Source organism: Neofelis nebulosa, chromosome 3, assembly GCF_028018385.1.
Source record: "Neofelis nebulosa isolate mNeoNeb1 chromosome 3, mNeoNeb1.pri, whole genome shotgun sequence".
Classification (NCBI taxonomy): domain Eukaryota; kingdom Metazoa; phylum Chordata; class Mammalia; order Carnivora; family Felidae; genus Neofelis; species Neofelis nebulosa.
In genome coordinates, this window is record NC_080784.1 from 52,997,422 (window position 1) to 53,208,610 (window position 211,189).

Below are 211,189 nucleotides of genomic sequence, written 5' to 3' on the forward strand. Positions count from 1 at the left end.
GTGTGTGTGTGTGTGCATGTGTGTGTGCGTGCTCACCCACATGTGCATGCGTGGGTGTATGTATGCTTAAAATATGTGTGTGTGTGCGTGTATGTGTGTGTGAGTATGTATGTGTGTTTGGGGGGAGAGGGAAGGGGCAGATGGGCACTCTTCCAGGCCATACACTGGAGACAGTGCTGGAGAAGGAGAGAATCAGGTACCCTGGCCAGCCTGGGAAGAAGCTTTGCTGAGAGTACTGTTAGAGTATCCAGAAGACACTGGAAGCAGTAGTCAACACTAGGCTGGGTCAATCAAGTATAAAAGGATTAATATCTCCCTCTTGCCTTGCCTTTCTCCCAAGTCAAGGGGGATTGTTCAACCATCCCATCCACACCCAATGTCCCAGCCTTGTCCTGCCAGTGCCCCAACCGACCCTCAGGACCCCTGAAGCTTTGAACCTTTCCAGTTTCTGGCCACTCAGACCCTGAGCTGTTGACAGGGTTCTATTGGTGTTGTTGCCCCCATTGGACTTGGACCTTCCCCAGCTCTCCTGCCAAGAGAGCCCCTAGTCACCACCCCCATTGGTGGACCCACAGATTGGCCAAGGGTCCTCCTCCCAGCAATAGTCAGGCCTCTAGCAAAGAGATGGGAGCCATAAGAGTTTCCTGTAGTGGCTGTGAAGGGGGAAGAAGTGGTTCTTAGAGCCTTGTGTCCACACAGTGAGTCTGCAGGGCCCTCCTTTGCCCTCAGGGGCAGCTCTTCTCCTTAACCTGGAAGGGTTGGCATCACAGCTAGCATTTCAGCCACACATTAGGTGTAGATGTTAAAAAAGTATTTGGGGGGTGGGACACCTGGTGTCAGTTAAGCATCTTGCCATTGGTTTCAGCTCAGGTCATGATCTTGTCATTCATGGGTTCAAGCCCCAAGTCGGGCTCCATGCTAACAGTGTGAAGTCTGCTTGAAATTCTCTCTCTCTCCCTCTCTCTCTGTCCCTCCTCCACATTCTCTCTCTTTCTCTCAAAATAAATAAATACACTTTAAAAAAATGTTTTGAGAGTTAAGGAAGAATGAATGAATGAATGAATGAATGAAAATGTTAAGAAAATCCTGGAACTTACTTCCTCTGCCCAAAGAGGTATGGAGAATCTATCTTATCAAACTCCTCAGATACAAAACAATCCTCCTTCCTTCCAAGGCCAAAAGCAGAGTTGTAGCCTCTACCGTATGACAGAGGTAGAAAACTCTCTTGCCCTGGCCTTCCCTATAGAATCTTCCACGGGCTCAGCCTTGTGCTAGAAGTTTCTGCCTTTAAGAAGTTGTCTCCGATTAGCAGGGAGACAAACACCCCTATGCCCATCTGACTTCCATAGTCATTTGGTGCCTTCTATTCAAGGACAAGCAGAGGAGGCCTAGAGGTTTGATGTCTGAGAGGGAGGGGCCATCCTAAGCAATCTTCCCCCTTCAGCTCCAACTCAAACATACAGAAGTTCTGGTTTCAGTACATGTCTGTTTCATGGGTAGCTGAGTTGCACTTATGAAGGAGGCTGGGACAGGGAAGTCATAAGGATCAGAAATGAGGAGAGACGCCACAACAACAGTGGATTTAAGGCCTCCGTGGGGACAAGAGTGGAGGCCTCAGGCCCCATATAGGCCAGGAGTTAAAATTGGGCTTTCTACATCAAGGTAAGAACAGAGAATGGGTGGTCCCATTGGGAAGCCCTTCCCTCCCAGTCACTTAGGAAGCATCACTGAACAGCCTTCGGCAGCAATTCTTGGAGGACCCCAAGTCTGCGGGAGGGCAGAATCCCCATCTGTGCCCCCACGCTCATGCAAGTCCTGGTCACTGACACCACACAGATGTGGAAACTCCAAACAGAGAAACGACCCTAAAAACTGAGTTGAGATCAGAGCATCCCTTAGAGCCCAAAGATAAAGCACCTATAGGTAGGGTGACCAAATGCTCTGTCATGGATGGTGACTGTTGACCCATATTGTCCTAGTGCCCTGCCCCTAGTTTGTCATTGTGTAATGGACTCTTCTTAAGAATTGCTTTAAGGGGCACATGGGTAGCTCAGTCGGTTAAGCATCTGAATTCAGCTCAGGTCATGCCCCTGCAGTTTGTGGGTTTGAGCCCCACATTGTGCTCTGTGCTGACAGCTCAGAGCCTGGAGCCTGCTTTGGATTCTGTGTGTGTCTCTCTCTGCCCCTCTCCTGCTTTCTCTCTCTCTCTCTCTCTCTCTCTCTCTCTCAAAAACAAAATAAAAACATTGTAAAAAAAAATAATTGCTTTAAAAGAAGCCAAGATAAGATTGGTGCCCTTTCACTTGTACTTCTGGCTTCTGCCACAATTGCATCTCTTGGAGTGGGAGTCACATGTGCAGTGAGTGAGTTCTCACTTCAACTCCAGGATACATCTGGAAGACAATGAGGGCTGACCTGCCTCTCCTTCCCAATCCTTTCCTGACTTAGTGCAGCCATCTCAGGGACACTGCGTGCAGCTCTCCTCTAGACGTTGAAATGCACATAGACACAAGCCACCAAGGAGAGTAATTCCCCCTCTGGAGTGGTGCTAAGATACAGACTCAGTGTTTCTGTTCTTGCCAGTTGTGCCGTGCCCTGCAAGGTGCAGGAAACCACAGGCCACCAGGCCCCCCGGGTCAGTGGGGAAAGTCAGGGTGAGGGGTATGATGTGCAGAAGCTAGAAGGCAGTGGTCTTGCTCAAGGGCCCATAGACAGTAATGGGAGCAGCCTTGCTGCGGCAACTTTTCCACATTCTGTGCAGTATAAATCTAGAACTATTTATTTTAGTGTTTGCTATGGCGTTTTCATTTTACAATAAACCTTCAGTAGCAATAAGTTCAACAAAAAAGAAACTGCATGAGTAATGGAAATGTAAATATCTTTTTTCAATAAAGTTAACGATAAAACTGTAACATGCACAAAATGGTTATCAGCATTTACCATCTTCCCAGAGAACCGTGGTGATAGCACTGACTACATAAAAAGCAGGACACAGATCTGCTCCAGAAGCATCAGCATCTACCTCCAAGGTCATCAGTGATTTTAAGAACACTGTTTAAATCCTGGTCAAATGTTACTCTGGTGTGTGTCAGAGCATTCTTGAATGAGACTAATATTTGAATTAGCAGACTAAATAGATTGTTCTCCCTAATGTGGGTGAGCCTCATCCAATCAGTTGAAGGCCTGAATAAAATAAAATGCTGCCTTCTCCCCAAGTAAGAGAGAATTCTCCCTGCCTGGAAGCATTTGAAATGGACTGTGAGCTCTTCCTGTTTCTACAGCAGCCTGCCAGCCTGAGACATCAACTGTGAAGATTTTGGACTTGCCAGCCTCCATAACCATGCAAGCCAACTGCTTACCATACAACTCTTATATAAATATATATAATCTTCCATCGATTGGTTGTGTTTTTCTGGACAACGCTGCCAATACATTTGTCAATTCCAAGTTTTCTCGCACACATGCTAGGAGTGAAGTGATAGCTGTTTACCTGATAACCACCACCAAGGGAAGAATGGTAAACATGATTAAATGATGCCAGTTTTATATTATTGTAATCAGATGTATCGATAGGAAAAAAATCTGTTAATTCCAATAACAACTCACTTTTTTTCATCTAATCCAGACAAAGTAAAGCTTTTAGAAGTTCATTCTGTTCAAGGTGAAACATCTCTCAATATTGTGAATACTATTGGGAATGTGTTTTTTTTAAAGTTCCACATGAAAGACAAAAGTAATTGATTTTGAGGTGATATCATTTGAAATATATAAGTGTTGGTAAGAGCACTGTTCTCACCACGTTAAAAAACTATGGAACAGAAATGTACCTAGAATTGGCTGCTGGGCATATAGAAGTCAGACCTGCACTGAGAGAGTCAGAAAGCAGAAATGATGGAGAAGGAGGGATGTGGGAAAGTGATGAGCAATTCAGTTGGACAGAGTCAGACTCCTCCCACAAAGACACTGATGTCAGAGCCAGTTGGAACTTATTCATCCCCCAAATATCACTTGACCAGTTGTTCAGACGAGACACTGTTAAGCACTAGGGACTCATATGTAAACAAGATAGACAAGGTTCCCATCTTTGAGTTCACGTTCTTGTTGTGGTTTTTTTTTTTAAGTTTATTTATATTTGAGAGAGAGAGACAGAGTGTGACTGGGGGAGGGGCAGAGAGAGAGGGAGACACAGAATCTGAAGCAGGTTCCAGGCTCTGAGCTGTCAGCACTGAGTCCAACATGGGGCTCGAACCCACGAGCAGTGAGATCATGACCTGAGCCAAAGTTGGATGCTCAGCTGAGTGAGCCACCCAGGCACCCCTGAGTTCATGTTATAAAGCAGAACATGAATAAGCAAGTAAATAAGAAAGATACTCATGGGCTGGGATGTGAAATATGTAGGCCATAGCAAGTAAAGTACTCCAATAACTTTGAGGTGACAGGATTTGGGGTAACTTTGAGGTTCTTCAACAAGCACATATTAAGCACATATGAAGAACATATTAGGTTCTTCAACAAACACATATGAAGATACAAAAAAGACACAGTGCCCTGAATGAGCTCTGTCTCCAGGTCTAAACAGGAGGCAGATGTATACCGCCCCCCCCCCCAATGCTAACACAAGGAAGAACAAGACAAATGCCAAAATAGACACACCAAGGGGAGAAATGTAGTACTATAGGAGAGGTCAAGGAGAGGCTCTCAACTGAAAGACAGTGTGAAATGGACTGTGAAAGAGAATTAGGATTCTAATTGAGGGGGAAATAGGGGAAGGCACGTTATACAGAAAGAAAATAAAAGCATATGTAAAGTCTCAGGTTGGAGGAGAGAAAGCAGGAGCTAGGACAGTGAGTAGACTGTGCCAAGTGGTTGTAGGGATTGGAGCAAGAGAAAGTGACAAAGCTGTCCACACAGGCTGAAGCCAATTATACAGAATAGGGAAAGAGTGTGAACTCTTGCCTTGTGGGAAAAGACTTTATTTCTTTTTTATTTTATTTTATTTTATTTTTTTAAATTTACATCCAAATTAGTTAGCATATAGTGCAACAATGATTTCAGAAGTAGATTCCTTAGTGCCTCTTACCCATTTAGCCCCTCCCCCCTCCCAGAACCCCTCCAGTAACCCTCTGTTTGTTCTCCATATTTAAGAGTCTCTTATGTTTTGTCCCCCTCCCTGTTTTTATATTATTTTTACTTCCCTTCCCTTATGTTCATCTGTTTTGTCTCTTAAAGTCCTCATACGAGTGAAGTCATATGATATTTGTCTTTCTCCGACTGACTAATTTCACTTAGCATAATACCCGCCAGTTCCATCTACCTAGTTGCAAATGTCAAGATTTCATTCTTTTTGATTGCTGAGTAATACTCCATTGTGTGTGTGTGTGTGTGTGTGTGTGTACCACATTTTCTTTATCCATTCATCCATCGATGGACACTTGGGCTCTTTCCATACTTTGGCTATTGTTGGTAGTGCTGCTATAAACATTGGGGTGCATATGTCCCTTTGAAACAGCACACCTGTATCCCTTGGATAAATATCTAGTAGTGCAATTGCTGGGTCAACATGTCTCCAGAGGCAAGGGAAACAAAAGCAAAAATGAACTACTGGGACCTCATCAAAATAAAAAGCTTCTGCACAGTGAAGGAAACAATCAGCAAAACTAAAAGACAATCGACAGAATGGGAGAAGATATTTGCAAACAACATATCAGATAAAGGGTTAGTATCCAAAATCTGTAAAGAACTTATCAAACTCAACACCCAAAAAACAAATAATCCAGTGAAGAAATGGGCAAAAGACATGAATAGACACTTCTCCAAAGAAGACATCCAGATGGCCACGTGAAAAAATGCTCAACATCACTCATCATCAGGGAAATACAAATCAAAACCACAATGAGATACCACCTTACACCTGTCAGAATGGCTAACATTAACAACTCAGGCAACAACAGATGTTGGTAAGGATGTGGAGAAAGAGGACTTTATTTCTTTTGAATTAAAGTTAACATACAGTGTTGTCATGGCTTCAAGAGTAGAACCCAGTGATTCATCTCTTACATGTGACACCCAGTGTTCATCCCAATAAGTGCCCTCCTTAATGCCCATCACCCATTTAACCCGTCCCCCCACCTACTTCCCCTCCAGCATACCTCAGCTTATTCTCTGTAATCAAGATTCTCTTATGGTTTGCCTCCTTCTGTGTTTTTATCTTATTTTTCCTTCCCTTCCCCTATGTTCATCTGTGAGACTTTATCCTTTTTTAATGTTTGTTTATTTATTTATTTATTTATTTAGAGAGGAGAAGGAGTGAAAGCAGGCTCCGCATTGTCAGCACAGAGCTGACACAGCTCAATTGCACAAATCATGAGATTATGACCTGAGCTGAAATTAAGGGTCAGATACTTAACCAACTGAGCCACCCAGGAGCCCCAAGAGCCTTTAAAAGATTTAGACAGGAGAGCAAAATTATTGGAGGGATATAGAGGCTGGGAGGAGGTTACTAAAATATTTCAAGCCAAGTATACTATTAGCCACCTTACATGCAATACACAGGTATTTAGTAAGTGCCTGTGTGCTAGCACCTCTTCCAAGCCCTGAGATTGTTACACTAAACAATAAAAAAAAATCCCTCCTCATGAAGGTTATAATTTAGTGGAGGGAGACAAAGAGAGAGAGAAAGACAGAAAGAGAGAGAAAGTGAACAAGTAAATATTGAATGTAACACATGGTGACATGCGTTGAACATATACTGTGTGTCAGGCACTCTTGTAAGCACTGTTATGTAGCAACATCTTATAATTTCATGACAATTGTATGATGTAAGCTGATGAGCAGGGGTTAAACAACACCAGGCGGGATAGACGGAGCTCATCCTCTTCACCTCCATGTTTTACTGCTTTTCCATATGGTCTGGCAATGGCAGGGGAGCAGGGAGGGGAAGTCCACAAAAGCAGAGACCTTCGTCTCCCCAAACCAGGCATCCCAAGCTCCTCTACCCCACCAGCTCTTGAGCATTCATCCTTCTGCACTGTTGTTGCTTGTTGGCCAGCTGTGCTTCCAGCTAGTCTGTAACTCCTTTGAGAGCCAGGAGCCATTGTACCTCTGTTATGTCTTCTTCCACCTCACACATTTGGGCATGTTGCAGACCCATAAACTTGAGCGTTGCCAAAGACCACCTGTTCAGGAAAAAGTGACTATGTGGGTGAAGTAGAAAAGAGAAGCATCATGAGGAGAAGCATTCATCCTGTGCTCTCAGTTTTAAAGGGGAGAATGGTTTTATCAAATGACATCAGCATTTTCAGTGATGGGTAAGCAATTAAGTCCCCATCCTCCTTGGCCAAGGTACTCACAGTGGAACAGGGCCCCGGTCCCTCTTCCTCCTCATAGAAAGTCAGAACAGGACTAACAACAGAAACATTGATGGCACTTTACACTTACCTGGCTTACAAGTAAGCTTACAAAGTAGCTCCACACCTCAGTGGGAATTTACAGTTTTGACTGCCCAAATCAATAACTCCTTCTTTGAAGAACTATTTTCCTCCTGCTACTCCAATCAAGTGTTTGTGATGGAGGTTCCTAGACACAGTGCCCCCCTTCTGGGCCAAAGGATGAACACATAGTACTCCATTGCACTTGGCCACAATGGTTGAGCCATGCATAGACACATGACTCAAGCTGGACCAATCAAAATGCTCTATTCTCACCCCACCCACCATGCCCCCAGCCTTGGTGAGTGATTCATGGATTTTTCTAGAGGGCAAGCAGGGTTCTGATCAGAGCAGCCAGTAGCTGTGATTCCAGCCTGAGAGAAGGAAAACAATATACACAGGGAACCAGAAGAGAAAGAGGAGAGATTGATTGATTGAGAGTTTGCTCCTTTATCCAGTCACCCTAGAGGCATCTCTCCCCTGTCAGTGGTTTGAGCCAATGTGCACACACCCTTTATCTGACTGAGGTCAGTAAGACAGGCAGGGCAGAGAATGCTTCCCCATGACAGATGAGGAAACAGAGCCAATAGACAGGTGGAATGATTGCTCAAGGTCACGTGGTGAAGTCTTAGCAGAAGCAACCGGAATTTCTACCCTCTAAATGAGAACTCTTGTCTCATCCGCTGCCTCAAAGGGCACCGTCCCTGTACACATGTATACTATTCTGCGAAAATGTGTAGTGGTGTAAGAGTGACAGCCACTCTTTATTCTGGACTTGGAACGAGGCCACAGCATCCACTCTTTGATGCTGGAAAACCATTCAGGGTCCAGGGGACAGAACCTCTGCTCTTGGAATTTGTGCACACAAAGTCAAAAGGAGGATTTGAGAAACACTGGACAGAATTTACCTCACCATTATTCCCTCTTCAGAAAATGTCTACCCCAACAGCAGTGTCATCACCCCCTACTCATTCAGTAGGGTGTCTACCACAAAATGCATTACATCCAAACTTCTATCAACCGTAAATGCTTTATTGTACCTCCTCACAGTGGTACTTGTAAAATGTCCTCTGAAGAACTCAAAGGGCTTTCTAACATTTCCTATAAAGTCCTTTTAACCTATTCAAAGGATTGAGAAGCCAGAGGCCACTCCCAGTACCCACATGTTTGAAATGAGGAGCGAGGTAACCCTTGGATCCTTTCTGAGGCTCCTTCCTGCTCTAACACTCTAAGAACATGGCAACATGGCTCCCAGTCAAGGCTCCAGGGCACCTCGGCCAGAGTGAGAACAAAGAAATAGTTTTCTGAACCTGATACAGTAAGACTATGTTATCCAGTCCCCATCATTCCCAAAGAGTTTCCCAGGATACTGTTCTTCCTGTGGGTTTCAGACTTCCAGCAGAACCTGGAAATGCCACCTCCATGACCCCCAGAGCAAAGGAAGCAACACAGCTCAAATCGGCCCAGAGCCTCTCATGTAAACCAGCCTTGGGTGTTTTCTTATGGAGGATTCCAAATGTCCTTCATGCATTTGTGAATGATTTAGGCCAGACAGGTAGACAAAGATTTTGGAACTTTTCTAGCAAAAGGATAGAGCTATTGGCGCAAGTCGAGCAGTGCTGCTCAAGACTCTGCAAGAAGCACTAACTTGAGTCAGTGCTGTCTGTCTTCAATACAACACCGTTTGACCATCTTAGTTGTCTAGAGGCACTTACTTTCAAAATCTGAACCAGGAGATAGTTGGTGGTTGGGACTCAAAGCCCAGAATAATTGAGCTAGCCTGACAAGGGGCAATTGAGATAGCCTGACAGCTTCATGGAGTAGCCACTGCCATGTGCTGAGAAGGGACACTAGACAGATCCTCACAGGTCCTGTTATCCTGGATACCTCTTATGAGCTATGTCCTCTTCTCATGGTCTCATCTCTGATTTGAGCCAGGGCTATAAAAACCTTTTCCGTACAGATTTTGTCCACTTCGTGCTCACAACACCTTATCTCCAGCATATGCCAAATGTCTCCTGTTTCCTGCCTGGGGACTTGTCTGATGTCACTGCATGGGGCACCGTCAGGAACCAGCACAGCACTCATGCATGCACATCCTGGAAGTACAGGGGGCTTAACATCCATGGAACAACCCAGCCAGTTGGAAGTAGGAGCTGTGGCTAAATGCCTCTCTCTTCCATCTCAGGCAGACAATTCTGAGACACAACCTGTAGGACTCCTCAGAAAGTCCCAGGGGGATCAAGCATCAGTCACCCACAATGGTGGACAACTCAGAAGCACACCTTAGATTGGCTTTCCCTCCTGTTCCTCTATTTTGTCTTCATTCCTGCTCTCTACGATCACTTTCCAAACCACTATATGCTTCCAGCAAACCTTTGTCTTGGGTTCTATTTTGGGAAATTGCATAGGCTGAGACACATGTCTTCATCTTTGGATCCCCATATACCAGCACCAGCTTTGCCCATTTCTGTTCTTTATTGCTGCATAACAAACTAACCCCATATTTAGAGGCTCAAAAAAATAATCATGATTTTGCAACTTGAGTAAGGTTCCTGTGGACAGCTTTTCTCTACTCCATGTGACATTGGCTAGGGCAGCTCAACTGGGGCTGTAGGATCCATTCCCAAGATGCTTGAGCTCCATAGCCAGTAAGTTGATGATCAGCTGACAGGGAACTCGGCTGGGACTGTTGACGCAGAGCCCTGATTCTCCTCCACATGGGCCTCTCCATGTGGCTGCTTGGATTTTCTTGCAACATGGTGGCTGGGCTCCAAGAAGGAGGAAGTAGAAGCTGACAGCCCTCTTAAAATGAAAGGGGCACACAGAGCATCACTTCCATTGTATTACGCTGGCCAGAGCAGTGTTAGGTCCAGCCCAGAATCGAGGGAGTAGGAAAATTGAGCAGGGAGTGACAAAGCATTTTTAGTCCTATCTGATCTGCCACATTGGCACAGAACACTAGGTAAATGAGGGTTAAATAAACGGTTAATTAATGCTGTCAACCATTACTCAACAATAATCTTCCTTGCACCCATACAGCCACTGTCACTCTATCTGAAATTTTAGAATATAATATTACCTTGACATTAACTTATTTGGGACTAGAAGGGTTTTTTGACTTAGGAGTCATAGAATGTCAGAGCTGAAGGGAGCCACTTCAGCCACCTCACAGTACAGCGGAGAGAAGTGAGTCCCAGGGAAAGGAAGGGATCACTATCGTGGCCATTGACAAGGAAAACACCAACCCAAGGCTCAACTCTCCAGGCCCGCTCTTCCTACCACACTGTGCTGCTGGCTGGGAGAGTGCAGGAAACTCTGCCTATGAGTCCCTATCCAGTCTCTATCCCTGGACATGCCACACTCCAATCTGTGTGAGCAGCTATTGGAAACTCTCCAAACTGAGCAGGGAGGGGAGCCCGTGAGAGGGCTGAGGGTGCCAACGTGGGGAAGGAGCTCAGATTGGATCTGATCAGGTCTCCCTGTGCATTTGTGCCCATCACGACCTCCCCAGCCCCTAACTGGTGCCAGCTGCCACCCATCCACATTCTGCTGCTTCCTCATTTCTGGAGCAGCTGAGGAACCCCTGGAATGTGCAAGGACCAGAGGGGATGCCAAAATAGTGCAAAAGTCATCTCTAACTTAATACTGAGTACCTACCAAGTGCCAGGCACTTTATCTCATTATCCTCACCTTACAGATGAGGAAACAGGTTCCGAGGAGATGAGGAACTTCCCTATGGTTCTCTCCTGAACTGATAAGTAACTTTCCAAGATTCAAACCCTGACCTAAACTTAACTGTCCACCCTTTCCCCTAAATCAGCCATCACACTGATTTGATCTCTCTCCTCTAGAGGGTTCCATCTGGAGGAGAGGCCAAAACACCACAGGGCAATATGTGACGGAAGGCGTCAGGCCCATAGGCATGCAGGGGCGGACCGATCACAGGAGAGGCAGGATGCAGGCCCAGGAGGGCTCCAGAGGGCAGGCTTCAGGGATGCAAGGGTTCAGAGAGTGGGAAGATGGGCAGGCCACCTGAGTGGGCACAGCAGCAGCCTGAGCAAAGGCTCATTGCTGGGAGGAAGGGTGGATGGGAGGAAGTGGTGTCTGAGGTAAGGCTGGCTGCTGGAATCCCAGGGGCTCAGAAAACTGTGTGGGAATGCTGGGGGGCTCCTGTACTCCAAGTTCAAGAAGGGGAACTAGAGACCCTGTCCAGAAGCTGCATCTGCATAGCAAGCTCTTTGTTTTATAAATTGTGTGCTCCCTGGGGCACCATGACCCCTTCACAAAGCCTTGGTGCAGACAAGGATTGGGAGGAGAATACGGGAAAGGGTACTCAACATGAGGCTGTGACTTTAGAGCCATGTTTCCAGGGTGGGGAACCACTGTGATTCCCAGATGGGCAGTGACAAAAGGAACAGTGCTCATTTGTTAAGCGCCTGCTTTGAGTCACTAGATGACAGCATGAGATTTCAGTCCACCTATCCACCCTGTGGCGGAGTGGAGCAGGGTCCCCATTCTTCTAGCTGAGGAAACTGAGGCTCGAGGAAATGAAGTGACTCACACTGCCTCTCACAGCTAGTGAGTGGAGGAGCTGAGAGCCGGGTCCCAGTCTCTGCCCTCTGTGCACATTTTCTCTCCCCTGCAGCAATGGGCTGGAAGGAGTTCAACCTGGAAAGGTACAGGAGACAGGAAGGCCACGTCCTGCACAGTCACAGTCTGGCTGGACAAAGAAGACGCACACAGGAAAATACCACCCAGAAGCACCCTGTGCAGTTTCTAGCAGAGGGAGGCATCTCCAGGCTCAGGGGCACCCCAGGGCCTTTGCCCCTCCTTCCCAGGAAGAGAGGTTTCCGCCCTGAGCAAGACAGCACACGTCAGAGGTTGAGGCCTCACAGCCCTGGGCCTGGGGCTGATTCCCAGCACTCTCAGGGCAGCTGGGCCAAGCTGCTGACTCACTAAGCAAACCTCAGACAAGTCACTTCCCTCCCAGGCACCGGCGTGGCATTGAAAGTGGGCATCCCTGTGTCCCTCACCGCCCAGATCCGAGCCTACACTCCCTGCACCAGAGAAGCCCTTCCCACAAGAGCTGACTGGCAGCTGGCTGAGTGGGGAGGGGGCTGGATGATATGGGAGAGGAGGGAACGTGATGTTTGAAAACCGACATTCAACGGGAAGATATAACCCATACTTAGAAAGTGAAACCGGTGCTGATTTGTTTTCATAACACACACCACTGGAAAGAAAGTTCCGCACACTTCTTGGGGAACATGCACAGGAGGGAGTCCTAGGGGTGGCTCTACTTCTGGAAAGGGGGTCCTGCTAAAGGTTGAGAAAGCCTGAAAAGTGAGAATTGTATACTCTGCTCATCAGGTGTGACGAGCAGGTGAACTGCTCTCTGAAAGAAGAGATGGGTCCTCATTTAGGGCAACTCGGACTTCAGCAAACCACAGGGCCTTCATGGGGGGCTGATAGCATAGGGAACAGAGAAACGCTCCAAGAGCCCACACTAGAATGTTTATCATCCATTTAGAGGCACGCGTTGATACAGAAACATATTTGGGTTACCTTTTCACTGGTTAAAATGGCTTACAAAGCAACGTAATCCCATTATTCTAAAATAAAGTTTAAAAACACATTCGTGTGAGTGTACACATATACCTAGAACAAAAAATGTCTGACAGGAATACAACGCAATGTTAACAGAAGGTGTCCTTTGCATGGAGATTATAGGGGTGATCTCTCTCTCTCTCTCTCTCTTTCTGTTGCTGCATCTATGCATTTCCAAGCTTTCTGTATGTACTTCTATAGCATGGTTCATAAAGGGAATAATTAAAGGTTTTTTCATTAGGCCTGGAGAGGGTAACTTACCAAAGAGCTAAATTTACTCCTAAAACAAATCTAGCATCCTTCTTACTATAGAATTAGCAGCCAGCTCTGCACACACACATATATATATATATATACATACGTGTATATATATCATTTTCCCACATGTGGCACCAATTTTTTTCCTAATCTGCCCTTGTGGGGACAATATTACAAATAGTTTTCATTCCTGACCCATGGCCAAGGGTGGGGTCTGAATGCAGGCTAGGAGGTGGCAGAGAGCCAGTGTAGAATTAAATTTTTCCAGGGATCACCAAAAGGTGACTGTCTTAGAAATTTGTACCGCACCATTGATCATCTCCTGAAATATTCTCATGGCTTCTCTTTATTACCATATTCTGAAAACCCTTGACATAAACCAGCACTAACTGGCAAGAAAACTGAGTCACAAAGAAATGAAGCAGCTTGTCTAAGAACACCGAGGAGAGGACAGACCCATAAGTGTCTGAACCCTGAGTAGCTGTTCTATCATCCAAAAGATATTGATTGGACACCTACTATGTGCCTGACATGAAATAGGTCCCATGGAATCAAAGATAAATAAGATGTCTTCCCAGATAAACACGTTCCCAGACTAGTGGGAGGATAGAGGCTTAAAAACAGAGAGATTGCCTCATCACACCATGGGTGCTGTGTGAGAGGGCTGTGGGAATATGCAGACGATGGGGTTGCAAACTCACTTGGGGTGAGGACTGGGTGGAAAAGGCTTTCTGAGAGGGGGAACATTTGAGCTGGGTCCTTAAATGTGAAGAGGAATCCACAGAGCCAAGATGTGGAGAAGGACATTCCAGCCTGAGGAGGCAGCTTGTACAAAGGCACTGGGGTATGAGGAAACAAGTCCTATTTAGAAATGTGCTGTGCCCAGAACATAAGGTGTGCTATGGGAAGTGAGTCAGGGCAGAAGGGGCTGGCCAGGAGAGTAGGGCCTGAATGTCTTCTGAAAAGTTTGAGCTTTACCCTGTAGGCTAAAGTTTAAGCGAAAGGGTGATCTATCTAACTTATGGAATCTCTAACTGGATTGAAGGGGGAGAGTCTCAGGAGGATAGCCAGTGGGTGGCTGTGGTGAGGGCCTAGAGTCGGATTGAGGGGACAGCATCCAGGAGTCTCTACAGACTATGGTGGGATCCTAGCATCCCTCTGGAGACCAGTTGTAGCCTTTGTACCAGGTCAGACTTGACAGGGAGGTGCTCCTCAGTGTCAGGGTTACATGAGGACCTGCCAGGCTAGGCTCAGATGACAGAAGTTTCTTACCTCATCCTGTCTGGCCCAGCACCCTGTGTGGAGAGGTAGAAAGATCAGGTGATGTGGGTAAGGTGGGGCAAAGTTCCAAGGAGGAGGGGCCAAGGCTGGGTGACACATGGAAATGGGGCCAGACCAGGTATCTGGGGGCCTCATGAGGTATCCTGGTGACAGAGGGTGGGCAGCAGCCCAAGGCAGCTGAGACAGGACTGGATGACGTGGTAGGAGGTGTTCAGGGCCTGGATGTCAGAGCCATAGCTCTGCTCAGGGTGACCCCTGCCCGGTGACACCCTACCACTGCCACCTCCCTAGAGATGACTCCGGGCTGAGGCCAGGAATACAAAGGAGGGGAACTACCCCCCCCCTTTTTTGTTTTGCTTCTCTTTCACAGGCTCAGAGAAGCAGGGTATTCTAGCTTGTGAAAACTGTTGAATTGAATTTATGGAAGCCCAGAGAGGGAAAGTGATTTACCCAAGGTCACACAGCAGGTGCATGGCTGGGCCAGCTCTGCAGAGCATAAAATGAAAAGGTGTAAACCCCAGTCTTCCTGCCTTCAGCCACTTCTCTCATCTGCAGGTATCCCATGACTAGACCACATATCAGAGAGGACCGCAAAGGTCTGGCAGCTTGGGTGGCCCTGTGCTCTCCACCAGGATGCTGGTGATCTCGCTGCCTAGGGGATTCCTGATCTCCCTGCGTTGCACCTGGGTTACTCAGGCTCAGCTGTGGTTGTGTGGATTCTCACCTCAGGAGCAGGCTGAGAAATAGCCCACACTCCTGGGCAGGAACCAAGAAAGAGCAAATTTGTCTCCTGCTCCTTCAGCAGGGTCTCTGTCTGCTTATCAGTGATGTGACCTTACTCAGCCCCTTTGCCCCATCTGAGCATCAGCTCCAGGACCTGTGAAGGGACGTAATCATTCCTATGTCAGGATTGCTGTGATGATCACATGAAATACCAAACATGGAAGTGCTTTTTTTTAAACAATGTTTACTGGGGCGCCTGGGTGGCTCAGTCAGTTAAGCATCCAAATTCGGCTCAGATCATGATCTTACAGCTTGTGAGTTCAGGCCCCACGTCAGGCTCTGTGCTGACAGCTCGGAGCCTGGAGCTTGCTTCGGATTTTGTGTCTCCTTCTCTCTCTGCCCTCCCCTGCTCATGCTCTGTCTCTCTCTCTCTCTCAAAAATAAATAAATATTAAAAAAAATTTTAATTAAAAAATTTTTTTTAAATGTTAATTTATTGAGAGAGAATGTGTGTGAGCAGGGGAGAGGCAGAGAGAGAGAGAGGGAGAGAGAGAATCCCAAGCAGGCTCCATGCTGTCAGCGCAGAGCTTGATGAGGGGCTCGATCACATGAACTGTGAGATCATGACCTGAGCCAAAATTAAGACTCAGGCACTTAAGCAACTGAGCCACCCAGGTGTCCCAAAAATGCTTTATAAATGGCAAAACACCCCCAAATGTGAAGGTAGAGGGGCTGCCTGGTCTTCCACATGAGTGTGCATACTCAGATATCTGTCCACACCTGTGTGAATGTTTTCCCCCAAGCAAGTACATGTTTATCTGCACTGGGCATTAAATACTCCCTTTGTACACTTTAGTTACCAAAACTCAGCTTCCCAATGAAGGCAGGGGCCAGGGAGTGGGTTGGGAAGCTGGTCTGGGGTCCAGACTGTGAGGAAGGAATGCCTGGGCCATAAGCTTACAGCCCCTCGTGGTGGGGGCTCAGCTGCTGCTGGTGTTCTGAGGTCCTGGTGGGCCTTGTGTCTGTGACCGTGTCTCTGAGCAGTGCCCCGGCCTGGGACTCTGTCCTCCTTTTGAAACGATGTTCTCTGAGAAGCATCTCTCCCTCATCTTGGGATCTTGGGATCCTACACACAACCCTTGCCCCCAACCTGGAGTCAAGGCACACTGGCTCCCAGGGAGGAGTCTAGCCCTGGGAGGACAAGATGGTGGGTAGGAAACCAGAAGAAGATGCTCTTTACGGGCAAAAGAGAGGGGAACACGAAGTGGGATCAGCCAGGAAGTCAGTGAAGAGTGGGTGTTCTCCCTTGGCTTCCTCCCCACCTCGGTAGGGATGGACTGCCCTCAGGGTGCCCAAACATTCTCAGGGATGACCACCATTCCTGCTGCTCCGGAAGTACCCCAGATCCAGTCCTCAATCATGAATGCTGGGAGGAAGGGAGGCATTTCACTTCTATGTGACTCTCCTCTCCTGGTTACAGGTGGGGAGCAATGCTTAGAAAGGGTCAGAGACTCACCCCAGCCACACAGCCTGTCAGCGCAGAGCAGGGCAGGGGCTGGTCTCAGAGATCAGCCCAACATCTTGCCTCCCAAGCCTTCTGCACTCTGCCCTTGGACAGCTGGCTGGGTGGGAGGGGGCTGGTGTGTGGACTGACTGTGAATAAACTGACCAGTTTTCTAGGCCCAAACTCCAGGCATGAGATCTGACAAACACATGAAAGCTTTGCCCCCCTTGGAAATGGTTGACTTTGGAGCAAGAAGGCTTCCGTTCTTGGGGGACTTGGACGGTAGGGCCCCAAGACAGACCGGAGTCCCTGAGCCTGGAGCCTGAGTACTCTGAAGGTGGGGACCTCTGGGTTGCTGGGCCCCAGCCTCATTTCCTGTGGCTGCTGCAGGGATAGGGGCGGGGGAGGAAGGCTCAGCCTGGGCAAGCTAATCTGGAGAAGTGATTTTCCTCCTCAGCCAGTCCCTCCCTGGGCAGGGCTCTGGGCAAGAAGGTAGGGCCAGCCAGGGCTCCCAGGGAGGGGCTGGCTTATCAGGCAGGAAACACTGGGCTCCGGCCACATCCTCCTTCTCCTCCTGGTCTCAGCAGCTCCCATGGGCAGGAAAACACTCAGCAGCCGGCTACTCCTCTGCCCTCTCAAGGCCCCTCCTACACGCCTTTGCTCTCCTCTTCATCTTCCAGCCCACTGGAGAGGTAGCGTTGAGTGTTGTGTTCTGCTGCCCTCAGAGCTCTGCCCAGGCACCTTGGCTTCCAGCCCGTCTGCTGCCCCTGACCTCCCTGCTGCCTCTCGGGGTCCCTACAACCTGGACACAGGGTAGGGAAGGCAGGGATGGCAGAAACGCAGCGCAGGTTTCCAATGTCTCCAAGAGATATCTGGGTAGGCTCATTGGGCCCCTCTGGGCCAGCACCTGGCCCTCGGAAGCCACCACATGTTCCCTGAAGTGTCTGGTAACCCTAAAGCCATGTGCCTACCTCCCATCAGAGTGCACCAGAATTCTGTCCTGTGGGAAGCTTTTTCCCAGCCTTCCTCTCCTGGGCCAGCACCCATCAAGACCTGCTGGGTTTCAGGAAGCACAAGAAGAAACTTCTTCGGAGGTCTCCTAAAGGCATCCTCATTCCCACGGCCACTTTTTCCCATTACCCTGCATCCCTTCACCTAGGCCACTAGCCCCTGACCACTGCCAAAACCCCTGATCCATCAGAGAGAGCCATGGGGGTAGCCTCTCAACAGCCTCATCCCAGCCACCCTGCTTGTCTAAGGAAGACTGACCACCTCAGTCGTGAAGGGTTTTGAACCCCCCCCCCTTACAGCTCTCCCTTCCACAGCCCTGCACCAGCTTTTGCTCTCAGGCCAGTCCCCTAACCTCTCTGGGCTTCTTTTCTAATCAAACCTGGGGGTTGACAACATGATAACAATGATTCCCTCCAGCTCTGACCTCCAGTGATTTTTTTTTGAAGGTCACAGAATTGGGGCAACAGTCTCCTAATTCCAAGCCTCATGTTCTTTCCAGTAAAACAGAACTATTCTGTTTATATGAGGGTACCTGGATGGACCGATGGCCATCATGAGGACAAATCAGCTGATCACACTCTGTGTTGCAGATTTTAAGGCTGCACACTTTCCCTGACCTTCATGGCACCCTGGGATGTGGGGGTGGTGCTTCTGCTTTTCAGGGAAGGGAATGAAGAAAAAGCACATTCTCGGACTTGTCAGGTAGGAAGGGAAGAGCCATCTATGCAGCTCTCCGGATTCTCTGACATGCTAAGAACTAGTCAGCTTGGAGAGACACGGGCTGGAGTAGGTTGACATCTGTGGCCACTTGACCTCTTCACATGACCTATTACCCATGGAAGTCACAGCCCCACCTTTAGATTTTGTCCTCAGAGCCTCTAAGACCTAACAGCCAGCACCCTGAGGCCTCTGGAGCTTGCAAACACTTCATTCATCAGAATCCAGTGGTTTTTCCAGAATCTAGTGGAACGTTGTTGTTGTTTTTAAAGTTCATTTATTTTGAAAGAGAGAGAGAGCAAGCAGGGGAGGGGTAGAGAGAGAAGGAGAATCCCAAGCAGACTCTGCACTATCACCATGGAGCCCAACACACGGCTCAATTCCACAAACCATGAGATCATGACCTGAGCCGAAATCAAGAGCTGGAGGCTGAACCCAACCGGGCCACCCCGGCACCTCCATATTTGTTATTTTAAGGTTCCACCCACTGTCCCACTGAGCAGCTCCTCAGAGTAATGGGAGATGAGTGACCAGTGGAAAGATGGTGAGCAGGGCCAGGGAACCCACCGTTCAACCCAGCTGTGTGACCCTCTGAGAATTGCCCACCCCCTATGCCTGCATGCGGAACATTCATCAAGTGCCCAGAGCTCACACTCCCACTCCTTGGTGAAATTCCCCACCTCTCTCGCACAAGGAACCTACAATGAGACTTTCCTCCTCCTGCCCCTCCCACATCCCTACAACATTCACTCTCTGATTAAGGGGAATGCAGACCTCAGAGAGGACCTGGAGGAAACCACACCCTACCCAGGCCTCAGATACAACCCCACAACAAGTGAAAGAGTGTGGCCACCAGCCTGCAGGATGAGGACTAGCTGGGCAAGACAGGGACAAATGTGTCCCTCTCCACAGGTGACGCCAAGCCCACACAGACTTGGACTGCAGCAAGAAGGATTTAGGTGAGGTAGGAGAAAGAACTTTCTGATGGTAGATGCTGTTAGACTAGCTTCCAGAGAGAAAGATGCCTTTTTCTAGAGGACTCTCAGATCAAATGGAAGCTCTCCGCCAAGAGTGTCCAGACAAGGAAACTAAGTGAGTCATCTGTGATCCTCCTAGGCATATTATGGGGGTCCTTTCCCCTTATTTCTCCCACACAAGCAAACCCCAGTATGACAATCACATGGATCCAGAGTTTTCAAACTAGTACCAGCCTAAAAAAAAAATCTGAATTGTTTAAAGAAATCTAAAATAGGGGCACCTGGGTGTTTCAGTCAGTTAAGTGTTCAACTTCAGCTCAGGTCACGATCTCGCGGTCCGTGAGTTCGAGCCCCGCGTAGGGCTCTGTGCTGACAGCTCAGAGCCTGGAGCCTGCTTGGGATTCTGTGTCTCCTTCTCTTTCTGCCCCTCCCCCACTCATGCTCTGTCTCTCTCTGTCTCAGAAATAAATAAACATTAAAAATAATAATAAAAAAATAAAATAGATAATAGGTATCCTGTACATGCATATAAAGTTTACAATTTCTCAAGTGCCTACAAATTCACCAGCTCCTTAGACAAGAGAACAGGTCCAGGGATTTACTCAAGTCTCAAAATCCAGTGATGGGGTAAGATCAGACTCTTCCCCCAGGTCCAGAACTCTGAGTGCCCTCTGAATGCAGCCAGCAGTGCTGATGGTGATCTGAAGGACTCTGGAACCAACTCAGCTGCCTTGCTGATAGAATAATCTGTTCCCCTACATCGTAACTTGATAGTCAGAGAAGGGCATGCCATCCATTGTGGTGTCTGGGGAACGGAACCCTCACAATTTGCCAATGGAAACCAGCAGTGAGCACAAAATAGGTCCTCAGGAAGACAAAGCCACCATGACAAGTAGTGTCAGTCATATGTAGTCTTCAGGGGTTTTAATTCTTCTTGCTAAGAAAGAGTCAGTTCATTCTGGGAATTGAATGGAGTCATTTTGTGCCTTCGCTACCAGTTGAGGCTCTTTGAGAAAACCAACAAACAAGCAGTTTGAAGGAAAAAGCTATAAACTTGTTCATTTGTCTACCTGGTGATACCCTGCTGGAAATGTAGTCAAAGACATGAACAAGTAAATGTTCACTGCAGTGTTATTTATAATGGAAAAAAATAGAAAATCTAATAGCAAGGAGGCAGTCAAATAAATTAAGCTACATCAATGCTCTGAAGTACTGAGCCATCATCAGAAATAATAATACCAAGACAAATATCAATATGGCAAAAATTCTATAACAGGATTTTGAGAGAATAAAGCCAAATACTAGTGGTATCTATATCTACACTATGATCACATGAGGCACAATTTTGAACACATAAATACAAGACTGGGGAGTTCTGTATACCAAAATGAATATATTCAAGAAATAGTTATGTCAAAGTCATGGAGTGATCAATTTTTCTGCTTTTCAAAAATGTTCCATATTGACTTTTCAACTGGAAAAAAAACAAGCTTTTGCAGAAAAATTAAGCTTAATATCATAGGAAAATATTTACTTAATATTAATGAATAAAAACGTCTATTATGAAAGATATATGTACATGTAGAACTAGACAAAAACAATTTAAAGACTGGATAGACATATCTAAAAATTTACCAGTAATGTCTCAAAGTTGTGGATAATAGATGATCTTTTCTTCTCTAAATTTTCTACAAAGACTGTCTCTTTTGAGAATTTCAGTATCAATAGAAGATAGATGATAGATGGGCAAAGATGGATGGATGGATGGATGGATGGATGGATGTAAAGATGATAAATGGGTATGTGGGGTGGGTGGATAAGTGGATGGATGGATGGTTGGATGGATATATTAAAAAGATGACAGGTGGATAAGTAGGTAGGTAGATAGGTAGGTAGGTAGGTAGGTACATAGATCTCTTTTCTTCCTTCCTCTTCCTCTCCCTCCCTCCCACTCCCTTCCTTCCAAAGCCCTTTCCTTGAGATGAAATAAAGTGCATAATTTTCAAAAGGAAAGTAGGCAAGTTACAAATGTGACAAACCATCTGTCCTCAGCTCTTTTCAGTGCTCTAGAATGGGATGGGAGAAGAGATTCCCCTCTGGTGCCCTTGTGCCCATTCCTAACCTGTTTACTACAGGCTACATTCTAGCAGATAAGAGTGAATAGCCATGGATGCATCATATCCAGCCTCAGAGCCTTGAGAACTACACACACAAAGACTCCAGTGTATTGGTGTCCAGGAAGATGGGCAGGAAAATTAGGGACCAGGAGCTTTCAGATCTTTATCACCGAGATTAACTGGAACATCTCAGATGCTTATGCATTTATCCATTCATGTTACTGTTGAGCAGCTACTATGTGTCTACCATGCTGGGGAAGATGCATATGGGTGGATGATTCCATTGCCAGGCACTAAGTGCTGTAACCAAGGCCTGCTCAATGAGGACAGTGACTGGCCCCTCTGCCAGGCAGGGCTGGGGACATGTAAGCTGAATTTGGACAGCAGACAGGTGATGGGAGTGAGGGTCTCCCCCGTTGGGGAAGACCACTGGGATAAACACAGAAGTATCAGAAAGGAAAATATTTCAGAGAACAATAGGCTTTTCGTGCAGCAGGTACACCATGGTGGGGGGTGCGGGGGATGCTGTGAAAGGCTTCTGGAAAGAGGAAGAAGGTTAGCCATAGGGGCACTCGCATGGGGCCAAGCCAGGTGTTGTGGATCCTGAAGCTCACACAGTTGGAAAGGCGAGGGGGCAGGGGATGTGAATACATTACCAGGGCTGATAAGTGAGAAGCCCGGAAGCAAGATCCTCATTGCATTCACATGACCCCACTTCTGTGCTCACCCTGGGCGCCATGGGAGATGAGCAGGTACTGAAGTATCTTAAGGAAGAGTGAAATAGTAACATCTATATTTTGGGGGAAAAAAATGGACAACCGTGCATACCCATCAATTCTCATCAGGCAAAGAAAAAGTGCTCTTGTTACTGGGGGCAGGTGGGTTCTCAGAATGAGCAGCTAAAACTCTAAAGTACTCCTGGCTTCTGGGCACAACTGTTTCGCTCATAGCTGAGCCAAAGTGAAAGAGCAGTCCTGTCGCCTGCCTGTTTCCTGCCCTCCCAGAGGCAGGGACAACTCCCCCACCCCCCACCGTAAGTCCTGGAATGAAATATGCCCATTTGGCAATGCTGAGGGCCGATGTTCTGTGCAGACACTGCCCGAGGAGTCCTCCAGCCAGCTGATGACCCTGCAGACTGCCACTGTCGTCCAGCCACAGTGACTGGGCCTGGATGGCAATGAATTTGGGCCTCAACTAACTCTGACCCCATACTTCCTCTTTGTTCATTCTCTCTTTCCCTGGGCTGTGAGAGGCATGAACTGGACTACATGTAATTCCATGCCATGGTGAAGCGCTAAAAAAGGCATGAAGCCTCTAGCTATGAGACCATTTGGCAATGCTGCCAAGGAACAAAGGTATCTATGAAGTGCTGGAACCCCAGCCTCCCCTAACTGAGCGGGGTGAGCTAAACTGCACCCCCTCCCACTGGGCCTCAGTGTCCCGGGCTGCACAAAGGGGTGGATGGGTGACAGGGCCTCACCTGAGATTGTGGATGAGAATTAGCTCATAAAACCTGCCATAAATCTCCCTACAGCTATAAAGTGCTATTAAAGTAATGACTATAGATTATGATCGGAATTGAAGGACAAACATATGCCCATTTGGGCCCTCCCAGAACCCACTTCTTGGCCCAGAGAGCCTGGGAGAATACGAGGCTGCCCTTGAGTTGAACAAGTTACAACTGCTTCCCCACGGAGAGGAGCCAGGCATGGTGACCCGCAAGGGGACTGAGTAATCATCCGTTTTTTTCCAGGCACTTCTTGGCTGGGATTTTAATCCTAAACCTCACAAGATGTTGCATCCTCTAATTACCAATCTGAGTGCTTCTCTGCCTTCTCCACAACATTCCACTGGGTTTGGGGGAGGCTGTGGTGTCTTGTTATGCCACATCGATAAATGCATAGGAAAGAGGGAAGACTAGGTATTTTTCTAGATTATTTTGAAGAAGGAAAAAATGTAGCAGCCTTAAGGAAGCAAGTAATTGGGCAGAACTTACGTCCTATCTTGAGAGCGCCTGATAATCACCTCATTCCACTTTACAAGTGTGAAGTCATCCTGAGGAAAAAATTATTCTGCAGGTAGGTTATGAACTATCCTTTTCTTTCGAAGTGAATCATAACAATATTGTTTCCAACATGTCAAATTAGGCTTTATCTCTTCACCATAATTCATAAAATAAAATAAACCACCCCTACAAGATAATTTTTTTTAAAAACCTTGATGTAGAAAATATTTTGACCGATACTATAAAGTAGAACTGGGCATAATATTTATGCCTCCCTTGAAAACCTTTTCTGTTCACAAAACTCTATTTCAAATGATAGCATGGTCATGGTACAAAAACATTTATTTAAATTAAATATTTTAGACAGATCAATATCTACAACCGTTCCAAAGCATGTGTAGTTCTTACTAAAAAAAAAGGGAGGGGGGGAACAGTTTAGCTTAACGTCTGTGATAATGTTTTACAAGATTATTAATATACATTTTGGACTGCATCAGCCAATCATATTGTCAATGATTTACTATTTATTACCAAATGTATATACAGCAATAGCATAAAGATTAATTATATCTTATAAGTAATTTTACAGTAGGACTCCTTGGAAGAAAACAAAGGATCTCTCAACAATATAAAATATAAGCTGAAAATAGGAGAATATATAAAACACTTACATATTTCATACAGGCAATAATAATATGCTGCAATTAAAAGACAGACAACTGCCTTTTTGCTTGTTGCTAGTTATGTTCCTTCAAAGGAGTTTTGAGAAAAGGATGAAAATGTTTTTGGGGTGGGGTCAGGGCTCAGAAACATTTTCTGGATCACAGTGCGTTTCTGTTCTTTGGGAAGTAAGTATAGTGAAGGAAGTTGTTTTGAAGTGTTGGCTGAAGGTGTTACCAAGAACCAGCTGGCTGGTGAGGAGACCAAACTCCCACTGCAGCCATAGGAATCATGCTTAGGATTTTAAATCAGGGGATCTTTGAGTTCATGGCCAATTCAGGGGTAGAGGAAGAACGGTGAAGAAGAGAAAAAGAAATCCAGGAAAGGAAGAAGGGGACTCAGAGACAGAGAGAAGGAAATTCCTTTTGCACCTGCAGAGGGGGAGAGTATGATGAAATTTTGCTCAAGAAATCAACATATCTAGATTGGAGGTAAGTGACATTGCTCTGTAGGTTCCCAGCTCTTTGGGTCATTAGGAACAGGGAGTTGACAAGAAGTTGCCAACATCAACAAGAGTATCTGATTTAGGCTGCACAGACATGCATTTAAGGGTGTGCATGAAAGTGTGTGTGTTGTGTGTGTCCCACAAACATTATATATTCAGGCTGTGTATATTCTCTTGAAATGTGTGTGTAATAAAAAATAATTTATCTTTCAAAATATGTTTAAAAAACAATAGCTTGAATTCAATCCTATTTTCGGTGACGCAGGCAACCCTAGTGGTTAACTTTCCAAATCAAGATGGGTGTTGTTTCTCAAGTTGGAGGAGTCTTTTTGAAAGACTGTGATCATTTTGAAAGGCAGTGCAAGCACAGAAAGCCACGTGTTCTTGGGCTATGCACACAGAATTATCACCAGGTTGGCCGTCAATGAACTTATTAAGTCAAACTTCGTTTTCCTTTTAATTAGCCTTGAAACAATCCTAGATCAGAAAACCTTGGAGCGGAAGCGGCCTTAGATATCAAGTCTGTGCCCCACTTCCTAGATTGGGGGGTGGGGGGGGGAGGGGTTGGAAGGGGAAGAGAGACGAGTGGGAACCAACCCTCCCAGGCAGAACTGGGACTGGAGCGGGGGTCGCCTGGATCCCAGCTCAGGGATCTCCTCACCAGGAGGACCCATAGATCAGGACGGCTGTGCCCCATGCGGCTGTGTCAGAAGCTGGAGATGTATGAAAGCCGCTGGGATTTCACACATTTGTTTCCGTGACGGGGACCTGGAGAAGGAAAGGAAAATCTACCGGGAAACCATCTTTCAGCAACTAACTTGCCTTATTCCCCGGGTGCAGTCAATGAGAACCCATTTGAAGGAATACCCTCAAAATGCAGGCTGCCGGGAGTGAAGGGGCGCTCAGATCTGCAGAGCCCCGTTCTGCCCCGAGGACAGGTCAGACCTGCACACCCGGCGGCTGGAGGAAAGCTGCTAGCGCGGCGCCATCGGCTCTGCTCAGTGCGCGGGAAGGAGAGGGCTGCGGCGAGGCAGGGCTGGGCTGGCTGCCCCGGGCTCTATGACACGCTGTAGCTGTTGTAGTACGTGGCCGTGGCATCAGCCAGTACGGAGATAAGGCTGGTCTCTGTGGGGCCTGTCGATGTCACCTGGGAGACCGGGGCATGCCCATTGAGAGCCACAGCCCCCGCAGCAGAGTCTGGGTGGCCAGGAGTGTTCAAGTACTGGTCGAACTCATTGCGATCCATGTCCCCCAGGAGTTCCACCTGGCTCAGCTGATCCAGGGCATCAAAACCGGGGTGCTCGGGAGGAGGGGAGAGCTGGCCCAGGTGGGCGTGGAGGTTGGAGTGGAGAGGGTGGTAGGTGGTAGGGGAGTAATAGGCAGGAGACGGGGGACAGGTGGGTACAGTGGACATCATAGAGACGCCTGGGGACTGGCCAAGGGCCAGGGAGCCCAGGGGGTGACCGCAGTGGAGGGGGTTGGGGGCGTACTCCGGTGAGTAAGGGGGCCCCGGCAGGTGGGGGATGCGGCGGGAGTGCGCATGCTCCTCCTGGCAGGGAGAGGAGAAGAAGGTCTGCTCCGGCTCCAGCACGTCCAGGGGCGACATTTCCGGGGGCGTGGGCAGCCCGTAGGGGTAGGTGTCCACGCTGCCCGGGGTGCCGCCGCCGCCAGCCGGCCCTTCGTGGTAGCAGCCCCGCAGGCTGGGCAGGGCGGAGCCCGCGGAGTACTCACCGCTGTCCTCCTTCTCTCCTAGCGCCCCCCGGCCGCCGCCCCGCTTCTCGGGCAGAGCGTTCTGATCTCGGGAGAGGGAGCTCAGGAGGAAGCCTGCGTCCACGCGCTTGCAGAGGCGCTTGGCCTGCTTCTTCCTGCGAGGGCGGTACTTGTAGTTGGGGTAATCCTGCATGTGCTGCAGGCGCAGCCGCTCGGCCTCGTCCACGTAGGGCCTCTTCTGGGACAGCGTCAGCGCCTTCCACGACTTTCCTGCTCACATAGGTCAGAGAAGGCCACTTTTAGCATCCGTGCGGCTTGGGGAGGCCGGTGCCCTTGTCCCAGGCACTCGTGCCTCCCAGCATCCACACTCACACATGCCCTCAGCCTCTGGCCCTCATCCCACCCGCGGGTTCCCCCACTCCACAAAGGACACAGAGGACACCGCGCCCCCCGTACCCCCTTGCTAGCACCCTAGCACTGTGAGGCCAAGCCAATCTCTCCCGCTTGCATCCTACAAAACCACTCAAGTCAACCGCGGCTGCCAACACATCACCTCTCCTATGAATGTGCGCGATGTGGGATTCACGGTGAAGGGCCCACCAGACCCCGGGTCAGACACAGGATAAAAATATATAACGACTACATTGATTTGGGCTCTTTTTTACCCTTCGTGGACCAAGTCCACAAATCATTTGTGCATTTTAATGAAAACTCTCTGCCTTTGCTGATTATTGCTGCCTCTAAGGAAATAATGCTATATTTATTTATGGCATAAATTTCACAGGTCTTCTTGTGAAGGAACTCAGGCTCAGTCAATCGTTTCACATATGTAAGTAAATTACAGGATCCCACTTAGGGTAACAGACCATTATCCCTCATATCTGAAGGTCAGTTATGACTCTGCCATATAAAGACCATGGCCAGAATGCTAGCATCTACCTGCAACATGCACATATACATGCATGCACAGGCACATGCACCCCCCTGTATGCACACACACACACAGTGCATGCACACACCTGTATGCACAGGCACACACACACACACACACACACACATGCATGCACAGGCACACAGGTGTGCCAGCACACACTCATGTCAAGGCCTCCTGCCACCTACTTAGTACCCTTGCACTATGGCAGGGGGCAGCTGCTCAGTCTTTGATTCTCTTTGCAGAAGCAAATTCTTTAACTTCCCTGGGACTTTATTTTTCACACTATAAAATGTACTGCGATACTATCCAATGCAAAACTCTCTAAGAAGCATCCCATGCTTGTATCCCACGGATGCTAAAATGCTGGTTTCACTTGTATTTTCTATTCATCCTTATTCCCTTTTGTATCATTTTGTAAATTGTTTTAGCACCTCTCTCATCTGTCTATATTCATTGAATATCCCTCTGGCTGCTGGTTTTCTGAAAGTCATTTCTGGACCCCTTAGATTGTTACCTCCTAGGGCGGACTTGGGATTCTGCAAATTTAAAAGTTCCCCACATGACTCTGATGTATCCTAAAGTTTGAGACCTACTGGTCCAGAGGGTAAGCATCCCCATCCCCAAGTCCTGTAAGGAAAGGGGCCACATGTCCTGCCCCAAGCCCTCTGCACAGGGCCCAGTGCAGAGGTGTGTGTAACTGCTGCCTGGGTACCCGCACTGGCTGACTCTGGATGCCTGGCCCTCAAAGGGCGCTGGAGGAGGACAATTATTAAAGGCACTCTACCACTGGGATGAAAGTTTATAACTATTGTGACAGAGTCGTCAATTAATATAATTAGCTGTCACTTAAAAGGGCAACTTGAAAAGTGTGAGGAACTCTGGATTTGGGGTTGGTCAGCAGTTCACAGCCTGTGGCTGAGACTGCAAAGTTGTTGCAAGAGGCCCAAGATCCAGGCACACCCCACACCCTGTCTGTGGACTGAATATAAAATGGGACTCTAGTTTCTAAGTATACATGGATGTCATAGTATTAATAAAATATTCACTGTAAATACCACTAAATGTAAAACTGTCTTTATGTTCCTTCTCATTCATAGTATACTGAAAAAACCAGTGCTACTGGGTGACATTTTTAATGTTGAAGTTGGGAAAACTTACAGTCAAAAGAGTTGGGACTCTTTCCTAGGTCAGAAAGGAAAGGGCTGGGCAAGATCATAGAGTAGAAGTAGATCATCCTGCCACCCCCTTATTAACAAGTGTAGAAAGTCTGCATTTTAAAAATATGTTGCTTCCTCTTGCCCAGGACCAGGGGCTGTGTGGTTAAGCAGGAAGGAATCAGTGTCTTTCCTGCAAAATGAACTATAACCTCTGGAAGTCTAAATGCAAATTGCCAACAGGCATCAGCTCGCTAGAGGCATTTGTCAGGCAGGTCTTTCTGCCTGCCCTTTCCCTGGGAGCAGGCAGCCTGGGTCGCAGAAGGTTCCCCAGCCTGAGTTCCTCTCCCACCTCTGGCCTGGGCTGCAACAGAAACCTCACTCTGTCGTGGTCACAAGAGCTTCACTTCAGCAAGAGGCACAGTGCCTGGGCTCACTGAAAAAATGTGGAGAGGTCCACAAAAAAAAGTGTTTTCATTTCTTTAGAAACCTGGAGAAAAAGGGGTGCCTGGGTGGCTCGATCAGTTAAGTGTCGGACCCTTGATTTCAGCTCAGGTCATGGTCTTATGGTTCCTGAGTTCGAGTTCAGTATCAGTTCTGGAGGTCAAGCCCAGTATCTGGCTCTGCTCTGACAGTGGGGAACCTGCTTGGGACTCTCTCTGTCTCCCCCCTTTCTGCCCCTCCCCCACTCACACTGTGTGTGTCTCTCTCTCTTAAAATAAATAAACTTAAAAAAAAGAAATCTGAAGAAACAAATGAACTTTTAGATAAATACTTTACTGTTATGTATATTAATATGTTTGTCTTTATGCCACCGGAGCATGAAATATAATTTTAAATATTTTTATGAAGAAAGCGGCTCATGGAGACACTGACACATCTAGCCAGGGGGCTGGGCCATGGGTAGCAGGCTTTTTGAAACCAGCTGCTTTGAATGGACGCCTGGACTGCAGGAGGGACCCTCTCTGCGGACCAGCAGGTTTAGCCAGCAGGAAGATGGGTGTCAGCCCTCACCGCCACAGTTCTGAGCTCTAGAGGGAAAAGGAAAAAAAGGCTCAGTTCTGGGCAGGGTGGGGTTGGGGAGGGGCAGGGCAGCCTACGGTGACCCCTACTGTCCCTTCTCTCAGGTCCTGGCGCCCACTGTGCCTATGAAATGCTTTGAAAGGTTTCCACCACTTAAAATGAATAAAAATAAATCCAAAGGCAAAAAGGTTAGGAGTAGAGCGGCAGAGTGGCGCTGAAAGTGCTCAGCTCCAGACGTGGGAGAGAAGAAGCCCTGAGGAAACCCGACTGGAACTCCGGTTTTTCGGATGTGACCTAACATCCTTTCTCTGGGCTCCCCCGGTCTGGCGTGTCCCTGTCCCCAGTCCGACTGCCCCTGCTGGGACTGCGCAGCAGCCCTGGGAAATTGGCGGGCCCCGGGACAGACCTCGCTGGCGGCCCTGAGCATCCCAATCAAATTATCTACGCTCCTGCGATTGAGAAATACACGATCGAATCGAGTCTCTGCGTACTTTTCGCTCTTGGTTTAAAAACTAAGTTAAAGAAGGGCTGCGTTCCCACAAGCTCTCTCTTCACGAATATTCGTTAATAATAGTTACAACCACCTTCCGTGATTGTGCCAGTGGTAAAGTGAAGGGGATGGTGGGTTTCCCGCTTCGGCATTCCCAGCAAACACCGGTTCCACCCGGCCTCCTCTGCGTTTCGGTTCCAACTCGTCCGTGCGCGCGGGTCTCCGCTATTCCCTGGGACCCCAAATTCTGCTCCTGTTACCGCCAGTGGGCTTCCTGGCCCACCCTAGTGGGCCGCGCGGTTTCACTTTGGGCCTCGTCGAGGTGTCCCTGCTCTGAATCCCGGGCACTGCGCGCACACCCACGCTCGCACAGATGCCCAACCTCGCCCGCACAGACAGCGCCCGCGCTCCCCGCGCATACCCTCTCGCGGGCTCCTACCCACGCTCCGCAAGCTCGAGGGCCCCTCGCCCTGCCCGCAGCCGCGAGCCCCCGGCCCGCCCCCTCCCGAGCCCCCAAGCCTGCCGACCTCCCGGGGCGCCCCGCCTGCCGGCTTGCTTACTCACCCAGCATCTTGCTGAGCTCGGCGTTATGCAGGTCCGGGTTCTGCACGGCCAGACGTTTCCTCTCGTCCTTGGCCCACACCATGAAAGCGTTCATGGGCCTCCGGATGCGGCTCTCCGAGCCCTTGTCCCCCGGAGGGCGGGGGGCGGCTGGTGGAGACAGCCCATCCGACAGCTCGGCTTCCAGGGCCGGGCACTCGAGCCCCTCGGGCCACGGGTAAGCTCCCAAAAGCGAGGCCATGGCCGCACGGGGGTCCCCTCGTTTCGCCTCGCCGGGCAGGCGCTGACCTGGCCCTCGCACGGGTCGGGCGTCCAACTTGGCTGGCAGCCGCGGCCCGTCCCCTTATTTATCAGCTTCGGGCGGTCGCGTCCTCCAATGACTCTCGAAGGCGGCGCGGCCCCTCCCTCCGTCTCGGCGCGGGCCCACTCCCAGCGTCCAGGGCCACCGCGTCCCCGCTCCGACCTGCCAGGAGGGGGAGATGGGAGGGAGGGCCACTTCCCGGCGCCCTCCCCGGCCCGCCCCTCTGCCTCCAGAGTCCCTCCTGGGAATCCTTGCCTGGACGCCCCCAGGAACGCCTCTCGTCCCGCCCGCTCCAGGTGCAGGTGTCGCAGAGCCGGGAGGCTGGCGCCCCCCGCAGTCACCTCGCCCCGGACCGGGAGCCAGACTCCAGCCCCTTGTCCCGACTCTCGACGGCCTCCCGGAGCCAGGCTCCACCAACTCCTCTGGCGCCTGGAATCCCAGGAAGAACCGAAGCCAAACAGGTTTCGCTGGTCAGGCCCAGGCGCGAGAGACATTGACCATGAATCCTCCCAGAGCAGCCCGTGAACTGTTCTTGAGAGAACATTTCTACTCTTTTTCTAAAATGACCCAGGCTTCACCAACCTCGCCCCCAGCCAGCTTTGGCGGCCAGAGACCGGCAAGGGTTGGGTCTGCACTCTGCATGGGATTCTATGCAGCGCTCATCAAGGACCTCCTCGACGCCCCGAGACTCCCTGGCTGTCCCGAGGGCTTGTCTGCGTTCTCAGTTCCCCTTTATTCACTCCGCCACTAAGGTCTCTTCTTTAACACCCTTAGTCTCACAACACCCTTGTCTCCGATGTCCGCAAGGTCTCCAGCCCCCTCCTCTCTAGCTCTTCCCTCAGGGAATTTTCTTCTGGTTGTATTTTCTCTTTTCTCCGTCCTGCTCCTTAGAATGGTTGTCCTGGCCCTCCCCTCCCGCGTTCCCTTACGACTTTCTGAGTTCTTCTCTTGACACTCCAGAGATAGGCCACTGGTTCTGGGCTTGAGCTCAACTCTGAGGGTTGAAGTGTGGGAGCTTGGCAGTCTCTCCAAGATGCCAGATGCCTGCCCCCTGCCCCAGAGGACAGCTCTTTCCATACCCAGCTTTGTGTGGGCAGGGCCATTCTGCTGGCTCTTACTTCAGCTCCTGCACACAGTAGGCACTCAGGAACTGCCGAATAAGTGAATGAATAAGTGAGTGAGTAAATAAGGCTTAGACACACCCTACTGTATAAAATGCGGCAATCATAAAGCTTGATCAGATCCTGGAATTCAATCTACAAATATTTACAGAGCCCTATCCCTGTTCAGGGCTTAGCAGAGGTGACCCTGAAAGGAGGTAGCATTGTCGTGGGAGGACAGTGGGAGGACCTTGAGGTCTGAGTCAGGACCTGTATTCAGTGTTTGATCTCTTAATGTGTGACTCTCGGCAAGTCAGGTATCTCTCTAGGCCTTTTTTCCTAAATCTAAAATGAGGACGATGATAAGACTTGAACTAACAGGGTTGTTGTGAAGATTTGGTGAGATAATATATGTGAAAAGTTAAGTTCTACATGATGCTTGATGTTAATATAACTCTAAACGTAAAGCCCTGTAAATTCTAGGACCAAATTCAATGTCCTAGTGAGCACTGAATTCACAGGTGTCTTGTGTGCAACGCGTGCTCCTGGACGGGCCCCACGAACCCCAAGGCAAGTGGATAGAGAAATGCAACTTCTCCGTGTTTAAGTCCTGGTTTTAACCTATAGAGCCCAGGATAATTTTTATCCCAGAACGGGCCTCTCTTTTTTGGGCAGAATCCAGGAGCAGCAAGCTAGGCCCATGTGCTCCACCAGCTACTCTCACGGCCAGTGTGGTCAGCAAAGGGAGCAGGGCGCGGTGCTGGCTGGAAAGTGGGTGACCAGCAGCCGGGAGAGCATCGTGGAACCCAAGGTGGAGCGCCGGGGCTGGCTGGCGCCAGAGACAGAGCAGGGAGCGGGGGAGAAGGCGGGGTGCGGAGAGAATGTGTCCACGGTCTAGGCGGACTTCCCTACCCCGGGAAGCCTAGGTCATTTCCCGTGTTGGACCCCTCTGCCAGAAATTCCTCAAGAAAAAATCCCCAGGCCAGAATACTCTAAGAGCCGCGGGGAGCTAGGGCAGCGCCAGGCTCGGGGAGGGCAGCTCGTTGGGGAAAGGGGGTAAGGAGAAGGGATCTCATCTGGGGTACTTGAGCTGCAGTCGTGGACTCTGGAAGAATTCGGCTTCCACCCTTTGTAAGCCCACCACCGCTGCTGGGCGCAGACTGTGCTCCGCCGGGTCAGCGGCCTCTAGTGGACAGCGCCCCCTTGCCGGCCGAGGGCGTTCCCACTCCCTCCCCCCAGCCTCTGGCGCGCTGCCAGCTGGAGCTGAGCGCGCACGCAGTGGGGCAGCGCCCAGGCACCAGGTTAGGAAGAGGCGCGGGCCCCAGGTAGCGCAGAGCGGTCAAATTGGATTCCTGATACCTTTGGCAAAATTGGAGAAAACAGTAAGGGCGGGCACAGAGAGATACAAGTTGTGATTGTTGTTTCCAGTCGTTTAAGTTCTTGCATTTTGTCTGGAGGGAGCGCGGGAGACCAAGTTCCCCAGAACCTGGGCATTAACTGCCGCATGGCTAGCACGGGCACCGCCCTCCGCGTGTGAACTATCTGCTCACGGGAACCTGAGCTCTTTTGTTCGCCCCATACCTTCACATCTTAATTTGTACGCACGTATTGATTCACCTGGGTAACTTTATGGGAAGGTGCCCTGGTGCAGGCGGTGCTAAGGGATGCAGGTCCCTGTGACCCCTCTGCCTTTCTGGTCACTGCCACCTTCGGTCCTCCAGAACTCCGTGTAGACCTCAAGCATCGCCAAAGCCCAGGGCTCGGAGGGCTGAGGCGGAGAGCCAAGGCGGGCGCCCTATATCCGCCAGGCATCCCTGACACCTGCTCTGGCCCGCGGTGGGGGGCGGAGGGGGCAAGGCAAGGCCAGTTGTGGGTCCAGAGGCTCAGAGGCTCATCGGTAGAGGCTCCGCTCAGTGAATCTGCAAGCAAACAAACCAAGGAGCCTCCAGCAGAGACAACGGGACGGGATGGGGGTTTCAGCAGAAATCGAAGAGCAGAGAGTTCCAGCAGCGGTCTGTGTGTGACGACTCAGGGACACAGTGGACACTGTGCGAGTACCACGCAGCAGACCTGTCCGGACACAGACGCAAGTGTTCCTTTTCCTGTGTGTATTGCGTGAACTGTGCTCTCTGCTCACTCAAAAGACTTTTGCTTTCTTTCTTTCCTTTTCTTTTTCCTTTCCTACTTCTGTGCTTCCCTTCCTCCCTTCTTCCCCTTCTTACTCCTCTCCTCCCCCCTCCCCTTTTCCCTTTCTCTGCCCTCTTTCCCATGTCTTTCTTTAGCTCTGTAATTCCTTGAACTTGGGTTTCCAGAAACACAGAACCTAAAAGTCTGAAACCCCGAGTGTAAATTGCTGCAACTTACTAGCTGTGTCATGAGAATTCATTTACTTGATCTCAGCCTCGATTTCTTCATCTGTAAAATGGGGATAAAATCAGGATTACTGATATAGTATTTGTGAAATCACCTCCTATACTTTAAAGAATTGTGAAATGTTACAATAAATGGATGACATTTTAAATGGAATTAATTGTGCTGGGCCTTCAAAACTTCCCCCTCAAGTTTTCCTTAATCGCTTCCAAATCTATGAATTGTGGTTACTCTAGGAGAAGGAGAAGGTGGGGGGATCAGGTACACATTCCCTGCTCTGACCCACAGCTCTGGCACCAGAGCTCTGCCCCTGGACCAAGCATAGCACTGGGCTGGTGAAGCCACAGCCACCAGCTTTCATCTCTGCAGTGGTTTTGTATGTGTGTTTTGCTGGTGCTCTTTGTCCCTCACATCAGGCTGGGGGTTGAAATTATCATCACCACCATCGTCTTTGCTCACACTAATTTATCTGTCCTTGATTGACAGTGTTTGTAAAGGTCACTTGCTGACTCATTTGGGCCACCTCACAAACACTCTGCAAAGCAGGCTGCCCAAGTTATATTATTCTTTTAAACGTTTGTTTGTTTATTTAGAAAGAGAGAGAGAGAAAGCACCAGCAGGGGAGGGGCAGAGAGAGAGGGAGACAGACTCCCATGCAGGCTCCACACTGTCAGCACAGAGCCCAACACGGGGTTTGATCTCATGAACCATGAGATCATGACCTGAGCTGAAACCAAGAGTGGGTCACTTAACCAGCTGAGCCACCCAGGTGCCCCACCAAGTTCTATTATTAAGCCCTTTCCCTGATGAGGCAGGTGAGGCTGCAGCATGCCAGTGACAGAGCAGAGACTGAAGATGCATCTCTTGCCTTTGTGCCTTTGCTCCCTGGTCCCTGTGCTCCCCAGGGTCAGCTTCCAGCTCCCCCTACCCTCAACAGAGCCCCAGGCCAGAGAGAAGGGCTTCTAACCAGCTGCTGTGTCTCCCTCTGTCTTTGTACCCTCTCCAGTCTGATCTCTTGAAGTTCCACTGGACCTTTCCTCATCCAAAGGGTGCCTGAAGTTCAAGGAAATGTGAAAAGCAAATGAGCAAACCCTGTTGGCCATGGGTGAGGTACACGCTGGAGAGCCAGGAGACCTGCCCAGGCCTGCCAGCTGCCTCTTCTCCGACTCCTCAAGGCTGGTCCAGCAACAAGAAATCCTGACTTCCCTCTCAAAAGCTGCACTCAGAGCTTCTCTTTTCCAACCCAGAGGGATCTCTTCATAGTCATTTCGGAGAAGTTCATCAAGGTCCCTAATTTAGAATAGTTGGGGGGGGGTGGTTAAACTACACAACATGGATTGAAGATGTATTTGATTTAAGATGGCTTGCCGTAATGGAAGTAGGCAGGGCATAGACAGAGCTTCACTGCATCGCAAACTGTTTTTCTACAGGAACTAGGAGGAAGAGGAATAGGGTTTCTAGCCTGTGTTGTCCCTGAATGTGGGTAGTGTAGACCTCCTGACGATATCAAAACCCCTTTGTAAGAGGGACTTAATAGTACCAAAACACTGGGCTACAGAAACCCAAGTTTTCTTGGGATGTCCTATGCACAGAATCTCCTCTCTACATAAATGGGCTCATCTCTGATTACTCGTGTCTCCCAAGGAATGATGAGAAGAACTCTGACTTGGAGCCAGAAGACACTAAGTCCAATCCAGTCCCATCAGCTTCTACTGGCTGCACACATTTGAGAAAGTCACCTAACCAATGCACGGGGTGGAGAGTCACATGAGACCAGTGAGATGAAGGGCTTGCCCTGTTGTGTGCACTCTTGAGGGCTGGGCAGAGAGATGCCAATGCTCATTCTGGGATTTGTGTTTGCTTCTCCCTAGCAATGAGGGCCGGAAGAGTTCCAAGCCAAGAACACACCTTTTCTACATTAATTTTCTCCTACTCCACTATGAACAATGACCAGTTTTTCTTCTGTAAGGTAATATGTATGTAGGATTTCTGCTTTGAAATGATCTTTATTTAATTGGTCACACACTACACTTTCAGACTTCAGATGGAAAAACCAACAAATTACTAACAGTTCAAGGGGATATGTTTCTATCTCTTTATCCTATTGCCTATTCTTTCTAAATGCCTAAGAGGAAGAAGGGAAACTGACTAGAAGTCATCTTTAAATAATAAAAAATGGAAATAAGAATAAATAGGAATAAGTCTTTTCTTAGGCTATCTGTACACAGGTCTGATTTCTGGGTAAATAGTGTCAGGATAATGACCGACGTCATGAGGTAATACTGGTATAGATCTTGTCACGGAGAACTCTATAATTAGCCAACAATTCTGTTGTGAGAAGCTGAGGATACATCTTGTTTATTTAGCTTATGATATTGTCTTGATGGGTCTCAACCAACCATCATTTTATGTTTTGCTTTTTAATAAAATGTTCATTGGAGTATAACATGCCTACAGAGAAGTGTGAAGATGGTGACTGCTGGCTGAGATTTCACAAAGTGAACACACCTGCATAAGTAGGGCTCAGATCATGAAATAGAATGTTACTTGCTTTACCATTTTAAGGCTTCCCACTCCCCACTAAACCGTAAATTCCCTTATGGCAGGATTGAGTATCATTCTGTTTTGAAATATAGTATATTAATAGAAAAAATCAGGAGATGATCGCCATTGAAAAGCTAGTAACTCACAGTTCCCAAGAAGGCACTCTACACTCTGGGGTACACATGGGAAAGGAACAGCAGAGCAGCAAGAGCCTTCATTGTGATTTCCTCAGGAAGGACAGGTGAGCAGGGAGGGGAAGCAAGTTTAGGATTAATAAGTCTGAATAATTTTGGTGGACTTTGGAGTATAGGAATTGTCCCTGGTTGTCTGGTACCTGGCCTTGAGGTGATTAGGGCAGGTGGACAGTGGCCCAGAATGTGAGAGCTACATAAAGGATGTGGTTGTGGGTGTGGGTTTGTATTTGAAAAGTGCACAAACAGTTGCACTGTTCACTATCTCTAGGGATTGGCTAGACTTGGGAGGGGCAGTCCCTCCAGAGTCAGCAAGGCTCCTGATGTCAAAGCACCAAGATATAAACATAAAAGACTCTGTTAATACACAGTTATCTTTGACACTCCAGAACCTAAAATAACGGGTTGCACATAATCAGCATTCAAGTAAAGGGGAAAGATGGAAGGAAAGAAAGAAGGAAGTGAGGGAGGACAATGGGAACAATGTGCGGTGGGCAGGCTAGTTGGACAATAAGAGTGCTGCTTTCAATAGCCTCACTTCCCATAAACACTGAAGTGAGTTGCCCACAACTCATGTGAAAAGACTGCATTCAACAGCTCCTGGATTTATATTCAGAAAGATGGGATGTCTCAGCAGTCTTAGATGTCCCTTTATGAAGACTTCACTGGGAAACACGTCCCTCATTCAATATATCCATTCACACTACCTATCTAAATTGGTCCTTGAATAGTTTGCCCTGCATTTCCACTATCATTTGACAGTGATCTAGGAAAGGATGTGCTTCAGTTTTCTATTGCTGTGTGATTAACCATCCCATTATGGTAGGTATTTGCATAGTGTACAGTGAGGTTGGTTGTCTTCTTTATGATGTCTGAGGTCTCAGGTGGAAAGACATGAATAACCTAAAGTAACTTGAATGGCCAGGAGCTGGAACTATTTGGAAGTTTCTTCAGCCACGTGTCCAGCACCAGGGCTGGGATCACTCAAAGGCTGGGCTAAACTGAGACTATTAACCAGAGTATCTATCCATGGTTTTTCTATATTGTTTTGGCTTCCTTTTAGCATGGTGGCCTCCAACTAGATAGACTTCTTAAATGTTAACTCAGCTCCAAGAATGAGTGCTCCCACAAACAAAGCAAAAGCTGTATAGTATTTTATGACTTTGGCCCAGAAGTCACATGCATTACCTCTGACCAATACTCTATTGGACAAAGCAGTCACGAGCCTGGCCAGATTTAAGGGGAGGGAACATAGATCCATAACTCTCAATGTGGGAAGTGTCAAAATATTGTGGCATGCTTTAAAACCAGCACCAGATATATTTCTGTGTGAGATGATGGTGGTAAGAACACCATAGGTCTAAAACTGACAAATAACTAAGTAACTCATAACAACACTCCTTCCCACCCCAAAGTGAATGTCAAGGCAAAGAAATGTGTCACCCTCTTCTTCATGTCTTATGTCCACACACATTACACAATGCCATTCCTTCAAAAGGTTTTTCAAACCTCCCCCAAAGAAAATAATAGAAATCAGGCAATAATAATTTCCTTTTTAAGATGGAGGATACTGAGGCACAGGGTGTGTCTAGGGCAATAAAATAATTTAAAGGATGGGACTGGGTCTGGATATTGAAGCTGCATTTGAGAAAAGCTTAATGAGTTATGGATCCACATTTAGAACTGGAATATGTAAAGTTTTATTGGAAGGGGAAGTTGGGGTGTTTGGCAAGAATTGAAGTTCAAGTATGGAAAATGGTTTCTAAGGCCTTCTTCAACTGGGTTTTTAACTGTAGTCATCCTGTCACTTTTGACACTGGATCTAGTCAACAAAATGTTTGGAGCAGAAGTAATCACAGTCTTGTTTACTTGTATAAACAGGCATTTTACCTGTTTATTTAAAGTGCTATTACAAATCACATCTCATTTCATCTTCAAACAAAGAAAGCAAAGAAGGTATATTATTATAACCTTTATTTTATAGATGAAGAACTAAGGCTTATAGAAATTAAAAAACAGCTAGTGAGTGGCAGAACAGGTAAAATACTAAGCCCTAATACTACAGCTCTCTCAAGAAGACCCATTCATTGCTTAATTCTCCACAAGATGTAGGGTTTGAGTGAAATGAGGCTGGACCCAAACAAACAATATAATATGTAAGAAAGCAAACTTCAAATTACAGAAACTTCCACTTCTTCCCATGAAGGAGAAACAGGGATCAGATTTATCTTCCCACCCTAAACCATTACAAAACCAGATGAAATATATAAAACAAGAGTTTCAGACATTGTACACAGAGTGGAACAATAATCCTGGAAAAGATAAATAAACAAGATGAATCCAATAAGTTCCCCTGCTCACCATCTGAAGAAAGTTTCCAGACCATAGCACAGGAGGGAAATTGAGACAGAGACTGCAGGGTTTTGCTGTGTCAAGGAGACAATGTTCTCAGCTCAAGGAGGACAAAGGAGAGACTGTAAAAAGGAAGGGCCTCAGAGATTTGCAGAAGAGTATCCTTGATCTTTGGCTGAGTACTCAACTGCACATTTTGTGAAAAAATACTAAGGCTATGTGGGGGAAAAAAATCTGGAAAAAAGTAGGAGGAATAATCTCCTGAGCTCACACAGGGCTAGAAAGTGTTTCAGTTCCCATCAACCAAGGTGTAAAGACCTCTTAATACAGGGGGCATCAGGTATTGTCCCCAGAAGAGTATTGCATCATAAAAAAAGTACAACCCATTATCGGGATAAAAAACAGTCAATAGAAATAGAACCAGAAATGATAATGGAGCTGGCAGTTAAGGATATTAAAAGAGCTATTTTTAAATACACTCCATATGTTTAAGAAGGTAGGGGAAAACAAAAACATGATGGGGAGAGATATAAAAGTTCTAAGGAAGACTCAAATCAAAATTTTAAAGGTGAAATATACAATATTTGGAATACAAAAGACACTAGCTAAGATTAATATCAGATTAGAGATTACAGAAGAAAATATTAGTGAACAAGAGACAAACTACCCACAATGAAAAGCAGAGAGAAAAAAAGACTAAAAACAGAGAAGCAACAACCTGTGAGACAATATTAAGTGGCCTACCATAAAAGCAATTGAAGTCCCAGAAAAAAAAAGAGACATTAAAATACATATTTGAGAAAATAACGGCTAAGAAAATTTCCAAAGTTAATGGAAACTATAAATTCATTGTTTCAAAAAGATCAACAATCCTCAACCAGAAGTAATATAAAGAAAGCACATAAATACACATAATAACTGAACTGAAAAATCTTAAAAGCAACCAGAGTTTAAAGGACACATAACATATAGAAGAACAAAGATACAAATTATGGTAGACTTCATGCTTGAAACTACGCAATCCAGAAGACAATGGAATAACATTTTTAAAGTGCTATAAGAAAAAAATTTAAATTTTCAACTTATAATTCTATATCCAGCCAAAATATCTTTTAAAATGAAAGCAAAATAAAGGCTTTTCAAACAGGCAAAAGCTTAGTGAATTCATTGTCAGTAGGTTGGCACTATAAAAAATTTAAAGTCCTTCAGGCAAGGGAAAGTGATACCAGATGGAAATTTGGACCTACATAAAGGAATGATAATATGGGGTAAATATAAAAGACATTTCGTCTAACTTAAAGACCTCTTTGAAAGATAATTTATTGTTTAAAGCAAAAATAATAACAATGTATTATGCCATTTATAACATATTTAGAAATAAAATGTTTAACAATAGCCCAAAGGCCACGAGGAGGGAAAGGAAAATATACTGTTGTGATGTTCTTATTTTATAGGTGAGGTAATACTACATTATTTAATGGTAGACTGATCAATTAAAGATAAATATTGTAAACTCTACAGCAACCACTTTAAAAAAAAGAGCAAAGAGACTTAATATAGATAAAAATTATATCATGAAAACTTTAATTAATCTAATTCATCCAAAACATGAAAATAGGAAAATATAGGTAAAGAACAGATAGGACAGATAGAAAACAAAGTAAGATGTTAGATTAAAACCCACCTATATTGGGGAGCCTGGGTGGCTCAGTCGGTTAGGCGTCCGACTTCGGCTCAGGTCACGATCTCACGGTATGTGAGTTCGAGCCCCGCGTCGGGCTCTGTGCTGACTGCTCAGAGCCTGGAGCCTGTTTCAGATTCTGTGTCTCCCTCTCTCTCTGACCCTCCCCCGTTCATGCTCTGTCTCTCTCTGTCTCAAAAATAAATAAACGTTAAAAAAAAAGCCCACCTATATTGATGATTGCATCAAAGATTTATGACCTAAACACTCAATTTAAAAGGAAGAGATTGTCAGATTGGGAAAAGAAGCAAGACTCAACTATATGGTGCCTATAAGAAATTCACTTTAGACACAAATACACACATAGATTAAAAGTAAAAGCATGGGAATTCTAATTTCCAATCTGGCATGTAAGGATCCTGGAAATCATGAATCCTATTCTAACAAGAAAAAAGATAAACTGAAAATCAACAACTCTTTTTAGATCCATTAGAGAATTGAGATCATGAAGGGTCATGAATATGAGATAATAAAAAAAATACATTGGTCTATGCCTCTGGTTCCTAGGACAGAGCTCCTAAAACACTTGCAATTTCTTAATAAGAACACTAGGAGAATATTTTGTTCTCTTGAGGGAATTCTGGGTGGGCATCTGGATGCTTCTTGGATGGGGGTTGGTCAACAGAAAGACCAAGCTTGGAATTTTCAAGCCCCACTCCCTACTTCCCCAAAAAGGGTAGAAGGGCTGGAAATGGAGTTAATAATTAATCATGGCCACATGAGAAAGCCTTCATAAAATCCCAAAAGTATGATGTCCAGAAAGCTTCCAGGTAGGTGAACACATTCATACCAGGAGAGTGACACATTCCCAACTCCCTAGGGATAGAAGCTCCTGTGCTCAGGATCCTCCCAGACCTTACCTTATCTACCTCTTCATCTGGCTGTTCATCTGTATGTTTTATCATATCCTTTAATAAACTGGTAAATTTAAGAGTTTTCCTGAAATCTATGAGTCACTCAAGCAAATTGGTTGAAACCAAGTAGAGGGTCATTGGAACCTCTGATGTATAATCTGTTGTTCAGAAGCAAAAGTGATAAGCTGGGCTTGCAACTGGTGCTTGAAATGTGTGCACTTAGGAATGGGGTCAGTCTTGTGGGACTGGGCCCTTAACCTGTGGGATCTGATATTATCTCTGGATAGACAATGTCAGAATTTAGTTAAATCATAGGACAGTCAACAGGTGTTTCAGAGAATTGCTTGATGTGGTGAATAATTTCCACACATTTGGTGACCAGAAGTGAAGTTCTTTGTGTGAGTAGTAAAGGAGACTTACAGGGAAGAAACATACAGTAGGGAGGAATTATTTTCCCCCCTATACAAAAGGAAGAAGACAGGTTTTTCCAAACATAAGGCTAACTGCTGTCCCCAAGATTGGAGAGCCAGATAAGTGGATACAAAGAATCACAACTTACTAGAGCAGAAACCCAAGAGAAGAAACCTCCACAGGAACCAGTACCAGGTTCCTTTTACTCAGTATGTCATATCTGGCTTTCAAGAAAAAAAAAATACAAGGCATACTAAAAAGGAAAGAATACTGTTTGAACAGGGAGAGTGAGCATGGGAACAAAATTCAGATATGACAGGGATGTTGGAATTATCAGACTAGGAATTTAAAATAACTATGATTAATATGCTAAGGAAAGAACAACATGAAAGAACAGGTAACATAAACAGATCAGAATTCTAAAAAAGAATAAAAAAGAAATGTTCAGAATCAAAAGCACCATAACAGAATTGAAGAATGCTTTTGATGAGTTAATTAGTAGCCTGAATACAACTGACCAAAGAATCAGTGAGTTTGAGGATATGTCAATAGAAACTCCCCAAACTGAAAAGCAAGGAGAAAATAAAAATGGTACAGAATATTCAAGAACTGTGGGACAACTAAATGAGTAGCGCATGTTTAAGGGAATTACACATATCCTCATGTAGCAGAATAAGAAGACAGAGAAAAAAGAGCAGAAAAAATATTTGAAGCAATAATGACCAAGAATTTCCCAAACCACATATTCAGGAAACTCAGAACACCAGGAAGGATAAATGCCAACAAATCTATACCTAGGCATATCAGATTCAACCTGCAGAAAATCAAAGACAAAGAAAAAATCCTGACAGAAGCCAGAGGAGAACTTACCTTACCTATAGAGGAGCAAGGATAAGAATCACATTGGACTTCTCTTTAGAAATCATCCAAGCAGGAAGAGAGTGGAAGTTGGTCCACTTGGAAATGGTCCAAGTTTTCCACATCCTCACTACACTTGTTACTTTGGTTTTTTTTCCTTTTTTTTTTTTTTATAAAAGCCATCTTAGTGGGTGTGAAACAGTTTCTTATAGTTTTAACTTGCATTTCCTAATGAAAATGCTGAGCATTTTCTCATGTGCTTCTTGGGTATTTGCATATCTTCTTTGAAGAAATATATATTCAAGTCCTTTGGGCATTTAAAAAATGTTTTATTTATTTTTTAGAGAGGCAGCACAAGCAGGGCAGGGGCAGAGAGAGAGGAGGACAGAGGATCTGAAGTGGGCTCTGTGCTGACAGCAGTGAGCCCGATGTGGGGCTCAAACTCACAAACCATGAGATCATGACTTGAGCTGAAGTTGGATGCTCAACCTACTGAGCCACCCAGGTGCCCATCTTTGGGCATTTTTAAATAGAGTTGTGTTTTGTTGTTGAGTTGTAGAATCTCTTTATATATTCTGGATATCAATTCCTTAGCAAATATATTATTTGCAAATATTTCCTCTCATTTCATGAGTTCCATTTTCATAATGTTCTTTCATACACATTTAAAAAAATTTTGATGAAGTCCAACTTATCTATTTTCTCTTTTCTTGCCTATACTTGTGGTGCCATACCCAAGATGTCATTGCCAAATCTGGTGTCATGAATTTATCCTGTATGTTTTCTTTCAAAGAGTCTTAGAGTTTTAGCTCTACATGTACGTCTTTGATCCACTTTGTATATTTTTGTATATGGTGAAAGACAAGGGTCCAACTTTACTTTTTGCTTGTGGATATCCAGTTTTTCAACATCATTTGTTGAGGAGACTGTCCTTTCCCCATTTAATGGTCTCGGTATCCTTGTCAAATATCATTTGGCCATACATGTGAGGGGTTATTTCTGGGCTCTCTATTTATTCCATTGGTTTATAGATGTGTCTTTATGCCAGTACCACAGTATTTTTGGTTACCATAACTTTGTAGCAAGTTTTGAAAGCGGGAAGTGTGAGACTTCCAATTTTGTGGGGTTTTTTTCCAAGATATTTTGGACTATTTGAGTCTCTTGAATTTCCATATGAATTTTAGGATGGAATTTTCTATTTTTGCAAAAACCTGTCACTAGGATTTAATCAGGATTTCACTGAATCTGTAGATTGTTTGGGTAGTATTAACATCTTAAAAATATTAAATTTTCCAATCCATAAACATGGAATTCCTTTCCATTTATTTGTCTTCTTTAATTTCTTTCAGCAATATTTTATAGTTTTCAGGGTACTTAACCCAGCCTCCTGGGTTAAGTTTACTCCTAAGTATTTTATTATTTTTGAGGGAAATTATATGAAAAATTCTCTTCAATTTCCTCTTTGGATTGTTCATTGTTAGTGTACAGAAACAAACTAATTTTTGTGTGTTGATTTTGCACCCTGCAACTTTGATGAATTTGTTTATTAGTTCTAACCATCTTTAAAAATACGTGTGTAATCTTTATGGTTTTCTACATGTAAGATCATGTCACCTATGAACAGAGAAAGTTTTATTTATTCCTTTGAATTTTGGATACCTTTTTATTTTTATTTTTATTTTTATTTATGGCTAATTGTTCTGGCTATGATGTCCAGTCCTATGCTGAACAGAAATGGTGAAAGTGGACATCATTGAACTGTTCCTGATATTAGAGGAAATGCATTCAGGTCTTTCTCCATTGACCATGATGTTGGTTGTGGATTTTTCATACATGGCCTTCAGTATATTGAGGTAGTTCCTTTCTATGCCTCATTAGTTGAGTGTTTTTACCATGAAAGAGTGTTGAATTTTATAAATTCTTTTCTGTATCAGTTGAAATGATGACATGGGTTTTCTTCCCCCTCATTCTGTTAATATGTGTGTTACATTGATTGATTTTATATATTAAATCATCCTTGCATTTCAGGAATAATTCCCACTTGGTTATGGTGTATAATCCTTTCAATATGCTGTTGAATTCATTTTGCTAGTATTTTGTTAAGGATTTTTGCATCTATATTCACAAGGGGTATTGGGCTGTAGTTTTCCTTGTGTCTTTGTCTGGCTTTGGTATCAGAATAATGCTGACCTCATAGAACAATTTCAGAAGTTCCCCCTCTTCAATGTTTAGAAGAGTTTGAGAAAAGTCGGTATTAATTCTTTCAATGTTTGGTAGAATTTGCCTGTGAAACCATCTAGTTCTGGGATTTTCTTGGGAGATTTTGGTTACTAATTCAATCTCCTTTATAGATCTGTTTGGATTTTCTATTTCTTCATGTTTCAATCTTGGTAGTTTGTGTGTTCCTAGGAATTTGTCCATTTCATCTAGGTTATCCAATTTGTTGGCATACAATTTTTCATAATACTCTCATAAGAGATTTATTTATATATAATCCCTTTTATTTCTGTAAAATAAATAAAAGAGAAAAAGAGATAAAATAAACATTTTATTTCTTTTATTTCTGACTTTAGTTATTTGACTCCTCTTGTGTATGCATGCTCTCTTTTTATTAGTCAGTCTAGTTCAAGGCATGCCAATTTTGTTCGCCTTTAATGAGAACCAACTCTTGGTTTTGCTGGTGTTCTCTATTGTTTTTCTATTCTCTATTTTACTTTTCTCTGTTCCAATCTTTACTATTTCCTTCCTTCTACCAGATTTGGATTTAGTATTTTTTTTCTAGTTCCTTAAGGTGTAGAATTAGATTGTTGATTTGAGACCTTTTTTCTTTTATAATGTAAGCACTTACAGCTATAATTTTCCCTCTTAGTGCTTTCTTTCACTGCATCTGATAAGTTTTGGTATTCTGTGTTTTAACTTTTGTTTGTCTCAAAATATATTCTAATTCCTTTTGTAAGTTCTTCTTTGACTCATTGGTTGCTTAAGAATGTGTTTTTTAGTGGGGCGCCTGATTGGATCAGTCAGTTAAGCGTCTGACCTTGACTCAGGTCATGATCTCACGGTTTGTGAGTTTGAGCCCTGCATCTGGCTCTGTACTGACAGCTCGGAGCCTGGAGCCTGCTTTGGATTCTGTGTCTCGTTCTCTCTCTGCTCCTCCCCCGCTTGTGCTCTGTCTTTCTCTATCTCTCAAAGATAAATAAATGTTTTAAAAAAAGAATGTGTTGTTTAGTTTCCACATATTCGTGAATTTACTGTTTTTTCTTCTGCTGTTGATTTCTAGTTTCATTCAATTGTGATTGGCAAAGAAATGTCGCATGATTTCAATTCCCTTAAATGTATTAAGATTTGTTTTGTGGCTTAATATATAGTCTTTCCGAGAGAATGTTCCTTATGTACTTGAGAAAAATGTGTCTTCTGCTATTGTTGGGTAGGGTGATATGTATATATCTGTTAGGTCCAATTGGTCTATAGTGTTATTCTAGTCCCCTGTGTCTTTATTGATCTTCTGTCTGGCTGTTCTCTCCATTATCAAAATTGGGGCATTGAAGTCTCTCATTATTGTACAGATGTCTATTTCTCCTTTCAATCCTGTAAATATTTGCTTCATATAGTTTAGAGTTCTGATGTTTGGTGCATATATGTTTATAATTGCTGTATCTTCTTGGTGAATTGACCCTTTAATATTATATATCCTTGTCTCTTGTAAATTTTTGATTTAAAGTCTACTTTGTCTAATATTAGTATAACTCCCCTGCTCTCTTTTGGTTGCTATTTTCATAATATATCTTTTTACATCCTTTCACTTTCAACCTATGATCCTTAGGTCTAAAGTACATCTCTTATAGACAGTGTATATATAGTTGGATCCTGATTTTTTTGGTGTGTATCCACTCTGCCATTCTATGTCTTTTGATTGAGGAGTTTAGCCAGTTTACGTGTAAAATAATTACTGATGTGGAAACACTTACTTTTGACATTTAAAAAAATGTTCTGTATGCTTACAGCTTTTTTTTTATCCCTCATTTCCTCCATTACTGCTTTCCCTTGTGTTCAGTTGACTTTTTGTAATCATTTTGATGCATTTTGATTCTCCTCTCATTTCATTTTTGTTTGTTCTTTAGATAGTTTCTCTGTTGTTACCCTGGAGATTAGATATACATCCTGAAGTCATTACAATTTACCTTGAATTGATAGCAACTTAATTCCAATCATATACAAAAAACTCTTTCACTTTACAGCTCTGCTCCTCCCAACTCTGTTATCGATGTCACAACTTACATCCTTATATATTGTATAACCATTAACATAAATTTATATTTATTTCACTTTTAAATACTGTAGAAAATAAAAATTAAGTTACAAACCAAAATTACAACACTATTTTTTATATTTGTCTGTTTATCTTTATTAGAACCTTATATTTTATATGGCTTCAAGTTACTCTCTAGTGTCTTTATATTTCAACTAGAAGAACTCCCTTTAGAATTTCTCAAAGGACAGATGGCACTGAACTCCCTCAGTTTTTGTTTGGGAATATCTTAATTTCTTCCTCATTTTTGAAGGACAGTTTTGATGGGTATAGAATTTTTGATTGACAGGTCTCCCCCGCCCCCATTTCATCATTTTAAATATATCATCCCATTGCCTTCTCCTGCAAGGTTTCTGCTAAGAAATCTACTGACAGTCTTATTGGAGATCTCTTGTATGAACAAGTCACTTTTCTCTTGTTGCTTTCAAGATTCCCTCTTTATCTTTGGCTTTCAACAGTTTGATTATAATATGTCTCATTGGGTCTATCCTTCTTGGTGTTTGTTAAGCTTCTTGGACTTATATCCATATATTTCCTCAAATTTGGTAAGTTTTCAGCCATTATTTCTTCAAATATTCTCTCTGTTCCTTTTTCTCTTCTCCTTCTGGGAACCTCACAATGCTTATTTGGTATGCTTGTTAATGTCTCACAAGTCTCTTGGGCTCTATTCACTTTTCTTCTTTTTTCTCTTTGTCCCTTAGACCTGATAATTTAAAATGTCCACTCTTAAAGTTTACTGACATTTTCTTTTACATATTTGAATCTGCTGTTGAAACCCTCTAATGAAATTTTAGGTATTGTATTTTTCAGCATAGAATTTTCTTTGGTTCATTTTTATAATTTCTAACTCTTTATTTATATTGTCATTTTGTTCACATATACTTTTCCTGATTTTCTTTAGTTCTTTGTGTTTTCCTTTAGCTCTTAGCATGTTTAAGACAATTGTTTTGGGGCGCCTGGGTGGTGCAGTCGGTTAAGCATCCGACTTCAGCCAGGTCACGATCTCGCGGTCCGTGAGTTCGAGCCCTGCGTCGGGCTCTGGGCTGGTGGCTCAGAGCCTGGAGCCTGTTTCCGATTCTGTGTCTCCCTCTCTCTCTGCCCCTCACCCGTTCATGCTCTGTCTCTCTCTGTCCCCAAAATAAATAAAAAACGTTGAAAAAAAATTAAAAAAAAAAGACAATTGTTTTAAAGTCTTTGTCTAGTAAGTCCACTGTGTGTGTTCTTCAGAGACTATTTCTGGAGATGTATTTTGTTCCTTCAAAAGGGGCACATTTCCATGTTTATTTGTATATCTTGTGAGCTTTTGTTGAAAACTGGGAATTTGACAAAATTGTTGTCCTACCAGTCTTTGCAGATTGGCATGGGAGACCTTTACTAACTAGCAGGTCCCTGAGCCTGAAGATCAGCACAGAGTGAAGATTTAAGAGTTTTTTAGGTCTTTTCTGGGCATGTATCTTTCTGGGCTTATATGCATATGCTCTCCTGTGTCCATCCTCCCCTCCCCACCCCATTTTCTTTTGCTTTTAAAATAAACTTTAATGTTTATATTTGAGAGAGACAGACAGACAGACAGTGCGTGACTGGGGGAGGGGCAGAGAAAGAGGGAGACATAGAATCCAAAGCAGGATCCAGTCTCAAAGCTGTCAGCACAGAGCCTGACGTGGGGCTCAAACTCATGTGCTGTGAGATCACGACCTGAGCAGAAGTCAGATGCTTAACCAACTGAGCCACCCAGGTGCCTCTCCTTTGCTGCTTTTAACTGTTTTAATTTCCCTAAGAGTCTCAGGCCAACTTCTTCTCAGGGCTTTAGATGTTCTGTTATATTCTTCTGCCCACAATCTCTTTCCTTCCAGGCATCTGTATATCTGCAGTCCCCCTAAGTTTCACATGCCATGGCACCTACCACTTCCTTCCATGGCTTCCAGCCTAAGATCCAAGCCTTGCTGCTATTTCCTGTCTGAGCTCTGAGTCAGGCAAGACAGATACGAATTCCTTGGTCAGTCCACAGATAGGCTAGAATGTTACAATTTCCCCTCTACTCTTTCTCGCCCAGGAGACAGAACTAAAGATTGGGTCACTTCCTCTTGATTTCATTGTTGGGGTGGGGTGGGATGAAGGCAAGTAAAAACATCATGCAATCTCCTAGCATTTTGAGTATAGTTTTTTCTGGATTGGGTGTTCATTTGGTTTCTGTAGATATTTGGCTGATTTCCAGAGCTTCTACAAAGTTATCTTCATTAGCTTATAGTTGTTTATTTAATGGTTTTGTTGAAGAGCTGGGGCCTGGAGCTTCCTAGTCTGTCACCTTGCTGAGGTCCCCAGTACTTGATTTTTCTGACTGATGGTACATGATATTGTTTTTAATTTCTATTTCCAACAGTTCATTAAAAGATAAAATGTAATGGTGTGTTGCCCTTGTATCCTGTGAGCTTGTTAAACTCTTTACAGTTCAAAGATTTGGGGATAGACTTCTTGGGGATAGTTTTATGTAGACAATTATCTCACAACTCAATATAAAGAGGAAAATACAATAAAAAGTGTGGGGAAAAGATTTGGACACTTACAAGGGAAGATATAAGAATGTCCAATAGGCACATGAAAAGATGCTCAACATTATTAGTTATTAGGGGGAAATACAAATTAAAACCACAAAGAGATACTATTATACATCATTAGAATGGTTAGAATTAAAAATACTGAGAATACCAACTGTTGGTGAGGATGTGGAGCACACAGAGCTTTCATAAACTGCTTTTGACAATGTAAAGTTGTAGCCTTTGTAAAACTGGCAGTTTCTAAGTTAAGCAAACATTTATCATATAACCTGGCCATTCCACTCCTAGGTGTTTCTCCATAAGAAATGAGAGCATATATCTAAATAAGAACGTGTATTTGAATGTTCATAGAAGCTTTAAGCATGAGAGTATACAACTGCAAAAAGCCCATATGGTCATCTGATGAATGGATAAACTGGTCTATCCCCAAGTGTAATTTACTTAGCAATAAAAACGAACAAACTACAGACAAATACAGTAACCTTGTTGAATGCCAAACACATTATGCTAAGTTGAAATGATTCCACTTTTATGAAACTCTAGAAACAGTAAAGATATAATGAAAGAAAGTAGATCAGTAGTTGCCAGAGGGCCAGGGCACAGGGGCAGGTGACTGATTGTAAAGGCGCACATGGAAACTTACTGGCTGATAGAAATGCTCTATAAGACAATAGTTGTGGTGATTATACAACTATATCCACTTCTCAAAACTCATCAAATTGCACACTTAAAAATGGTGAACTGATTGTTTGTAAATTACACTTCAATCAGTCTGACTTTAAAAATCCAACGCAGAGCACAAGACATGGATTTCTTTGGGCTACAAGTGCCCCCTGCCCCCAAATACAGAGAAATATGGGAATAAGAGGAAATCATTTCATTTGCTCACGTGTTATCTATAATTTATTCAAAAATATTTCTTAAACATGTATTAGGGAATGGGCACTGTGTTAGGTGTTAGGGATGCAGTGAGAAAAAGCTTCTCTCATGGTAAGTATAGAAAAAAGCACACACTCAGTGCCAAAAGGAACACAGAAAAGGGATATGTAACCAAGACCAAGAGTGATCAGGAGAGCAGGGGACTGTAGGCTAAATTTTGAGTGATTAATATATTGTGTTTCTTTCCAAACATGTTCACATAATGATCCTCAGGGATAGCTAAGAGGCTATGTAGCCTAGAGGAAAACAGTGGGGGCTTTGGAGTCAGGCAGATGTGGGCTCCAGTAATGGTCTATTTATTAGCTGTGTGACCTTGAGAAAAATGCCCATCAAGCAGAATATCATTTTTTTTTCCACACTCAGAATCTGGGTAATCATTATTACCTATGAGTTGTTTTGAGAATAAAGAGAAAATAATTATAAATCTTCCAGCTTAATAAAGGATGCTATTAATAACTGATAATGAGACACACATGTCAACCACCCTCCCTGGTTATAAACCTTTCTACCATCCTGGTAAAATACTAAGAATGAGTAAAGAAGGGACTGGAGCCCCTAAGCTCAAGGTTTTCAGAGTGTCACACATGACCAACAGAGTTGGCATAGTGATCTTTGCAGCCTGAGCACCTCTCAGGAGCCTGTCAGGAGAAGGACCTAGCCCAGAAACTGGAAGAGGACACAGGAACTCATCTAATCCTTCTCCTTCTACCCAGAATGGTTCTGCACCAAATTGCTGCTCTGAATTGCATTTTTCTGGTGAAATTTCTTTTCCTTTTTTTAAATTAAGCTTTTAATTTTAATTCCAGTACAGGCAACATACACTGTTATATTAGTTTCAAGTGTACAATATAGTGATTCAACAATTCTACTCCGTGTTCATCATGATAAGTGCCCTCCTTCTTAATCCCTATCACCTATTTTACCCATCCCCCTTCACACTTCCTCTCTGGCAACCATTAGTTTCTTCTCTATAGTTAAGAATCTATGAATCTCTTTCTTGGTTTGTCTCTCTTTTTGTTTTCTTTTGCTCATTTTTTTGTTTCTTAAATTCCATACATGTGTGAAATCATATGGTATTTGTCTTTCTCTGACTTATTTCACTTAGCATTATCCATGTTGTTGCAAATTGCAAGATTTCACTTTTTTATGTCTGAATAGCATTTCATTGTGTATATACATCACATCTTCTTTATCCAGTCATCTATTGATGGACACTTAGGTTCTTCCATAGTTTGGCTATTGTAAAAAATGCTGCTCTGAACATAAGGCTGAATGTATCCCTTTGAATTAGTGTTCTTGTATTCTTTGGGTAAATACCCACTAGTGTGATTACTAGATGGTAAGGTAGTTCTATTTTTAATTTTTTGATGAACTTCTAGACTGTTTTCCACAGTGGTTGCACCAATTTGCATTCCCATTTCTGGTGAAATTACAACAGTTCCTTCCAGTTCTAAAACTCCAAGATCCATGAAGCAAAACTCAAAATAAAAGTCTGGGTCTAGCAAAAAAATTTCAAGGTCACCACTCTTGACTCTAAAGAGCATAAACTGGCACTAGCTCTAACTCTGACTTGTCACATGCACACCTGTATACAAAGGTGTCTTGCTACCCATGGACGCCAAATAGGCATCTCTTGGCTTACAAAATCTTTTAAGTTGACAACTTTCTCCTGAATTTAGGTACATAAAATTGTAAATATCCAACTTTGGCTTTAGTTCTTCCAACTTTCAAAACACAGTTCACTAAATGGTAATCTTTGTAAGGCCAGGGATCATGTCTTTGTCATATCTGTATTCCTAGCCCTTAGCATTGAGCCTTAACCACTTAAGGTTTGTGGAATGACTATATGAGCACCTCTGATGATGCTCTCCTGCATCATTTTGTGTATCTCTCCTCTTACCTGTGAATTACACTGTAATTGCTACGAAGGCACCTTCCATCCCCAAATGGACTAAATCACACATTGAATTAATTCAATTATTAAAACAAAAATCAAACATAGTATCCAAAACCTTTCCAGCAGCAAAAAGGGGTTGGAGCCAGGGGAGATAACCATTCCATCTGCCACTTTATGAACTGGTTACCTTGGTCAAGGTACTTCATGACTCTGAGCCTATTTCATCATCTATAAAATGAGGAATGTAATAATATAGCCCCTACAGGATTGAGGTGAGCAGGGTTGCTTGTCTCAGGGATAAGCATTTGGAAGGATCCTCTGATTTGGAAGAACCACTGGGCTATGTGGCCAGAATACACCCATTCTCCCTCTTCCAACCCTGTTAACATTTGTTCACTGCAGGTTGATAGTGCCTTGCCTCATCACGGCAGGATTTTGTAAACCCTCCAAGCGAAATTGCAACAACTTGCTCCACTCAGAGCTGCCTAGGAGACCCAGACAAGGGCAGGATCCTGAAACCTGTCACCTCAGAAGTCTGAGTCAATGTGACCACACCCCACCCTGCCCCAGGGTCTGCTCACAGGTTACCTCCTCCAGTGAGGAGCCCTAAGCATTCCTGGGACTCTCATGTCTTCAGGATGACCTGACCACACCTTTTTTTTCATCCTGGAGCTTGTCAGTCATGAGAAAGAATCACTGCAGCACATAAAAAGTGGCTCTGGAGCCCCAGTGATAGCTCTGCAGAGCACTGGCAGGACCGCGGCTGCCATTACTTCCTCATCTGAGAGGACACCAGTTGTGTTCCCATGAGTGGGGTCCTCGGCTTTTTGTAAGAATTGCTTTTTCCCCATGTGCTTGGAGGAAGAGAGAAAAACGCATGGAAGGGCTTTCTGTCAGGTATTTTGGTAGGTCCTTTTTTCATCTAATACCACAACTACCACTCAAGGAAGGGAGGCTTGCAAATTGGGCCCAGGGAGGAGGTCATTTGAGATCCGAGTGGCAAGGTGACAGTCATAAGGAAGGCCTAGGGGAGAAGTGGGGAATTCACAATTAAGCTGTCAAGTTGGGTGAGCAGGTCTTTACATTTACCATATGTTGTAGTGTTGAGAATCTGAAGGAAAGTAGAAGCTGTGGCCACAGCAGTGCACCCCTGATTCTTCATCTTCATCCTGGGATACACTTCAGGCTTTCAGAGCACGGGCCCTGTTCTAGCTGTAGTTTGTTCATTTGCTTCTTCACTTAAGAGTCCCTCTGTACCTGCTATGTGCAAAGCATTGTCCTGGATGCTGTAGGGACACAAAGATTAACTTCACCTTCAGAGGAGTCAGACTTGAAGGGGAAAATCATACATCTAAAAGTTCTAACACAGGATAGACATTGATGAGTCATGATGAAAGCAGTATGAAAATTCAGAGAAAGGAGAGATTGCTTCTGGGAGCTTTTTGAGTAAGGGCTGAGAAATTGTTGATGACATCTGGGGTAGGTGTTGAAGGCCAATAGGTAGAGAAGTTTCAAATCAGCTGAGAGAAGAGCTCAGTGAGCATGTCTGCATTAGCCCACACACTGCAACCATCCACATTTTGGCAACCCAAATGCAACTTTGTTCCCACATACCCTTTTTCACATGCTATCTCTCTCTCTGGCTCTCCCCAACCCACCCACTTCCCCTTACTGGTCCCTTACAGGCTTTGTGGATGTCATTTTAGTGTATTCAATATTTCCTAATAGATAGGTATACTTTTTACGCAAGGAGTCTAGTCATCCACTTTATTAGGACATGGCACTAATTTGCTCACTAATAACTGAACACTATAAAACTATACATCAGAGTGCCTAATCTGGACTTCCCATCCCTACACGTCAACACAACAGGCTCCAAACTGCAGTGGCTGCAGAACCCGCAAGATAAACAGGGTGACAGTGGAGAACTTCTTACTTAAATCTAAATACAGCTGCTGCTTGCTAGTCCAAGGGCTGACTTTGTCTGGGCAGATTGTGCTGAAACATTTCTCTGACACTTTTTTAAAAACAAAACAAAACAAAACAAAACAAAAAAACAGGTCCTGGCTTGCTCCTGCTGGTGTCAGCCAACAGGTGAAGGAAGAAAGAAGCAGAGGTATGCACTGTGGTCTAAAACAAATGCTCATTTTGGTTTCATTTTTCAGAAGCATCAATATTTTCTGTAAATTAGAATTTTTTTTTAACTGGCAAATAGGTTTTAAGAATTTGAGTGACTTATCCAATTTTCCACCAACCTTTTCACCAGGTTGGAAAGGAAAATCCACTGAATTTTTTTTTTCCTCAGACTGGTGGAGACAGCAAGTTGAGCCAGATCTCCATTGAGAATTTCTAATGTGCAGTATACACTGAAGTATTTTATACAGTTCATAGTAATACTAACTCAAGCTAATTTTAAAACTCTTTACAGTTTGCCAGTTACTTTCAAATATAGTCTCATTGTAGATATAAGTTGTTATGTGTAAGCCTCATGGTAACTACAAAGCAAAAACATATGGGAAATACACAAAACGTTAAGAGAAAGAAATATTAAGAGAAAGCTTATCATTGAATAAAGTCATCAAACCACAAAGCAAGAGAGCAAGAGAAGAAAGGAACACTTGACAAGAACTACAAAAACAGCCAGAAAACAATTAACAAAATGGCAATAAACATATACCTATCAATAATTACTTTATTTTTATTTATTTATTTATTTATTTATTTATTTATTTATTTATTTTTGGGACAGAGAGAGACAGAGCATGAACGGGGGAGGGGCAGAGAGAGAGGGAGACACAGAATCGGAAGCAGGCTCCAGGCTCCGAGCCATCAGCCCAGAGCCTGATGCGGGGCTCGAACTCACGGACCGCGAGATCGTGACCTGGCTGAAGTCGGACGCTTAACCGACTGCGCCACCCAGGCGCCCCAATAATTACTTTAAATGTAAACAGATTAAATTCTCCATTCAAAAGACATACAGTATCTGGGTAAAAAGCAAGACTGTCTATATGCTGCCTACAAGAGATACACTTTAGATGTAAGGACACACACAGACTGAAGGTGAAGGGCTGGGAAAAGATATTCCATGCAAACAGACACCAAAAGAAAGCTAGAGTAGCTGTACTTATATCAGACAAAATAGACCTTAAAACATAGACCCTTGTGAGAGGAAGATAATGATACAGGGGTCAATTCAACAAGAGGCTATAATTTTGGAAATATTTATACACCCAACAAAGAAACATCTAAATAAATAAACATTAACAGACCTGGCAGCAATACAATAATAGTAGGGGACTTTAATACCTCACTGACATCAATGGATAGATCATCCATACAGAAAATCAGTAAGGAAATATTGGCCTTAAATGACATGTTAGATCAGATGGACTTAACAGATATATGCAGAATATTCCATCCAAAAGCAACGGAATATACATTCTTCTCAAATGCACACAGAACGTTTTCCAAGATAGATCCTATGTTAGGGCACAAAACAAGTCTTAACAAATTTAAGAAGAATGAAATCATACCAAGCATCTTTTCTACATGAAGACAACTGTAAGGGACTACAATGAACATTTATATGCCAATAAATAGGACAACACAGAAGAAATGGATAAATTCCTAGAAACATACAATGTACCAATGTTAAATCTTCATGAAATAGGAAATCTGAAAAGAATGATTACTAGCAGAAAATCTGAACAAAATGATTACTAGGAGATTGAATCAGTAATAAAAACTTTCCAACAAACAAAAGTTCAGGACCAGACAGCTTCATTGATGAATTCTACCAAACATCCAAAGAATAATTAATACCGATCTTTCTCTAACTATTCCACAGTAGAAAAGGACAAAACTCTTCCAAAACACACTTCATGAAGCCAGCATTATCCTGACACCAAGACCAGATGAGGATGCCAGCAACACAAAAATAATTACAGGCCAATACCTTTGATGAACTAAGATGCAAAAATCCTCAGCAAAATGTTAGCAAACCAAGTTCAACAATACCTTAACAGGATCATACAACATGACCAAACGGGATTTACTACAGGAATGTGAGAATGGTTCAACAACTGCAGATCAATGTGATACACACTTTATTAACAAAATGAAGGATAACAATCATAGGATCATCTCAATAGATGCAGAAAAAGCACTTGACAAAATTCAACATGATTAAAAAAATGATAAAAAAAAACATGATAGAGGGAACGTATCTCAACATAGTAAAGAACATATATGAGAAGGCCACAGCTAACGTCACACTCAACAATGTACAGCTGAAAAGCTTTTTCTCTAAGATCAGGAAAAAGATGGAGATGTCCACTCTCACCATTTTTATTCAACACAGTATTGGAAGTCCTAGCCGGAGCAATTACACAGGAAAAAATATATAAAGCACTCAAAATTGGAAAGAAAGTAGAACTGTCATTATATGTATGCTGTATATATTATATACAAAAAACCCTTAAGACTTCACCAAAAAACTGTCAGGACTAATAAACAAATTTGGTAATGTTGCAGGATACAAAATCAATACACAAAAACTGTTGCATTTCTTTCCACTAATAACAAATTATCAGAAAAAGAAATTAACAAAGCAATCCCCTTTACAACTATATCAAAAAGAATAAAATATCTAGAAATAAATGTAACCAAGGTCAAAGACATGTATTGAAAACTATAAGACATTAATGAAAAAACTAGAAGACACAAATAAATGGAAGGATATTCCATGTTCATGGATTGGAAGAATTAATATTGTTAGAATGTCCATACTACACTACCCAAAGCAATGCACAGATTCAATGCAATCCCTCTCAAAAGTCCTATGGTATCCTTCACAGAAACAGAACAAACAATTCTAAAATTTACATGGAACCACCAAAGACCCTGAAGAGTCAAGCAATCTTGAGAATGAACAAAGCTGGAGGAAAACACTCCCTGATTTTAAAGTCTAGTAACAAAGCTATAGTAATTAAAACTGTATGAAACTGAAATAAAAACAGACACACAGGTCAATGGAACAGAGAGCCCAGAAATAAGCCCACACAGGGGTGCCTGGGTGGCTCAGTTGGTTAAGTGTCTGACTCTTGGTTTTGGCTCAGGTCATGATCTCACAGTTGTGATATTGAGCCCCTCATCGGGCTCTGTGCTGAGCAAGAAAACTGCTTGGGATTCTCTCTCTCTCTCTCTCTCTCTCTCTCTCTCTCTTTCCCCCTTTACCCCCCCCCAATAAATAAACATTAAAAAAAAATAAGCCCACACATATATGTTCAATCAATTTATGACAGAAGAGCCAAGAATATACAATTGAGAAAGGACACTCTCCTCAATAAATGGTGTTGGGGACACTGGATAGCCAGATAGAAAAGAAAAAAACTGCACCACTATATTACACCATACACAAAAATTTAGTCAAGATGGGTTAAAGACTTGAACAGAAGACCTGAAATCATAAAACTGTAGAAGAAAACATAGGCAATAAGCTCCTTGATGTAGATCCTGGCTATGATTTTCTAAAAATCTGGTACCAAAAGCAAAAACAATAAAAGCAAAAATAAACAAGTATGATTACATCAGACTAAAAAGCTTCCGCACAACAAAGGAAGCCATCAACAAAATGAAAAGGCAACCTACTAAAGGGGAGGAAAATAATTGAAAATCATGTATCTGATAAGGGACAAATATCAAAATATATAAAGTTTCAATAGCAACTCATACAACTAAATAGCAAAATATAAAGAAACAAAAAGATAAAAAATATGATTAAACAATGCACAGAAGATCTGAATAGACATTTTTCCAAAGAAGACATACAGATGGCCAACAGGTACACAAAAAGATACTCAACATCATTAATCGGGGAAATGCAAATCAAAACCACAATGAGATTATCACCCCACAGCAGTTAGAATGGCTATTATCAAAAAGACAAGAGGGGCACCTGGTGGCTCAGTCGGTTAAGCATCTGACTCTTGGTTTCGGCTCAGGTCATGATCTCACAGTTCTGTGGGTTCGAGCCCTGCATTATGCTCTGCACTGATGGTGCGGAGCCTGCTTGGAATTCTCTCTCCTTTCTCTCTGCCTCTCTTTCTCTGTCTCAAAATAAATACATAAAACTTAAAAAAAAAAAACTGTAAGAATTAAAAAAAAAAGAAATTACATGCGTTGATGAAGAAGTGGGAAAAAAGGAACCCTTGTGCACTGGTGGTGGAAATGGAAACTGGTGACCCATTATGGAAAGCAGTATAGAACTTCCTCAAAAAATTAAAAATATAACTACCGTATGATCCAGCATTTCCATTTCTGGACATTTATCTAAACAAAAACACTAATTTGAAAAGATATATGCACCCCCATGTTCACTACAGCATTATTTACAATGGCTAAGATAGGGGGGGGAAAACCTAAGTGTCTATCAATGGATGAATGGATAAAGAAATTTAAAAACACCCAGGGAAGAATATTATTCATCCATAAAAAAAATGAAATCTTGCCATTTACAAGAACATGGATGGACCTTGAGGGCATTATGCTAAATGAAACAAGTCAGTGAAGACAAATATCATATTATCTCTTTTACATGTGGAATCTAAAAAACACAAATAAAGCAAAAAAAAAAAAGAAAACAAAACCAAGCACATGGATACAGAAAACAGACTGGTGGTTGCAAGATGAGGGGGTGGAAGAAATGGGTGAAATGTTTTTTGTTTTTCTTTTTTTTTAATAAATCAAGAATAAATAAAGTAACAGTGACATGTGATAAGAGGGCCAGCAATAGAAAATTTTGCTAATGACAGGTGAAACTGGATGTGGCAAAGGCAAGGACCAAAAGGGGTAAGGGTTTGTGACCAGTGTAGAGAGGGGACTGAAGCATCTGGTTCTCTGGCAGCAGCATTAATCTAGTTAAACAAATTGAAAGAGGTCCTCTTACAAAACAGAATTTATCTGTAAAAGGCGATTACAGTAACGGTTATCTTACTGGGTGGTGGGAGGACTACATGAGTTGTCACATAGGACTTCATATAGTAATAATCATTAACTATTAAATTAACAACAACAGGGAACAGGGAAGATGGCGGTGTAGGAGGACGCTGGGCTCACCGCGGGTCCTGCTGATCACTTAGATTCCACCTACACCTGCCTAAATAACCCAGAAAACCGCCAGAGGATTAGCAGAATGGAGTCTCTGGAGCCAAGCGCAGACGAGAGGCCCACGGAAGAGGGTAAGAAGGGCGGCGAGGAGGTGCGCACTCCATGGACTGGCGGGAGGGAGCCAGGGCAGAGGGGCGGCCCGCCGGCCAAGCAGAGCCCCGAGTCTGGCTGGCAAAAGCAGAGGGGCCGGACGGACTGTGTTCAGACAGCAAGCGGGACTTGACATTTGGAAGGTTATAAGCTAACAGCTCTGCTCGGAGAACAGGAGGGCTGGAGGACAACTGGAGGGAGAGTTGTTGAGCCCCGGACAACAGAGCGCAGCTTGGTGGGGAACAAAGGCGCTCGCCAGCGCCATCTCCCTCGCCCATTCCCTCGCCCATCCCCCAGCCAAAATCCCAAAGGGAACCAGTTCCTGCCAGGGAACTTGCTTGCACCACGCAAACACCCAACGCTGTGCTTCTGCGGATCCATCCCTCCAGCGGGTCTGACTCCCTCCCAGTGCGGCAGGGCTCCTCCTGAAGCAAATCTCCCAAGGAAAAGCGAGCTAAGCCTACCCCTCCTGCCCCCGTGCACCTTGCCTACCCACCCCAGCTAATATGCCAGATCCCCAGCACCACAAGCCTGGCAGTGTGCAAGTAGCCCAGACGGGCCACGCCACCTCACAGTGAATCCCGCCCCTAGGAGAGGGGAAGAGAAGGCACACACCAGTCTGACTATGGCCCCAGCGGTGGGCTAGGGGCAGACATCAGGTCTGACTGTGGCCCCGCCCACCAACTCCAGTTACACACCACAGCACAGGGGAAGTGCCCTGCAGGTTTGCACCACTCCAGGGACTATCCAAAATGACCAAACGAAGAATTCCCCTCAAAAGAATCTCCAGGAAATAACAACAGCTAATGAACTGATCAAAAAGGATTTAAATAATATAACAGAAAGTGAATTTAGAATAATAGTCATAAAATTAATGGCTGGGCTTGAAAACAGTATAGAGGACAGCAGAGAATCTCGCTACAGAGATCAAGGGACTAAGGAACAGTCAGGAGGAGCTGAAAAACGCTTTAAATGAGATGCAAAATAAAATGGAAACGACCACGGCTCAGATTGAAGAGGGAGAGGAGAGAATAGGTGAACTAGAAGATAAAATTATGGAAAAAGAGGAAGCTGAGAAAAAGATAAAAAAAATCCAGGAGTATGAGGGGAAAATTAGAGAACTAAGTGATACGCTAAAAAGAAATAATATACGCATAATTGGTATCCCAGAGGAGGAAGAGAGACGGAAAGGTGCTGAAGGGGTACTTGAAGAAATAATAGCTGAGAACTTCCCTGAACTGGGGAAGGAAAAAGGCATTGAAATCCAAGAGGCACAGAGAACTCCCTTCAGACGTAACTTGAATCGATCTTCTGCACGACATATCACAGTGAAACTGGCAAAATACAAGGATAAAGAGAAAATTCTGAAAGCAGCAAGGGATAAACGTGCCCTCACATATAAAGGGAGACCTATAAGACTCGTGATTGATCTCTCTTTTGAAACTTGGCAGGCCAGAAAGGCATGGCAGGAGATCTTCAATGCGATGAACAGAAAAAAATATGCAGCCGAGAATCCTTTATCCAGCAAGTCTGTCATTTAGAATAGAAGGAGAGATAAAGGTCTTCCCAAACAAACAAAAACTGAAGGAATTTGTCACCACTAAACCAGCCCTACAAGAGATCCTAAGGGAAATCCTGTGAGACAAAGTACCAGAGACATCGCTACAAGCATAAAACATACAGACATCACAATGACTCTAAACCCGTATCTTTCTATAATAACACTGAATGTAAATGGACTAAATGCGCCAACCAAAAGACATAGGGTATCAGAATGGATAAAAAAACAAGACCCATCTATTTGCTGTCTACAAGAGACTCATTTTAGACCTGAGGACACCTTTAGATTGAGAGTGAGGGGATGGAGAACTATTTATCATGCTACTGGAAGCCAAAAGAAAGCTGGGGTAGCCATACTTATATCAGACAAACTAGACTTTAAATTAAAGGCTGTAACAAGAGATGAAGAAGGGCATTATATAATAATTACAGGGTCTATCCACCAGGAAGAGCTAACAATTATAAATGTCTATGCACCGAATACGGGAGCCCCCAAATATAGAAAACAATTACTCATAAACACAAGCAACCTTATTGATAAGAATGTGGTAATTGCAGGGGACTTTAACACTCCACTTACAGAAACGGATAGATCATCTAGACACACGGTCAATAAAGAAACAAGGGCCCTGAAAGATACATTGAATCAGATGGACTTGACAGATATATTTAGAACTCTGCATCCCAAAGCAACAGAATATACTTTCTTCTCGAGTGCACATGGAACATTCTCCAAGATAGATCATATACTGGGTCACAAAACAGCCCTTTATAAGTATACAAGAATTGAAATTATACCATGCATACTTTCAGACCACAATGCTATGAAGCTTGAAATCAACCACAGGAAAAAGTCTGGAAAACCTCCAAAAGCATGGAGGTTAAAGAACATCCTACTAAAGAATGAGTGGGTCAACCAGGCAATTAGAGAAGAAATCAGAAAATATATGGAAACAAACGAAAATGAAAATACAACAATCCAAATGCTTTGGGATGCAGTGAAGGCAGTCCTGAGAGGAAAATACATTGCAATCCAGGCCTATCTCAAGAAACAAGAAAAATCCCAAATACAAAATCTAACAGCACACCTAAAGGAAATAGAAGCAGAACAGCAAAGGCAGCCTAAACCCAGCAGAAGAAGAGAAATAATAAAGATCAGAGCAGAAATAAACAATATAGAATCTAAAAAAAACTGTAGAGCAGATCAACAAAACCAAGAGTTGGTTTTTTGAAAAAATAAACAAAATTGACAAACCTCTAGCCAGGTTTCTCAAAAAGAAAAGGGAGATGACCCAAACAGATAAAATCATGAATGAAAATGGAAATATTACAACCAATCCCTCAGAGATACAAACAATTATCAGGGAATACTATGAAAAATTATATGCCAACAAATTGGACAACCTGGAAGAAATGAACAAATTCCTAAACACCCACACTCTTCCAAAACTCAATCAGGAGGAAATAGAAAGCTTGAACAGATCCATAACCAGCGAGGAAATTGAATCGGTTATCAAAAATCACCCAACAAATAAGAGTCCAGGACCAGATGGCTTCTCAGGGGAGTTCTACCAGACGTTTAAAACAGAGATAATACCTATCCTTCTCAAGCTATTCCAAGAAATAGAAAGGGAAGGAAAACTTCCAGACTCATTCTATGAAGCCAGTATTACTTTGATTCCCAAACCAGACAGAGACCCAGTAAAAAAAGAGAACTACAGGCCAATATCCCTGATGAATATGGATGCAAAACTTCTCAATAAGATACTAGCAAATCAAATTCAACAGCATATAAAAAGAATTATTCACCATGATCAAGTGGGATTCATTCCTGGGATGCAGGGCTGGTTCAACATTTGCAAATCAATCAACGTGATACATCACATTAATAAAAGAAAAGATAAGAACCATATGATCCTGTCAATCGATGCAGAAAAGGCCTTTGACAAAATTCAGCAACATTTCTTAATAAAAACCCTTGAGAAAGTCGGGATAGAAGGAACATACTTAAACATCATAAAAGCCATTTATGAAAAGCCCACAGCTAACATCATCCTCAATGGGGAAAAACTGAGAGCTTTTTCCCTGAGATCAGGAACACGACAGGGATGCCCACTCTCACTGCTGTTGTTTAACATAGTGTTGGAAGTTCTAGCATCAGCAATCAGACAACAAAAGGAAATCAAAGGCATCAAAATTGGCAAAGATGAAGTCAAGCTTTCACTTTTTGCAGATGACATGATACTATACATGGAAAATCCGATAGACTCCACCAAAAGTCTGCTAGAACTGATACATGAATTTAGCAAAGTTGCAGGATACAAAATCAATGTACAGAAATCAGTTGCATTCTTATACGCGAACAATGAAGCAACAGAAAGACAAATAAAGAAACTGATCCCATTCACAATTGCACCAAGAAGCATAAAATACCTAGGAATAAATTTAACCAAAGATGTACAAGATCTGTATGCTGAAAACTATAGAAAGCTTATGAAGGTAATTGAAGAAGATATAAAGAAATGGAAAGACATTCCCTGCTCATGGATTGGAAGAATAAATATTGTCAAAATGTCAATACTACCCAAAGCTATCTACACATTCAATGCAATCCCAATCAAAATTGCACCAGCATTCTTCTCGAAACTAGAGCAAGCCATCCTAAAATTCATATGGAACCACAAAAGGCCCCGAATAGCCAAAGTAATTTTGAAGAAGACCAAAGCAGGAGGCATCACAATCCCAGAATTTAGCCTCTACTACAAAGCTGTCATAATCAAGACAGCATGGTATTGGCACAAAAACAGACACATAGACCAATGGAATAGAATAGAAACCCCAGAACTAGACCCACAAATGTATGGCCAACTAATCTTTGACAAAGCAGGAAAGAACATCCAATGGAAAAAAGACAGTCTCTTTAACAAATGGTGCTGGGAGAACTGGACAGCAACATGCAGAAGGATGAAACTGGACCACTTTCTCACACCATTCACAAAAATAAACTCAAAATGGATAAAGGACCTGAATGTGAGACAGGAAACCATCAAAACCCTAGAGGAGAAAGCAGGAAAAGACCTCTCTGACCTCAGCCGTAGCAATCTCTTACTCGACACATCCCCAAAGGCAAGGGAATTAAAAGCAAAAATGAATTACTGGGACCTTATGAAGATTAAAACTTCTGCACAGCAAAGGAAACAGCCAACAAAACTAAAAGGCAACCAACGGAATGGGAAAAGATATTTGCAAATGACATATCGGACAAAGGGCTAGTATCCAAAATCTATAAAGAACTCACCAAACTCCACACCTGAAAAACAAATAACCCAGTGAAGAAATGGGCAGAAAACATGAATAGACACTTCTCTAAAGAAGACATCCGGATGGCCAACAGGCACATGAAAAGATGCTCAACGTCGCTCCTTATCAGGGAAATACAAATCAAAACCACACTCAGATATCACCTCACACCAGTCAGAGTGGCCAAAATGAACAAATCAGGAGACTATAGATGCTGGAGAGGATGTGGAGAAACGGGAACCCTCTTGCACCGTTGGTGGGGATGCAAATTGGTGCAGCCACTCTGGAAAGCAGTGTGGAGGTTCCTCAGAAAATGAAAAATAGACCTACCCTATGACCCAGCAATAGCACTGCTAGGAATTTACCCAAGGGATACAGGAGTACGGGATGCATAGGGGCACTTGTACCCCAATGTTTATAGCAGCACTCTTAACAATAGCCAAATTATGGAAAGAGTCTAAATGTCCATCAACTGATGAATGGATAAAGAAATTGTGGTTTATATACACAATGGAGTACTACAGGGCAATGAGAAAGAACGAAATATGGCTCTTTGTAGCAACGTGGATGGAACTGGAGAGTGTAATGCTAAGTGAAATAAGCCATACAGAGAAAGACATATACCATATGTTTTCACTCTTATGTGGATCCTGAGAAACTTAACAGAAACCCATGGGGGAGGGGAAGGAAAAAAAAAAAAAGAGGTTAGAGTGGGAGAGAGCCAAAGCATAAGAGACTCTTAAAAACTGAGAACTGATAGGGGCGCCTGGGTGGCGCAGTCGGTTAAGCGTCCGACTTCAGCCAGGTCACGATCTCGCGGTCCGTGAGTTCGAGCCCCGCGTCAGGCTCTGGGCTGATGGCTCGGAGCCTGGAGCCTGTTTCCGATTCTGTGTCTCCCTCTCTCTCTGCCCCTCCCCCGTTCATGCTCTGTCTCTCTCTGTCCCAAAAAAATAAATAAAAAACGTTGAAAAAAAAATTAAAAAAAAAAAAACAAAACAAAAAACTGAGAACTGAGGGTTGATGGGGGGTGGGAGGGAGGGGAGGGTGGGTGATGGGTATTGAGGAGGGCACCTTTTGGGATGAGCACTGGGTGTTGTATGGAAACCAATTTGACAATAAATTTCATGTATTGAATAAATAAACAAACAACAACAAAAAAGAAGGGTAGTACAAGACAACGTTTGGAACCTCCTTGCTGGATAAATCTCCTGAGAACCTACCTTCCCTCTCAAAACTGAAGAAAAGTACTTAAGAATACGAAATATATTTTTACTGAGATAATTTAAGGTAAAAAATAGGATTCGTATGTTAACAACTTAAAAAATATGCCTATGAAATGCAATTCTCAAGAGGATTTATTTCATAGTTCTGACTTCCACTTAGATCCAGAAAACTCAGTGTTCTGAGACACTTGGGAAAAATGGAAGCTGAAGATGTCCAGAGAAAACAGACTCGTGTGCTTCAAAGCAAATTGTCACCCTGTCTGCTATTTGCTGAAAACGTGCCTTATACTCAGGCTACCCATTTGTGATTAAAACCGTTTAGAAGTTATTTCTGCAGCCCAATAAAATAATAATCATCACAGGGGCGCCTGGGAGGCTCAGTCAGTTAAGTGTCTGACTCTTGATTTTGGCTCAGGTCATGATCTCATGGTTGTGAGATGGAGCCCTGCCTCAGGATCTATAGTGACAGCATGGAGCCTGCTTGGGCTTCTCTCTCCCTCTCCTTCTGGCCCTCCTCCTGCTCATGCTCCTTCTCTCTCTCTCAGAAAATAATCATCACAGTCTACAGGCTTGCTCTATGGAAGTTGTGCTTTATCTTGCTGTGTGACTACCTTGGAATTCCAAAGAACGTCCCTTCAGCACCTTTGGCCTGTGGTCTTCCCAGCTGCCCCTTCACCCCATTTGACCCAGATGCATTGTACTCTGCTTCCTACATAGCCATTTGCTTCCTCCTCCTACACACAATTCAGTATATTCTCCTGACACTCATTTTTATTAGTAAAAGAAGTCAAAGTTAATAAAAAAAAACATATATATATATTTATATATATGTATATATATGTATATATACATATATATAAATATATATGGTTTTTTTTATTTTATATATATAAAATTATATGTATATATATATTTTATATATATAAATATATACTTAAAAGATAGTTTCCTTTAGGTTTCATACATTCCCACTCCTTTCTGGAACTATAGTTTCATAAACAAGATAGGACAAGAAGAGATAACTTGAGCATGTGTCTCCATAAAGAAAACTGACTTTAAAAATCTTAGGTGTTTGGGGCACCTGGGTAGCTCAGTCGGTTAAGCATCTGACTCCTGATTTTGGCTCAGGTCATGATCTCATAGTTTATGAGATCAAGTCCCAAGTCAGCCTCCATGCTGACAGAGTGGAGCCTGCTTGAGATTCTCTCTCTCTCCCTCTGCCCCTCCCCTTCTCACACTCTCTCAAAAATAAACTCTGAAATGCAAAAACTGTTTTAAAAAAAATCTTGGGTGTTTTATTAGACTGGACCATAGCCTGAGATTCTAAATTCTGGGGGCCAAGATAAAACTGAGAAACTAGATCTCGGGCTCTGAACTCCTGAGAATTTTCTCTGTGGGGTGTGTGTGTGGGTGTGTGTGTGTGTGTGTGGGTGTGTGTGTGTGTGTGTGTGTGACAGAGAGAGAGTGTGTTTAAACAATTAACAACACTTCAGAATTCTTAAGACTTAAAACCAAATGTTATGTATTTTGTCAATTTTAAGCATTTCAGGGCCATGGTTCTTGTGTAACATGTAACCTGAGAGTTAGAATCAAGGGCAAAAGGTCATCAACCTGTGTGGGAGTTCTGGTTCCTACTACCGCAGAGCAATCTAGAAATCAGGTGGAGGACGCATATAGCCTACCCCACCCGCCACCCCTCCCAGCTATGCTCACAGGTCTGGCAGAGCGGGCCAAACAGCAGCAAACTGCAAGAGTGACACAGGGAGTAGGAAGCTAGAAAGGGTGTACAAGAAAGTGGGGGGGGGGGCAAAGATAAGGAGAGAGCAGGGAAGAAAGAGTAAAAGGGGAAAAGGATGAAGAAAAGAAGGGCGAGATGAGGAGAAGAAAGTAAGCAGAAGAGGGCAAAGACGCTGGGAAAACAGTAGGCCTGGATCTCCAAACCTTTTTCACTTTGTGTCCCAAAGAGGGCGTGAGGGTGTCTGAAGCAAAGCCGCACAGAGAGAGCTTAACCAGCACCCAGTGAGACTTGCCAGGGTGTGGGAAGACAGAAGGATAAACACAACGAGGTGACTTTTTGGTTTGAGCAGGATGGAAAGATACCTTTTATTATATATGTAATAATTATACTTTTAAGAACTTTCATAAGGCAGTCCCAATCTAGAGACTGCTTTCCAGAGGAAATTAATTTCATTACCTTATATTCTAAGTATTTTTGAAACTCCTGATCATTACAAATAAGGCAGAGCCCACGACAGGGGACTATCCCCAAGCACGACCACATGGAAATAGATCTGACGGCCCACACTGGGTGAGGAATGGCTGAGGGGCATCTGAGAGAACTGGAAGGTTACACTATCCTTAGAGTCTCAGTTCACTTCCTAAACTCTGACGTTCTGGGGAGAAGACCTCAGAACACATGGCCATCATTGCTCAGTGGAAGAGAGGGTATTAAAACAATTTCCCCATCAAAACCAAACTAAACCCAACAACGCTCTGATTTGGGAATGTAATCACATAATACCTGCTTGGCAAAAACGTATGGTTGGCTATAGAACAAAAAGAAGTATCTGAATTTAAACTATTGCCTCTTAATCCTTTAATTAGACTAAATCCTTGAGAAGGAAGCAAAATTCATTGTTACTGAAGGAAATCAAGAGCAAATACAGACTGTGACATACCTACATACACATGTGCACACACACATAACTATGTGTTCAAATAAATATGAATAAACACTCATGCTGAAGGGCTCACAGTCTAAAAAGAAATTTATTTGTTTATGAGAGCCATGATTTGGAACATTAGAAAGTTCTCTGGATAAACGCTGGGAAAAACGTGGTGAGAGGGTGAGACTCAGCAACCCCTGGGCATGTCAAAGCCCTCTTGGGTGAACTCTGTTCTGACTTCAGGCCAAAGGTGTTTGCTCGTGGTGCCCTGACATCTGAGTGGCTGGAAGGCCCTGGCTCTGGAGAACTTATTTGGGACCTTTCTTCTTCTTCTTTTTCACTGGTATTTCATCTAATATAGCATCCACTGCTGCCTCAACTTGCTTTTGTAGCTTTTTCTTTTGTTTCCTTTTTTTGGGCTTTGGGGCCATGTCCTGGTCGTCAGGCGGCCACACACAATCCTCTCCATCCTCAGCAGAAACACCAGAATTCTCGTCCCAACAAGGGTCTCTGAGCTGCCATTCAACTTGGTCTCTCTTCTTCTTGGCCTTGGGTTCGGTGTAATTCTCCACATTTTTATCTTTTGCCTCCTTCTTTCTTTTCTTTCCCCTTTTTCTTTCCATTTGGGTCTCTGTGAGGTCAGGCCCTGCAGCTATGACCTGTGGCTTATTCTTTAGCTCTGCCATCCGCTTGGCAAAGTACTCCTGGATGGTGAAGGCACTGGTTGTTGTAGTGGAGGGTGCATTCCCATCTGGAGTGGCAGGGCTGGAATCATCCTAAGGTGGGGAAAAAAGTTAAAATCAGTTAGGCATCAGCTGGTTACTCCTCACAGCATCCTGGGGGCCTGCACATGGAGCTACTCTCACTCACCAGTAGACCAGGCTGAGTGCCTGGCTTCCCCCTCATCTCTTTCTCTCCCCGTTGGTAGAGCTGAACTGCAAAGCACAGAACGAGGCGGCCAGACACTGGTTGAAAGCTGTATTCGACCAGACAGAAGCTAACTTCATATGTTAGCTTCCTAAGTCACCTACCTGGAATTCTGAGTAAACAGCTCCTTAGCAACAATGTTATAAATGATGACTAAGCAACCAGAGTCTCCCTTAAAAAACATGGACACTGAAGTCCTCTAGCTTTGTGATTTTGTTGGACACCTATTTCAGCTCTGTTATCAATTAGACAAGTCTCTGTGCATTAGACCTAGAAACACAGATGACACATGCCTATGTTAACCCTTCCTATAACAGGAGCCCAACACCAACTGGAAGCTGGTGTGTCAGGAACACCTGTCTCCTCTGAAGGCAGAGGGTGGCCCTCCAGGAGAGGACACACGGTGACTGGAAGTGAAGGTGTTCCTTCCTCTTCTCAGAAATAACAGGTTAGCATGAGGAGTCGTCTTTCCCTCGGCTGGGGGCGGAGAGAAGGGAGATGACCCCATCCCTACCCTGACATGGATTAGATACTCATGGGTGTGTTAGTCTTTTTTCCAAATGTGAAGAATTTACTCACTCATAACAGCTGGGATTAAGTGGGGTTTATATTTTAATTTTAAATAAATACATTCAGCTGTAAGGCTTTAGAAGTGAGAAAATTCCTAATAGGCTAGAATAAAAAATGAAATGTTGGTATCACCATATGGGTTGTGGCTGGCTGGCAGTAAGGCAATGAAAACATGTGAGAGGAAAGAAAGTACCTACAAGATAAAGAATATAAGGACTATGCTTTAAGTCATGTCAATATCTAGAACTGTGCCCACAGAAAATTTTAAAGTAATCAAGCCATTAAATAATAATGCTAAACTTAGGTTTCCATAATTACCTGGCTTTTTCCTTCATATTTACTTATTTTCACAGGAAGAGACTGGTTGTCTGACCCTTTCATGTTGGAAGGGTGGGTAAACGGTTTTCTGAATAAATCAGTTTCCAAACTAGCATTTTACAAATTATTCTGAACTTGGCAGGCAAAGTTCTGCCCGTGCAGCGAACTTTATCACAAACCAACACATATAAACGGACTATGCATTTTCTTGATACAGAACTCAAAAACCAGCTCAGTGGAATTAACGTAGCATCCTTTTTGAAATTCCAGCAGAATTAATATTCCATCAACGAACAATTGGGCTTTGAGTGTCCACTGCCCCAGGGAGCTCTCCAAAGGGTATCTCACCTTGTATCACAACGTATCCAATCAACACACACCTTATTTTACTCAAGACCCAAAACACAAAATCGTGTGGCCGATTTTAAAATTTTGAAATGTAAAATGCAGAACATATAGAATAAACCAACTAAGCCTTGGGAAGAAGTTCAAATGTTACCTATCAGCATTCAATTCTGGCTGCAGTCCCATTGGGTAATTGTGCAAAAAAATTAAAAATAGCTGCCCCAGGAGAAAAACACAAGGTCATTTGTCTTTTTATTTCTTAAATGTTGAAAAAGCTGAAGTTCTGCACAGCAGAACAAAAAGTCTTCTCAAGGTCTCCTGGTGTTAGCTAATCCGGGTTTAATGGACAAGAACAGTCTTGCCTTCCATTTAAGGGCACACAACCACACCCAGACAGTAGATAGTCTGTGAAGGTGGCCCGTTTATGTAAAACAGATCTCATTTAGTTTCATGGCATTAAAAGGAGTTTATCTTATGTGGGCCAACTCTTCTGTGTCTGAGGAACTCAAATTTAAATTATATCTTATGGCTCCTTACCTTGCTCACCTATTTATTACCTCCTGAATTCCTGCTGTTGTTAACAGTTAAATCACAGAACTAGCTGCTGGTATTAATCACACTTTTAACTATTAGGAAATATAAGACTATTTTTGAGTCACTTGTTGAATTCAGCAGGCCTTTCTAATCCCAGAAAATAACTATGCTCATAATTAACTCCTTATGGTGATAAGGATTTTAATAACCATGGGCTACTGCACACCAAGCTTAGCAGGGCATGGAGACAAGCAAGAGGTGCCAGCACCCAAATCTGATTTATCTCAAAGAAAGTGTAGGCAAAACAAAGACTTGATGAAGGGAGCCATTTAAGGCCAAGGGCAGCCACCCTCCCACACTACAGGAATGTATCTGTTTTAAAAACCATGGTAACAGCAGGAATCAGTTGCAGATCTGAATTCCTGTAGGAGCAGTGCCCAGGATTCATACTTCATAAGTCCATATTTTATGATTTTATAAATTATAAACCTAGTTTTACTAGAGTGATTGTAATCCCAGTTTCTACATTCTTGTCCGTGAATATGAAAAATGTACAGCTTTTCAAGAAAACAAGGACTTTTCATATTTCGTCTCTACTTCAAAGTAAGTACCGAAAAAAGCAAGTTACTTTCTAGTTGTTTGAAATACAAACAACTTGCACCTTTCCACATTTCCATTAAACACACAATACAACCTCAAAAAAAAAAAAAAATCTGTAATACCAAATGTCACTTTAACTACTTTGTAAACTTTGAGAGTGCACCAGTTTGCTAACAATGTTCTAAAAACGAGTAAAATAAATTTACAAATAGGTTGAAAACTTCCAGTTCCATATTAAACACTACCAAAGGAGATATGGTTAGCTAGTCACCTTAGTAAACATTTGATTCAAGCTTAGGTATTCAGAAACTTTTTTGTTTTTTTTTTAATTCTAATTCTTTCTGTTAACTAATGGAGGTCCTCAGGTAAATCCCATAACCTCTCTAGGCTTCAATTACCTATTATCAAGCCAAAGAAGTAGGTCAAACAAAGTAACTTCATCTTTTTTTTTTTTTTTTAAGATTTACTTTTCAGCGACAGAGAGAGACAGAGTGTGAGTGGGGGAGGGGCAGAGAGAGAGGGAGACAGAGAATCCAAAGCAGGCCCCAGGCTCTGAGCTGTCAGCACAGAGCCAGACTGGGGGCTCGAACTCATGGACTGCGAGATCATGACCTCAGCTGAAGTCGGATGCTTAATTGCCTGAGCCACCCAGGCGCCCCAAAATGAGGTAACTTCTAAGGTCCCCTGAAGGCCTAAAATTTCCTGATCTCTGAAGAGACACTTGTGGCTGGCCACTTCTCTATGATATAAGAGAGAAGGCTCAATGAGACAGTATACAAGCAGGCAGATCAACTCTGTTCATTGAAAACTACCACCCCACTGCTAAGCCAAGCAGTGAGACCAATCTACCTACAGTCTACCTGTGGAAACTTTTTTATACCACTTGTAAGAACGCATGTAGCAGAAGAGCAGATCCAGTAAGACCATTCAGAAGAGGTGAAAGAGCCAAATACTGTTTTGTACTGAACAGCTGTTTAGAATTTGCTTAAAAGAACGGACACTATATAGAGGCTAAAATCAATAAAAACAAAAACTGGAGGATGCATCTATTTTACACCTACATCCTAGAAATCATCCCAAATTCAAAGGAAGGTAGTAAAAATCTAAAACTTTAAAAAATAATAAACTCTCATTTTGTACTTAACAATTTTGAAGGTTCTCTTTTTCTAGACCTTGGCTTGAAAATCTCCACTGATCTTTCACATACCCTAACCTTGTGTTCTCCAAAGGCACAGCAAGGGAAATGCTAATGATTTTACCCAACTAGAATAAAAAATGTGGTGGGCTTCTGTAATGAATAACCTGGCAACCTCTCCCTTGGCTTTTATGCCTCCACAATCTAGGATTCTTTAAGTCCCGGCTTGAGAACGGCCATGTGCAAGAAGAAATGCGGGCTTTCGCTGGGGTCCAGTGACGCATGCAGGTGGGAGAGTCGTATGTGTTGGAGCTGGGCTCTGACATGGGCACCCCTAGCCTTTGTGCCGACCATGACCGGTCAGTTCACAAGACTCCACACTCAGCCAGGGCAGGCACGTGTCCAATGTAGCAGTGCATGCCCAGGACTTAAGATGAATGAGCTTTTCAAAGAAAGAGGTCCGTGAATGAGGAGGGGAAATGGTAATGGAATTAATAAAACAGTTTAAAACACCTCTTTCTAAATCTGTAATCTACCCACTGTACTACCTTCTTTTTTTGTCAATCAGAAAGGCCCAAAGTACATTTAGAGACTTTAAATATTTTTGATGAATTTTAGAAACTACTCTTGTGTTGCTCTAAAAACTGTTTCATGAGTTAATACTGTCTGTTCCCAGAAAGCCTCAGTGTTCTCCTTTCTTTCAGAGCATAGAAGAGTATGTGTTGAAAAAACATTTGATAATCAGTCTTCCCAAATGATAGCTAGGGACTTAATTTCTACCCAATTAATACTCTGTGGGTGAGAACTCAGGAGGACCTGTTTCTCACTTCACAGAACCTCAATGGGTTCAAGCTAGAAAAACCGTGTGGGAACACTCCATGCAATCACATACGGCAACTTTCCCCAAAGTGGCCATACCTGGGGGTACTGAAGGAAGCAGCTATCATTTCTTGGATGCCTTCAACATGCCAGTCACTTATTATCATAAGTCATCTCATGTGACCCTCAAAGCAACCCGAGGAGAGGCATTCTCTCTATTTTACAGAGACAGAAATGGACACTCAAAACACTTAACTGTGCAGTAGATCTTGTGGCAGGAACTGGCAGCAGGGGGATTCAGCACCAAGACTGCCAGACACAAAGCCCTTTCTCTTTCCACTTGGCATCCTAACTTTTAGCCTGTCACACAGACTCGCTTGTCACTGTTTCTCTCCTTCAGAAATCATCCTAAAACTGAAATATATGTTCGTTGGTCATATAACCCATGGACTCAGCTTTGATGAGGGCAGAAATTAACTGATGCAAAGCTTCAGTGTAGAAAAAATGTCACCAGAAATAGATACTACTTTCGAAACAGAACAAAGACTCTTGTCTAGTTTGCAATTTATAAAAATAAAAAATAGCCCAAAGCCAGGTTTAAGAGTTTTTTAATTAGTCACATTAGCATGTAAATTCACTTAGCAAAGTGTGAGTGTTTTGAAGCAGGAAGTAAAAGCCAAGTCCAACCTTCCACCTAAGGCAAGACTCCCTCCTGGACAAATGTCTTACAACCTCCACCTGGACACTTCGAATGCAGACAGCGATCACTTGGTGAGGCAGGCGGCCCCTCCTACTGTTGACTTGCTTTGTCTGTTTTCTCTCAGCAACATTTAGATCAAGTGGTTCAAGACTGCATACTGTGTGCCAATTACACCGAATTACCAGTTCCCAATTACCACTGGCAGTTCCGAACAAAACAGTTTTTGTTTTGGCGGTTCCAAATTACCACTGGGATTAGGGACGGTGGGGCAGAATGGATGCAAAGGAAACAAGACCTTGCAGAGGGAGATCCTGAAGACATCAATTATAATATAACGCAACCATCTCAGGTGCCTGGAAGATGCCCCAAGCTATGCATGTCAACTTTTCTCAAATGTCTACAGAATTATGAGTTTGTTCCTTGTTTCTCTTAAGTATTTCTCTCTAGAGGCTCTGCAGCTTAATGAGCTATGTGCTCAAGCACTTCTGGGTTCACAATCTGTGCCTTTCAAACATGTGTACTAAACTGGATTAACAGCAGAATGCGCAAATAAAGAGTATTCTCTTTATTGCTCTCAGAAGAATGTTGTTAGTATCTTGCGGGGCAGGAAAACAAAGCATTCTGGGTTGAAGATTCAGTTAGGTGTTTGGGGCAAATATAAAATCTTAACTCATGGTAGCAGACTAGTCCAGGGGTGAGGTTTCAAAGGCAAAAGGCTTTCAGCTCACCAGCCTTTCTCATATGTCACTGCTGATCTTAAGTGATAAGATGTCTGAAGCCTTTTGATTTCCACGTTAAAACATAGAGAGCATGCTGCAACAGTAATCCTTCAATGAACTTTCCTCATTGAAAGAAAAAGTAGACATCCAGAGCTCAAGAGTAATGGATTTAGCCACTGGAGTTATTAGCTCTGATAGCTATTGCCTGTGATGAACTCATGTTCACTTTCAGTCTCATCTGTCTGTCCTCAGCTTGTGTTGGATTAGTCTGTGAAAAGTTAAGAAAGCTTGGCAAGTGAGTGGTTTGAAAGAACATTTTGTATCTTTTCCAAGTTTTTCACCAGGACAGTTCTGACAAACACAAATTACATCTTGATCTACTCTTGGGTTGTCGAAATTGCATCCATTCATTTTGGACAGATATAAATTCATGAAGTGGTTTCATCACTTGTCAAGATGAAAGTCCTGCCAGAATGTGTATGCACTAAACCCTCTGCCAATGGAGGGGGCAGGGTGGGCTGATGCAGTCACTCGGTATGTGGGCCGATGATGTTCTCGCAGATTTTTTACACATAGGTGCACCACCTTCTTCTTCTTTTTTTTTAAGTTTATTTATTTATTTTGAGAGAGAGAGAGAGGCAGAGACAGAGAAAGACAGTGGAGGAGGGCCAGAAAGAGAGGGAGAGGGAGAATCCCAAGCAGGCTCTGCACTGTCAGCAAGGAGCCTGATGTGGTGCTCCAACACGCAAACTGTGAGATCATGACCTGAGCTGGAACCAAGAGTCGGACGCTTAGCCGACTAAGCCACCCGGGCACCCAGGTGCATCACCTTCTTGAAGACCAAGTGCAAAACTGCCTCTTTCAACAAGCCTGATCCCTTGATCCCTTGTGGAACATCCTGTCTTGTTTACTGTCTGTGACTAGCAATTATTATTAATGACTTCTGTTTTCTGATTTTGTGTATTTGCTTTGTAAGCATCTTCCCAAGGAAATGTTAAGTTCCTTGAAGGCAAAGACCATTATTATTTCATTTATATTCAGCACACATATTCTCTAATAAGGAACAACTGCATGGTGAGTGCTCAAGGAAAGCACACAAAACACCAGCCTACAAGGCTTGAAAGATACCCCCACTGCCACCCACTGAGCCATAAGCTTTGTATTTGTTGGTACCGATATGTCTGCATGCCAAGCAGGTCTAATGACTAGAAGGTGCTTGGAAGAGTAGGAAGGAGACAGTTAGCATTTTGCAGTGTATATTCTTTCCATCCAGATGAAACCATTCCCTTCTCATCAGATGCCACCAGGCCTCCTGGTGCATACTGCTTCTCTAACTACTGCAAGGTATAGTGAGTGCCTTTCAGAGTGATCAGCCAATTACTTCCTGTGGCCCTTAGTGCTGTGGAGGAGCTCGGTCAACCAATCCACACACTTCTCTGGTCTATTACTACACGTTTCCATAGTCACCTCCCAGTTGGAAAAGAAAAAAATAGGTCCTATTGTATGAGAACCGTCACATGCACTCTGTGCACTGGGTGAACACAGCAACAAAACCACATGCATGGGCTGAACTGTTTTTGTAAAAGAAAAAGTTGGACAGCAAGAAAGTTCTAGGGCATATCAGAGGCAAAGGTAGGGGCTTATTTTGAGAAGACAAATAGCTGGATGAAAGTTACACTAGAAGCCCCTGGTAGCAAGCTGTTAAGGTACAGGTATGTTGTATCTTGAGCAGAAAATAAAACCTGGGAAAGCCTCTGATTCTAGGGAGTCAACTAAATGGGTCTGTCTCTAAAGGGTAAGCTAAGCAGTGGTCCATACCGTTAGATAGAAAGCAAGAAGTGTGCCACCACACTGGCATTTCTTTTGCTTTCTAGGTACCTTTTTGGTTTCCGTATAATTGGAAACATTCAGTGTTTTACTGACAAAGAGCTGTTTGCACTCACAAAAGGTTTATTGAAGTGTAAAATTCTGTGTTTTTTGTGTTTTTTTTTTTTTTTCAAGATCTCCATCACTCACTCTGGAGTTAGGCTAAACATACCAAGTCTCAGCTGTAACCAGTCTTAGGGAATCTGCCTGGGAAACACAATTGTTTTTAGTATTAGAAAGCATCACAAGGGTTAAAAACAAATGTAAAACTCCACCTGATTGAACAGAAGTTTTGATTAAAAGTTGGGGTAAAAATAAAAAATATAATGGGGCACTTGGGTGGCTCAATTGGTTGAGTGTCTGACTCTTGATTTCGGCTCTGGTCATGATCTCAGGGTCATGGGATTGAGCCTCATGTTGGGCTCTGTGCTGTCAAGCCTGCTTGAGATTTCCTCTCTCTCTCCCTCTGCCCCTCTACCTTGCTCGTGTTCTCTCTCTCTCTCTCTCTCTCTCTCTCTTGGGGTGGAGGGGAGGTCTTTATATTTTATTTTATTTTATTTTATTTATTTTTTTTTAAAATTTTTTTTAACGTTTATTTCATTTTTGAGAAAGAGAGAGACAGAGCATGAATGGGGGAGGGTCAGAGAGAGGGAGACACAGAATCTGAAACAGGCTCCGGGCTCTGAGCTCTGAGCTGTCAGCACAGGGGCCCGATGTGGGGCTCGAACTCACGGACCGCGAGATCGTGACCTGAGCCGAAGTCGGCGCTCAACCGACTGAGCCACCCAGGCGCCCCTATATTTTATTTTTTAAATTTATTTTTGAGAGAGACAACATGAGTGGGGGAGGGGCGGGGGAGGAGAGGGACAGAGAGAAAGAAAATCCCAAACAGACTCCATACTGTCAGCACAGAGCCCAAAGTAGAGCTCAAACTCACGAACCATGAGATCATGATCTGAGCTGAAATCTATAGAGTCAGATGCTTAACCGACTGAGCCACCCAGATGCTCCAGTTTTTACATTTTAAATTGGGGGGAAAATCAAAAGAATATGTCATGACATGTAAAAATTATGTGAATTTCAAATATCAGTGTCTATAAATAAAGTTTTGAATTTCATCAGTAAAAAAATCTGTAGAAGTGTGTTTTCTCTCTAGTATATAAATAAACATAGATGCTAAGTAAATATGTGCTGAACAAATAAATGAATACATTTATCATAAAATATGATCTGCTGTTTGGAAATGTTGGATGCTTTTGAAGTATACACACACACATACACATACAGACTCATATACATACACATATATATGGAACTGGGGGGCTTTGGATTTGATGGGAGTTTTCAATCTCTTGTCTCCTGCTAACTTCCTGAATTAATGCTAGTGGATGGTGGAGGGGTTGCTAACTGCTGTCTGACTTCAAGTAGCAAAGGATGGTAGACAAGGAGAAAGTCTGGTGATGAAGTGACCAGATATCAAAGAGAACTTCCAACACCCTATAAGCCTATAGATAACTTTCTAATAATTAGGATCAGAACTTTGCTTGGAATTTACAAACTCCAACAAACAAACTGGACATCTCAGAGAAGATAATGGGGAACTGGAGGGGACAAAATATCTCACTCTGTACTGGACAACTGTAGAGCAATACAAAGAATGCCAAATTCCTCATATGAAGGCCAATGCTAACAAAGCTGTTCATTTTTTTTTTTTTTTCCAGTTGCCTTGTCAGCTGCTCAAATTACCATTCATTAAGAAAAGCCAACATAAACATGTTTTAAAAGGATGGTTCTCTATGGCAACAACTTCTCAAGTAACTGACATCAAAACTATTGACAAGAGTCATACAGCCTCTGGGGAAAAAGAGGGGAAAGAAAAAAGGAGCAGGTTTCCTGCCTCCCTGAAAGGTCCTAAGGCTTGGAAAGTTGCAGTGACTCATGTGACAACATTTCACAACATACTGGCCCTTATAAGATAAACGAGGCTCCTCCAAAGCTAGAAATGATCAATGTGACATAAGCACCAACTTCTTTGAATGAAATCTAAAAATAATCCAAACTGACTACATTTTATAATTCTAGGTCAACTGGTTCTCTTCGTTGCTCCCTGGAGGCAGGACAAATAGTTTTATCCACAGTTGAAGGCTAGTATCTGAATCTCAAAGAACAGAAGCAGAGGCTAACAGAGGATGTCTCTTCCATCTTTACTCCACACAAGACTTCAAAGTTGCTAAGGAATCATGAAAACTCAAATTTAGGCCCCTTATTATAGAAAGAATAGCATTTTTTGAAGAATTCAGAGAACCTAGTATTTTGAAACTAGGATTAGAACAGAAATAGTTATCTGGAATACTCAAGATTATTTTAAAGAGAGAGGTATATTAATTTAGGTAAGTGAAATCATTTTAAAAAAAAAGCCCTGGGGCGCCTGGGTGGCTCGGTCATTTGGGCGTCTGACTTCAGCTCAGGTCATGATCTCATAGTCCGTGAGTTCGAGTCCCACATCAGGCTCTGTGCTGACAGCTCAGAGCCTGGAGCCTGCTTTGGATTCTGTGTCTCCCTCTCTCTCTGCCCCTCTCCTGCTCATGCTCTGTCTCTCTCTCTCTCGAAAATAAATAAAACATTAAAAAAATAATTAAAAATAAAAAGCCCCTTCTTCAATTCTTGCATATTATATAAGATTAATCTTTATATATATATTTTTAATGTTTATTTATTCTCGAGAGAGAGACAGACGAGACGGAGTGTGAGCAGGGGAGGGTCAGAGAGAGACGGAGACACAGAATCTGAAGCAGGCTCCAGGCTCTGAGCCATCAGCTCAGAGTCTGACGCGGGGCTTGAACTCACACACTGTGAGGTCATGACCTGAGCCAAAGTCAGACGCTTAACTGACTGAGCCACCCAGGCGCCTCTATATACTCTTTTTAATTGACCAGAAATCAAAATAACAATGAAAAACATTTAAAAATACTTTTTAGGAGTAAATTTGGTTGGGCAAAATAATTCTGTGTTTAAAGGATATTTAAGTTAGTAAGAGTACATTAAATAAAATTCTGAACTCACTGAGTCATGTAATAAAAGTAAATTACACAAGAATAAGATCTTAAAAAGGCTCAGGTCCAAACATTTGGTCCATCCAATCCCACATGAACATTCACCAGGCACCTACTATTTACCTGACTGGGACTGGTCCCTTAGGGACTGACCCTTTAAGGAGGTCCCTTAGGAGCTCCTGTTCTAAGGGAGACAGACTATAAAATAATAATAATAATAATAATAATAATAATAATAATACTGGTAATAATAATAATAATAATACCTGAATAGATCTCATGTAAGTAATCTTATCACAATAACAATGAAAATTAAAATTAAAAAATACATTGGGAGAATTTATTTTTAGAATAAAGAGAAACTAAATGGTAAGAAAACCAACTATGAAACTCGGTTCAACAAACCCATAGCCAATTAAATTGAGATCGTAATTCTAAAGAGCTCATAAAAAAACATTACTATTAAAAATATAATCCTCATATATTATTATACATATTAAATACACAATCTCTTAGTTTTATACAAGCTATAATAATTTTTACTTGATAAAGAAAAATGATACTATATTAAAAGTTTAAGCAAAAAGAACAAGTAAAGCTGCCTTCCTACCTGCTCAGAATCCAGAAAGGTTCTGTAAAGACCTGCTTCTTGTTTGCGGCCCCTAACTGGCTTCATCTCTCTAGAAAGTCAATGCTCTATATCACAGTGCTTCTCAGACTATCGGGGTTCGTGAAGGGCCATTTATTTTTCTTTTTAAAATCTCCAATCCATTGTGGACCAAGATTTTTGCAACATACTAAGTAAAATAAAATAAAATAGTATGAAATACTAGGAAAGTGACATTCTAAAAAGACATAAAAAACCCAAATTCCAATTTATAGAAGTTAATATCAAGGAATATAAAAGTTCCTAAATGTTTACTCTAATTTCTGTCCTTGTCCTGGGCTGGTCTGTGGACCATCCTTTGAGTGGTGGTTGTATACAGTATTAGCTACCAAAGGAACAAAAAGAAAGGTGCTGAATTCAATGTAGTACAAGTGGCAATCACCTGAGTGTCAAAAAAACCTGACTCACATCTGACAGAATATGTGATCTTGGACAAGTTATTGGCCTTTCTGGGCCTCAAAGTGAACTTTGTGCAAAGCAAGGAAGTAGGGCTACTCAATGACTTTTCTCAAACACGGTTTTGCTCTGTGTGACACTCTTTAAATGCAATCTTAAACAGGGGCCAATATGTAACGCATCAGAACTGTGGTGGAGGTGGGGTTAGGTGGACCCAAAGCTCATGTCCTAAACCTACTCTGCCCTTGTAAGGCCCCTGAGGCGTCTCTGAGGAACTCCTAGAGCTCTATGAATAAAGGTGCAAAAATGGCAGCTATGTTTTTTAAGGTCCATTACAATTCTAACATTGTAATGTGTAGTCTTGATAATTTCACAGCACTCAAAGTCAGGAGACGAAGAAGCTTTCAAGAATAAAATCAGGCTTCTCTCTCTCTCTGTGTCTCTCTCTCAAAAATAAATAGATAAACATTAAAAAAAGGGGCAGGGGGGACGTTGTCTGGATGGCTTAGTTGGATAAGCGTCCGACTCTTGATTTCGGCTCTGGTGATGATCTCACAGTTTGTGGGATCAAGACCTGCGTGGGGCTCTGCGCTGATAGCGTGAGGCCTGCTTGAGATTCTTTGTCTCTCAAAAATAAATAAATAAATAAACAAACATTAAAAAAAGGAATAAAATCAGGCTTTTGCTATTATATAATATGCACAATTCTTTTTTTTTTTTTTTTTTTTTTAAATTTTTTTTTTTCAACATTTTTAATTTATTTTTGGGACAGAGAGAGACAGAGCATGAACGGGGGAGGGGCAGAGAGAGAGGGAGACACAGAATCGGAAACAGGCTCCAGGCTCCGAGCCATCAGCCTAGAGCCTGACGCGGGGCTCGAACTCACGGACCGCGAGATCGTGACCTGGCTGAAGTCGGACGCTTAACCGACTGCGCCACCCAGGCGCCCCAATATGCACAATTCTTAAAGTGGTCATTCGCTTTTAAAATTTCAACAATTAGCTGTCTATCAGAACTGTCCAGTGACCAATTTCTTTCAAAAATGGTAACAAGGTATCAAGCCTGGTCTCCTCAATACTGTAAAGTCTTACGTTGCAAAGCAGGTCCTCTCCTCTCTGAGGACCCGATGATTCAGAATGTTGTCAAGGTTGGCTGACTCTTCTGACTTTATGTGGTTTAGCTCCAAAGAAGGCCCAGAGGGGATGGTAATGCTCAGAACCCCATCACCGGTGTCCCTTCAGACTATAGCAAGAGAAGCAAAGCATAGCTTGCTCACCAGTCAAGGCCGCACTCTAACCCAAAGGAAAGTTGCTCTTCATCCTATTTTCATAACATCACAGCATGAAAATCTGGGAGAGAATGTTATTTCTGTTTTCCTGGCAGGACAGAAGGATAGAAGGAAAAATGAGCCAATATTTCACTCTTCTCTTCCAACACTGGGCCATCTGTGTGTCAATTTCTTATTATCACAAAGGCTCTCAAAACCTTGCGCTTGATCTGTCAACAAACAAAAAGCCAAATCTAATCCACTCAGTACAAACCTACGCCCTGGCAAAAGTCTAACCAAACAAAACAGTCCAATGACTTACAACTCTTGGGTTGTTTTGGTAGTCCTTCCCTTCACTCCCCCACTTCTTCTTCTTCTTGTTTAATGAATGTCTTCTTATAAATTAGTTTGTTAACTATTAACTGATATACATTTTTACTGGTACTAAAACAACTTTCAAAAAAGCAATGACCCACTTTCTCCTTTCTGGCTCTTATAGAAAGTAGAGGCAGGCCCCCAAGCCCTGTTTGAAGTCCTTGCTGCCAGGAGATGGTCGGTTTATGTCTCTTGTCCTAGGACAGGAAAAGGATGCACTCTCAGCACTGTGTGCTAGGGAGAGATAAGGCCAGAGATTTCTGTCCTCAGCACCTTATCAGCTTTTCCTGCTACTTTCCAGAGCAGACAGCATCATGACTGGCAATAAACTAAACTAGTCTAAGGGGGGCTGGGTGTGTGAGCAGCTTGAGATTGGAAGGAGTGAGGTAGGAAGGGGTACAGAATGAAGAGATGAGGTTTTTAATATATCTTAAAATGGTGTGGCCCAAATAAAACTGCCCCCCCCCTCCTTTTACTAAACACACACGTTTTACATCTTTTTTTGCTAAAACTGCAGTAACAGGAATAAAAGTTTTTGTAAGAACTTCCTTTCTGGTCGGAATGCACCACCACTTTCCTTGCTTTGGGCCCTGCCCCTAACTGCCTTGTGCTACTGGCTCCTGGGCACGTAGCACAGGACCCATCTGCTGTCTATGCTCTGACAGGGGCCTGTAAACCATAGGCTGCAGACAGAAGGCTTTCTATGGGCACACATGCCTCATTTAGACAACCAGTGTTTTCTGGGGCCAATTCCATTTCCATATTGCAAAGGAGGAACAAGCAAGGCTATGAGACAGTCCTCCAAATATACAAGGATGTCATTGGTGACCTCTTTCATTCTGCAAAAAATGACACCTCTGAATCCAAGGATTCTATGCTTCTTCAGAAATCCTGGTCTTTTTTGGGCTGGGAAACAAAGATAGCTGCTGGAGCAGAATCTAGACCAAGTAGGAAAATTTAAAATTAGTTATGGCCTCGTTATTTCTAATTTAAAAATTTAGCAGTCTTCTTTTTAAACCTTTTACCACGAAAATTGTCAAACACAGAAAAGCAGAGAAAATAGTAAAACGAACCCAATACCCATTACCCAGCTTTAACAATTATCAACACATAACCATTACCAACTCTACTCCCATTAATTCAAAGCAAATCAAAGATATCATATACTTTCATCTATAAATGTTTTAGTGTGTCTCTCTAAAAGATAACAGCTCTAAAAAAAATCCCTAACTTTAATATGATCACATAAAAAGATTAATAGAAAATTCTTTAATATCACTAAATATTTAGTCTGTGTTCACAATGTTTTTATTGTCTTTTAAGTTATTTCTTACTACAGTTCATTTGAATCAGCTTCCAAATAAGGTCCATATACTGTGATTAGCTGATATGTCTCGTCTTTTAGGCTATTGGTTCTCATTCCCTCATTTGTTTTTGCAACTTCTTATTGATGACACCAAGGTATCTGTGCTATAAAGTTCTCCCAGAATCTGAATTTTGCTGAATTGATCCCTGTGGTATGGTATGGGTTAGCACATTCCTCTGTCTAATGCATGTCCTGTAGAGTTAAATCTAGAGACAGCTTTATTTTCTAACGTAGCACTTCTCCAATATGGCATGCTCCTTTATGAAAAACTGGGATGGATTCATGGTTAAGTGAACTTGTGAAGCAAACTTATGCTATTCTTCCCTTTGATTCATAAAGCACTCTATCATCTGATATACCCAGTAGCTGTTAAACTCAGAACTTCCCAAACTATTTCACACTGGAACCCTTTTTGGTATAAAATCCATCAACAACCCGCGGAATTAGTGTTCTGCTGAACCTGCTTTAAGGTTTATTCGCATAGACACCCTATGATCTGGATAAGACGAGTTCTCCTGATTAAATCCTATAGCTTAATCTTTCATTTACCTTGTTCTGTCTAAGGGGGTGGGCTTTCTACCAATGAACCACACATTTTATGCAAAACTGGCAGACACCTATTAGGGAAGTGAAAAGACGACCAGACAAATATTCCATTATGAACAACCAGCTTGCCAGGTGGCCTTGGCAGAAGAGGCTAGCTCTTCCCTAGATATCCCATTATTAAAATGGGAATATCCATTCCCAGGCTTAGTTAGAAATATAATTCTTTCATCTTGGAATGGGAGATGGCAGAGAAATAACATGTCCTAAATCACACAAGTATGTGTGGGTCAAATTTTAAAATGGCATGTAATCTAATCATATTTTGTTTTCAGGATTATGTAAGAGCTATATATTCTGACCAGTGGGATAACCAGAGTGAAGAAAGATCTTAGGACCAGGTTCCATTTAAAAGTCTGCGTAAAGTTCAAACTACAGAATTGTAAATAATTTCTAATATGATCAAGAGGATAAAAATGGAGAACATAATCAAGAATCAATAAACATATAACAAAATTAAAATTTAAGAAAATCCTAAAAGTAAAATGAAACAAAAACACGTTGACTTTGCACCAGTTGTTGGATACCTATGCAGAACAGAATTCCAAATAACTTTAAAACACTGTAATTTGATTGTACATACCCTAATGGGATATACCCTAAAGACAAAAAGAACTGGTAAAACAAAACAAAACAACTCCTCAAATCTACTTTTTTTTTTTTGATAATCAAGTTATTGGTGTTATTTTGTGACTATCATGTATGTAATGAGAAATAAGCAAATGAGTAAAATAACAGTTTAATGCTTTTATTTCTAGATTCCATAGATTCCAGGAATTATTAATTCTAACTTAATAATAATTCTACTTAATAATAATTCTAACTTAATAATGTTAAGTCCTGTGGTCCTGAATTTTGAATCAGTAATATGAGTAGAAACTCAATATATTTTATCATTAAAAAAAATTATAGTTCTATCCATGTAACAAGAACTAGAATAAACACAAACCTAATATCAATTAGCAACCCTACTGCCTAGATTGTGGTCTCTAAATATCAATTACCATCAAAAGGAACCAGGGAGAAATGGATGACTCCAAGTCTGGGGCAGCAAATGTACAAAGTTAAGTCCAGAAAATCTTTCACCAAGTAGGAAGGAATGATCAAATATCATTAAAGGGTCATGTCAAAAGAATTCAGGAACCAACTTGAAGAGGCTTCCACTAGGCAAAGATGGAAAACGTGATCATCAATAAAAATAATAAATGCAATGTACTGAAACATAACAGATATATTTCACTCCATGAGTGATGCACAAAGGAAAACTCATTGGTCCACATTCAGAGAATGCTAGAGAACCTCCCCCATTTGGAAACTGGTAAATAAAGAAAACAAATAAAATATCTATCATTTATTTATTACCTCAGGGTAAACAGTAGTGGGTATGTGAAAATTTCTATTCTAAATTTCATTCTAAAATTGAAAAAAGAAAAAAAAAAGAACGAGATTTGGAGAGAATCCACAGAATGAAAGAAACAAAACCTATATCAACCAATTGTTAGATGTGACTCTTATTTGGATCCTGAGTCAAACAAAGAGATTTAAAGAAAGACAAAATTTGTAACATTTACAAAAACTGCAACTGAACACTTATTATCGATGATAGCACACAATTATTATCAATTTTTGTAGAGTATAATAGTCATGGAGTTATGTAAAAAAGTCCTTTAACTTTTAGACATGTATGCTGAAGTACTGAAATATTTATGATGAAATGTTATGAGTTCAGGGATTTATTTCAAAGTACCACAGCAGGCAGAGGTGTCTGGGGTATGTACCCCTCTCTATCCACCTTCACAATGTAGCCATATCAGTATGCCAGTTGTCCCCCAAAAAGGCCCTTTGCTTTTTCAAGGATGTGTGTCTTTGTGGAGATGCTCTTCTTTCCTCCTTGTGAGACCTTTCAGGCTGGCCAACTACTACCTTCTTTAATCTGTGCACGCTGAATTCATCACTACCTCACATACGTCCCCAGTCCTCTGGCAGACCACGTCCCCAGTCCTCTGGCTCACCTCTTCTCCAGTTGACTGTATACATCTTGACTTCCCAACTAGACGGTGAGTAGGGACTGTGTCTTACTCATTTAATCATTTGTCATGCAATAGTGCTACTGGGTGACAAGGACAAACATCCAAAATAGAAGAAGGAACTGGAAAAGTCTCAAGCAGGGAAAGTACATAGGAAGAAAACAATTATGATACTATTTCTTAGAAGAATGATGAAATAATGAGAGATTATTACACTGCAGGAGTCAGGACCAAGACTCTAGCCTCATGTAAAGACACCGAGTAGGCCTCAGCTTGATCCTGTAGCTTCAAAGTACAGATAAATGGAAAGCAGGCTCTGTTTATGGCTCACTCATTACTTCAACTAACTGACCTATAATTTTATCTATTAATTAATTAATTAATTTATTTTTTTCAACGTTTTTTTATTTATTTTTGGGACAGAAAGAGACAGAGCATGAACGGGGGAGGGGCAGAGAGAGAGGGAGACACAGAATCGGAAACAGGCTCCAGGCTCCGAGCCATCAGCCCAGAGCCTGACGCGGGGCTCGAACTCACGGACCGCGAGATCGTGACCTGGCTGAAGTCGGACGCTTAACCGACTGCGCCACCCAGGCGCCCCATATCTATTAATTTTAAGAAAGTGCCAAGGTGTCATTTCTAGATGCTTATAAGGAAAAAGGAGTCTGAAATAAAATGTGACCAATGATGATAATGTGTCATGCATCATGCATAATAGAATTCCAAGTAACCAGGATCCATTAAAAACAAAGTAATATGAATGCCATGCTTTTGCTTCCCTAATAATATATTTATCATCTTAAAAGGGAGGAAAGGATGGGTTGAGCATTAAGGATAATAATCTAAAATTAAATGATTGGATTTAACTAAATTAATAGGGTCAATATTTAACTTTAAAAAGTATATCATAAGTTTTTAAAAAGATTTTTTTAGGATCACAAAGTAAACAGGCACACAATTTCCAATCTGGAACTTGAACAATTATGGAATAAGAATTAGAAAAATATCTAAAGCTAACACTCTATTTACAAGTTTCACTGATATACAGAAATAAAACTAACTTTACTGATTTCCAGAGTCTATCAACAATTTCCTATAATATAAAGCCACCTTCCTTTTAGAAAGGGTGTTGATACGAATGTTCAGATTTTACTTAAGTATTAAGTATCTCCCCCAGGTCACCTTTCCTGTTTGTAGAAACAGAAACCCCACCAAATTTAAGTTATTGAAATCAAGATATAAAATAAGTTTAGGCACTTGTGAAAAAGTAAGTGACTTGGAGTTCAGGCTAACACAATGTTTCAGTATCAGTCAAGTAAAACTTAGAGCCTCCACATGATTTTAAGAGTTGGAATGAGAATTAACAGAAGGGGTCCTAGATGTCAGAGGACAGTAGTGACTGGAGGCTGGCTGTCATTACTGCTACTACTCTGTTTGAAACAACTCTCTCTGATGAAGAAAAGATAAATAAAAACCCAACCATTGTAACCGTATGCTGTTTGCAAAGTCTGAGTGCCATTAGAAGAAATAAACCTCTGGGTGAACTTCCTTGAGGCTCAGATAAGAATGAACAGAACCTTGGCAATCAGAAAGACCTACCAGTACTGTGATTTATGACACACACACAGAACTTCTAATTTAAATCTTATGGAAGAAAAAAATAATTATTTGGAAAATTCCCATAAAGTTTTAGGTTAAGGACTGAGTTTTAAACAGAATTTTTTGGTTGTTATAAAGCAGTTCAAATGGAATTACATAAGATTACAATTTAATGACTGATAAGCATCAAGAAATATGCTAAACTACACTTAGAGCTGTTAGTGAGATACTACTAATTTAGGGCTGGGTTTAAGTTTCTCACATTATTTCTATGGAAGAACTGGCCCTATGTGTGGCCACTATGAAAAATATGGAGCATCCTCAAAAAATTAAAAATAGAACTACCATATGAGCAACTAATTAAACTTCTGGGTATTTATCTGAATAAGGAAAGACGTATGTACTCCAATGTTTATTGCAGCATTATTTTCAATAGCCAAGATACGGAAACAACCTAAGTATTCACTGATGGATTAACTGATAAGAAGATGTGGTATATGCAATGGGATACCACTTTGCTCTAAAAATGAATGAAATTGGGGCACCTGGGTGGCTCAGTCGGTGGAGCATCCGACTTCGGCTTGGGTCATGATCTTGCATTTGACAAGTTCAAGCCCCGCATTGGACTCTGTGGACTCTGTGCTGACAGCTCAGAGCCTGGAGCCTGCTTCGGATTCTGTGTCTCCCTCTCTGCCCCTCCCCCACTCATGCTCTGTCTCTCAAGGATAAATAAATGTTTAAAAAAATTAAAAATTAAAATGAATGGAAAAAAAAAAGGACTGGCCCAAGTAAATTAACAATAAGAATCCTCCTTAAAAGTTTACCTTAGAACCAAAGTCTAAAAAAAGACAAGATTATTAAGCTTGATCCAACAGTGTTTCAATGACAAATTCTCTAAATGACATGATTACAAAATAGGCTGAATTACAAAGAATTCCTATGGCCAAGGGAAATACTTCAATTACCTAAAAGAAATTCTTTCAGGTAGCTTCAAGCAATTTAATGATCTCATTTATACAAACAATTTGCTGTACTAATTACAATTAGTTCTCATCAAGTAAGTGGTTTTTTTTCCTGTGGAACACAGGCTCTTAAACTCCAAACTTCAATAAGAAATTAAAGAAAATCTTGACTGTAAATACTTTTCACAACACTGAAGAAACTAGTATTGAAAGGTCAATTTTTAGGTACCCAATTTGGAATGTATGTTGCTTGTCTATGTACATCTACATCTATACACACACACACCCTATGTAAGGTTAGAGTAATGCCTTATTATAAAGGAACATAAACAATGCACTGTGACTACTCCTTTCCTCCTCAGACAAGTACTGAAATTTGTTGCTAGGCACACCAAATTCCAGATGGCAGAATTAGTTACCTAAAAAGACTCTGTCTATCACTAGATTAAAGGATTTTACCTGGTTAACTCGGCAGAACTAGAACATAGTAAGTAGAAAGATAAGGCTGTCCATTTTATGGCTGAAGGTGCACAGATTCTCTGTGACATGAAATGTTCAGATTGTACTTAGGTAAAGTAGCTTCCCCAGGTCAGCATTTCTATTTATAGAAATAGAAACTCCACCAAGTTTAGATTACTGAAGTCAAAACATAAGTTTAAGCATTTGTTAAAATGCTATTTGGAGTTCATGATCCTAGTGATTTTTTCCACATTTTCATTAACCCAAAATGCCCTGTAATGCTATACAATAATCCTCTGTCCTTTGTTTCTTTGTCAATATATCTAAAGAGTCATTGAAAGTAATTGTCCAGCTGAAGTTTCTGATGGCCAGAGAAATCTAACATTTTCTCAGTTTCTCTGTTGCTTTGTAGTAACTAACTGTGTAAATTTGTGACAGTCTGATGGAAGGGATGAATAAGTTAGGTATAATTTATCACGTGCCACCAAGGGAAGTGCCTTAAACTGCAGGTGAATTTCTCAAGGCAATTGTAGCTGGTAATTAGCTGCCAAAGGCAAGTGTGAATGGTGTGGACACTTTCTGCAGTCAGTGAAAATGTGAAGAGGCCCTGATGCCACTGCTTACTCTTCTCAACTAGTCCGTTCTGTGATATCTGTTTTTCACACCAAGTAGCTCATCCATCGCTGGTAAACAGGGGACTAGTAATGGTAAAATGTGGAAGCCGTGTATTTTTCCTAGACCAGAGGAACCAGGACCGTGTGGACAGAATCACACCCCCAGAAGGCAAGAAAAACCCCCAAATCTCTCAGTTTGGCTGCTGTGCAGGCAGGATCCCTTTAGTTCTATTTTCAGAAAATTAAAATGAGCACAGGTAATCAATGTTGTGCTGTACCCCCAAACCCACCCTTCAGACTAAAGGGTCTGCTCCCCAAGGGCTGACAACTCTCAGCTGTCAGTCCTCTCTGCGAATAGCCACCTGACCTAAGGTCACGCCCCCATTCCTGGAGAGGGAAGCTGAACCCAGTGACTGGCCAATGCAGGGCCACAAAGACCCAGCCTCTAGGGCAGCTTTGAAGAGGGCCCTGTGGAGTCAGTTGAGGACATGTGACTATATAATAGCAGGCCAACTTCTCTCTTTGCCCAATCCTGCTTCCTCTGTCTTTGCACACGCCCACCCCCAGCTAGTAATCCTGAAAACACCTCCCAATACGCTTCCTACAATGCTAAACTCGCATCCATTTTTAGAGTCTGCTTCACCCAGATCTGCAACCACACTGGCATCCAGGGCTCTTGCCCCAAAGAGCTCTCAGCTGGTAGCAGATTTCATGCCCCTGTGTTCACCTAAATGGTGGCTCACAACTCAGCGCTCTGCTTCCATCCTTAGTAACTGAGCACCAACAAGCCAATGTGTTCACTCTATTTGTTTCTGAGCATTTTTAAGATCTCCTAAGTAGTCTCCCTGGTCTGAGTGAATTACCATGAGCCAACAGCTACTGTGTGTGTGTGTGTGTGCATGTGTGTGTATGTGTGTATAAGAGAGGAAAAGAGATGGTGGGGGAACAACATGTGTGTTCTTAGTTACAAAACTGCATCGATTTATTAATCTGCCTCTTACCTGTCTTTTCACATATGAGCTCTATTCTTTATAATGTGGAATTTGCAAAATGTAACATTTTTCATGAACACATATCTTGTGTTATAGCAGAAATGCCTCTATTTGATATTTTTTGTATTATATTTATATTTGACATTATCTTGGAAGAGCTTACAGTACTATCTATTGTCTCTCAGATTACATTGTAAATTACATGAAGGCAGGAACCATATACCTGGTAAAGAGCCATGCAAATAAAATTAATGATAAAAGGGGGGCCAGCAGGGATGGTAATTTACGTTATAAAACGATTCAGTGTAGCATTTCTTTACAAAGTGAATGTATTAAAGGACACTCTAAAGATAAAAACAACATCCAGAATATGGAAAATTCTGTAAGACAAGGACCCAAAGTATCTTCAAAAATAAACTGCAAGGAAAAAAGAAGAAATGAAAACCTATAGGTTAAGAGTAAAAAACATTATCAATCTCTTTGTGTTTCATATCTGTATCCCCATTGTCCTAGGATCATGTGTGACGTGTGCTAGATATTCAGTAAATATTTGTTGGTTGAATAAGAAAAACTGAAAAGGCCAAATGACTAAATAAATGAATAACTATTAGTCATTATTAATATCCCCAATTATTTTCTCAAAGCCAGAGTTTTGGCACATCAGATATAGTATCACATAAATATTTACGATGAATAAAAATTTCAATATCAAATGGCAGTTTATAATAAAAAAAATTACCAATCACAATATACAGATCTTGTTAGAATCCTAATTCAGACACACACATGCATACTAAAAGATTATGAGACAGCTGGGGAAATGTGAACACTGACTGGATTTGATAAGTGATTGCGGTTAATTTTTTTAAGGTATAATAATGGTACTGTGGTTGTGTGTTTGGGAGTCCTTATCTTTAAGAAAAGAGTCTTTATCTTTAAGAGGTATATAATGAAATGCTAAAATAAGAAACTAAGATAAAATGATATGATGTCTGGGAATTGCTTTAGTAACTGGGGAGAGAATGGAGTACAGCTGACACAAGACTGGCCATGGACTGTTCGTTGTTAAGCTGGGAATGAGTACGTAGGAACTCTTGTTACTTGGCTTTTATTACATTTTAAGTTTACCACTATGAAATGTTTTTAAAAGTGAATGTACGTCTGCTAGTGTATAAGGACAATTTTTCCTGGAGTGCAGTAAGTAACCCAGGGCATCTGTGCATAAGTGAAAGTGATCACTAACTGGCCTGACACTGGCAGGTCCATTATCATAAGAGAAAAACCATCGTGGACTCCTACAGAAGAGACCAGGCAGAGGGGAACCCAAACAAGGCAGCAAGGTAATCCCATCTGTGCGCTGACTCAGACGGGAAAAGAGAAGCCAGCAAAACGATGCGCTTCCCATATGAGATCATGGATTGGCCACCAGCAGCCACTACTAATGTTAGAACAGGGTTTTTCCCTGAAAGAGTCACAATTCCTCTCGCTAGCAAAACAGGAACTGATCCTAACAGGAATATTATGTAATACCAGGGAACTGAGGACACTGGGGGAAAAGCAGGATGAGGGGTAGAGAAGAGTGACAGGATGAAGGTGGAGGCGGGAATGGAAAAGGCTCTCAGCAGCCCTTAAAGGGATCCAGCCCAGGACAACTTCCTGCAGCCTCACCCCTTTCAGCCAGTTTCTTCTTTCCCTCGATTACCAGGTAACTTCTAGGCCATCAGAACATGACAAGGGAATCTTCTCCACAAAGAATGAGCAGAATTAAGGAGACGCTAGGTAAAGGGAAGAACAATGGGCCAACGAGAGGGGGGACATGCTGGGCATGTGCCCTTTCACTGCAGAGAGAGTGGCGGTCATTCCTAAAAGCAAGGAGCATTTTAGGAATGGAGCCAACCAGCACACAGCCCGCAAGCAAGCAACACACTTCACAGGCTTAGTGGCAGAGCTAAAAAGGCAAGTTCCTAAAGAGACCTGAGCCGAAATCAAGAGTCAGACATCCAACCGACTAAGCCACCCAGGCACCCCTGTTTTCTGCTTTTATAATAAAAAAATCATTTGAGGGGCACCTGGGTGGCTCAGTGGGTTTAGTGTTCGACTTTGGCTCAGGTCATGATCTCACGGTTCATGGGTTTGAGCCCTGCGTCAGGCTTTGTGCTGACAGTGCAGAGAGCCTGCTTGGCATTCTCTCTCCCCCAGTCTTTCTGCCCCTCCCCCACTCATGTTCTTTCTCTTTCAAAAACAGACATTATAAAAAAAAATTGTTTTTAATCATTTGAAATTCATCCCCTGCCCCCAACACACACAGGAAAAAACCTACAAGCTTAGGGCAGATTGCTCTTCCCTCCAAGAGGATCATGTTTGGGTCAGACTACAGTCATGCCCAAGTGGCAGGCGAACTAATCAGAGCAGGCGGCATCTTGGAGCTACCTATGCCACCAGCTCCATGCTCTTTCCCTCATCTCTTTCACTTCCAGATGGTCCTAATGCCTCTCTCAAGGTCCTTCCCCCCATCATACCACATCAGCTTGAATGTATAGGGATTCTAATGAGGCCAAATGAAAAAGCCTCTGTCACATGTAGTGATAACAGAAAGTAGCCAAATGAAAATAAGGAAGCTGACCAGGAAGACAAGGTTCGAGGGGAGAATGGGTTTGGCAGATGTGGATGGATCCACGAGAAAAGCACTCACAACATCAAATAAAGTGTGTGTGTGGGGAAAACACAACTAGTTAACAGTAATAGCAAGGAAATGATAAGCAAGTGAATGTATAGTGAGTGAGAATAAAGTAAAAGCGTGACTGCATGGAAGGCCCAGGTGGCAGACACATTCTGTTAACTACTGTTTCATTGTTGATCAGTAGCCACAGACTTACTCCTCCCTTGTATCTTTCTAAATTGCAAAAATAATCACACCCCTCCTATGCTTCAAATCCCTCAGTTACTCCCAAATGCATGCAGAGAATACCATTTAAGCTCCTAGCATGTATCTTAATAGGGTTCCCTAGGAACCCTCTTCCAACACCCAGTCCAAAAGTCAAAACTAATTTATAGCGAGGCTTTCTTTTCTGTGATACCAACACCTTAATAGTGGCTTCCAACTCTTTTTAGTAGAGCGCATATTGGCAATAATACATCTCTGGCATCCAAGGGTAAATGCATGCAGTAGCTTGCTGGGGGAAGCTAGCTGAAGGTGACCAACCCAGGGACATCAGCTACTCCAGGCCCCACTGGGCTGCTCCAAGGGTTCAGGGGATCAGTAACTCAGCGCACATGCAATGCATTCATGTATGGCACACTGGCTGCTAAACTCAGCCTTAGAAATAAAGCAGGCTGGTGAAACTGCTTGTCAAACTACAGTTAGAAATTAGGGTTCAGTACAAAGTTGGAAACATACTATACTCTTTTAAAAAAGAAGCGGTAGAGTATTTCTGTTTGGGGAGCCCCAGCTCTTGTCTTTGTGGCTACCTCTGCTGTGCTTAGGAAATCGTTGGCCCAATATGAGTTTCCAGTAAGAGTCTGACTTAGCAGCTAAAAGAAAGGCAACATTGGTCATGGCTTCTCTCCAGCACTGACCAGGGCAAAAGGACTTGTACTGGCCTGTGCTACAGCTGTAGTACCTGCCTGGGCCCCCTGGTGGAAGTCCTCTTCTAGCCTGACCAGAAAGAAGCTAGCTTTTGAAGACCTGTGGCTCTCCGGACAACGTCTTCCAATCTCAATCTCTACACAGAGGTGCCCTTTATAATTTGCCTGGTGTGAGGGGAAGCTCCCTGTTCTGGCCAGGGCTTCTCCTTTCTTCCCCTTTTTTTTTTTTTTAATTTTTTTTTAACGTTTATTTATTTTTGAGACAGAGAGAGACAGAGCATGAACGGGGGAGGGGCACAGAGAGAGGGAGACACAGAACCGGAAGCAGGCTCCAGGCTCTGAGCCATCAGCCCAGAGCCCGACGCGGGGCTCGAACTCACAGACCGCGAGATTGTGACCTGAGGTGAAGTCGGACGCTTAACCGACTGAGCCACCCAGGCGCCCCCTTTCTTCCCTTCTATCACTCAGGATGAACAAGAGGTAGCACTGAAGCTGGTTTATATTTGTATCAAACTGAGAGTCTGAGTCTCTGGATAAAGGTCCACTTATATAGGGGACTTAGACAACCAGTTTCTTTTTTTTAACTTTTTTAAAATGTTTATTTAATTTTGAGAGAAATACAGAGCATGAGTGGGGAAGGGGCAGACAGAGAGGGAGACACAGAATCTGAAGCAGGCTCCAGGCTCTGAGCTGTCAGCACAGAGCCCGACGCAAGGCTCGAACCCACAAACTGTGAGATCATGACCTGAGCTGAAGTTGGCCACTTAACCAACTGATCCACCCAGGCACCCCCGACAACCAGTCTCTAATCAGACTAGTGCATTCCCCGTACAATCTGGCTTGTACCTCACCTCCTAATGCCCTCTCCCGGCACTCTGCAGCTCTCCATGCTCTCTTTCGACTTCATGTTTGCACAAATTGCAACTTCTGCTTGAAAAACCTTCCCTGCCTCTTCTCTTACTAATCTATTTGTCCTTTACAGATAAGCTGAGACACTACCACCTCCAAGAAGGTAGGAGCCATATGTGCACCTCTAGCACAAGTTACCAAACTGCACTGAAATGATGGACCACTTCTCTCTTCCATGCCACTGTCAGCATCTTGGGAGGATGGACTATGTCTTATCTTCCCAGCGTACAGCTTTTAAGAGTGCTTGCCACACAGCAGATACTCAAGAACTGTTTATGGGATTAATGACTGAAGTAAAGCAGGTTTACAGTAAAAAGAAATAATCTTAGTGATTGAATTCATGAGAGATTTGCAAATGGTGTGCCATATGCAGACCACAGGGACTCATGTAAGGTTTAATGATATTTTTAGGATCTTCAGGTTAATGGTAGTATCGACGGGTGAATGCATTAGAAAAAAAGGAATCAGTTAAAGGACAGGATTGCTTCAATGTTGTGATTTGTGACCCACAGTACACACAACTCTGAATTAGAAACAAATGGCACTCAAAACTAACTATCTATCTATCTATCTATCTATCTATCTATCTATCTATCTATATCTGTGTATATATACCATGTATACCATATACACATACATATGCATACTTATACATGATATAGCTACAACCTGTATTAATTACTTATATTGTAATGTGTTTTACGCATAGTTGTAACATATAATATGCATGATTAAACAAAATAAACCAGTTTTTTATTTGAGACTCCCATCTCAATGAGACTCTCACAGCTCAGCTCATTCAGGGTACTGCTCAACCTTTTCCCCAATTAGGGATGTCTCGCTGCCACATGAAAGCTGACTTTCCATTCATACTCCCAGCTCTATTGCACACCGTCTTTTTCCTCCTTAACATGTATCTGCCAAATCATGCTATCTACAAGTGTATCTCAGTGGACTACTCCAACCCTTGTTGACATCTCTTGAGTGCATACTATGTGCCAGTACTTTGCTAGGGATGGAGATCTTAGCCTTGAGGAGCTTCTAGAAGCATTAAGAATTGAGTAGTTCCTGCCCTCCAATATCTGAGTGTCTGCATTTCTTCAACTATTTTAATGGGTATATTATCTATATAATCCTCTATTTGTTGATTGACAAAAAAACTTTAAGGGCACCTGGGTGGCTCAGTCAGTTAAGCGTCTGACTTTGGCTCAGGTCATGATCTCATGGTTCGTGAGTTCGAGCCCCTCATCGGGCTCTGTGCTGACAGCTCAGAGCCTGGAGCCTGCTTCTGATTCTGTGTCTCCCTCTCTCTGTCTCCCCCACTCACACCCTGTCTCTCTCTCTCTCTCTCTCTCAAAAATAAATATTAAAAATATACTGAAAAACTTCAAACCAAATTATTATTTATGGTACAAGACTTTTCTGAACAAAGAGTGGTGCTCCTGAGCTTGGTTTGTTCAAATGTTTTGACCTAGACAATTATGTCTCCAACAAAAAGCTCCATATGGGCTAATGCTAAAGGAAGAATACATGTGTCCAGTAGAATGTAGGCACTTGTTTTACCTTTTATTACTAATTTCAATAATCAAACAAAAAGAGCTCTACTTTCAAAAATAAAAGTAGGGTGTGTTTATAACTCATTTGGCCTCAGGGATATCTGCCAAAGCAACATGAATACAGTGAATACTGTTATAACCAATCATAATAACGTGAGTCACTCACATATGAGCATTTTAGTGTATTCCTCAATACCTGCAGAGATTTAACTTAAGATAAACGTAAAACAAATATTATTGCAATGAGTATCTATTAACAGATTCAAACAAGAGGCAAAGATAATTCAGCTGGAGGTGTGTGTGAAAGCTATGCGGCCTAGAACAGCTTCATATAAAAGCACAATGACATCCAAAGCTTTAGAAATGCTCTGAAATTTGAACAAGTGTGAGCTGTTAAAAAATGGATTTGCGAATTGCTTAGCAGTTGTTTGTCAACATAATAACTACTGATTTTTCTCTTCAAAAATGGGAATATTATGGAAAGGCAATGAAGGGGTATTTCTAGGAATAAGCTCATAAGGAGCAAAATATTAATGCCAACTCACTGCGTAATTAACACCAACTAAAATCTGTATTTACAAATATATTTTAAAACACACAGATCATATAAAACATCGACACACCTCCATTAACCTATGAGGAAAGCAACTTTTGTTTTCTCACAAAAAGTAGCTTTATTACCTATTTGCTTAAGGCTGAAACAATATTACAGGCACACTTTGTTTCACTATATTTCACTTTGCTGCACTTCACAGATATTGTATTTTTTTACAAATTAAAGGTTTGTGGCAACCCTGAATGAAGCAAGCCGATGGGCGCCATTTTCCCAGTAGCATTTGTTCACTTTGTGTCTCTGTGTCATGTGTTGGTAATTCCGGCAATATTTCAAACTTTTTCATTATTGTATTTGTTATGGTGATCAGGGATCAGTGATTACGACTCACTGAAAAACTCAGACGGTTGTTAGCATTTTTAAGCAATATTTTTTAAATAAAGTATGCAAATTTTTCTTAGATGTAATGCTTTTGCACACGTAATAGACCACAGTCTAGTGTAAACATAACTTTTATATGCACTGGAAAACCAAAAACTTCATTTGACTGGCTTTATAGTGATATTTACTACAGTTTTCTGTAACCAAACCAAATCTCCAAGGTATGCCTGTACAAAGAAAAAGGATCTGACTTTTTGCTTGTCATTACTTTTAAATGAGTGAAAAGATAATGGATGCCTTCTAATTAGACTTTTAGAATTTAAAACTAAAATCTGAGTGCCTAAACATTTTTAAGGAATTTTGTTTTTAGCGACATCAACTACAAAAAGTGCTCTGAATTCTTCCCAGGAACAGAAAGACCATTTATCTATTGTATTTATTCAGGGCAAGCTTTCTTGTCCATGTCAGAATGGGAAATTTAACATTACTAAAGAGACATGGCTTAATAAAGAAGTTAGAGGGGCGCCTGGGTGGCTCAGTCGGTTAAGCGTCCGACTTCAGCTCAGGTCACGATCTCGCGGTCCGTGAGTTTGAGCCCCGCGTCGGGCTCTGGGCTGATGGCTCAGAGCCTGGAGCCTGCTTCTGATTCTGTGTCTCCCTCTCTCTCTGCCCTTCCCCTGTTCATGCTCTGTCTCTCTCTGTCTCAAAAAATAAATGTTAAAAAAAAAAAAAAAAAAAAGAAGTCAGAAATGAACACATCACATGTTCCCAAATATTTAAACATGGCAAATGTTATGCTCATCTATAAAGTGGATATTCACTTAGAGAATCAGAAAATAAAACTGAAGTATCTTGATTTTACAAGTGCAAAATTCTAAGATCAATTCACTCAACAACACCACAAATCACATGGGTTGGGTGAAAGTGCTAATATCAAAGTAAGAAAATTCACCAGACATGCATGGATAAGGGCTATCAAACCTCCACCTTAGCCAATGAAGTTCACAGCATTTCTCTGATGCAGCCACCAAGGACTTGGCTTACTCCCATGCTTTCTTAGCTGCTATAATCAACGAGGCAGAAACGGTCCTTTTTAAAAGTGACAACAAAAATTTTCAATAATCAATGTCACCTCAAATAAAAAACAAGGTCTTTACCTTGTAACTTCATGACTTATTTTATAGTCACTGCTTTCAACAACAACGACAAACTCAAGACTCTTAAGCATATTTTATTTCCTAAATAGGCAAAGTTAAAATGAACATGATCTCACTTTTTTTTAAATCTACTCTATGGTAGGGAGTTCCAGATATTATGACAGTCACCAAAACCCAACGAGGACCTTTATTTATTCATAAATATAATTTGAATCTTTTCCATATTGCCTAAGCAGTCATTCCCTTTCAACTGAACAAAGAATTTGTATGGGTGAATAAAACAGAGCCACTGCTTTAACTGCCTGAGGGGAGTTTAAAAACTCATACCCCTCACAGAAGAAAGGTAAAGAAAGGTATTTCAGAGCACTGACTGATGCCTTTGGACACCAAGTCGTGAAAGAGTTCTGAAATTCGGAGAATTCATGGGTTCAAATGAGAGTGAGACAGAAGATTTCTAGGGTTACAGATAATGATGGTGAGAAAAAGCACATCCATTAAGTGCTGAATGCATGGAAGTAGCTTGTCCTTTCACATAAGGCTTCTGAGGAACTGCCAGTAAAAACCAGGTATCAAGCCGAAGAGTGCTCCCACTTGAAGTCAAAGGCCGCAGGCAGGTGAAAGGCACAGGCATCCTCTGAGCCAAATAGAGCTTAAAGGAATTTTGATTTGGTTAACTTTAACCACAGTGGAGATGATCTGTAAGAATCTGGTGCATTATATCTTTCCTACCTTGTATTCCAGCCTCCATCATAGTATCACTTGGGCCATTGTATCAAGTTTCAGAGAGTAGTAGGAGAAAGAGAATGACAGTAATTCTCTAATATATTGATGACTCAGCTAGCCAAGCATGCCTTCTACACTGCTGTTCTATCTGTTTAGTGTTGTCCTGGTAACATATTATCCTTAAAACCATAAAATATTTAGAACACAAGGAGTCCAAGAAAACCAATTTGACTTCTGATAGGTTGTGAAAACTCATTATTCTGCCTAAATTTTTAAATTTCTTCTTAGTGACCTAGAGAGCTTTCCTCAACTTGTTCTAAGAGATGTACAGAGGTAGTTTTTCAAAAGAGGGATCCACAGTCCAATGAGTAACAGAAGCTTTGGAGATGCACCATGTTCATTACCACATAAAGGGCTCTTAAGGATGCAGTTTAAACAACAACAACAACAACAGCAACAAACTTGTTATATAATTATGTTTAATCCGGTGTTTCCCAAATGTATCTGAACATGTGACATGACAACCATCAGCCTCCTCCCCTCCCTTTTCCCCACAATGTCTATTAATACTATCTCTTGTCCCATTGAAAATCTTTGGAAAACCCTGCCCTACAGCAGGGTTGACAGACCAATGCTGACAGACCAATCAGAAGAAACCACAGCACAACTTGAACTGAAGTTGATCCAATCCCTGTCTCCCTGACCCCACTGTGGCCCACCTATATCAATCTGCAGCACAGTAAAGCAAGACAGGAGCAAGAATGCTACTGAGCTACAGTCAAAAACATCTGGTTTTTGAACAGTCATGACACAAGGTACTTCATTTAAACTCTCTGAATCTTCCTCATATTTAATACCTGTCTTATCTACCTCTCAAGGATTGTCTAATCGTCTAGAATGAAACCATGTTGAGACTGTACTCTCTAAACCAAAATTATTATACTGTTAAGCCACTTCCTGTCTAATAAAAAACCTCAGTTTAACAATACGAACCTTCTGCATTTAGCTCAAACTTACCAGGCAGAGTGTGAAGTAGCCTATAGCGGTGCCCTACCAATCTCAATTAAAATCTGAACACATGGCAACAGGAGATTATAACAACATAGTTGTTAAACGATTTTCTAAAGGCAAACAGGGTCTAAGTCATGTAGATCATTGCAGTTTGGAGAGTATTAAGAAGCTATTATTTTATTCACAATAAAGAGAACCTCTGAATCAGAGATTGAGGAAAAAAATGTTCTTAGCACAGATATCTAGGAAAAGGGACACATGAAAATCACTTTTATTTGTAATGTTTCATCATCATGACAAAAAGCTCCCCAAACCACCTTTTCGTATCTTCTAATAATTTGCATTAAAAAAAAAACCCTAATAGCACATAGAATAGTCATTGAAAGAAATTCATAATAACTTCTTTAAACATTTGGTCATTAGGAAATGGTACAACAGCAATTAATGTCCTTTCAGTTTCTGATGGAGAGAAGAAATATGCAATAACATATCCATGTCAGAGAAATGTCAGTCATCTTAATAATGCAATGAAGTATACAATGCTACTAAATGATGAATTAAGTCAAAACAACAACTGCTATTTTATTTAATAAGAAATAAAAGCCAAGTATTTTTGGCTTTTAAGGAGAGAAAAATGAATCTACCTTGATTTTTCAGGTATAAAAGCTAAACTAGAAGTGAAGAAGAGATTAGGTGAAACAATCCAAACATTCTGGATCTGTCCCATCAACAGATGTGCTTCTGAGATCACTGCAGACACAGGTAGGCCTTCTTTGAATAAACTAGTCAGCCAAAATCTTGGAAAACTTAACTTCTCCCAGAGTACATCTGACTTGGGTTGCACGTAAGTGCCAATGAAAATGTATGTGTGTTTCTGTGTGTGTGTGTGTGTGTGTGTGTGTGTGTGTGTGTGTGTGTACCGCTGAATTACGAAGAGAAGCATAATCCTCTGCTTCAAGGAGTTACCACTTAAAGTTGACTTCCACGCCTTCCCAAACCTATTTGCCTTCAACACCACTGGAAACAACTCAGAATGAGTTCTTGTGGCTACATATTACTTTTACCAATTTTTAAGTAGCACTGGTTAAAATGCCAATATGAAGGCATACTTTCACTTGGTATATATAAAAGAAAATATGAAATGAAATTAGTGAAGAAGAGAAAAATATGCAATTTCTTGTTATCAATCAAGCTTGCAGCTGGTACTCCTGATTAATAAAAGCCAACCAGGCAATTCAAAAGCTGTATTCGTGGGTATTTAGGAAAAATCCTTTGGCAGTAAGCTGGTTAAAACTAAAATCCTTCCACAACCCCATCAAATGCTTTTGTACCTCTTTCAAAAAGGGAAAGCCACCCTTTCTAACTTCTTAGAAGTAAATTCTTTTGAGTCTAAAGGCCTAGTCAAGTGTTTTTGAAGTTGCACATCACAGTTACCTGAGGCTTGTTACAAATGCCTATTTCTAGAGTCCACCCAGAGCCTAAAATAGGCATTTTTGACAAGCTCATCAGGTGATCCTTCTGCCTAAGAACTGGAGTTAAGTTCTTACTGGAGGCAGTGAATAAATTACTGCTCAGTAGCTCCTCCTAGTGTCAGCTTTTCAGAAAATACTCAAGTTTTCCCAAATTGGGCACAAGAAGCAATGACAGTAGTGCCCCCTCATCTGTGGGGGGCTACTTCCAAGACCCCCAGTGGATGACTGAAACCGCAGACAGAACCAAACCCCACATATAGGTGTTTTTTCATACACTTGTGACAAAGTTTTATTTATAAATTAGGTATAGTAAGAGATTAATGACAAAAACTAGTAATAAAATACAATTATAATAATATACTGTAATAAAAGTTACATAAATGTGGTTCCTCTCCCTTTTTCTCTCAAAAGACCACACTGTACCGTACTCACCCTTCTTTTCTTCTTGTGAGGGTATGAGATGACAAAATGCCTATGTGATGAGATGAAGTGAGATGGATGTGTGACAAAAGCATTGTGATGTAGCATAGGCTAATTCCTGACCTTCTGAAGATGATCAGAAGGAGGACCATCTGCTCTGGAGCTGCAGTTGACCACATATAACTGAAACCATGGAAAGCGAAGCCACGGATAAAGGGGAACTACCGTATTTGATGTCAGAACAACAATCAACACCCCTTCAGTTACCAGTGGTCACAGAAAATGGTATCTGTTTGCACTAATGGGGAAAAATACCTTCCCCTCTTCTTAGCTATGTGGTTAGGGAATATTTATGATGTTTGAGTTATAGGTTTTGCCTGTACATCATTTTCTGCTCTCTCTGCAAGAAAAGCTGTCCCTCTCATCACATGAATTGTGAGAAAGTGAGTTTATACACACTTTCACAAAAAAGAAATCAGAGATGAAGACCCTTCCGACTTTTTTAGAAACCTGGTATGTGCACCAGGATATTTAAAATTCTTTTCAATAAAATACAACATTTAGAGAAAGGTCTTCTGTTTTTGTCTAATTTTTAAAAATTCTATTATATTTGGACAGAAGAAGAAACTACAGAGAAACAATAGGTTAATCTTCAGTTAAATGGATGATAAACCTGCACTTACATTTTCTACTATTAATGAATTTGAATACGGTATTGATGTAAGATAGTATTAATAAAACTGACAAGACTTTAAAAAGGTATGTTCATTCCGGATGTGTTCTGATGTTGTTGCTTTTACATTACTAGACAAATAGTCCCCTTCAGGCCCCAGAGGCCTGACAGTTGCTGGGGAGATGATGAACAGACATGTCTGCTCCTGTTTCATTTTTCTCCAGCCTGGCTCTGCCATTCACCTTATTCTGCCTTAAACAGCTGCCAAAAAAGACTCCAGTTTTTTCCCAACCAAATCTGCCTGGCTTATAAAAGTCCATCTTTGATAAGGTCTGAAATGCACAGGTGACGGGTCTAACCTGAAGCAAGCATGCAGGGAACAATACAGCCACTCGGGCTAAAGCTGAGTGGGCAACACCACAGCTGTCTAATACCGCTCGCCGCCTCTCTCTCAGCTGGGGTGCAGTGGATGAAAAACATGACGTCCGCAAACATCTGAATGAGGGTGCGCGGCAGTTGAGTAAGCAGTCATGGGCCATGAGATAAGAAGAGTCGACTGGCAGGAGATCAGACAGCAATTTTTAAGGACTATGGATTTGAACATGGATCTTAGGAATTTTACTGGGCAAAGCAGGTTTTCTCCAAGTTAGGGTGACTTCTGACAACCTGAACAGGGAACTCATTCTGAATTAGGGTCAAGGTTAGTCGTTGCTGGGCTATTTGTCACTAGCTGACTCCCGAGGCTCAGAAAGATTAAATTCCTGCCCACGACTGCGTGAGTCATGAGAGCCTAGTCAAGACTGAGTCCCAGGCACGCATAGAGCCTGTACTCTTCCCACTATCTTACACCGTTTTTTGCATTTATCACTTCTGTTCTTTCAGATTTTTGCCCTTTCTAGTTTTGGTTTAAATTACATTTTTCTATATCTACATTGTCACTTGCACAAAGTGAGACCCTAGATTTGGGAACATTACCTATTAAGAGCTTGACATACAGAATTTGGTACAGGTCTTCAGGTTTAATGAATATTTTAACACTGCGCACTTATAAACCTACCTGTCCAATTTAAGGGTGGCCCTGTTGCTACATTGCACTGATGCGATCAGATGTTACTGAAGAGTTTTACACAATGTCAATGATAATTACCTTGTGGTTCTTTTATTGAATGTGTTGTTATGAGTAAATTGGATTTCTCTTGGTCATGGTTAACTAAAACAATAAAATGGAGTTTACCTATATGATCTGGTTGAGGATACAGTACAAATTCCTAGTGTGACACTAGTCTCAAAAGAAAAAGACACTATTCTCTTTTCTGTGCTTTCCCACAGCCTCCAACCACAGCACTTGACCAAAGCACTGACTTAGTGGGACCCATCTATCTAAGTAAGCGGACAACAAATCTGGTCCCGCTCTCTTTCTGCACCGGCAAACCCTAAGCATATCTAAGATAGTCACCTTCTTGCTGGATCCTTGGCATAGATCTCTTTAGCTCTATATTTTATCATCACAAGCTCAGCAAGACAGATATAAATATATGTTATGTATATACTGCTACTAAAAAATGGAATCCTAGAACATATGAAAACTTAAGTGAATTCTTCCTAGTATCACAGATTAATCATGCCTCATCCTGCAGACAGGAAGGCAGGAGGAAATACAGGAATGGAATGGACTTCCATTGGCAGCTTGAAGAATTGCACCTTAAACTCTATTTCTCACACACTTAAAGTAAGAGAAAACAAGTATCACTCCAGGTATTTGCTTGTACTTCCTTCCCATCCTTTCAAAAATAATTAGACTTTTTATGTTCGCTTCATGACTTAATGAGTCTCGCAGTGCTTTCACACAAGTTATTTTATCCACATTTTCCAGATGGAGAGGCAGAAGCCCAGAGCAGGTAAGTCACCAGATAAGTGGTACAATACCTTTACCCAAAAGTTAAAACTGGAATTCTCTTAGCTCAGCACTTAGGTGGTCAAGCTCAACCTCTATGGTCCTCAATTTCCTTTTTTAAAAGTCAAAGAAAAACCCAGATCATCTCTTTCAGTTCTAAACTTTACCCCTTGCCCAAAGTCACAGTGAGGGCTAGTTAACTGACAGAACTGGGACTTTCATCTAAGTACTCTGGCTTTTAAAACAATCAATACTCACTGAACTATGCCAAACCACTTCTAATAAAATAAAACTTCTGTTATCACTGTAACCTGACTCTTTGTCCGTATGATCAGTAGCTCAAGAATCCTAACTGCTAGACCAATAAGTATACCTGCCTTTGAGTATGGGTATCATCATAGTCCCATGAGAGACTCTGCTGGTCACAGACTGAAAGTGGTAAAGAAAACATCATGTCTTATATAAGAGCCACTGAAATATGGCCAACCTATAGTACTATTCCTCCAAAGTGGAAGGGAAGTAAAAGACATTCTGTATGCCTTATGAGTCACAACTGTGTCCCACCAATAAACTGAAAAATGTACAATGAAAACAAAGAAAAGAACCCACAGACTTCAAGGACATGAACAAACAAAACGGCAGGTTGGGGCATTGAGGAGGGGAGGAATAAGATTTAGAATAATCAAGAAACTTCTTGGAACAAGTCATAAATCCCATAACATACATCTCTGGGCATCTTGCTTCTCCAGAACATACAGAATAGCTTCCGGAATAAGCTCATGAAGCTGACAACACCAGGGTCACCTTGGCTAGTGAGACAAACCTCTGTGACTTATACACAGTGAGTTACTCATACACTAAAGACAACTTTCTCAGAATTCCTGACTCCACATACAAGGGTAAACCTCACTTATGAAAATAACTCTCAACCTTGGAACACCAACTAAATTTGGATATTCCAGATCTGGAATAGTTTTGCATTACACTCCTTTTTTTTTTTAATTTTTTTTATTTTTTTTAAACGTTTTATTTATTTTTGAGACAGAGAGAGACAGAGCATGAACGGGGGAGGGGCACAGAGAGAGGGAGACACAGAATTGGAAGCAGGCTCCAGGCTCTGAGCCATCAGCCCAGAGCCTGACGCAGGGCTCAAACTCACGGACTGCGAGATCGTGACCTGAGCTGAAGTCGGACGCTTAACTGACTGAGCCACCCAGGCGCCCCATGCATTACACTCCTTCATAAAGGAGTAAATCTGCTCCACATAACCACTCCACTACATACATACATACATAACCATACTCCACCACAACATAAAACAACCACTTTTTGAACCTGATCTCATTCGGGGACTGCTGTTTCTGCCAGAACCCAGATGATGACCAAAACCTATTAGTTATTCCTATATTCCTTAATCTTCCCTCCTGCTTGCTACTCCCAGATCTAGATTTCCCAAGCACTCATGAGTAGACAAATGATAATGGACCCAGGAGGAATCAGGCACTCTACTGTCTCCACGCCTCATTCTGTTCCGTGCAATCAGGATGATGAACCATAAGCAAGGAATATGGCAGACCTATAGGTATGAGAGGATGAGGTGTTCAAAGAACAAGGAATTATGCTCTCTGAAAGAATCAAGCTAGCCATTCTCTAACGGCAATTCTCTTTCATCCACCTTTATTCTCTCTCTGTTGGCTTCCATCCCTGATTTCTATTAATATTAATATAAATGACAAGAAGACTTATTGAAAGGATCTAAGGAAGGAGTAAACTAGGACATATGAGGACAAAAATAAACTGGGCACTAACAACTTTGCACTTGAAGGATGACCATGATATTTTGAACCTACCACACAAAATAATCATACCATTCTTTGAGCAGAGCTAAATAAATGTTAAAGAATATTATAATTAGTAGATTCTTTACCAAATTTTAGATTATGAAAGCTTTCAAGTATATACATAATTAGTGAGCCCCCAATATTCTTATCGATAATTAACAAGGTTTTACCACATTGTTACAGCATTTCTTTGTTCTTCATTTATGTATTTCTTTATGTATTTCTAAGCAAATTTCAGATACCAAGTCACTTTAGCCCTACTCCTTTCAGTATAGATCTCTTAAAAAATAAGGAAATTTTCTTACACAATCACAATGCCATTAGCACACCGAACAAAACTGACAAGAATTCTTTGGTATTATCTAACACAAATCCACAAGTAGATTTCTCAACTGTCTCACGTGTACCTTCTCAAGGTTCAAATCAGGTCCCACACTAGGCCTTCATATTATATCTGGTGACATATCTCTTAGGGTCTTTCTAGAGTCTCCTTCCCCCTGAAAATCCCATGTCTTTCCATGCCATGACTTACTGTAGAAATGGGATTAGTTGTCTTAACAATTTTCCACATTATGGAATTTTGTTTCCTTAGAAAGTCATTAAGCTTGTACCACCATACACTATTTTTTGAGAATGAAAGTTACTTTTAGAGATTTGAACGGATTTTGATTCTACTTTTTATAGCAAGAATATTTCATGGGTTGATATTGCATATGTGAGGTGCATGCAAGGTCTAATCTAAGATTGATTTTAACATTACTAAGATTGATCAGTGACAGATTCTTTATCAGCAATGAAAAATATTTTTTGCTACTGAAATAGATTTCCATAGATTACTATGGAAGTAATTTTTAAGTAACTCTTAATAAAGCAGATAACGTAAGGTTGTTAGCAGTAACCAAAACTTAACAGTCCTTATATTTAGTTATAAATTAAGAAGCAGGAACATTAACCTGCAATTAAAACCATACACTTGATTCCCATGAATATTACAAAAGTTCAATCTATCTATCCATTTAATTATACCAGCTAATTCAGAGTTACCTAGTTTCCTAGTGAGCAACTATTAAAGACACTGAGCTAGGGTCTATGAAGGGACACAAAGTCATGGCCGTAGAACAGTAAGACATACACTGTTAAAAGGATAATAAAAGAGGTAACAAGTGAAGGTAACACACAGTGACAGCAAACTCAGACAAATGCAGAGTTCAGTGAAGGCAAGACCACCATGGGGAACCCTTTCATGAAATTTACTCCTAGAGGGCAGTGAAATCCTTATCTGTTTTGCTGACTGCTGCATCATTAATATCTAGACTAGTGCTTGGCCCAGAGGCATTTAATAAAAATCTGAATACATGAATGAAACAGGATTTAAATACCAATGCTTATTCGACTGAACAAGTGTGCATTCCTTCTCTTCCTTCAATGGCGAGAGGCTGGACTTGAGCTGCAGTGGAAGAAGTGGGCAGGCAGAGTGGACAAGGCAAGGGCAGTGAAAGCAGAGGCAACGGTGTGGGGAAACAAAGCTGTGAGAGGACAAAAGATGTCTGGAGCTGACTGACACGGTCCTGGTGATCTTTATTTTAGATCAGTGGGCATTAGCCCTTGGAATACAGAGCCAGGAGGGTTGGTGGAGGTACGCTAGGCTAAAGGGTAGTGTGTTCGTTAGACACGGGGGACTACTGGAACTACAAGAAGGAGATTTCATGAAAACAGATAAGAGGATGCCCTGAAAATAAGAAAAACTGCTGTCAGGCAGACCAGTCAGGAGAATAGTTCAGTGGTAATAACAATCAGAAGTAATAACAGCCATGATAATATTGGTAAAAATGGAAAAGCAGGATGAATGCCACAGGTATTAAAAATACCAAGTCAACAAGAGTTGGTGATCGTCTGATTGCATATGAAGGTCAAAGGAGAGAAAGAAATCAAAGATCATACTCAAGTTCATTATCCAACTTATGTTGGGCAAATACAACATACATTGATGGAAAAGGTAGTCTGCGGTTTTACTTTTTTCTCCACAACTCTGGGTACATTTAATCCACTCGCTGTCATTCTCACATGAAGCCACCCCACAAATGCTTCCATCTAAACTCAGGACCAGAGAAGTTAAGGCTTGGCTCAAAGTCACAAGGGTAGTTACCAACAGATCTAACACTGAAATGGAAATCTCCTGTCTCTCAGTTCATTACTCTTTCCACTTCGACAACATAACTAGTTTCCATTAATCTTTCTCAAGAGTGCAATTATAATTTCTAAGAAAGGCAAACCTGTCAGTAGGTGAGGCCTGTCTCTCCTGGTAGAACACCTTGCATTCTTTCGGTGGGATATAATAGATGCAGCTTGCTGACTACAGAAATCACACCCAAAGACTTCCATGTCAAGGTGTTAACAATGTATTTCTGGAAGCTCGGGGTACTTTCTGCAACTCACTCACACATTGGTATATAATAAATTAGGAATAATATATTTCTATGATATACTTTAGACAACAGAGACACTCAACAAATTACTTGCACTTAACCTACATGAAGAACCAACACTAGAGCTGAGGGAGAGAGGTAAAGACAAATATGCCCCCTCCTTCACTTCAAAGTGGGGGCATCTTCGGTCTTCCTCAGACATACATTCCAAAGGCTGAAGTAGGAGACAGTCATGAGGAGGAGGAGGAGAATGAGGAAGTGGAGGAGACGTCCACATGAGAGACCAGGGATAATGTAAAATTTAGTTGATGTCCAGGCCAATCTTGTTTAAGTGCATCTTATAAGAAAGTAAATCTGAGTAGTGAGCGTTTTGTGTTTTGTTTTAAAGCAGGAATAATGCTAGGCCCATGATTTGAAAGCAATCCCCACCCTCACCAGGCCCAAGTCTTTTGAGATAAAATAGTTTACATTTGGAATTAATGGAGGAGAAAAAGGGTTGCTAAATTTCCATAAAAATATTTCTTTTGAGGTGAAAGGGTTTCATCTTAATGTTTCCAACCTTCTTTCATTTAGTGATGATTTGCTGAATATCCTGTACATTAGGCCCTATCCACTTACAGAATGGGTAACTTCCGTAAAAATGGGACATTTTTCCCTCTAAAATAAAAATGTGCGAGAAGACAAGAGCTTTCATCTCTGGAAAGACTGACCTTGAGAGGTTCTGCTGGTACAACCTAACTTGCAGCTGGAGGGCAGGGTGGATGCTCCACTGACAAGGAGGCCTGAGTATACAGCAATGACCTCCCGACCCCATCCCTTACCAGAACCCAGGCCACGTTCTCTAGAAAGCAACAGTGCCTTTCTAGAGAAACTGAACCTCACTAAAAGAAAGCAGTGGTGCCTATGCAAACAGAGCTCTCGATCAGCTGTTCACTGATTGACTCAAATGAGGGCTGGAGAGCAAAGGAACATCTGACTACGGAGAAGGTCTCCAACATGAAAGAAACCACACCCAAAATCCAACAGAAAAAAAGGAGCTCAGAGGAAGAAGAGAAAAACAACCTGTAGCTTTCATAAAATAATGCACTGAGAGATACAGGGGCACTCTGCACCCATGAAACGAGAACAGGATGCTACTTACAAACAAACAAACAAACAAACAAACAAATAAATAAATAAATAGAAAAAAAGGAGCTCAGAGGAAGAAGAGAAAAACAACCTGTAGCTTTCATAAAATAATGCACTGAGGGATACAGGGGCACTCTGCACCCATGAAATGAGAACAGGATGCTACTTATAAATAAGCAAGTAAGTAAATAAATAAATAAATAAATAAATGGAACAATCAAATGATGAGAAGCAGCTCTTGGAAATTAAAAAATATGAAAACAAAACTTAAAATTTAATAGAAAGATTGAAAGAAAAAATATCAAAGAAAATCCAAAAGTGAATTCAGATACAGAAAAATAGGAGACAAAAGATGAAGAAAATCTGAAGAATAATTGAAGATGCCCACCATGTAACTAGTGACTTCCAGAGAAAAAGGAAAGGAAGAAATTATCAAAGAATGAATAAAAGGTATTTCCAGAACTGACAGAAAGACATGAATCTTCACAGTGGAAGGCTTATCAAGTATCTCATGAATAAAAACTCCCAACCAACTCACATTTCCATGAGAATTTAGACATCCAAGGATAAAAAGATCCTAAAAACTCCTGAAGACAAAACAAATACATGTAGAGGAACACAATAAGAACAGCAGGAATGGAAATCAGAAGAGACTAGAGTAATACCTTCAAAAGTCTGAAAAGAAAGCTTCTCAGAAAGCTGGAGGAAGAGAAGCGAGGAGACACAGGACAAAAGAGAGAAAAGGAGCAGGGTGGAAGGAAAATTTGGGATGACAGGGCTAGAGCAAACCCAATGGCCAAAGTAAGCAGAATGAAGGCAATCCCTGGGGGAAAAACTGAGCTGAATGATTACCCACTATGTTCGACACTGCAGAAAAGTATTCTATTAAAAGGCTATTAAGGAAATAGAAAAAGTTACATGGATACACCCTTTGTCCCAGAAAATGCAAAATTATAAAAGGACATGTACGCTTATAAAAGATATAATAGTACACTACTTGGCTTAGCAAGGAACAATATTTACATAGTCATAAAAATATAAATACCAAATTTTAAATTAACTAATAATTATGTCAGTACAGTTCTCTTCAGTAACCTACTGAAAGAGAAGTCCAGATGATGTTAAAAAAATTAACGCATCAAGAATGTCACTGTAGGGGTGCCTGGGTGGCTCAGTCGGTTAAGCGGCCGACTTCGAGACCCACGTCGGGCTCTGTGCTGACAGCTCAGAGCCTGGAGCCTGTTTCAGATTCTGTGTCTCCCTCTCTCTGACCCTCCCCCGTTCATGCTCTGTCTCTCTCTGTCTCAAAAATAAATAAACGTTAAAAAAAAAAAAAGAATGTCACTGTAACAGACATCTTTAAATATGAAAATAAATACCCTATAATTTTAAAAGACTTTGAGGTTCTGGAGGGAACACTTGGGAGATGGAGCAGCACAGGATGTGAATGCAGAATGCTGCTTTTCATTATAAGCTGTTCAGTGCAGCTTAATTTTTAAAATCAATGTGCAGGTATCACTTTGAAAAATAACAAGGAACAAAATGAATGCTCACTATCACTACGTGCCTGGGACTACTTGAACTGTTTTTCAGATGGTCTCATTTAATCTCCAAACTAAGAATCCTTTTAGGTAATACCATTATTACCCCATTTCAAAGGTGAGGAAATTAAAGCACAGAGAGATTAGGTAATTGGCCTAGGAGCTCACTGCCAGCAACTGATGAAGCCAGGGTTCAAACTTAGGCAGCGTGGACCACAATCTGGAGATCTCAACTTTGAAGAAAGCCAGGAAACTTTAATTTCATAAATTATTTTGGAGAAAGTGGATTTCCACCTACTGATAAACCTAGACAGGCACAACCAATCAGACTAAGAGACATGAATAAGTAGAAAGCATTTATTTTCTCATATCTAAAATCCCATTTTTTTTTTTTATCAACAATAAAAAATGCAGCCCAAACAGCAAGAGCAGCAGAAAAGAAAAAGTTAGAAAAAATTACAGTCACACAAACTATAGTTAAAAAATGACTAAGTTTCCTTGATATATGAATTTGTTGGAAAACCATTTATCAACAGCCTGTTTCTCTCTAGCAGAGTCCCTCAAGCCGAGAGCCATGTCATTCCCCTTTGACTGATTAATTAGCCAATCAGGGGACATTTTTCATTGTGAGGCATGATGGTTTATTCCAGCTAATGTTTGGTCTCTAATGGCGACATATTAAAGCCAACTCGGCTATTTTAGCCTTGTGGAGTGACCAAAAGGAAAGGATAGAAGATAAATCAAAAGAGCTCCTTTCAGTTTCCCTTCAGTCCTTAACAAAACCCCCAAGGAGCAAATGGCTGGAGGAAAGATCCTCTACCAATAAAAAGAAAAAACAAAGAAAAGAAAGGCGGAAATGCCTTCAAGCCAAGGGGATCCTTTCCTGTTTCTGAGGAGCAATAATTTATCCTCTGTTGATTAACAGACCACTGATAGAACAGGCACCAAAAAGTCAATATCTAGCTCTTGTTCTTTTTATCAAAAGCTGTGCTCAATAGAAAATCTAGCTCTGCAATGCTTCTTACTCACTTGGAATGATTTCACCTGCATGCTGAGTTAGACGAGGCCACGAGCAACCTCATCTCAAGCATTATTTACACTCAGCTCTCACTCCAGTCAAGCAGCCGCCCATGGTGCTGCAGGCTCTTGCAGTTTCTTAGCATCCTCATGCCTCTGACAGGCACCACAAAGCATGAAGAAGTACAAGTTCAAATATCAGAGGAATACAAGTTCCACAGAAGATTGATGTGAATCTTCATAAATGTAGGAAATAGGAAGCACCTCTTACATATGTGTCGTATGCTGCCTAGCCTCTGCACGGTGGTCCTGAGCAGCTGGTCTTTGCCATGCAATTCCACACTTGCACACTTACTTACATACATAAAACTCCCTGGCTTTCTCACCTCCAGCTAAGCCAAAGATTCCAAACCAGCAGTCTGTGTTACATGAGATCACAAGCATGTTTCACTTGTCCTGAACAAGATCTACTACCACTACCATCATCAACATCATGGTTATTATTTTATGAATCTTGGAGACTTCCAGACAGGATATCAATTTCCCTGATTCCCTATAATCTTACAGTTAGACTATTCACACATTTACAGTCAGATGCCTAGACCCTATTGACATTTGAGTTTGAGACCCAGGATAAGGTGTTCATGTTACACCTTTTTTTCTATCCCTTGTCCATTCAGACACTCCTGCCCTTTGGGCTGAGATCAATCACCAGTTCTTCTCTGTAGGTTTTTCTGACATCATGGTAAAAGTTAATGGTTCTCTGGTCTGTGTTTCCACAATGTTTAAAACATACTTCAGTAAATGAGTTCAATTCAACAAAACAAACCTTCACTGAGAACCTACTCCATGCCAGGCATGTTTCTAAATGCTAGACAGTACAAAAATTCCTGCCCTCACGGGGGTTCCAATCTACTGAAGAAAGATGGTAAGCAAACAATTTAGTACATCAGATGGCAGTGACTGCTATGGTGAAAAACACAGCAAAGGAGAAGGTATAAGAGTGTCATAGTTTTTTGTTGTTATTGTTTGTGTTTTCAATTATATATAGGATAATCAAGGAAGACCAACTGAGAGGACATTTGGACAAAAACGCAGAGGAGGCAGGTGCAAGCCACTCCACACAGAGGAGCCACCAAGTACTTAAACTTGAGGTGGAAGCTTTCCTATAGAGAAACAGCAAAGCAGACAGTGTGATGAGGGCAGAGTGGGTACCAAAAACCCAGAAGATGAGGCAGGGCGGTAGTGTATGTGTGTGCGTGTCTGTATAAGAGAGAGGGCCGGGGTGGGGGTGGGGGAGCACAACATATAGGACTTTAGGCAACTGTAAAGATTTGCCTTTTGCACTGAGTGTGACAAGAAAATGTGGGAGGGTTTTAAACACAGTAGTGACATGCTCTCAATTACATTTTCAAAAGATCACTCAAGCTGCTATAGAAAAAATACACTGCAGAAAAGACTCTTTACACTCTCTTATAGAATTTATTACATTATATTCAAGATATTTCGACATCTATCTCCTCTAGCAGAGGACCGTGAATTCCATGAAGGGGACCAAATCCTATCATCTTCGCAGCTTCAGCAATTACAGTAATACTTGGGATACACTAGGTAAATTCTTATAACCGTTGAAGTTTTCCCAGCTTTCCAATTATTAAGTGCCAACAAACTATGTTTATTATGGAAGAGAAGAAAACAACTGAACATATCCTGTAAGAGGATATCTTTTGTGTCTGGTTTCGAGAGTATTAATACAGGGGTGCCTGGGTGGCTCAGTCGGTTAAGTATCTATCTGACTCTTGATCTCGGCTCAGGTCATGATCTCACGGTTTGTGAGATCAAGCCCTGTGTTGGGCTCTGTGCTGACAGTGTGGAACCTGCTTGTGATTCTCTCCCCCTCTCTCTGCCCCTCCCCCGCGTACACATGTGTGTATACGTGCTCTCTCCCAAAATATATAAATAAACATTAAAAAAAAAAGGATTAATAGAAGAATGTACTCAGGTACAAAGGATCATCTTGATTTAAGTTTAATATCCTTGGTAAACTATTTACTATTTTGTCCTTTCCTATCTTCCGATGTCATGTTGCTCAGATGAACTTTAGTGAAAGAAAAGGGGAGGGTAATAGTCTCCTGGTGCTTCCTAAATGGACTGTCCCTCAATTCTCTCAGTTGGCATTTAATTCCACTTGCAAGTATCTCCAGAAGTTAAATTTTCTATGACCTCTCTAAATAATTTGTACCGTCCACTTCCTCTTTAAAGAACATTCTTTATATCTAACTTAATCTCTGAAACTCACATTAAAAAATCGTTTTCTCTTTCTTCTGATAATGGAATCACACTAATTTCCACAATGATGACAGAAATAGTCCTGCTTGATACAGGGGCATAAACTAGATTATCTTAAGAGTCTATCTGTCCTGAGATCCTATTATCTTTCCATAAACAAACAGATTCTAACAGTACTAAACCACTGTAAATCTTTTGCGAATAGGGATAGCATCAAATACATTTTGAAACTTATTAAATTCAGTACCATCATCTCCATGAATACGTAATAAATGTTGATGATGATAAAGAGCTTTTACCTCAGTTTTCTTTTTCTCATGTTTTTTAAAAGCAATGAATTCTTTACATGATAAACAAATGCTAATACCTCTACCAGAATTGTACAGGACATCACATTACAAGGAAGATCACTGCCTTAGTTATTACTCATCTTAAATATTAATTAAAACAAAATCGATATGCTAAGAAATCCTCTATAATTGCTATAATAGCAAAATGACAACAGAAAAGCCTCCCTGCTGGAGGACTTTAAGGAAGGGCTTATTGGCAATGAGTAAGTTTAGTCAGTACATTTATATTAAATATTGCTCAGCATGTGACTGTGTGCAAATGGATTAAAATTTTCTCATTTCTATATTAGGTTTATTTTTACCACCTTAAATTTGAGTGTATTAACAATTACAATGACAGTGATCTTAGAGGCAGCAACAAAGATACGCTTGGCACTTATTGCATGCAAGAGACTTGCTGAGAACTTTACACGGCTTATTCAATCTTGCTAGATGATTTACTATGCCAATTTTATGAATGGAAAAGCTGAGGCTCAGAGAGGTAAGTAACTTGCTCCAAATCACACAGTCTTCACACTACTCATGGATCAAACACAGGTTTATCAAACTCTGAAGTGCCTGCTCAATGCCATATTCCACTGATTGAGCTTCCCTTTAGAAGAAACCAGAGAAACAGAACAATTCATTTGATGACATCATTTCCTCATCCCACAGGTTAAGACAGATCTACCAGGTTCACCATCAATGTATAATCACAGAACCACAGAATGACAGATCCTAAGAGAACCACTTCAGTTATCTGGGTAACAAATCACTGCAAAACTTAGCAGCTTAAAACAACAATCCTTTCATTACCACATGCTATTTCTGTGGGTCACTAATTCAAGGAAGAGTTTGGCTGGGCAAAGAGTCTGGCTACAGTTCTCTCTAACGATCAAAGGGTGTTGACCAGAACCTCTTTCTCTTCACGTACTTTTTGGGCACCTGCATAATTCTGTGTGCTATGCTCTCCACGTGGGCTAGTCTGGGCTTTGGGCTTTCTTACAGCTTGGGGGTTCAGGGCTACTGCACTGCTTATATGAAGGCTGAAACCTTCAAGAGTAAGTATTTTAGCCAGCAAGGCTTCTGAAGTCAGGCAGCATCCCCCCTGCTACACTCTCTCACTATAAGCAAGTCACAGTCCTGCCCAGATGGAAGGGGAGGGGACTGGGCTCCACTTCTCATCCACTGTCATGATGAGACAGTGGCAAGGGTCAATCTAGAAGAGTATGTGGAATGGGAAATATCACTGAGGAGAATCTCTGGAAAACAGAACCTAGTGGAAGGACATACAATTCAACGCTCTCACTAAATAAGAAAATGGAGTTTACACATTAAAAAACATCCAAGACAGTTAACTTCACCTTGACACTCAACATTTCTAATAACTCCTGTAAGGCTTGAATTGTTAAGACAACTTGCTCAATATTATGCAATTTCTTGCTTAAACACACAAAAGACTTTTTACATTCATCTCCTGGGTAAGAAACAGAAGTAGATAAAGCCAAAATTGTCCCAAGTACAGGAGAATCAAGAAGAGGAATCCAAGTAATGTTTTTCCTTTGTAGTCTAGGACAACATAAAACTTATTTCAAATGTATTTCATGTGTCCTCTTTACTTCAGAATCAGGGAACCTTAGACTTGGAAGTACTCAAAAGCATTTAGTTCAGACTCCCTCATTTCAAGAATTTCTCACACAAACCACAAGGTACATCCTACAGCTGATCAGCCCATGTTGCTTCTTTTCTCTAGGTAGATATCTATCAATTTCATCCATCAGTACTAGTTTTTCCTTATGAAGCATAACAAACAAATCTGTTCCTTTTTTAGAGGACCAGTAAAACTATTTAAGTTCAAGTCAGGATTTCTCAGAATTCAGGCAGAATTTCCTAACTGCTCATTTGCTAGTTCTGTGCATAACCTGCTTTCCTGATACTTTGGTCCCTAGGGCTCATGTCTGAACACACTCTTAAAATATGGCACCCAGGCCTGAACAGACTAGTTCAAATATGGTCACCAGTGCAGAAAATAAGCAAAAAGCCTGCTTCTTTCAGCATGGAGGCACAATCATTCTGACACAGCACAAGCCTCCATGCAAGATAGCTGCCATACTACATGCTTTGGCTTATGTAAAACTGTGGTCAGGTTGCATGTCCCAGCCTCTAAGTTAATTCTCATCTAACTGCTACCAAATAGGATCTTTCCAGGATTAAATGAGGCTTTACATATCTTCACAAATTTTCATCTATTTAGTTTTGGTTAAATAAAGTGTTTTCCAGCTTAGACAGATTATTTTGGATCTGTTATCAGTAGTCAAAATGGTGAAGGGAATTACTGAAGTCATCAATGCCAGCAAAAAAATAAACTTAATAGACTTAAATGTATTATTTGGCTTGTTTGTGGGCTTGGTTTAAATTTATCTCTAACTAAAAGGTTCTTCATTAGAAGATGGCTTTAGCAAATACTAGTATAGGAAAACTGCCCAGCTTTTGAATGCTAATGCCCAGATCAGGGGTGAGGAGGGGGAGGTAGTGACAGAGGTTGCAAGAAGGGGGAAACATTCAAATTTAAGAGTTTGTATTCTGGAAACAATTTATAAAACTCAACTTAATTAATGAATATAGGTAATTAAAAGGAACATTTGGAACTAAGGAGAAATAGCCTTCAAGGACATTTCAAACAAAAATTAAAAAAACAAAAAACAAAAACAAAAAAAGACTCTTCTTTTCCCAATGATCTTCCCTTAATAGGTACTGAGGGCAATTTATAGAACTAATGGAATAGCCAAAAATACCTCCGTGAATTCAATTAGCTAAAAGAGAAGGGTCTGCTTGGAAGTGAGTTTTTAGATTTGACAGTCAGAAATGGGAAAGAGAGGGAATTCATGATAACTGACAAGAAAGGGACATAAACCACAAAAGTCATGCTTTGGTTCAAAAGGCAAAAGCCATCAGATTATTCAAGCAAAGTGATCATTAACTGGGGTATCCTGGGAGCATGTAAGAAATAACAAAGTTTCTAATTCAATCAGATTATAGAGGTGAATAAATGCACAATTATTTTGTCAGGAGACTATGCCAGAAACACGCTGTTTAGAGAAACAAAGTAGGAATGCTGGTAACACATTCTCAATCCTTGATATGGTTTAGGAGTATTTTCTCTAGTGATAAGGCTGAATCAGGAAACAAGCTGGATAGAGGAAGGAAACTGGAAAGGTGGGGGGAGGGAAAAAATGAGAGAAGCAAAAAAAAAAAAAAAAAAAAAAAAAAAAAAGAGGAGTATCAGGAAGTTCAACAAGATAGGAACTAATGGAATTTGTTTTTTAGCGTCTCCAACTCCCACTTGCACACCAAGTGAGAAAAGATACATACACACACACACACACACACACACACGTATCTATACCTCCTGGCAGGCACTGGCCAGCACAAGTACATGCTGTAGGTCTCAAGGGGCCCTAGCAATCTCAGTTCAATATATTCGATCATTTCTTTGTCTCCATAGAAAGTGCATACATCTCCAATTTAGATGCACTCCAATCCAGAGTCATTGTCTCCCTATTACAAAGATGATGGGGAAAGGAAGGACTTGGAAATTAGAAATGTACAACCAACCATTCCCATACACAGCAGTTTACTAAAAGGTTTCTGACTACTCGGTAGTGTGTGAGGATCTTTCACTATTTAAGCAAGTAGTTCTGAATAGCCAGATTCAGATAGGGCAACAGTGCCGCTAGACTGTCTCTGCGGCTTGAGAAAACACTGAGCACTGAGAAAGTCAGAGGGTAGTTCCTAAAGAGACAGGAAGGTTTTAATTCCTTTAACAATACAACACAGTTAAGCCCATGAAAAACTATTCCAGAGTGAAATGCAATGTCTAAAGGCCAATTTCTGGCAAATGGGATTGATTTTTAAAAACACAAAATGGCATAAGCAAACATTCATTCAATAATCCTTTCTTGAGAAACTACTAGATGTACCAGTGGATTATGCTTGGCATAGGATTGAAAGTTAACTGATGAATATTTCCTACTCTCAGAGAAGAGACAGTTATTTATTAATTAAAACATTCCAGGGGCGCCTGGGTGGCGCAGTCGGTTAAGCGTCCGACTTCAGCCAGGTCACGATCTCGCGGCCCGTGAGTTCGAGCCCGCGTCAGGCTCTGGGCTGATGGCTCGGAGCCTGGAGCCTGTTTCCGATTCTGTGTCTCCCTCTCTCTCCGCCCCTCCCCCGTTCATGCTATGTCTCTTTCTGTCCCAAAAATAAAAAAAAAAAAAAAAAAAAAAAAACGTTGAAAAAAAAAAAAAACATTCCAAAAGGAAAAAAATATTTCAAATATCAACCTTGAAGCTATACAAACCATTTTTAAGATGAGAAACAGGTCCATTTTTAAAAAACAGAAGTGCAGGGAGATTTTAATTTACTGAATTCCTACCATGTGCCAAGCACTGACTCAAGGCCATGCCAGAGGCCCAGAGATGAATACAACACAAATCCTCTCTCTTTATGTAGTTTACTGTCCAGTGTGTGTGATGGATGAAAAACTCCATGTGTAAAAATACAGGAGATTGATTTCTTCATTTGATGTGTCAAGATCAGAGAGAGGATAAAAGGCATAATCGAAATTTCATCAATGTGTCCCAGACATCTTAGGTTTAGCTTAGATTGTTATTTTGATGTGGTTTTTTTCCCTACATATTATATTCAAAATAATTAAAGAATCAGATTCCTGGTCTGGCACAGTTTGCTCCTCTACATAATACAAGGCTCACTACTACTACTACCCTCACAAAGAAAATGTTCATTTTATATAATTTTTTTTTAACTAGGAAGAGATTTTTTATGCACAGTCCTGGATTTTAAAAATTCCTTTTGGATCAAGGACTCCCAGGAAAATCTGATGAAAGCTCTGGACTTTATATATCCATACCTACATGTACAGAAGCCCACAAACAAATTCTGCATGCAACTTAGAGGAGTTCACCAACCCACTATAATGAGTGTACCCAGAGATACTGCCCAAGGACCTCTCCTGCACTGACATGTTGCACAGAACAAACCTGTCATATAATAATGATACCACTTTATATTTATCATCACTTTACAGTTTCATGTACTTCTGACATTAGTAAAGTAAAGGACTTCATCAATACATTTGGATTTTAAAGACATCAAACAATCTGATTTCTACAGGGCATTTTCTAAAGTTCCACAAGATAGAAGACTTAAATCTAGCAAAAGACATAAAAGCTAGCAAGCATTAAGTGTCCAAGGTAGATCATGGAAACTACGATCAGCCCTTAAAATCTGGGTACTGATCATTACAGATGTAAGTGGACCCAGCATGTAACTGTGAGAGATCAAATGGCTGATACACAGAACATTCAATCTTGAATCAGACAATTGTGTTGACAGCAGCAGTTGCTGAGGTTGGGGAAGGTGCAGGGAAGGGAGTTGACTACAAGTGGAGGTAGTATGAGGGAGATCTTTATGGTGAGGGAATAGTTCTGTAATTAACTGAGACAGTGGTTACAGGATCCACAAATGGGATAAAGTGGCATACACAGAACTACACACACAGACTGTATGAATGTCACTTTCCTGGTTTTCATCTTATGCTATAGTTGTACAAAATGTAATCACTGGGATAACTGGGTGAAGAGTACAAGAAACCCCTCTGAACTATCCTTGCAACTTCTTATGCATCTGTAATTATTTCCAAATAAGAAGCAAAAAGCCAAAAAAAATCTGTTATTAATTAAGGGTTGCAGATATTTGATCATTTGATGCATATGAGAAATCAGAAAATGCACAAGTAACACAGCATCTGTGCTCCAGAAACTAAAGCTAGCTCTTTCTTTTTTTCTTTACAGCACAAGCGGGGAAGGGGCAGAGAGCAAGGGAGAGAGAGAGAATTCCAAGCAAGCTCCTCATTGCCAGCACAGAGCTCGTGGGCTCAAACTCACGAAACTGTGAGATCATGACCTGAGCTGAAACCAAAAGTCGAATGCTTAACCGACTGAGCCACTCAGGCGCCCCTGGCTGGCTCTTTCTTAATTCAGCTCCCACCAGCACAGTAAATTGTTCCCAAAGCTGGCCCAGGCATTTGTAATATGCTTCTGAACCCACCATAGTTCAATTCTGACTGAAGGCAAGGCAGTGAGGTTTTGGAAGTTAAACCATTATTTTCAGCAAAATAATAGCCAACCATTTCCCCACAAAATTATGATGAAGTATTAACTGCTTATGTCTCTAACAAAATCTCAAAGAAAATTTCTGAGGCATAACTGGACTCATTTAAACATAGATTTTTTTTTTTTTTTTTTAATGCACAAAAGTTAATTAACATTGTGGCAGAGGGAAAAGGACAAGGACTTTGGAGTCAGAGGGACCTGGATTTAAACCCCATTTGTGCTGTGTTGGACCTTCATAACAAATCCTTCTGAGCCTTGGTTTCCTTACTGCTAAAAAGGTGATAATAATGCCTACTTCACAGAAGTGTTACAAGGATTAAATGAAATACTATCATATATGTCTCTCACAGTGTCCAGCAAATACTTGCTTCATAAGGTTGTAGTTTCTTTTCTATCACTACAACAGTCAGGGGTTATAGAAATCAGGAAGTCAGGCTTAGTTGTGAGAGAGATGATGTTGCCCAAGCCAGATGTGGTCAATGCCCAAGGTTCTTTAAATCCAGATGCAAAGCCAAGATTACCATCAGTACCTTAACCAGAGCACCCAGGGAGGATTACTACTTCAACATTCAACACTGCCATGGTGTCTAAGATTCTCTAGGTATTTGACCTCCAGCAGCACCTTTACCTTGGCAATGCCAAATATAATTTCAGGCCAATACTGTTAGGGGGTCAAGGGAGTAAAAACAAGTGATCCTACTTCCAACTGCAAACAGGAACCAAAAGAGGTTGTATTTTCAAACAAATCTCATCAAAGGCCTCCTGCCCTTGGCTATAAGGACCGGTTGTAACTAACATGGTAAGGTTTCATAGCAACAATTTATTCAGGGAAGGTACAGGTGTGTCTCAATGAGAGCGAACTCTATATATGAAAATCCACACATATCTAAAACGGTCTGTGTCCAGATTAAGATTTCAGAAGCCCTGTCCTAGGCAACATTCGTAATCCTAAAGTCAGAAGCTCTCCCAGATGTCACATATGACAGGGCTTCTACTAGTGGCTCTCAATCCTTACTCCCAATAATCACCTGTGTCATCTGGGTAGGCTTTATTTGATATTAAAACGATTTTTCTTCTTCTCTTTTTAATACCTATTCCTGGACCCTAACCCCAAATTAGGATTTAACTGGCCTGGGGTGGCACCCTGGCATTATCATTTTTTAAAAAGCTCCTTAGGTGACTGAGTGCAAGAGATGCTGAGAACCACTGCTACAGACCAAGTGCTGCGTCCTGATATAAAACTGCCTCAGCGAACAATCAGGATGTTCAATGCATCAACAAGAGGAGGACCGTAAGCTGGAATGAGAGATGAAGACACGCCTGGATATAAATCTTGCACAAAGCACAGGATCCTACAAGGCCAGTCTTCTCCACACCAACTGCACCAAAATAGATTTTCCCTGGGTTAGTACCAGAGAATTGGTTCCGAAGCTCCTCAAATACAGGCTCATGTCAACGTGGTCATGAATGACATCACCGTCAAAAGGCCAAGTAATACCAGACAGTGTTGAAAACCTCAAGGCACCTAACATCAGTAGTCCTCAGGCAGATGTCTGCCAGAGGATTAGAAACCTCTAATTGCCTTTAACAAAAAGCTTTCCTGTGCTTACCACAGAAGTTCTTTTAAAGTTCTACCAAAAGTTTCCTTCCCTGATCTGTTCAACCATAAAATTTCAAACAGAGTGCTACAAAAGACCACGGTTTCAGGCAGCAGGGAGAAAAAGGTGGGCCAAGTAATCCAAGAACGCAAAGATCCAGAAATGCCAGCACAGTAAGAATGCAGGATTGACAGAGCTGGAACAAAAAGGTTATTTTCAGGGGTCCAGGATGGACTATGGGGCCGAGGCAAAGGTGCCAGGTGTGGCCATTGGAGGGCGTGGTTAGGTCAGTGCAGAGGTGATAGAACATCCTTGAGGATACTCAAATTATGGAGCATGATCAAAGGACAGTGATTAAAGAGGAAGACTCAGATAAGACAAATGCAGTCTTTAGTGAACAAGGCAGGGGCCTGCCTGAGCCAATCCAGGTCATACAGTCACCACTGAGGGGCAGAGGGGTGACCAGAAGCAGGGCTGTCTGATGATCCTCTGCTCTTTCCAACAGCCTCTCTGGGAGTGAAACATCCAGTGTGGCCTGATGGCAGAACGCCTCCTCCCTAACGACCCACCTGCCTTTGACATGACTCAGCAGAGACCTATAAACACCGCCCCTCAGTGAGCCAAGGGAGCACTGCTTCCTCAGTCCTCACTGCTAAAGGTGTAGGGGCAGAAAAGCCCTGACAAATGGAATTTAGTCCCAACCTGCAAAGGAAATCACCGAGCAAAAATTTCTAATAACTGCTTATTCTAGAGTCTTCGGAAATAATATGAAGTAACAAAAAGCTACTACCCTGGAAAAATTCCTGTCAGTCTAGAGAAATGTCAGAAAAAATTGCACCAGGGCCTTGGCTAGAAACCAATAAAGAAACCTAAGTAGGACACACCAGATTAACTGAGTAATAGTTATAGCAACCATACTGCAGATTTTTGGAGGCAACACCAATTTTGAATTTTTACTCCTATGTCTCCAGAAACCCCTATTTCACAAATTCTATTTTGACATCCAAACTCAGGACTGCCTCTTACTTTGGAAATGGCACAAAAAACTCCATACTAAATTACAAGGCCCAATTTACTAATGAAGCTTATGAATTATGGACTCATCTCATGTAGGGTACGGTGTAGTCACCCTGCTCTCACCTAGTTTTAAGACAAACACTATCGTACAATGGAGGAAATACTACATCTAAATCCCTTACAGATTCTTGGTGATGATCCTACACTTTCAAAATGTTTTTAAAAGGAAGCAGACCAGGACAGGACTATGCAGATGACATTGTCCCTCCCAAGCTATATCCCAGACTGTTATGCAGTCTGAGCAAACAAAACCGCTGCAAGCATCCTCGGATGGGAGAGACATTTTCCCCATTGAATATGTCAGCAAAAGCATTCTTCCCAGAGTTTACTCTAGTCCTCACACAAGGGAAAAAGCAGGTGACACATACTCTTCTTTAGAATCCTTGTATCTTCCAACTACTATTATTAAGAAGGTCACATTTAGCCTTTGAGACTTCTCACATCTTTTTTTTGGAGCTTTATCTAAAGAGTACTATCAGTAATAGATATAAATAGTTCTACGCACAGCTGAAAACCAAGCGGTGTTGAAACAGAACATATCAATTGTATGTGGCTTAATACCTCAGGAGTCTTCTTACTCTGTCTTTTCCCAAAAATGCAGTCAAGATCTGTTTTGCTCCGAGATGATAGATCCTTCCCTAGAAAAACAACACGGTGCCTTTCAGTAATACCATTCTTTCTAAAATAAGGGGCACAAATATAAACTATGAGAATCCTGAAAGCAAAATGGATTTTGGAAAAGAGACAATTTTGTAAACTACTTTCTGTCTCCCTTCACAACAACTCCTTAGTTAACAAGTAAAATCAAATAAATTTTAAAATGACTTAAAACTCAAGACAGGGTTTCACAACCAGAATCCGTGATGTTCTCTTCTTTATGGTAGAAACAATCAAAAGCGTGTAGCATGAGAGGAAAACTGAATTTCAAAGCTAGCTCTACTACTGGTATACCTTTCACTTATGATTTCTGGGTCTCTGGGTTCCCCATTTATAAAACAGATATTTTTTACTTCAAGGAGACATGAGTTACTCAGGATTATGAAATGCAGAACAAAAATGCTGGTAGCTTTACAGCTTTTAAACACACACAAATGAGAGCATATTGTATTTGACACATAGGAGCTCAATAACTAATTGAATGAATGAGAAAAAATTTAAAAAGAATAAATGCAAACAAAAATTACTACATTAGGGTGAAAGGATTTCAGATTTTTCTCTTTAAAATGTTCTTTACTGTTACAACTATATCATCTTTAAATAAAAGGATACATAATAAGAGCAGGAAATGAAATGGCTTCTGGCAAAGCACTGTCCAAAGGACCTATGCCTCTTATTAAAAACACTAAACTCTTTAACTTAATTTCAAACCCACAAACCAACTAATTTAAAATTCACTTCTTTGGAATTTCCACTTCTACCAATAATACTCTGTGAGCAGTCAACTGAATCTCTTCCCATTTGTCAACTACATGGCAAATGCACTTTAAAATGTAACTACTACATGTAAAGTCTTGAAGCTCTGGGGGAGTTAGGCTCTAGGTTAGACACAGGAATTTTTGTTTTGAGTAGGAAGCCTAAGTTCCAATGTCATGGACCCACTGGTCTTCTTAGCTTCCTGTAGCAAACTGACTTGGCAAAGTAATGGCATGACCCAGAAAGTTCTAGTTCACTGACAATCACTGGGGCATTCAAATATGATATCGCTCAGTGACTCCATGAAATTAAAAAACAAAACACCCTTGGATTTAATGCAAAGCCAGGCGCCATAACCAGTTTCATAGGCAGCAGTACCAGATTCAATGGTCCAGTCAATACGACCTGTTTCTATCAGGAAGGACATGTTCCTTTGTGGCTCTGTGTTACTCTCTCCTTTCTTCCTGAGCTAGAAACAAAGCCCTCCTGGTTCTGATTATTAAGCAGACCCATACAAGAGACCCCATAGGAAACCTACTTAAGAACAAAATGAAGCATATCCCAGACAAGAACTCAGAAAATGAACCAGAAAAGTGGGGAATAACACTGCTCATGGTGGGGATAAGTGGACAAACCCTCAGGAGGAGGTCTAGAGATCTATTCTTAGCTTTGTCATCAGCATAACCCATTTTGCACAGCAGAGCACATTCAGGGTGGCAGCTTCTATTTCAGAAAAAGGAGTTATACTTAGTTCAAAATATGTATTCGCCATCTATCCCCAACCTATCTTCTGGAATGGAACAGAAACCCTAAAAGAAATGCAAATTAAGATCTCTTTTATAGCAATTCAACTAAAAGGAATGCTGAAGGGATTAAAGAAGGCAGGGTACATGCAAGATCACAATTCTAAAACAGGATGTCAAACTATGAACACGCAGAGATTGAAAACAAATCTAAACATCAAAGGGAAAACTGCCAAGCTGGGAGAGACAGTAAGCTGTACCAATGAAGGTGCAAGTGTTTCTAAGGTTTTGGTGATGGGTTCTTGTATCAGAAATTTTTATCCTTTAGAAAGTTCACTTAAGTAAATGTAGAAACCAGGATTGTTACAGGCCTTGCTCTGGATTTGATCTGGAAAACAAAACACAGAGAAGAATTAAGAGTCAGAGACCAATGGAAAGGGACTTAAAGATAGATCAAAATGTGAAGATGGAAGCAATATTGAAATAGTTATTAGTCAACGGTCCTGGGTGAAAAGTTTATCAACATTACAAAATTATGGCCATTTTGGAATCAGGTATATATATTAAAACTGAGTTTGAAAGTTTACTGGTCTCAGTTCTGAATTAAGGTTAAATCACAACAAATACTGTTGATAAACTTAGATGTTAGAGAAAATGACAATCAAAAACTAAAAGGAAATATGTGTTCTCTGTCTGAATTTGGGTCATCTATCTATTAGTCTTCAATTGGCCGTAACATTTTGAGAACCAGGAAAAACAGCTTCCAGTAGCCAAGCTGATAGAACTTAAGTCCATAAAAGGATAAACAAGTACTTTCAGAAAAGAGTACTTTATGATCTTTTTAGCTGTTTTTCTAGTAATCATGATTATTAGGTTTTCCAGTCTATCCAAGTGGCAATTTGGAAAGGAGAGAAGTTACCACTATAGTCAGATACACTTTACAACACCAAGGAGTCCACAGGGAAGCAAATGAAACTACAAAAAACAAACATAAGAATTGAAGAATCACAGAGATTTGGAGGCTCTTACTTTAAGGGTAAAAGTCATATAGAACCCAACAAGTTCTAAGGAAAAAAATGTATTACAGCACTGTATTGTAACAAAGACTTAAAAAAAACCCTGAGTTTTCTACTCAGAGTAAAGGGGCGAGGGCAAGGAAATGCAGGTCTGAGAAATACGTTTGTTAAAATAAAAAACAAAAACAAAAAACAAACAAAAAAACCACTGCAGGTGTATGTAGGAAGCTTCATTTGCTTAGAAATTTCATTTGCATTCCCCAATAAAGAAGGATAAAACAGTGCATTCTGATTTCTGTTTTTAATGAAAATACATGGGACCGATAATAAGCCTAGGACCAAAGATTATGGCAACGTCACTGAAAGGGTGATGTCAGAAAACCAGGAAAACTGAAGGAATCAGAGTAGGGAATGAAAAGAAGTGAGACCCTCACAACCAATAAGACAGTCAGGATTCTGTAAAAGCCTGCCATGGTGCTATTTTATATTTAAATGGCAAAAGAATCAGAAGAGGAAACTGGATACCGGTCACCAGCAGAGTCCGACGTGGGGAGGAGGTCACCACGCCAGCAGTCCTACAGATACACAGTCTGGTGTATCCAGGCTAGCAAGCCGGCTACCAGGACCTGTGCTGTCCGCGCAGTTTCCTTGTTTAAGAAGCAAATACTGCAAACTGTCACAGGAGTAAGAAGGCTGAGTAATATTACTAGGGTGAAGCTGCACAGCTTCAGTTTGTGCGACCTTTCTTCTAGCCACCGCACGATGCAGGGCAGTGGTGGGGGTGGGGGGGTGGGGGGGTAGAAGCAGCGTTCTCTTGATAACTTCCCACTGCATATACTAAACACTTCAAAAATGGTTTTGTAGAATTTCACATTCTCCCTATCTTTTCCTCTCTGTAGATGAGGCCTCAACAAACATTTTTCAAATTAAAAGAAACTGCACTGAAGTTAGGCTTGTTAAACAAATACAGATGAAATTAACTTTTAAGTTATATAATAAATTGTTTCAAAATAAAAGCAGAAATTTGGGACCAGAAAAAGGAATAATTATGTATTAGAACTAAAATGATATAGCCAGTATTTAGGCAGCAGTATATTTTACAGTGCTATTCACTACTGGAATCTCACTGAAGTCAAATTTTTATCTTTACTCTTCAAACCAAGCTATGTAAAATGCCATTTTCCCATGATTTGGTCTCTGGACCACACATGGGAGTTACAACATGAATCACCCTCATCAAATAAGCAAATTAGTTACTGCGGGGCATACCCGCAGGCTAAAATGATTATCATTTAATATGCTGAACAATCAAAAGTTCCATAAAATGGGTCATTTCTGAAAAGTCATAAAATGGAACCTACTTTAGAACTTTATAATGACTGAGAAATCTTTCCTCATTTTACTTACTTATTTTTCAATAGGCTTCACGCCTAGCATGGAGCCCAATATGGGGCCCAAACACACAACCTTGAGATCAAGACCTGAGCTGAGATCAAGAGTCAGACGCTTAACCAACTGAGCCACTCAGGCACCCCTGAAATCTTTCCTCATTTTTAAGACAGGAAACTGAGTCTGAAAGAAGGTAAGTGCTTAAGTGATGTGAGAGACTAATGGCAGAACCCAAGTTTCCTGTTGATCTAAGAACATCCACCTTAGAGTGTTATGCTAAGTGAAAAAACCCATACAGAGAAAGACATATACCATATGTTTTCACTCTTATGTGGATCCTGAGAAACTTAACAGAAACCCATGGGGGAGGGGAAGGAAAAAAAAAAAAAAGAGGTCAGAGTGGGAGAGAGCCAAAGCATAAGAGACTCTTAAAAACTGAGAACAAACTGAGGGTTGATGGGGGGTGGGAGGGAGGGGAGGGTGGGTGATGGGTATTGAGGACGGCATCTTTTGGAATGAGCACTGGGTGTTGTATGGAAACAATTTGACAATAAATTTCATATATTGAAAAAAAAAAAAAGAACATCCACCTTAGAGAAAACTGAGGGTTTATCATTCATAACCAGGGACAACAATTGTTCTACAAGAAAAGATTTATTAAATGAAAGAACTTTAGAACCTGCTTTCACTGTGGATTGTTAAGATGGGTAGTAAATAATTATTTTCTTCACCACCTGGATTTCTGCCTCCTTTTCCCACCTTTTCCACTTACTCTCAATCTGCATTTCCTGTATCTTCCCACTCAATCTCCTCTGCTTCCTTTCTGACAATATATCTTGAAAGGATGTATCTTTTCCCTGTATACCGATGCCCTCTTTCTCCCCAGGCAAGGCTAATAAATCAGCAAACCTCATTCAGAGAAAACGAAGGCACAACACACCAAGCAGGCCGACAGGGTCACCTGGCAAGGAAGTGGCTTAACTAGAAATAGAAAGCAGATACTCCCAGCATCCATTAGATTAAAGCAGATTAAAGAGGTTTATCCCAGCTTCAGCAAACACTTCGGGTGAAATCATGCATGTAGTTAGATACTAAAGGAAAACTAGATTTGCAAAAGTGAAAGCTTCAAAGGCTGACATGCCATCTAAAAAGTTACAGGCCACTTTTCATGAATTTGCTCAGCATCTTTCTGTGATATGTCTCTTTTTTCCTATAGGTTATAATGAAAAAAGGAGGGATATTTAACGACTGGTTATAAAGTGGCAATTTAGCCTCTTCTCAGAAAGACTGAGGAGGTAACAGGGACTGTTCTTGTTCCAGAACAGAAGTGGAGTGGAGAGAAACCCCAATCAGAAACCACAGAGGACAACAACAAAGAAGGTTCTAAACTGAAAGAAGAGGGGAAGACATGAAGAGCCATACAAACCACAGCAGCTGGAAGAGGGAAAGGGGAAGTGCCTGTTTCTCTTTGTACATGTTCCTGAAGCTATTCAGCTCCCGACTCCATTAAACTCTGCCACGGGCTCTCACTTAAACCAAAACCAAACCCAAACCTTTGGGGTTTTGGCCCAAGTGAGAACCATTAATTGCCAAGAGGAATGGGAATTCCAGCTCCTACTGCTATTGAGGCAAGTTCTAGGAATTAGGGAATTCTCAATCATGACAACTAGACTAAACCAAAGAGATGTGTGCTTCCTGGCATATAAAGATAGAAAGGTACATCTCATCTCCCATAGAAAGGCCATCATATGGTGACTAGATAGCACAACAGGATTATCATCACATTTATACTTGAAGTACAGTATGTAACAAATAAGATTTTGTGCCTGGAAAGTGTACTTAATGCATAATATTATTCTATGGGAAAACATCTGGGGGAGTTGAGGAGTTCAAGTTAAATTGTTTCTTACCAATACAAGACTGCCACCTGGTGGTTACACAGGACAACTGTACTTGTAATTGGCGGCGTTTATTGGGAAGGGAGTAGGGAGGCGGTGATGGAAGAAGATGGGATTCACTACCCAGTTCTCAAATATGTTTTCTAATGCTACTTTGCCATGACCATGGAATGCCTAAGTTAACACTCCATTCAATGAAGAAATGGTGTGAAATAATATAAATCAGTTTAGGAGGGAGATTTGTCATACTGGAGATCTCAAGATAGAACACAATTCTGTAAATTGGAATAATTTAAGTTATTCAATACCAACATTAAACTTCAAAAACTAGAAATTGTAAGTAAAAATGCTGAGCAATGAATTAAAATTATTTTCTGACTTAGTGACGTAAAGTCACTTTTCTCTTTTACATAGCAAGTTGACTTCTGCTTCCAGCTTTGCCAAAAGACTTGCATGTAACCTAAAACCGAATGTGGGGCCCTACCTCAGAGCTAACGGATCTGCAATTTAACAAGATCTCCAGGTGACTCACAATAAATGCTGAAACTTTAGCACTGCTGTACATCAAGCCAGGCAGGCCACCCATACTTGTCCATTCTGCACATAAAACAAGTAATGTTGGTGAGAGCTAAAAATGCTTTAAGAAACCTGGTATGAACATGGGGATTTCAACAACAAATAAAGAAATGCTTAATTTTACCTTTTGTGAATTTCATATAATGAACACGGTTTTTGGAGATCTTGGATTTTTCTTCAAGGCTGAAAGTTTTCTTTTCTTTGTTGTCTGAGGAGTCTTAAAAAAAAAAAAAAAAAGAACGAAAGAAAAGCATTAAACTCTCTGAAACCCATCCCCTCATTCATTCTCTTACCATGACATGGTCTTTTTTAAATAAAACCTTTAGAAGCCCTATTATTTAATACTGAGCTCTACTCATAGGATTAGAAACACTCTCCTTAAACTGTGTACTGTGAATCAGGCAAGGCTATTCACATGAAATTTATAAAATCCTCAAGAAAGAGAAATGAAAACTCGTGTTCACACAAAAGCTTACAAATGAATGTTATAACAGTCTTATTTATGATAGTAAAATACTGGAAATAACCCAAAATTCCTTCAATGGGCGAATGGCTAAGCAAATTCTGGTACATCTTTACGCTGAAATGCTACTCGGCAATAAAAAGGAATCAAGCTATGGATACATGCAACAACCTCATTGTGCCTGTGAAAAAGGTGGACCTACACACTATATGTTCCATTTAGAGAACATTGTCAAAATGACAAAACTATAGAGCCAGAAAACACATTCATGGTTTCCAGGGGTCAGGGATGAATGGGGAGTGCTGGAGGATGGAGGGGTGGAAGGTGGGCGTGCATGCAAAAAGGCAGCATGAGGCAGCTCTTCTGTGGTAATGAGACAATCCTGTATCTTAACTGTGGTAATGATTACATGAATTTATACACACGATAAAATTCTACACAACTTACACATACACACACACACACACGCATGCGCGCACAAATGAAGGCTAAAAAATGATGAAAACTTAATAAGGTCTATGGTCTGATTAACAGTCCACACAAGTGTCAATTTCCCGGTTTCAATGTTACGCTGTTGCTATATTAGATGTCACCCCGGGAAAAAGTGGGTGAATGATACTCAGGACTCTTTGTAGTACTATTTTTGCAATTTTCTATATGTTTATAATTGTTTCAAAATAAAAAATTCTTTTAAAAATTGAATAAAGGTAAGAGGTTAAATGATAATCAAAAACCAGATCAGAGATGACAATCAGAGTGTGAAGGAGCAGAGCTAGCACTGAGCCATAGCCTCAAATACCAGATTTCACTAGAGACTTACCTTAAGGACAAAACAAAAACAAAAACAAAAACAAATTGAGGAAGAAATTCATGTTTATTCTTTTGACAAAAAAGGAAAATGTGAGCCAGAAAGTACCTTGCCTAAAATGTCAGAGCAAGTACAACTGGGGTTAGAGTCAATTATAGTCAATTAGTTAACTAGCTGCCTGTATTCCCTCACCTTTATGTGTCAAGGTCAGGCAGCAGAGTACAACAGAAACAGAACACCACAGGTAGAAAAGAGCCTGAATTTTCCATAAAGAAATACAGATATGAGGTTAGAAAAAGTGGGGGAAAGGAAAATTTTGCCTTAGTACTGGAGCAAAACCAGCACATGTCCACTGACTATGTTATAGGAGTTAGCTGTAATCCCTCCTAGAAATCAGCAATTTGAAAAACAAAGTGTGAATTACATAGTAAGGCTCCAAAGGATGTATAGATATCTCAAGGTTTCAGACTATGCTTAGCATGGGTTAATCATATCAGCAACCCAAAACATTTTCTCCTGCAGCCACTTCTCACAAACAGCTTGGGGTTTTTTTCAGACATCCCACGAGTGAATTTTTCTTGTCTTTCGGAGGTCAAACACTTCTTAGGGTACGTAATATTCTCAATTTTGATGTTCCAAACACAAGTCACTTAGTAAGTTCCGAGCTTAGATAAGTAGTTATGATCAACTGAAGGCTTATGAGGCACGAGACCCTGGACTCCAGAGCTTTCTATGCATGTCCTGCAAAGGAGGGGCCATGATGACTAACTGTACTTCACAGGACACTGAGGCACAGAGGGATTAAACGAGGCACATCTAGGAGGTGGCTATGAAGGGATTCAAACCTAGGCAGAGATGAGTGACAGTCCACATCCTTACCCATTACACCATGTCCCCATCAGAGCTGCTCTTGCACTTCAGAGGACACTAAGCCTCACCGGGAGAGCTTCTCACCTGCCGAGGACACAGGCTTCCCACAGTACATGGAGCACGGACAGATCCCAGGGGAATCAGTCCCTAGCTTTTTCCCCACACTGCTCTGACTGTGAGCGGATGCAGCAATGTGGCTCTCCTTCTCCACTTCTCCCATGGGTCCTTCCCTCACTTTACAAGAGGGGCACAACTCTCCTCTCAACAAGGATATAAGCAAGGCACAAACCAAAGGACTGGGAAGCATCTTTTAATCAAAGCAGCAAAAGCAGCCCCTCCCCGCACCAATCTATCTCCTCAAGAGACGCACTTCCAGGAAGATTGCACTATTATAATAATTATTTTCAAAATTTGTAATATATTTCCCAGTTTTACTCATTGCCATCTACTGATGCAATGACAACTTCGTCCAAAGAAAAATATTTACACTTAAAATCTTGGGGTTACTAGAAATAAAGCAACCTTGAATTTTTCAAATTCCTTCCTCTCTCTCTCTCTGTCTCTTTTTTGGAGAGGTATGGTGGCAAATCCCATTCTAGGAACAGAGACTTTTGGGGGCTGATTTACACAGGAGCAGTCTTTCCCAGGAATGGTGTATTTATATGTATTTGTTTTGTAGCAGAGAAATTGAATAGGGTGATGAATTTTTAAAAGTTTAAACAAAAAGAAACATATAAGCATAAAATAGTATGGGGTATGTGCAATGGAAACATTTTAGAGGAAAAGGAACAATGAAATACAACATTTCTGACTACTAAAAGACTTGCTGGTGTATTTATAATTATGTGGTAATGAATATCAAATTGTACTGGTATATAGCATCTGCTGGATACATTTAACAACGTAATGGTATTATTTTAAAATGCTAGCATTTCCCAATAGGCCAGAAATTATATTTTTTGCAATGATTTAAAGCTATGATTAAAAACCTTACAAATGTTGTTCTCAAAAATGTGAGGCGGAGGTGGGGGGGTGCATGTGTGGCTCAGTCGGTTAAGCATCCAACTCGATTTAGGTCATGATCTCACAGTTCGTGGGTTCGAGCCCTGTGCTGGGCTCTGTGTTGACAGCACGGAGCCTGCTTGGGATTCTCTCTCTCCCTCTCTCTGCCCATCTCCAGCTCACTCACTTTCTCTCAAAAGAAGTAAATAAACTTAAAAAAAAAAAAGTGAGACAGGGTATACTGTTTTTCAAAGTGCAAAAAAACTTGAAGACCCCTGTCCTAAACAGGTGTTTGGCATCCCAGTTTATTTTCAAAAAAATTTAAAATCATAAGGGACAAAATACCTGCTGGAAGTAACAAACATTTCGTAAAACCATGAAGTCCACTGAAAAGCTAAGTTGAGTCTGGTAGAGAGAACTAATTAATAAAATAATTCCAAAAAATGAAATTCTGAAGAATACACCGAGTTTTATGTCCCACAAGAAAATAAGGGTTATTTCTAGAATCTTTGCAAGACATTCTATGAAGCGAACAGTATGGAATCTCTACTTAGTTAAAACAATACTGTATGAATTGATACACAGACTTAACTAACTAAAAATATTATAACAGTAGAAAAGTATGTTATTGGGTTATTGTGTCATCTGCTTTTCAGCTTTAATACAAGCAATATGATCAAAAATTCACTTGGATGAAGATACTGTATTTACCAAGGATGACAGGGCAGAAAAATAACCTATTAGTTGTCCAGGTCCATTCCTTGGATAGGTCTTCCCTCACAGGAAGATTCTAAAGGCTTTTCAGTATTGGGAGCGGCAGTTAGCAAGGCCTGGTTTCTACTGGGCAGGACAGTAAGCAGTGAGCTGCTCCGTCCCATTTGCAGAGCTATCAGCACCCTCTACGGGTCTTGAGGTGGAACTTAATCTACAGATGAGGAACTCTTCAGCTGTCTTCTGCTTGCTTTATGCACAAAAGAATCAGCCTGCACAGATAAACCTGTGGGCCGGACTGCATGAGGACAAAGCACTACCACTTGGAAGCTGTTACACACTCACTACCTTCCTGACAAATAATACAGGGTCCCCTGGGTCACTTTAAACATTTCACTGACTGCACTTCTGGGAATACATCACAAAGGCCCAACTACACTGTGCCCAGCCTCAGCAATCAGCAATAGAACAAAGTACATCTGTCCCCAACCAGGGTTTTTGCAACTACGACGGCATTTCTCAGAAAAGAGTAATCACAATACCATCAAAGAAAAAAAGTAACTTTCTAGCTAGCACTGTCAAATCTCAAAAGAAAACAACTGAAAACTCTTTCTTTTCTTAGTACCTACAAAAATAATCTCATAGCTCCTTTCTTTTTTTTTTTTTTTTTTAAATTTTTTTTTTCAACGTTTTTTATTTATTTTTGGGACAGAGAGAGACAGAGCATGAACGGGGGAGGGGCAGAGAGAGAGGGAGACACAGAATCGGAAACAGGCTCCAGGCTCCGAGCCGAGCCATCAGCCCAGAGCCTGACGCGGGGCTCGAACTCACGGACCGCGAGATCGTGACCTGGCTGAAGTCGGACGCTTAACCGACTGCGCCACCCAGGCGCCCCTCATAGCTCCTTTCTTTATGAATCTTGGAGTTGATGATTTCTTGATAACCCTATCACCTAAGAAATTACAAAGTTTTCTCTAATTCAGTACATGAAGGAGGAAGTTATGATACCAAAGTGCAAAGTCAACTCATTTTCCCTCTTCAAGATTGTGTGGATGTCTCTAAGAAAAAAAGCCCCAGACTCAAAAGCTTCTGCCTCCATGACCATGGTCATGCAAGGTCAGCTCAAGTCTATCTAACACCCTAAGCACATCATTGAATGTGTGTAGGAAAATTGACTGCCATTTACAGTTGATACCCTGATAATGAAACTGCTGCACGTTACTCTCAGTCAACCTTCATTACAGGTTTAATATTACATAAATTACTCAAGTAATTAAGTCTACCAGAAAGGGACCAAGTAATTTTTAGATTTATTGTAACACATATCATCATATATAGGAACATCTGAAGTCCATACAGTTAGTTATAAAGAAATTCCACCACACCACCACTCCCTGGATTAGAAAACAGAACACTGCTTGCACCCAGAAGCATCCAGCACCCCTGTGCCCCCTCCTCCTAGAATAGAGTTCGTCAACCTCTGAGCTACTGACATTTTGGGGTGAGTAATTATTTGTTCGGGGACAGAGGGGCATGGCTGTGCTGTGCACTGTAGGAGTGCACTGTAGCAGTCTGGCCTCTACCCACTAGATAGAATTAACATCTCCCCAGCTGTGAAAACCAAAATTCTCTCCAGACATTGCCACATGTCCCACGAGGGGCAATATCATGCCCAGTTGAAAACCACTGTCCTAATTGTAATCATTATCCTCAGTTTTGTGATAATCACTCTTCCTCTTGCTTTTGGTTTTGGTTTTGAACCATTTACTTTCGGGAGGGTGGGAGAGTAACAGCCACAGAAAGTACATATAACATAATGTTCACAAATAACCTATGTAATTGCCAACCAAGAAAAAAAAACCAGAACACTAATATCACCCCAAAAGTTCCCCGTGAGCCCCTTCTCAATGCCAACTCCTTGCCTCTCCCCCAAAGTAATCACTATTGTCTTAACATAGTAATCACTTCTTTGTATTTTAAAATAACTTGACCACCCAAGTACGGCACCTAAATATCAGATTTTCACCTGCCCTCTCAATTTTTATACAAGTGGAATCATACTGGATGTTATCTTTGTGTCTCATTTCTTTCTGTCAACATGAAGTTAATGAGATTCTTCCACACCAGGGAATAAATAATAGCCTGCAGGCCAACTCTGATCTGCCACCTGTTTTTGTAAATAACATTTAAGGAGAACACAGTCACATCCATTTGTTTATATATTGTTTGTTGCTGATTTTACAGTCCAATAGTCAAGTTGAGTGGTTGTAACAGAGACCCTATGCTCTGCAAATTATTTCTATGTGGCCCTCTACAGAAAAAGCTTACCAACCCCTGCTCTCTACTCTTGCATGTAACCATACTTCATTTCTTTGCATTTACAAACATATAGCAGTTTACTTATCCAGTCTTTTGCTGATGGACAGTTGGGTTACCGCCGGTTTGGGGATACTGCAGATGATAAGTATTCTTTCCTCCTGACTGAAATACATCCTTTAAAATTTCCTTTATCAAAGGCCTACTGGTGGTAAAGCTTTATCTGAAAACTTTTTCCATCCACTTTCATGAAAACTTTATTTGCTGGGGGTAAAATTCTAGGTTGCCAGTTATATTTCCCTCAATATATTACTCCAATGTCTTTTGGGTTCCACTTTAAGAACTCTGCTTTCATTTATAACCATTGCTTCTTTGCAGATAATCAGTGTATCTTCTCTGGCTGCATTAAGAGTCTCCTCTCTGTGAGTGTGAGTGTGTGTGTGTGTGTGTGTGTGTGTGTGTGTGTGTTTTTGCATGTGTATGGCGTTCTGCTACACTGTTACACAGTTACATCTGCTATTATGTTTGTAAGTGAAGATTTCTTTAAATGTAATCTGCTCGGATTCATTAAATTTTTTGAATCTGTGGATTTATCACTAATTCTAGACCATCTTCAGCCCTTATCCCCTTAAACACTGCCTCTGTCCCATTTTTTCTCTTCTTTGTGCTGCTGGTCTTCTCACTTTAAACTTCTGTTTCATGTTTCCCAGCTTTTCCTCTTTCACAGCTGCATTCTGGGTCGCTGTTTTCTAGTCTATTTTCTAGACTTTCTTCAGCTGTGTCCACTTTGTCGTTACACCCAATAGGGGGCGCCTCGGTGGCTCAGTAGGTTAAGCATCCATCTCGTGATTTTGGCTCAGGTCAGGATCTCACAGTTCGTGGATCAGGCTCTGTGTCAGGCTCCATGCTGACAGTGCAGTCTCCTTAGGAATCTCTCTCTCTCTTTCTCTGCCTGTCCCCTGCTTGCACACTCTGTCTCAAAATAGATAAACATTAAAAAACAAAACAAAACAACAACCCAATAGCACACTTAGTATCTAAGCCTAGGTGTGCTAGAAACCAGCCACAGTCATCAGTAATACAAACTTAGCGATACCTGATGGGAAATAAAAAGCTTAGAAAACAAAGAGATAAGGATAAATTTTCAAAGAAGACCCTCACCATCCAAAGCTTTGCTACTCTCTCTCAACTATTCAGGAACTGAAAAAGTTGGGAGGATCAAATTATTTTGGTATTTAGTTCATTTCTTTCTTTTGCACTAGATTTTAAGTTTCTTCAGACAACGGGATGAGTCTTTTAACCTATTTCTGTATCCTTAGTCTTCAAACAATACTATCAGGAAAGTGAAAAGACAACCCACAAAATTGGAGAAAATATTCGCAAATCATGTATCTGATAAGGGACTGGTACTGGAAAATATTAAAAAGTTTACTAAACAAGAATAAAGACACACAACCCAATTAAACATTGGGAAAAGGCCTGAATAGCTATTTCTCCAAAGAAGACACAAATGGACAATAATCACATGAAAAATGGTCAACATCATTAGCCGACATGGACATGCAAATCAAACCACATGTAGATGTTACTTTATAGCCACTAGCATGGCTATAATAAAAAAGACAGACAGTAACAAGTGCTGGCAAAGATAAAGAGAAATTAAAATCCTCATACACTGCTGGTGGGAATGTCAAATAGTGTAGCTGTTTTGGAAAAGAGGGTGGTGGTTACTCAAGTCAAGTTAAACATACAGTAACCATACCACCCAGCAATTTCACTCTACATCTATACCCAAGAAAAATGAAAATACAGGCCACAGAAAAACTGATAGTGTTCACAGCTGCATTATTCATAACAGACCAAAAAGTGGAAGAAACACAAATGCCTATTAACTAATGAATGGATACACCATGGTATATTTCTACAATGGAGTATTACTGGGCAACAAAAAGGAATAAAGTACTGATACATGTTACAACAAAGATGAACCTTGAAAACGTTATGCTCAGTGAAGGAAACCAGTGACAAAAGACCACATGTTGTAAGATTCCATTTACACGAGATGTACAGAATAGGCAAATCTTTAGAGACAGAAAGTAAATCAGCAGTTACCTAGGGTGGGTAGGGGGGTCATGGGGGATGACTGCCACCAGGTAGAGTTTCTTTTAGGGGTAATGAAATGTTTTAAAATTGGTTCTGGTGAAAACTCTGTAAATATATTAAAAGCCATTGAACTATACATTATAAATAGGTAAATTATATGCCATGTGAATTGTATCTCAACAAAGCTAAAAAAACAAGAACACAGCAAATTCCCTGCCCCATCTCTCTCCATTCTTAGTTGGTTCTCCTGGGTTTTACTTCCTTCATATTTCTAAATAATATCCTTATACTGCTATTTCTTACCAATTTCCAATTGGCTTCCAAAAACAGAAGCAATTTTAAACTGGCAGTAAGTGTGGACCTCGCTAAGAAAATGCATAGAAGCTAACTGGGGGAAGAGTGCTCTAGAGAGACAGAGAATCTAGTGCAAAATCCTAAGGCAGGAGGATGCCTGATGTATTCACAAACTGGCACAGGGGTCAGTGGCTAGGATGGAATGAGTAAGAAGAGGGGTGGCAGGAGATGAGGTCAGAAAGAGAAAAGGCCCATATTATATATGGCTGCAAGTCCACTGAAAGGGCTTTGGCTTTTGTTCTGAATGAAAAGGAGGAAACAGTGGCAGGGGTGGGGGGCGGGGAGCTTTGAGCAGGAAAGCAGAATAGCACAGACTTAAACTCTGAAAGAATCACTCTGTTATGCAGAAGGAGACCACGGACGGATGAAGAAAGATCAACTGAGAACAGTGTTCTCAACCAGGGGTATTTTGCTAAAAGGACATCTGGCAATATGTGCAGATACCTGTGGTTGCCACAACTGGGCGGGTGGGAGAGGTGCCAGTGGCATTTAGTGGATAGAGGCCAGGGATGCTGCTTAATCATCCTATTTGCACAGGACCTGCCTCACAGCAAAGAATTATCTAGGCTAAAACTTCAGTAGTGCCATGGACAAGAAAACCAGCTTTAGAAGCTGTTATAAATCTAGACAAGAAAAAATGATTGCTCAGATCATACTGGATATAGTGCAGGTGGCAGGAAGCAGTCAGGGTGTGGATATATTCTGAAGGCAGAACCAACAACATTTCCTAGTGGACACAGGCGTTGAGCTTGAATAACTAGAAGGATGGAACTGACATCAACTGAAATAGGAAAGACATTGGATAAAACCGTCTGAGGGTAGGTGTGGGGAAGTAGTCAGAACTGGAGTTTGAACATGTTAAGTGTGAGAGGTTGATAGCTGATGACACCCCAAATGAAGAATACTGAGTTGGGGGTTCAATACAAGTCTGGAATTTAGGAGAGAGGGTGACACCATAGCGAGCAATCTGGCCGTTGTCACTAAATATCCCAGCCATGTTGTTACATCCGGCCATGATGTAATAAACAATTGGTGTAGATAACAGATGAAGGCAGTCCTAGGACTGAACTGCTGGGCCCCAGACATGATAAGCCCGGGATAAGAAAAATGCAACAGAGATTAAGGAGGAGTGGCCGGTGAAGCAGGAAGAAAACCAGGAGATGGTGGGGTCTGAGAAGCCAAGGAAAATGAGTGCTTCAAGAAGCAGTGAACATCTATGTCACGGGCGAGGTAAGATGAGGATTAAAAAATGCCCACTGGAGGGATGCCTGGGTGGCTCAGTCGGTAAGGTGTCCGACTCCTGATTTTGGCTCAGGTCATGATCTCAGAGTCATTGAGATCGAGCCCCATGCTGGGCATGGAACCTGCTTGAGAGTCTTTCTCCCTCTCTCCCTCTAAAAAAAATTTTTTTTAAATACCCACTGGATTTGCTAACATGGAAGTCACTGGTGACTTTGGCAAGGGCAGATTCTGTGGAGCAGTGAGGCAAAGTCTGACTGACATGGGTTTAAAAGACATGGCAGGAAGACGCCCTGTCTTCTGCCCACAAAAGGTAACTGCCATGGGGCATGCCCCTCTACTATAAACAATGGGAAAACAAAAGATATGAAACAACTCATGAGATACTGATGACAGGCAGCACAGGACTGTCATCCTTGACAGAGGGGCAACAAAGGACGTGAGCTCAAGGACTGCCCTGGATTTCTGTCAAGAGGCAATTTCTGGACATAGCACAAGGAAGGGAGCACAGGGCTCTCGCTGAAATGAAAACATGTCCATACGAAGATGTGCACAGAAATGTTCACAGCAGCTCTGGGTATAGTAGGCAAAAACTGGAAACAACCCAAATGTCCATCAGCAGGTGAACAGATAAACAATTATGGCATACGCATACAATGGCATACTATTCAGGAATGAAATGAGTTACTGATAAACGCAACATGGATATATCTCCATGGATAAAACACAACATGGATGACTTGTGCTGAGAAAAACAAGCCAGGCAGAAAAGAAAATACAAAACCAGTCTATATAGAGAGATCAGTGGTTGTATGGGGCCAGAGAATGAAGTGAGGGGTGGGGGGAGAGTGGCAGGGGGCTGACTTGGAAGTGACCCAAGATAATTTTTTATAATAATGAAAATTTATCATGGTTATTACGATATTATATATTAGAGGTATATACATTTATCAAAACTCATGGAACTGTACTCTCAAAAATGGGTATACTGTATATATGTAAATTATACCTCACTAAGGTTTATTTAAAAAAAAAAAATTCTAGCCAGAGTCCTGCTTCCAGTAATGGTGAACTGGCTCATTTCAATGGTCTCTCTTACTAAGAAAACCGCAACAAAATATTGGGGGGCAGGAGGGGAATGACTCCAAGATATTATAGTGGAGCAAAGCAGAGAATTACACAGTCCCAGTTAAGGCTAAGAAAATCCAGAGAAGTGAGTGTGATGTTTTGGGTTCCCCGCCCCACACAGTGAGTGTCTGCCAAGTCTAGAAGAGGCGAAAGAGAGGCAGAGCAGCTAAACAGACTGTCTGAGACTGACTCAATCCATGTTAAAAGTTTTTAAAAAGAGAGAACAGAACTGAAATCAATTTGTATAGAAAATTCGAGTTCTGTGGCAAAGGAGAGCAGAAGCATCAGAAGTGGCCGTAAATGAGGGAAATGGACTCAAGAAACAGTTTTAAACTTAATTTTTTAAAATTTATTATTTATTTAAAAAAAAATTTTTTTTTAACGTTTGTTTATTTTTGAGACAGAGAGAGACAGAGCATGAACGGGGGAGGGGCAGAGAGAGAGGGAGACACAGAACAAGAAGCAGGCTCCAGGCTCTGAGCCATCAGCCCAGAGCCTGACGCGGGGCTCGAACTCACGGACTGCGAGATCGTGACCTGAGCTGAAGTCGGACGCCTAACCGACTGAGCCACCCAGGCGCCCCTGAACTTAATTTTTAAACAATTTTTTGAGTAGGACAAAACACACATGGTACAAAGTCATGAAGGTACAAAAGGACTATAGCACAAGCTTAATTTCCTCTCATCCCTGTTTCCCAGCCACTCAGCTCCCTTCCCAGACGCAATCACTCTTACCAGTTTCTTCAGTATTTTTCCATAGATATTTTATGTATATAAAATATGTACAGAATAGATATTCTGGAGCTACTCTATGTATATCAACCTCAGCACCACTAGTATTTGGGGCCAGATAATTCTTTGTTATCGGGGGCTATCCTGTGCACTGTAGGATATTAAACAGCATCCCTGGCCTCTATCTACCGGTCACCGGAAGCACCTCTAGTTGTGACAAACAAAAATGTCTCCAGACACTGCCCTCAGTTGAAAACCACTGATGCATACCCAAGCACACACACATGTATTTCCTCTCTATATTTTCCTACAAACTCATGCCATATATATGGGTTTTCATCTTTTTTTACCTTATAATAATTGCCGATCATCCATCAGTCATACAAAGATTTCAAATTTTATTTATATCTAGCTGCCAACAAGTGAGGCTATTTATAATATTCATTATCTTAAGAGCATTCTTTTTTTTTTTTTTTTTTTTTAATCTGGGGAGAAAGCACATTATTGCCTTTGATTTCATTAATGACACTTAGGAACAGTCTCAGTAATGAGCCCAAATCTATCCACCTGAAAAGTAACACACTTTCTTGGTGGCACTATATTCTAATTACTAAAAGTAATCAAGAGGAAATATTCTACTATGGAGTTCTATCTCTACAAATAACAACAATCATAAAGATTATAGCAGCTAATACTTACCGAGTACTTACTATAGGTTAGGCAGTGTTCAACGTGCTTTAGTTATATTAATGTATCTAATTCTCACAACAACCTTCTGAGGATGGTACTATTATCTGCATTTCACCAAAAAGGAAACCAAGGTACAGAGATGTTCAGTAATGTACTCAAGGTCAAGGTCACACAAGTAGAGATGTCAATCTGGGCAGTCTGGCTCTGGTGTTCATCTCTAAACCATGACACTCTATTACTCTTCAGTCAAAACCTGCAAGTCTTAGATGATGATGTTTACATTCATATCTGTGGTTCTACTGATTTCAACTAAAATCCTGAATGTAAAGATGTTTTTGTTTATAATTAGTAAGGGTTAAATGTCCTTGAGATTTACTACTGCATATATCCCGCATTTCCTGATACCAGTCCAGTGGGTGTTTTCACAAAACATTTTCCTTATGTTTTTCTCTGGCTAACAAACTGGCATCTTTTTTATTAGGACCATATATCTTTTTATACAGAACTATTAGGATAGTTCTGATAGTTATCCCATGGATAAGAAAACTGTCCAAGTTATAGATTCTAACAAGGAATTAGGGAAAACACAAACACAGCACCTTTCCCTTCATGCTTTTGGGCTCAGTCCTATAAGCAGTACTGCAATAAATCTTCCCAGAGTTGAATTTGCCCTATAATTTTACCAATTACCAGCATATCCTCTAGCTAACTCTTAAGCAGGGACTGTCTCATACATCTACATATCCTCAAGTCTAACTCAGTACACAGCTCAATAAATGTTTGCTGAACTTGGTTGATTTTTAATTCCACAAAGTTTTTCCTCTTCCAATTTAACAAACATCTTTTGACAGTTCAGTGTATGCCAAACATAATCACAGGGAACAGAAAGAAATTCCTTACAAAAATGTTTGCAGAATATAACTCATCATCAACAACAACAAAACAATTCAGAAAGGGGCAAAGGAATTGAAGAATTGAAGACCTGTTTCCAAAGAAGACATAAGAACAGCCAAGTATATGAAAAGATGTCGGACATGACTAATCACTAGAGAAATGCAAATCAAAAGCCTATGAGATATCCCCTCACACCCATCAGGATGTCTCCTATCAAAAAAACCAAAAACCTAGAAAATAACCAGTGTTGGCAAGCATATGGAGAAACTGGAAGTCATGTGCGCTGTTGTGAATGTAAAATGGTGTAGCCATTACGGAAAATACTGTGGCAGTTCTTCAAAAACTTATAATTACCATGAGACGACCCAAGTGTCCACTGATGGATGAATGAATGATAAGCAAAATGTGGTATGTACATACAATGAAACACTACTGAGCCTTAAAAGGAAGGAATGATACAAAACCGAATGCCTGGAAATGGTATAACATGGACATTCTGTTCAGTGAAATGATCTGGATGCAGAAGACAGACACCTTATCATCCCACTTATATGAGGTACCTAGAGTAGTCAAATTCAGAGACAGAAAGTAGAATGGTGGCTACCAAGGGCTTGAGAGAGAGAAGAATGGGGAGTAAGTATTGAATGGGGACACCGTTTCAGTTTTACGAGATGAAGTGTTTTACGGATAGATGGTGTGATGGTTGCACAACAGTATGAATGTACCTAATGTCCCTGATCTGTACACTTAAAAACGGTTAAATGGTTAATTTTGTTACGTGTATTTTACCACTATTCTTTTAAAAAAACTGTTTGCCAAAAAGCTAACAGTCTAGATTTCTTCAAGAATTAGGTGACATCATGTCCTTGCTTTCCAAATAGCCATGTGACCAAAAAAAACTTCCTTTAAACTCTAAAATTAGACCAAAGGCCCAAAAGTCTGAGGACTATACCATCCATGTTCCCTTAACAGTACTATTTTTCTGTTAATATGGAATGCCCAATATTCAACTGTTTCATTTCCAGTTCCTATACCTTAGGTATACAATTTCTAGTACTGAGCTCCTTGTAACAAATTTTACTTTACCTGAGCATTTTGAATCTCTTATATACATTCAAAGGTAAAATAAATTTCACTAAGTAGTATCAACACAAAAAAGGCTTTTCTAGTAAGCCTTTGCTGGCTGCTGGTTTGTGGTCCTACTTGATATTTCTTGCTTTGTATACGTATTTGTTTTTGCTTTATATTTTAAAAACATGTTTTTAGTCACACTCAAGGATCCCCAGAAAGGTCACTTTACTGTTTGAGATTGTGAACTGAACAGATTTATCTTGCCATTCTCAAACTATTACTGGGAAAAAGTGTTTGCTTTTGATGGGGAGAGCACCATTAAAATGTAAACAGAAATGCCTACTGTAAGAACTTCAATCAATTAACTTTCAGATATATAATGCTTATAGTAAAAAGAGTTGGTAAAAAAATTTAAACTGAGACGTGTCTTCTATAGATCCAATGGACAACAAAGCAAAGGTTTCCCCTACCTGCTGTTTCTTGCCCATGGCAAGTGTTCAGCTCAGCCAGAAGCTGGTTAAAATCATCCTGATGAGCAATCCAGTTATCCTGAAAATATCCAAAAAATCAAATTAAGGTAAGCTTACAGTTTACTTGCACCAGTTGAGATAGATTTATTTTGGAATCAAGGAAATCTAGTGGTTAATGTGAAACTTTAAATGTTTTCATCAAAATATTATGACATAAATTTGAATGAAGAAATAATATAAATTTAAAATGTAATTTATCTGTGTCAGTATTAAAAATGGGCTTATTTGAAGCCTGAGTCCTGATTTCAAATGTGGATAACTTATCAACAGTCCACTTATAATCAAATAATCAACAGGCAACCTGCATGCTAAATATTAAAATAAAGCAAAATAAAATCATTACCTCATTATGGAAATATTATGTGGGTCAAAGGAAAAAAGCAGTGACAGAGTTCAGGGCTCTCTTTTGTGCTCATGTGAACTTAAAATACTTTGCCCAATTCTACATGCTTGCATTGACTCCCAATTTACAAAACCACACTGAGGAAGGAGTAAGAAAGACTCCAATTTCCCTCTGTCAGCACCTTCATGAAGTGGTGCTAATATGTTCACTGTAACAAAAATAACCTGACTTTAAAAGGGAATGGGCATCTCCGAAACAATCTAACCAGTGGGAAGCAAGTATCAATGCAGAAATTTGCCTTATACACACTTTTTTAAGAATGCTGAAGGTTAAGGCATGTTAAAAATAGGTTTACTGGGCAACGCTTCTCCTAAAAATTAAGTGTATCTATACATCTATCTTTTAACAACTACCTTCAAAACCAACCCCATATAAACTCTTTAGTGGTTTAAAATTTTAGCTGTTAGTCCGAAAAATTTTAGCTGCTCTAGTCTATCACTCAGCGCAATTACTATTTCTAGTCCATTACTCAGTATATCAAATAAATAATTTGGTGTAGTTCTCCAAAATAATAAGTAGTTCTCCAGATTTCCTATCAGATTCTGCTGGCTGTAAAAATTTAAGAATAAAGTTTTCAGCTCAGACACTATAGTAATACTGAATACTTATACACTTATATATACTTATACACTTAAAACATAGACACTATAGTAATACTGAAAATGAAAAGCACAATAGGCCATTAATTTTTAATTACAGTGTTATATTTTCAAAGCACCAGTATTTAAGGAGAAACGTGAATAAATTCAACTGCTATATACCAATAGTTGGAAACAGACAAAAGGGAGGCGCCTGGTTGGCTCAGTCAGTTAAACGTTCGACTTGGGCTCAAGTCATGATCTCACAGTTCGTGGGTTCGAGTCCGGCATGGGGCTCTGTGCTGACAGCTCACAGCCTGTAGCCTGCTTCGGACACTGTCTCTCCCTCTCTCTCTGCCCCTCTTCCGCCCACACTTGGTCTCTCTCAAAAATAAATAAATGTTAAAAAATGAAATTAAAAAATAGACAAAAGGACAGGAAAAGGTCACCACTTTCTTGCAGAAAAAACTTAATTTCTCTCCGAAGTTAAATGCCACTAACTTTTAATAGTATAAGCAAATATTAGAAAGAAGATAAAGATAAAAATTCCTTTCTATACTGAAATGAATATTTCTATAAAAAGAATATTTTTTTCAAAGTTTAGGAACAAAACTAATTCGGATCTTAGACATAATCAAGTAAAGAATCCCATAAGGACAACAAGGCAAGGTGAAGGCATGGTGTGTGACGAAAAGCCTGCTTAGTTATGGGCTCTTTAGTCAACCACAGCATGGAAGATACACACGTGCATAGTTAAAACCTCATCAATTTGATGAAATATGTGTATTTACAAAAAAAGCCAATCATGCAAGGAAAACCCCCAGCAAACACACTGTTGCTCACTTCATTATTGATTGTAGCTCCAAGTCCCAGGTGGTTATTTTTAACTTGAACTTTAATATGATCGGTGGCTCCTTGCTCCTGAGCCCCTAAACCCTGTGGAGGTCAAGCACAAAGAGAGTTAGTATTTTTATCAAGTATAAAGAGAGATCACATCTTTCTTCCTTCATCAACTATTCGACTAATTACGAAATATCCAGGAGTGAGGCACTATCCTTATCCTCAGAGAGGACACAGTCTAATGGATTCTTACAAAGTATGTCTGTAATACCAAGGATGCACTTACAATAATGAATGCTAACTCTTCAACCTGAGACCTATTTCACGGCCCATGTACACACTATGCAGAACATGCCTTTTTGTGATGCTCGAAATCAGAGTACTATTACCAAACTAATGGAATCCCATTGGAGATATTACAAATCTATGGCTCTCTCCATTACATTATTTTACAAAACAACACTGACAGAGTGGAGAAAGGAGACCCCAAGTCCCTGAATCAATCAATACTCATTTGTAAGGTGTCTCAGAGAGGCTGCTGTACTGAAGAAACTAAAAGGCAACCAGGGTGGCTCTAGGTGAGTGGACAGAGAGAAAATAAGATAAAATAAAGGGGCTAGACCTCACAGGACCCTAGAAATTACAGTAGACATTTGGATTTAATTTTTTAAAACGATGGGAAGCCACTGAACTTGTAAGCAAGGGAATGCCATGATCTAATTTCTGTATTTCAAAAGATATTCTGGCTATTGTTTGGCAAACGGCCCCGAGGAAGAAAAGGAGGGAGGGAAGCAGCTGAGAGGGCAGGCAGTGATGGTGTGTGGACCAGGATGGGGCCCCGGATAGAGAGGAATAATGACTGGCGATGCGAGAAGTGAGAGAGGTAGAGGAACCAAGCAAGACCATTTACAAAAATGGGGAAAACTTGAGACGGAAAAGACTGGAAGGTGGGTATCAAGAATTTTATAACAAAAATTATAAAGTTTGAGATGCTCACTCAAGTGGAAATGTCAAGCAGTCTGGTGAATTTACAAACCTGAAGCTCAGAGGACAGATCTGGACCAGATAATTCTCAGAATTTAGACCATTCAAAGTATGGTATGGAATCAAAGAGCTCACCTTTCAGAATACAGAAAAGGCCTGGGGCTGAGGAGCTCCAGAGCTCAAAAGGCTGGAGGAGGAAGAGCCAGCAACATACTTAGGAGTGGCCAATGCAGTAGAAGGAAAAACAGGGGAGAGAGCAGTACTGTGGAAGCCAAGACACAAGTATTGCCAAGAATAGTCCAGTATGTCCAATGCTGCTAAGGGATTAAGTAACGTGAGAATAAAAAAGGATCCACTGGATTGGGAACAAGATCATTAAAGGCCATCACAAGAACCATTTAAGTACAAAAGTATCACCAGAAACCCATTTCAACCAGGAATAAATAGTGTGAGGAAAATGGGGAAATGTATATTCTGAGCTATAAAGGGGAACAAAATATTACTCTTAGCAATATAAAAACACTGATGGTTAAGTATGATTCCAAGTGCAGCTAATTAAAAGGCACAATCTATAAAAGATGCTAATCACAGCAATTTAAATGATAAACGAAGAGAACTGACCTTTATGTTCAATTCTAATTTTATTGTTACAATTTAGTTATGTCTCCAAAATCACTTACTGATCAAAAACACAAATTTCTCCCAGTGTCCTAAGAAAGATGCATTCTCCTGATTTGCCTCTATGCCTGGCTCCAATTTCTTTTGCTCTTCTCCAACATACCTTTCCTTTAGACCACCCCATCTTCTCTAGCATCCTCTGGCCAAACTTGGAATCATCATTGCTCCAGGCAGTGTTTCTCGGATCCACGGCCCACTTCTGCTTCCGCCGACCTGCAAATGACAAAGTATCTCATCAGCAATTTATCTTTTAAACCTGGAAAACACTACACAAATACACACAAAACCTAATATGTACACACATATTTGCAAAAAATACGACAGACAATATGTTTTATTAGATACAGATATCACATTCAGCATTCAATGAAATATCATCAGATTGGATTACTTACCCTGGTTTTCCCAGTAACTACTATATTCTCAATATACAAACTGGCCTAAGATAAAAATAACAGTGTTCCCTCCAAATGTGACAAATAGACATACATGATATACCATCAGTTGGCCTTCCACACTCAGCTAAAGGCAGCAACTGTAAGCACTTGTCAACACCAGTGTCATCATCACCACCAGCAGCATCAGCCACTACAGCTTCCGGTGCCATACGTTATGTACCAAATGTTATCCATATATTGTATTCGATTTGCACAGTAACCCAATTAACCCAATGAGGATGGAAATTCTTACCTCCATTTTTCAGATGAGGAAATCTGAGGCTTAGAGAAAGAAATGTACCTAATGCCCCCAAACAAATATCAGAGCCTCTATACAAAGCAAGGGCCTACTGACATCAAAGCTTATATTCTTAATCCACAATATACAACAGTCATTATGATCTTGGGGAGAGTCAACTGTACCCTCCACACATGTGATCTACACATAGTTATGATGTCATCCCTTATTACTGAAATGCCCTAGAGACACATGACCCCTTCTCTGAACTTCCAAAATAAACTATCTGCTTCTTTTCTGGCATTGAATACACATTCTTCTGTATTATGACTACTAATATCCTTCTCTTATGTTTCCTATGAGACCATCATCTCCTTACAGCTTACATTTGTGTGCTATTCTTTTTCATGCTTCATTGCAAGAAGTAGAAAATGCTATGTCCACAGCAGGCACTCAGGAAATATGTGAATGAATGTATGAGTGAATTCAAAAGAAAGAAGGAAGAAAAAAGGAGACAAGAGGAAAGGAATGAAAGAAGGAAAGAACATAATTAAGGGAACTGCTTTGAATCTCTTCGTATTAAGTATTTTTTAATGCATACAAATAATTGACCATTGGGAACTCAAATTTATCAGTATAGTTTTATGGAAAATTGCTGCAGAGATATAGAACCTCAAAAAGTTCACAGAACAAGAACATGAAGCCCTAAAGTAAATTGTGGCCAATTGAGAAATTTGGAGGTCAAGTGTGCTTATTATTGACCTACTGCAGCAATCAAAGCACAGTATCTCACTATCAACAACAGCCTTATGCTTGGCAGTCTCTTAACTCCCTGCGTCCCCTCCTCCTTCAAGGAAGGCAGAGTGTCACATGCTGCACCTCATTTGGATGTGTCTAGAGTCCTGGAAGCTTGATTACCCTACATTCTACAAATGGACCTTGAGTTGAAGGTTCTAGAAGGGGAGCACAGCTACTAGTATACCCTTGACAGAAGAACAGTCCTCCTCTATTCCTTTTCTAAAGGGGAAGGTCGCCCTCTTCGACCTATTGTGCAGCTTTGGGAGGGACACACATAGAGCAGTGGGGAAGGGGACACCCACCCAACCAGCCAGGTCAGCCAAATCGACCCTGGCAATCAATGCGGTGACAGATGTCACAGCCAGATCGCCCTCACATCTTCACAACATAATTTAAAAATAATACAACCTCCAGTGAGGGGCTTACAGTATAACACATAAAATCAATAAAGGGACCCAAAACTACACACATCCAAACAAAAGTAAACTTTTTATAAGCATGCAGAAAAAGCAAAACAAGTTGGGCTCAAATCTACAGTTTTGCAAGAAAAGGGTGACCCCAAAATGTTAACCATGACTAAGTTACCAGTTTACCTATCTTAGTAAATACAGAGAATAACATTGCCTCTGCTAATGAACAACATACCAGATATGAGCCTTCTTAGCCATGTTCTCTTTGTAAGGCTGCTTACTGGTATGTGTCAGCGTTCATGTCTCTCCACAGCGGTGCCTGCCAGAGATTCTAACTGGGGCTTATATGAAAAAGACATTTCTGAGAATGAATGAACCCACCTTATCCAATAAGAACTCCAACACTTTATGTTACATACACATACACAGCAGACTGTAATAATGCTTATACAAAAGATCACCAAGGTCAGTTCCTCTTCCTTGCAGAAATGTCAGGTATCCTCAAATAAAGGGGTAGGGCAGGGTTTCCCCAGCAAGGATGTTAAATCAGGGGAGCTTCCCATTAAAATAAAATAGAGCAACATTGTGTGAAACAAAATTTAATAGTGTTCCATATTAGAGACTTTCCCAGAACATTTCATATGCAGATGTATAGATCCTCTAAGGGCAAAGCAGGCATGTTATGTTTCCCAAATTTATTTGATCCGAACCCTACTTCACTGGAAGGCTTTTTGGGCTCTAGTGCTGTAGAATTTCCAGGTTTGGGAAATCGTGGCAAGGAAAAGACTGTCACTGGTCTGTTCAGATTGGATCAACTTTTACATGTGCTTTGTTATTCTTATTCCACAATCATTCTGCGCTTAGATGTCAACTTTGTTAACCCTGTGTGCAGAAGAGAACATAGCAGGCCTCATTACTAACCTTCGAAAGGCTTGCTTACAAGGTTGGCACCTTGGCTGGGAACCTGGCTTTCAGGAGGGTTCCAAGCATTCTCGGAATTGGTGAGTGGCTCACTATGCCTAATTGTTAATACAAACAATATGGTTTATACTGAATACTTGGCTTTCCTTCTGGGAGTCTGGAGCACTGGGCCTCAGGGTTGAGTACCCTGAATCTGCAGAATCACTATTTAGGATGATGTGTTCTGCCATCCGCTAGCCGGACTCCTCCTATTTGGAGTTCTAACTTTAGATGGTTCCATCAAGGCATTTTGGGGGTAACCCCAATAAATAACCCTTTTCTTTTTTTTTCTGTTGAAGCAAAGTTTAATAGCATTTTTAATAGAGAAATTATAAAAATAATTTATAATCAAGTATATAAATCATTTTTTGCTATATTTTTTACCTAGGTAACATTAGAAAGGCCTTATTTAACTCTAGATTATATAACTATCCAACTATATTTTCCAACTATTTAATGCTTAAGTAGTTTTGTTGAGATATAATTCACAAACCATAAAATTCACCCATTTAAAGTGTAGTATTCATTGGTTTTTAGTATATTCATGGAGTAGTACCATCACCATTACCTACTTAAAGAATATTTTCATCACCCCAAAATAATTATATTTAAATATGATTAAATATAATTAATTTTGAATTAATTTTTATATACATGCTAAATAAGAGTACAACTTCATTCTTTTGCTTGTGAACATCCAGTTGCTTGAGCACCGTTCTTTGAAAAAACTATTCCTTCCCCATTGAATTGTCTTGGCACTCTTGAAAATCAATTGAGTATAAATATAACGGTTTATTTCTAGACTCTCAATTCTATTCACTTTCCAATTACTCCATGCCTAATACCACATGACTTATGCCAGGATTCAGCTTACTCTGAAAGATGTGTTGAGTCCCAAAAGCCAGGGACAGAAGTTTTGTCTTTTTTCTCTTTTTCAGAGGACACTTTTAGATATTCAAGAGCTCAAAATATACCATCCATGTACCATGTATTCCTATTAAAAAATTATTCAAGACATATTCAAAGTTAAAGAAACTGCAGTATAAAAATCTTAATGTGATGAGCACTAAAATCCATTAACTATAGTGTGATTTGACTATAAATATGACTAGAAGTGTCAAAAATTGTCTCGAAAAGGAAAGAATCTAAGAAAAGAGTAATCTTGATAAAAATCCAGGTCTAAAACTTCAAATGATATAAAGACTACGAAGTGAGATCAATAAATTAAATTCTTGTCTTACATGGGGGAAGTTTCGGTAAGCTAGATTTTTTGTCTTACACAAAGGAGACCCAATAAAATAACACTTGATAATTAAAGAAATAATAAATAAAAAATATATTTGAGAAACACAAAGAAAACTACTAGATTTTAAAAATAGGGTTGGGGCGCCTGGGTGGCGCAGTCGGTTAAGCGTCCGACTTCAGCCAGGTCACGATCTCGCGGTCTGTGAGTTCGAGCCCCGCGTCAGGCTCTGTCTGGGCTGATGGCTCGGAGCCTGGAGCCTGTTTCCGATTCTGCGTCTCCCTCTCTCTCTGCCCCTCCCCCGTTCATGCTCTGTCTCTCTCTGTCCCAAAAATAAATAAAAAACGTTGAAAAAAAAATAAAAAAATAAAAATAAAAATAGGGTAAGTGCCTATAGCAAAAATAAAACAAAATATAGTACACATGGCAAGGGAAAACAGGAAATAGCATGTGCTTAATGAATTGAAAATCTTCACTAATGTTAAGTGGGGGGAAAAACCAAAACTGTACCTACAGAATTAAGAATCACCCCAATTTTATAAACTAACAGAAAATAGAATTGCTAGGCTGTGAAATTATGAGTATGGGGCTTTTCTTTGCTTCTATTTTCTTACTTCTAAAATGAGAACATCAGTCCTAAATATCTAATCACAAAAGATGCCACAAACTATACTCAGCAAGTTATTTTAAAAGATAACACAAGGGGCGCCTGGGTGGCGCAGTCGGTTAAGCGTCCGACTTCAGCCAGGTCACGATCTCGCGGTCCATGAGTTCGAGCCCCGCGTCAGGCTCTGGGCTGATGGCTCAGAGCCTGGAGCCTGTTTCCGCTTCTGTGCCTCCCTCTCTCTCTGCCCCTCCCCCGTTCATGCTCTGTCTCTCTCTGTCCCAAAAAAAAAAAAAAATAAAAAAATAAAATAAATAAATAAATAAAAGATAACACAAAATATAATATTATGCCAAAGATTTGAAAATTTGGGGTGCCTGGGTGGCTCAATCAGTTAAGCATCTCACTTCAGCTCAGGTCGTGATCTCGCAGGTCTTGGGTTTGAGCACTGGGGTATGTGCTGACAGCTCAGAGCCTGAGCCTGCTGGGATTCTGTGTCTCCCTCTCTCTCTGGCCCTCCCCCACTCACAACTCTTGTCTCAAAAATAAATAAGCATAAAAAAAACCCAAAAGATTTGAAAATCTGGAGTCATGGTGGGGAGACAAGAACTCAAAATATTCCCTTGTAATCATGCAACTTGAATTACTGATGTCTACAGACAGCATTTCATGCATCTACAGCAAGCATTTCATACTTTGAAATATTTTCACATTCACCAATTCATTGATTTTTTTTTAAGCCAACCTAGTAATGAAGATAATAAAAGTAGTTTTTAATAGTCCCACAGAAACTGATCATGGAAAGAGACATAAATGAACAGCAGAGCCAGGGCCAACGTGCATGCTGTATTAAGCATACATCAGAAAATATTAAAACCAGAAAAGATCTTAGCAGCCCTAGTTTTACAAATGAACAAAAAGCCCACAGAGTCACAGTCCAGAACATATTCTTTTCTGTAAGTCCCTATTTAAAAACAATAGAAAACTGCTGGTCCTAGTGACAAAAAAGTTAAGATACGAGATAACTAGATCAAATTTGTCACTTTCTAGCTCAGTGACTCGGGGCAAATTATTTTCCTCTGCACCTCGATTTCATCCCCTGTAAAACTGGAACTCCCTGTAAAACTGTTTACGCAAGGATGCGTTTTGTGCTCCCATTCTTCCACCTTCTTAGATAAGAGGATGCTGATAACATTTATTTCACAGAATCCTATGTGGTTGCTGTAGGTCTGTTCAAGCGGTTTCTGTTCATTGCTCACTATACACTTCCAAAAAGTTATGGGCCATCTTTTCATGGCCAAAGCACGACTGCCATCTGGTGGCAGGAAACCTTAGCTACAGATACCGCTCAGAAGTCAAATAGCCTCTCCACAGGGAGGGAATTGATGAACTTCACAAAGTGGTAGTGTCAGAAGCAAACTGAAGCAGGACGCGGCGTTACAGCCAACACTCCTGTCACACAAGAATGTTAACATTTCCAACTAAGCCCAACTAAGCCAGTCTTACTTAGAATCACTCATTAGCCCTGCATCCCCTAAAAAAGGCTAACTTACTGCGTTTGACGCTTTTAACCCCTTTGCTTTTCTTTTTCTGGGTTCAATAAACCTTCGAGAACGGGATTTCACTGCCTGAAGAGATTCTGCTGGCCCAGCCGCCTCTTTTTAACCAGAAGAAGCTGAGGGTCGGGAAGTGAAAGACCAAGTCAGGGTTCCTACGATCGGCGTTCTGGCTCCCATTCGAGCCCACCGCGCGCGTGCCCAGATCTGAGCTTGAGGACAAAGTCCCACGTGGACACTGGCAGTCTCTTTCACTAACCGACCAGTAGCTAACCTGGGGAAGGCTGCGCCGGGAAATCTCTGCGGCAGGCAGGGCGAGCCGAACCGGGGTTACCCAGTCCCCTGGCATCCCCCGCCCCGCTGCGCGCCGGAGACCCGCACCCCGCACCACTTGGTCTGGCCGGGCGCGTCACCTGGAAACTTCACCCTCGCTCCCTCCACTCACGCTCAGCCAGCATTGACATGTCGAGAGCCTGTGACGCCACGAGCCTCCGGACCTGAGAGGTGGCGGCGACCAAGCAGCCGGCTCGCGAAGTTACAACCACCAGACTCGCAAACCAGGTGGACTGCAGCGGCCGAGGCGCGTGCTGGTGACGTCAGTGGGCCGCGACCGGCCCTCAACCACGTGGCGGCGAGTGGGCGGGACGCAGGCCTTATGGGGGAGGGGCGGGCCGGGAAGAGTATATTCCGGAAGGTGCGGGCTTGCGGACACCCAGGGGGAGAGGTCAGAGGTCTCCGGGTCTAAAGCAGGTGGAGGGGAGGGTGTGGGTTTATTCGCATGAGCAAGTTCCTGAACTAAATGATTGCCTATGTGTAAACGCTTCTAAAAGCGTCTGCCACAGAGCAAGCGCTCAATAGGGTTACCTGTGTCACCCTCAATATTAATAACTAAATGCCAAGAGTGGTGGTTTCTGGAAGTAAAACATGAACTCTGCCCTCCGCTCAGAATCTCCTGAGGAAAGAAACATGTAAACAATAGTTCTTAGGGCCGCCAGTAATATTAAAACGGTGTGTGTGAGGAGTTTGACAAACTCACCTGGAGGGGAGGACTTTGCAGTATGGTGTCCCACCTCTGCCCTCTGAGGTAGATAGGTAAGTAGACACACAACTACGAATCTATCCGTGGGATCCCAAGTTAATAAGATAACTAAATGTGACTAAAATGTTGTCTGTCTTTAACATGATGTCTTCAACAAGACTAATAGTTTTTTTCAATATATAATCCTCATAGAGATGTCATAGACGCAAGAAATGGTGGAGTTGAAACAAACCATGGAAACCATTAGTCTATCCTGCATTCGTCCAAATGCAGTCCCTTTTATAGGATTCCTTTTTTGGTCTCTGACTGAACATCTCCAGGAAAGGCAGCTCACCAAATCACAAGGCACAACCATTCCTTACTATTCACTGCCACACTCAACAATCCGAGTTCAGTTTTGACCTAGACCACACCAGCAGTGATGCAAACTTCTGTCTCAATGTTTCTGACCATGAAAGAGACAAAACTATCTTCCTGCAATCATATACCAACGTATGTGGTGCTTGAAAATGCTGACTTCCTGATCAATTCACTATTGTCCACTCTCATGTAACTACCTTCTATCTTCTCCTATCTTATCAAAGAGACCAGCTAATTATCCAAAGACTTGGGTGATCCTGCCTTTCTCATTTGGAGCAAGTCCAACCCCCTACTTTACTCCTGTTTTCTGCGTCACAACTTATGTGCTCCCTGACTTAGTTGTAAAAGTTACATTGATTTTGCCTCTCCTCTTTCCCCTCAGTTCCTGGGTATTCACTGCTAGCAGCAACTATTATTTTGTATTTATTTTTTCTAATGTTTATGAAACTAGGTAAGTTTACCTTGATGGTCTAGACCCCTAGTTAAAGGGAAACTTCATCTAGAACAGGAATCTAGTCCTTCATACAGCTTCTCTTGGCACCTAGGATGCTCTCTTTATGTTCTACTCATGAGGAGAAAGCCTTCTATCTATATAGTCACCTGAAATTTGCGGAGAGTCACATGTCCCTCCTCTCTGTCTGACAGTCTCCTTGCCAGAATTTCATTAGAACTCCCCTGGAGACTGATACACTTCAGTTAAAATTCACAAAACAGCCCCTACCATACTCAAACTATTCTGCTAGATGTCTATGTGCATACAGAGATGATTATGATAAAGGCCAAGTTCCAGAGTGCACGTTATAATGGGAAAAAACTATTGTTAAGTTTGGGCTTTAAAAAATGTATATAGAACCCTATTTGTATTTTTAAATTGTCAGTTGGGAGTGGATACTGTACTTTTAAAAACAAGGTGATTCAGGGGCACCTGGGTGGCTCATTCGGTTAAGCATCCAACTTCAGCTCAGATCATGATCTTGCAGTTCACAGTTCGAGCCCACGTCAGGCTCTGTGCTGACAGCTCAGAGCCTAGAGCCTGCTTTGGATTCTGTGTCTCCCTCTCTCTCTGCCCCTGCCCCACTCATGCGCGCACTCTCTCTCAAAAATAAATAAAAACATTAAAAAATTTAAAAATAAATAAAAATAAGACACATCAGTATAAGACATTCAGTCTTATTCTTCAGTCTCTTTCTTGGCAGACCCTCTCAGAGCAGTGCTTCTCAACCTTTAATGTGCATGTGAATCATCTGAGGATCTTATTAAAATGCAGTTTCTCATTCAGCAGGTCTGGGATAGGACCAGAAATTCTGCACTTCTAACAAGCTTCCAAGGATGTGGGTGCCAATGATCCACAGACCTTCCTTTGTGCAGCAGGCCATTAAACAACCAAAGGTATGAATGAATGCAGGGTTAAAATATACCTTTTTTTTTTTCTGTTCAAGAAAAGTACATTGCGAAGAATACCTTTAGGTAACAAATGCTTTCAATATACGAAAGAACTGAACCTAGAAGTTACTTGGGTAAATCATCTGACATAGTCCCCCACCTTCAGGCAAGCAAAGACCAATGTCAGAGATAGATGATTGCTACTTCTTTTCTTTAGCTCTGGCAAATCTCAGTCAACACCCTCCCACACACACACACACACACTCCACATACATACAATTACAAAAGCTAGTTACACATTCTGTACAATCACAAAAAGGAATTCTCATATGCTGTACTACATCTTTATATATCAGATGTATCACTAAAATTTTTATCTGTAAAAGAAATAGAACTGAATCTTGCCAGTTAAACTTAGCCCAGTCCTAAGAGGCACCAGGCTGATACAATGGAGGAAGAAAAAAGCAGTCAGAAAATATTACAGAGCCTAAATTCTGCTACTAGCTTGGAGTGTGATCTTGAGAAAGTCATCTTGAAATGACCTCTTTTTATAACACTGATCCAATCTATGAAAAAAGAATTATCACTGAGATTATTTCCATCTGAAAGACTTTCAGAAAATTACTTTAATCAGAAAAGCATAAGTCAGTGATATGAACATTAAAGGGACTATAATATCATAATATTTGAGATCTAGGATTCTTTTTTTTTTTTTTGATGTTTATTTATTTTTGAGAGAGACAGAGACAGAATGCGAGTGGGTTAGGGGCAGAGAGAGAGGGAGACACAGAATCGGAAGCAGGCTCCAGGCTCTGAACTGTCAGCACAGAGCCTGACGTGGGGCTTGAACTCAAGCCGTGAGATCATGACCTGAGCCGAAGTCAGACGCACAACCGACTGAGCCACCCAGGCGCCCCAGAGAGCTAGGATTCTGAAGCCACACTTTCTGGGTTCAAATCTTAGCTCTGTCACTTACTAGCTTTGGTAACCTGCTGTGTATCTTGGGCAGATTACTTTACCTCCCTATTCCTCTATTAAGAGAAATAATGAGATGATACATGTCAAGTGCTTAGAAAAGCACCTGACGCATAGGAAACACTCAATATAATACTCAATAAGGCACTATTATAATTTTAAAGGAAATAGAGGTTAGGATGATTATTTCAACAAATATTTATTGTTTCAGAGATTGTGCTTGGTGCTGGAATTACAAAAGTGAACAAAACAGTCATGACCCCTACCCTCATTGAGTTTGCAAAGAAGAGAGGCATTACCATAAATATAGAATTAGACCTAAAGGTAAATGTTGTGAAAGAGAAATACATGTGGCTAGGACAGAATATAAGAGGGGATTTAACTTAGGAAAATTAAAGAAAGCTTCCACAAGGAAGTAACAAATGAATTAAAACATGGACTATTCCAGGACTTGATGTGGCTAGAATTCAGAGCAAGGGAAAACAAGGCCACAAAATTGAATAAGGGGCCAGTTCTTACAAGGGATTGTGGGTCATAATAATGGTCTGGGTCTTTGTCTCAAGAGCTATGGGAAGCCACTGAAGAATTTTTAAGTAGGGGAGTAACACAAATTATAGCTTCTAAAAGTTCCCTATGGCTGTTGTATGGGCCGAACACATTGAAGGGAGAAAGGTATATATGGGAAGACTGATTTGGGAGTTGAGAGAGAGAAAGTTGTCAAGAATAATCTCAAAATTTCTACAACTGAAATGGTGGTATTTGGGAGTGAGGAATAAAATAACTCAGTTTTAGATATGAGATGATTGAGGTGTCTTTGAGTATGAACCTCATCAGTTAGACATAGGTGTCCAGAGCTCAGGGAACAGGTTGGGCTAGAGATAAAAATTGGGAATCATGCAAATGTAGATGTTAAAGGAAGCCATGGACCATAATGTGTGCACCCAGAAGGCACATGGAATGAGAATAGCAAAAGGCCAGGCTTTGAGGAAATCTAAATTTAATAGCCAGAAGAGAATAACAAGACTCCTAGGAGAGATAGAAGGAGCTGCTGTAGAGTTAAGAGGAAAAGCAGGAGGGAAATGTTTAAGATAACGATGAAGTGATCAGCAATGTTGAAAGCAGCAAGAGATCAAGTATGAATAATGATGATTTTTATGTAGCAGTGAACCAATTTCAATGCTTCTGAAAGTCTCCTTTGGGGACTAGGTGATTAAAAACATAAAAGAAGAGGAGATTTAAAGTTCTGCAAGCAAAAGAGAATCCTAAACAATCAAGGAATCTAAATTTCTTTTCCCCAATTTCCCCTCCACACACACTAAAAAGAGAACTACTGTTTGAAAGGGCACTTTGCTACACTGAGAGTAAGTGGCACTCTTGCACTATGCCTTAGCCAAGAGCCTGTCCATGAAATTAATAAACAAAAATAGTCTTCATCTATACAAGGCTTCTATGAGAAGAAAACACAAAGTGGGAATTGAAACATTTCAATGGATGAAAATCTACCCCTGTAAAAACAACCAAAACCAGAAGAAAAGTATAGATAATACCCCATATCAAATTAATTACTTGGTGATGTGGAGGAGAAAAAACAACTCTGAATTGGAAATTCAGACTCATAGGAACAAAAAACAGAAAGAAATCAAATGAGAGTTGATTGTACACAGGAAAGAAATGGAAGTAAAAAGGCACAACCGTATCAGAAGTGATGACAAGATTACAAGATGCCCAGAGGAAGCTATTCAATTAAAAGTTAATAAGAGATATTGAAGAAAGCTAAGAGAATGAAAATAAAATTTAAAAAGGAATTTAAAAACTGTCAGAAAGCTGTTGAAATGGAAGAGAGGCAAAGAAGATCCAACAGACATATATAAAATTGGAGTTCCTGAAGAAGAAAAAGAAAACAATGGAACAGAACTAACATTTACAACTATAGTCCATAAAACTTTCCAGAAATAAAAGAGGATCTGATTCTACATATTTAAAAAGTCCATCAAAAAAAAATTTTTTTTCAATAAGATGTCCATCAAATACCTGGGAAAACTAAGCCACAACAATCAACTCCAAGACATATCCTAGCAAAACTATTAGACTTTTTCAAAAAGAAAAATCTTGGGGCGCCTGGGTGGCTCAGTTGGTTGAGTGTTTGACTTCGGCTCAGGTCATGATCTCACGGTTCATGAGTTCAGGCCCTGCATCAGGCTCTGTGCTGACAGCTCAGAGCCTGGAGCCTGCTTCTGATTCTGTGTCTCCCTCTCTCTCTCTGCCCCCCTGCCCCACACACACTCTGTCTCTCTCTGCCTCTCAAAAATAAAACTAATAAAAAAATTTAAAAAAAAAGGAAAAATCTCTAAGCAAGGTAATAATAATAACATGTAAATAGTAAGTTAATTAATGAACATAATTAATTGCTTAAAATAATAAAGGCAAAAGATTAAGTCAACATAAGACCTCTCAATATCAACGTAGAAAGCAAGACAACCATGGAGCAGCTATTTTAAGACACTCAAGTAAAGAAAATATGAATCAAGAATTTTATATCCAGCCTAGGTATCCTTCAAGAGACAAATCTGTAGAAAACCAGTTTTAAACTTGCCACAACTCAGGGAATACTACACTCATGAACCTTTCTTGAGAAGTCTATTAAGGACAAGCTTCATCCTACCAGGAGATGACTGGGAAAACTTCGTGAAAAAGGATAGTAACACTAGATGTAATGTGTAAGTGATGAATCAGTAAATTCTATTCCTCAAATCATTATTACACTATATGTTAACTAACTTTAAATAAAAAAGAAAAAAGAAAAAGGATAGTAAGTACGTATATTCAATGACATAGTAATTGTATGTACCTATAGTAAATACTTACATGCAATTACATATATGTAATTGCAAACAGGTACTTTCCTTGGTGCATTGACCTTATATCACCTGAAAATCTTGGAAATGGGCTGTGAGTCCTATTTTAGATCATACCTTGGATGAAGAGAGAGGTTGTGGGATCAGGTGAAATAAACCAGAGGGAAAGTTTCTCACTTTAAGATGTTCTGAAGCCATTAGGGCCAGTTCATTCAAAACATTTTACACTTTTACTGTATGGTATGGAAATACCACAAATCTGAGTCAAAAAAACTTCTGTGGTTCCTGTAATACAAACTCATGGAGACTCTCCTAACTTTGGTCTGAATGTGCTGTTTATCCATCTTTTAGTTTCTGCATTGTGGTCTAAATGTTTTAAGTATGTCTGATTTTTGTCTGTGTGAACTGTGACAGGGGTAAAGTTGGGTAGGTTACTTCCTAAATGTTTTCCTCTCCTCTGTTTATTATATAACCTAGGTGTCATATTAATAATTCCATAATTTAGAGAGGGCTTTACTACTTTCAAAGTCTTTCACAAACATCTCATTTTGATTTTGATTTCAAGGATGCTAATGGAAAAATTTAATTTTAAGATCTCTGTTTATGCATTTGTGACACTGTTTGAGCTAAGCCAAGCCATCCGATCTTCCCTCACAACCTCCTTCCACTATCACCCACCCCAAGGAAAATTTGGATCAAGGGTGCTTAATGACAAGAGGAGGTATAAAATCCAGGCGTGAAAAATTACAGCTATTGCTTATCAAAAATTGAAGCAATAATCAAAAGTTAGGTGGCAACTAGTTTTAAGTGTCTGCCAATAAAATTGGGGGAATTGGGGACAGCATTAATACTGCAAAGCAGAGAATAACAAGGAAATTAGGTAGGTGGCAGATTATTGACATAACAACCTTTTTTTTTTTTTTTCTTTTTTGGAAACACACTATTCGTGCTTAGCACTTTAGTGCCTATGAAGATAAACAATGCAAAACCTGACCTTATGGAACTCTTATTCTAGGGAGGAAATGGATATATGCAAATTTAATTGTAACACAATGCAAATTGTGTTAAATATTTTAAAGTAGCAGAAAGTGGCTGTGGAAGCATTAGAAGGAAAGAAAAATTCCTCTTCCCAGGTCAGCATCACTTGGGAATTTGTTAGAAATGCGAATTCTCATGTCCACCCTAGACCTTCTGAAACAGAAACTCTAGGATGGGTCCCAGCCCTGTGTGTTTTAGTAAGCCCTGCCCGTAATGTTCATGCTGAAGTAGGGGAAACACTGATATCAGATACTCATGCCTGGTAATATGACTTCTAGGGGGTCTAGAAAGAAATATTGCCAATTTTATGCAAATATTTGTGTTTCAAAGTGTTTTTTGCAGCCTAAGTTGTGAGACAAAAAATTGAAAACAACCTAAATATCCAACAATAGGGGAATTATTAATCATTATAGTTATATGTCAATTAAAATGCCAGCCACATCTACCATCCTTGCTATGGGAAACTGCTCAGCCAAGAGACACAGCCCTCCAGGTTTCCTTTATAGAAGCCCCATCTCTACCCTATGAACCACTTTGCCTATTAGATGCCTGTTAGATGAGGCATGCGGTCACTCCCTGGAAGGCCAACACCCACTGGCATGAGGCCACCTTGAAAAGCTGGCCAGGCATGAGGTGATGATCAGCTGAAATGAGTCTTCCTCTTGGCAGTTTGAACCAGGAAGTAGAAAGAAGCAGCCAGGTAATAGAGATAGCTGTGTATAGTATGTTTTTTAAGGTTTTGTTTGTGATGATCTCACTGTGAAAGTAAGGAAAGGGCAGGAGAGGGAGAGAAGTTTCCGTGAGAGAAGACAATTCCACAGAACATGGTTATAATTATCTCTCCCTGGTAAAGGGAAGTAAAAGTAACACTGATGCCTGGCACCTGTTTTTTATTGTTTATTTTTTTATAGATTTAGAATAAAAGTAAAAATAAACCTACCCCATGACCCAGCAATTCCACTTCTAAGTATTACTCAGGAGAAATGAAAAACACAGTTTTACAAAAGCACTTGTACAAGAGTGTTCTTAGAGGCTTTATTCACGATAGTTAGAAACTAGAAGCATCCCTGGTGATCATCAGCTGGCAAATGATAAATAAACTGGCACATTCCTACCATGGCATCCTACTCAGCAGTGAGGAGAAACAAACTACTGAAGCACACAACATTTAATGGGGTTGGCAAACCATGGCCTATGGGCTGGCTACCTGTGTTTGTAAACAAAGTTTTTTATTGGAACAACCAACCCCATTTGTTTATCTAGTGTTGGGCTGTTTTCTGGCCACATCAGCATAATTGAGTAGTTTTGGGAGATTGTATGGCCCCAAAGGCTAAAATATTTCAACTTAGAAATATTAAGGGGACGCTTGGGTGGCTCAGTCAGTTAAGCATTAGACTCTTGATCTCAGTTCAGGTCCTGATCTCAAGGTTCGTGAGTTTGAGCCCTGCATCAGGCTCTGCACTGAAGGTGCAGAGCCTACTTGGGATTCTGTCTCTCCTTCTCTCTTCCCCTCCCCCCACTTTGTGTGTGTGTGTGTGTGTGTGTGTGTGTGTGTGTGTGTGTGTGCACACTCTCTTTCTCTCTCAAAATAAGTAAACTTTTAAAAATATATTAAGAAAAAGTTTGCTGTGCCCTGAATTAATCTCAAAAACATGATGCTCGGTGAAAGAAGTATATATTCTGTGATTCCATTTACATGAAATTCTGGAAAGGCAAAGGAAATCTAGGTGTAAAAAATCAGAACAGCTGTTGTCTCTGGGGACTGGGACACAAATTGACTGGGAAGGGGCACAAAGAAATTTTCTGGGGTGATGATGGTGTCATAGATTTTGATAATTATTTGGGTTACCCAGTTCAATGTGTTTTGTTTGTTTTTTTTTTTTTTTTTGAGCTCAGGGGTGCACTCTTAGGATTTTCACATTTTATTGTGTAGACATGGAAAAAATATTAGCAAACATTGAAATTTAGGTAACAACATTCATGCTGAGTTATTTAGGGGAATGTATTCTGATAGCTACAACTTACTCTGAAATGCACCAAACATAGGTGGGATTAATGGATGGAGAGAGGACAATTACGTGAATGTGTGATAGAGCAAGTAGAGTAAAATCTCGATGGATGTTCCTTATAACATTCTCCCAGCTTTACTTTATGCTTGAAATTTTTCATAATTGAATAAAAACAACACTGACAATGTTTAAGATAGGATTTTGAGGATGTTTTCATTTACATAAATACAAGGGCTCAAAGATAATATTGTACCAACCTCTAAATAAGATAGAGCAACAAATCCAATAGTAAACAGACTCTCACTCCTTTTACAGGGTTTTATGGAGAAATGACCAATGAAAAATAATTCTCTGCTTCTAATAGAGTAAACTTGCTTGATGGGGATAGCCCCGTTTTGATGGCTAAGAGCTGGAAGTTGAGCCCTGTGGTTATGAAGGAAGTTACTGTAATCTGTGTATCCTTTCTGTGCAGTTGATGCTCAAATATATACCCCAACATTTGACTTTTTCTTGGATGTGCAGGCAAATTTTGACTGAAGAAAGCTCACCCACATTGCCTCTGCTTTCAGCCATAGCTTCCTGAATGGAGGCAGTGAGAGAAATGTCCTACCTGTGCTCAGGTCCTGTCCTGGGACCACAACCAAGAGAATGAATGTCATTGTCATCTCTGTTCTCAATCCCTTAATGTAAAGTGTTCTCAGTTTGGTTGAAAGTCAGGTGGATGTTCATGGGTTTGAATGATCCAGGCCAGAAACCATTGTGTACAACAGAAGCAACAAGGTGATGTACAAAGAGAAGGAATACTGAGTTCATGGGGAGTGAGGCTTGTTAAGGTGGGGCATCGGAGGGAATATTTAAGGCTCTTGCCGACATGTGGAAGCTGTTCTGGTTCTGAGCAATTCTCATGCCTTCACTTCCTACAAGGTCCAATTACTTGTCTTTTGTTCTCCCTTGGCCAATTTAGCTGAGAACCCTCTTTCCTTATTACCTAGTGTTCTCCTTAGAATACACTTCCTATTTGAGGTAACCCAAATGAGTGTTGGTTCTTATCACCAAAAAAGAAAGAAAAGAAAGGAAAGAAAGAAAAGAAGGCAGGAAGGCAGAAAAGTTCTCAACCAAGTTAAGTTGTACCTATATTTGATCAGCCATAGTTAATGTGATTTCAGTAACTTAAAAAATATGTACCAAATAAAGGCCTAAAAGGTAATAATAACCTGAATCATTAAGATCATTTATTACTGGTAAGGTCATGGTTATTTTTTGATCTTCTTAATGCTTTTTAAGGTTTTCTCCTGATTATGGTTCATATGTTCCTGCTTCTTTACTTACCTACCTGATAACTTGTTATGCCATGACAAGAATTCTGTGTTATATTATTGGGTTTGGGAGGATTTATATTCCTTTAAATATTTCATTCTGGGATACAGTTAGGTTTTGGGGGGAATAATTTGATCTTTTCAAGACTTTCTTTCAAGCTTTGTTAGGTGGGAGGCTAATAGTCTTTTAGTTTAGATGTAATCTGGTCCCACAACTGAGGTAAGACAATCTTCTGAGGATTCTATTTAATGCTCCATGTGTTCAGAGTTCTTCCTGCTCAGGAAGTTATTCTTGGCCCTGCATAAGCTCTGGGGATTTTTTTCTGCCTGTTTCTCTTGGGCGGTTCTTTCCCTGTAGTTTCTGTACATGTGTCCCTTGCTCAGTGCTCACTGGAAGACTGGAGGGGACCCCTTTGATGGTATGTGGAGCCATCACTTGGTATAGCTCTGTTCTCTCCAATACACAGCCCTGTGGATTCTAGCTACTTTGATCTGTGTCTCCTCGGCTCAGGGAGACCCTCTGGGTTCTGTTTGGGGGCCCCATCCCCGTGTACAGCCTGGAAACTCTCTCCAGGCAGGACATAAGGGCAATCAGAGAGTTCACACCCTTTACATTCTATCTCTTGGGGAGCACAGTTCTTGACTGCCCACTGCTTAATGTCTGAAAACCAGTATTTTGTATCTTTCATCCAGTTTTGTGTTGTTCAAGATGGATGATAAATCCAGTCCCTGTTACTCTCTTGTGGCTGGAAGCAGAGATTCCTTATACTTTGTGAATGTTTCAAGTTTTATATAGTTTATATACTAGCTATGTAGACACCCCAAAACAAGTCTTTAAAAAGTAAAATTGTCCTATACAGTAACAAGCAAGTTAGAACCATGGAAGGTTTAAGCCAACAAACCCAATTTTATCTTCAAATAAATTTTTCACTAGTGAAAACACATGAACCTAAAATGGCATAAAGCAGAAATGAGATATCGTTTGCTCTGAATGACTTCTATTAAAAACAAAACAAGAACAAACAAACAAACAAAAAAACACTACCCACCACCACCACTGTCACCAAAACAAACTATAAACATCTCAGAGAGCATTCTGAATTTCCATAGAGCTGCATATTGTGGTGGTTGGAGCAGGGGAGCCTGGGAGCAGGCTGAGGGAAATAGCTTTGTTTTCTCACTTATTTAAAGCTAATTCTGCCTTGGAAGTTCACTGCTGGCCTCGGCTCCGCCCTTCCCCCCACCAACCTTGGGAGATATTTTGCCCAAGCAGAAATGACACAGCCCACGGAGTCTGTTCTTGTCAGTTATCAGGGGAGCTGTATCTATTATAAACTCTCTAAATGTGCCAATCTAGTGGCTGTTACCCAAAGCATGGAGGGCGCATCCCTCCCTGAAGGGTTTCTCCTGCAGTGCCTGCTGAAGCCTGCCTCAGACCGCAAGCTGAGAAGCACCTTCCCGCTCTCAGATCCAATACACTAGAAATGGGTGCTTGATATGATGTCTTCCTGAGATTTATCTACCCATTCCCTGGCCGGTGTGGAGGGAGGGGGGAGAGGAAGTATCCTATTTTGCTAGGCTATTCCCCCTGTAATCTACTTGAAACTCAACCTGGTTTCTGTTGCCTGTGCTTCTGAGTCTGGAGAATGTGTGAGTGATCCTTTTTTCCTTAAGTTGACATGCTCAGCTAATACCAACTCAGGGCCCTCATCTTCAAAGCCTCCTGTAATCGATTTTCTTGTCCTCTCTTGCAGTATTTGTATGTTATAGAAGCTCGCATAGGAAGACAAAACCTAGCCAAGAGCAGTGTGAAGGGAAGGCTCTCTATTGATACTGGTCCAGAAATGCCTTCTGGCTTCCTGGCGGCGGTTCCGGCATGAGATGCCTCCTCTGTTTATACTTCCTATCAAAATGTTAGGACTTCAAGCTTTAGACTTCACAAAATCTGTAAAGCTCAACGGTGGAAAATCACATCCAGAGATCAAATTCACAAAATCATGTCAAAAGAAAAAAAAATCCGATTTCCTCACTGCCTTACTTTTTTTTTTTATTGTCTTAGATTAGCCTTCTCTAGCCTTTGAGTGAGGTGGTGACACTTTAGTTTCGTATACCTTGAGGTGTTTTCAGGGCTGCAGGTGGTAGAGGGGAGGGTGATAGGGATGAGGTCAGGGAGATGCCTGCAAAGGGAATGAATAGACCCACAGGGTGGGAGTTGGGGTGATGAAAAAGGATGGTGTGGTGGCCAACTTAGTGGCTTGAGAGGGTTTCCAGACCTGAGCTGCTAGCTGAGGCCCCCAGTCCTGAGAGAGGGAAAGCATCCCATCAGGCAGGGACCGTGGCAATTTTGAATGGAGATTCTGGAATCACCTAAGGAAGTTTCCTAAGCCTTACTATTGCCTCTCCCTGGCCCCTTCTAGAATCTTTCTGGCTTCTGCTGCTCTCTAGGTAAGTAGTCCCCAGCCCATGGAGCTCTGCTGGTGTAGTCTGTCCTCACCATGATGATTTTCTTTGGTGCAGTAATTAACAGAGTGAGTTCCAAAGTTAGAGGGTTCAAATCTAGCTCTGACGACTGCAACTTATGTCCTTTCTCTGATCCTGCATCTGCTATCCCAGGGGTTGCTGTGAAAATTAAGTGGAAGACACACAGGAACGGCTAGTGAGCTATAGTGTTGTAATACTGCAAGTGGCCTTTGCTGTTTACCCTGAGAATTATATGCAGTTCTTGGGGCTGAATCTGCGCCTTCCTTATTCTTCCTGTCCCTCTTTCATCTTTTTCTGCCATTTACCAGTTGCTGACTCTGGGCAAGTTACTAAATATTCTGTGCCTCATTTAAGGTTGATACTGGTACCTCCCTCAAAGGATTGCAATGCTGGTTGAAAAAGCAATTTAATGAATGTCCTAAATGAAATCCTCAAGTAGTTTACCACAAGGAGAAGGAACATAAAGAAGGAACTAAAGAAATGGCTGTTTGTACTAGAGTGTGCACAGTTTTGTTTTTTAAGTGCACATCAAGGCCACCATCTTGATCTGTCCAGTAGTGATCTCAGCAGGGTAACAGATGAGAGAGATTCCTGGGTGGTGGTTGTCATTAGACCTAGAGTCCCAAAGAATTGGAGACCTATTAAGCCACTAGCCGAGGCCATTGCTGATTGAGGAGGTGGTGAAGAGGAGGCCATGATCATGAAGCACAAATCCTTACATCAGGGGATATTACCTAGGAAATCTCTAGAAGTCCTTTCAGACGTTTTTGACTTATACAGAGTTAATTCACGTTTAGTCCTTTTAAAAAACTTGATTATGAGAGATATTAAGTAATACCATTTGCACAGTTATAGACACCCCATTTTTTAAAACCCCACTTTTAAAAATAAAAAAGTATATGTTGAGGTGTCTGAGTAGCTCAATCAGTTAAGCATCCGACTCTTGACTTTGGCTCAGGTTATGATCTCACAATCGTGAGGTCAAGCCCCATGCTCTCTCTCTCTTAAAAAAAAAAAGTGGGGCGCCTGGGTGGCTCAGTCTGTTAAGAGTCCAATTTCGACTCAGGTCATGATCTCGCACTCCGTGAGTTTGAGCCCTGCATCGGGCTCTGGGCTGATGGCTTGGAGCCTGCTTCCAATTCTGTGTCTCCCTCTCTTTCTGCCCCTTCCCCGTTCATGCTCTGTCTCTGTCTCAAAAATAAATAAACGTTAAAAAAAATTTGAAAAAAGTATATGTAATAGTGTACATATACATACATACACAGTTAGCATATACATGGAAATATCTGAGAAGCTTATATTCCAAACTGCTAATATTGGCATTTTCAGTGGAACAGGAAAGGAATTACAGGAGACTTTTTATTTTCTGCAATGTATATTTCTATATTGCCAAGACTTTTAAATTATAATGACATATTTTTTCTCTGTTATACCAGAACAATTTAAATCTATATATTCTGTTTATTAATATGTGAAAGGGGCATGCATGCTCCCTTTAAAATTATTGTCTGTCTGTATATGGAATGGACATAAGTATTTTGCCTGGAAACTTAATTCCACCTTATCCACCCAATCCGAGGCATGTTGGAAACTCATTTTAGGCACAGATGACAGAAATCTGTCTGCATTTTGGAAACCACTGGACACATTTAGCATTTTCCTGAGGCAGAAACATGTGACTGGGAACCACCAGGAATGACATCAGCTGACTATAGCTGGGGTCCCATATGGATGCCCTTGCTCCTAATACACACTGCCTGTTCCCAGCCACTCTGCCCTGCCACCAGTCCATGTTACTTCCTGTTCCCACAGCTTTGATTCTTGTGACTTCCCAGTTCCTACTTCTGAATGTGTCCCTTTTAAGGATCTTTGGCCTCTAGGCTCCCACTTCTTGATCCTGGTTTGACTTTCTTTTTTGTTTTCTGGTCTAATCTCTTGATTGCCTCTCCTGTCTCAGGCTTTCAGACACCATGACCACATTTCTAGGTCCATTTGGGCAGCCCTGCCTAGCATTGGCATATGACACAACTCTAGGGAAATTTCTAGATATCTTAGAGGGGAGCTCTGAAGTTAATATGGCTAAGTCCCTCCTGATGAAAACGACAAGTGCAGTATTTGCAGACAGGCCAGTCATTTATGGCCTTAGGTTTTAGATTCATCCAAGCTGTTGTGTGTATCAACAGTCTGTACCATTTTTTATTTCTAATTAGGATTCCAGGGTGTAGGTGTATTACTGTTTAACCATTCACCTGGTAGAGGATATCTGGGCTGTTTTTATTTTTGGACCATTGCTACATACATACCTGTACAGGTTTTTGTGTGAACATGGATGTTTATTACCTTGATATAAATGCCCAAGAATGCAATTCCTGAGTCAAGACATAATCGCATGTTTAGATTTGTAAGAAACTCACAAAATGTTTTCCAGCATAGCTGTACCATTTCACTTTCCCATCCAGAATGTATTAGTGGTCTAGTTTCTCAGCATCTTCTCCAGCGTTTGGTGTTGTCACTATTTTTTGGTGGGGTGGTGATACCACGTGGCTTTAACATGCAATTCTCTGATGGCTAATGATGTGAACATCTTTTTGTATGTTTATTTACTACCTGTATATCCTCTTTGGGGAAATGTCTGTTCAGGTCTTTTGCCCATATTTAACCACTTCTTAAAAGTTAACCCTATAGAGGGATGCCTAGGTGGCTCAGTTGGTTGAGCATTGGACTTCAGCTTAGGTCATGATCTCATGGTTTGTGAGTTTCAGCCCTGCATCAGGCTCGCTGCCATCAGCATGGAGCCGACTCCAGATCCTCCAGCCCTGCCTCTCTGCCCCTCTCCCACTTGTGGTCTCTCTCAAAACTAAACATTAAATAATAATAGTAATAATAATTGAGTTAACTCCATAGAAAGTCCAGCAATATGAATCACAAAGCCATAGGAAGCACCATTTTACATTTGTTGGCAGCTTGTGGGAGGTTAAAGAGGGGACCAAGAAGATACATACTATGCCCTGCTCTCCAGCTTCTTCCTCCATAAGAAAATTAAAGTTATACTGAACTGATGGGTCCAGGTTTCAAGATACCAATTAGACCACATTTCGTAGTGGTCAAGGTTGCTGTATGTGGTGAAGGTCATGTGTCATACACCGATGTGGCTTTCTCTCTGGTAGTGGAAGGAATGAGCTGAGTCAGGGTTGTCTCTCCGGGGTGGGCTTGCCCATATTGCTTTCTCTCTCTTCCTCTCTGCATGTGCCCATGTAGCCTTGTAGATCTTCAGCCAGCTGGGGTAGGAGTTAGACTTAAGGCAGAGAAGAAGCCTCACTTAGAGGCATGGGCTCCAATCTAATTTACCAAACATGGTGCATTGGGGTGAACACTACATTCCCAGGTAATAATGAAGCTCAGTTAGGAGAAGAACCTGATTCCATGCTAATAGGATCTTGCTAGGACCACTTCCTTTTTCATGGAGCTAATGATTCTTCAAAGTCAAACTCAACATGGGGAAGCCCAAGGGCCTTCCCCAGCTCTCACTGCCTGACACATGCTCAGTACTTTCTTTGTCTTATTCTGTTTTCCCCACATTTTCTCTTCTCCCCCTTTGCTACCATCTTCCTCCAGATGTGTAACATTAGCTATGCCTAAGCTGTTTGTTTGATCTCTCCTCCTCTCCCCATCTCGCTCCCTTCTGGGGCTCCTTCTTTCCCATGATTTCAGCCACCCCTCCTTTTAGATGTCAACCAAGAGGACTTCCTTCCTGGACTTGTGGCTTCTTTCATGTTCTCTGCAGTTGTTTGCCTTGCTATTAGTATGCCTTCAATGCTTTTTCTGTCCCAGGAGCTCTTTTTCCTGGTTTTCTGTTCCTAATACTGGCAAATCCATAGTTAACTAGACCCAAAAGAGTTCTATTCAGTCCCCTGTTGCAGTCAATGCATTCTTTTTTGCTTTGGTGGGGAGGACTGTTAAGGTTGAATGTGTACATAAGGTGGTACAGTGACAGTGGTGTGGTGGGAAGAACACAGGTTTGGGGGGCTGATAGTCCCCAAAATCAGGTGTGGTTCTGCCACTTACAGGGCAGGAGGTCAACTGACATCTCTGTGGCTTAGTTTCCATATCTATGGAATGGAAGACAGGAATACCTAGCCAAATGGGGCAGTATGCTTGAAAGTGAGTTATAAATGGTAAATAAGTACTAGTAGCTGATATAATAGTTGTGATAATGACTGTGTTTAACCCAGTCATCACCCAGAATGCCTTAGCTAAAACCCAAGTCTTTTTCATCTTAAACTTTTCTTCTCCTTGGCCCAGGGATCCTATATGGTTTTACCCCTTGTCTATATAACAAAATGTGGGTGAATATTGAGTTCAAAACAAGAGGGCAGGTGGGAGTTTTCCATTTGGACAAGAACTGCCTTTGGCATAGTTACAAGCATTGTCTGCAGCTTTTTTTTTTTTTAAGAATAAAGGCTAAGGAGGGAGTCTATTGGGTGGGAAGGGAGGAATGCTGGGGTATCAGCTGAACTAGTGCTGAACTCAGCATATTTTTACATTCAAATAATGCAGAAAAGAGGACTGAGTGGTAGGGAAGGAAACTGGGGAAGAAATCTCCGTGGTACAAGAGTGAGCTACACTAGCTGTGTAGGTGCTCCATTGGACAAGGAGTATTAACTCTCTTTATTCAGAGTAAACTAGAGGTTGGTATCTGTGGCATCCTTTATGTCTCTCAAGTTGTGCAGCTAAGTAGGTTTCCTTTTTCTTGATTTCTTTCTCCAAATCCATCAGCTTTTGCTTAGTTTTATCTCAGTGAGCTCCAGGGAGTTGGCAAAGGCAGAATGTCAATTCCAAGGGAGAAGGAAAGCAGCAAGGGACCATCTCTGAATCACATTGTTATGTAGGAAAAGTAAAGCACAGGGTAAGTGGTGACTCCCCTGTGTGATTTAGTGACTTCACAGACAGAACCAAATCTAAACACACACAAATTGCTCCTGAAACTATAGCCTCTGAAAATGGTTTCTGGCTTTTAGACCTCATGACTTCTCATCCTTTTTTTTTTTTTAATGTTTACTTATTTATTTTGAGAGACAGAGAGAGCATGCGCAAGTAGGGGGTGGGGGAGAAGGGCAGAGGCAGAGGGAGAGAGAGAATCCCAAGCAGTCTGCACACTCATCCAGGAGCCAGACATGGGGCTCCATCTCACAACAGTGAGATCATGACCTGAGCCAAAATGCAGAGTTATACACTTAAAGGACTGAGCCACCCAGGAGCCCCATGACTTCTCATCTTTATTAGTTGGTTCTAACTGTATGGTGAGATGGGGAGGTGACAAATATTAAGTTTTCTTTCTAGGTCTCAACCTCCATAATATATTTGTAGAAAGCATAAGCAAATATTCAAACCCACAAAAACCCAGCTTTGAGCAATTGATCTTCCTGCTTTCTATATTTAATTTTTAATATTTTAACTTTATTTTTAGAATATATTGCTTCCTTTATCAGGAAAACCTGAGGTGGCATGCAAAAATACATGGGTCACAGAAATTTTAAAAATATGAAGAAGTCCAGTCAAAGGGAGAAAATATAGGTAAGCAAAATAAGATAATTCAAGGGTGAGGTTAGTGTATAGAAATACATACTGTAAACTTGAGCTAAAGGTCAAAAGTGGCCTAGAGCTTGTAACAGTCAGTCAGAAAGGAGAATATTATATAGTGCTAAATGATAATAACAGTGGATAACATTTACTGAGTGCCAGTGTGTAGCGTCAACAATAAACAAAGCTGGACAGTATTTGAAGTTGGTCAGGACAGATTTTAGTCAGTAATATATGCATGAGGGCAATAAGGCAAAGAGTCCACATGAACTGAACTCAACTTTGACTTGCACTTGCATTTTAAAGGGAAGATGAGGGGATAGGGAGGAGGATTAGTGGGGTCTCAATAGAGTCAAGGAAGTGAAAAATTACAAAAATCAGGAAGGGGGTTGGCCCATATGAAACCCATCTGGGTTTGCTAACTGCAGTGTATCCAAGTTAGGCTCCTCCCCTTCCACAAAGGCTGGCAGACAGGGCCATCTTCAGGTGTTGGCTGGAACACACAGTAAATTCTTTGGGCAGCCTTGAGTTTTCTCAGGCAGGCACTTTTAGAGGTGGGCTAGGGTCATCCAGGAGATGTAAACTTGAGCTGTTAGAAACTGTGTTAACATTTTGTTCACATCTTTATAGACCAAGGTTGAAGCCCAGCAGATGAGAGGGCTCAGAGGAGCCTGGCTACAATTTAGTCAAGGAGAGAATCTTTGTCAGGAGCAGGCATTGTTCAATATTTTTTACATGTATTATCCCGTTTATTGTTCACAAAATCCCTGTGAGATGGGTTGTTATTGTCCCCACTTTACAGATGAGAAAACTGAGGTGCAGAGAGATATTAATAAGTTTATATGGACAGTAAGAGCCAAGAATTAAATCCAGGCATTCTGATAGCACAGCTGAGATCCAATATTTTAATAATTAATTATTGGCATTATAAGGATAGGGCTGCCTCTGTGGATTTGGGGTCTCACCTAAAAGGTGATATTATCCCCTGCATCAGTCACCAGAGAGAAGAATTGTGTCTCTCAAAGGAAACAGAAAAGGGGCAGAGAAACTCCAGGAACACTTCCCAGGGGGATTCAGCTCTCTTGGCCTTATTCAAAAAGTTGTCAAGCTTTTGATAAGGGACCTTGTAGGCGGTGGCTTGTAAGAAGACGTCCTCTGCATGGAACCAGGCCAGGAACTTAGAAATGAGAGATTCTAGTATGGTGTCTGGAGGCCATGCCAATCTACTAGGACCAGAGCTGAAATAGCTCAGATCACCTGTGGTCTCAGTGGTGAGAGACACAGGGGCTCAGCTATTTGTGTTTTACTGCCCGATAGTTATTTGTTTCCCTTTTATTCCTACCTGATATTCAGTAAGGACATTTGGAAAGCAAATCTGGGAATGTCCCTCACCAAGCAGGAGAATCAAGTGGAAGAAAACACCACTTGGGAGTCTAGGCTCTGAGCAGAGCTGATTTTCCAGAGGCAAATATATGTTTTCTTGAAGTCATCCACCATCATTTTATGATTCTGTGCTCTTGGTTCACAGTCTATTAAGGGAATAGCTACTCCCAAAAAACAGAAAATGAAATTTTTCCTCCATGTTTTCTTTCCTTCTCTCTGTTAATGTTTATGTGTTATTGCTAGGCAGAGGGCAAGACACAGCAGATTTTCCCTATTCCTAGTGCAGCTTTTAACATTCCTCCCCAAATGCCCAAGGCCCTTCCTCTTCAGAAGGATACAGGTGGGGAGAGTTACATAACAAGATCAGAGTGTAATTCAAATAGAACTGGGGGTTTTCAATGTACATATTGAAATGTAAATATTGTTAACTATTACTTTGTGTTCTATATTTTTCCTAAGTGTTGTGTCATGTGTCCTTAAAAGGAGCCTCCTAGGGGATCCTGGGTGTCTCAATCTGTTAAGTCTCTTGATTTCAGCTCAGGTCATGATCTCACAGTTCATGAGTTCAAGCTCCACATCAGGTTCTGCTCTAACAACGTGGAGCCTGCTTGGGATTCTTTCTCTCCCCCTCTCTCTACCCCTTCCCTGGTCAAGCTTGCATTCTCTCTCAAAATAAATAAATAAACTTAAAAAAAAAAAAAAGGAGGAGCCTCCTTAACTTTTGCCTCTGTTTGTGCAGAAGACCAGACCAGCTCCCATTGGCCGGAAACCGCACAGGCTGCAGTCTGGTCTGAAAATTGAACGCTGAGTTAGATTAGTGCTCCCTTTCCGGCATCTGAGGAGGGGTGCATGTAGGGGACCTGAGAAGCAGCTTTGAAGGATGAGGCTGTCCCAGGTAGCCTGGTGATGTTTACTGAAGATTCCAGGGACCTCGTTCCTCTGCATACATTTCTCCTGTGCCCATTGCAAGCTTCACATTTCTGCCATCCCTGTGTATATGGGTGGGAGATGGGAAGGGAGGTTCTTTTCCTGAAGGTGCTATGGCAGCATATGTGCTTCCTAGGCTTAATATATATTAAGTGAGGGGCTGGTGTGTGGGTCTCCTCATTAGGAGAGGACCATGAGTTTATTTGAATGAATATGCCCGCAAACCTACCCTGCACCCAACAAAAAACCTCTCCTAAGGATGGAGAATATCTCAAGGCAAGGAAATAACTGGAATTCTACTCTCAGAGGTCTTTTGCCAAAGAGTTTTCAGATGAGGACTTCTTTTCTACTCTGCCCAAGTCTGGCACAGGGAGGATGAGGAATTTCACTCCCAGTCCCAGGGATGATCTCTTCCTTCTTGTGACACTGAAATTGTGGAAAGGGATCATAAGTCAAATCAACGGGCTAAAATCTGGGAGCAGAGGAAATCAGGTAAGGTCTGAGAGAGAGTAAGCAAAAGAAGGGGCCAGAAGGAAGAAAACTAGGTTGAAAGATGAAGGGCAGTGCAGGGCACAGAGGAAGGATGGCTCAACGTCTGCCTCTCTTGGCTTTAGTGCATCCAAACAGGTCTCTGTAGCCCTTGACTGGATGCCTGGGTCCAAGGGCTGATGGGTGGTGCTTTGGGACCTCCTGGAATTGGGGTATCATGAACATGGGTGTGTATGTGTCTGTGTATGACCAGCAAATGTGAACTTGACAGCAGTTAACTATGGGGATTGTTTACAATAGCCTATCACCCAGCTCCAACTACCAGGGACCAAGTAACCCAGACTTCTCTTTACAAGTTAAGGAGAAAAGAGGGTCCAGAATCACAAATCCCCAAATGCAAATATACATTGGCACAGGGGAAGAATCTGGAATTTTGGACTACTATTCCCAAAGAGCAATTTTCCCATATATCTGAAAAGGGTCTTCTATGTTGCCTGTGATGAAATGGTTTGCCAAAGCAGATCAACTCAATTTAGAAAGGATTTCAGTTTAAGATAATAAGTGCCTCCCACATCCTTCCCTTAGAACCCAAGCTCTCTTTAAACAGCTAAATCCCCTGCAAGCTAAAGATTACCATAAGTTTAATGGGAGTTTTGGAAAAGAGATTTAGAAAGAAGTGGATGGGAGGGGAATTTCTATGTCTTTCCTGGTAGCTGAGCCTTTGTAGGGCTGAAGAGCTGCTTATTTTATGTAATTGGCAACTGATCATTTCTAAAGTATTGGTTTAGGACTTAAAATAATCCATTAATGAATCTCCTGTATGGAACATACAAATGTTTCTAGAAGAATAGGCTGAAGATGGTGTGGGGTGATGAAGGAATCAAAGGGAGGTCCCTTGGCTCACTAGCCAGAGTTGCCTTCTGATGTGTTCTTGCTGGCTGAGATAAGCTTGCACTCAAGGAACCTGGGCCAGAGAGGGAGGTGCCCAAGAAGGGCAGTCGTAGAAAGTTGTAGGCTTAAAAGTTGGGAGCAGGAAAAGGGAGGGAATGGGGATGCAGAAGATCAAATGACTGATTGTTGAGAACATCCATCTTTCCTCCCAGAGTCCTAGACATACCCAAGACAGACCTCTCAGAGTCCTAGACATAAAATCTCTGTCTCTCAGTCTCTTTCTCTCCTCAGAGGAGTCTCATGTGGAGCCAAACTTTTACTAGGAAGAAAGGGCTGATAGATTCCTTTCAAGTAGCATTTCTCTCTCTCCTCCCAGATGACATCTTTTAAATAAAAATGGAACATGTTCAAACATACAGAGAAGACTAGAGATTAATGTCATGAGGCTCATGAAATTACCACCCCCTTTGCCAAATATACTTGGTAAAAATTTTTAATAAAGCCCTTTGGATGTTTGGATGCAATTGCATTTGACACCTCCTCCCTCTTTCTCTGGTTGCCTGCTTCCGGAAACCTGCTTCCACTTGTCACCACCCCTGCCCACCTTCTCACCTATCTTCCAGTAAAGAGCCAGGAATGAGTACAGTTGTGTTCAATTTTGTGTTTATACTACTATAGCCATAAGGAATTATACTAAGGAAGCAATAGAAACCATTTGGTTGATTGTCAGTGGGCTTTTTGAAGGCAGCTTTCCCCAGGGATTCATTTGCAGCATTTCTAGCATAAGGTTCTGGGGGGTGGGGGTGGGGGTTGTATCCAGAAAATATAACACAGAAGTCTTCTGTTTCTTCCTACCCTTCACCCTCCAGCACTTTTAACACTGAATTTTCTCCCTAGCTTCTTCTCATTTTATCTGCTTTGGGTTTTCCCATATCTGGCCCCTATGCCAACCTTTGATTGCCAGCCTGCATTCAGGCTCCATGGGTAAGTAGAGGCGTCTCTATGGTGCTCCCTATGTGCAGAGGTGTGTCAGTATATCAGCAGGCAGTTGATGCCTGGAGAGCCTGCCCACTTACCTCCTTGTTTCCCTTGTAAAATCTCTGCCACTCCCAGGGGTCTCCAGCTGCTGCCAAGAAGCCTTTGGTTGGCTCAGAGGCAGCGCTCTGCTCACACTGATGCCAATAAATCCCTAGAATTTTTCACTCCGTGATTATTTGTCCCTCCCTGACCATGAATAAATGAAAAGCCACACACACACATGTTATTAAAATGAACTGTTTATATTATCTCAGTTGAGTCAATACATTATAATGTATTAAAATGGAAAGGTACAAAATTGAAATAAATACTTTCTGATTCATGTATAAATCTTTTTTTTTTTTTTTGTCAAGATGACTTTTATCGTCAGTACATGTCACAAGAAAACATTTAAAATGACACTGAAACAATCATTTAAATCATGGTGCATGGAGGAAAAAGGTAAAGAAAACAACTTTTGGCTTGTTTTGGCATGAGACCTTGATACAATTTGGGTTCCCCAAAACCATGTGAAGGGTGGTAAAATAGAAATGCTCAAAACTGACTTAAAAAAATAAACAGGCTTTACAAAAACCCTCTTTTTGATAAACCCAGCCACTTCTCTACACGGTCTGCACTTACAGTAGATACATTCATTATTGTCCATGGGAAGACAGCAACTGCCTTTCGTTTTAAAGAGCTTGGTGGAGAGGCTGAAGAAATACGCTGCAGCTGAAGGTGAGTAGAATGTTCAGGAGAACAAAAAGTCTAGATGGTCTTCAGGAACGGCACTGAGAATGATGGGGTGTGGAGGGTCTCCGGAACAAGAGATGGAGGAGAGGGAGCGTGAGGAGTCCAGATCTGAAGCAAAGCAAGTCTGAAGGACAGAAATGGTTGTCAGCAGTGAAAATGTGGTGTGGGGATCTCTCCCCGTCTGAGCAGTCCTGGGTTTGTCCTTGGCCTGGGTTTGTCTCTGCCTCAGCAGAGGCTAACCCAGTGCTTTGGAGATAGGGTTGGGACTCATTTCAGGCACAGCAGCACTGGGGAGACAGGGACAGGTGTAGGGGTTAACAATGAATGCCAACAAAGGGGCTTTCTCTTCTGGTTCTGACTGCTTATTAGGTGGTTGTTAAGGCAATAAGGACTTTAGCAAACTAGAAGTTAAGGGCAGCTAAATTCAGCCAGATTGAAGGTAAACAAAAGGTGAGAAGGAGTCCCTTTCTCCTCAGCTACCTTTCCCCCCAAGCACAGGAGGCCTCGGCTCCTGAAGCGCTGAATTTACAGTACGCAGTAGCAGAGGGTGTGCCCTTTGGAAGGCTCCATGGAAAAGAAGGCTTATCCCTGACTTGGGGCATTTTATTCTTCAGACTCTCTTTGTTGAAGTTCTTTCAGGAGGGCAGGCTATGCTCACCCAGCTATTGAGTGAAAAGTGGAAGCACCAAAGTTTGTGCAGTTAGAATAAGTCCTTTGCTATAGACCATCTGGTCCATTTCAATGGCCTTGAACACCATCTGTCCTATAAAGGCAGGCCTTATGCTCACATGCTTCAGTGAGACCTATGCTCACCTGGAGAACAGGACTAGCCTTTCAAGCTTCAGGAATATTTCCCTTGCATCAGATCGAATGACAGCTGCAAAGTCCATGGAAGTGTGAGATCCTTGGAAGGTTTGTGAGCCCATAGGTGGATTCTTAGGGGAGTAATAGAAACTCCTTTGACTTGAATCCGCTCACAGAGAAATGTACAGAAGACGGAACAGAACAGATGGAAGAATCTTTTATTTTCTTCTTGTTCTGGAGTAAAGGAGATGGACCTTGAAATGCTATGGGAAGGATAAACCTTGAGAGTTGCCTGCCATTCTGAGCAGCTTCTGGCAAGATGCTGGGTGATCCGACCACTGAGACCCTGGAATGGAAGAACTGGCTCTCAGGCAATTGCTAAAAGGTATAACTACTTCAGCAAATGAACCACATGTGCTCTCTGTGAACAAGACAGATCCCTCATCCTGTAAAATTAGATTGCAGTCTGATACAAGAGCTCTGCATGAAATGCCTGGGGCCTAAGAATGCAATGCTCTGGACACAATGGTTGTGCTCTAATTACTCAGGACCACCTCCAATGGGGGCATTTGTGGGGACAAGATGTTCAGAAAGAGAAATGCCAGTTGCAGTGTCCAGCCATCTGGGGACCAGTGCTCTGCCTGACCTCTCTCTCTGGTAGAGCTGTCTTGTTTTGGTCCTGGAATCCAAGGATTATGACAAATCTGTAATAAAGCAAATGTGATCATTAAGCTGTGGGTGTACAGATGAAACAAGATTGGCCATGAGTTGATCATTACTGATGTCGATTGGTAGGTCTGCAGGACTTGGCTGTGCAGTTTGACTTTATTATGTGTTCAAATATATGGGCTGAAATTATCCACAATACAAAACAAGGCCCCTTGGAGATTATCTATCTTACTCCTTCATTTTACAGACAGAACCCAGTGGTTTAGTGCCCAAAGTCACATGAGGAGTTCATGCAGAGCCAGTACTAGAACCCAGCACTCTTTCTGCAGGGATTAGGATATTTTGGTTAGCATTGCACTCTTAAATAAATGTCATATTCTTGATCTCTGCTCTCACCTTGAAAAGCAGGTGGTTGTTTTCAAAATTCCTGTCAATTAGCTTAAGAATTACCCTTCTCTCATAAAGCCCCAGGGGGACACTTTCTTTGAAGTCTCTCTTCAGCTCCAACACTTCAAAGGGAGACCCCTACCCCCAGGGACAAACCAGTCACTGTAGCCACTTCTTCTTAGGGGAACCACCACCAAGAAGGAAACTTGTTGTTCCTGGGTCCCTGGCAGCATTCAGTTTTTTCTAGAACCTGATTGAAGGCCTGGTGGAAGGAGGGGAGCATCACATTTATGACAAGGGTAGGGTGTGAAGGGCAAGAATAGCAGCCATTTAAGGGAATAAATTTCTATAAAAATCTTCAACTAAAGGTACTGAATCTCTTTAGAGAAATATCACTATAATCTAATTGGAATCAAAGACATTTCTCAATTGAATAAGAACAAGACTTTTTAGAACTAGCTGCTTTGGGAAAGGGAGGACCCACTGGGCCCTTCTCAGTGATGACACTTACAGGGAATCAGGGTTCAGTATAAAACTATAAATTTTATTTTGATAATTAAAATATAAACATTCTAGATATATTTTTATAAGCTTCTGAGGACAAACCTCAAAGAGTCCTCCCAAAGGAAAACAGACCAGAGAAGCCAGGTGCTTCTAAGATTCTGTAGGGGAAAGGTGAGGTCAGAAAGCCTCTGAAAGAATGACACACAAGGAAGTCCCTGGGCCCACCATTTTGCACAAGGAAAACACCCTTTGGGTTCTGGTAGGTTGGTTGAGATTCAAGTTGTTAGCAGAGACGGGCACCTGACTAGCTTAGTTGGTGGAGCATGCAACACTTGATCATGGGGGCCTGAGTTCAAGCCTCATGTTGGGTGTAGAGTCTACTTAAAAAAATAAAATAAAAATAAAATAGAAAGTTAGCAGAGAGAGGTGTACATATTAAAAAAAAATTATGAAGACTTGCTTGGATTAAAAAGTTGTGGGCTTCCTGAAACAGATAGCCAAACTGTGGAAAGTTTTTTCTGGAGACATCAGATGCCCTGGGAATGGAAGAGATCCAAAAAGAATGGCTAAATGAAGAGATGGGGTGGCAGGGTGGATGGACAGACCACTCTGATTATTTAGAAAAATCTGTTCTAGCAAGAGACTTAGGGCAGTTTATAGATTATAGAGTTAGATTCTGCTGTTTCTTATTCTCATTGTTCTTCCTTGCCCCTCAAAAATATAGGTATCAGCTCATTTCTTGTTCAAAATCCTAACTATCTTAACTTGGCTTACAGAAAGGTAGACTTGGAGAGGGAGTGTGTACATGTGTATGTTCACATTGCCTGCAGTCATGAAAAAATAAACTCTTCTCTCTTCCAGAGACTTATATAAAGCATGACAGCATGGGACATATCTGAACTTCACAAATTAAAAGAGGGACTCTGAGCTACTGGTTATAAGTCAGGAGAGGATGAAAGAGCATTTTGATGTGGAATCTGATTCTGAGTCTGCAAATTTCTAGCTGCATTTCTTTGGGAAAATTATTTCATCTCTGGTCTTCAGACTCCTCATCTGTACAGGGAGGAGATTTGACCTCTCTGACATTTATAATCTGTGGATCTAGAGAACTGATTATTGGCCTAGAATAGATATGAGGTAGGGGCTGAATTCTAGGATCAAGAAGGTCTCTATTAGCATTGTATCAAAGAGAACAAATCTTGTTCCTAGGTTTGGTGAGTAAATTTTCTAACAGGTTCCTTGGGACTCCTGGCTAATGTCACTGTGTGTGTGTGGGGGGGGACGGGGAGGTAATTGGGAGAGAGAAGCTCATCCCCCTGCACAAGGTCAGCATGTTCATGCTGCTTCATCTAGTAAATTCTGGCCTTGGAAGAGCCAGGGAGGAAAAGAGCAGTACCATCCACATCTCCATGGAATCCTGCCCCTTTGCAATCAACCTTGACTCTGAAGAAAAGTAGCAAGTGCTATTCAAGCCTAATGAAAATTTCAATATATTTTGAAGTTGTCCACTACCATGGTCAGTAATGAGATCAATACTCATGGTCACAGACATTGCAGAAGGTTAAGTGCCTATGACGAAATGCTTATGAAGTGTTTGAGGCTCTGAGGTCTTCCCTCTGAAGAGTGAGAAAGGCAGTACTTGTCTCTACCTGGTTGGCTATCAGGATTGACATTTCACTGCAGAGCCAAGAAACCCGAAGACCTCAAAGTACTGGCTAAGTCTCCAGATTTGAGGAGGAAGGGAAGGCCCAGTTGGAGACAGACTGCATTTGTCTGCCAAAAGACCAGTGTCTGCAAAACCACAAATACTGGAAATACAGGTGCTTCTAATACAACTATGTATGCTGGTTCCGAGTAATGGGTGTGGGTTGTCTACCAAAGTATTTGGTAGGAAAACAGAGGATGGCAAACTCCTTGTGTGCCCTGGATAAAACAAGCACACAGATTCTGATTGCATTAGAGAAAAGGTAAGACTCTAGGAAACAGAAGCTCAATTTCATTTGCCACGGATACTTCCTACGAATCCCATCTCCTTCCAAGATGTGCAGGAAGGAGCCACCTAGCCGAAGAGAAGACTTTGGATGCCAAGGTAACCTCAACCCAGAATAGCTCATGACTTTAAAGATCTGTCTTTCCCCCTAAGCAGGCCCAGATGTCCTGAGGAGGAGAGGGGATGTTGCAAGCATGGTCTCCAAATACACAGCAATTAAATCTCTTGGACTATTAAAGACTACTCTTGCTCTAAATGCATTGAAGACTCAAGAAAGTGTAGCTGCCTCTCCTCCCTGAAAACTCTGCACTTCCTCATCTTACATATGGTGAAACTGAGGCACAAGGAAGGACAGAGGGTTCTTGCATCTCTCATATTGATCTAGTGACATACCTGGGAGGAAATCCCAGGACCTCCATCTCTGAATCCTTCAACATCTTCCACTGTCTTTCTACTTAATTCACAGTTAAAGTCTGTCTGCCTGTCTATCTATAATATATGTACTATTATGTATAAAATATAAATAATTCTCAGATTCCTACTTAACTTCCTATCCTCCTCTCCTCCTTTATATAACTAGGTTTGGGGGAGGGAGGGGTAACAAAGATCCATGATGAGGGAAAACCACAGTACTGCTCGAAGAAATAGACTTCTGGAAGGAGAAATGACAGGCTTTGTCTAGGGGCCAACGGGTGCTTCAGATCTGGACTGTACAGCAAATTAAATGGAACACAACTCAACGGAAATCAGCAATGTAGACATCTGTGCCAGACGAAGTGAACTTCCACAACCTGGTTTTAAGGAACAGTAAATACAATAGAGATAGATATAATATGTTGAATCTTGAGTAATAAAACAAGTTATAAATAGAATTATGCTAAATTAAAGACGGACATCATAGGGAATAGTCTGGTCAACAACCAATCACCATTAGAATTAAAAAGTAAACCGGCCTTTTCACTGAGTACCTCCACAACGTTTCTCAATGCACTAAGTACATTTTAACCATGCAAAAATACACAAACATCTTAACTAGGTTGTTTTTTTTTTGTAAAAAAAATCAAACACCAACATTATGCATTTTTGTTAATTATATTGGTTAAAGTTACAGCCAGTGGCTGCCAAATATCAGATACATCATATACATATTTTTATACAGAATCTGGACAACACAACATTACACATCAGAGAGAGAAAGAGAGAAAAAGAGAGATTATTTGTTCCTTTGTGGGTTTGTTGTTGTTGTTCAGTAAAGAAATAAAGTAAAATATGAGAAGCAATGCTAAGAAGGAAAACACTTCAACAAGTCAGGAATACAGAGGGAGAATTGCTAATCAGAAATACAGGAGGAAAAGAGTTCATAGTTAGGTCTGTGTCTAGAATTTTCTTCACTAAGAAACAAAAGAGCACAACAGGTGTATTGGTTTGGAAAAGCAGAAAGAGCGATAACATCATGCTGTCTGGTTCCCAGCACGTTTCCAGCAAGAAGAAAAAATCATAATCACAAATTAATTTCACAAGTTTTGTTTTCAAAAATGTCCTCCCTTACCCAGGAAGCTGGGTAGTGCAGGGGTGGGGGCAGCTCAATTTTGAGAGTCCTTGGCAAGGGTTTGGCCAAAACCGTTGGCCTGAAATAAGTTGGAGATATGAGCTGTCTGTGGAAATTCACGCAATGAGATGCGACGTCAACTTGCTCCAGTCTAGGCAAGGTTCCCGTTGCCAGCCAGTGATCTGGCGGAGGAAGGACACACCCCCATGACAGGTTCTCCTAGCAAGGCCCCAGTCCTGCCCCTTAAACATTTGGTGTCAACACGATCCTAAGAATTCAACCTGGAAAGAAACAAGACCTTGAACACAAGCTATGGAAGCACTACCGTGGTCACGGTTAGATACAAAAATGTGAAAATTCAGATGTAATCAAAAATACAAAATCAGTTTCAATAAGATTTGCTTTTTTTTTAACCATTACAGTGCAAGGTTTTTCAAATTACAGTAAAAGTTATGTGTCTGCTTACAGTAACTAGAGTAAGTAGCTGATTTTGTTCTGCTAGAATCAGAGGTCCCTGATAAGTGGGAATGCACCAGTCTGAAATCAACCCGGCACAAGAAATGGATATCTTAACAAAAACACAGTTCACTACGGTCTTTACCCCTTCAAATAGTAACAAAGGAATGGTGTCATTTGCACAACTCATTAGCATGAGGTTCTTCCTCCATTAAAAATAAAAATAAAAATGATAAACATGATATTAAAATTCCAACAGAAAAAGGACTGGAAATCTGGGGCTGAAGGATGGAGCATCTGAAGGGAGTTTCCCACGTCACTGAGCTTTCCCACTGTAGTTAAAAATAAAAAGAATTGTTTTAGCATGAGCCTCAGTGGGCAATGCTGCTTTGTGCTTCTGCCTCCTTGTCCCAGGCAGTTGGGAAAGGGAGTTTCACCACCTCGTGGGATCAAAGGAAACCACAATACAGTCACGCCTCATTGTGCCATCAAGAATCACCCCCCAGGAAAGAAAAACCAGTTACAGGGGCTGGGGGGGCTCAGAGGCTTGGAAAGGGACAGAGGAACCTTCATCTGGCAAGAGAGTATCCCTCATCAAGACCATTGTGACACTCAGAGCCTTGTGTTCTGGAAAGGAAGAAGAGGAAAGAGTCAAAAGCCCCCAAATAACATGGAAGAAAAAGAGCCACCATTTTCCCAGAGCCTTGTCTTTGGGAGTGGGCATATGACTGAAAGAGAAAATGTGGCTAAATGAAGTGATCAGGTGACAGTCTTCATGTTCATGTCATGGAACGTGAGAAGAAGCAAGGGTGACTGAGGAATTGTCCTCTTCTGAGGTTTGTAGAGCCAACCAGTCCAGGATGGGTTAGGAGAGGCAAGACACACTGGAAAACTTCAAGGAGCACTTCTCTCCATGTCCAAGAGAAAGAGGCAGATGGTTGGCAACCTTGGGCACAACCATAGGTCCAGAAGCCTATTCTTCATACAGCCCCTCTTTAGCCTCATCCTGGTGCAGATACCCATGAGAACTACTCTTTGATCTATTTGACTGGCCCCTTATACTTGGTCCCTCTGAGGTCCTACAAATGGTATATGGCAAACTATTTCTGGGTTTGTTGAAATTAAAAGGGGACTATTTTAGGCAGCCAGTGGCTTATTGTTTAGGGCCTGGAATCTGCCAGTCCTATGTAAGGTGTGCAGACACCCTCTCATCTGTGGGATGTGATCATGTGCTTGGATCCACCTGCCTCACACTAGTGACCTGAACAGAAGAGCAAACGTTTTACTCACACCCACAGCCTGAGAAAGGGAAGAAACACAAATTCCTCTACCATGTTTGGAAGTTTCCCTGCCTTTGAGATACAATGTGAGGTGCTGTGTGCCTAGAAAGCACTCAATAATTTGTTTCACAATCTGGCCATTGGAGGACATTCAGGCTTCCTCTACAAATTTCGCTACATTTCTCAAGGAGGAAAGAAAATTCTGGCAGACATTACTTCCACACAGTTCTGGTTCATGCTCTCATGGGTGGAGGTGGACAGCCATAGAATGTGGCTTCCTACAGCAGGTGTCCCATGGTTTGTTCTGCCCCAGGGTGTTGTGGAATCAGGCAGAATATGGATGTGTGTGTCTGTTGTTTTTGCATGAGGTACTTATATTTTCTCATCCCTTTAGCCATATGAGATCCTGCACCTTACCAGGCTTCCCAATCTCATTACCTACCTAGCTTTCCCAGAGTTCAGTACCCATTCTGCACCTATCAGAGCAAAGTAGTTTCCCTGGAAACATTCTTGTGCTCCCCACCCAGCTCTGACTCAACATACAGCCCAAGGCCTGGTTCTCTGGGGTACAGAGGTGGTAGGCCCCAAACAAACCCTCAAACAAACCCTATGCTCTTTGCCCTGGGTGCCACTAAGTGGTTGTTTCCCTCCAAGTCAGCCGAGGTCTACAGGCATCACTGACAATGAGTCTCCCCTCAAATGGAGGATTTTTTTAAATGTGCAAGCTGGTTTGCCTGAATGGCCCTACAAACACCTATGTTCTTCTTGAAATAAATCCCCAAACCTCTGCCTAGATAGATCTGCTTTCTCTAGATGGTGTGTTTCTGATCTGGCAGTTGGTGGTTGAAATAGCATTTGAGGATATGTGATCACAGATGTATTCACATGAGTGAAGCAAAAGAATGATGTTAGGGAATGATGTGATACATAGTGTGCCTTAAAGGCTTAAGCAATATGCCAAGATTCCTCTATGCTAAGTTCCTGTTGCTGTCCCCAGACAAATGTGAATCCCAGTGAAAATGCCCCATAACTGGGCTGTGATGCCCCCACTTTTGGTATCTGGGACTATTTAGTACTATTTACTATTAATTATGAAGCTGCCTCTGGCTGAAAGAAATCTCCAGGAATGGTGTTTTGGAGAGCAGGCACATTTAGTCCAGGGACATTGGTGGGAAGTGCAATGTTGTTCTCCTACTTCCCAGGAGGATGGGGATTGGACATCACTGACTAGGGCATCAGATTCCCAGGTCAGATCCTCACTTCTTTATGATCTTGGACAGCTTAACCTCTCAGAACCTTAGTTTCCTCTTTTGCATGTTGGATGTGATGCTACTTTACTCAGGGTTGTTGAGAAGATCACATGAGACACTGTGTGAAAGCACTCTGCAGACATATGCAGATGTGGGGGTATAGCCTCATCCACCTCTATGAGAGAATCATACCTTCCACATGAAATGAATGAGATAGTTTTCTGTGTCTAAAGCATGTTCTTAGTAAGGTGGTAGTCTGCTGTAAGTGGAGCTCCATAAGGCAGTAGGGCTTGGGGGAGTTCTTTGCTTGCTTTGGTTTTGATTGGTCAATAGTCTCTGTGCATCCAATATGGCTGATTCTCATCTCATGAGGAGTGGATGCTCTTGTCTTTACCCCACTCCACTTAAATCACTTGACACAAATAATAAAGAAGGGCTAGAAGGAAGAAAATTCTTTTTACCTTTAAGATATATATTTTGAGAATATTTATTAAGATGGTGAGAAGTTGGCTTCATCTTTTCTCTCAAAGAGAAAAGTATAGTTGATTTAGGAGATGCTTACCTTTGATTTAAGGATGATCTCCCTGGATTCTTATATTCATAACAATTAGGTTGGGTTAAAAATGGAGGAGCTAAATTTTTTCTCTGGGTTTTTAGAAGTTCATAGTCTGGAGACAGATATTTGTCTCGTGTTGAATGAGTGTGTGCATTTATAATAGGATTTTAGGGTCAGAAGGGAGCTTAGGAAGTGTCATCTTCATGTTGCAGAAGAGGGAGCTGGTGCAATGGGATAGTGGTGAATCTGGTGCTCCTGCTGCTGCAGTGGATTGCAAGAAGGTGTGACCAGCTTGGAGGGGAGGTGGGGCTGGAGGACAGCTCTCTGTGGACCTGTGATGTAACAGCACAGCTTCCTAAACAATCCATCTTTCTCTTACAGGAGTCCTTCCAACCTAGTCTCACCCAGGCAACCTTAGAGAAAAACACTGGGTGAATGACTGGTGAACTTCTTGTGGTCCGGTTTGGTGAACTGAACTAGGAGATTAAGGAATTACTATTTCTTAAAGGTTAAAAAAAAATAACACTATTTCTCATCACTGTTAAACAATGAGGACTTTTTTAAAAAATCACTACCAGTGAATATAACTTGTACCTTTAAAATGGACCTACTTTAAGATTATATATGTAATTTAAGGTAAGATAATATATATATTATATATGTATTATGTACTGTATATTTAATATTTTGGAAATGGGCACATGGTGAATGATGAATGTGATAGATGTGATATGTCTTAACTTCAGAAACTCTTTTGACAATGCACCTCAAGACATATCAGAATTTACCATGAGAATAGAGCAGTGCCAAAGAATTATTCTTAACAGAAATTAAAGATAATTCACTGTTGGCCTAATTGGGCATTATGGGAGTGTTTTTGGGGGATGACCCAGGGCTTCTTGTTTCACAAGGAAAACTTTACAGGTTAGTTGACTGATACAAGATCTGTGTCATGCTATTTGGCCCCATTTCTCTCTTGGCTGTTCTTAAGAAAATGGCCTTCTCTTGAGTTCTCTGTAATCCATGTACATGTTTATAGCATATTTCTTAACATAAACTCTGTAAGTCAATGAACTCAGGATGGAGGCATATGCTCTGTGGATATAAAGAAATGATGGCTAAGAGAAATAGTTAGAATGGTGTAGGGGTGTTGAGTTTCAGGTCTTTCATAAGTCCTGACCATAGGGTCTACTATGGATGGAATGGTTGTGTTCCCCTAAATCCATATATTAAAGCCCTAATTCTCAATGCAGTGGAATTTGGAGGTGTGGCCCTAGAGAGATCACTGGGTTTAGATGAGGTCATGAGGGTAAAGCCCCCATGATGGGATTAGTGCCCTTGTAAGACAGAAGCCACCAGAGCTCTCTCTGCCATGTGAGGATAAATCATAAAGCAGCCATCTGCAAACCATAAAGAGACCCCTCACCAGACACCAGATCTGCCAGCACCTTGATCTGGGCCTTTATAGCCCCTAGAACCATGAGGAGTAAATGTTTGTTGTGTAAGCCAACCAGTCCATGTTGTTTTGTTACAGCAGTGGCACTACGGCAGAGTGCATTCCTAACTTCCCTGATATACATCACTTTCAAGTCTCCATCCAGATCAAGGCTAACATAATTATGGGTGAAGCACCCTCTTTCTTTCTAGAGCAATCTATCTCAAGGAAAGGGGAATCATCTCAATCTTCTCCTCTCTTTGTCTCTCCTTTCTTGTCAAGCCACTTTTCCTAAGACAGGATTGATTTTGAAAAGGGATCTTGGTGATCTTACATGAGGAATCTAAAAAAAAATTGCTATTAAGGGATCTAATATATTGATACACACTTATTTTTAGGGAGAAGAGAGGAAGAAGAGGGAATACTCTGTATTCAGGTCCCAAACCCAGGTTGTCCTGTCCATGAGGAATTCTTAGCAGTCCTTCAGAAAGATAAATGAAAGCAGAGACCTCTCAGTGCCCCATGTCTTCACCTCTTCCTTTCTGCTCAAAGAGCTGTAGACCTGCTCATCATTTTCAGTCTTACCTTTCAGCCCTGGATATATAGGCTTTAGCTCCTCAACCAGACTGTGAATTTCTTAAGGACAGGAACTAGCCAAGTCTCTGGGATCTTTGCTGGGTGAATGTTGAGTGAGTAAGAAGACTAAATTAATGAGTACAATAAAGAGACTGGGCATGAGCTCATGAGTCTAGCTGGGCCCTTGGTTCTCAAGGGAGGAAATCTCCTTTAACCCCAGGAGAGATTGCTTTGGTTTTGGGAGCTGGCATGAGGCAAAGCAAGATCTTCACAAGCTTTCTGAAGCAAAGTTAGAGCCAGGACTCTCCCAGTTCTTCAGGTCAGTCAGTTTATAGTAATCTAACTCTTACTAGATGCAAAGTGTTGCTGTTTGCTTTCTTTTCAGCACCTTGGGCTTCAAAAAATAATGGTGTCACTCAATGCCCTGACTCCTTCTCTACAACATGGATGGACCCTGCCCAAAGAGCCTCCTGGGAACAATCAGATGGACACCAATTCACTTAAAAAGTAAGTTCTCATAGTATATATTTGAGGCATTTTTTTTTCCAGGGAAAACTGTTGGAAATCAGGGAAAGGGTTTCTTTTCCAAATGTCAGATGTAAGCTGATTCCTCAAAGCCCCTGTTCTTAGGCTATCTCAATATGAGTGGTTTATGCACTGATCAAGCTATTTGGAGTTGCTGTAGGTTTAGATAAATGTGCTATTGTAGGGGTGAACCCTCAAAGTTTGATAAGGCAGCAGAAAGAAAAGGAAGGTAAGATGCCCTCACCAATTTAAGATGGAGGTACACTGTCAGATGGGATGGAAAAGGCAGGGACTTTTATTCAAGACATCTGAGCTTGCATCATGGTTTTGTCAGTAATCAGAGGAAGTTGGGCAAAACATTTAACCCCCTAAGTCCCATTTATCCTTTGTGAAATAAAGCTCTATATTAAATCCCCCTGGATAATAAAGTTACTATGAAAAATAAATTAGATAAACTAAATAAAAACATATAGAAAAACACTGAGCAAATTTCCTGGCATCAGCTAAATCTGAGATGAATGAAGATTTGGACAACACAGATGACAGGAGTGTGAGGTATATGAGAGCCAGTGAGTGTCTGGATGTCACCCTCAACCTGGGCCACAAAGGCAGTCAGGCTCAGCAGAGCCACAACTAGTGGGCGGGAAAGGAAATACTCAAAATTTAATAACTTGAAGCTTAGAGTTAAAAGTAAATTGTGTAAAATAGAAGCCACCTTTTCTGAATGGATGCTGGGCTGATACACTTAGTCTATCAGCCCAGGGATGCAGGGGCTCACCATCCCACCCGTTCTAAAGAGATTCTGGGTCATGGATTGGCAACGACAGAGTTACTTTATGGAGATTAAATGACTATAATGAACCAGATCAAGGGAATTAGGGATTTCCAATTGAAAACCCTGTGTATTTTATTAATTGGTTCTAGTATTCAGAATAGCCGCCCCCTGCATTTCCACTGAGACATGCTAAAAGTCCAAAGTCTTTATAAAAGGCCAGCCCACTCTTTGAATGGGAAATATGAATTCCAGGAATAGATCCATCTGTGAGTAAGTTCTCATGCTTGCTCTGCTTCTTTGTACCTTGCATCTCTCATCCAATGTCTAAATGTTTATTTATTTTTTTAAAATCTCAGAACATGAAGTTTAGATGAACAAACTGTGGGGCAATCTCTGTTTAGGGCTGAGGGAATTAGGTGCCATTGGGGAAGGAGCTGAAAAAAATTAATTTTTCATAGCCTCCTTTTCCATCTTTTCCATATTTTTGTGGTACCTGGAAAGGCGCAGAACTACTATACTAGTTATAAGAGAAACTGGGTCTTTGCCCAGACTCCAAAGACTCAGTCCCCCATTAGTGTATATGCTCTGCCCATAGTGACCAGCTCCTGGGCTGCTACAGTGAGTGCCCAGAGCTGACTGAGGAATGCAGAGCTCGACTAGCTATGGGAAGCTGCAGTGGTCTCAAATATTCTGGAAGGTTGGCATGACCAGGGTTAACTGAAATCTTATTAAGAAACAGAGTAGGCTCCTCCCTGTGTCTCTTGGGAAGCTTTGGGCTTTAAGAAATTCCATTCATTATTCAAGAATTCCTTCTGTTTGGCCTTAAAAACTCAGTGGTTCCAGACATCAAACCTAGAATGGCCAATTGACACCTTCCAATCCTCTGGTTTACCCTCACCAACAGAGATATCCAAATCACCACCACTCTAAGGCTCCATTCCACCAGGCTTCCACCATGTGGGAAGGACCAGATGAATGGGTTTTATACATTCACAACAAAGCTGCAGGGAACTAACTTTTGAACCAAGCCATGCACATCAACACATCAACATCTACAAGCCCTGCTGCGGCAGGGGGGGGGGGGGCAGGGGGGGGGCGGTCCCTGAAGCTTCGGAAGAAGGAGGGAGGTTACCCAGAAGGGGGAGCTACTCTCTGGATCACATTACTGAACAAAGAATAACTGGCTGCAGCTTGAAAGACCATTCTTTCAACCAAATTGGGTGAATGGTAACAGACAGTGAATGATGATGTTAATAGACAATATAGTTTAAATATAAGTTTCTGGAAATTGTCTTGGACCCTCATAAAAAAAAGCAATCAATGTGAATGAATAATGTAACATGACTACAAGACTGACCATCTTCATGCATTCTATGCATCCTTCAGAACCCAATTCAAATGCAAATGTTAGTGAAGCCTTCTCTTATACCTCTACTTGAAAGTATCGCTTCCTATTTTGGAAGCCCATAACACCTCTTTTAGGGCTTTATTTTTCACTGTATTATGGTAATTACTTATGTACATTTCTTGCCTCATATTTAGTTCCTTGGGGTTTGTATCATCTTTAAAACCCCTCCAAAAATAAAAAATAAAAAAAATAAAAATAAAAATAAAAAAATAAAACCCCTCCAGTTCTAGCTCTGCACCAGACATAGTAGGTGTTCAATAAATATTTGATAGCCAAGTGAATGATTGAATTTGAAATGGGAATACTGTTCTGGCAGGAAAGCTCCAGTGGGATAAAATAAATCTATTATCTGCCACCTTGTTCGTGCCAAAAGGATCAGGGCATGGCAGACCCAGTGCTCTGAGAAATCCAAGGTCAGAGAGTCTCTACCATGGCTGTACCACATCTCAAATTCAGGTATCATTTGTACCATTCAAATTCTTCTATCATTTGCCACATCCCATTGAAATATACCTCCTACCTCTGATTTCAAAGTTCCTCAAGCATAGAAGTTGTTCCTGTTCAAAGCAGGGCATCCAGAAAGCATCTAGCAAGTCAGAAGTGAATTCCAAATTGAAGATTTCTCTGGAAGTTTAAGACCAAGTAACAACTATAAACAGAACTAAATGCATCTCTGTCTAGAATACTCACATCCCAAGACAGCCTTCTCCCTTCAAAGGGGGCAGACTAGTAACAATGAAAAAAACATCACATCCAGACTAGTAACAACGAAAGAAAGATCACAGCATCCTCATGGCAGTACAAAAACTTCCCACAACAGCCCTACAGCAACAGTCAAGCCCCAAAATTAACCCACTTTGCAGAGACCTGGTCTCTGCTCAGAAAAGAAAGGGGAGAAGATACAGTACCTTTCCACAATGAGGTGATGTTCTACACCCCTTCCCAACTCCCATGCTTGTTCTGACATGTCCCGGATTCCCTCTCAACCAAGGGAGTTATGCTCATGTGTCAGCAGTGGAGCACTACATGGACAAAACTGGCTCGTCTGGGTCAGAAGTCATGTCATGTCCTCTACTAGGTTTACTTTTAAGAGTTTGATCCACTCAGATCCTTCCCCTCTAAGAAAAAGAGTAAACCCAGTGCTTAGGGCTACCAACACATACACCTAAAAAGTCTCTATTTTTGATGCAGCAAGTTCCTTCTGTTCACTCTGAAATCTCCTACTTATCTCTGTCTTAGTAGTGATTTGGAGGTGCAATAGGTGTGGGCATCCAGGAAGGGTGGCACCAAGTGTGGAAATGGCCCATAACCTGCCTGCAAAGAGAAGTCAGCCCAGTATTCAAACTTCAGAAAAGTCTCCAGTAAACAAGGTGTCCCTTGTGGGAGAACCGGGGACTCTGAGATGCTAGGAAGATGGAGCAAAAAGAGGATGGTGTGGATAGCTATGTAGTGAACTTTCTCTTGGCACTGGGTGGGCTGGAGGGTAATGCTACAAGAAGGAATCCCACAGAACCCCACCTAAAAACTGGCTTCTCTCAATCTGCAATAGCTATGTCAACAAAAGAACAGGGAATAATAAGAATTGTGCTTTATTGTACCTAAAAAAACAAATCAAAACATTTCTTAAGCATTTAATTATTTCAAAAGAAATCTTGTAATCCGGGGAAGCTCAGTGAGATGGTAAATTCCTCAGAATCAAAAACCAAATTTGGAAGCATATTGTCATTGTGCCTCTGTGTGTGTGCGTGTGTGTGTGTGTGTGTGTGTGTGTGTGTGCGCGTGTGAGTGAATATATCATATATTCCCACTCACCTACTTACAGGTATATATAGAAATACATATTTATCAATGGATTTTCCTCCCTTCAAGTCAACACCAGTGTGTTCCACCTTCAGTACACATGTATTATCTGCATTCCAATTCATAGACAGACCATTAATACCATAAAAAGAGAGAAATAGCTGAGAATAGGCAAAGTATAACCTAGCAAGAATTGTTTTAAGTGCCGGTTCAGCATTGTTAAAAGACAGAGCAAGCCTCCCCCAAATACCAGCTAAAATGTCTGTTATTAATACACACTCACAATTCTTTAAGGTCATCAGAAGAAAAAAGGGCAGAGAAAAAGACATATTATGAAATTGAATCTTAAGTGTTTTCCTTTTTTGTAGTCTTTGTATGTATTTTAAGGGAAAACTCGCCATTTGTAGAAATGATTCTCCCCCCTTCAGTTACTTTTCCCTAGCTCTAGAGAGAGCTAGGGAATAATAAAAACATGTACAGAGTTTTGCTGATTTATCATTTTTAAGAATCTTTCATTCTAACTTATAGATCTTTCTTTATCCTATTTAAAACATTTAATGAGTTCGAGAAATGTCTTATATATTTTGGCAAAAGACACAGAAAAACAAGGGTTGTTGAACTATACAAAGTATCTAGGGCTCACGACTTAGATGTGCTTAGCTTAAGGAAAATAATTGTGTTTAAACACATAGAAAAAGGGAATCAATTGCAGACAATCCACCTTGCATTTTCTATTTAAGATGCTTTCACCCTGTACTGTAATTGGTCAGTATTCTTCCGAAAATTTTGAGTCTTTATGGCATCGCTGGCTTGTAGATTACAAATGTTTCCAAATCACCATCCCTCTTAATACATAGTATGGAAAGAGTTCCAGAAAGTTTAGAGAAGATGTGAGGGCTGGGCACAAGGTAGTTCACCACCAAATAGCACAACACACAAAATCAACCTAGAGAAAACAGCAAAATCAAAAAGTTGAAAGCAGCCAGGTCAGACTAGAATGCTAGGGTGTCAGTGAGTACCATATTCCATGCCAAGAAATTGAAATTAAAAAAAAGAAAAAAAAAAGAAAGTTAAACATAAATCAATATTGAAAGCTTCAAAAAGTCAAAGCCAAACCAATGTTTCCTTTTTCCCCCTATGCACAAACCTTTTGTTTTAAACCCAATGGCATTGAGATCAGTAATTTTATCTGGAAGATTGAAGTCTGCAGAGACACTCCCCTTCCATTGATCACTTGAGTCCACAGAAATAAAGCACCTTTGGAACCAAGAGTTGTTCAAGAATCCTAGTGTCTTATTCAATGTGTTGAAAAAGTACAGTTAAAATAATTAGAATAATTCATCAAATGACAAACACAATTATATTGACTCTAGTGAATAGGCAAAAGGGCTCCCCAGGACAATTCACAACTAAGGAGATAGAGCACAATAAAAGGCTATGACATTTTATGAATATTCTGTGTTATAGCTTTGAACTTTATTGCAAAGCAAAAAATATATATTTTTATATATATATATTTTTATCTACATTTCACCTCTGACATTGTACACAACACGAAAGCACAGAAAACCAAAAAAATCATAATGAGGTAGATACATAACACTTACAGATGGAGGAGACTAAAGAGTTTAAATTTGGCTTAATACTGTGGTCACCAATGTATGCATTTTCAACACAGCAGCAAGCATTGATTCACAGGGCAAGAAGCCCAGTGATCTCAAACCCAAAAATAAGCCCCATTAAAAAATACCTGCTTCAAAATGAAAAAAAAAAACCATTTTTTTTAAAAGTCAGGGAATCAGATGTGTTCAATCGCAAACCCTGGTGAAATAAAAAAGAAGGGGGGAGGTTGTTTTTGCTTTTGTGCCAGGAGAAAAAAAAAAGTAATTTTCACCTATCCAATTAGGAGTAACCTGTCCCATAGGTTTCTTCTGTGTATTCCTCCTCAGTGGGGTTGGGTCAGCCTCAGGAGCTCTGTAGCCAGCTGTTGACGGTAAGGAAATAGGGTTTCCTTCTTCCTTTTCCCTAGGGTAATGCTCACCTCTGCAGCCACAGTGACAGGGACCACTAGCCTTTGAGGGCTCCTGAAACATGCCAGGAAATGGCTGGAAATCAATATAGCTGTGAAGTCTCTAGTATAGCTCTACCTTTCTAGGATCATGTGCTCTCTTGGCGGGTGAGGCAAGGGTTTGGGACACTGGGATCACTCATTCCCCTATCAATCCCTCTTATACCCTTTCCAATGGAGAGCTGAGAAGGCCATCTTCTGCCATCTTCAATTTTACTTATGAATGCATTTTCACTGTAAAATGTGATGTCAGGTGGTGATGGCTATGACAGAGACCACCTCCTTCCTTGTATGCCGTCTTGAATGGAAGGAGGACGGGGTGAAGAGAAGGGACCTGGAGAGGACACTTGACTGGTTGAAGCAGCAGCTGGGAGAGCCGAGCAATGAAATGCCCAACTGAGGAAGGGGCAGATCAGGCAAGTGCAGTTCGCCAATGGAGACCTAAGGGGGTCCACCCAGAAAGCCAAGTAGTAACTTGGGTTTGTTGACAGTGCCTAGAAGACCCTGGAGACCCTAAAGAGAATGTGAGAGAAGCAAGGCCCAGAGACATTAATGGGGCTAAAAGTGGAATTGAATCAAACTCCCTTGGATTGTTTAATAGTTATTTTTACTGTGGACGTGATCTGCTTTTGGTAGGATTTGCTCTGCTCCCAGAAATATCTGGGAACAGTTGCAGAACAGGTCAGCCTCAGGCAGGAGAGGAGACAGAGGGGTCCCAGAGGAATGGTTGGTGAACTGGGGATAATGGAAGGATGGGCAAGGAACTGATAAGCAGCCACCTGGGAGAGATTTGTCACATGAGCATATTGTACCTTCAAGTCAGCCTATGCTAGGCAGGGCCAGGCGCTGTTCTCTGGAAGCCAGAGTGTGAACAATACTCTCCCATGTGTTTGTGCATCATCTCCCCTGCTGGACCATCTTTCCTCTTTGTCTTCCCAATGTCTACCCCAGGGCCTAGCCAATAGAGGGCATCATCAAGGTTGAACTGCATTTTTAGAAAATGGAGTAAGAGAATGGATTGGGAAAGAAGAGAAAGTGTCCAGTGTCATAAGGGTTTTGAAGACCCCATATTCCCCCTCAAGGCAATAGCTGGGTGTATTTTTGCCTGCCTAGATGCATCTCAAGTGAATACTCACATTTGAATTTTGAACATAAAACATACTTAGAGGAAATAATACAGTAGCAGGGCCCAATGGGAAAGGAACTGAACACAATTCATCTGAATACATGTCAAAACTGAGGTCTCAGCAAAGCTGGGCAACTGCTTCCATCCTGACTGGGCTGGAAGATCAGTGGGGGGGGGGGCAGGGTGTGCAATCTGTCTTGAGTACTTAATTCCAGAAGGCAAAGACAAAGTGAACTTGCAACTATCACTCTCAAGTGATTCCCAGTCTTACCTTACAGGAGATCCTGGGCAAGGCAAGGCCATGGGCACTTCCAAACATCCCAAAGCTCACTAATCCAGAGTCTAGATCTCTGTCCCCTCAGAGACCCAAAGCAAAAGGAATCGGTCAGGATTGTAAGACGCATCATTCAAGTCATTATAAGGTGGAGACTATCTGACTACCAGGCATTCAACAGTGAATGAAGGCAAGGAGAATTTTTTTCCTTGGAGACCCTTGAGAAGAAGTTTGATATTTTTTTGTCTGTGTCTGTGAGGAGGAGCAAAAATTAGGTGATGTCTGATGTCTTCAAACCCTGAGATTCCATTGTTTCTTTGTGCTCTGAAGAAGCTCCAGCTTTGCTCAAGGACTGAGGGATTTTTCTTTGTGTATAATTGCTGGGACTATGGCAGGATTAGGATAGGGTGTGTGCACGTGTGTGTGCATGCATGTGTGTGCACACACATGCAGGTATGCTCAGAGGCTGTCCAGTAGGCATTAAGCTGACATAATTGTAAGCAAACATGTAAAGCATGAGGCTGCCTCAGAGAAACAATAAGTAGGGTGCATTACTCCCTTCCCCTGACTCTCTCTAATCTGCCCTTTCCTGCCCATTTCCTGTCGTCCCTTGTGCTCTTCCTCTCTCATTTAGATAGTTTTTGTCCCCTTTGTCAGTGCACATGACAGTGACAATCACTTTCTTAAGCCTAATATTTTGATGTTGGTCATTTCATTCCCTGGCTTAGGAATTCACAGTGTCTTTCAACGACTTCTCATCCCAAATGACTTTCACCAAATGCAATAACCTGTCTCATTATTTTATTACTTTTCTGGTTTGGATTGATCATAGAGATCACCAGGCTCACTTTTGTGTTTTAGATATGGGGAAACTGAAACTTACAGAAGGCAAGCTACTAGGCAAGGAATGATGGGTACAAGAGCAGAATGCAGGTTCCCAGGCTGCCCCCACCACCAGTGCCCTTCCCCTGGCCTAACACAGGCAGCTTCTTGCCATGCCTGGCCTAGAATGGCTCTCACTCTCTGCCATGTCATAGGCATTGTGTTCAGAAACCTACTCCGAATTTACCCTGTGAGGCTTACATTTCTGAATCTGCCCTAACTCCAACCATTCAACTCTTTTTACAGATCCATGGAGAAATAACCCACTTTATCTGGAAATCTCCTCACCTTTTAAGACCACACACAAAAGTAACAACAACAAAACCTATAGAAAGAAGACACAGAAGTTCTCAGGCCAACCAGAAAAGACATCTCAAAGTGTTTATAGGGAGGCTCCCATTCCATGGAAGTCTCCAAGAACTCATACTGTACAGGTCATGCTCAGGGTGACCTGTGGGAAACAGGCATCATTTTTTCTGGGGATACCTTATTGCATAAATGGTCACTAAATTTGTAAGTGCCCTAAAACCTCCCACACTCTCTTAGCCTCTCCGGCCATCTGCAAGAAAACAAAAATGCCAAGACTGCCTTCATCCCAGCTGGTCCTTGATGGGTGCTCTGAGCTACCTGGCCTTTATGAGCTGTTGGGAAAGGACATGAGTGGAGCCTGGATCTTGAAGAAAAGTGGGACCAAATGTCCAAGCCCGTACCCCCTGCCCCCAGCTGTACCCCTACTGACCACGAAACTCTGTGCAATCATGGAGGTTCTCTGAGCCTCAGTTTCCCCATTTGTAAAATGCGGCAGAGTTTCTCGCCTTGTGATATTCTTGCAAAGACTTAGCTGAGATCACTGTATGAAGGCATCTGGGACAGAGCCTATACATCACTGGCACTCAGTCAATGTTAGCCGAGTCTCAGTTCTCCTGTCCTCCACAAAGGGCTCTGCTCCATCATGGCTGATGTCACCTGCCACAGGCTACATTGGACTTACTCTGACACCCCTACATTCCTGAGACTCCAGTAATCCTAAATACTTTTTCCTCTAAAGAAACTGCCCTGTTCCCCATGAGAGGAAACAACATCTCTAAGGGGACTTTTTCTTCAGAATCAGCCAGCCTGAGAGAGCTTGGGGCTATACCTGATTTTTCTGGCCCTGGCATCTGGGACTCTATACCTGTCTCCTGCAGGGTCTCAGGTACCAATCAATGGCAAGAACCCAGCTAACAAAGGGTCAGCCGACATACCACAACAGGACCCTTCCACTCTGATGGGGAAGGTTTTAGTCAACAAAGGTTCTGTCTGTGCTGCTGCTGAATTGTCAGGCTTCATGATAGACACATTCCCTGGGTCTGGATTTATGGTTGCAACTCAATAATGCCAGCTTTGCAGCTGTGGCCTCAGAGGTGGCCCACCCCTTCCCAGAAAGGCAGGTTGTCATAACCCCAAAATAGGTATTGGACACTCTGCTTCGGCCCTGGTGAAGGAGCAAGGGATCTAGAACACTTCCACCCTCTGTCCCCTCTTCATTTTGCCCTGAGCTCTGACCCTAATGGAAGACCTGCAGACTCTGGGTCCCTGAAGCCATGTCAGGGCCTGAGCACCAGTGGGCCGGCCAGAGAAGAGTGGGCTCATGGGGCTGGACCTTGGCAACCTCTGAGAAGCCCCTACCAGCTCCCCAGCCACTTTTTGGGAAGGGCCAGGAGTTGGAAAATCACATGGTGTTCTGGAAGTGATTCCCTTGATATTTTCTGAGCTGTAAAGACAAGTCGGCTTCTGGGAAAGACTCCTGGGTCTGTAGGCCTAAAGTTCTCCAGAATGCTACCTTTCAGGAGCAGAAAGAATGAGTGATACATTCCTGGGATGGATCGTAGCAGGTATGACCTATGGAACAGGACAAAAGCAAATGAACAGCACTTCATTAAGATCCCCTGAGTAGCTAAGAGTATGTGTAGGGTGGGGGAGGAGTCGAGCCATGAGGCCAACAGAGAAAATGCATTCGTGTCAAAGGACCGACTTCCTTTTTCAATCCAAAGGAATTCCATCTAAGCTCCCACCAGCCAGAGAACGGAAGCGTGTTGTGCTGGAGCAGTTTAGGCAGTGTCGGAATTAATCTTTTAAAAACTGTCTCCGATGGCTCGGCCACCTTGTGCGAGATTTGTAAACCGTGTGCAAAACTCAGACTTGTGCAGGCAACCAGAGAAGGTAAGAACCTGTCTTCTGCACGCAGGGCTTCCCCTGCCTGATTTGTGCTTTGTCTAACCCCAGGATCTCTCTTCTTCCCAGCGGCTCTTCTTAAAGCCTGGTGAAGGCAGGCGAGGCCAAATTGGCTACAGGGTAGAACCCGCTATTCTCCCTCTTGGTGAGCTGCTGAGCATCTATTTCAAATACCTCTAAAGGATGGACAGCCTGAGGGCTGAGTTCCCGAATGCTTTTGATGCTGGGCTCTTGAAGATTCTCTCTATGTCTGACTTTCAGAATGAAAGCAGATGCAGTAACCCCACCCAGGCACATTGCAGTCACTGGCTGGCAAGGGAGGAGGGGTATTAGCAAAAAGTAGTGCAAAGGTAGGGAGGTGGGATTTGGCACTAGGTAGAGCACGTAGAGTCGGTGGGAAGGAGGCATTGGCATAAAGCGAAGGTAGAAAATATTCACCCTCTGGGGATAGGTTACTCCGTATAGATGACCACAAATAAGGAACAGAAACACCTGGGTCAAATCCTTCCCAGAGTATGCCAGCTCCCTGCCAGGGTCTGTATTCAGGACCAAGGTGTAGGTGCTGATTTAGCTGAAGGTCCCTGTCATTCCCCCAGCCCCCAATCCCAGAGGTCACATGCTCATTGTCCCACTTAAGCCAAATTTTTTTCTTGCCTTAAGCCAACACATCCCCAAAACATATCCTATAAAAGTAGATTTCATAAAGAAGATAAATATTTTGAATCAAGAAGAGGATGAAAACAAGTTATAAACATGTAACTGAAACATAAAAATACACATCAGTTCACTTACAGAACCAAACAGGGTTACATCGAATCATTTAAAATGAAAGCAAAGGAAAACTCTTCTCGGGAGCTCTTAAATTTAGGAAAAGAATCACTGTAGCATGCTCACCTTGAACCAGGGATTGGATATTGTGGTTCTTTTACAAAGAAAAATCTGGGAGGGAGATGGAGGTCCGAGGTGAAGGAGGGAGGAAGATTGCATAGTTGTGAAACAGTGGCTTCTCATCAAGGTGAACAAGTGCGTCCTCTGATAAAATAGCGTTTGATTTTTTTTTCTGTTCATTTCTGTTCACGGTATTTTTCTCTGTCCACCAAACATGTCATACACTGACACATATATACAGTACACACACACATGCGAGCGCTAAACACCTGAATTACACAGCCATACTTGAAAACGCCCCCTCCCCACTCGTTCTGCGCAAAGTTCCTATTTGCTTTTGCTACATCCTGACCCGTTTCTTGTCAAAACTCCTGTTTCGGATTGTTTCTTTAGCAAAAGGGATTGGGAGGGGGTGGGGGGGCGGGGGGGGGCCTTCGAGGAAAGCACCGGAAATGGTTCTATTCTCTCACTGAATTTCTGTGGCAATGCCTCGCATTTTGGTTAGGGGCTCACTAGTTTTTAAGAGATAGGAAACAACTGCCTCTTTTTTTTTTTTAAGCTTTCTTGAGGTAAACATTATTTGCTAACACCTTAGGCAGGAGACACGTTTTATAGTGCTGTTGAGAAACTTTGCAAAAAGGAGGAAACACCACCAAAGTGTAACATCGATGCTTAAGAACATTTAGAAAGCAAGTCCCCGTTTTAACTCATTTCCCCTTCCTCTCATTCGGCCAACTCCTTCTAGTAACATATAGAGCAGAACAAAGCTGATTAATTGTCTATATCATACTGGGCATCCCTTATCCCAACCCACGGTAAACCTCTCTTGCTCACATACTAAAAATTGTGAGTCAACTGAAAAATTAAAATAGAGATGAACACACTTTACATTTTTTCATCCTTTCTATCTGCCTCAAGCATATATATATATATATATATATATATATATATATATATATATGATAGTTTACATTAATATAGGAAATAGCAGAGGTTTTTAGTTACATTTTATACAGAATCACTGCATCTTATCCTTATTTTCTATGCTCTCTCTCTTTTTGGATAAACAATTGGCTATAACAATCTATAGTAAGGCTTCACAGAAAGAATTCTGCATGTTTTGTTTTTCTCTAAGAACCAAGGTTTGTAAAATGAGGTTTGATTCTAGCACCTTATGCAGTATTAGTGATGTTGTTCCCTTGGGAGAAATTAGCAGTACCCAACACCTCAGGTGAATCTCTATCAGTTACGCAGTTCTCAAAGGCATTGCCAAAGGGAGGACGCGACACGGCGGAGATGCAGGAGCAAGTGGGGACAAAACAAAACCCCAGGATTAAAGTCTTAGCATCGTACAAATAAAACCTTAAAACCGTGTCAAGTTGCTGTCTCCAAATTAATAATGACTTAGTGTTTCAGGGCCACCAATGAATCCCTTTAGGTTATCCTTCCCCATGAGGTAAGGAAATATACTATGATGTCCATTTTAAATGGGGAGACTGAGTCTGGGAGACCATACACAGGTCACAGAGGAAACTGTCTGGGTAAGAAACAGGGTGGGGGGATGCCCAGCCTCTCGCCTCTTACTACCAGACTGTACCTTGTCACCTCTAATTGGTGACTTGAGATTTTGGAAAAGCAGCTTATTGGCCACTGATGAGGAAGCAAAACAAACAGTTTTTGTTTTTGTTTTTTTTTAAATATCAGCACCAAAGGAAGTTCAAAAGAAGCTGCTCTTTGCTCCCTTATCAAACATCCCATATTACGGAGACAGCAACTTTCACAAGAAGGGAAAAGAAAAATTAGTCACAGGAGTAGCCCATCTCTTTTGTGGGTGCCCTTCCCCAAAGTCAAACGCTCCACAGCGCTTAGTTTCACTTGAGTAGCATCGATTTTTGCAGAGGAATGATCAACTCCCACCAAAGCTGCATCAGAACCTCAATTATATAATTATATAACTATAGTGATATCTCTATCTCTATATCTATTTATATATGTATACATTAAAGTCTTTTACTGCACTGGCACGGGATACCAAGGTAACATACTGGCATTGCTGTTTGCTGCAAGTGGCCGCCTTGACTGGAGTTACACGAGAGAGAAGCACCACGAGAAAAGGCACCACAAGGTTTCAAGAAGTTAAATTGTTTGTTGTCACCGCCCTGATCTCGCCATGGTGGGGAAACAGAAAAGTCTTTCATCTTTAGCAAGGGCCCTGGAACGACCGATTCAAAGATTATCCCAATCCACATACATCCAACTCAACTCAACAGGGAGAGAGGGAAGAAAAGAGCCGGATGTGGTTGGTTTTACTGCTATTTCTTTTTGGCTACTGGAAAAAGGAAAGCATTTTCATTTTTAAAAAGAAAAGGCAGTGAGGGTGGGGGAGGGTGGGGACTTAGACACTGGAAACCAAGCCATCCTAAAAAAGGGAGAATAAGAACAAAAGTCTTGTGCTAAGGAAAGTCCTACATGGAAAATCTGTCTTTCTAATATGATTCCTTGGTGGCAATGCATTAGGGAAAAAAAGAGAGAGAGAGAGAGAGAGAGAATGATGGAATTACATCCATAGGCACCATTAGCCACAAATAGCACCGGGTCTAGATTGATGAGGACACATAGATGTCCACATCTGTCCACAAAGCTGAGAACCAGGAGTGTTGGCTTAGAATCAACATTACTTCATCCTTATAGTCTGGCCAAGAAAATAGGAGGTCGTTGGCCATTCGGAGCACCAAGAATCATGTGTGCCACTGATGAACCAGAAAAAAAGAGGGGGCAGTCAAGGACTGCAGAGTGGATGTTAAATGGCATTTTTATTTTTATTAGGTACTTGCCAGCCTTGAAATATCCCCTCCTATTTCTCATTCTAGGTGGGGGAATACACTCCACACGGGAACAGAGAACCTATAATTTTTGCAGAAAGTCTCAATGGGTGAGTGGTACAGAGTTCTCCTCACCAGCCATTTTCCTTCCTTTGCTCCTGGTCTGTGTCCAAAAAAGGGAAGTCAGCCAGCCATGCTGGTGTGATCTACAAGGCTCCTAGGACTTGCTGTCTAAGCCCATGGTGACCGGATGGGGAGGCCTGAGATCAGGATCGAAATGGCTTACTGCAGGGACCCCTCTTCCCAAACTCTGGTGAATGCTCCCACTGAACACAGAAGGCTGGTTGGGGGCAGGGGTGGTGGTGGTGGTTCTGATACATCTCTGTGGCATCCTTATTTAAATTGAATTATAGCTTTTCTTTCTGGTTTCTCGAGCTAGGGGGGTTTAGCTTAAGTTATTTATTTACTTATTTTGAATTGTGATGCTTGTCTATACTGAAAATAATACTCCCATTTCAGCACAAAGAAAAATAAATCATTCCTACCACCTTCTAGCAATCTAACTAATTTTTCCAAACCTACTTTTGGGGTGTGGACAACAGGGGCAAACAAAAGACTTCTGCCAGAGGAGTCCCCCATTTGCAAAGGATCTCTTCTAGAACCTTCCTGGGACAGAGGAAAATCACCAGGTTACACCACCTGCCTTGGCCCCTTCCCCCACGTCTCCTTTTTTGCTGTTTCCAATCATGTTTGCCATAACAGACCTGGGTGTTTGGGGTCTCTGCCCATGATTTTAGGAGAATGCTCTCGGTCCATTTATTTCTAACAAGGGTTCCCAGAACTTCCTCCTAGACAGGACATGTATCACTGGCCTCCAAGCCCCTGCCTCTCCATTGACCTAAGGTGACTGGTGTCCTGGCCACAGTCCCAGCAAACACAGTAGGTGGAGTCTAGATGAGAAAGTGCAATTCTGAGCTGCTAGGACAGGGAAGGTGGACCCTCACAGCCTTCCTCTTTAGCTCCTCCTGCTGCTGCTGGCCAGCAGAGATGGCAGAAAGAAGGGAAATCCAAATCTGTCATTATAACCTGTGGAAGGCACAACCTGTTGCTGACCAGGCAACAAGAAGCATTGGTTTGTGGCCCTAGAGAAGGGAAATATTGACAGGCTTAGCTCAGAGCTGCCTCTTCCAAAGGTCTTCCCTATTTTCAAAGTCAAGCACTCCCTCCACTGGACCCCTACAGCATTTACTTTGTGCCTCTATGTATTTATCATATTCTGCCTTCCACTACACTAGAGTTCTTTGAGTTTCTAGCCGAGTCATAGTGGTCAGAGTGTGTTAGAGCTGAAAGAAACATTTTGGAAACAAATTGATGACTAGAGAGCCTACATAATTGATCCAAGGTTACACAGTGTTGGGCCAGAGCTCAGATTTAGTAGTTTCTGACGGGGAGTCTTCATACTGTTCTGTTAGGACAATGGAGATGTCGTTCTTAGCATCTGTACCTTCCAAATTTTCATTCAATATTTTTCCTCCCTTATTGCATCACCCATGGGTAAGGACTGTGTTTTGCATGTATTAGGTTTCAGTTAAATGAAATTAAATCACATTTTTTAGAATAAGAGCTTTTTTTTCCCTATCCAAGGGGTACATTAATTACGTAGCACATGTCAGCAGTCAAATGCTGATGGGCTCTCACTGATCTGTAACACAGATCTCTTTGCATAAGCCATACTGTGTAGGTCAAGTGTGATGAAGGGCAAGAGTCCCTCCTAGGTCTCCACCCACTTTCTTTGGCTAAGCCACTTTCAAATAGTCCTTTCTCTGGAAAGAAGGGACTAGAAATAGGCTCATTTTTATTCCCTTAGGTTGAAACTTTGGTCAACAGCAGGTGGCCATAAACCTATATGTTTGGGAGGCTCAGCTGGTAGACCTAATCCTTAACCTACAGTTCACTCTAAATTATTTTTAACACCACCAAAGAGTCAAGGAAGACATAGTCTAGGCTCTGGAAGCTATATTCCACTCACACAGCTGCTGCTCAGAACAGAAGAAAAGGGAAAAGGAAAAATTTGCAGCCAGATACAAGGGTGAGTCTCATGTGGGTGAGAGAAAACTCCCCATCTCGTTGAAATGGACAGAGAGGGACTAGGGTACACAGCATCAGCCTGGAATTGACAAGTTCCAGAACTTTCTTGTTATGGATGCATCCCAGATCATTTGCTTAGTGGGGGGAAATAACTGGAATGTCAGAATTAATGGTGTTTACAACTCTGCTTCCTTTAAATCCTCCAATATTCATACAAACCAGTTTTTCAGACATGGCTAATGCTCAGAGTAAATAGAAGCAATGAAAGAATATTTTGTTAGCCTTTTAGGAAAAATGGCAAATTGTATGCACTCAAGCTGTTGAATTACCTGAGAATTTGAATAGTTCTGCTCCATAGTCAGTTAGCAGTATCACCATCTTTATTGGGTTAAAATCGGAGGAATGACTAGTAGAAAAATATCCAAGAAAGACTAAACAAATGTGAAAACATCCTGAAAAATAATCATCATTTTGAGAAGAGAGATTCGATTGCAGCCTTCTGACCACTGAAGGCTGTGTCACCTAACTAGGCAGGCGGGTTGAGAGAGCCAGTGACCAGGTGAGCACAGGAGCAGACCCAAAACATTACTGCAGGGTGAAGTCAGTGAGGCCAGAGCCACGATTCTGTGGTCTGTTCTCAGGCAGACACAGACTTAGAAAATGCTGCAAAGTCTGCCCAGCTGCAGGGAGAAAACTGTATTTGCTTTGAACGGCAAACCCACAGACATCAAGACATGACAGAGACTTGAGGGCATTCTGTTTCTCTTTCTTTCTCTCTTTTCCCTTTCTCTTTTTGCCCTCTCCACTTCACTTCCTTCCTCCCTTCCTTCCTTCCTTCCTTCCTTCCTTCCTTCCTTCCTTCCTTCCTTCCTTCCCTGCTTGTATATTTTCCTCTGTAACAAATCTGTAAT

General features: G+C 41.6%; 2 protein-coding genes and 2 long non-coding RNA genes across 11 annotated transcripts; 1 reads left to right on the top strand and 3 right to left on the bottom strand.

Annotated features, from left to right (window-relative positions):
- Positions 1-6,867: 6,867 nt before the first annotated feature.
- On the bottom strand, positions 6,868-23,611 carry LOC131506817 (uncharacterized). Of its 2 annotated transcripts, none has more exons than XR_009259158.1 (2): positions 22,282-23,611; positions 6,868-7,175 (listed from the first exon to the last, which is right to left on the bottom strand). It is a non-coding gene; the product is annotated as an uncharacterized LOC131506817 (long non-coding RNA). The 2 variants fall into 2 exon arrangements; XR_009259159.1 differs by lacking the exon at positions 22,282-23,611 and adding an exon at positions 7,438-8,217.
- A 343-nt stretch (positions 23,612-23,954) lies between these two features.
- SOX7 (SRY-box transcription factor 7) lies at positions 23,955-31,016 on the bottom strand. 2 transcript variants are annotated; one of them, XR_009259157.1, is made up of 3 exons: positions 30,671-31,016; positions 25,663-26,775; positions 23,955-25,563 (listed from the first exon to the last, which is right to left on the bottom strand). XR_009259157.1 is itself a non-coding variant. In XM_058720831.1 (2 exons), exons 1-2 carry the CDS (start codon positions 30,906-30,908, stop codon positions 25,853-25,855), a joined length of 1,161 nt encoding a protein of 386 aa, XP_058576814.1. In that variant the 5' UTR covers positions 30,909-31,016; the 3' UTR covers positions 23,955-25,852. The 2 variants fall into 2 exon arrangements, 1 of the variants encoding a protein (XP_058576814.1); XM_058720831.1 differs by having other exon boundaries at positions 23,955-26,775.
- A 38,163-nt stretch (positions 31,017-69,179) lies between these two features.
- PINX1 (PIN2 (TERF1) interacting telomerase inhibitor 1) lies at positions 69,180-158,048 on the bottom strand. Of its 4 annotated transcripts, XM_058720834.1 has the most exons (9): positions 157,902-158,030; positions 157,246-157,352; positions 153,329-153,434; positions 151,314-151,423; positions 149,552-149,644; positions 147,668-147,746; positions 132,942-133,034; positions 126,344-126,420; positions 69,180-69,871 (listed from the first exon to the last, which is right to left on the bottom strand). In XM_058720834.1, exons 4-9 carry the CDS (start codon positions 151,344-151,346, stop codon positions 69,404-69,406), a joined length of 843 nt encoding a protein of 280 aa, XP_058576817.1. In that variant the 5' UTR covers positions 151,347-151,423; positions 153,329-153,434; positions 157,246-157,352; positions 157,902-158,030; the 3' UTR covers positions 69,180-69,403. The 4 variants fall into 4 exon arrangements, with proteins under 4 accessions (XP_058576817.1, XP_058576818.1, XP_058576815.1 ...); XM_058720835.1 differs by lacking the exon at positions 153,329-153,434; XM_058720832.1 differs by lacking the exons at positions 153,329-153,434; positions 157,246-157,352 and having other exon boundaries at positions 157,902-158,048.
- Positions 147,638-203,072, top strand: LOC131506819 (uncharacterized). 3 transcript variants are annotated; one of them, XR_009259162.1, is made up of 4 exons: positions 147,638-147,774; positions 160,138-160,244; positions 193,794-193,915; positions 202,513-203,072. It is a non-coding gene; the product is annotated as an uncharacterized LOC131506819 (long non-coding RNA). The 3 variants fall into 3 exon arrangements; XR_009259160.1 differs by lacking the exon at positions 147,638-147,774 and adding an exon at positions 158,154-158,548 and having other exon boundaries at positions 160,135-160,244; XR_009259161.1 differs by lacking the exon at positions 147,638-147,774 and adding an exon at positions 158,154-158,548.
- Positions 203,073-211,189: the final 8,117 nt, after the last annotated feature.

Bases quoted from the DNA above. Each gene is read 5' to 3' on its own strand.
- SOX7 (XM_058720831.1), bottom strand. From the start codon at position 30,908: ATGGCCTCGCTTTTGGGAGCTTACCCGTGGCCCGAGGGGCTCGAGTGC. The intron at 26,776-30,670 runs GTGAGTAAGCAA...CTATGTGAGCAG, and splicing joins CGAGCTCAGCAAGATGCTGG to GAAAGTCGTGGAAGGCGCTG.
- PINX1 (XM_058720832.1), bottom strand. The intron at 147,747-149,551 runs GTGAGCAACAGT...GGATATTTTCAG, and splicing joins GAGCTACAATCAATAATGAA to GATAACTGGATTGCTCATCA. The intron at 126,421-132,941 runs GTAAAATTAAGC...TTGTTTTTCTAG, and splicing joins TTATATGAAATTCACAAAAG to GGAAGGATCTATCATCTCGG.